General features: G+C 45.2%; 7 protein-coding genes and 2 pseudogenes across 11 annotated transcripts; 7 read left to right on the top strand and 2 right to left on the bottom strand.

Moving 5' to 3' along the window:
- Positions 1-16,032: 16,032 nt before the first annotated feature.
- On the top strand, positions 16,033-75,132 carry Lrrc20 (leucine rich repeat containing 20). Of its 4 annotated transcripts, XM_090346481.1 has the most exons (6): positions 16,033-16,099; positions 21,104-21,247; positions 39,999-40,148; positions 50,934-51,101; positions 71,089-71,165; positions 73,530-75,132. In XM_090346481.1, exons 2-6 carry the CDS (start codon positions 21,166-21,168, stop codon positions 73,533-73,535), a joined length of 483 nt encoding a protein of 160 aa, XP_090202607.1. In that variant the 5' UTR covers positions 16,033-16,099; positions 21,104-21,165; the 3' UTR covers positions 73,536-75,132. The 4 variants fall into 4 exon arrangements, with proteins under 4 accessions (XP_090202607.1, XP_090202604.1, XP_090202605.1 ...); XM_090346478.1 differs by lacking the exon at positions 73,530-75,132 and having other exon boundaries at positions 71,089-72,264; XM_090346479.1 differs by lacking the exons at positions 16,033-16,099; positions 73,530-75,132 and adding an exon at positions 16,111-16,186 and having other exon boundaries at positions 71,089-72,264.
- Positions 75,133-85,968: 10,836 nt separating this feature from the next.
- Npffr1 (neuropeptide FF receptor 1) lies at positions 85,969-108,113 on the top strand. Its single transcript, XM_090345534.1, has 4 exons — positions 85,969-86,032; positions 98,527-98,865; positions 105,066-105,165; positions 107,164-108,113. Exons 1-4 carry the CDS (start codon positions 85,969-85,971, stop codon positions 108,065-108,067), a joined length of 1,407 nt encoding a protein of 468 aa, XP_090201660.1. The 3' UTR covers positions 108,068-108,113.
- Positions 108,114-124,185: 16,072 nt separating this feature from the next.
- On the top strand, positions 124,186-153,571 carry Ppa1 (inorganic pyrophosphatase 1). The gene is made up of 11 exons (XM_090346477.1): positions 124,186-124,348; positions 126,300-126,358; positions 132,783-132,836; positions 133,768-133,887; positions 140,503-140,589; positions 142,047-142,173; positions 144,285-144,412; positions 145,457-145,542; positions 149,974-150,043; positions 151,821-151,863; positions 153,228-153,571. Exons 1-11 carry the CDS (start codon positions 124,285-124,287, stop codon positions 153,257-153,259), a joined length of 870 nt encoding a protein of 289 aa, XP_090202603.1. The 5' UTR covers positions 124,186-124,284; the 3' UTR covers positions 153,260-153,571.
- On the top strand, positions 140,111-140,233 carry LOC150054239 (small nucleolar RNA SNORA40; annotated as a pseudogene).
- A 6,019-nt stretch (positions 153,572-159,590) lies between the features above and the next one.
- On the top strand, positions 159,591-171,479 carry Sar1a (secretion associated Ras related GTPase 1A). Its single transcript, XM_090346476.1, has 7 exons — positions 159,591-159,702; positions 163,597-163,670; positions 163,797-163,916; positions 164,318-164,383; positions 165,843-165,946; positions 169,281-169,412; positions 171,313-171,479. The coding sequence occupies exons 2-7, from the start codon at positions 163,613-163,615 to the stop codon at positions 171,427-171,429; spliced, it is 597 nt and encodes a 198-aa protein (XP_090202602.1). The 5' UTR covers positions 159,591-159,702; positions 163,597-163,612; the 3' UTR covers positions 171,430-171,479.
- Positions 171,480-176,555: 5,076 nt separating this feature from the next.
- Positions 176,556-185,073, top strand: Tysnd1 (trypsin like peroxisomal matrix peptidase 1). The gene is made up of 4 exons (XM_090346475.1): positions 176,556-177,827; positions 179,835-179,965; positions 180,830-181,015; positions 184,180-185,073. Exons 1-4 carry the CDS (start codon positions 176,662-176,664, stop codon positions 184,395-184,397), a joined length of 1,701 nt encoding a protein of 566 aa, XP_090202601.1. The 5' UTR covers positions 176,556-176,661; the 3' UTR covers positions 184,398-185,073.
- Positions 185,074-192,039: 6,966 nt separating this feature from the next.
- On the top strand, positions 192,040-211,599 carry Aifm2 (AIF family member 2, ferroptosis suppressor). 2 transcript variants are annotated; one of them, XM_090346473.1, is made up of 9 exons: positions 192,040-192,070; positions 200,133-200,326; positions 201,127-201,242; positions 201,626-201,742; positions 202,170-202,262; positions 208,020-208,128; positions 209,456-209,608; positions 210,472-210,672; positions 211,268-211,599. In XM_090346473.1, the coding sequence occupies exons 2-9, from the start codon at positions 200,149-200,151 to the stop codon at positions 211,417-211,419; spliced, it is 1,119 nt and encodes a 372-aa protein (XP_090202599.1). In that variant the 5' UTR covers positions 192,040-192,070; positions 200,133-200,148; the 3' UTR covers positions 211,420-211,599. The 2 variants fall into 2 exon arrangements, with proteins under 2 accessions (XP_090202599.1, XP_090202598.1); XM_090346472.1 differs by having other exon boundaries at positions 200,128-200,326.
- LOC150054235 (large ribosomal subunit protein mL53 pseudogene) lies at positions 206,830-207,150 on the bottom strand (annotated as a pseudogene).
- A 1,664-nt stretch (positions 211,600-213,263) lies between the features above and the next one.
- On the bottom strand, positions 213,264-246,083 carry Macroh2a2 (macroH2A.2 histone). The gene is made up of 9 exons (XM_090346471.1): positions 245,671-246,083; positions 230,588-230,818; positions 226,372-226,478; positions 223,449-223,646; positions 222,211-222,321; positions 220,132-220,231; positions 218,088-218,177; positions 214,804-214,978; positions 213,264-214,061 (listed from the first exon to the last, which is right to left on the bottom strand). Exons 2-9 carry the CDS (start codon positions 230,757-230,759, stop codon positions 213,896-213,898), a joined length of 1,119 nt encoding a protein of 372 aa, XP_090202597.1. The 5' UTR covers positions 230,760-230,818; positions 245,671-246,083; the 3' UTR covers positions 213,264-213,895.
- Positions 246,084-250,421: the final 4,338 nt, after the last annotated feature.

The following is a 250,421-nucleotide window of genomic DNA, read 5'->3' as shown; positions in this document are numbered from 1 at the left end:
CTAGAAATGACCTGAAGTGAAGTAAAATGAAGGAAGGCTGAACCACAGAATTCCCAAGTCTTGGGGTGTAGGGACATCATCTGCCTTTTATTTATCTTGTTAGTAGCTGCATCATGCTTTGTCCTTTATCACTTGAGCCATACCTCCAATCTGGATTTCGCTAGTTAATTGGAGATAGAGTCTCTTGGACTTTTTTTTTTGCCTATGCTGATGTTGTATCACAACTTCTCCAGGTCTCAGCCTCCTGAGTAGCTGAGATTATAGGAGTGAGCCACAGTCCTAGCTCCAATACTTTGCTTTCTGTCACACTATTTCATCTGTTTGAAATTTTTATGTAAATGGAATTACACTTATGAACTGTTTTTACGTCTAATCTTTTAATTCTCATAATATATTGCTTGTAGCAATAGTGTGTTCCTTTTTATGGCTGAATAATAGTTCACTTATGGATATACCACAGTCTGTTTATTAGATGAGAATTCAGAAGAAAAAAAAACACAATTCCCTCCCCTCCTCTAGAGCCTCCTATGAGAGCTCAGAAGGGCCTCTTCTAGCCCTGTTTATTCATGTTAGGTTCTTTTTTCATAGAGTTTGGGGGAGCTGCTCGGCACTTGTGACCCTTTAGATTCCTAGTTTCTATCCTTATCAGGACGTCAATAGAAGAGACAGCGTGTTGTTCATGAAGACTGAGAGGCAGACCGTGTTGTCATGACAAGGCGATCCTAACAGATAGCATTTGCAAGCTTCAAGGCTAGTGCTATGCTCCATGCCTTCCACAGATTTTATCCCTAGTATTACACCCACCATTCAGGGTAGGAATTACCATTCCTACTTTATAGGACATCAAAATATATCACATATGGGCAATTCTGTCTTAGGGTTTAAAACTTTTTTATTAATATGATTGAGTAAGTCAGCTGGATGGCAGTCACTCATGCCTATAATCCTAACTACTTTGGAAGCTGAGCTCTAAGGATTGCAGTTTGAAGCCAGTCCATGCAGAAAAGTCTATGAGAATCTTATCTCCAACATAGAACAAGCTGGGAGTGGCCCTGTGGCTCAAGCGGTAGAGCATAGAACATTCTCACAACTGTTATGCGGGGTAGCCACAGCCTAGTGACAGAAGCAGGCTGCTGGTAAGCCTTATCTACATTTTACAGATGAAGAAATTAATGCTCCAAGAAGGTAACTGACTTCTCCAAGGTCTTGCAGGTGGCACCTTATTGGACTGGGACAAGAGCTCACATTTCTCTCTGGTGGTCCTGTACCCTTTCTGTACTCCTAGAGTGTGATGTATCCCTTGGCCGCCTACTAACTTGTTGGGATTATGAAGCATCCATTGCCTGAGTTCCTGAAACCCAAGAGACAAGCTATGTTGAGCATGTAGTAGAAATAGCAGATAATATTACTATTATTATTATACCTGGCTTGAATTTAGGGCTTCACACTCTCACTTAGTTTTTGTTTTTCTCAAGGCTGGCACTCTGCCATTGAGCCGTATCTCTATTTTTAGCTTTTTTTTTTGGTGGTTAATTAGAATCTTTTAATTAGTTTGCCCAACTGGCTTTGAATCCTGATCCTCGGATCTCAGTCTCTTGAGTAGCCAGGATTACAATTGTGGGCCACTGGCTCCTGGCTACCTGTATTTTTAAGCATCTGAAGAGGGTAGGTGTCATGTCTGATGCCTTGAGATCTGTCTGTCATACTTTACAGATGAGGAAGCAGCCCCAGCTAGGTGGCCCAAGTTGACCTGTGGTATATATAGAAATGTCTCTGGCCTCTCATAGTTGTTGGGAACAATTCATAGTGCAAAAGTTGTCTGAAAAACAGGTGGAGGAAGCCTTTCTTTTTTCCCTTAAAGTTATGCACTATTTATTGCATTTACTGAGTTATACACAACCTACATTTCTTACACTATGGGTACAATAAGTCAGATATAACAACTGTGAGTTGATACATATGAGTTGTATGTGCATAGGAATAATTATGATTGAAAGTTTGTGGGCTCAATTTCAATAAAAATCAGTGACAATATCATAAAGATACATATACCCAAAGCACCATTGTATAACATTGGCTCTTAAATGTTATACTTTTCTCTTAATGGTCCAAATTGGGAAGCATTTCTTTTCTTTCTTTCTTTTTTTTTTTGCCAGTCCTGGGCTTGAGCTCAGGGCCTGAGCACTGTCCTTGGACTTTCTCAAGGATAGAGCTCTACCAGTTGAGCCTCAGCACCACTTCTGGCTTTTTTCTATGTACGTGGTACCAAGGAATCGAACCCGGGTCTTCGTGCATACTAGGCAAGCACTCTACCACTAGGCCAAACTCCCAGCCCAGCATTTCTTTATAAAAGCCATTCTGAGGACCAAATGTCAGGCAAGCCAAAGTTTGGCTGACAGTGGTGGTAACTAGTCACCAAACTGGATCTAGGAAAGGACCACTGGCTATCAGAGCTGGAGAGGACAGGCAGAACAGCCATGTGTCTGTCCAGAGAGGGTCATGTCAGATGATATGTTTTCTCAGTTATTATAGGCATCAGAATGAAGTCTAGCTTGTTCAAAGTTACTTAAAATTCTCTAGCAAAAAGTTTCCTATCTGCCTGTTTACTCCTATAATTCAGCCCCTGCTATTCCATCTTGATAACAGGTACTTTGTGGATCCAACTTTCCTTCTATACTCCTAGTTTGCAGGGTGAAGGCAATATCAAAGAGAACAATATATTTAAGGCCCCACTACATCTGGGGAGATGTGCTGGATTTGGAAGTTTGAGCTCAACCAAGAGAGAGCACTTTTGAAATAAAAATACAGTCATAAGGAACACTGAGCCATATACCACACCCTGGGCTGGCCACAGCCCAAAGGCCAAGTACACTACGTACTGAGCCTGGAGCCAAGGGCAGAACTTGCCAAGTTGAGGCAAGAGGTTCTGTAACTGGGAGCTCCTGCCTTGTGTTGGGTGGAGCCCAGGGTTCTCCAGGGGAATCCTGTTATGGTGACTAAGTGGATGTGGTTGGGCTCAGGCTGGAAGACTGACTTGATTCCAGGGGATCTGTTTCTCTATCCAGGGTCTGAAAAAAGCTCTCTGGATTTCAGGTTTCTTTCCAATTTATTCCAAAGTCTTTACTCAGCCTTTAATGTGGCCCCATTTCTAGGTCAAAGGACAAACCAAGACCATTGAGTCACAAGACTTTGCAATCTTTTTTTTCCTTATGAGTGTGAATGGAGTTATTTACCCAACTACACTGGAGTGGACTCAGGCTATGGGTAGTAATGACAACCTGTGTCTATCAGGTTGTGTCAGTAACCTGTATTCCATGGCTCGCCATGCCTCTTAAAATATGTCACAGAGCTCTATGTGGTTTGGCCTCAACTCCTACCCTTCTCCCTCTTACTTTCTTTGCTTCTGTTCCTCCAATAGGACCTACTCTCCCATGTCACAAGACCTTTATGCATTTGATTCCATTTGCCTGGTTGTTGTGTAGTAAGGCTCTCACGATGCCCATAGCTGGTCTCACAACCTTGAGTGTGAATGAAACCTGAGACTGGGACCTGGGACTTGCTCTAAACCAATAGAATACAGCAAAAGTGACAGGATAAAGTGATTAAATATCGTTGTTGAACTCTTACACTGTCTTTCTGTCTCCCTACCTGTCTCTGACCCTCTCTCTCCCTCTCCCACCACTCCCCTCCCCCCCCCCACACCCTCTGTCTCAGCAAGCTAGGACTAAGGTATAGCTCAACAGTAGAACCCCTATCTACCATGCCTGAGATGCTGGGTTTGATATCAAGCAAGCAGAACAACAATAAGAACAACCAAAAGGATAGAAGGGAGGGAGGAAAGAAGGGAGAGAAGGAAGAGAAGCAGCTGAGAAGGATAAAGAGGACAAGAGGAGGAGGAAGGTGTACAATTAAGAGGAGGGAATTTTCTGGGTTAATAAGATCAATTATACAGGTGTAGGGGCATAAACCTATAATCCTAGCTACTCAGGAAGTTGAGGTAGAAGGATCACTTGAGTCTAGGAGTTTAAAGTCAGACTGGGTAATGCTGAGACTCTATTTAAAAAACAACAGCAACCCTCAAACACTAGAAAGGCCGATGGAATGCTACATAAGTATAGATATATGATGTCTTCTCAAAATTCTTACGTTGAATCCCTAATACATGTCTCTGGAGATGGGGACTAAGTGGAGGTAATTAGGGTTAAGTGTAATCATAAGGTGGAGATCTAGTCTGATAAGACTGCTGTGAGATGCTGGAGTTCTCTCTGTATGAGGATCAGCCAGATGACAGCTACTAGAAGCTGGCTAGAGATCCCACACCAAGAAGTCATCAGACAGCACCTTGGCCTTGGCACTAGCCCCTCCCTCCCCAATCTTAGAATATGACTTTAGAGACAGTGATCCTCATGACAGCAGTGATCAAGTTAAACTGAATGTATCAGAGTGAATTCTAATCTAGTATGACTGGTCATCATAGAAGGAAAATCTGGACATGGAGACAATCCACATTGAAGGAAATCATGTGTAACAAGCACCAAGAGGAGATGATCACCTGCAGATGGCCTGGAAAAGATCTTTCCCTCACAGCTCTCAGAAGGAACCAGCCCTGCTGACACCTCGAGTTCTGACTTCTAGCCTCTAGAGCCTAAAGATCATACATTTCTCTATACCCACTCTGTGGTCCTCTGTTGGAGCAGACATAGAAAACGAATACATTTGTCAGGCCACCATGTGTTTTTCCCTAGTTCCAAGAGTGATAGAGAAAATAACAGTTTATTTGGCATATAACTGCCGCGCTATGAAATGAGGATCTATTGGTAGAAGAAAGAGGGGTCTGGATAATGGATTTTATAACACAACACCTGCTGATATCCTGATGAGACAGGAACAAGAAAGGCTAATTTGACAGAAAGAGTTATGAAGATGGACAAATTAAGGATTGCCTACCTTATTTGTATCTAAATAAATCAGAAACATCTAAGCACGTTGAGTCTCCAATCCTATGCCATATCACTGTCAGTTTCTCTCCCTGTCAATCTCTGCCTGTCAATTTCTCTCCCTGAGGGAAGCCTCAGGAAGCCCATACATAGAATAGAGACACTAAATCTATACTTAGAAATTATAGGGGCCAGACTATTTATCATAGCAAAGAAATGGAACCAACCCAGATGCCCCTCAGTAGATGATTGGATCAACAAGATGTGGTATTTATACACAATGGAATTCTGTGCTGCCATCAGAAAGAACAACATCAACCCATTTGTAAGGAAATGGAAAGACTTAGAAAAAAATCATATTAAGTGAAGTAAACCAGACCCAAAGGAACATAGGCTCAATCATTTTCGTCTTTTGCAATAATTAGTACAAACCTCAGACTCTCCTACCAGAGGATTACAATAGCTCAAAATCTAGATACATAAGGCCATATAGGATGAGGCTAAATGAAAGGACCTCCAGGATATGGAAACAAGAGCTATATAATGTGTGATTAATGTGCTATGTTATTTCCCATCTCTTTGGTTGTCCCTTGGGTATACTCATATTGTTACAGTATCTTACCTTGTTATCTGGTATATTGTATATATGTTTATTTGTTTATTTGAAATAGGAAAGGGAAGGGGGAAAACAAGATGAGGGGAGGGGATGGAGGGAGGGAAATGGAGACAAAAACATGAGGAGTAATCGATGTGTGTGAAATAATGCACCTTCTATCTGGTGAATATAACTATAACCCTTCTATTAATTACAATAAAAATATATGAAAAAAAAGAAATGATAGGGGCCGGGAATTTGGCCTAGTGGTAGAGTGCTTGCTTAGCATACAGGAAGATCCAGATTCGATTCCTCAGTACCACATACATAGTGGCACTGAGGCTCAAGTGGTAGAGCTCTAGCCTTGCGAAAGTGCAAGGACAGTGCTCAGGCCCAGGACTGGCAAAAAAAAAAGAAAGAAAGAAATTATATTGCCTTAGGTCCAGTAGGCCGAACATGAAAAGCAATATTTATTTCTTTTGATTCATTCTCACATGCTGAGAAATCTGGATGTTTTGGCTGCACAGGACTAGGTAGCCATAGATAACGTTTTATAGCTAGGTATGGTCGGTCATCTGACTTAAATGAGGACTTTGGAACGTAAATGAAAAGTAATGTGTGTAGTTTGTTTCTGATGCTTTGTTTTCTTTTGTTTTACATTACTGGGGTTTAAACTCAGAGCTTTTATTTTGTTCTTGTTCTTTTTCTTCCTTTTTCTTTTTCTTTTCTTTTTGTCTTTGTGTATATATGCATTGGTACTGAGGTTTGAACTCAGGATCCCCACATTGTGTCCCTTAGCTTTTTTGCCCGAGGCTGGAGCTCTACCAATTGATTCACACAGTTCCACTTCTGCTTTCTGGTGTTAATTGAAGATTGAGTCTCATGGACTTTTTTACCTGAGCTGGCTTTGAGCCATGATCCTCAGATCTTAGCCTTTTGAATTGCTAGGATTACAGACGTGAGCTATGGTATCTGGCTGCAACCATTTGTTACAGGCAAAGAGACTTTCCCGGATCCTGCTAACTTAGAAGCACTTAGGATCTTATATACCCAGAGATGGGAAAATGGCATTAAAGATGACAAAGGAACTGGCTGTTTTGGTTTTGAAGCAGGATTGTCATCCTCCCTGAATTATTTGTTTTCTGAGAGAGAAACTAATTACTTCATCCAAGACATAGTGTTGTGGGGTCTTGTACAACTTTCTACACAAGTATAAATGTATCCCAATTAACTTCACCCTCTCTGCCACTCCCCTTTACCCACTTCAACAGGTTTCATTGTTTTCTTTTCATGCATAAACACTATTTTGATTGCATTCATCCTCATCCACACCTGTCTCACCCATACCTCCTCTGACTAGCACCCAACAGAGCCTCTTCTGCTTTCCCGTAAATCATTATTTTTGCCAGTCCTGGGCTTCATCTCATGTCCTGAGCACTGTCCTTGGGCTTTCCTCAAGGCTAGCACTCTACCACTTGAGCCACAGCACCACTTCCCAGATCTTTGTGCATGCTAGGCAAGCACTCTACCACTAGGCCAAATTCCCAGCCCTTTAACTCATATTTTTTTTTAGCATGTATTAATCCACAAAAAAATTTCACTATGACATTTTAGACGTGCAGATATTGTGTTTTTCTCAGAATAACCCATTTCCATTGTTTTCTCTTATGGGCTTTGCGCTTCCCAGTTATGCTCTCTGCCACTTGAGTCATATCTCCAGACTGTTGTGTGACCTTTGACAACCTTTTTACTTCTCTGTGCTTTAGTTTCCTTATAGTCAAAATGTGTGTGTGTGTGTGTGTGTGTGTGTGTGTACACATTGCATAGATAAGGTCTCTGAGAAGCCACTGTGCCATCCCATTCTGTTTTTTTTCTTTTTTTGTGCCATCCCATTCTAAATAATTCTTCAACTGACTAGTCACTCAAGCTATAACAAGATGAAGTATCTAAGAAAATGCTTCAAAAAACCCCAGAAGGTTAGATGAAAGTCTTCTTCCATAGGTACACACCTATTTAATAGCAGGTAATTTGAGATAGGGAAGAATGAGTCACTGATCCTGTCAATAACAAGTTTTGGTGTAAATGCTATCTGTTTGGCAGCTTTACAAGCATATATTTCAGTCAGGTTTCATGATTCCTTTTCTTTGCTGTGAATCTGCATTTTATTTCAAACTCAAAGCATATCTTCTGGCAAAAACAGCTCAGAGCTTTCAGTTCATGTTGGCAGTTGGACAACTGGTTGTTTTATACCTAACTTGTAGATAAGCAATAATGAACTGTGTTGTGTCAAATGGACATGAAATACTGGCGCCATTTGTATGGATTTTGTAAATGACTTCATTATCATACCTCAAGACTTTGGAGTTCACTTTGTCTCACTATGTCCCAAGGTAGCAGGTCCCAAGCTCAGAGCTTCCTGAGCTGATCACACATTCAAGTTCTTGAGCCCTATTTCCAAAGCCCCTGTTTGTACGTATCCAAGTTGTAGCCTACAAGTCAGGCTCTTTATTTAGTTACTACTAATATTATTTGGTGGTGCAGTTTGAGCACAGACCCTTGCATAAACATGTTCTCTGCTTGGCAGCTTTACTAGCACATATTTCACAACTGAAGTGTGTCTGAACCACACCCCCAAGCCCAGGAGTCAGGGTTAGAAAACGGTGACTAAAGTCCACCCTCCACCTCAGCGATTTTATTTACATTTCCAATAAATGGTCTCTCAAGTGGACATTGAACTGTTCTAAAGGGAGAAATCCCATCTCTAGGTAGTTACCTTTACTGGGAAAGTTGGATTGCTCAAAACATCTGCTCAAATCATATATATATATATGGATTTGGATTTGCCAGTCCCAAGGCTTGAACTCAGGACCCAGGCACTGTCTTTGAGCTTCTTTTGCTCAAGGCAAGCACTCTACCACTTGAGTCAAAGCACCACTTACATCTTTTTCTGTGTATGTGATACCAAGGAATTGAATCTAGGGCTTTGTGAATGCTAGGCTAGCACTCTACCACTAGGCCACACTCCTGGCCAACTTCTGCATATATTAAACTGAAATGGATCTGGCAAGGAACTCTGAATAGATTCAGCTCTACTTTCTGGTGTAGCAGGGGTGATTGTGCAGGAAAGCCCTTCTGCACGGGCAATAAGGCTTTCAGGTTCGCCACAGATTTTTTTTTTCCCCACAGATAAACAGTTTATGCAATTATTCAAGGTCCTTATCAAGGTATCACTGCTACTGATTACTCCCTGCTACCATCCATACTTCTTTCCCAGAACACCCTCCCCACTCCCTGGCAATACCATTGCCAGTACCAGTGCCTTAACCAGGCTTGGGGCTCCTTGACTTATGCAGCAATGCACATACCCCATGGGGGCGTTTCTCAAGTGATGGCATGCCCCATCATAAAATTGTTACGAGTCCCTGTGAAATGAGAAAAACCTGTTTATGCCATATAAAAATTTCTGCTTTATTCCAATCTTATCTCATGCCTAGAGCCTTAAACAAATCCTCCTTCCCTCTCTCCCTCTTCCTCCCTTCCTTCCTACCTTCCTTTCTTCCCATCTCCTTCCTGCCTTCCCTTCCACGTTGGAGATTCAATTCAGGGCTTCACACATGTCAATCATTTTGAATCAAACAAGTCACTAAGGAGTCTTTCTTATGGTCCCTAACACTTGCCAGATTCCTTAGAGAATAAAGGGTTCAGGTGCGGCTTTTGTCACATAAGAATAATTTGCAGAAATTAATGGCATTTATTCCTGTTATTTGTTTGCCTGTTTACTTATATTGAGACAGGGCTTTTACATGTAGCCCAGGTCCACTTAAACTCCTTATTCTCCTGCTTCTGTCTGTCTCTCTCTCTCCTTTTTTTGTTTTGCCTGTTGTAGAGCTTGAACTTAGGGCCTGGACACTGTCCCTGAGCCATTTTGTGCTCAAGGCTAGCGCTCTAACCCTTGAGCCACAGGACCACTTCTGGTTCTTGAGTGGTTGAAGATAAGAGTTCCAGGGGACTTTTCTGCCTGGGCTGGGCTTCTGATCTTCAGATCTCAGCCTTCGGTGTAGTTTGAATTATAGCTGTCCACTGGCTCCAGGCTCTACCGCTGCCTCTTCAGGGTTGAGATTACAGACATGTCCTACCATAGCAAGCTTCATCACATTTGTTTGTTTGTTTTCTTGGTGTTGGTACTGGGTTTGAATTCAGGGCCTGGGCCTTTGTTCAAGGCTAGTGTTTTCCCACATGATCCACAGGTCCATATCTGGCCTTTTGCTGTTTAATTGGAGATAAGAGTCTCATAGACTTTTCTGTTCAAGCTGGCTTTGAACCATACCTAGTCCTTAGATTTCTGTCTCCTGAGTTGCTAAGATTACAGGTGTGAGCTACTGGCACCTGATTTCATTATCTTTATTACTATTATTATTATTTTGCCAGTCCTGGGCTTGAGCTCAGGGTCTGAGCACTGTCCTTGGACTTTATTTTGCTCAAGGCTAGCACTCTACCACTTGAGCCTCAGCACCACTTCCAGTTTTTTTTCTATGTATGTGGTATTGAGGAGTCGAACCCGGGTCTTCGTGCATGTTAGGCAAGTACTCTACCATTAGGCCAAACTCCCAGCCTATCTTTATTTTAAAGCTCTTATTTGCAATAGTGATTAAAAAAAAAGTTGTTTAAAAATGAAGAACATTGGGCCGGGAGTTTGGCCTAGTGGTTAAAGTGCTTGCCTAGCATGCATGAAGACCCGGGTTCGATTCCTCGGTACCACATACATAGAAAAAAGCCAGAAGTGGTGCTGAGGCTCAAGTGGTAGAGCTCTAGCCTTGAGAAAGTCCAAGGACAGTGCTCAGAGCCTGAGCTCAAGCCTAGGACTGGCAAAAAAAAAATGAAGAACATTGGCCAGGATACTGTAAAGACACTTGCATATCTGTGTTCATTTCTGCACTATTCACAATAGCCAAATTATGGAAACAGCCCAAATGCCCTACAATAGAATTTTACACAGCCATTAGGAAGACTAATATGTCATTTGAAGGGAAATGGATGGACCTAAAACAAAGGATGCAAAGTGAGGTAAGCCAAACTCAGAGAGACAAAAAATGCATTTTTTTCATATGCAAGAGCTAGACCTAAAATACACAGGGACATGATAAATTATACACACAGTGAGACCTAAGGAGAATATTCTTAGGAGAGGAATACAAAGATGTAATACTATGTGCATCTGATCATATGAAATAATATTTATCAAAATGAACCCCAGGAAATGGAAAGAAGAGGGTTCTTTGTCACTTTTTCTTTCATTTTTCTTTTTGTTTGTTCATTTATCTGCCTTTTGGAGCGTGAGGGAAAACATAGAAATGGAGGGACAAAGAGTGAACAAGTGTGGCAGTGGTATTCATAGACACCATCCTGAAAATGAACTGTACAACTTGGGTGGGGATGGGAGGGGAAAACTGGGGAGAGGCCTGGAGTGTGGCCTATTGGCAGAGTGTTCACCTAGCATGCACAAAGCTCTGCGTTTGATTCCTCAGTACCACATACACATATACAAACAAAAAGCTGGAAGTGGTGCTGTGGCTCAAGTGGTAGAATGTTAGCCTTGAGAAAGCTCAGGGACAATGTCCAGGCCCTGTGTCAAGCCCCAGGACTGGCACAAACAGACAAACAGACAAACAAAAAACTGGGAAGAGAATGAGGGAAGGGGTATCATTGTCCAAAAAGAAATGTACTCTGCCTGATTTATATAACTATAACCTTTCTGTACATCACCTTTATAATAACAATAAATATATTAAAAAGAACATTGTACCGTTAAAAAAGTTGTAAGTAGGTAAAATGAGTCAGTAAATGATGCTCGTAAACTTTGGAGGTGTGGAGAACCTGATTTGTAGCACATACTGATGATTTCCATGCTGTTAAAGCCCCCTCCTCCTCCCCTTCACCTCCCCCCTCCTCACTCCCTGTCTGGCTTCACCACAGAAAGCCTCAGGCTCACCACCAGGAGGAGCTCAGACAACAGCAAAATTCACAGAAGTGACATGCAATGGCTGAGGTTTGAGAAACGCTTTTTTACCTCACTACTTCCCATAGCAGAATTGCAAATGCCCTAAGGATTCTGACTGCTTTGGATCACTTTTTCAAGCCTTATTGTGCCTAGTTATAGACTGGTGAACACCTGTCACCAGACTGAATGTTCTGGAAGGTGCACTGGGGGACTTGCTCTCATATCTGAAGAGGGCAGTTTGACCTGATTCACTCGTGTCCATGAGACATCACATTTTGCTTCCATCCAGATATTCTTTCCCCATAAGAAGTATGAATTACAGGCTCATGTGAAAAGAATAGAACAAGGAAAGAAATGTGTAAGGCCTTGTATTCACTAGCTAGGGCTGCTGATGAAAGTACAACAAGCTGGGATGGCTCACGTCTGTATTCCTAGCTACTCAGGCAGAAAAGTCCATGAGACTATTATCTCCAGTTAACCAGAAAAAAATGCAACAGTGGAGGTTTGGTTCAAGTGATAGAGTGCCAACCTTGATTAAAAATGTTAAGAGATAGCACCTACAGGCCTTGGCAGGGAGGGTAGCGAGAAAGAAAGAGAGAGAGACAGAGACAGAGAGAGGCAGAGAAAGAGAGACAGAGAGAGGGCAGAGAAAGACAGAAAGACAGACAGAGCTAGAGAGACAAAGGGAAAGAGGGTGGAGGCAGGGAGGAAGGAAAGAAGGAAAGAAGGAAGGAAGGAAGGAAGGAAGGAAGGAAGGAAGGAAGAACTACAAACCAGTAAGGTTTGTAGTTTGTTGCCTCATTATAGTTGTGGAAGCTAGAAATCTAAATCAAGGTGTTCGAGGCTGTTTCTTGCTGAGGGTTGAGGAAGGATCTGTTTCAAACATTTTTTCTCTGTGTCTCTTCATATTGTCTTCTCTCTGAGCATATTTGTCTACATGCAAATGTCTCCTTTTTATAAAGACATAGCCATATTGCCTAGGCTCATTTCAAGGACCTCACTTTTAATTTGATCACCTTTATGAAGAATCCCTCTCCCAATAGATCACATTCCAAGGTAGCAAGGAGTAGATCTTCAACATCTATTTTTTTTTGAAATGGGGTTTCACTAAATTACTGAGGCTTGCTTGAACTCACAACCTCCCTTCCTCAGTCTCCTGAGTAGCAGGGATTACAGACATGTGCCAGCATGCTGGCTAAAATCTGTTTTGTTTTTGTGATGATAGAGGATACTAATCAATCTCTAATGGGCTTTGAGTTTGCTTCTAGAAATTCTGTGATGGGCTATGGTTCCATAGTTATAGAAATGGAATTGCAACTGTTTAGAGATAAATGTCTTCCGTGGGTATCCAGAGAATTTAGAGTTTACTTGCTCAGTGAGGGATAGCCTGGTCAGGAAACAGCTGTCAATCACTTTGTAATTGCACAGGAGATTTCTAACCTGTAGTTAGCCCACAAGGATTTGGCCAAGTATATATGAGTCTATGTATCTGTGGTTTCAAACTTGAGTTGCCAGACTTGTGCAAGGCCCCTAAGGACCAATGTCCACGGAAGCTATGGATCTCTTCTGGGGAAATTTTCTGGATCTTTTCTGGCTAAGATTTTTCAACAAGAAATTGTGTTCCTGGAGAGAAGCCTTGAAACTGTATCAGAAAAAAAATAACTAAAAGCAAAAAAGGACAGGAGGCATAGCACAGTAGTAGAATACTTACTTAGCAAGCATGAAGCCCTACATTCAACCCCCAATACCATTTCAAAAAATAGCAAAAGCCAGGGACTGGTGGCTCATGTCTGTAATTCTAGCTTATCAGGAGGCTTAGATTTGAGGATCGCTCTTCAAAGTCAACTGGAGCAAGAAAGTCTAAGAGATTCTTATATCTAATTAACTACCTGAAAAAAGCTGGAAATAGAGCTTCAAGTGGTAGAACACTAGCCTAGAGCAAGAGAGCTCAGGGATAGGAAAGGGTTTAATCAACACAGTTCTGTTGAAAAGAAGGAAATGTATGCATTTGCGCTCATGAACTTTAGGTTCCCTCTTCCTTTGTCCTCCCCGTTCATTTGTTGTCAATCATTGGGCTTGAACTTGGAGCCTGGGCACTGTCTCTAAGCTATTTTGCTTAAGACTAGTGCTCTAATACCTTAAGCCACAGCATCACTTCTAGTTTTCTGGTGGCAAATTGGAGGTTAAAGTTTCACAGACTTTTCTGCCTGGCTGACTTTGAACTGTGATCCTCAGATCTCAGCCTCCCAAGTAGCTAGGATTATAGGCATGAGCCAGGGGCATCTGCTAGCTTTCAGCTTAAATAGAGAAAGAATTGGGGTGAGAGGTATGCAGTTAAGTAATTTCCTTCCAAGTGTGGTCTGGCTGATCATTATCTCAGTTCTGGTTCTGCAGGGTGACAGGAAGAGGTCCTTATTGCTTGATGGGGACAGTCTAGCTCTCAGAAGATGACTTCTTGGGTTGAGGGATCATCTCTTCTTAGGGTGATCTGTCAAGGAGTCTCTAATGTTCTCAGAATCCATGGATACTGAAGGTTTGAGACAATGAATGAAGACTTTTGGGGATTTTGGAAGAGAACATTTTAAAGGCTGACAGTAGAGTCCTTGGAGGGGTGAGATTATTTAGGGCATTCTGAGTGAGTAACAGGTCTATATGAGTTAAGCAAGAGTCTGACCCTAAGTCTTAAGACAAAGGAAAAAGATTTAAAATGAAGGCTGAGATGTCTGGCTTTTATCCTGCTTTTAGTTAACTTTAGGCTCACTTGAGGAGTCAATGCTTTACAGTAGAAGTAGGTTTTAGAATTGGTTGTACTACGAGCCAGCTATGCTGCCCAGGCTCAGATGATCTTCCTGTCTCCACTTCCTGAATAGCTGGGTCTACAGCAGGCACTGCTGTGTCCAGTTGGATATTTGAAGACAATAGAAATGTATTTTTCCACAATTCAGAAAGCAAAATGTCTGAAACTCAGTTATGGACAGGGTCAGTTCCTTTCTGAAAGATTTAGGTAAAATCCTGGTCTTTGTCAACATCTTCCAGCATTCCTTGACTTGCAGGCACATCACACTACCTCTGCCCCCATCCAATTTATATGGTGTTCTCTCCATGGGTCTCTTCTCAGCATATCAATCATACTGGATTAATAGACTACCCTGCTCCAGTTTGTCCTTATCTTAACTAATTACATCTACAATGGCCCTATATCCAAATAAGGTCATATTCAGAGGTACTAGGGATTAGGATCTTAACATATCTTTTTTTTTTTTTTGGAGGGGAGCACAGTTTAACTCATAACCTCAAGTGACAAGGGAATGTGTGTCCCTTGGTTCCTAAAACGTAGGGACAAAATTAAATATACTTACTTCAAGATTCCCCATACAATGCTTGCTTCGGTTAAACAGAGCATTTAACATGTTTATGGCTGTCACTGTGTGAAGTGAGAGAGCCCAATCTCTTTTGTCTTCCTAAATTGCCTGTAAAGGCTGTGTGCTGGGTCCTGACTAGGGTCCCTTGTTAGCTCAGGAGGCTGAATCTGAGAATCAGTCAGCCCAGCAGGAGCATCCCTGAGACTTTCATCTCCAACTAGCCACCAAAAAGCCAGAAGTGGAGATGGGGCTCCAGTGGGAGGGCCAGCCTTGAGTGAAAAACTAAAGAACATTGCCCAGGCCCTGAGTTCAAGTCCCAGTACCTACCTACACACACACACACACACACACACACACACAAGTCAGCTATGATTCATGCTCAAGTGGCTCACGCCTATAATTCTAACCCCTCAAGAAGGCTGATCTGGAAGATCAAGGTTCAAAGCTATCTCAGGAAGAGAAGTCTGCGGGGCTCCATCTTCAAAATAACCAGTAAAAAGCACTGTTAGAGGTGTGGCTCATGTGGTGGAGCACCAGCTCAGCAAGCTACAGGCCTTGAGTTCAAGAGAGGAACCATTAGGAGCCCCAGTCATGGGTAGGCCATGACTCTCAATATTCCTTGGGTTAATCCTCATAATGACTCCGTGATGTCGTTACTTCAACACTTTCAACTCCTGATAATAGGTGGGAAAGAACATTGGGCCTTCCAAAATTGAAGTAACAATGCAGCTGGAATTACGGTCTCTAAGAACATGAATGGTCTCCCTAAGGCACCATAGGAGTTCTCCAATTCGCCATCAGCTCTTTTTTTTCTCCTTCTTAAAAGTACCCCTGATCCGGTTAATTCAGCTCGGGGTGTGGGGGAACCAATCCCAGCGGTACCTCAGTCCTCTGGATGTTGGGGTGCACAGCACGCCCAGGGTTGCACGCCCGCCTGGCAAGCGCAGTCACCACCGAACACAAAGCGGTCCCTCCCTGCGTTCGGGAGCGCGCGCAAGGACCCGCGTGCTGATTGGCGCGCGCGGCTCAGGACCTGGGATAGCTCCGCCCCCTAGCCCATCCTGAATCAGCGATTGGTCCAGAGGCCGTGCGCGCCGGTCCTCGGCCCCGACGCTCCTCCCCGCGGGGCTCCGAACTTGAACTGGGCGCCGCGGGTGGCCGCGGGAGCGTGACTGCGCTGCGCGAGTCGCTGGGAGGCATTGCCGCTGTAAGTGGAGCCGAAAGCCTCCCTGGATAGGGCCACACGCTTCGAGCCCCACCAAGTAAACGTAGTCCGAGGCCAAGCGTTGCCGGGGTGTGTGTGTGTGTGTGCGCGTGGGGAGGGGAGAGAGGGCGAAAAGTGTCCGGGTGTTTGCAACGTCCCCTCCCCCCGACACGTCCCCAGCTGTGTCTGTGGCGGGAAGGGGGCCACGACGTCGCCGGTGCGGCTTGCATTCTGCGGCTGTACCACGATGGTTTGGGGAGGGGAACAGTGGGCCCGGAGGAAACGCTCCTGGGTGGGCTTCCGTTTCCCAAGGGAGGCGCCCGTGCCGGGAGAGACTGCTGTGTATTTCGTCCCCCACGCGACACTTTTCCGGGTTTGCTCCCGCTCGGGAAGAGAGGGGGCCTGCATTCCGTGTCCTGGCGAGCGCCTGCCCGCAGAGCAGCCCCAGGCCCTCCGCGTCCACCCACGGCCCCACCTCCCGCTTGCTTTATTCTCCTAGTCCGCTCCCGCCAGGCAGGCTGGGGGGTCCCACATCGAACCCCTGACTGCAGGCATTGGAGTAGCGCGGGCCCCTGTTGTGCAGTGCTCCGAGGATCCTGACCTGGCCACCCTTGTAGTTCCGGGGAGTCCAGGGGTGCAGAGAAACCTATAAGGGTGCTCATGTGGGGCTCCTCCAGCCCCAGGACGTAGAAACCCGGCGCCGACGCGTCGCGATCACCCCCCAGCAGTCTCTTTTCCTGGGGTGGGAAAGTGGGTCAAGCCCTGTCCTGCTTCCAGTGGGCCTTTGGGGGTACTGGAGTTGAGTTGGGAGCAAGACCCCCGCCCCTCACCTCCCCATAGTCGCATCTTCACCCTGGGTAGGCACTCGGCCTGGCTGGAGTCGGCAGCGGGGGGGGGGGGGGGGGGGGGGACAGCTTGCACGCATGGCTCTGGAGGCTCCGGTTGCTGGCCAGAGCGGCTGCCAGGCTCTAAAGTTCCCAATTGACCACACCAGAAACTAAATATAGGAGCAGCTGGTGCGGACGTGGTGTCGCAGAAGCTCCTTTGCAGAGATCTTGGGACTGCAGATAAGGTAGAGAGTTCTTGCCTGTAAAGGCCTAGTCAGGGGGCCACGGTCAGGTTTAAGTGCACCCCTCCCCTTCGTACACATTTCCTCTTTGATTCCAACTGAAACTAAGTTCTGGTCTGGTGAGACAGGAGAACAGTATTGGCACCTCCCACAAGGCAGGGCAACCTTGTGTGTGTGTATGTGTGCGTGTACGCACACATGCACACATACACCCTTATTAGGGAGCTTGATCTCAGGGCATAAACAGTGTCTCTTTTGATCTGTCCCTTGAAGTGTTTTGCTCAAGGCTGATGCCTTACCACTTGACCACAGCTCCATATCTTGTACTTTTTTGGTTAGTTGGAGATATGATGAGTCCTACAGATGTTTTCTGCCTGGGGCTGGCTTGGACTTATGGTCTTTAGATCTCAACCACTTGAATAGTTAATATTAATAGTTGCCAGGATTAGGGGAAACGTTTTTCTTTTTGGCCAGCCCCGTAGCTTGAACTCAGGGCCTGAGCACTGTCCTTGGGCTTTCTCAAGTCTAAAACTCTACCATGTGAGCCACAGCACCGTTTCCAGCTTTTTCTATGTATATGGTATCAAGGAATGGAACCTGGGTCTTTGTGCATCCCAGTCAAGCACTTACTCTACCACTAGGCCAAACTCCCAGCCCCAACTTTTTTTTTTTCCTGGCATTCAGTTTATTATTTCCAAACTTTCTGTGTGCACCTTTAAATTTTCTTTCTTTCTTTCTGTCTTTCTTTTTTCTTTCTTTCTTTCTTTTTGGTTCAGTTGTAGGGCTTCAACTGGGTACTGCCCCTGAGCTCTTCTGCCCAAGGCAAGTGCTGTACTACTTGAGCCACAGCACCATGTACCTCTTTTTTGATAGGAAACACTAATGCTTTGCATGGTCCTTTCTTGAAGTGACATTTTGAACCAGCCCAGTTGAAGGTGGCATTTCTATTCTACAAATGAGACTCTTCAACTTTCCAGATCTCTGCTTGGGTTAGTTGCTCCCATCAGAGGACAGCCCTATGGGAAGGCCTCTAATAGTGCAGGAGCAGACTGGATGTGGGGTTTCCCATCTCCCTTGGTCATTGCATACATGGGCTTGGACCCTGTTCCTTCCTTTTAGGGTCATGTCTGCCCCTTGACCTGTTGTCCTAGAATCTGACACATTCTGCCACCCAGTAGGAAGGTTGTTCTGGACCGTATTTGCCATTTTTCTTTTTTTTTTGCCCAGGGTGAGCCTGCTACAAGGTACCAAGGAAATGATTACTAGAATTCAATATTTTCCAGGACTATGGGACATGGACACTCTGGGAAAAGGAGAGAAGGGGAGGCACAGAGAGGTCCATGTGGGGGAGCAGTGGTGTAAGGGCTTCAACTTTATATTGAGGGTTTCTGAGATTTGGAGTGCTTCCCTGAAAAATTTCTAAGGCCTCCCTTCTAGTACCTGACAGGGACTAATGCCATCTAGCTAGCTGGAGGGTCCTAAGACCAAATTAGACCAAGACTGGATAATGGCTCCTGTTTCTCCCCTTTAGGATATTTTCCAACATCTCTGTGTCTCTTGGCCTGTGAGGCTGCCATGGGGGCCTGTGTTTGGATTGTGGTTCCAGCAAGGCCACCCTTGTATCCTGATTGTCTAAACAGTGCTGACATATGATGATTTCTGATGGACTCAAATAGTAGACACTGGGGCCCCTCACAACCCAGGGCAGCCTTGCCCAGGGGCTTTTGCAGAAAGTTCCAGGTAGGTCTACAGCTTAAAGGGAAAAAAAGGTTTCTTTATCCTACTTCCTGGTTGATACTAAATAGTAATTCTTCTCCTCCTCCTCTTCCTCCTCCTCCTCCTCCTCTTCCTCTTCTTCCTCTTCCTCTTCTTCCTCCTCTTCCTCCTCATTCATTTTCTTTTGGTGTTGGTACTGGGATTTGAAGTCCTGGTCCCAAGCTACCACTTGGATTTTTTTTTTCCACTTAGGCCTTGTACTGCACTTGAGCCACACCTCCAGTTCTAGATTTGACTGGTCAATTAGAGATAAGAAACTCCTCAGTATTTGTCTGTCTAGGCTGGCTTTGAACCATGATCTTCAGATCTCAGCCTCTTCTGAGTGTCTTGGATTACAGACATGAGCTGCTGGTGCCCAGCAGTTCTTGCTGTTTTTGTCAAACAGGCTTCACCTTGAGCGTAAAAGAAACAGTGACTGAAGTAGGAATTTTGTTGGTGGTCTTTGGAACTCACTCCAGCCCCGAGTCATCCCAAGATTGTTCTCCATTAGATCTGGAGTCTTTGCTCTGTCTTGAGTCTTATTTAACCTGTGCCTGGTGGCAGTGTGTGTGTGTGTGTGTGTGTGTGTGTGTGTGTGTGTGTGTGTGTGTGGTTTAAAAGCTCGTAAACAACCTAAATGACTTGTCCTAAGTCATTAAGTGCTACTGAAACTCAGAGGAAGGAGAGAATCATGAAGGGCTTGGGCAGTCTGAGGAGACTTCCTGGAGGTGGAGAAGTAGGAATTCTACTCATTCCTCAAGGATGAGTTTCACCGAGTTGTTTGCTGAGACTCATATGAGTAAGAAACTGAGTTTAGCTGCTGATATCATGCCTGCATGTGTACTGCTTTGTTTTCCCAAGTAGCCTTTGTTGCGTATTTATGTGCATTTTGTCTTTATCTGCTGTCAGCTCGGAGCATTGCTCCCAGCCCCAGCTCTGTGCCCTCACAGACCTGCCTGTGGCCCTAGGGGTAGCTCCTCCGGCTACCTGTGGAGCTGGGGTTGGAGCTAAGGGAGCTACAGGTGAGATGGATGGAATTGACCTGGGCTAGCCTGGCAATTACTACTCAGTCACTGTAACCTTGGACTGGCCCCTTAGCTAGTCCTTCTTAGTTTCCCACTCTAATAAACAGAAAGTTGGGAACATTTTTGTCTAAATGTCCCCATACCTTATAATTTTATGAAGCCTTACACCTTTAACATTATATAACACTATCTATCTATAACTATAGCTATAGCTATACACACACAGTGTGTGTGTGTGTGTGTGTGTGTGTGTGTGTGTGTGTGTGTGTACTGAGGCTTGAACTCAGTGCCTGGGCACTGTTCCTTAGCTTTTTCACACTAGGCTGGTACTCTGCCACTTGAGCCACAGCTCTACTTCTGAGTTTCAATGCATTGGAGATAAGTCTTATGGACTTCCCTGTCCAGGTTGGCTTTGAACCTTGATCCTCAGATCTCAGCCTCCTGAGGAGGATTACAGGTGAGAGTTACTGACTTGCAGCTGTTTGTTTTTTTTTTTTTTACCTTTTTAAGCCTTTTCTCCCCTAGTAATCCGATTTCCCTTCTCTCATTTCCATCATCTCTCCCCTGCTTGCAGATAAACTCAGCATCAGGCTGATAATCAGGTATACAAGCTAGTGCTGTAACTTTCCCTGCAGACTGGCAAAGGGAAGGGAGTTCATGCTGAGGGCCCAGCCACCTGCAGACTGTGGGCTCCATTTGCCTTGGCACACTTACTTCCTGTGGTGCACGAGGAACCTGGCAGATAGGTGAGCTGGAAGAAGTTCAAGTATAGGATGAGGGGCAGGTAGAGGGCAGGTATCTTTCCTCTGTAGTTGGCCGGGCCTGCCTTCAACATCCTAGCTGTTGAGTCACAGATCAGCACACACCTGAGTCCTCACCTGTCTGGCCACGGGTTCAGGCTGGGTCCTGTGTCTGGTGAGGTCATATGTATTTCCTAGGAGCAAAGCAGGAGGGGCCAGTTGTCTTCTCCTTCTGACAGGCAGATCAGCCTTTGCAAAGCCCATTCTGACTGTGGCCTGGGCTCTGGGTCCCAAGAAAGGTGAGTGGCCTGGACCTGTTCCTGGGTTCCTAGCCAGCTGGATCTTGGAGAGGAGGGTGCTGAGGAGAGTGGGGTTCCAGCTGGCAGGAGGATACTTCATGGCCCTGCATTTTCCCCAGGTACAGGCCCCTTGTGAGAAGCAGACCGGCCTGGGGGCTGGGAGCAGATTACCTACGGCTGCATGTTGAAGAAGATGGGTGAGGCCGTGGCCAGAGTTGCAAGGAAGGTCAATGAGACGGTGGAGAGCGGCTCTGACACACTGGGTGAGTGAGGGAAGCCTGGTTTTTTCACTGCCCTGTGAAGTCAGCTTAGAAATGACCCAGGAAGGAAATGGCGCTGTGGCTCAAGTGGTAGAGCACTAGCCTTGAGCTGTAGAGCTCAGGGACAGTTCTGGACGCAGGCCTGGAGTTTAAGCCCCACCACTGACAAAAAAAGAAAAAGAAAAAGAAGTGATTGACCCAGGAAGAAATGAAGATGGCTGGGTGAAGTATGCCCGATCATGAGGGCAAAGGCTTGATGGAACTTTGGCTGTATTTGTGGCAGTTGTGTGTGCTTTGTGTCCCCATGGAAGACAATTCTTGCTATGTGGGCTAGTTGATGGCCTTTGGACCAAATGAAATATTAGGCTGGCACCAGATGGTTCCCTCATGCACATACTATGCCATTGTGTTGCGTCACCTTCCTGGATTGTCACAGCCCTCCTATGGTGACTGATGGCTACTTTGTCTTCAGATGAGGACAAGAAGGAGGGGCAACAGATGAGTGGGTGTTTGGGGGTTTAGCCTATTTGGGAGGCTTCCTCGCATTCCATATTGTACTTGGGTTGTGAATTGTGTCTTTTGCTTTGCATTGATTGTGGCATTTTAGATTGTGAGTTACTCCCAGACTCCAAGCATTTAAGTGGATAGACTATCCTGTTGAGTTGAATTAGGCATACTTTATTTTATTTTACTTTTATTTCATTGTACTGTGTGCCTGTACTAGGGCTTGAACTTAAGCTCACCAGGATACTCTCCTTTAGCTTTTGTGCTCAAGGCTGAAGTTCTACAACTTGAGCCACAGCTCTACTTCCAAAGTAGAGCCAGAGCTCCACTTTTTGGTGGTTAATTGGTGATAAGAGGTTCATGGACTTTGGGCACACAAGGCTGGCTTCAAACTGCAGTTGTCAGATCTTAGCCTCTGGAGTAGCTCTAGGGTTACAGGTGTGAGCCACTTCCTCCAGTACCAGCAGATGTTCATGAGGAAGGAGAGCTGGGGATTCAGTTCAATTACCTGTGTATGCTTGGGAAGGCATGTGTAGTGTGTGTGTGTGTGCGCGCGCTCATGCGCATGCACATACGTGTGTCCATCCTTCATCTATCCGTCCATCCATCCTGCTGGAGCATAAGCTCCATCACTGTGAAGTCAGAGGTGTGTTGTGGGCACCCAGAGGACTAAAGCAGAGTCCTGTCTTGGATGCCTGCTGTTATAGACAGGCAGACTTTGGCTGTAAAAATTTATAGGTGAGTAAACTTCCTGGGGCTGTGTGGGCACGTATGTCTGCATCTTTGAGGCTGTTAGGGGCATTTCTGTGGCAGTTATTCCTGAGCAAAGATCCAGACTGGAAAGGTAGAATATTTTTCTGAGTGGTCACTCATCAAGTGTGTCTAGAATGCAGACTTGGGGCAAGAGGTGGTGGCTCAGGATCGGAGAGATACATTCAGTTTTCAGGATGAGGTAGGCACTCTTCTTCTGGGAAGTCCTCAGCCTTACTCCAGCCACCCTTCTTCCCATTTTCTGCAGAGCCTCTCTAGAGGATATGGACCCTGTGGTCTTTTGCCTTTCCCTTCCAGCCCAGGTTAGTCAGGTACTGCCTTAGCACATGGCAGAGTGAGTCTTTGAACTGAGCCAAAATATATACAATGTCTCCTCTACCAGAAGTCTAACTTGCTGTCGGCTTTGGAGCAGAGTCTCTGAGCAAGTCTTATCCTCTGGTGAGCTGTTGGTTCTGGACCCTCCATCAGAGTGTCTGGGTATCTGCACTGGTCATATGGCTGTGATAATCCTCATGTTCAAAGCTCTTCACCACTAATATTGACTTTGACGAGCCTGCCGTTGGGTGCTAGGGACCTGGGTTGTCAATTCAGTAACACAGCAGATTGCTGAGGCTCACCTGTTGAGCTTTAATTTCTTCATCTATGTATGAGGATGTAGTTGTGTCTACCTCATATGCGTGATTACAAGATGTCTGTCATGTACTTGGCATGCTGTGAGCTCAGAAAATGGCAGCTGTGTGCTCTTGTCCTGAGGCTTGAACTCAAGGCCTGAGCACTGTCCCTGAGTTTCTTCTGCTCAAAACGAGCACTCTACGACTTGAGCCATAGCTCTACTTCTGGCTTTTTTAGGTAATGAAATGGAGATGAGAGTCTCACACTTTCCTGTCCAGGCTGCCTTCAAACTGTAATCCTCAGATCTCAGTCTCCTAAGTAGCTAGGTGTGAGCCACAGGCTCCTGGTTTGGAAGCTAATTAAATCTTTCATTTTCCCTCATTCCCTAAAGCTGAAGGTGAGGCTTCAGTCCTTACAGCATGGACTCAGGTGTCACAGGCAGGTCTCCATTGGCTGTTTCCCTTAGCCTCCAAGTGCAGAACAAATGGGCAAGTCTCTGCGTGACATCTCTGACTTAAAGTGTCACCGGGGGAGGGTTGGGGGGGGCAGGCGTGCAGCTCCATCTTATGCAGCTGTGGTGGGGGCTGAGGGATTCTGGGAAAGGGAGAACTGAATTCTGACCTGGGGAGCTGAAGTCCAGACACAGTTGGAAGGTTGTGCTGGGGCGTCCTGACTTCAACCTGTGTGAGCCTGGGAGTTTGACATCATATGAACAGGCCCATATAATCTGGTCTGGGCTATATTTCCTAGGCACTTATTAAGTACCAGCTGTGTATAAGGTGTTAGGGAGCACCCAGGGAGGTGAGCCCCTGGCCGAGACCAGCTGACCTGCTGTGAGACAGCAGGTGAAGCAGTCCTATGAGGTTTCCTGGAGAAGTCGGGAATTGAACTGGGTCTTGAAAGATGAGTGAAGGAAGGTACTCAATGATTCTCTTATAAAAATAGCAAGCAACATTAAACTACTCAACATCCAACATCAAAAACTGGCTTAAAGAAGTTCTAGCACAGTTTTACAGTGTCGTTTCTGTAGCCCCTAACAGTGGTAAGTAACATCTTTGACTAAAGATGGATAGCATGCTCATGTCACACGCATTGGGAACTACAAGGTCCTCAAGTGTTTCATTAGCAAGGTGCTGATTATGCACAACATGTGTACTTGTAGAAGAGAAAATGGAAGGAAATAAAACAAGATGCAAATAGGAATCAGAAAATTAGCACTCGCATTTCTGAAGTGAGCTCTGATGAATGCATTACTGTCAAAACTTGAGAAGAAGAGAATGGCTGCTCTAATGGGCAGCTCTTATGTCTTGTGCCAGGTGAGCTGCAGGTGTGTGGGAGTCCCGGAAACAGGCTGGAAATAACTCATTATGGCTGTTCTCTTCTCAACACCCTCTCTCCTCCAAGCCAGCCTCTAAGCCAGTGCTGCAGCTGGGTCCAGCTTGCTTCTCTTGAACCTGTAACCCGAACTGTGGATCCCAACCCTGAAAACCTCCCTGCCCCCCACTCCAGCTTCTTTCTCCCTCAGCAAGTGAGCTCCTTTCCTTTCTGGCCCTCTGAAGGCCTCTATCTTGAACTGAAGCCACTCGGGTCCCAGCCTCTCCCCCTTCCATTACCAGTGTGGTTTTTAGACTCAGCTTCTTTTCTGACCCCTCCTGGGGACAGACCCCTTGCAAGTTAATACTTCCTCTGTGTGCCACCTCAGGCTGTTCTGGACTCTTTGGGTTCTGAATCCCCAAGGGCCTCAGTTTGACCTTGCCCTTCTCTTTAGTGGTCTGTGGAGCTAGGCTGCTGTGTTCCTGTTCCATTCCAAGGCAGAGAGACACAGACAGCTGTTTGCTGGGACTTTGCTTTTTTTTTTTTTTTTTTTTTTGCTGCCAGTTCTGGGCTTGAGCTCAGGGCCTGAGCACTGTCCTTGGACTTTCTCAAGGCTAGAGCTCTACCACTTGAGCCTCAGCACCACTTCCGGCTTTTTTCTATGTATGTGGTACCAAGGAATCGAACCCGGGTCTTCGTGCATGCTAGGCAAGCACTTTAACCACTAGGCCAAACTCCCAGCCCGGGACTTTGCTTTTGATGTGGTGGTGGGGTTGAGGGCGCGGGCTGGAACCAGTTCCTCATGGGTAACTGTATAGAAATACAACAATCTTCATAGGTAGCTAGGATTATGAGCTGCCCCTCTAGGCCTCCTTCATTTGTCTTTGATAAAATGTCTATTTACACATTTTTTCTCATTAACTTTTGAAGGCTCTTATATATTCCAAGGTTTTTTTTAATTTGGCATGTGTTTTGTAGTAGGGTTTCTAGCTTTAGACTTGTCTTTTATTCTCTTCACAGCATTCCTTGAAGACAAGATATTGTTATTGTTAATTTGCAGTTTAATTTAATACTGTGAATTCTGAGGCCTTGAGCTTGCCTGCTCATGGCTGATGCGATAGCATTTGAGCCCTGTCTCCAAAATGGCCTTTTGTTGCTTAATTGGAGATGAAATCTCAAGGGCATTCCTGCCTGATTGGCTTTGAACTGTAATCCTTTGGATCTTAGCCTCTTAAGGTGCTAGAATTACCAGTGTGAGTCATCAACAGTTGGTTTCATTTTTTGCTTTATAGATGTTACTTTGGGTATTGTCTAGGCACCTAACTCAAAGGTACAGAGATTTCTTCTTAGAATCATATAAGTATTGGGTAAATGACATGAGTTTACAAAAAGACTCAGAAGGGGGCTAGTGATTTGCATTTTAAGGTGAGCCTTCCCTTTCTCAACTTTTGAGAACAATTTAGAAATAAATTCTTTCCCCTGGTGCTTTCAGAGGGCTGGGCAGGACCCTGTCTAGACAGGCCTCTGTATGGGTATAGCGACAACAAATAGAAATGGGATGCAATACTGTGATGTGGTACACCACTGGGACCGGGAGGGGTCTGGGGGGGGGCTGTGATTAGGACTGAGCACCTAGCTGGAAGCTGTGAAGTAACCCAACAGGGAGACCAGAGCCCTTCTCATCACACAGGCCAAGTGGTTTTGTTTTGTTTTTTCTCCCGTATTCACCAGCAGATGGCGCACTATCACTGGTCCAGCTGGTGACAGAAACCTGAGACCTACTGTGCTCCTAGACTTCTTCCCAGCCCTCCTCCTCATTTCCCAGTCTGGCTCCTGCAGGGCTCTGATCTTACAATACCTTTTTTGAGTAAGAGCACTCAGGAAGAATTACTATAGAATAAGGATGCACAAGAGCAAGGCCTTGGTGGCCTTGAATGCCCATGAATCTCAGTGTAGCTCAACGCACTGGGGTATGTGCATGCGATGAGAAACTATAAAACCATGTAAAGGACAAACTGTGTTATAAGCAACCACTGGAGGAGTCTTACGATCATAAAGCTGAACGGCTGAATGTGATGTGCACAGCTGTAATCTCTGTCAATCAGGAGGTGGAAGCAGGATATCAAGGTTCAAGGCCTGCCTGGGCAAAAACTAGTGGGGACTAGGGTATAGCTCAAGTGGTGGAACATTTGCCTAGCAAGTAAGCATAAGGCCTCATTAACAACAAAAGAGAAAGAGAGAAAAAGAAAAAAGAAGAGAGAGTGAGGTGCATCCTGGAAGCTCCTATACACCCACGTCAGGAGAGGCCTGTGTGGTGATAGGAGGTACCCTGTCACAAGTGTTTATGGGTGTGGATATGAGTCTCAGTTCAGCCACAGCCTTGCTGAGTAACTTTGGGAATCTTGCTGCATCTCTGTGGCTCAGTCTCCTTACTGCTCATACAAGACTGTTCCTAGGCCTCTGGATATGTGCACATTGTTTTTGGCCCTTGGAGCCTGAAAGCGTGGGCAGTGGGCTGGCCATAGCTGCACAGTTGGTCAATAAACACTTGTGCGGGGTCTGGGTCTGGGTCTGGCAAGACGCATGCCAGCACAAAGAAAGGAAGCATAGCTGAGACTCTAGTGGGCGTGTGAAGTTATTATTCAGAGGCAAATAACTAACTTGGAAAAAAAAATCAATAGAGCTCAAGGAGTAAGACAGCTTTGCTGAAGGCAAATTGGTCCTGTGCAACAGACAGCAGAAATATAGGACCTAGGTCTGAGTGCTCCCTCATCTTAGAGGTATATGGTTAATGTCAGCTGCCCTGAGTATCTTCAGGGCTCTGGCTGCGTCTGAGCTACTTTTGAAAGCAGCAAATGCCCAGAAAGGTAGTTACAGTGTGTCCTGTCCAGATAGTGGCAGGCAGAGCCTGCTGGGAAGCTAAGAGAGAGCCAGGCAGAGCTCTGGCAAATGCTGCCAGCTGTGACTGAGCTGGCATTGCCTCTTTGTGCCCAGGTGGTGGGGGCTCTGTAGGGACCTCTCTGGACACCACTGCATACGTTACAGGAAGGCTGTGGAGTGAACAGAAGCAGCTCAGCAATGGCGGTTGGAGGCAGCTTCTGGGATGGAGGGAGAGCAGATTTCCCCATTTAAAACATGTACATGTCTCAATGAAAGGCAGCAGTAATCTGTGGGCCCAGGCCATAGACCAGGAGGCACACAAGGGTAGATTGGGAGAAGCCAGGCTTCTCCTGCCCTGTCCTCTAGTCTCCCAGTCCCTTTCTCCCACAGCAGAGTCTTGTGGGACCAGAGGAACGGTTGTGATGCCTTGTTGGGGTCCACTTGGCTAGCTCTGAAGTTACTAGGGCTGAGACTGGTTGGCTGGGATTCTGGGACTTGCTCCATTCCTAGCCGTGGTGGGAGAGGCCACACCCAAAACCATACAGATGTGGCCCAGGTGTCGGAGTTGGGCTTCACTAGACCCTTCTAGAGCTTTAAAACATCAATGGCTAAAAGCCCCACCACTCCATTCTAGCTCCTTTGTGGATTTCAGGCTTTTAGAGGTAAAAAGGATAAAAGTGGAGGTCATGGGAGGATAGGGGCTGACCCCAAACCTGGCCAGTTTATTCCGTATGTGCTCCGTACCCCACCACACGCCCCCTAGAGGAGGACTTGTAATACCTGTGTCACAGTGATGATGGAGTAAATTTCATCCCATGGATACAAACCACCCAATTTCCTCTCAGCCCCCCACCACCTCTGGACCTTCTGTTATGGAGATGGTTCTGAGTTATCACCAGGGAAGTCCTACAAAGGAGAGTAGTGGTGTGGTAGTGTGCTTTCCACAGCAAGTGGTTGTCTTCAGATTTCCAAGGGCTCATGGTGGCACTGTAAGTGATTTGTGCAATGATGTTGTACTTTACACAGGAGTCAGAGTTGAAAGAGAATATGAGTAAAGATCTTACACAGAAGTTGGGTGCTTTCTCACACCTGTAACCTTAGCTATTCAAGAAGCTGAGATCTGAGGATTGTGATTCAAAACCAGCCTGGGCAGGAAAGTCTGTGAAACTCTTTATCTTCAGTTAACCACTAGAAAACTGGAAGTAGTGCCATGGCTCAAAGTGGTAGAGTGCTGGCCTTGGGTGAGAAATCACAGGGATGGTGGCCAGGCCCTGAATTCGTACTGCGTGACTGACCAAAAAATTAAAAGATTGCAAATGGAATCAAAATGACCTGGGAAGGAGAAGAGCTCACATTTCCTTAAGTGCTTCACTGCTTCACAATACATTTCCTGACTTAATCATCACCAGCTCTTATAAGTGACTGTGGTTATCCCATATTACAGTGTGGAAACTGAGGCACAGAGGGTGAAGCAACTTCCCAACACAGTCACACAGCCAAGAAAAGATTGGGAAGGAATTTGTATGGAAACACACCCGGGCAGAGCCCACATACTCAGCCCTGCAGAGACTGTTGTTTGCGTAGTTAGGAAGCACTGGTTTGTGATTTGTGCAAACCCATGCTATAAAGAAATACCTTCCTATTAGAGTCACACAGGTGGCCCCTGAATTTAGTTAAGTTAAATGAGTGTGTGAGCTGCCACTGCTGTCCCTAATCTGGCTTGGTGACAGAAGTCCCAGATGACTTTTGATCAGGAGAATGCCGTGACTCAGCTGCATTTAGAATGATCATTTGATGGCTGTAAGATGGCCTTAGGAAATGCAGAGAAGAGGCCAAGTGGCATCTTCAGGAGGTAAAGCTGGTGGGCAGAGACTCATGAAGTGAGGGAAGGGCCAAACGGGTACCTGGTTATCTGGGGAAGCCTGGGCCCTTAGGATGAGTTGGGGTTCTAAACAGTATGCTTCAAGACAGCTGGAATTTGAGATTTCTTATTTTTTTTTTTTTGCCAGTCCTGGGCTTGAGCTCAGGGCTTGAGCACTGTCCTTGGACTTTTTCAAGGCTAGCACTCTACCACTTGAGCCTCAGCACGACTTCCGGCTTTTTTTGCTATGTATGTGGGGTACTGAGGAATTGAACCCGGGTCTTTGTGCATGCTAGGCAAGCACTCTACCACTAGGCCAAACTCCCGGCCCCGAAATTTGAGATTTCTGCAGAAGAGTCCTGCCCCATGCTGCCTGCCTGCTTCTGCTAAAATGGGGCAGTATTTATTTATTTGTGCTGGTACTAAAATCAAGGTGCTGTCCCTTAGCTTTTTCGCTCAAGCTTAGTGCTATACCACTTAACCACAGCTCCATATCTGGCTTTTTGTTGGTTAATTGCAGGTAAGAGTCTTATAGGTTTTCCTGCTTGGGCTGGCTTTGAATTCTGATCCTCAGATTTCAGCTTCCTGAATAGCTAGGATTATAGACATGAACCATCAACATCCATTTTGGAGCAATATTTTTTCGAAGAGGAAAGTATCTTTGCAACCACATGGATAACTCTGAAGCTTCTAAAAGTGTGTTTGCAGGGGCTGGGAGTTTGGCCTAGTGGTAGAGTGCTTGCCTAGCATGCACAAAGACCCTGGTTCGATTCCTTGGTACCACATATGCATAGAAAAAGCCTGAAATGGTGCTATGGCTCAAGTGGTAGAGCTCTAGCCTTGAGAAAAGCCCAAGGACAGTGCTCAGGCTCTGAATTCAAGGCCCAGTTCTGGCCAAAAAAAAAAAAAAAAGCATGTTTTTTTTTCATTCTTTTTTTCATATATTTTTTATTGTAATTAATAGAAGGATTACATGATATTTGCCAGATAGAAGGTGCATTAATTCACATACATTGATACCCTTTCACATGTCTTCGTCCCCATTTCCCTCCCCCCACCCCCAACCCTCATCTTGTTTTCCCCCCTTCCCTATCCAATTTCAAATAACCAAATACAAATATATCCAATATATCAGGTAACAAAGTGAGATACTATAACAATATGAGATAACCAAGGGACAGCAAAAGAGATGAGAGATAACATAGTACCTTAAGGACAACAATCATTCATTATATGGCTTATGTTTCTATATCCTAGAGATCCTTTCATTTAGCGTCATACTATATGGCCTTATGTATCAAGGTTTTGCTCTATTGCAAATCTCTGCTAGGAGAGCCCAAAGTTTCTACTGATTATGACAAATGAGGGAAACAATTGAGCCTAAGTTCCTTTGAGTCTGGCTTACTTCACTTAATATGATTTTTTTCTAAGTCTTTCCATTTCCTAACAAATGGGGAGATGTCGTTCTTTCTGACAGCAGCATAGAATTCCATTGTGTACAAATACCACATCTTGTTGATCCACTCATCAACTGAGGGACATCTAGGTTGGTTCCATATCTTTGCTATGGTAAATAGTGCTGCAGTGAACATTGTTGTGCTAGTGGATTTGTATGTCCTTGTTTCTGGATGATTGGGTAAATGCCAAGTAGTGGAATTGCTGGGTCATAGGGGAGCTCTATGTTTAGTCTTTTGAGGAACTGCCATACTGCTTTCCAGAGTGGTTGAACGAATTTGCATTCCCACCAACAGTGTAGTAGTGATCCCTCCTGGCCACATCCCCTCCAGCATCTGTTGTTATTAGTTTTCTTGATCCTGGCCATTCTAACTGGAGTGAGATGGAATCTTAGTGTTGTTTTGATTTGCATTTCTTTTATGACCAGAGATGTTGAGCATTTCTGTTTCTTCTTCAGAGAAGTCTCTGTTTAAGTCTTTGGCCCATCTTTTAATGGGATGGTTGTTACAAAAAAAAAAGCATGTTTGCAGAAGAATAGAAATGTCCTACCTCAGAGAAATAACCGAATAGACAATTTGGAGACTTTACAAAATGGCTTTGCTCAAGTGTGAAACTGTTTGCTTGGGGGTAAGAAAATTAATCAGGCTGAGGAGTTTATTAAAACCAAATCTTTTCTGAAATATCAAAGTGGCTGAAGCTTATGAGATTGCTAGTGACAGAGGTACATGTTGGAGGGACTCAGAAAAACCAAACATTCTCTAGTAGAGTCCCCGGCAGAATCTGAGGTGCAATGTGGAGACTGTGCACAAGAGCTCACTGGGAGTAAAGTAAGCTCTTGCTCACTAAGTTAGGAAATTACAGTCAGTTCCTGGAGTTAGGTGCAGCAGAAGGTCATTATCTTTAAAGATGAGAGTGAATTTTTAGACCCTTCTAATTGGTGTCAGCCTTTCCTTGCCTGAATGGGTTTTTGCTAAAATGCATATTCTTATCATGCTCCAATTTATCCCCAAGATTACTTATTTTGTCAAATGTTTAGTCAAATGTTGTGTGCTGTGTCTGTGTGTACTGCCCTGTAGAGGACACACTGGGAAGGTGAGAGGAAGGAGGTAATTACTGAGTCCTAGCAGGTGTCCTTTTAGGCTTTTGTACTGGCTGTTATTCCTACTTGAATCCTCCTCTGCCCAGATCTTTCTGCATCCTATTCCCTTTTCTTCTTGTCTGAGCTTAATGCATTCTGTGGAAAGTGCTTCCGCACCACCTCCATTATCACCTGCTGCCCGAGGATGTTGTTTTGTTTTGTTACATTCTCTTTCTGTGTTCTCATCTCTGTTCACTGCCTTGTTCTACATAATTCTAGAGTGTAAACTCTTCCCAGGCTGGGCTTCTATCCAGTTTTCCATCCATTGTTGGACAAGGATAGAGGCTAGCCTGTTATGGGTACCCTGGAAATAATTATGGAATGAATGAATGCATCTGATTTGTTCAACAGCTCTGCAAAGGTATGATTTTTTTTTTTTGATCAAGGAAGGAGAAAATGGGCTCTGAGTTGCAGAGATTTACCTTGATTCTCCCAGCCAGCAATACTTGTACAGGAATTTGAACTTGAGTCTATTGTCCCTTTGTGTAGTCAGCGTCTTGTGTTGTCTTCAATATGCCACCTGCCACAGGGGGACCCAACTCCTTCCCCGGAAGATGCTTCTACCCTGCCAGGATGAGAGGCAAATGAATTCATAACTGCTATGTTCACTTAGGGATATGTAAGACATCACAGGGTGGAGGGGCCCTGACAGAGCTGGTAAAAATCCAAGCTTTTAAAATTATTATTTCATATTTTGTCCATCATGGGCCTTGAATTCAGGGCTTAGGCACTGTCCCTGAGCTTTTTTGGCTCTAGGTTAGCACTCTAGTCACTTTGAGACCCAGAGCCACTTCTAGATTTCTGATGGTTAATTGAAGATAAGAGTCTCACAGACTTCCTTTTTTTAAAAAAATAATTTTTTTTGTCAAGGTGATGTACAGAGGAGTTACAGTTACATCGTTACGTAATGAGTACATTTCTTACCATTGTTATTCCCTCCCTTGTTTTTCTCTTGCTTTCTCTCCCTCCCCAGTCTCTATTCCGCCTGCCCCATCCCCCAGGTTGTAAAGTTCATTCCCAGTCTCACACACTTTCAGATACTTTCTTACCTGGGCTGGCTTCAAACTATGATTCTCAGATCTCAGCCTCCTGAGTAGCTAGGATTATATACATAAGCCACCAAAGACCCAGATTGGTGTTCCTCTGGGATCAGCTGAGGTCCCTTAGAGTTCTCAGTGACAGTGCTGTCAGCCTCACTGTGGCTGTTTTGACTCATCTTCACAACAATGTATTTGCAGTGAGTCACTGATTACATTAAATTAACAATCTCAAATCAGTCACTGGCATTTGCTTTAAATTACCTATTGGTGTGTTTCTTCTTATAGTGGCTGACTGGCTTGACAGGAAGAAACAGGGATTGTTTCCCCTGAAAGTCCTACATCCAGTGCCAGTACACATGGCTGACTTCTTGTGAAAGAGTTAAGAGTAAATACAGGGGTCCTCTCTTTTCTTAGGGAGTAATGGAGCTGAGTGTGCAATCGATTCACAGCTGAAATCAGTATCCTCGCAGTTGAGCATGGTGGTGCATGCAGTCCTGTAATCCTGGCCCTTGGGAGCTGGAGACCTGAGATGGAAGGTTTGTAGCCAGCCTGGATGACATGGTGAGAACGTGTCTCCAAACTAATACTTTTGAGTCCGCATAGCAGCAGCTCCTGTTTACCTGCAAAAACTGCCAGGCACAGTGCAGACATTCATTTGATGCCTTTGTTATAGCCCCAAGGCTATGCAGCCAACACCGCTATGTAATTCTACAGCATTTCCATCACTCATGAAATAAAGTCTGTATTTTCTCATAGTCACAGTCAGTCCCATGCCTCTATTTTCCCCCATGCCCACCTCCATCCCTGGCCACCATAGGTCTGCTTTCTGTCTCTCTAGACTGCCTCTTCCCAACGTTGCATACAAATAGAATCATGAAACATCTGTCCTTTCCTGACTTGCTTTCTTTTACTTAGCACCGTGAAGAGTCACCAACATCATAGCCTTTGTCAGAATTTCATTTTCTTTCTGTTCTCTCTCCCTCTCTCTCCTTTTTTTCCTTCCTCCCTCCCTTCTCTCCCTCCCTTCTCTCCCTCCTTCCCTCCCTCCTTCCCTTCTCTCCCTCCTTCCCTTCCCTTTCCTTCCCTTCCCTTCTCCTTCCTTCCTTCCTTCCTTCCTTCCTTCCTTCCTTCCTTCCTTCCTTCCTTGCTTCCTTCTGCAGTTCTGAAGTTGAACTCAGGGCCTTGTACTTGCTAGGCAGATACCCCACCGCTTGAGCCCTGCCCCCCAATTCTTTGCTTTAGTTGCTTTTCAAATGGTAGCTCATGTTTTTTACATAGGTGGGGTAATAGGTATGCATCACCATACCTAGCTTTATGATTACAATAAGGGGGCAATAACATTTTTTCCAGGCTGGCCTCAAAGCTCCTGAGTACCACCTCCCAAGAAAATGGAATTACAAACGTGAATCTTGGTACCTGGCTTAATTTCATCCATTCTTATGGATAAACAATATTTCATTGTATGGATAGGCCACATTCGCCCATTAGTGGGCATTTGGGTTATTTCCATTTTCAGGCAATTGTCAAGGATGAGGCTGTGAAGATTCACATACTGGTTTTGGGTGAAATCCCCTCCTCACTGTACTGAAGAAGACCCTGAGCTGAAATAACTTACTCATGGTCCCACAGCAAGAAAACTGGGCCCAGAAAAGCCTGGATTTGGACCCAAGATCTTTTTTCTTGTGTGTGTCTTGATCAATAGCCTGTGTCCTGACCGGGTGTGATGCCTGAGTGGGGGCCCACGTCCTCATCTCTCCCTTGTAGCAGACACGCTGCAGCCATCTCATTAGCTTGGCAGACTGAGGTCTCACATAGGTTGGTGAGAAAGTACCTGTGAGATTCAGGATTCATGTGTACAGCAAATCCTAGGGTACAGCTACCATGTTCCATAGCTAGTGGAGCTTTGCCCTAGGTCTCTGCAGATCCAGCTTTGTTGACACAAGAGCAGCTCAGTGTTACAATGTCATTTACTTTCAACCAAGTGTGTTTATAAAAAGCCACAGTGCCTGATCTTAAAAGTCCATGTAACAGAAAGTGAAATAAATCCACCTAAACTTACAGCCAATTGTCTTCTTGCACCTCAGAAATGACTCTTCTAGATGTAGCCTCTGCCTGTCTCTCTCCACTTGCCCTTTTTTCACTGCTGTTGTAGTGGAAGTTTCTAGATTTCTGCAGTGCTCAGTGCAGTGCTCCTGTGCTTGTCCCTTTATGGGTGACACTACACAGGGAATAAGAGGGGAGCAATGATGTAGAAACAAAAGGAGCTAAACACAACAATACTCAAAGGCCTGAAAGCAGAAGTCTTAAGAAAGGGGAGGGCAAGGGATGGGAGGAGAAGACTAATAGAGAGGCCCAGTCAAGGGCATGGGGCTCCTGCCGCTCTGTGGGCCTCTGACAGCTGTAGGCTCTGTGAACGCTGGGCCAGGTGCCTGTTAAGAGTTGTGGGGCAGAGTATTGGGTGACACCTGCACAGTGAGGCAGTTTACTGTCAGCCTATATTCTGTCTGTGTATTCCTGCTCTGCAGAGTAGGTAGCATTTCAGAGACTAGAAGTCTGACTCTTCCATTGGCACTATTTAGTGCCAGGATATATGCCCGGAGTCTCTAGTATTTGTTTCTCCCTTCAGGTGCTTTCACTTCATCTGCCAAAGGCTAATCCCAGTGGCCTAAGTCTGGGTTTTCATTTTCATGTTCCTAGAAAAATCTCTTTTTTGGGATCAGGCCCTTGGGTGAGAGTGCCTTGTGGCCCTCAGCCAATATCCTGGCCCAGTACAAGTCTGGCTCAGTGCCTGGACTCCAACTCTCCCATTTGCCTGTCCTGCCTCAGTTTCCACAGTGATAAAATAGTATGGAGGAGCAGAGTGCTGGTGGGGTGGTTGTGAGAGTATAAAAAAATGTTTGGGCACTTTGTATTACATGCATACAGAGACACACACATTTTGGCAGTATTGGGGTTTGCACTCAGAGCCTTGAGCTTGCTAGGAAAGACCTCTACCACATTAAAGTAGCTCTACTCCATTTGCATATTAGAATAATCAAAGCAGCTTTTCAAAATCCTGACTTCTAAAAAACAGCTTCAGCTAAGTGAATTTGCATCTCTGGGATGAGAGGTCTGCACAGCTCCTCAGGAACTTCCAGTACAAGGCCAAGTCTGAATAGCACTGTCTGGAGTCCAGATGACAAATACCAGGGCTCTGGAGATGATTGGCTACAACCTGCTTTTGTACTGGGATGTAGCCAAGGGCCCAAGAGGCTCTTGAGCTCTACAGTAAGTAACAAATACAAACTCTGGATATTTCTTATATTTGCCCTTTCAACTCAAGTCCTTCTCAAGCACCATGGAAACTGCAGTTTGTAATGTTCCATTGTGAACCATGGGAGATTTGTCTACACACCAGAAATGTGATAACCCATACCTCCCCCAGCAGCTGAGAAGTAGGAGATATAAATTCTAGTAGAATCATTTAGCAGTGTAGACCAGTGTGTGTGTGTGTGTGTGTGTGTGTGTGTGTGTGTGTGTGTGTGTGTGTGTTACTGTTAAGATTTGTCATTATTATTGGAAGAATTTTGTTTAAGGATTTTGTATGATTGGGGTTAGGGTCAAGAAATGAGTGAGGTTTAGAGAACAAAATGGCAGTTTATTTTAAGGATGAGTGGAGTTAAAGCTAGCATGCTTGAAAATGAGATTATTTTCAGTTACTATTAGGATTGGGGTATAGTAAGCATTAGGGTTAGAAGCAGGATTCCAACCAAGGTTAGAGTTAGGGTAATATGTAGAGTAAAAATGAAACTTAATTTTAGAATCATAAGTGGAAGACAAGTTAGAATGTCAAATTGGGCACTAAGGTAAATTTTCAGGGTTGGGTATAGTTAGTCTCAGGGTTAGCATTGGTGATCGTGTTGGGTTAGAGTTATAGTTAGGAAAGGGGTAAGATTTATTTATTTTTGTTGTTTATGGGGTACTGAGGAATTGAACACAGGGCTTCATGCATGCTAGGTAACCACTGTACCTCTAAGCCACATTCCTAGCCTAAGGGTAACATTTATAACTCCTACTTATTTTAAGAAGTGTGATATGTTATGGCTGACTAATTCGATATAAAGTGAGGATGCATGACATATAATGTGTTTAGGTTACTTTTCAGTTTCAGGAATCCCTCTGTTAGGATAACACTTAATGTTTTGTTGATGCTTGTTAGGGTTAGTAAAAGGCAATGTTTTGGGTAAATCTGCATTATCTATTATGAATTACCAGTCACACTGACCACATTTCCTCTTGCAACCTTGAGGCTTCCCCCCCTTTTTTTTTTTTGCTAAGCCACAAGCCCATTGGCTTGTCAATTCCAGTGAGTTGTTTGCAGGATCTCCGAAGCCCTCTGAGCCTTCAGTTTTTGGACCCTGTCACCAATACTGCTTCTTTTTTTGGTCAGTCATGGGGCTTAAACTAGGCCTGAGGACAGTTAAACTGTCCCTGAGTTCTTCAGCTCAAGGTTAGCACTCTACCACTTTGAGCCACAGCACCATTTCTGGTTTTCTGGGGCTTAATTGGAGGTGAGAGTCTCATGGACTTTCTTGCCCAAACTGGCTCGGAACTGTGATCTTCTGATCTCAGCCTTTTTAGTAGCTAGGATTACAGGCATGAACCACTAGTGCCCGACTCAATCCTCCTCCTCCTCCTCCTCCTCCTCCTCCTCCTCCTCCTCCTCCTCCTCCTCCTCCTCCTCCTCCTCCTCCTCCTTCTTCTTCTTCTTCTTCTTCTTCTCTCTCTCTCTCTCTCTCTCTCTCTCTCTCTCTCTCTCTCTCTCTCTCTCTCTCTCTCTCTCTCTCTCTCTCTCTCTCTCTCTTTCTTTTTACCAGTCCTGGGGTTTGAAATCAGGGCCTGGGCACTATCCTTGAACTTAATCAGGGCTAGTACTCTACTCATGAGCCACAGCACCACTTCTGGCCTTTTCTGTGTATGTGATACCAAGGAATTGAACCCAGGGCTTTGTGCATGCTAGGCAAGCACTCCCAGCCTTCAATCTTACTTCTTAACAAGGACTGGGAGAGTCAGTGTTTTTGCCTCTATAAGCCCTAGGGCAAGCTCACTTCAGCCTTCTTATCTTCATGTAAAAGATTTGCTTACTTTCTAAAGTTTGCTTATTTTTACTTGGTCTGCCCATAGGATACTCTTCTTTACTTATTAACTAGAACTAATTATGTGATGGTTTTCATGAAGGACCTGTGCATTCTGATAACAGCTTTCTTTATGAACATGAAATACTATTCTGATTAGAGACTTGAGGCCATTCTGGTTTGCTTATGGCAATAATTATAATTATGAATAAATTATGCCTTGTGTTTATCCAGTACTTACCTCTGTGGATCTTTCTGTTCTTAAGTACAGGCAGCCTAAATACAGGCAGCTTGGGTTGCATGGGAAGGCCATGATGCTATCTAGGGCTGAGAAAGAAGCCAGTGTGACCTGGTATCAATTACCAGGCTTGAAGCCTAGTCCTGTTGGTGTCTGTGGACATGGTCTACTGTGTTAGTCACACTTTGTGTGGCATGAACAGTGTAAGGGAGGAAGGACTTATTTTGGCTTCTGGCTTCAGAGATTTCAGTTCATGGTCCTGGGCTGGGTTGGTGAGACAGAACATCATGGAGGCAGGAGCATTTGGCAGAGGCTGTTCCTGTCATGGTAGACTGGAAGTAGTGATCCAAAAAGGATCAGGGACAGGGATTACCTTCCAGGGCAAGCCTCCAGGATGGTAAATAGTAATAAATGGATCAAATCCTCTGAAACAACAGCTATTAACATTCTGGTATTTTCTTTATTTTTCCCCAGAGATGGAACTTTACTTCATACATACATATAGTATATATACATATATAGTGCACACATATATTTTATATTATACACACACACTTATATGCACACATTTTTACAAAGCCTTGCTGTGTTTCTGGAGCTAGCCTCAAATTCCTGGGCACAATTAATCTTCCTTCCTTAGTCTTGTGAGTAGCTGGCTGGGGTTACTGGCATATACTGCTATGCCTAGCTCAGTGATTTTCATATTTTCCTTTAAGGAAATCTGTAACTATAATGTCCATCTATAAACAACAACAAAAAGAAACAAACAAAAAAATCTGTGAGGGATTGAGGTGGCTCAGTTGGTAGAGTGCTAGTCAAGGAGCAAGTAGGGGGTTTAAATCCCAGTCTCCAAAAGTACCAAAAAGAAAAAAAAAACCTGAGTTGATAATACTAATTAAGGAACTTTACCAGCATTTCAGTGATAAGCAAAAAATTAGAAAAATAGCAAGAGATGTGAACTAAATTTTCTTCAAGGGCCCAAAAAAGAATTAAATCAATATGGACTATAATATGATCAGTCTCATCAGTGAAAGCAGTACAAATTTCAAAAATGTTAAATAGATGTTACTATCTGTTGAATTTTCCATTTCTTGCAATGCCCGTACAAAATGAAAGAAGATTTTATTTTCTATTTTTTCTTTTTTTCTGAGTTTTATCAAGAATTGCAGATTGGGAAATGGGGAATGGAATGAGGGAGAGTGATGGAGGGGTGAGTCTAATCAAGTTACACTGCATATATGGACATCTCTTCCTCCTCCTCTTCCTCCTCCTCCTCTTCCTCCTCCTTTTCCTCTTCTTTTTCTTCTTGTGCAATTCCTGGGGCTTGAACTAAGGGCCTGGGCACTGTCCCTGAGCTTTTTTGCTCCAGGTTAGTACTCTACCACTTAAACTTCAGCTCTACTTTGGCTTTTGGGTGGTTAATTAGAGATAAGTGTCACACACTTTCCTGCCTGAGCTGGGTTCAATCCATGATCCTTAGATCTTAAGCCACCTGACCAGCTAGGATTATAGGTGTGAGCTACTGGCACCCAGTCATTGTACACTTTCACTTCAGGCTGTGTGAAGTACACTCCTGGTAGATCTTTGTTGATTCCAAAAGAACATCTCTGTGAATGCTGGTCATTGGTGTGCTTGAAAGGTTCTGTCTTATAGCAGGTGGTAGTAACACAGAAGGTATTAGATGTTGCTGACAGAGGCCTCTCGGGAGAAAGAGGGCAGAGTCTGAAGTCAGGAATGAGATAGGCAGGAGGGGAGATGTGTTGGGTCTGGACAGGTTCTTTGGCAGCGGTGGCTGATAACTGATCTGTGTTTGTCCTTTGGCTACAGACCTGGCGGAGTGCAAACTGGTTTCCTTTCCCATTGGCATCTACAAGGTCCTGCGCAACGTCTCTGACCAGATCCACCTCATCACACTGGCAAACAATGAGCTCAAGTCACTCACCAGCAAGTTCATGACCACGTTCAATCAGCTCAGAGGTAGGCCCTGGTCAGCAGCTCAGGTCCACAGGGAGTGGCAAGCCCTTGTTCTTCAGGCACTCACTCTGTATGGCCAGTTTCAGGTCAGGCCAACCTATGAAGATACATACCTCTCCCCTCTGTAGCTTGGAAAATTAGATCAACGACAGCTTCCAGCTGATTGTGAATCAGGTTGAGTGAGGGCTAAGGGTGTGGGTCTTCCATTGATTCTTTTGTTTTTAACAGACCAGCAGGGAGAGCATTTGGGCCCTGAGGCCCGGTAATAATTAATTCTCCATAGACTTGACTGAGGTTCTTTACATACCCAGTGCAGCATTGTTCATTGTGTTGTATTCTCAGCTTAGGAGTGAATGGTGTCAGTGATGTTGGCATTTTCTTTTTGGATGCACAGAGCACACACACATGTGGTGCCAGGAGGCAGATGGGCAGGAGGCCAGTAATGGGCATTGTAGAGCTTAGGAAAATAGCTCTTCTAGATGGATGAGCCCAAGGCTAACACTGCCGCACCCACTCTTTTCATTAAAGGCGATGTTCCCTTCCTCAATCCAGGCACTTGAGCGTTTGCAAAATGATAGGGTAGTGGCATGAGAGAGGGTAGGGGGAGCTAAAAAAAGATGGTATCTGCCTTGTGGGGTTCCTTTGCTGCTAGAGCATGAGAAATGTTTGTCATTTCATTTAGAGAAACCAACACTCAGAATGCTTGAGGTACAGGAGCAGCTAGAGCAAGCCTATCTTACACAGCAGCTTTTAACCTTGGCAGGCTTCCTTGAGGAGATGTGCCCAGAAGGCAATGGGCAAATCTAGCCCAGCTACTTCTAATAGGAAGGACGTTGTGCAAAATGTCTCAGAAGAGAGTTCGGGGGTCCTGGGGAGTTCGGGGGTCCTGGGAAGGCCACCGTCAAGGGGGATAATCATCCCCAGGAAGGGGAGGGTTGTTTCTGGGAAAGCTCACAATGCTCATGCCTAAAAGGCTGAAAGTTCGGATGACTGTGGGTCCGTCTCCCAGGAGCCATCCTTGCTACCCAGGCCTGCTTTTCTCTGCTTTCTTTTCTCACTGATGCTTTGCACAGATGAGGTGAGTCCTGATAGCCAGCAAGTTCCTTGGACCAAGAGTTCCCCTAGCTAGCTGAAATCAGAATCAACTGGGGAGCTTTTCTAAAAACAGTTATTTTGATTGTACCCCCAGAGTGAGCCATTCTAAAGTGCTGCCTACCAAGTTTGAGCATCACAGTTCAGGGGTAATAAACATTAATGCCTAGGAGATAACTATGCAACTAATGAGGGATTATGATTAGAGGTACCCCAAAATAAAAAGTAGTGGGCACTGTGATGATCTAGACTTGTACGGGTTTAGCCAGTGTGCCAGGAGAGACAATGGGCCTATGTCCTCCACTGTTGAACTATTTAGTAGGTGTGAGAAATTAGCATCTTTATGTGAATTTCCCTAAGTATTACAAAATCCAAAAGCCAGTCAATGGAACATATTTTTAAGGTAGGTTTATCCCACCAGTCATTCACTGTGAAAATCTCCTGAAATATTAGCCTTGCCATCCCACTTCTTGGATGGAGAAGGAAGACATGGAAAGAGGGTGTGTATTGGGTGTCAGAACAGAATAGTTAGGCCTGGGATCCAGGTTACCCACTGCCCAGGTCAGGGATGCTTTGCCCAGGCTCCCTGTATTAGTTCAAGAATCCTCTAGTACAGAATCCAGCAAGCTAGAGTAGGTATTTCCATCCTAGAAAAGTTAAGATAGCGTGGGAGCCAAACAGGCCATGAAGGGCAGTCAAATGGGGACTTCTTTTGAAGTTGATGAGCTCAAGTGTATTCTTCAAGTCATCCTCTGAGCACTTGGTATCTTCCTGGATCTGGAGGTAGAAGAATCTAGGAGGTAAATAAGTCAGGGTGTCTCCTTGCAGAAGCCTGGATTTGTGGGGCAGATGCATCCTTATCTCCGGGAGCCTGGGTGAGACACTGATGGGGACCAAGTGTCAAAAGGCCCTGCTGGGCAGAGGAATGAAAGCTTCCTCACTGTGGTAGTGGTGGTGGCAGAGTTAAAGGGCATGGGAGGAAGGCAAGAAGGGAGAGAGGAAGGGAGAGAAAGGGAAGGAGGAATGGTGGGAGAGAGGGAAAAGAAAAGCGTTCAGAGGACTTGACAGTGGAGCCCTAAATGTCTCGTGCACTGTGTGGGGGGCCCTCACCAGAAGCATGGCAAAGGATGGTGGGGACATATTACTTGGGGCTCAGCTGCACAGTAGTAGTGCTTGGGATGATGCCTTTGGGTCAGAAACCTATTGGATGTGGTTTGAACTCCTTGATGCCGGCAAAGAGGGGCTGGCACACTGCTAATTGGATTTCATGCAATGTATGGAGAGCTGTGTGGCCAGGGGTGGGGAGAGCTGGAGCTGAGTCCCCATCTGGCTCTTGGCTCAAGTCTTTGTTGTCACTTCTCTTTCAGCATAAAAATCCTCTTTTATGTGTGTGGAGGAGGCAGGGTGAGGACTACTATTTTCCTCTTCTGAGTTTTTGGCAGAGGTAGATTGCGTGGGTACCAGGGAGGGAATAATCTGTCTGTGCCTAGCCTGGCCCATTGTCTCCCAGGGTTCTTGGTCTGCGCAGGCTTGGGGCAGCATTTCTTTATTTCAACCCCTTTGTCCCTCAGCAAGTTTATGGGGAGAAAAAAAAAAAAAAGCAAGAGCTGAGAAGGTGAGAGTCTAAATGGAATCTATGTAACAGCAGGTGGCCCTGTGGAGAATGGACCAGTGTCCAGCTGTGGCTCTTCTTTCCCTCTCTCCTATATTCCTGTCTCCTTGCTTCCTGTCAGGTAGGACAAGTGGAGGCACTTACTTTGGGTTTGCTGAAGAGTAGGCAGCCAGACCTACTCCTTGCTTTTAGCGGAGACACAGGCAGGCAGAGCAGTGAGTTAGCTTTATAGTGGAACAGCGGGAGGATCTGCAGGAGGTTCCATTTTGTTCTCTGGCTGCTGGTATGGCACAGCTGCAGGTGTCTGTCTAGAAACTGGTAACACAAGTGACTGGGTAAGTTGTGTGTGTGTGTGTGTGTGTGTGTGTGTGTGTGTGTGTGTGTGTGTGTTTCTCTGTCTTCATTAGCCTTCATTAGAAGAGGAGACACAAATCAGGGAAGCTCTAAATTATTGAGTCATAGCCATTCAAGACCAGTTGCTACAAGGTAATTGATTGACCTCCTGCATTGTTGCTGCAAATAATGTGACTTCCTGCAGGTAATAATTGTAGCTGCCCCTTGTCCTGGACTGGTGCTGTACATAATGGATTAGGATCCTGAGCAGATGGCTAGCTGTAGGTTGTACATAAGTATATATTTTTTTCTATAGAAATATTATTTTATCCAGGCACAGTGGCTCATGCCTGTAATCCTAGCTACTCAAAAGGCTGAGATCTGAGGATCTCACTTCAAAGCCAGCCCTGGCAGTAAAGTCTGTGAGACTCTTTATCTCCAATTAATCATCAGAAAACCAGATGTCACACTGTAGCTCAACGGATAGGGCAGTAGCCTTGAGCAGAAGAGCTCAGGGACAGTGCCCAGGCCCAGAGTTCAAATCCCACAGACCAACAAAAAAAGAAAGAAATATTATTTTAATCACTCTTTTTTCTTATTTACTTTATTATTGTTTTGAAGTTGATATACAATGGAGTTACCTTTTTATACAATGGGGTTACGTTTTTATGCCATCAGGTAGTAAGTACATAGTATCATCTGTTTCCTCATTCTCTCTCATTCCCTCCCTCCCATCTCCACTTTCATCAATGTGCAGCACAGCTAGTACACTCCACAGCTGCACTTTTTCACTCTTTTTCCTCTGGTTTCTCTCTCTCTTGCACACACACATGCACGTGCCAGTCCTGGGACTGATCTCAGTCCCTGGGCTTCTTTTGGTCAAGACTAGCAACTCTACCACTTGAGTCACATCACTACTTCCAGCTTTTTCTGTATATGTGCTACTGAGGTATCGAAGCTGGGGCTTCATGCATGCTAGGCAAGCATTCTATCACTAGGCCACATTCCTATCCTCTCCTACTCTCTTAGAGAGTTTCAGAGTAAGAAAGTTTTAGTTTGGTGGAGCCATTGTCAAGACATTCAAGTTCTCCCATCCCTGCCATTCTCCTCAGTCCTATGGATCCTTGCGCCTCTGTCCTGGTCCAGTAGGGGGTGAGGAGTTGCCCAGGTAAGGAACAGCATGAGTACTCCAATTCACCCAGTACATAGCTCTCTGGCCCCATGGCAACTGTTTATTCCTCATCCCACCCACATTATTTGGGAACAAGAATACTGAGCGGGTTGTGGGGGCCACCTGGCAGGAGAGGCAGGCATCTGAGCAGACAGCTACGTGTGAGGGGCTGGTGGCAGACATCGTTCTCAAGAGTGCATGGGTGACGAGGAGGTTTTAGGTGAGTGGGGAAAATCAAGATGCCTCCAGAGGAAAGAGCTTAGAGTGGGTGGGAATTGATAGATGAGTAGGTGTTTGTTGGATAAAGGGGTAATTTCTGAAACATCTTTTAGAAAATGAAAGATGTGTTTGGGCATATGATGGAAAGATAGAACAAGATTGAACTTCACCAAGCAGAGAGATAAGGTGTGCTGGTGGGGCCTGATCTGAAGAGTCATCTTTGCCAGAGCTGGAACACCATGGAAAGATCCTGGGAGGAATAGGCCCACGGAAAAGCTGAGGCACAGGAAAAGCACTAGGAGTTGAGGCATGAAGACAGGAAGGTAAAGAAGACAGGGGGAATCTTGAAGGCTAAGCCCCAGGCTTTATCTTCATCCAAGTCCCAAGCTCCTGGGGCTGTCCTGTTCAGCAGACCATATGTTCCCTGGACCATCAGAGGGGGTGGTATGGGGTGCATCCTTGTGGGAAAGGATGGGCAGGGGGTAGACCTTGTGCTATTCTGGTCAGTCAGACCTATCTGTCTATGGAGGCTTGCTGACCTAAGGACCCTGAAGCTGGAGAAAACCAGACCCAATGGAACTTGGCCTATCAAAGACAAATCTTGATTAGGCACTAGGTGAGAGGCACTCTCCTATCTATCAAGTGGTGTGGAGCTGAGACATTGTCTTGACTTGTAGTTCATTTTTTCTTGACTTTTTTCATCAGTGACAGGCTTTTTTTTTTCCTAATGTTTTCTCAAGCTTGAGTTCTTGGATTGTTCCCTGACAGGGACTGAGTGCCTCCTTCTCTTCAGAGCCTGGGTCCTCACAGTGGGCACCCCACAGAGCCTGTCTATGAAGCCTCCCCAGCTTCCCAGGAAGCTTTGTGTCCTCACCACAGGACTCTGATTGCTGCCACACAAAAAATAAGGCTGACAGTTTTCCTTATTGCCTTAACCAACATGACAGATAGGAAGAGGACTTTGTCAGTCCTTCTGACAAGCCACTGGATACCAGAGAGGGCATGTCTGGGCCTCTGGAAGAGAAGCCTTCTGCTGTGAGCCCCTGAATGTCCAGTGAGGGTAACATGGACAGAGGGCATTCACATAGATAAGCAAGGGTGAAGGAGAGAGGGCTTCTCTTTCCATTCCTCAGGTTGTTCCATCCAAGCTGGCTTTGTCCTTGGAGGAGATTGGGAGGGATCATAGGTCATGCCAACGGTACCCTGGAAGGGTCTGGAAGGGGTACCTTGGACATGATAAATCTCCAAAGCTGGGGACCAATAGAGCCATCCTTAGAAAGGCCACGGACCCCAATGCCCTCAAGATGAAGTCACAGAGCATTGTTCTGCTCCCACTTCCCATGCGGCTTCAGTTCTCTGGTTTTACTTCTCCTCGTGTCTCTTAATGGACCAGAGAAAAAGAAGATGAGTCTAGAAATGTGCCAGGGAATCTGTGCAGACCTGGAAGCTGGCTGAGCTATCAGGTCCATGGCTGGGACCATGTTTTCTATTCCCTCAGCATCTTCTATCCCTGGAATAGAGGAGTCTTAGAAAGTACAACTCCTTTATGTTGTCCAAAAGGAGCAGCTCCACTACTGCTGACCCTTCCGATAGAGAGGTAGTGTGATAGTGTTGTGGTTCCTTTCATGTGTTACTGTTCTGGTCTCTGAGCAGAAACGTCTGCCAGAGAGATCAACCAACTCAGAGCTGGAAGGCACAAACTCACCTCCCCAGGAGAACTGTTAGAGGCAGCCTGGACAGGTGTTCTTGCCCTACAAGCAGAGGACACCTCCTCCCTCCTGGAAGACAGCAGGCTCCAGAAAGCTCCTGTGCCCATCAGTACAGGAGGGGAGGGGGCACAAGTGGAACCCAAGGGCAATGCAACTGAATCAACTCCATGCTTGTACCCTCCAGGGCCTGAGTTCTATGACAGAGGATTGCAGCCCCCTCCCCTGCTCTTCCATGCTTTCCAGCAAATCTCTTTTGCTGTATTGTACAGTTTAGAATGCCTCTCCACCCATGGAGGCCCTTCTTCCCACTCCATCTATTGCTGTTTCTGTGTGATAATTGTGTCCTGACCACCCCTACAGCGTTCTATGACTTCATTTGAAAATCTGTCCTGTTGGTTTTAGAGTGGGCAATGGATGCACCAAGCATGAGATCTGAGTGGAATGGTGAACCCTGGCAGAAGAGAGAGGAGGAAGAAAGCAGAGGACCTCCATCATCCAGCTGCCATGCCCGACACGTTCTGCATTTTATCTGGCATCTTGATACTGATGACATGGAGGCTAGCCACTGTGTTCAGAACTCCACTGTTTCTGGACAGAGGGCAAGTCTGAGACTAGGCTTATAGAGGATGATGGTTGTACAGCTCTCTCCACCTCCAGACTATACCACTAGTTCATTGCAGGCTCAAGAACAGCAGGGAGAGTGGAGAATGTAGGTCATGTCAACCTGTAACCACTCAATGGACCTTTATCTATTTGTTCATTTATTCAAAGACATACTTCCTGCCCTCCAGGCCCTATGCTAGGTCCTATGCTGAGTGTGTAGGATCCACCAAGTACTTCTAGACCATGTCAGTACCCAGGTTCTCATGACCTCACATGGCTGGCTGTCCCTCAGTCCCTACCCACTGTTCCTTTGGCTCCTTTCTGCTTTTCTTGGGAAACTGCTTTGCTCTCCAGCCTAGGGCTTTCTGACCACAGGTCATGGTCTCTATAGTGGAATCAGGCAATGGCCTGGTTGGAGTGAAAAACAAGGAGCAGCAAGGGACCCTGGGAAAGCCAGTAGACACCAGTAGTGCTCCTCCATGCCCAGACCCCAAGTCTTTTCCTAGCACACTCAGGTGAGTCTTCCTGATATGTGAGCACCAGATGGGGTTTTGTCCTGTGTATGGATAATGTCAGTAGCAGTGGGACCAGTCAGAAGCCCTTTGGTCTGGCCTCTGTCTCTAGGCCTTTGGAACCAGGCAGAGGCTACACACAGTCCTCTCTGATATGGACATATGCAGCAAGTGGAGCCTCCAGGCATTGAGGCAGCTGTCAGAAAGCAGTCTATGCACCTCACAGACATCATTGTTTTTCATCAGCTCCAAATATGACTCCCTACATGCTATCCTCGGTAGGAGGGATGCTGAGGGGCTACTAAGATGGGTAATGAGCCTCATTTTCCACCTCTAGGGCTTCGGGCAGAGCTTACTTGGCTTTAACCTTCCTTGATTAGATAGGTGGAAGTTCTTGCCATGGGCATCAATCAGAACCTTCCTGGGAAGTGAGGCTCCATTTTGCCAGGCATGCTGTCTGCCTCAAAGCCAGTGTGGCCAGGGCAGGCCGCCTGACAAGGCCTCTGAGAGCTGGGTATTGACTGAATGCTCACTGTTCTGGGCAGTGTTGAGAGTATTTTTTTTGTTGTTTTGGCTTGGTTTTTTTGCCAGTCCTGGGCTTAAGCTTAGGGCCTGAGGACTGTCCTTGGATTTTTCTCAAGGCTAGAACTCTACCACTTGAGCCTCAGCACCACTTCTGGCTTTTTCTAAGTATGTGGTACCAAGGAATCGAACCCAGGTCTTCATGCATGCTAGGCAAGCACTCTACCACTAGGCCAAACTCCCAGCCCAAGAGTATTTTTTTATAAGAGCAAAAGCACCATATTCATGCAGCCAGTGCTCTTATGGGAGGAGGTCAACCGTATACGAACTCATTGGGAAATAATTGGAAATGAATACTGTCGGGGAGGGGACAGAAACCAACTGGAAGAATTCCTATTTTAGCAGGGCTAACATTTCAGTATAACCCAGTAATGTCACGTGCTGGTGGCTCACTCCTGTTACCTAGCTAAGTTAAAAGATCTAAGGATTGTGGTCCCAAACAGCCAGAGCCTAGCAGGGATATTTTTCAAATTATCTTTATGTCTGTCTGTCTGTCCATCTATTGTAGGTTATGGAGCTTACTGTCCTTGAGCTTTTTTGCTCAAGGCTAACTACCACTTTAAGCTACAGCTCAACTTTTTGTTTTCTGGTTGTTAACTGAGGATAAGAATCTCACAGATTTTCTCACCCAGACTGGCGTTGAACCATGATCCGCAGATCTCAGCCTCCTGAGTATCTAGGATTACAGGTGTGAGCCACCAGCTCTCAGCCCTTATGCATTTTTATACTTAGAGGGTTTTGTTTTTGTTTGTGTTTGGAGACAGTCTCCCTATGTAGACCCACTCAAGTGGCTTGGGACTCTCTGTGTAGTCCAAGCTGGCCTTAAACTTGTAATTTCCTGTCTTCCCCTCCTGAAGGCTGGGATTATAGGTGTGCACAACCACATCCTGGTAGGTTTTGGGGTCCTGAAGTCCATCAACCCAAGTGTCTCCCTCAATCCAAGGCCATCTTCTGGAGCGATACAAGAATATAGAGCCCAGAGGAAGGGCCAGCACCACAGTGCTTGCCCTCCACCCTTGCAGAGCGAAGTACAAGACTTTAAATAAAATTATAACCTTTATATTACTATCTTTAAGTAGTTGTAAAAGGAATTGCCAATTGAGGAAAGTGCCATAAAGTCAATAGAAAGCTTCCTTTCTTTTGCTATCTCTTCATATCCTGTAGTTTTTCCTTTGTTACTTAATGTCATTGTCAGTAAGAAAAAAATGAAGACTGAGTGCAGATTATACCATTCATCTTTGTGTTATACTGTGCTAGCTTTATGTGCCATTATCAGAGCATTTCTCTCACTTGTGAAATCTGGAAATTATGCAACTCATATTATGTGGCTGGTTTCTGGAGCTGTTTTCAGTGGGGCACAAAGAATTCCAGCCTCGTAACAGAAGCAGCAGGCGCACAAATGTCCTTACCCACCTCCAGTACAGGGTCTCCTCTCCCATCCATGCCCTTTTGGGCCTGACAGTGGCTGGTTTTCTGATCTTACGAACTACTTTGCCCTGGCCTAACCCATAGCAGCCAGGCAACCCCAAGAGTCATTTAACACACTAGGTGCTAAGGTAGGCTTGGTACCTAGGTAAAGGGAGGGTGGGAGCCTCTAGCTGGCTACCCACCAGGCATACTATGGTACTGCTAAGAATTCTAGGCAAGGGATAGGGAAGAACTCCCACCTTGATGCTCCTGACACAACAGAGAGCCTGGCCTGGACTCTTTACTGAGGGTAGAGGTTGCGTCAATCACAGAGCAGGGACTAAAGGACACCAGCCAGTCCCTGGGGCCTGAGAGAGCAGGAGCTATTGACAGCTCATCCCAGGAGGAAGGGAGTTAAGGGGGACAGGGAGGCAGGGCTGTGTTGGAGCTGAGACTCTACCACCCCTGTGTTCCTTACTGAACACTGTTTCAAAGGTAAAATAATGAAAACTTTGGAGAAGGCCTACAGAACATTTCACTGCAACAGTAGGCCCCTTCTGAGAATGAGACCTTGTATGACTACTGGTTATCTACTCACAAAACTAGCTCTGGAAAGATGAGGGAAAGATGCTCTTCAGGTCACATGACATGCTGGGGCCTCTGTTTCATTTGAATCAGACAGGATGTGGAGGCTTTTGTAACAGAGGAGGGGCTCACAGGATGGTCAAATATAAATGGGGGCCCTGTTACCTCTATTTTGGTGCTTTTATCTGTGTTAACAGACTCAATCAATCCTCAATAGCCTTGTGAGGCAGAAGTTATTATCAGCCATCTGCTCAGATGAGGAAACTGAGACCTTATTAGGCTCAGTGACTGAGTAAATAGCTGGAGGTGGCCTGATTGGGTTTGGCACCAAGCAACAAGGTTCCCCATTCTCTCCTTAAGACCCTGCGGTATGTTTCCCACGTATTGATCTTGGTTCTGTCTCTCACTGCTCCTCATACAGGTCTTCCAGGGGCTCCCTAGCCTCTCTGTCAGCATTTCAGCTTCAGCCTGTACTCTGGCCTGTCTCATCACAGTCTAGCCCAGCCTTCTCACACACAGGTCCTTGCATAGGTTGCTAGTTAGCTTTCAGAGTAGCTGCTCTGGGGCAGGGACCCATCCATGTCTGGTCAGTGTGATAACTTAAGCAGAGAACCAGGACACATGACACAGGAAGAACTTGGTGGCTCCCTGAGGCCCCCTAGATCAGGGAAGGACTTGAAAACTGGGTATCTCTTAGGTAGACTGCTCATCTCAGGATCTTTACTCCAACTAGTCTCAGGCTTCTGTCAAGAAAATCTTCATTCTAACACAAAAGAAGGTGATTCTCTACTGGAAAGATGGTGGCAGGTCATGGCAGCCATGGGGACATTGCTCTTCTCCTGTCATGGAATCAGTTATTTGAGAGTACTTCCTGTAGGTGGGGGAGGGGATGGGCTTTCCTTGATGCCCTTCTGAGCAGATCCCCTTCCCATCCATCTCACCTTCCTTTCTTCCATGTGCCAGAACTCCGCCTGGAAGGGAACTTCCTACATCGTCTCCCCAATGAGGTCAGCAGCCTGCAATACCTCAAGTCTATTGATCTGTCCCGGAACCAGTTCCAAGACTTCCCTGAGCAGCTCACCACTCTGCCAGCACTGGAGACTATCAACCTGGAGGAGAATGAAATTGTGGGTGAGTGAGTCCAGTCCAGTCTGGGGCTGCTGTTGCATGAGACTCTGCAGGGCCTGGGATTCAGCTTTCACAAGCAGGAGAGGGATTCCTGAGAAGTAGCCTCTGTGTGATCCTGCCAGTAGATGACCCAGGGCTTCTCCTGAAAGAGCTGAGCCACTGTGGACTACAAGCTATCCCCTTCTGGATCTCTATTTGTCAGTCTCAGCTGTCTCTGAGACCCCTAAGCTGTGAGCCTTTCTACATTGGTTCCCACCCAATGTAGATGAGCATGGGCCACAGAGCAGACATGTCATAATATCCTCTGTGTGGCTCGTAGTGTAAACACACCACCTCCCTGTAGCCCAACCTCCTGGGGTCCCACCACTAGGACACCAACCATCCTACAACCTCTCCAAACAACAGCCCCAGGGAGCTGCAGCCTGCTGAGGTTGGAGGCAGGCCCTCCCTTCTCTTGCAGTACCGCTGTCTCACCAGAACTTTGAAGAACTGAGTGTCCTCTTCAGCTGGCAGTCTGATCTCCCCAGAGGAAACTGGGTATTTGCTGGGTATCTCTGTGTCCTTACCTCTGTAGAGAGGTAAGGAGTTGGCCTGGCTCCATTTCACCTCACTGGGCTTCTAACGTTAAGACTTATTCTAATGCTACTGCTATTATTTCTAATCCCTTTCAATTTTGCTCTTATTTTTTTTTAAGTCCCTTTGCAGCCATTATGTCATTTGATTAAAAGCAAAAGGCTTTTTTTTTAGTGTTTTGGGTTGCCTGACAGAAATGGCTGCCTCATGCTGTGGTGAGCCCATCTCTCAGCCTCACAGCAGGCAGGCTCTGGCTGTGTGGGGTGTGGGGTGTGGGACAGTCCATGATAGTGATCCCAGGTCTGTTTGGATGAGTGAACTACAGTCCTAAGGCATTAGGAGAGGGCATCAGTTTGCACAGAGAGACTATAGAAGTGCCAGGAGGAAAATACACGATTCCAAAGCCTCATCCTCATGTCTGCCACGGTGTTTTCTTGACTGGTCTCTGGGAGGCAATGCAGAACATGCTTCTTTTCCCACAAGAGATAGTATCTCACAGCAGCACCTCTGCAGTGGAAGCTTTCACAGATACACACCTCTGCCTTTCTTAATTGACAGTAATAATAACTTGTTACATGTAGGTCATCTTATATCTTCTCAACATTGTATCTGCAGGGTGATTACCCCTATTTGTCTGACCTAGAAAATGAAGATCTGAGAGAAATTCATGGCCAAGTGCCTGTTACACAGCTGTCCAGGCAAAAATCACATCAGGCTGTTTCCTGGTTACCTCAGCCTGTGGTGTGGCCTTACACTGCCCAGCCTTGGCCATGTTGAGATATGGAGATGCTGAGGTAGGAAATTTACTCCTGTTCAGTAGAGGCCCCTGTTTTTTCCTCAGCAGCAGGTGCCTGACTCTTCACAGGGAGCCACCCCACCTCAGGAGACTTGGATGATTTTTACTCTCCATTGTTAGGGAGAGGGCGTAATGGAAGGACAGCCATTTCTCTGCCTACTTCCTCTCCCTGACCCATTCTTGCTACTTGGGAGCTTTAATACTTCCCAAACCAGTATTAGCTTCCCCTCTCCACTCCCTTCCCTCCCATACTTGTCATGACTCTCTATCAGAGGGAGGTGAGAGCCCCCAGCTGCATGTTCTTCACTGTAGAAATAGCTTTGTGGAGCTGGGAGTTTGGCCTAGTGGTAGAGTGCTTGCCTAGCATGCATGAAGACCCGGGTTCGGTTCCTCAGTACCACATACATAGAAAAAAGCCGACGGGCTGTGAGTTTGGCCAAGTGGTTAAAGTGCTTGCCTAGCATGCACAAAGACCTGGGTTCGATTCCTTGGTACCACATACATACAAAAAACCGGAAGTGGTGCTGAGGCTCAAGTGGTAGAGCTCTAGCCTTGAGAAAGTCCAAGGACAGTGCTCAGGCCCTGAGCTCAAGCCCAGGACTGGCAAAAAAAAAAACAAAAAAGAAAAAAGCTGAAAATGGTGCTGTGGCTCAAGTGATAGAGCTCTGGCCTTGAGAAAAGTCTGAGGACAGTGCTCAGGCCCTGAGTTCAAGGCCCAGGACTGTCAAAAAAAAAAAAAAGAAAAATAGTTTTGTGCTATTCTCAGGTTGTAGCTGATCTCCTGTTGGAATAATAGTAGTAGGAACTCCAGAAACCTTCCAAAGGGTTTATCTTTTCTCTTCAGAACCCTCAGAGGGCGCTGGGAAAACAAAAAAAAAAATTTTAACGGAGAACTATCTCTGAGACACATCTGTCGCCTTAGAGCTTTAGCTCAGTTAGTAAAATATAATTGGCTCTGACACAAAGGCCCCAAATATATTAGAAGGGCATCTGTCCTAAGAAACCTCTCCAAAGATGCTCTGGCCTGGCTTCAGGAAAACCTGGAGGCTCACAGCATCTGAACGCTGAGATCTATTCAGTCGTTGATTGCTTGACCATCCCCCTTCTAGACTATTCCAAGGAGAAAGGAAGTGCAAGGGCTCCATTCTGCAGAGGAGAAAAGGACAGGGATCTCAACAGGGCATTCAGGCCGGGAGCTGTCTGCTTTTCAAGGCTCAGCCCTGAAGGTGTCTGTGCTTTTCCTGGGTGCTCACTGGTGGCTGAATGTCCCTACATGATGGGGCAGCTGCCCTAGGTGTCGCCATCTTGTACAGTCAGACCTCTGGTCTGTATGTCACTCTTTGCCTTCCTCTCTGTGGATCTCCCCACAACCACAGGCACACTGTAGGCATTCTGTTGCTCGAGAGAATGGTAGAGCAGAATTCCATAGACTGGGTGTCCGGAACATACTCAACATCCAGTGAGGCAGATTATTTCTGTCACAAGTCATGAGCCAGAAGAGAATTGTAATGGCAAATGATTAGATTGAGACCAGTAATTTTCAATAGAATAGAAAATGTCAGATATGTCACATGTAACATGGTAATTACAGTTTTGTGACTTTTAATTTCAGTTTTACTATGTGTGTGCACAGGTATACATACGTACATATATATTTTTTACAGGAAGGTCATGACAGAAAATTGTATTTCTTGCTGTTGGACACTGTTGTAAAAAATTCCAGGGGGCTGGGAACTGGGCTGAGTGGTAGAGTGCTTGCCTAGCATGCATGAAGACCTGGATCTGATTCCTTGGTACCACATACATAGAAAAAAGCCGAAAGTGTTGCTGTGGCTCAAGCGGTAGAGGTCTAGCCTTCAGAAAAGCAAAGATAGTGCTCGGGGCCCAAGTACAAGCCCTGGGACTGGCAAAAAAAAGGGGGGGGGGTGGTTGGGAGTTTGGCCTAGTGGCAGAGTGCTTGTCTAGCATGCACAAAGACCTGGGTTTGATTCCTCGGTACCACACACACAGAAAAATCCAGAAATGGCGGTAGAGTTCTAGCCTTCAGAAAGCCCAAGGACAGTGCTCAGGCCCTGAACTCAAGCCCCAGGACTGGCAAAATAACCAGGGCCAGGAGTGTGGCCTACTGGTAGAGTTCTTGCCTAGCATGCATGAAGCTCTGGCTCTGATTCCTCGGTACTGCATACACAGATAAAGCCAGAAGTGGTGCTGTGGCTCAAGTGGTAGAGTGATAGCCTTGAGACAGCCCAAGGACAGTGCCCAGGCCCTGAGTTCAAGACCCAGGGCTGGCAAAAAAAAAAAAAAAAAAAAAGGTTTTGCAGAGATATGAGGCGGGGTCTGCTCTTAGTCAATTTAGATGCCTCTCCTCCCCCAATCTGCCCCAGCGGATGCTTCCAGCCATATTATACAATCTCCTTCTCTCTCATCCTTTCATCTCAAAATAGCCTGTGTTCTTGGTTTGGTAGTCCTTTTTCAGATCTTATTCCCTCTGCCTGTGGCTAAATCTGAGATAAACAGGAGAACAGCAGGTCAGGGGGCCTTATCTTTCTCCCAGCTGCCTCCTAGTGAGCATACTCAGCAGCAGATCTTTCCACCCCGGTAGGACACCTCCTGGGTCCTGAGACACTGGCCTGTGAGGCACATGTTTGCTATGAGCATTCCAAAGAGGGGGGGTTACAGCTTAGACCATCTGTTCAGAAAGCAGTCATTTCCAATTGCCGCGGAGATAGGAGATGTTGTCTATACTTTCCAAGCCAGAAAATGGTAGAGTTGCCTCCTGATATTCATGGAGATTGGTTCCAGGACTCTTGTGGTTACCAAAACCTGTAGAGGCTAAAGCTCTCTTACCTAAGATGAAAGTATTTATATAATCATTTATTTATTCTCATTTACTTTGAATGACCTCTAGATTGTTTATGATACTTCACACAATGTGAATGCATGTAAATAATTGGGATGCTACATCACTTAGGAAAGAACAACTGTTATGTAAATAGTTGGGATGCTACATCACGTAGGAAATAACAACTGTTTATGATCAGTACAGGTGCAATTTTTTTGGTCAGTTGTGGGGCTTGAAGTCTGGGCCTGGGCACTGTCCCTGGAGCTCTTCAACCCAAGGCTACCGCCCTACTCCTAGAGCCACAGCCCCATTTCTGGTTTTCTAGTAGTTAATTGGAGATAAGAATCTCATGGACTTTAGTGCCCAGGCTGGCTTTGAACTGTGATCCTCTGATCTCAGCCTCCTGAGTAGCTAGGATTACAGGCGTGAGCCACTGCGCTCAGGTCAAATGCAAATGCTTGTATGCAGAATACATGGATATAGGGTATGGAAGCTTTCAAGTGTTAATAGACAAGACTGCTAGGGAAGATTTGGTCTCTGGAGTGGCAAGGAGTTTGCAGAGATTGAGTGAATAAACTGCATATCCTGGCTTTGAGTTACTTAAGAAGAAGCATGAAATCGCCAGATAGTACATGGTCAGCAGCAGGGGAGGCACCGTGGTCCTCAGAGGGAGCACACAGCTGTCAGAGTGTCCTTGCAGTATATCCTTGAAGGCTGGAGCTTCCAGGAGGCTCCCAGGGAGGATTTGTGGGGAGATGAAGCACTAAGTGTGACCAAGAGTGGTGTTGTGGCTCTGTGATGGGAAGATGAAGGAGTTAGCTCTCCCATCCCAGCAGCTGACACAGGACTTGTAGGTGAGGATGGCAGCATCGTGAATTTCCCCTGACTTGCTGCTATGTAGCAATTCAGTGCTGGAACATGTGGGGGTGAGGAGAAAATCATGGACTTGGAATATTTTATTTGCCAAGCAGGAGACTGCTTCAATTAAGCTAGAATCTGACTTCCTGTAACTCTCAATTCCCTGGTTTTCCCCCATTCTATCTCATACTTCTTTGGAGAAAGCAAAGAACAAGTGCTTCTATCAAACAAAGCAACAACAGTTAAGAGACGGGTGGCACCAGTGACTAATACCTGTAATCCTAGCTACTCAGGAGACTGAGATTTATGGATCTCAGTTTGAAGCCAGCCCAGGCAGGAAAATCTATGACATGCTTATGGCCAAGTAACTACCAAAAAGCCAGAAGTGGAGTTGTAGTTCATATGGTAGAGCATAAGCCTTAAGTGGAAAAGCTCCAGGACAGTGCCCAGGCTGACATACACAGTACCCAATCTCAGTACCAACACACACACACACACACACACACACACACACACACACACAAACATACACACGCATGCACGCACGCACACATGCACATACACATGAGACCCTGTATTCTATAGGGATGCTTCAGTCTGCATTTGCTCCATTCTATCCTTACGCTATTCATTTCTCACTATCCCAGCCACTAAATGGAATCCCAGGATCAGTAACAGTCCAATCAGATCCTTTTCTCAGGCCCTGCCCCAGGCCTACTCAATCTAGAATCTAGGTGGGGGACAGAGGTCTGCTTTAACTAGCTGCCTTCCTCTCTAGCTAATTGGGATGCCCTCTTGGGCTCTCACTTCTCAGTTTCATCCCCTGGGAGCTTGGTAGAAACTCAGAACTTGAAGTTCTACTTCCTGCCTTCCAAATCAGAATGCAGCTGAACAAGATCCTGGGTGAATAGTGTGCCTGAGAAGAGTCAATGCAGGACCCTCTCTTAAGTAGCAGGTGCCATCTTGGGTAGCACTGCGGTCATGGCCTCACCATCCTCCTAAGCCCAGCTCCTTCCACTTGTAGAATTTCCTAGGCATGCTCTTCAGAGCCCATACCCAAGACCACCTATTCGAAGTGTAGCTTCCTAGGCCTTTTCTCATACATCCTAAGTCAGAATTTCTGTGGCTGCAGAGAAACATAGATGCCACATGCTAATTAAGTCCCCCTGATAACTGTACCCCATCAAGTTCTAGATGGCATGGGGGTAGGCTTGCCTATAGGCTAGGTGTGGGGCGGGGCAGGGGTGGGGGTTGGAGAGGGGGAGATATGCCCCTCACTGTGTGGCCTTGGTACACAAGGCAACGTGAACCATGCAGAGGCAGGGGGACTTCTCAATGTATGCTCAGGGTGTATGATACCAGTTTTTCTGGATTGCACAGGAAGGAAGATCATTTCATCCTTTACCTCTACCTCCCAGGGTAATTAAAAAAAGTAAAAGTGTACTTTTCTCTACCCCCTCCCCCATGGCTTATAGAGGTTCTTTCCATTCAATCCTGACGACTGTCCCTAGTCATCTCCTGCCCAGCCCCCTTGCCTTTGCTTCTCAATGTCTAGTGGCAGTAAAGGCACTAGTGTGAAGCCCCAGGCACATTGTGGGCACAAGCTGGCCACCACATCTCTACAAGCCTCCATTGCCTTGTATGCAGAACAGGGAAGATTACAGCCCCAGACTGAAGGCCAGAGGTACCTGTGATCACCTTCTACTGGCTCTCCTACTACTTGGTAAACCTCAGTCCTGGCCACATGCTACTGTGAGCACCCCAATGCTGGCCCTGAGCAGGCTCATTCCACTCTGTGCCCTTGAGCTTGCTGGGTCACTTCCCAGGGGGCAGCACTCAGGATCCCAGAGGCATAGGATGGCTGCTTCAGAGCTGGATGGAGGTGACCTGATGGGCCACAGTACAGGGCAGGGGTCAGCTGACCATTGTTCTTCTGGAGGACTCTATATGTGCAGTCCTTGAAGAACTGCAGCACTCTGCCTTGCCCCTAGGAGCCCTTTTCACCTCCTCCTGTCCTATGCACACACCTTGAAGCACCTTGCTCTGTCATTCCAGATCACTGGTAGGCGCCAGGCAGCTCACAGATGGGAACCAAGCCATTTCTGCCAAGGTGGTAATTGGCATTGACAGACTTCCTGCTTAGCACTTTAGAGATGATAGGACCGATGATAAATGGAAGCTGACGATCTATATCTAGGTCTCAGCTTCACCACTCACCATCTGTTTAAGGTCATTTAATTGAAGACAGAGACTCAGTTTCCTCATCCCAGAATATAAAGGATGGTTTGTATCTGTACCCTTACAACCCTTTAGAGGACCAATGACATTGATGCATTTCAGCTTTTATTTTATTACTTTGTTTTATTTTAATTATTGTATTATCTTGTTTTATATTTATTTATTATTTTATTTTATTTACAAAGCAGGGCTTTGTAATCATTGGGTTTCACCTGATCTCCCACACAGCGGCTCATAGAGCAGAGGAAGCCATATTCATCCTGGATACCTGGGGAAAGGAGGATCTGTGGGAAATTTGAATGTGCTTCCAAAAGCACTGGAGGCCAGGCTACGAACAATTAATGTCAGAATGCCACAAATGAAACCCTCCAGAGGAATTCATTCCTCCAGTAATCAGGAAGGTGGAGAAGGGCACAGGGCAGCTGTGAGCCTAAGATCTTCAAGGCTGCCTTGTGGGTGTGGGGGGCGGGGGAGGGCATGGTGCAGGTTGGGGCTCTGAAGCTGAGCCTCATAGCCTGACACTACTGCAGGGTTGAGTAGCCGGGCCCCAATGGCAAGGGCTCAGGGAAAATCAGTGGGCTTATCTTTCCAGCCATTTGTTTTGTCTCTTGCTTCTTCTATTTCCTCCTCTAAGAGAGTTTGTGTGTGTGGACCTTAGAGCAGTGCTGATGAGCAAGGAGATCTGCTCAGTCGGTGCTGGCTGTTAAGGACACAAAGGACAGGTCAGATGAGGACTTGTAGAATGTAATCATGGACTCTGAGAGTTGAGCAAGACCTCAGTGAGTCACCCAAAATCACTCTGTGATTTTGAAATAGCTTGGAAAGATTCAGAAGTAATGACTTTGCTGCACAGAATGGCTGACTGCAGAGAACTGACAGTAAGTGCTAGAGTGGCAGGCCCTTCCTCCCCCCCCACCCACTCCCTTTCTTCCTCATCAAGGGATTTGAGATGGCCACTTGGTACATGAGAAGAAGCAGTGACCACAGCAGCCTTCAAGCCTGGCCAGGATTTGATCCCAGATCCTAGGGAAGGTGGTAGCAGTCTGGTGCTCTCTGTACCACACTCTTCTAGTATCTCAGAGCTCATGCAGTATTGTAATCGGTGTAGGCATAGTTCCTGCCAGCCAGCATTGGGGAAATAATCATTAAACAGATGGGCAGGGCTCGCCTGCCTGCCTGCTGTGCAGTCCTGATGGGGGAACATGTTTAGGAGTAAACAAATAAGCTTCAATATTGATTAATGCAAATAAAGTGACTCCTGGATTCCAGTTGAGATCAGCTCCTGTTTTGAGCCTCTACCCTCACATGACTGCTCACAGGGCATCTAAGCAGACTTCCCACATACTTCATCTTTGTCCATATGACGTTCTCTTTGCTGTCTACTGCATGGTAAAACCTTGATAAACCAGGACTCCAGAACACTGTTAGTGCTCCGTGAGTAGTACACAGGTGAACAGTAAGAAATTTGTTGACATTGGATTAAAACATAACCAGATATTTCCATGCTGTGTTCATTGGCCAGTTCCATCCCTGGCTCTGTCCAAAGTGCTGGAGAACAACTCTAGATCCCGATTATCAAGTCCAGCCTTTATCCGGGGCATAAGAAGCATGTGGAGGCATGGACATGGGTTTAGATGAATGTCAACTCTGTGCCAGGTCCCAAGCTGAGATACAAAGAGAAACCAAGTTCCCCACTCCCATGGGAGTAATGCATGGTGGGTTATAGTAATGTCTTCAGAGACTTCACCCCCAGCTCTTCTCAAGGATGATGTGGCTTAATCCTCCTCACTGAAACTGTGTAGCACAGGGAAAGTTAAAGAACTTGGTCGTGCCATCTAGGTATGAGCCAGGATTCCAGGCCTAGCAGAGCTCCAGCTCTTCAGGACAGTGTTTTGGCTTGGTTTGGGGGGAGGGGAAGTGCTGAACTGGGAGAGAAGAGTTGGCACATAATTGCAGAATCATAAAAAGCAACAGGAGAGTTATGACAGACAGATAGAACAATGGTTGGGAGGGAAGACACTCTCCCTCGAAGAAGAGAGACAATGTAAGGTAATGAGACAGCTTTCCCTAGACCCCACAGGCCATCAATCTCTTCCTGATGGCTCACCCCGCCCAGGGAAGCGGCTTCTCACTGCAGATCCTCCTTGACAATACTTCACCAGCTTCCCTCATTAATCCTCACAGAGGAGTGCAAACCCGTTGACATTACTCAGTGAGCTTCTACACACCTCTGAGTCCAGACCACATCCCATGCCCATTAAATCAGGATCTCTACTGGACAGCCTCGGAATTCATGACCTTCAAGAACTCTCCAAATGATATCTGTGTGCAAGTGAGACAGAAGTGCTGTGCTAGATCAGCGCCTTTGACCACTGACCATGTTTCTGCGCTAGGCATGGGGTCTCGTCTCTGCTTGGAAGCACACAGAAACCAAACCTGTTTTGGGGTGGGGGGAGAGGAGGCAATATAAACGTGCACTGCTAAAACCTCATTGCAGCTCCTGAAGGAGCTGTAGCCATCCCCCATCCTGTAATGTCTGTGGTAAGTGTGTGAGGAATTCACGACCAGAACAAGTTGGCGAGAGGGAAGCACAGCTTAACTGTCTGCACTTGCATCTTCCCTCTAGTTGACTGTCTGCTGGTCCCTGGACATGCTGCTCAGCCACCCCATGAAACTCGCATTCCTAGTTTCCCTCAGCTATGGCTGGCTCACTGGCATTCCAGCAGGAACTTTGTCAGTAAGCCAAAAATAGCTGACAGTCCCAGATTTTGGTCAGCTTTGGGGCTTGAACTCAGGGCCTGGACACTATCCTTGAGCTTTTCTCAAGGCTACTTCTTGAGCCACAGCACCACTTCTGGCTTTTTCTGTACATGTGGTACCGAGGAATCGAACCCAGAGCTTTGTGCATGCTAGGTAAGTACTCTACCACTAGGCCACACTCCCAGCCCCTGGGTCAATCTTAAAATGCAAGTTTATGTAAAAGAATTCCAGTGTAGGTCAGGAGAAGATGACCAAGCTTTAGCTTCCTCTTCTGGGAATCTGCAGTCTGGTCTGATACAATATAGTCCAGCAAAGGCACTATTATGGTGGTTGTTTGATACCAGCCTGGTGAGAGGATAAATGCCACGAAAATTAAAAATGTGCAAATGCTACAAATCCAAGAGTAGATTGGTGGACACGAGCTGGTATGCCACAGGCTAGACCCTCCCCACTTTCTTGTCCCTTCCTCAGCTCCCTGGCATTGCTGGCATCCTCCCCCTTAGCCTGTATCCCTATCTCTAGCATGCCTCCTGCTTGGCTTATTGTGTTACCCAGGAGCTGGTCCTCAGGGCAGCTCCTACCTCGTGAGTTATCCTGGAAGTTGTGTCCTTTGTCCAGTTGGAAGGGAGGTCTTACTTATCTTGTGATGAGCAGAAAGATAAGTGAACTTGGTCTTAATTCCGTTAATTGCCTAAGATGGAGAAGGATTTAGGAAGGAGCCATCAGCATACCACTACCACCACCACCCAGGAGAAGGAAAGGCAGTTATGTCTCTGTCTTGCAGCCTGTCACCTTACTGTTCTTTATGCTTGGCAGTTAGACAAGACAGTTCTGACAACCTAGTTAAATAAATACCTATACTACCAGCTGTGAAGGAGAGGATGGCAGGCAGGCAATTGAGCCACAATGAGAAATTGTCATTATCGCTAAGGTTCTTCCCAGAACATCTAAGTAAGAGCTTCCAGTGATGGAGAGCAGTCTACAGTGGGAGGAGGAAGAGCGCTGAGGAAGATAATAACTGCTAGGCGTGGGCCCGGCAATGTGAGGTACTCATCCAGCGGTCTCCAGAGCCACAAGACAGCAACAGTATTATTAAGAAAAATGTTATGAGTAGGCTCTGACTGCACGCCAGACCCAGGATAGAAAGGTGATTGTGCTCCATGTCTATTAGCCTGCCTTTGCTGGCCCAACTGATGTGAGGAGGAAGGAGTGGAGACTAGAGCTTTTCTCCTTTGCATTTCTCTCCCCTTGAAGCTCCTAAATTCAAGGGCATAAAGTACATTTCTACCTGGGTGCTGGTGGCTCACACCTGTCATCCTAGCTATTCAGGAAGCTGAGATCTGAGAATCACGGTTCAAAGCCAGTCTGAGCAGGATAGTCCATGAGACTCATATCTCCAGCTAACCACCACAAGAGCCAAAAGTGGAACTGTGGCTCAAGTAATAGGGTGCTAGCCTTGAGTACAAAAAATCAGGGACAAGCCGGGTGTGGTGGTTCACACCTGTAATCCTACCTACTCAGGAGGCTGAGATCTGAGGATTTCAGTTCAGAGCCATACCAGGCACTAAAGAACCTGAGACTCTTATCTCCAATTAACCACTAGAAAACTGAAAGTGATACATTATCCCAACAATAAAAAAAAAAAAAGAAAAACAATGGAAGTGGTGCTGTGGCTCAAGGGGTAGGGTGGTAGCCTTGAGCTGAAAAGCTTAGGGACAGCACCCAGGCCCACTACCACTCCCCCCCCCCCCGCAAAAAAAAAGAAAAAAAAAGCTCAGGGACAATGCCCAGGCCCCGAGATCAAGTCCCAGTACTAGCATGTATGCATACATGTGCATATATGTGCACACATACACACATGTTTTAGGCTCACTGTGCATTCTTAAAATGTTATTGGTATCTCATCCTCTGCACAGGTTGCGCACCACATTCTGTGCTTTAGTAACCATCCTCCTTGGAGAGAGCCTTTTGGTCTTCTCCGTGTCCACTGTGTTCCCACTGACAGACCAAGAGGCAGATGGCTCTTTTAAAGATGAAGATGAAGAGCCAGATGTGGTGGTTCACAGTTGTAGTCCCAGTACTTGGGAGGTTGACATAGAATTGAGAGTTTGAGACAACCTTGGGCTAGAGCACTAGCTATTGTCTTACAAGACAGATTGATGAGTGCTCAGGCCCTGAGGTTGCACTGCTCTGAATGGTTGAGCCAAGACGGGAGCCTCAATCCATGGCTATGGCCTCTCAATTAGTGCACTTGGCCCCTCTGGATCCACTCAGCCCTCCCTGGAGGCTCATGCCTAGCTAGAATCCTAAGGATTGAAGTTCAAAACCAGCTCATATAGGAGGGTCCATGAGACTGTTAGCTTCAATTAGGGGACAAAAAGCTGCAAGTGGAGCTGTAGCTCAAGTGGTAGGGGGTAAGGGCGGATCTATTTCTGTTGGCTTCCCATCTTGTTCCCACAGGGATATTCAGTCCAGAGCTTTGTATAGGTGGGAGATACCTAGTGCCTACTTGGCTCCATTCAGCTGTGAGAGTGGTGTAAAAAAAAATGTGTGATGTGACCCAAATGCATACCTGCCCCAGGCGCCACTCCTCCCTCACCAGGTTTCCATGGTTGGCATGGTTTTCTCTGTGCCATTTGGAGTAAGGAGTGAAAAGCTCACCTTAGTATGACTTCCGTGTGTGTGTGTGTGTGTGTGTGTGTGTGTGTGTGTGTGTGTGTGTGTGCATTTATGTGTATAGTATTAAGGTTTGAACTCAGGGCCTTGTGCTCACTTTGTAGATGCTCTGCCACTTGAGCCACAACTCCAGCTTTTAGTGTCCTTGGTCCTTGTTGTTGACAGCCCTCCCTCTTCTCTGGTGGCTTGCCTGTGTACACAGAGCCTTCACTACCCTAGACCCACACTTCCTCCTCATGGGGTCCTTTGGGATCGTGGAGTCACAGGGATGTAGACGAGTGCTCCAGAGTGATCTTAGTTACTCTTCTGCCCCTCAGTTGGCCCAACTGGCATAAAGCAAGTTGACTGGTCAGTAGTGTTCATGGTTAATGCAGTGAAGTCAAGCTGACCCCAGGAAGTGATTTTTTGTGAAGACCAAAAATTCTGCCACTGTTAATTACTCTAAGCTTCTCAGGGCATGGTCAGGGAGGAAGTCAAGCTGGCTGTCTGAGCTGGGAGGAAAGCCAGATAGACAGGTTGAGTATGACATTCTTCCCTGCCAATAGCCACTCAGTGACATTTGTTTTAACCTAGGACATAGGTTTTGCAAAAAGAAGCCTTTTCTGTATACTGCAAATTTGGGGAGGTTTAACAGAAGTTACTCTGGCTTCAGAAAGAATTGTAGAACCTAACACTTATGTATCCTACATTCTACAGTTATTGGCCAGAATGAAGGAAATAGCTCATAGCTGGTTGGACTTAGCCTGTCATTATCGGAAACAGTGGGAGGAAAGTGGGAGACAAGCAGTCAGTCCAACAACAGAAGCAGGAGCCTCAAATGGCTCATCCATACTGGAAAAGTGTCACTGATTTATAACCTGAAAGATGGTTAAAAAGCCATCTAGAGGACAAGTGTGTTCTAGCATGATGTCTAGCAGACACTAATTCCAGGTGTTGAGATCTGTTGAGATGATTTTCACTCATCAATTTTTTTTTCCTTCTCTAAAATGGGTTCTGAATGCTTAAGTGCTGTTATCCTATCACAACTTTGGTACACAAAAATTTGGCCCTGTTTGGCAAATGTGCACAGAGTAGATTGGGCAAGAGCTGAATTACAACTCATTTTCATATTGTTTTCTTCTCTTGTTTTTACTTTTTTAAAAATGTACTAGGCACCTGGCGCAGTGGCTCACACCTATAATCCTACCTACTCAGGAGGCTGAGATCTGAGAATCAAGGTTCAAAACCAGCCCCAAAGGACCTGAGATTCATATCTCCAGTTAACCTCTAGAAAACGGGAAGTGGGGCTTGGCTCAAGGGTAGGGTGATAGCCTTGAGCAGAAGATCTCAGGGACAGTGTCCAGGCTGAGTTCAAGCCCCATGCCCCCTCCTCCCACACGCACACAAAATAAAACAAAACAAAAAAACTGTACTAAGGGCTTTGAGTTCAGGGCCTCACACTTTTTAGCAAGTGCTCTACTGCTTGAGCTATACCTCTATCCCTTTTTGCTTTAGTTATTTTGGGGAAGGGATCTCATGATTTTGTTCAAACTGGCTTTGACATGATCCTCCTATTTATGCTTTCCCCTACAGCTTGGATGACAAGCACATACCACCACACATGCCTGGTAAATTTTGTGTTTTTTTGCCCAGAGCCAGCCTTTGAACTTTGGTTTTCCCAATCTCTGCCTCTCCAGTAACTGGGCTTACAAATATGATCCATCATACCAGCTAGGGATTCCAATTCTTAAATGAAGCTGTAGTTATAGATTTGATAAGGCAGTGATGATGAAGGGGGAATGGAGGAGTGATGTCCCCAGTCCAGGATGAGTTGAAGCTGGAAGGGACTTCTGGTCTAGGAAGTAAGAATTGCACTCATTTATTGACCCAACAGGTACTAAGCCCTTTGCCCACTGATCACATGTACCGATATAAGGAACACAAGTTACCAAGAGAACATGAGTTAAGAGAGTTTGGAAGGGAGCCAGGAGCCACTGGCTCTTGCCTGTAATCCTAGCTACTTAGGAGGCTGAGATCTGAGGATCACGATTTGAAGCCATCTTGGACAGGAAAGTCAGAGAGACTCTTTATCTCCAATTAAACAGTGGAAAAGCTGAAAGTGGAGCTGTGGCTTAAGTGCTAGTCTTGAATGGAAAAAGTGCCCAAGCTCTGAGTTCAAGCCTTCAGTACCTACACAAAAATAAGTAAATAAATAGAGACTAGAGGAGACCAAGTATGCAACAGGAAGTGGCTTCGAAATCACTTTGAGGAGAGAGTTGAGGAGCAGCAGGATCCAAATGATTGGGGATGAGGAGTGGTACACAGTACAGAAGGAAAAGGCTCCTTTCCTCTCTAGGTGTGCCAAAGGCCAATAACCTAGCTTCTGTTACCTGTGCTACTGGAGAGGTGTATTTGATACCTCTACACTTTGTTTTCTTTGTCCACAAAATGCAGGTGTTTTATATTCTCTATTCTTCCCCTCCTCCCTCCCTCCTTTTCTCCCTCCCTCCCCTCCCCCCCACTTTCTGTGCTGGGAGCATAAATAAAATTCCTGAAGCGTTTATTTGGAAAGACCCAGACAACCTCTTAGGCTTATCACTTGCTAGTTTGTCTGCTCTGGTTGGTCAGTTCTGCCAGCTTTGACCCAGTCTGGTGACCTACCTTTGAGCTAGCTGCCTGGATGCCTTTAGCAGTTAAATCAAGTGGAAAAAGATCCAGCCGATTCTCGCTTTGCACCTGTGGAGACCGAGGCTGGTCTTTCGCAGATGGTTTCAGAGGTATTATAGACTGTAGAGGCTGAGAACCAGGCAACACTGCTCTCCTAGGCCTGGAGGTTTCCCTAGACCTGGGCTAAAACTCATCTTGGTGTGATTTCCTGAAGCCCCAACACAGTGGCATTCCAGGGAGACCCTCTTCTGCCCTCTAGCTGCTGTGCAGGTTTTACACCTCTCTGGCTGAGGAACAAAGAAGCCATGAAATCTTGCATGGGAAGGATTCTTAACTTCCAATTCAACACTCTCTGGAGAAACTGAGGCAGCACCAATAGTCTTCAATGGCAGAAGGAGAGGTGGGTTAGTAGGTTGTTACTCCATCTCTGACAAGGGGATGTCTTGAGTTAAGATTATAAGATCCTTGGCCTTTAGTGAGTTACTTGGTACAACCTGTCTATCCTAATTACTGTCTGGAGGCTGAAGGTCAGTGCAGGAGGACTGGGTTGAACTTGATTCCCCGAGTAAAGGGGTGAAATACTGTGACCATGGTCTCCTGATGTACAAATAGGTCATCATGTAGAGCAGGGTCCAGAATTATCTTCCTCCTTTTCTGTATCTATTTAGACAAGTCAGTCCCCCACCTCTTTTCTTTCACCAGACTTGTGGCTTGAACTTAGAATTCCTGGGCACTGTCCCTGAGATACTTTTGCTCAAGGCTGTTACTCTACCCCACTTGTGGCTTTTTCTGTTTATATGGTACTAAGAAATTGAACCCAGGGCTTCATGTATGCTATGCAAGCACTCTACCATGAAGCCATGTTCCCAGCCCTAGACAAGACCTTCTTGAGAAACCTTTGTTTACTTCTGTGTCCCATGGAGGTTGACACGCATGTAATGACTACTGCTTAAAATGCAAATACAAAAGGTGATGAAAGATAGAGGGGACCCCCATACTCCATGGTCGGTGAAAGCATAGTCTAAGGATTGTGTGTGTGTGTGTGTGTGTGTGTGTGTGTGTGTGTGTGTGTGTGTACATGTGTGTACCAGTATTGGGACTTGAACTCAGGGCCTAGTACTGTTCCTTAGGTTTTTCTCTCATGGCTGGTTCTCTACCACTTGAGCCACAGCTCCACTTTCAGCTTTTTTTTCCCCCTGGTTAATTAGAGTTAAGAATCTCATGGACTTTACTGTTCAGGGTGGTTTTGAATTGCTATCTTCAACTCTCAGCCTCCTACATAGCTAGGATTACAGCCATGAGCAAGCCATTGACATCCAACTTAGCAATTAGCCCTCTCTTCTCTGTCATGGTAGGGAAGATGGGAGCCAACTTGAAAGAAGAGAGCCTACAACTACCACAGGCAACTCAGTACTGGGTGAGGAGTGGGGAGGAGCCAGAGCAGGCTGCTGGCAAGTGTGTCATAGGACATTTGCCGCCTCAGGAGGTTTTGGTGTTAATGAACATCAATAATGAAGCTGTTTTTTTCTGTTCCCTGGAGCTGGTCTTCCCCCTTGTAGCCCTGTGTAGGAAGCTATCTGAGCTACTTGAGCCTTCCCAGTGTCTCTAGGACTGGCCCTCCTCAGCACCTCCATCAGAGCTCACTCCTGTCCTCCTCCTACCCCACTTGCCAGACACCTGGTGATAAGTATCTGCCTTGTCCTATGACCAGTCTTCTTCCTGTGGACTGGGACCCCATTCTAACATCAGCACTATTCCCCAACTCCCCCCTCCTGCTCTTTCTGTAAAAGTTGAGAGGCTAGTAAGTCCACGGAAGTGCAGGGAGACTAGAGGCTCAAGAAAGCTGGACGGAGTCCTGAAAAGCAGTGGTTTGCCATGTGTTCACACATCCCTTGAATGAGCAATGATTCCACTACATCCAAACACATTTTCACAACAGCCTTAAGGATGGATTAGGCCACCTGGCCATCTATTATTGGCAGAGCAGAGAGCTTGAGTGTGCCAGGGCTGTGGCATGGAGCACAAGGCAACAGTCAAAAGCAGTTGGGTGAGCTGTTCATGGGGCTCCGTGCATGGACTATACAATGTGTCTTAGTAGCATTCTCGTTAGTGGGCACTCGTCCTTTGCCATGGAAAGGACTCAGGACCATTTGCAGATATGGATGACTCCAGGACTGGACAGGGAAGACTCATGAAGAATCTCTAGAAATTAAGGAAGTGTGTCCCAAAATGCTAGGAAGGGCTGGAAACTGGGGGGGGGGGGAGAGGAGGGAGGAACTTGGTGATAGAGTGCTTGCCTAGTGTGCTCAAGGCATTGAGTGCCATCCAAGGAGCCAGTTTTAAAGGGCTCCCACTGGGCAAAAATAGGGAAAATTTGAACACCAAATTAATCCAATCCAATAAGGAATTGCAATCACTAGAAGCCTGGGGGACCATGTCAGTAATAAATTGGTTCATAGGAACAGAAAGCAGGCTGTGAAGCCACATAGACAAATTGAAGGCTAGGTGATATTAGAAGATCAAATAAGTGAGAACCCTCTGCATCTGCTAAACCTAGGATCAAGGGATGTGAAATGTTGGCTAGAGGATATTTACATGCTTCTTGAACTATGTCCTATTTGGAAAAGAGGGAAAAACCAATAATAATTATATAGTGAAGAAACAGAGTGCCACACTGACAGAATGATGGAAATTAACACTCCAGGTGGATTTGTAGCCAGGTGTGGTTATTCATGCTTATCATTCTAGCTACTTGAGAAGGGAAGTTGAGGAAGATCTCAATTTAAGGCCAGCCACAAAATGTGAGGGTCCCGTATCTCATTCAATAAAAAGTGACACGTGGTGATGTGCATCTGTCATTCTAGCTATGTGGGAAGATAAATAGGAAGATTGTCCAAGCTTGTCTGGACCATAAATTTGAGACCCTCTTAAAAAAAAAAAGTGATGCCAGGAACCTGTGACGCATATCTATAATCCTAACTACTCAGGAGGTTGATATCTTCTAGCTCAGGCAGGAAAGTCCATGAGATTCTTATCTCCAGTTAGCCACCAAAAAGTCAAAAAAGTGATATAGCGGCTGGGAGTTTGGCCTAGTGGTAGAGTGCTTGTCTAGCATGCACGAAGACCCAGGTTCAATTCCTTGGTACCACATACATAGAAAAAAGCTGGAAGTGGTGCTGAGGCTCAAGTGGTAGAGCTCTAGCCTTGAGAAAGTCCAAGGACAGTGCTCATGCCCTGAGTTCAAGCCCAGGACTGGCACAAAAAATAAAAGTGATATAGCACCAGCCTTGAGCAAAAAAGTTGAAGGACAGTGCCCTGAGTTCAAGGACTGAGTTCAAGCTCCAGGATTGGTATATGTGCACATGTGTGTGTACACAATAATAATAATAATAATAATAATAATAATAATAATAATAATAATAATAATAGCAGTAGCAAAAAAGAACTAGGGGCATAGCTCAAAAAGGAATGAGAAAATGTGGATTTTTACGTGCCTCCTGAGAAACACACACACACTCCTGACCTTATCATGACCAACATGAAAGGAAGGTTCTCATCAAGTGGAGGGAAGTGATGATGCCAGAAAATAGTAGCACTGGAGCTTCAGCCTGGGTCTGTCTATCACACTCCACATCCATATGATGTGCTCTGGCTCTTCACTTATAATACTGCCTACTAGACCTGGAATTGGGAGATCCATTATTAACTCTGCACTTGCTACAAAGTGGCCTTCTGGATGAGCTTGGAGGCCTGCCCTGCTATCTTCACATCAATCCAGTGAGTGATGATTTGAAACTAGATGTCCAGATTCCACACACTGGAGATTGAAGAGCAGAGCTGAAACTGGAGATAAATGGCTTTGATTTGAGAGAACATTCCATGTGTGGGTGATGATCCACATTGATTGGACCTGGAATATCCCAGACCTAAGACCCTGAGGGAAGAAGGCCCATGATGGGGAGTCTTGATGAGTTCATTTCTGCCCTAGGGGCAGAAGACAGTCGTGTCTCCCTCATTAGACCCAGAGGTCAAACCCCAGGACCAGCAGGCAAGGGTTGTGGGGGGTGTGTGTGTGAAAATTTCATTCCTTTTTTTTTTATTGTCAGTCATGGGGCTTGAACTCTGGGCCTGAGCTCTGTCCTTTAGTGCCCTGGCTGGCTTTGAACCATGATCCTCAGATCTCGGCTTCCTGAGTAGCTAGGATTACAGGTGTGAACCCCCATGCCTGGCTCCATTCCTTTTTATAGCTAAATAATATTCTATTGCACGTGTACACTGCTTTGGGTTTTTTTTTCTCCCATTCATCTGTTGATGGACACTTGGCTGTTGTGGACCCCCTATACCAGCATTTAAGTTCCTATCTTTCATTCTTCCCATCCTTCTAAGGGTCCACATGCTGCTTCACATGGCAATCCTACATTTTAACTTTTTGAGGCAACTGGTTCTTTTCTTATTCATAGGAGTGCTTATCTCATGTAGCTACAAATACCCTGCTGGGCCCCTGACCAGCCCCTACCACTATGCCTGTTGTACAATGGTGTGCGCATGCCCCATGCCCTTTGTGTGCCCACCCCTCTAACCTCTCCCCTCTCTCCCCACAGATGTGCCAGTGGAGAAGCTGGCTGCCATGCCTGCCCTGCGCACCGTCAACCTCCGCTTCAACCCGCTGAATGCTGAGGTGCGCGTGATCGCCCCACCCCTCATCAAATTTGACATGCTCCTGTCTCCAGAGGGTGCCAGGGCCCCTCCACCTTAGACCACTCTCCTTGTGCCCACCCAGCAAGGGACGATGGCCACTGACCTGGCACCCTGAGAGAAGGGCCACCCATGGCCCCATAGGAGGAAAAACTTGGGGGAGCAGGGATGGGTGGGATGAACAGCACAGAGTGAGGGGTACAGCCAGGCCAGGATAGCTAGCTTAGTGCTGTAGGTGGCCTGCTATGCCCAGAGGGAGGAGACAAGGGCAGGCCTGATCCTGGGCTCTAGGCACTCATAGCTGCTGTGCAAACGGGTAGAACTCCTGCCCTCTTCTGAGCCTTGTTACTTAGAGGAACAATGGTGATGGGGAGCCTTCGCCTGTTTTCTGACCCTAGGAGGAGTTTTCTCCATATCCTCAGCCACCCCCTTGGGCCTGCAAATGAGCCCTGGTGAACTTTTTGTGGGGTGTGGTGGTTGGTGGGGAATCTCTTCGTGTTTGAGTTCTTGTGCTGAGAACCAGTCACTACCATAAAAGGTAACAGACACCTCCTATTTATTGCTTCCTGAGAACTGAGCTGAGGGAAGCCCTTTACCATGCCCTGGCCTTAGCCATAATGGCAGGAACCAGAACCAGGAGTCCTCTGGATGCTGTGGAACGTGTAGCATGGCCCTATAGCTGGGCGACAGTATTTCTGAAGAAGCTTGGAAACTGAGGAATGGGACAATGGGGAGCAAATCAAGGCTGTTCTGTGATTTCCTCATGATTAAGAAATCACTGGAGCCAAGTACTAGTGTGGGTAACCTCTGTAATCCTAACTACTTGGAAGGCTGAGATCTGAGGATCATGGTTCAAAGCCAGGCTGGGCAGGAATGTCTGTGAGAATCGTATCTTCACCAAAAAAGCTGAAGTGGTACTGTGGCTCAAAGTGGTAGGGTACCAGCCTTGAGGAGAAAAGAAAACACATAAGGATAATGCCCAGGCCCTGAGTTCAAGCCCTATAACCAATGAGAAAGAAAGAAAGAAAGAAAGAAAGAAAGAAAGAAAGAAAGAAAGAAAGAAAGAAAGAAAGAAAAAGAAAGAAAGAAAAAGAAAAAGAGAGAAAGCAAGCAAGCAGGAGGAGTTCTGGGTACTTATCCCTCCTTATGAGTAACCAGGAGTGCCAGGCTGGATCTGCCCAATCACTACCCACTCAGCCACAGCAGGCTGGTCCAAGACATCAGATGACTACCCTCATTGTAGCCTCCCTCCAACAGTGGCCTGGCTACTCAGTCCTACCCCTGGGAACAAAGCACCACAGACTACCAGATGTGCAGCAAGCCAGCTTGAAAGCCACAACCAAACCTCCAATGGCCTGGCCATTTTGGGGCCCTTTAAGAGTCTAGGGGTGACTATTTACCCTATGACTGAGAGGTTTCCCATGGGACTTTCATTGCTAAATGACAGCAGAGTTCCAGGCTAGTAGAGATGGCTGGCCCCCTGGCAGGAAAAGGCTGAGCTCTTCTTCTGGGTAAAACAAAACAAAAAACCCACCTCTGCTTTGGAGAAGCCCTGATCCCTAGCACTCTCCTTCCCACATCTCCCCTGTGCAAGAAGTGGATTCCACTGCTGCTGCAGACTCCTGCTGGCCTGTACTTTTGTCTAGGTCTGTGGAGGCCCCTGACACCCCAGGATGTGGGCAGAACTGGGCTATTTCACCTCCTGTGGTCGGGCTGCTCAGAGCTCACACCACCACTCAGAGCAGGAATCCCATCTCTGAATGTTCCCCATGTCCCTTCGCTGTCTGTTGGACTATGGTCCCAGCACTGAGTACTCAGGGCCCCTGTGCAGCCTGCACCTACTATCCTGAGGCCTGGTTTGCCAAACTCTGGGAAAAGTTTCCAGGGGACAATGTCAGGACAGCATCTCCAGGGTTACTGAGGGCAACTGTGGATATTTGGGACAAGTTGGGGTGGGCTGAGATGCCCACTCCACCCTGGGAGGGGAGCGTTCTCCATGTTGAAGAAGAGGCTGCTTCTCCAGGTTGCACAAAGGCCTCTTGTGGCCACAGAGCTTTTACAGTTCTAAGCGTGGTCTGTAGCCTAGCGCCACCTGGGAGCTGGTGAGAAATGCAGTCTTGGCCAAACGGGGTGATGTGCATCTGTGATTCCAGCTTTCTGGAGGCTGAGGCTGGAGGTCAAGAGTTTGAGGCCAGCCTGGCAATTTAGTGAGACCTTGTCTCAAAAATACACACACACACACACACACACACACACACACACACGCGCACACACACACAGAGGTTTTCTGAGTCAGAACCTATTTTTTTTACAAGATCCCCACATGACTCTTTTAATTACTTCATAGGCATGACTGGAGCATGTCCTGGGAGGGTAAAATGAAAGCTCTCCCAGCTCCAGCACTGATTCAACTGCGTCTGCTCCGCAACCCAGTCCTGGGAGAGCCGTGGCCTCATAAATCTTTCCAGAATGCTTGACAGTCCCAGTAGTGGGAACAGCCTTGGTCACCAGGAGGTGAGGGTTGGGGTGCCTGGCCCTCTGCCCCTGATTGTGGTTTTTCCTCATATTGCCCGGCTGCCTATGTCTCCAGATCCTCTTCTTAGGCTTTTTGAAGGGATTTTTTTCTAGAAGCTGTTTTCAGCTCAGCTTGCACAGTGTGCCCTGGCCTCTCTGGCAGGCTTGGGCAGCCAGAGAAGCCCCCCAAATCCAAGCTCCCAGTGTGATTGAGCCAATAGCTTCAGTCTGCAATAAAGAATGTGTTGGCTCATCTGTTTGGTTGGTGTTTGATTTGCCTTGCACAGACCTCCAGAGCCTGTCACCTGCCCACATGTAAAGAGAGACTGCCCCTGTGTGACCAGCACAAAGTAAAGGCAGTTAGACCAAGCTAATACACAGAACAGTATCAGGTGTGCCCCAGTGCAGCCCAGAAAAATGATCCACGGGGGTGCCACTGGAGGATAGCCAGTATTGGCCCTGGGGGAAGCCCATGGCCTCAGGGAAGGATGGAGAGACCTGCTAGCCGTAGTTCCCCTGTTAGTGCCACCATTTCCCTATTTGTTATTTGTTTCTCTGTGCCTGTGGTCCTCAAAGAGGGGCTCTCGACTGGCAGAATCAACAGCACCACAGCTATGGAGTCAGACATTCAGCTCAGTGTGAAGGCCTGCTACGGATCCAAACACTTTAACCATTTGATTTTTATTTTTTTAAATCTGAGAAGCCAATTTGAGTTTGTCCTCAATATTAGTTCAGATTCCATAAGACTCAGAGCTTAGTAGGTACCAGGCATTGTCTAAACACAGTACAGATGCTAACTCATTTTATCCCCTGTAGTAGCTAGCTTTGTTATTTGCACAAAGCCCTTTTCCTCCTCAAGCCTTGTTGTCCATCTGTGAAATACAGAGGCTGTACCCAAGGGCCTTTCTGGAACTCATGATCACTAACTGAAGATCAGGGCTCTGCTCTAATACTGTCTCCTTACCCCAAAGATCATGAGATCAAGTCTGTCAAGTCCAGTCCACTTGCACGAAGGCCTGCCCCTCTGTGCCTACCTTTGGAAAGTCAACTGCAGGTTCCTCCTAGGCTATCTGTCAGACAAGGGATGAGAGGGATGACTTTTTGCCCTGGTTTTGGACAGGGATTTCCATGTTGGGGGGGGAGAAGTCTAGGTCAGGGTTGGGTAAAGATCTTGGCCTAGTTTAGGATGTTAGAGAGAGGGAAGGGGCATTTCAAGGTAAAGATTCAGAGTCTTGGGGGAAAATGTGGCTCCTGGTACCAAAGTTGAGTAGAGCTGGGTACCAGTAGCTTATGCCTGTAATCTTAGCTACTCAGGAGGCTGAGACCTGAGGATCACATATCAAAGCCAGTCCAGCAGACAGTTCAGAGACTTACTATCTCAAACTAATCACCAAAAAGCCAGAGTGGAGAGGTGACTTGAGTGGTATAGTGTCAACCTTGAGCAAAATATCTGAGGGATGGGGGTGGGGTAGGGGTTTGCATAGGAATGGAGGGAGAAAAGGTGAGTAAGTGTAGTCATTATATTTAATGTGCGTTATATAAAAGTTGAACTATGTAATAGGGCAGCGGTGGCAGGGAAGTGGGGGAGAATATGCAAGGGGGTAACACTGCTCGGAATGCTTTATATTCCTAACCTGACTTATGGAATTAAAACCTCTCTGTACAGCTACTTAGTAAAACTTAATGAAAGAAGCTAAGGGACAGTGCCCAGGCCCTGAGTTCAAGCCCCAGTACTGGTGCACACACACAGCATGTTTCATGTTCCTTTAAATGATGGGCAATTCCTGGGATGAACAATCGTTTTTTTTTACATCGGACTTCTCTGTAAGAGTTTTCTGGAATTGTTTAGCTAAATTGAAGAAGATATAAACTAATGGAGTTAATGTAGACACAAAGGTGAGATGAATTTCCCCCAGAATACTGTGTTGAACTCTAGTATTACTTTGAAGCTGCTCTTTAGCTGGTAAGTGGTAGTCCTTTCTCAGAAAGTCAGGAGAGCAGGGGGCCCTTGACAGTGTGAGCTGACAGCCATCCCAGAGGCCTCCCTCTGGGATGAGATGCCAAGACCAGAGGGGCAGGCCTGGAAGGAAGAAGAGTGTGGCTGACATGCTGGGCTTAGCTTGTGCCCTGACTAGTATCTGTGCCAGGCAGGTCAGAAATTGGACCGCATATTCCTAAGAAAAGGGATAGAAGTCATAAGTTTACATGGAGTGAGTAGGGTTTACAGCCCTGGGCAGCTTCTTATGTTTTCTTACCTGCTACCCCAGCTTTGGAAGGTGTGAGGTAGGTAGCAAATGCCTGGGAATGAGCAGTTCTAGAGCTTGCCTCGGTTGGATTACTTTGCTGTAGCAAATCCAGGGCTCTTGCTGTGAGCCTGGCGCCAGCTGATAACTTCCCACTCCTATCAGATCTCTGCGCTTTTACTTACCTCATCTATAAAATGGGCACTAAGCTAGGCACTGGTGGCCCTTGCTTGTAATCCTACTACTAAAGAGGCTGGGATCTGAGAATCACAGTTCAAAGCCAGCTTGGGCGGGTAAGTCTGTTAGGCTCTTCTCTCCAATTAACCATCAGAAAACTGAAAGTGGCGATGTGGCTCAGAGTGGTAGAGTGCTAGTGTTGAACAGAAAAGCTCAGGGACAGCATCCAGTCGCAGAATCCAAGCCCCACGACAGACAATAAGTATGCAAATAATTAAAATGGGTCCTACTACCATCATAACCTAACTTATGAAATCGAAACTCCTTTATACAACTACTTAATAAGTCAATAATAAATCGTGCCTAACCATTAGACCATGGTTCTTAGTTAATTGTTTTATGCTGGCTAACAACACATAATGCAGGTAAACACCTCCGAGTTGTGCCCGCTTCACACTTCATGAGAGCTTCCTCTCACCACTGCTTAACGTTGCCGTTGTGGGCAAAACCTACTTTCAGAGACAAGTCTTCCGCCTCTCTGGTGGCACTGCAGAGCTGTATGGCACACATCCCTGGACCGCATCCAAAAGCAGATGGAATATTTAATTCATGAAAAAGAGAGACTGACAGCTCTCTGTTCATCCCATGTGCATGGTTAAACAACACTCTGTTTTAGATCTCTGAGGACAACTAACAAGGCTGGATAATGAAACATTGGGGCCTTGGCCGGGAGCCAGCTGCAGACTGTGTGAGTCTAGGTGTGTGCACTTCTTTGCTGTAGATGGGGAGCACCGAAGTCAGGGCATCTTTCCTAAGGATCTGAGCCAGCAGACCAGACAGGAAATAAGGCCAACAGCTGTGCTCCTGGATGCACTCCTACTAACCCTCTACGCAAGCAGCCGGAGCTTTGTTCTAGGTCCTCAGTCACTCATCAGTTCCAGGTTTGTTTCCTGAGGCCTCAGGGTGATCTTCCAAGCATGGTGTCATCTGCCCTCTGTGACTTCACTGGTTTCTTTCACTACACAGAAGATACCCTGGCTTCCAGCTGTCCCCAACACTCCTTCCAATGCATGGCTCAATGCCCTTGCACATGCTGTACCTTCACCCTATTCTCATGGCCAATTCTCCCATCAGCTCTGCTCAAATCAAGGCCTACCTTAACCAGCCTATCCCTCCTGTATCTTCCTTTTAGCCTGTTCAGTTTTCCCTTTATTCACAGTATTGATAAATACTACTATACTTAATTCTTAATACTACTATATACTACTTAATACTACTATACATAATTCATATTTTATTGATTGTCTGCAGACTCTCACCAGATTCTTTATCTGTCTTGGTTTCTGCTGTGTGCCCAGCTCTAAGCAATGCCTGGAACATCATAGATGCATAATGTCTATCACTGAATAGCTGAACAGGATTGAAAAACAATTGGAAATCCTTTATGCTTTCACATTCCTCAGACCCTCATAAGCTGCTGCTGTTGCTGCACCTCCTCCTCCTCCTCCTCTTCCTCCTCCTCCTCCTCTTCTACCATTGAAGCTACAACACCACTTCCAGCTTTTCTATGTATGTGGTGCCGAGGAATGGAACCCGGGTCTTCGTGCATGCCAGGCAAGCACTCTACCACTAGGCCAAACTCCCAGCTTACTTTTATTATCTTTAAGTAAGTTGTACAAAAGAGTTTTCATTCAACAAATCAGTTTACAAGTACAATGCATCTTGATCAGTGTCACCCCTTAATATTTTGGAAGTTTTTTGCTTGTTTTTTTTTTTGTGGTGATAGTGGCAATGGTGTATTTTGTTGTTGTTATTATTTATTTATTTTTGCCAGTCCCAGGGCTTGAACTCATGGCCTGAGCCCAAGCCTAGGACTGGCAAAAAAAAAAAAAGAAAAAAAGAAAAGAAAAGAAAATGCTACCAGATGCTGACATTCTTACTAGCCAAGAAGTTTGGTAAAGTTCATCTTGAAGAAATAACGTGTAATAGACTTTGAAATGAGGACACAGTAGCCTTAAGAAGAACATCAGAACTGATATCAGGTGAATTGTGAACTTATTAAGCAAGTGGCTTTGATAAATTGTTCATGCTCAAATAAAATGTATTCATTAGGATTTTATGTAGTGATCTCCTTTTACTTTGTAATTTGTAGTCTTCAAAATGCTTATTAAAAATAGTAAACACACTTCAAAGTGGAGTGGGAGTAGAGTGGGGTGGGAGGGGACTGGAAGTGTGGTTCAAGGTATAAAATACCTAAGAAGTGTAAGGCCATGAATTCAAATCTCATGCTACCAAGAATAAATTAATTAGTAATTTTACTAATATTTTTTGCCAGTCCCAGGGCTTGAACTCAGGGCCTGAGCGTTGTCCTTGGACTTTTTCAAGGCTAGAACTCTACCACTTGAACCATAGCACCATTTCTGACTTTTTCTATGTATGTGGTACTGAGAAATTGAACCCGGGTCATTATGTATGCTATGCAAGCACTTTACCACTAGGCCAAACTTCTGGTGAGTTTAATTTTTAAAAAGGAAAAAGTGCCAAATCTTGAGCTAGCTCAGTAGTAGAGCATGTGCCTACTTATGTATGAGGCCCTGGATTCAACCCTTTGCCCCCTCAAAAACAATCTAGGTTACAAAATCTATCCTTTAATAATCAATAAACAGCCAGTAGTGGGCATATCTATTCTCCTGTGCAGAAATCCACTGCTGACATGCAACTTCCCTGCCCACAGCACAAACCTAGGCCAGAGAACTGGACTTCTCAGGGCATCTACTAGACCTTCTTCAGACTCCACACAGCTAGACAGTGGAGAAAAGGTGGACTGTCAGAGTGAGAAAACTTTTCCAGTTCAAAGCTCTTCCACTTTAGAGATAGGAACACCGAATTCCCAGAGGAATGTTCCAGAAGGCAAGCAGAGTAGCTGGCCCAAAGGTAGACAAGAAGTTAGTAGCAGAGCTCAGGTGAATGCCCAGAATCTCGCCCCCAGTGGGTGATGGGTCCCTCCTGCAGCCTGCTGAGACCTGCAGCATCAATGTGGTGCTCTTGGCCTATCCCCCCTCCACAGCCCCTGTGACATTGGAATGAGTCAGCCCTCAGAGCCCATCTCGCCACTTATAAATGCAGATAACAATGGAGAGAGCTCACTAATAAGCTTTTATTTATTTATTTATTTGGTGGGGAGAGGGTCAGTCAGGAGCTTGAACTCAAGGCCTGGGCACTGTCCCTGAGCTCTTTTGTGCAAGGTCAGCGCTCTGTCACTTGAGCCACTCTTCTGGATTTTGGGGTACTTAATTAAGAGTCTCACAGATCTTCCTTCCTAGGTTGGCTTCACACTGTGATCCTCAAACCTTAGCTTCCTCCTGAGTAGCTAGGATTACAGGGGTGAAAAACACTTTGAAGGGCTCCTCAGAGCCTGGCTCAGGAGAAGAGTAGTGGTTCCTGGCTCTTGGGAAGAATAGTCACCAGTAAATATGCCCATCAACTTCCAGCAATGGGCCACATCTCCACCACCGTGAGACCCTCTTCCCTGGGGATTCTAAGCCTTTTCAAAATGGCAGCTTCCCCAGTGGCTTTCCTTTCCCCCAAAGGCCCATGTACATTTCCAGCCTTGGCAATACCTGACATTCCCACCACAGGGGAGCTGCTCCTCAGGGCACTCTTTGGCTTTGTGCCACCCCTTCTCCTGGGTATCTCAGAACCGACTTCCAAATGCACTTAGAGAGAGAGCTTGTGTATGAGGCCAACCCAGGCCTTCAGTGTTCCATCAACCCCAGTGGCAGCCAGCAAGGCTGGAGTGGCTGAGGGGCTCTGCTCCAGATGGTGCTGTTTTCAAAATTGACATGTTTGGCAGGTGCCAGTGGTTCATACCTATAATTCTAGCTACCCAGGAGGCTGAGATCTGAGGGTGGAGATCTGAAGCCAGTTGGGGCAGGAAAATCTGTGGGACTGATCTCCAATTAACTACCACCAAAAAACCAAAAGTGAAGCTGTGACTCAAGTGGTAGAGCATTAGCCTTGAGTGAAAAAGCTAGAGGACAGTGCCCAGGCCTGAGTTCATGCCCCAGTACTGGTACGTGTACACACACACACACACACACACGTTCTGTGTGAGGATATCAAAGGCAGGCAGTAAGTGTGGAGAGTTCTGAGAAGGCAACAATCTTTCATCTTAGATTTTCAGCTTCCAGAAGCGCTTAAAATGCATTTCTACCGGTAAGCTCCTCAGCCTGTAGTATTTTGTAACAGCCACCCAAAGGAGTTATTCTCAAGGGAGAAAATCCTATCCATCTGGAAGGCAGGCACAAGAAGAGAAATGTGGCCCAAACGCAGCTGAGCATGGTTCTCAAGCTGCCGTTCGCCGGAAGCCCCCCGGATCCTCACACACTACTGCTGTGGATCCCACCCCAGCCTTACTGATTGAAATTTCCTTGGTGGTTGAGCTGATGGCTCATGCTCGTAATCCTAGCTACTTAGGAGGCGGAGCTGTGGGGAGCATAGTTCAAAGCCAGCTTGGGCAGGAAAGTCTGTGAGATGCTAATCTCCAATGAACCACACACACAAAAGCTGGGAGGGGAGGTGTGGATCAAACATTAGCCTGAAGGGGGGGGGGACCCTCAGGGACAGCCCCCATGCTGTGGGTTCAACACCCCCTGCAGACCTGCGGTGCTGTGTTTTGTCTGTCCGCCTGGGGCCGGAATGGACGACAGCGCGCGTGTGGACCCCGATCCCGTGAGCGGCCGCTAGCTGAGCCTCTAGTACGCGCCATCCTCATTTTACTTTGCTCAACAATCACTTTCTCGCCTGCAGAAACGCAGCGTCAGGTGCAGCCAGGGTACACCCTCCGCAGAGCGCCTGGCTGGCGAGCCCGCAGCTCGTGGGACGTCTAGTCCCGCTCCTGCCAAGACACGGGGAAGTGGACGGGGCTCCCTCCGGGCTCCCCCAGGGTGGTCCTCCCCGGGGTCCGCAGCTGCCTCCCTTCTCCTCCGCACGGAGCCGAGAGTTGGGGCAGAGGCTGGGACGCGCGTCCGGTCGTGTCAGGGACTTGGCAGGGGTGCTGGGTCGGCTCGGAGGGGAGAGGGGGGGAGGCGATCGGGGGCGCCCTCCCACGGCCGGCACAGGTGTGCCGGGTGCTATGGCGACAGCGCCGCGCCAGCCCCCTCCCTCCTCCCTCCAGCCCCGCAGGCGGGGGGCTGTGGGCGAGCGGGCGGGCGGGGCGGGCGGCGGAGTCCGGAGGACTGCGGAGCTGTGCGCGAGCTCCAGCCTGGACCCCCTGGGAGCCGGCCGGAGCCCGCGGGGCCTGGGACCTGCGAGCGCCCCCTGCCCGCCTCCGCCGGGCGCAGAGGCAGGGGCAGCGGACTGAGCAAGCCAGGCCTGGAGACACCCCTGTGCCCCTGCCCACCAAAGGTGCCCCGCTGCCTCCCTCCACCGGAGACTGGACCAGGGCAAGCAGAAGTGGGCGACATGGAGGGTGAGTGACCCCGGGGGGTGGGGGGTCAGGAGTGGGTGGGGGGACTGGGCAGAGGGGGGAAGAGGAGGAAAGGGGCAGGGAGACAGGACTGGGTGGATCACCGCGGTTGTCTAGAACCAGGCGCTGAATCACACACATGCACACTGCGTGTGGGAATATATGTGTGCATGCATGTATGAATGCGTGTGACAGAGACACTGAGAGAGGGAAAGAGAGAGAGGGAGAGAGAGATCTGGGTGCCTCTGTGTCCTGTGTGAGAGAGACACACGCAACAGGTGTAGGGGCATCTCTGTGTCCACACACATCTTGGCCCGAGTAGAAGCTGGTCTGGAACCAAGTGAGTCAGCTTAACTACTGGCTGTAGAGACATTATGGCCAACTTAGCCTGCATGCAGTGTGGGGAAGAAGGGGAGATGGAGACCTCCCAGAGGAGACAGGAGAAGATACCTCCATGCAGACAGGAATTCTTCCCCTGGAAAAGGGGAGGGGGCTCCTTATCTTGGGACAGGGAGGGACAATAGGGCAATTGCTTGCTCCCATTTTATCAAGAAGCAGGGAGGGGAATCAGACCCTCCTCTCATGCAGACAATGGAAATTATATTTAAGCTAAAAAACTAAAAACTAGAGGACTAAGTGCTAATCTGGTGGCTTCTGGATGTCTCTGAGATGGTGCCTGAATCTTTCTGTCGACCATCTGTTGATTGAAAGAACTTACATTCACTGGGTAATGGTGAGACTATGTGAAGACAGATATTGTACAAATCCATGCCAGTAAGAGAAGGCTGCTAAAAGATTCATGAAGCTGAAACTCCAATCCTTGCAAACACGGCTATAGAGAGTGAATGAAGGGTATGGGGTCTGCACTTGGAGCTTTCCGGAGAGTGAGTGCTTGGAGCTGTAAGGAGTGTATGGCCCCACATGAAGCTGGAAGATGGATGGGATCTGTAAGAATAACATTAGCAAAGCATGGAGTTGAGTAGAAGCTGAGAGAGTTGGCGAAGGCAGAGCAAAGATCTTTCAAAGTCTAAGTAAAGACAAAAAAATTCTGTTCAGGATCTAGGGCTTTGGGGCAGGCAGAACAGGGTACAGACAATTTCATTTCTAGTTGTGAGCTAAGTAGCATCGAGAGGAAATTGAACCCCTATAGGGGTATGATGAGAAAGCACTGAGCACCTGTGAGGAGCTCACCCCGCAAAACCCAGACACAAGTGAGGATTGAGGGAGCCAGAGGCGCTAGTGAATGTAAACATGTCGGAAATTACAGACGATGAGAAAACTGCCCACAAGCCTGTAAATGAGCAAATGGCTTGTTTTTCAAGGAGAAAATAGATGATTGCTAAAAACCTCTAAACTGCAAAGGTTGATATTGACCTCTAGTAAAATTCCAGAGGAAATTAGGAAACACAGAATGAACATTTGGGAGACAATGAGGTGATGACACAATCCAGAATTCTTTCGAAAGGAGTTGTCATGACACTTGCAAGGGTCTGTGACTGAGCAGGCTTGTGTCCGTGCAGAATCAGAGACCAACTAACTGTCTATAAATTGAATACATTAAATGAAAGATGAGGTGTGCCTGCAATGGCATTCATTGAAGATTGTGCTTAGAATTTTACTTGTTGACATGTCAGGGTGATCACTGCCTACTGTGAGTTTGTAGTAGTATGAACATATTGTGAACATAATATATATTAACATATTATACAAATAATGCATCCTGAACAGATTATGCAAATATAATTAAAACAGCTGGATTTTTAGCCAGGTACCAATGGTTTATGCCTATGATTTTAGTTACTCGGGAGGCTGGACTCTGGAGGATCGTGATTTCCATCCAGTCAAAGCAAGAAAAAGGCCTGTAAGATTCTCCAGTTAACTGACAAAATGCTGGACTGGAGGTGTGGCTCAAGCGATGGATTGTCAACCTTGAGTGAAAAAGGGAAGGGACAGTGTCCAGGCCCTAAAGTTCAAGCTCCAGCACACACACCCACACACACACAGAAGAAGAAGAAGGAGGAGGAGGGGGGGGAGAAGGAGGAGGAGGTGGCAGAGGAGGAGGAGAAGGAGAAGAAAAGACAGAAAACAGGTACATGGATGAAGTACTTTTAGTTATGGGCATTTGAAGGTTGCAACCCACTAGAGATCCTCTGAGAAAATTGTACAGTGTACAGGTGTTTTGCCCCACTTGGGATGGGGCATGGCTTGCTATTTGCCCTTCACAGCTGGTTGAAGGTGAGTGTGCTCCTACATTTTGGATTGCAACCATTTGTGGCTTCACAGAAAGCAAAGCAGAACAACCACTAGGAGCAGGCTGGGTGGGTCCCTGGGCACTGCAAGAAGCATCTACCGCCGCTGAAATCTGTGGGTGAAACACCTCAAACACATCATTCATCTAGATTATCCCTGGTGTGAGATTTCAGTGATGTGTTTCTCCCTCTCTCTCTCTCTCCTCTCTCTCTCTCTCTGTGCATGCGTGTGCATGTGTGTGTGTGCATGTGTGTGTGTGCTCAAAATGCTTTATAACAAGCAAACATAACAGCAACAGCAAGGCATGTTCAGAGCTGGAGCTTTGCCAGATACAAGCTCTGGGTTCAATCCCTAGCACTTCAAAACAAGCAAGCAAATCAAAGGAAGGAAGGAAGGAAGGAAGGAAGGAAGGAAGGAAGGAAGGAAGGAAGGAAGGAAGGAAGGAAGAAAGAAAATAATGCAACGCTCATTATGAGCCCTCAAAAGAAGAGCTTACTGAGACCGAATCATGCTGAACTTGCCAAATTTCCTCTTTCAGTCTGATTTTTGAGAGGTAAAATGATGAATTACAGCAGTTCAGCAGGATATTGCCAAAAAAAAAATCATGAAACCTCTGAGAATTGATAGAGACCCATGGGAAGGACATTGGAGGGTAGACAATGGGGGTAGAAGGGGTTATTAAAGCCTTGATAACACTCTCAGAGTTCCTAACAGGAAAAATAGCCCACAAGCTTATCAATTCTGTGTCCAGGAGATGAAACCCCTGACAGGATGTTATCTTCACCACTTGAAAGTTGAATTGGAACTAACACAATGAGATGTAAATGCACATGAAAGGTAGAGCCCTGAAGTTAGTCTCAGAAAATCAATGGCATCCATTTACAATGGGAGATAGATGGCTTGAGTTCTTAGAAAAAAATGACTGGGGAGACTGACAAGTAGCTGGGCCTGCATCTGGAATGACAGCATGGGATAGAGACAAGGCAAAGGGGATGGGGCAGAGGCTTGCTCTGGTTCTATGTGCCTGTGAGGAACAGACCTAGGACTTAGAAATGACATGTTGCAGTAGAACCGTTCAGTTCCACATCGGGAACAACCCTCCATCATTAGAGCTGACCGCTCCAGCTCACAGCCTACTTGAGCCCAGGGGCTGACAGCTTTCACTACTGAGTTGGATCAGAAGGGGAGTTCTTGGATAGTAGGACCAAATACAGAATCTGGAAGGGTCTCTAAAGGCTCAGAACCTTCTCCCAACTCCTAGGAAGAGATAGGCAGCCTGTCAAGTTCTGACAGAATTGCCAGAGCTAGTTGGGCAGTGACCCCCCCACCCCGTCATTCACCTTCTCCACCAGTCATGGTGTAGTATATATTTTGATATTAATCAGCAGAAGGAAAACAGATCTGATCCATTCCCTAGGCTCAGTCCCAGCCAGACCCCAAGGCAGTGACCTTCTGGGAGCCCTTCGTAATACCTACTCAGCCTGGGAACTCCAGCCAGAGAATGGATTCTTGTGAGGAAGGGCCCATGCAAGGGAAGGATTTCACGGAGAGAGGAAGGGGGACAGGAGTCATCTGGGCCCCTCCATCATCTGTTCTTTTATGCCCCTTGGAAATGCTGCTGCTAGATAGAGACCCTAGGTCCTTTCCTTTTCCACAAAGCAGTTTACTTCTCTGGAGCCGCCCAGCCAGGTTACCAGGAAGCAGCAGCATCACCTCTTAGATGATAAAATGGAAGTCCAGTGAGGCACCAGTGGCTCACACCTACAATCCAAGCTACTTGGGAGGCTGAAATATGAAGATCACAGTTCAAAGCCAACTCAGGCAGGAATGTTCACAAGATTCTTATCTCCAATAGCCACCAAAAAGCCAGAAGCAGAACTATGGCTCAAGTGATACAGTACCAGCCTTGAATGAAAAAAACTAATGGACAGGGCCCAGGCCCTGAGTTCAAACAAACCCCCAGGACTGGCACACACACACAAGCATGTACACACACACACACACACACACACACACACACACACACACACACAAAGCCTAGCCCTTCAGGTATAGCTTGCCCTGAACTGACTCTGGTAGTTCCACTGGCACTTTCTGGGGACATTCCAGGGGTACAGCCTTCGTAGGGTACAGCGATGCAGATTTTTCCTGACAACTTCGTCACCGTGTGGTCTGGCTATGAGTGGGAAATGGAGGGATGTCAGCTGCTGCTGGAGAATCTGAGAACAGATAGATACAGTTTTCACTGGAGCCTATCCAGTGTACCACAGTGAGTTGAAGAAAGACGGGATAGGTTCTTAGGCTCAATCATTGACTGCTTAGCAACAGCTCAATGCTGAGTTTATAAACCAAGGCAAAGATAACATGGCTAATTTCTACCAAGTCTTGTAAAGACACAAACATAAAAAGAATTCCATTCAGCCTCCCTTTCTCCAAAGCCTTTCGCTACTCTCTCATTAGGAGCTGAAATTTGGTCAAGAGCTTTGCATTTTCTGATTGAAGGTCTGACTCCTTTTGAAATGGAAATGACCAGAAGAGACAGCACTGCTTGTTGTCGTTAGTCATTTCCTCACCCAAGTGAATACATCTGCCCAAGCCTTTCCTGCAAAACATGAGCAATTGTGGGAGGCTGAGACTCTGACGAGTGATGCCTGGTTGGGCTATTGCATGGAAGAAGGGATGCCTGAGGGGTAAGATGTTTTTGTTCATCACTTCTCAGATGAGCCGAGAAGCCTTGCCTGTTGCCCATTGTATTCTCCGTCCTTTGATCAAGTATTAGATGATACGTGTAGTACTCGGCTATCAACTTTACAAAGCTGCAAGTGCATTAGGAAAGCAAAATCAAATCAACAATCCCACCAGGTGCTGGTGGGGCATTTCTGTTCTCACTGATATTTTCACTGATAGACTCTGCAGACTCTGGTAGGTCCACGATGCTTCATTTTAATCCGGTTATATTAGCCAGGACACTGGGGTTACAAGCAACAGAAATGAGGTGGGGAGAACTGTAGGAATCTACTAGAAAGGGGTGGTAAAAATCCAGCAAAGGGAAGTAGGGAGGGGTTACTAGGATTTAGAATCAAATCCAAAGCAAATAGATCCGATTGGCTGTTCTTTGGCTAGGGGTGGATGCAAACTCTTGATGGATAGTTTCCAATATATATATATATGGGTGGGGGTAGGGGTAGGGAAATGGGGACCAAGACATGAGAAAGGGTATCAATGTATGTGAAGTAATGCACCTTCTATCTGGTGAATATAATGTAACCCTTCTATTAATTACAATAAAAATATATGGAAAAAAATACATGCATGCAGGGAAGAGGACTAGGTGTCCAAGAGAAAAGTTACAGTGTTAGGCATAGGATACAAAGTGAGCCACTTCCTCGGTGCTCACCTGTTCCATCCAAGTATGAGTCACCCATTGGGAAGAAGAGCCAGTGCTCTCAAAGGCCACTTCCTTCCAGATAGGGACTATTTCATACTGTACCAAGAAAATGCCTGTGAAATGCATTAAAAATTCATCCATCTCAAAGACTTTGGTGATCTCAAAATGTTAAGCCCCACTAAACCTTGGACCTTGAGGGCAGAGAATGCACAAGTTAGTGGTTCTCAAATCCAGTTCCACATGGAACTTATCAGGGAAGCTTTTAAAAAGAACACTAGTGCCCCCAAACCACCCTTTGGAGATTCTGATTCATTTTGGGGTGGAGTAGGGGGGAAGCAGGGGTGTGCATTGTTAAAATCCAGGTGATTTGGGTATCAGCCAGGGGTTCACAGTTTCTGACAGAGCCAGTATTTTATCTTATGTATCTAATTTAAAAAGTAAAATGCAGAATTGGTGCTATGGCTCAAGTGGTAGAGCGCTGGCCTTGAACTGAAGAACTCAGAGACAACGGTCAGGCCCAGTGTTCAAACCCCACGAGAACCCACTAAAAAAAAAAAAAGTTAAATGCAAGTTAGGCATGAAGGGATGGCTCAGTAGTAGAGCACTGGCCTAGCAAGAGCAAGTTCAAACCCCACAAGAATTTCCATTAAAGGCCAATCTGGGCTACATACATAAGGAAACCTTTTCTCAAAAACAACAACAAAAACAAATGAACTATGAAACTCGAAGATGGTAAGATAGGAGAAAATCTAGATGACCTTGGCAAAACCTTTTTAAATATGAGACCAACTATAACTCATGGAATTACTGAGTCAGCTATTGGAGACTCATTCCTGTAATCCTAGCTACTCAGGAGTCTGAGATTTAAGGATCAAGTCTTGAATTCTGCTCAGGCAGGAAAGTCCATGAGATGCTTATTTCCAGTTAACACCAAAAGCTGGGAAGTAGAAATGTGGCTCAAGTGATAGAGCACTGTCCTTGAATGAAGAAGCTGAAGGACAGTATTCCTAGTTACTGTGAGGAAAATGAGAAGAAATTCCCAAATGGAAGAAATTATTCTAAAATTCAAATCTGATAAAGCACTACTTAACCAAAATATGCAAATAACTTCTCTAAAATATACTTAAAACATAGCAAAGAGAAAATGGTTAGCACGATTGAAAATAGGCAAAGTATCTGATCAGACAGCTCACAAAGAAGATCAGCAAGTACCAATAAGCTAGGAAAAGTGTCTACCACATGTCATTAGGCAATAACACATTAATATGACCAAGAGGGGATAGCAAGTACCGCACGAATGGCAAAAATCCAAAATACTGGCAACACCAAATGCTAGCAAGAACAAAAACAGCAGATCTCCTTCCTTGCTGGGGAAGGGGGGATACACAGCAACACCGTAACTTTGGAAGATAATTCTACAGTCGTAGCTCATGTCTGTAGTCCTAGCTACTCAAGAAACTGAGATCTGAGGATCGAGGTTCTAAGACCATCAGATAAGACAAATAATCCACGAAACTGAGACTCTTACCTTCAATTAAATATCCGAAAGCCAGGAGTAGAGGTTTGGCTCAATGGACAGAGTGCAGCTTTCAGTGGAAAAAGCCAAGCAAGTGGACAAGGTCCTTTAGGGCTGGAGGCCATGGCTCAGTTGGTAGAGCTCTAGCCAGTGGATGAAAGTAGTAGGTACTGAGTTCAACCCCCATTATCCACACACAAAACACAAAATAAGAGGCTGAAAGCATGGCCTACTGGTAGAGTGCTTGTCTAGCATACACAAAGCCCTGGGTTCAATTCCTCAGTACCACATTTATAGAAAAGCCGGAAGTAGTGCTGTGGCTAAAGTGGTAGAACACTAGCCTTGAGAATGCTCAAGGACAGTGCCTAGGATTGAGTTCAAGCCCCAGGACTGGCAAAAAAAGAAAAAAGAAAGAAGAAAATCACAAAATAATAAGAAAAATCCTCAAGCGCTCTGCCACTTGAGCCACAGAACCACTTCCGGCTTTTTCTGTGTATGTGGTACTGAGGAATCAAACCCAGGGCTTCGTGCATGCTAGGCAAGCACTCTGCCACTAAGCCACGCTCCTGGCCCCCCTCTACATACTCTTGTCACATGATTCATGTTTTTCAAAAAATCTGACATACAAGCATTTAAAGGAATTCTCTGAACATAACTGCCAAATCTTGGAAGACAGTAGGTGTGAGAATGAGAAAGTCACAGAACACCCAGACAATGGAATCTTATTCCATATTTAAAAAGTAATGAGCCATCAAGCAGTGAAAAGACATTCTTATTACTGAATGAAATAAGATCCTCTGCAAAGGCTATATGATCAATTTATGACAGCCTGCAAAAAAGCCCACAGCTATGGAGAGTGTAAAAGGATCCCGGTTGCCAGGGTTGAATAGACAGAGCTTGTGCTCTACCACCTTGAGCTACAGTGCCACTTCTGACTTTCTGGTGGTTTATTGGAGGTAAAAAAAAAAAAAAAAATCTTGCCCCGGCTGGCTGTGAACTGAGATTCTCAGATCTAGCCTTCTGAGTTGCTAAGATTACAGGCATAAGTCACTGGTACCCAGCTGTTTTAAAATTTTTTAATTCTGGGCTGGGAGTTTGGCCTAGTGGTTAAAGTGCTTGCCTAGCATGCATGAAGACCCGGGTTCAATTCCTCGGTACCACATACATAGAAAAAAGCCGGAAGTGGTGCTGAGGCTCAAGTGGTAGAGCTCTAGCCTTGAGAAAGTCCAAGGACAGTGCTCAGGCCCTGAGCTTAAGCCCAGGACTGGCAAAAAAAAAAAAAAAAAAAAAAAAAAAAAAAAAAAAAAATTAATTCTTTTTTTTTTTGCCAGTCCTGGGCTTGAGCTCAGAGCCTGAACACTGTCCTTGGATTTTCTCAAGGCTAGAGCTCTACCACTTGAGCCACAGCACCACTTCTGGCTTTTTGCTACGTATATGGTACCGAGGAATCGAACCCGGGTCTTCGTGCATGCTAGGCAAGCACTCTACCACTAGGCCAAACTCCTGGCAATTCTAACTTTTAAGAAGCCAACAAATATCAGATGCTGATGGTTCATGCCTATAATTCTAGCTACTCAGAAGGCTGATATGTGAGGATCACAGTTCAAAGCCAGCCCGTGAGGGAAAGTTCATGAGACTACTACCTCCAATAACCAGGGAAAAAAAGGCAGAAGTGGCGCTGTGGCTCAAGTGGTAATGCACCAGTGTTGAGCTAAAAAGCAAAGAGACAGCACCATAGATATAGATATTAAATAAAAGGATAAACTGGGCACTGATGACTTCTGTCCTTTAACCCGAGCTATTAAGGAAGCTGGGATGTGAACGACATCCATTTGAAGCCAATACAAGCAGAAAAGTCCATGAGACTCTATCTCCAACATAAGCAAAAAATAAAACTGGAGACATAGCCCAAAAGGTAGAGCGGCAGCTGAGTAAGCAAACTGAGCTTGCTGATATCTCCTCCCCATCCTATCCTCCCCCCGCCCTCCCCCCCCCTCCCGGCGCCAAAAAGCAAACAAAACAAATCCTGTTTCGGGAAGGAAGGAATGAGGGGAGGGAGGAGGGTAAACAGAGCTGGTAAATGAAGGTGATGAGGTCCTTATAGTTTCTTTGCGCATGTGGAAATAGAACAGTGAGACCTGTAGACATTGTTTTAGAAGGGGAGGTGGGTAAGGGAGAAAGAGGGAGTGAGGTGGATCAGGATATATTATACACATATGGAAATGTCATAATGAACCTTTCCTGGTATAACTGATTATGCCAATTGAAAATTCATGAGAAAATCAATTAATAAAATACCACCCATGCTTTATATAGAAGTAGGATTTATAATGCATGTGTATACTGTTTTGTAACCATTGCAACCTGTGGCCTGTTTTCCCTAGGCCACGGTCCCCATTCTATTCGTTATGATAAACCTCTGAAGGGGGATGGTGGATCGGGAGGTCCCTGGCTGAGCCTCTGCTGAGGAGCTCACAGACTGGTACTCCCTCTGCAGTGCCCAGCCACAGTCCAGCCCTCCTCAACACTCTGTCTCTTTGTCAGTCTGACTGATGAAAAGATTCTTTCTGAAATAACATGTCTCACATTACCCAGGAACTTGCACGGTTTTTGTTGTTGTATGTGCTTGTAGCCATTTGTCCTGTTCTGTGTTTTGTGCTGTGGCGTTTTTCAAAGGATCTTGAGGAATGAGAGACCAGTGATTCCCAGTCTGGGACTAAGCCCCTCATGTTACCAGGAAAAACCAGCAGATGGCAGCACCGATGTGGTTATTAGTGGGAGAGGGTGTCTTCAGGGCTTACTCTGGTTCTGTGCCATTTGTTTTCATTTCACACATCTTTCAAGCCAGCAGGAAAGCCCAAAGTAAAAGTTCTATAAATTCTGTGCTCATACCTATTACATCAGCTAATACACTCAGAAGAGACCTTCAATGCAGGTGACCTACTATGAAGCCCTTGTGCACCAGATCTTCTAAACTCTTCTCACACAAATCCTTTGAATCTCTGCTCACTTCTATCTTAGCAACAAAGAATCTGGTTTCTGGAGAGGTAACATGACCTTTCCACGACCAGAGCCAGGAAATATTGATCCACCCGTCTGTCTGTCCCCATTTTTGTTTTTATGTTTTGGTGCCAATCCTACGTCTTGAATTAAGAGCCAGGGAATTCTGAGATCACTAATTGTGCCCGGCCATAGACCAGCCCTCCGCAACACTCTTTCTCTTTGTCAGTCTGACTGATGAAAAGGTTCTTTCTGAAATAGCATTTTTCACAATATCCGTGAACTTGAACTTTTTTGTTTTATGTGCTTATTAACCATTTGTCCTGTTCCGTGCTTTGTGCTGTGGCATTTTTCAATGGATCTTGTGGAATGAGTAACCAATGACCCCCAATCTGGGATTGAGCTCCCACATATTACCAGGACAATTGTAGGCATACGCCCATAAGAGGGCTCTATCTGGGGGCAGCAGTTCTTTCTCTTCTCATAAGATATTACTGGCCAGTCCTGTCCTTCCTGGATTCCAAAATGACTGCAATGTAACTGTAGAGAGAATGGCTCAGAGCAAAGTCAGATACAAAATGGAGATAGAACCAGGAGTCAGTGGCTCACACCTGTAATCATAGGTACTCAGTCACAGCCTAAGCAGCAATGTCAGTGAAAGTGTTATCTCCAATTAACCTTCAAAAAGCTGGAAGTGGAGCCATAGCTTAAGTAGCAGAGTGCTACCCTTGAACAAAAAGCTCAGTGCCCAGGCTCTGAGTTCAAGCCTTAGGACTGGCACCAAAACATAAAACAAAAACAAAAATAGAGACAGAGATGCCAAGCTTTGCTACTGATTTTAGTTTCCTTTTCGACTTTGCAGGCCCAAAGGAAGAGTCAGGACCTTTCAACAAAAGCAATTTCTAGCTGGGCATGGTGGCTCATGCCTGTAATCCTAGCTACTCGGGAGGCTGAGATCTGAGGATCACGGTTCAAAGCCAGCCTGGGCACCAGAGACTGTGAAACTCTTATCCCCAATTAAACGCTAGAAAACCGGCAGTGTTGTGGCTCAAGGGACAGGGTAGTAGCCTTGAGCAGAAGAGCTCAGAGATAAGGCCCAGGCCCAGAGTTCAAGTCCCATGACCATCAAAAAAACAAAAGCATTTTTAAGGATGTATTATATCCCTAGAGGCCAGGAAATAGGAAGGAGGGCTGGGACTTTCTGGTGTGTGCTTTCCCTACCAAGAAATTCCAAGTCCTTCAGCTATGGGGTTATCACACTTGAGGGTGAAATACATTCCTCTGGAGGGTTCTTGTAAAAAGGGGGAAGGTTCTAATTCTGGAGGCCAGACACCACTTGGTCTTTCACACACTAGGCAAGTACTTTACCCCTGAGCTACATTCTCAGCCAATGCTTTAAGATCCAAAAAGACAACCAGGTCTCAACCTCATAGTTTCCAGTTTCTAAGGCCGGAACATTTCTAACAGGTTCCATGTGATGCTGATGCTGCAGATTGGGAAACCACACTTTGAGAATTGCTGTATCCCAACTTGTCTCCAGCACCAGCTCTTAGTGATCCAGAACATGGATCTCTCTGAGCTCATCAGAGAGCCCTGGAGACAGCTATTAGAACATCTTGAGACTTCCAGGGCTCCTCTAGTAAGGAAATGGCTTAGGTGGGTTCAGTGGAGGAACATTTCAGAGGATATAATCACAAGGGTACTGGCAGGTCCCAGAAAGCACAAGTTCAAGTGTTAATGAGGTCTCTGGTTGCTGGCATGGCCCTCAGGTGGGGTTGGAGTGGACCAGAGGGAGGCTTCCAAGAATAGGAAGGAGTTGTTTTTCCTTATGATGCACCTCTGTAATCCCAGCACCTAGGAGGCGTAGGGAGGAGAATTGTGAGTTCAAAGGTAGCTTAGGTCAGCCTAAGCTTTTTGTCTCAAAAATAAATAGTAACAGACTAGTGCGCATTGTGGGAAACTGAGTTAAATCTAGGGATTCAGCTGAGACATTAGAAGCATAGGCAGAGAATAAGGTGCTTGAGGACCAAGGGAAGCCATCAGGGGCAGCAGACAGGCTGGTGTGCCTCCTAAAAGGTTCTGGCCATTTCCTCTATCTCTAGCCACAAGTTCCCCCAGTCATGGGGACTGAGGATCAGCAAAGTAAACTGCTTGAGGAGCCCCCCACCCTGGCTTTGTGATAAGTGATGGTTCTCCCTGGGGCTCTTTCTAGAAGCACCTAGAAAACACAGATGCTTTGAGCAGGACCCTGTCACCAGTGTTAAGATCTTTTCTTCTTTCCTTCCCTGCTTCCTATAAATATTAATTCATTTCATCATCATGAATGGTGTACTGAACCATTTATTGAGGCGGGGCAGTGACAAGATGCCAGGGATGCTGCTACCAACAGGACAAGAAAGGTCCCTGCTTTCCAGGAACTAACTTTTTTTTCCCCAGTCCTGGGGACTGAACTCTGGGCCTGAGCACTGTACTTGGGCATTCCTCAAGGTTAGTGCTCTATCACTTGAGCCACAGCACCAGTTCTGGCTTTTCTACAGATGTGATACCAAGGAATCGAATCCAGGTCTTTGTGCATGCTAGGCAAGCACTCTACCGCTAGGCCAAACTCCCAACCCCAGGATCTTATTCTTAAGCGTGGGAATGGGGGATGGTAATCTGAAAACAAAATATGATGGATTGCAGAAAATCAGCAGGACATTTGGATAGACAATTATGGAACACCTACATTAAATACAGTAATTAGGTTGTCCTTCTCTGAGAAGGCAACATTTAACAAGTTTTGCCAAGTGCCAATGAGTGAGTTATACACCAGTGAGTGCCAAAGACTTACTTCTGAAATCCTGGCTCTTAAGGCTGAGATCTGAGGATCATGGATCAAAGTGAGCTGGCAGGAAAGTCTAACATACTCTTTTTTTTTTGCCAGTCCCAGGGCTTGAGCTCAGGGCCTGAGCATTGTCATAGGGCTTTTTTAAAGCTAATGCTCTACCACTTGTATAACAGGACCATTTTTGTTTTTTTCTTTTTCTTTCTTTCTTTTCTTTTTTTTTTTTTTGCCAGTCCTGGGGCTTGTACTCAGGGCCTGAGTACTGTCATTGGGCTTTCTTAAGACTAGCACTGTGTCATTTGAACCACAGCACCACTTCCGACTTTTTTCTGTGTATGTGGTACCAGGGTTCAATTCCTCTAACAGACTCTTATCTCCAATTAACCACCCAAAGAAGGTGGAAGTGAAGCTGTGGCTCAAGTGCTAGCTAGCTGTGAGTGGAAAAGCCAAGTGAAAATGTAAGAGCCTAACTTCAAGTCCCAGTAACAGCAAAAACGAAGAGGTAGGGAGAGTGATACTGGATGAAGCCAGGACATGTCCACAGAAATCAGACCACACAGAGTGCTGGAGGCCGTGGTAGAGTGTGAATTATATGTAAAATGCAATTAGAGATGTAGGCAATGCTTATCAGTGGCTCCTGAAAATATTAAGTGAAAGTCTGCTGAGGAACTTGATGGTGGAGAATCAGACAGAACCACCTGAGGGCCCGAGAGCCTCAGACACAATCTAATGATGAAATCTTTCCATTGATCAGCTAATTTACAGGAAACACAGCCCCAGAAAACAGAATGATGCCAGGAGGGATCCGTCAGCAAAGTCCAGTCTGCATGACACTCTCCAGACAAATGATGCAGTGTTTATGATAAATAAATAGCAAGGGGGAAAGAGACAAAAGGGAACCTGTAAACTAAAAGAAACTCGAGAACCAAATGCAATATGGGAGAGCTGGTAGATTATATTGATTGTATTATAATTATAATAAAAGTCTCTGTGTGTGGTGTGCTGGTATTGGAGCTTGAAATCAAAGCCTGGGCACCGGCCTTGAGCTTCTTTTGCTCAAGGCTAACACTCTACCACCAGAATCACAGCTCTATTTCCAGCTTTTGGTGGTTAATTGGAGATAAAAATCTCACCGACATTTCCTGCCTAGACTAAACCAAGATCCTCAGATCTCAGCCTCTTTAACAGACATGAGCCACCAGTGCCTGGATTAATGAAGACCTTCAATGAGCCATACATCTATGGCCAGACTGTTTTTGCTGTTCTTCCTTTCATGAAGTGAAAGCCACTTCTCCACTGGTTTGAATCTGGGCTGTCGTAAAAGACTTGTTTTGGTTGATAAAATTGTGGCAGAAGGAAGCCTGTTAGCTTTCTTGGAACCTGGAGAGCACCATGCCTGAACCTATGGGAGGAGAAGCCTGTGGAGAACTCTGGTACCCCAGCTACTAGCCAGCATTAATCACCAGTCACAGCAGGGAGGTGCCCTTGACCTCCCAGCTGCAGCCAAGCCATCAGATGACTGTAGCTGCAAGAGATCCCAAGGGAAATCCGTAGAAGAATCATCCATGTGTCGTGGCATGGTGTCATGCTACTAAGTGTTGTCACATAATAACAGTTGATAGAGACAGAAATCTCAGTTGGATCTTCACTCAAAACAATTTAAAAACTTGTGGAACAACCAAGAAATTTGTTTTCTGGAAATCAGGAGAACTCATAAGGTTAGACATAGCTACTGTATGGTAAAACCTGATATCTTCCTCTTCTTCTTCCTCCTCCTCCTTTTCCTCCTTCATCTTCTTTCCTCTTCTTGTAATTTTTTAAACAATCTGAGCTGTGTAGCTCAAGCTGGCTTTGAACTTGTGAACATCCTAGCTCATCCTTTCCATTGACGGGCATGTACTTCCACACCTGTTTCCTATCAGGGAATTTTAATGTCAGATGCTAGACATTGGATTATATTACAGTAATTAATTTTGGTAAGTTTGAGAATGATTGTAGTTTTTGTAAAAGTCCTTATTTTTATTTTATGTATGTATGCATGCATGTATGTATGTATGTATGTATGTATTGTGGGTCATGGGGCTTGAACTCAGCCTGGGCACTATCCCTGAGCTCTTCAGCTCATGGCTACCACTCTACCCTTGGGCCTAGGCGTTGTTCCTGAGCTCTTCAGCTCAAGGCAACTGCCCTAACCTAGAGCAAAGCCCAACTTCCCATTTTCTAGAGGTTAATTGGAGATAGGCGTCTCAGGTCCTTTTGTACCAGGGCTGGCTTTGAACGTTGATCCTCAGATCTCAGCCTCCTGGCGTGAGCCACCGCACCAGGCCCTTATTTTTAGAGATACAAACTGAAATGTTTATGGATGACAAAATTGATGTGTAGTATTTGCCTCAAATAACTCCAAAAGAAAGAGGTGGGTGTAAATGAAACAAGATTGGACTTGATCTGAGCACTGTGGCAGGTAGAGGATGTATCATGAGTTCCTCTGCAATGGATCATTGACACTTGGTGCTCTGTGTGTGTTCTCTGTAATAGTCTGGTGCATGTTCAGTATTTCCTATATTATAATGAAGATGCTTGAGTGCAGTTGGAAGCCAGTGAAAGATATTAGCAGGGAAATATCTTTCCTCTTAGTGCACACTTCAACTTCCCAGTTGCTCCATCTCCACTATCAGGCCTTTGGTCCCCACCAAAGTCCCCTGCTATGGCTCCTGCTGGTCCTGGAAGCCCTGCTGGTGCCAGCTTGGCCCTACTCTTCCTCCCAGCCCTCTTGAGTGTCTTCTAAGCCTCTAGTGGCTCTCTGCAGTGGCTAAGCCCTGAGTGCAACAGGAAAAAAAACAAAAAAAACCACTCCTCAGAGACTCACTGTCCCCTAGAATGGGTCACATCCAGTCCCAGAGGAAGTCAGGAGGAGAGTTTGTGAGACAACATGATGAGTCACCACAGTTAATGACTTCCCAGAAGAGCGAGGCTGGACACTGAGCTTCTGCCTTCGAAACACTGCTGGGGAAACACATACTTAGCCCTGAGTTAGAACCCACAGTGCCATGTTCTCATTGTGGGACCGGTGACCACATTATGCTGTTCCCACCTGAAATCTTACTGGTGCATGGAGAGTAGAAGAGGGAGAACCCAGAAGAGGAGTACCTTCGTCTAGTTTCTCACATTATAACAATACGCCTGAGACTGAGCACATTTATGAAGAATAGCAATTGTGGAGGCTAGAAGTCCAAATGCAAGACACCAGCTTCTTGTATACCATAATGTGGTATGAACACCACGTGGTGAGACAGAGTAAATGTGCTAGCTGTGGACTCTCTTCCTCCATGCAGAAAGCCACTCATTCAATCCTAGCCATTCCCACAGGCCTCACCTCCAAATACTGTTAACATAGGATCTGGGGGACAAAGCACATGAACTTTTGGAGGATACACTCAAAAACACGATAAGGAGTCACCAATCAGACTGGGCTGTGTCTGTGAACATTCATTGGCAGAACTGGACCAGGCAGGGAGGGAGTCAGGAGTCATAAGTGACTGTGTTCTCTTGCCCTTCCATCTTCATCGGTGCCTCCCATTGGCTGAACCCAGCTAGAGGTTCAACCAGAGAATAAGGAACCTGGGTCATGTGATCCTTAGAAGTTAAGAATCCCTCAGAGGCCCAAGGTAAGGCCCAGAAGGATGGAATTTGGGTGTGTGTGTGTGTGTGTGTGTGTGTGTGTGTGTGTGTGTGTGTGAGAGAGAGAGAGAGAGAGAGAGAGAGAGAGAGAGAGAGAGAGAGAGAGAGAGAGAGAGAGAGAGAGAGAAACACTGGAGGTGCATCTTGGACAAGATGGGTTATGAGATCAGGGAGTAAGTGGGTCTGCAGAGTGAAATTCGTTGAACACATGCTCAGGGTACAGGGACAGGATCAAGGTGTAGGACTGTTCAGTGGTGAAAATGTCAGTCATCTCTCCTTGACCTAAGACTCACATGCTCCTTTGGTCCTAGGAGAATCCTCCCAACTTCTCAACGGTAGCTGGCCCCTAAGTCAGAATGGGAGTGATGCTGAGGCCACTCTGGCTACAAACCTCACCTTCTCCTCCTACTACCAGCACTCCTCCCTGGTGGCAGCCATGTTCATCGTGGCCTATGTGCTCATCTTCCTCCTCTGTATGGTGGGCAATGCCCTGGTCTGCTTCATCGTGCTCAAGAACCGACACATGCGCACTGTCACCAACATGTTCATCCTCAACCTGGCCATCAGTGACCTGCTGGTGGGCATCTTCTGCATGCCCACAACCCTGGTGGACAACCTCATCACTGGTGAGTATGGACGGGGATAGCATCCACGGGGGCAGTTAGAGATGTGGCTGGGCTGGTATCAAAGCCATGGGCCACTGTAAAGTCTGAAGCTGAGGGATTAGACTAGAAATAGCAGATGCAATTATTTAATGGTCTTCTTTGTTACATATGTATCATGTCTGATCTTAATTAATCCCCACAGCAGTTCACTGAAGCATGCTTTATTAGAGAAAAGGGTCAGAGCAGTTAAGGGATTGCTTTGTAGCTACAAAGCTGGTGTCTTACACCCTATCCGGAATCACACACTCCTTCATTTCAGTCTCCCTTGTAGCATCCAGGGACAGAACTAGAAGCAGTGGGCAGAAGGGAGAGAGAGGCAGGTTTGCTCTGAGTAAAGATCAAGGAATCCAGTCCTATGAGTTGTTCTCCTTCAGAACACAGTCTTGTAGCTGTATACCATGGCCCACGCCTATAACCCTAGCTACTCAGGTGGCTGAGATCTGAAGATTGTAGTTCAAAGCCAGCCAGGGCAGGTATGTCCATGATACTCTTATCTCCAATAAGCTACTCATAAAAAGCCAGAAGTGAGGCTGTGGCTCAAGTGGTAGAGCACTAGGCTTGAGCAAAAGAAGCTCAAGAACAGCACCCACTGGAGGGCGGGGGCGGGGGTGGGGGAGGCTCCCAGGCCTTCACCACTACCTTGCTCCACTTTAGGAATGTCTTCTGTGTGGCTGGCTAGGCTTGCAAGGAAAGGGACACCCCACTCTGATGAAAGAGAACAGGGAAAGGCCATCAACAAAGACAGACTTGTTATTTTGTATTTTTTAAAAAATAAATACACGTTACATTAAAGAAAAAAAGAACAGCACCCAAACCCCCTGAGTTCAAGCCTCAGGACTGGCAAAAGAAAAAAAAAGTAGGTTATAAGGTTTATTCAAATAATTTACATGGTTATAGTTCACATTAATAAATAGTTTTTTTCCTTACAACTGCTTAGAATTCTATTGGATACATTTAATGCAATTTATTTTTTATAGATATTTAGGTTGTTTCTAATACCATCTCCTGCAGTTAAGTGAAACCATAACATTTCCTTTTTCTCTTTATCCTCCCTTCTTCTTTTCCTCCTCCTTCTCTCGCTCTAGTGGAGAAGGTTGAGTCCTGGCACACACAGTTGATGGCATACAGGATATGACTTCACTTTATAATGAAGCCCTTAGCTTTTGTTGTTGTTGTCCATTCCTGTTGCACAACCCTCCTCTGCAATCCACAGGAGTTCCATTCGATTATATTTGTCTTTCACTTTGATAGTTTCTTGGAAAATGTGTGTTTTACATTTAAATTACTTTCGTGGAGGTGTAATTTAGCATATGTTAAAACCCATCTTTTTTAGCTTACAGTTCCACAACTTTGACAAACATATAATCACACAGGTACCATCACAATTAACACATGGGGCAATTTCATCTCCCACAAAGCTCTTTGGTCCTCTGTAGCTGGCTCTCTGTTCTTGTACCACAGGGAAGATTTGTACCACAGAGAAGATTTGTACCACAAATCTGTTTTCTTCAAGGACAGAAAGTATAGTGTGGCCTTTGCAAAAAAAGTCATGTAAGTGGTGCTGGGAGAGTGGCATAGTGGTAGAGTACTCACCTAGCATGCATGAAATCCTGGGTTCAATTCCCCAGAACCACATACACAGGGGGAAAAAAAGCCAGAAGTGGTACTGTGGCTCAAGTGGCAGTTTGCTAACCTTGAGCAAGAAGAGTGTCCAAGGACAGTGCCCAGGTCCTGAGTTCAAGCCCCAGAACTGGCAAAAAAAAAAAAAAAGTCACATAAGTAGAGTAGGCAATCTTTGGAATTAATTATGCATCTGTTTTTGCTCCTTTTTATTTCAAAGTGATTGAAGAGGGCCAGGAGCGTGGCCTAGTGGTAAAGTGCTTGCTTAGCACACACAAAAACCATGGATTCAATTCCTTGGTACCACATACATACACAAAAAGCCAGAAGTGGTGCTGTGACTCAAGTAGTAGAGGATTAACCTTGAGAAAACCCAAGGACAGTACCTAGGCCCTGAGTTCAAGCCCCAGCACTGGCAAAAAAAAAAAAAAAAAAGGCAACAAAATGATTGAACACTTAATGAAAATTTGACATATCATATAGAGTTCGCATATACTGTTAACAAAACTAACTTAAGGTATTGTAATAGAAAATGTAAAAGAACACAGAGGATAATTCTGGGAAAAAATTATTTCCAAAAAGATCTAGGCTAATGGCTCATACCTGCAATCCTAATATTTAGGAAGTTGAGAACAGGAAGATTGCAATTTGAGGCCAGCCCAGGCTTTTTACCCCCACCCCAAAAAATTCAGTAGACCCTCTTCTCAAACAACAATTGAGTATTGTGCAATACATTTATCAACTTAGTTTTTTGGAATTATAAAATAGGGAAATCACAATCTAGATATACACCTGGGCAGGAAGAGAGGCATTATCTCAAAAAAATAACCAGTGCTGGCCAGGAATGTGGCCTAGTGATAGAGTACCTGCCTAGCATGCATGAAGCCATGGGTTCAATTCCTCAGTACTTGAAAAAGTTCAAGGACAGTGCCTAGGCCATGAGTTCAAGCCCCAGGACTGGCAAACAAACAAATCAATCAGTGTAAAACAGGGCTAGAAGGTTGGGAATGTGGCTTAGTGGTAGAGTGCTTGCCTAGCATGCATGAAGCCCTGGGTTTGAATCCTCAATATCACATAAACAGAAAAAGCCAGAAATGGCACTGTGGCTCAAGTGGCAAAGAGCTAGCCTTGAACAAATGAAGCACAGGGCCAAGCCCCAGGACTGGCAAAACAAACAAACAAAAACTAAACAGGGCTAGAGGCAGAGTACAGTAGCAGAGTACCTGCCTAGCAATTGAGGGGTGCTGAGTTCAAATTGCAGTACCATGGTTCTAGAGAAACCAGCCAAAGAACAAAAAACAACATCTATTAAAAGGTTTTCAAACTTTTATAAAACATGACTACTTCAAAGACCACTTTTTCCAATTAAATAGGCACTTATATTACTTATTTTAGCAGATAAAAACTCAGGTATATAGTGACAGTCATGGGTATAACCATTTTGAGAAGATGAGCTGTATTCATAAAGAACAGTGGTACATATCTGTTATACCAATATTTGAGAAGCTGAAGCAGGAAGACTATGAGGTCAAGACCAACATGGGAAACAAGATTCCATCTAAAATAAATTAATAAATAAAGCCAGGCATGGTGGCTCAGGCCTGCAATCCTAGCTACTTAGGATGCTGAGATCTGAAGATCAGGGTTCAAAGCAAGCCTGGGCACAAAAGGACTTGAGACTCTTATCTCCAGTTAACCTCTAGAAAATGGGAAGTGAGTCTGAGGCTCAAGAGTAGGGCAACAGCCTGGAGCTGAAGAGCTCAGGGACAATGTCCAGGCCCAGGGGTAGGGCAGTAGCCTTGAGCTGAAGAGCTCAGGGACAGCGCCTAGGCCAAGTTCAAGCCCCATGACCCACAAAACAAAAACAAAAAAGAAAGAAAGAAGGAAGGAAAGAAAAAGGGAAAGAAAAAAGAAAAAAATAGGTCAAATGCAAAATGTATAACATGTATGATTAAGTAGGTAACTGTGTAGTTACCCAGCTTTTTAACTTCAGTCATTTGGTCTACCATACAGATAAACCATCTTCCCATGAGCTCAAAATCTTCAATGGGTCACTAACTAGTATGCAGCTGCCCACAGAGCAGCATGCTCTTGAGTGTTTTGATGTGAAAAAGACCATCTGTTCAATGTTGAAGGATTTTGCTTTGTCAATTGTCATGATGCATTTGTGCAGAGTCAATCTGAGAATGACAAAACATAATATATAAGACAAATCAAGTTGGGTGCTGGTAGTTCACACACCTGTAATCCTAGCTACTCAGAAGGCTGAGATCTGAGAACTGAAGTTCAAAGACAGCCAGGACATGAATGTCCATCTATCCATCAGATAGCTGGAAGTAGAGCTGTAGCTCAAATGGCACAGCGGTAAAGCCTTGAGAGACAAAGCTAAAGGGCAGTGCCCAGGCACTGAGCTCAAGCTTTAGTACTGTGTGTGTGTGTGTGTGTGTGTGTGTGTGTGTGTGTGTGTGTGTGTGTGTGGAGAGGGAGAGAGAGAGAGAAAAAAAATTATAAAATTCATTACACAGTTTCTACCTCCAATATGGGATATGATAGGAAAATAAAATGCATGTGAATTGTAAACAAGCCACACAATCAACAACAAAAACACAGACAACCTAAAATAATGAGAAAGCATTAAAAAAAATAAGGAAAAGCCAAAAGAAAAGAAAACTAAAACCAAACCAAAACAATGTAACTCCAAAGCCTATGAAAAGTGTTTGGCAGGGACCAATTATGAACAATATGCAGACATGGTCCCTATGGGCTGGCTGACTGTCATGGTCATTAACAATATTTTGAAGCCTTATATTTAAAAATAATAGCTGCTTGTTTTCTTCACAGGTCTGGCTGTCCTCTGGGAAATGTGTTCACATTTTTTCTCTTCTACTGGGTGCACCTTCCCCACCTAATCCACTCAGGCTCACAGCTCATCTCTTCTAGAAATACCCAAAGTAATTCTGGTACCCTGTAGCCTGCTGGATACACGTGACTGTGGACAGCTGGCAATGTAATAATCCCCTCCCCAGTAATCAGCTTGCTACCTCCCTCCTCCCTTCTATGTTTCCTCCTGTAAAGAGAGAGGGCTTTTGTTTTTGTTTTTCATTCTGACTTTCAGGATCTGATTCATTCCAAGAATAGGGTTTTGGATAGTGCAAAGATTTTGGTCTCTGTGGTATTCTGGGTTGTTTTCAGGGCTATGTCTAGCACTGTCGTCCAGGTGTCCAATTGGGATCTTGGGTTGCACTGATTATGTTCAGTAGTTTCCTTCTATTTTTTTATTTCTTGGTGCTGGAACTGGGGTTTGAACTCAGGGCCTGAGTGTAATTCCTTAGCATTTCCACTCAAGGGTGGTACTCCTTGGCTCCAGTTGAACTAAAGCTCTTCTTGTAGCCTTTTGGCCACTGATTAGAGTGTCCTGGAATTTTCTGCCTGGATTGTTTTTAACTTGTGATCCTCAGTCTCCTGAGCAGTGAGAACCATCTTACTAGAGTCCACTGCTCACTTCTTCCTAACTTCCTACATTGGATGATAGCACACTGAAGTTGAACTTGGCTAAGCAAGCTTTATGATACACAAATTGCCAAATGCTACAAAGCGGGAGTTTTGTTTGGTGTTGCTTTGTTTTGAAAGCTAATTTACCAGCCTCCTCCTGTTGGCAAGTCTCCATCATGACAAATTGCAGTGAAGATTTTTACAGACTGTAGTAGGATGTCCTTGGGACAAAACCTTGGGAGGAACTGATGGTCAGAGAGTTGGCACATACAGTACATAGCTTTACAAAGTAGAGCCAGCTTGCTGTCTAGGGCAGTGCTAGCTTTTGTGACTTGAACTCCCCTGCATCCAGGCTGGACTTTGACCACAAATCCACAGCGATTTAGGGACAAAGAAGCCCTAAGTGAATCTCCTGCTTAATTCTCTCATCTGTAGAAAGAGAATGATGAGCTGGGTATGGTGGTACACATCTATAATCCTGGCATTCTGAATATGGAGGAAGGCAGGAGGATTAAGATTCTTATTGTCAGTCATGGGGCTTGAACTCTGGGCCTAGGTGCTGTCCCTGAGCTCTTCAGCTCAAGGCTAGTTCTCTACCATATTAAGCCACAGCGCCACTTCCAGTTTTCTGGTGGTTAACTGGTGATAAGAGTCTCGTGGACTTAGGTTCCCCGGGCTGGGTTTGAACTGTGATCCTCAGATCTCAGCTGCCTGAGTAGCTAGGATTACAGGTGTGAGCCACCAGTGCCCAGCTAGGATTAAGATTTGAGGCCACCTGACCTATATAATAAGGCCCCATCTCAAGAAAAGGGAAAGGGGGAAACCAGCATGGCTACTATGAAGATGAAATGGCCTCAAATCTATACAGGACTGTGAAAGCAGAAGGCCAGACAGGGACAGGATAAACACCAATGCTCTCATAGTTAAACTGGCTCAGGCTGGTCGGTTCCTTTATCCTCTGGCAAGCAGAGGCCACATGACCCCAAGCAGGACAAGGAATAAATATTCCCCAAGCTTCTTTCACTTCACGGGGGCCTCTGTCGTTGCAGGGTGGCCCTTCGACAACGCCACGTGCAAGATGAGTGGCTTGGTGCAGGGCATGTCTGTGTGTGCTTCTGTTTTCACACTGGTGGCCATCGCCGTGGAAAGGTGAGAGTTTTCCCTGAGCCCTGGGCTGGCACTGAGAGCCACTGTCTCCCATGCTGGACTGGCTGGGCCACTCCTTTGCAAGTGAGACTGAATCCTGAGCCACAAAAGTGAAGCCTGAGGGACTGGCTACTCCTTAGATTTGAGGAACCTGCTAACACCACCAACCCATTTCTGGAGACCTCCTGAGGGAGCTTGGGGTGGGCTTTCTTGGGGGGCTTGGGAGGAGCTTGGAGGGGTACCTCATCCTGAGTGGCAGGAATCCCACATCCCATAGTCTGAGCCCATCCTCAGGACTCAGAGCTAGGAGCCTGACTCTATGTGGCTGGGAAGGAGGGTCTCACCCTGCACCTTCACTCTAGCCAACAATTCCTTGTTGGTCGCTGAAGAGCCATGCCTTCTAGTCCCCATTTCCAGCACTCCCATGTTACTCAGCTCCAGATTCGTGCAGACCCTTGACTGAGTCTTGTATATATGGCCAGAGACATGGGATGAGGCCAGGAGTGCCTTTGCACCAATATGGAGCTGGTGAATCTTTCTATGGCATTGACTTCATCCTCTTGCTCATATCTTCAGGGTAACTGAAGTTCTTTGTCTGCCTTCTAGGGAATAGGGAGCAGGTTTGTCTTTTGTCCCCACCCACTGCCTCACTGTGTGTTGCTGGTAGGTCACTTAGTGACCAAGCCCCACAGTCCTATCTCTAAAAGGTAAAAACTGTACGGGATGGTGAAGACTTCTGACAATTCTATCTGTGCACCTTAGGCACAGCTTCTGGTTCAGAGTCCAAATGCCAAGTGATGTTTTTTTTACCTACTTCCTTGTTCCCTCCTCATCATGAACCCTTCTCAGCCCTGCCCCTTCTACAATCTAATGTTCTTATCTTCTACTCAGGTTTATAACCCAGTGGGTTAGGAAGCTGGCATGATAAAGCCAGGTTCCTCCAACCACAAATTCACTAAGTGACTGAGTGAATTGAGTCCTTTGTTTTGTTATCAGTCCTAGTTTTGTTGACATTGTTGAGTGATGTAAGAGGATGTACTTTCACTCAGTGATTGTGGCAGGATTCTTTATGCCCTTCCTCTTCCAAGAAGCCTTCCTAGAATACCACAGGATTCTCCTTCACTTCTCAATTGCTGTTGCACTTATTGCAAGTACTACATGCTTTTAAATTAACTAATTAAGTTAGGTCTCTCTACATAGCTTACACTTGGCCTTAAACTCTCCAACCTCCTTGCATCACCACATGTTCCTAGTACAAATCTTAGGTGTTAGATGTTCTCTGGTGCTTTCTTGAATGTGTGGAACTGTGAAGCCAGAAGGTCAAGGCCAAACCCACTGAGGCAGCTCAGCTTCAGTCAGGCTGGGCAAAGGGGTGGAAGGAACACAAACTACAGATGAAGCAGAAAGGCACTTGGTTGGCCTTCAGCAGATTTGTCTTCATAGGGTGCCGGTACCAATGAAAGGTTGCAGGCTGGCTGAGGTGGCACAGGGACAGCCTGTCACTTAGGCTCCACATCTGACCTCCCAGCTCCCAGATGGTGGTGAGGGGGCATTCATAAACAGCTAAACATCTATATTTGCTGATAGGCCAAATCAGCCTTCCCACAGCCTTATTGCTCTGCCTGCTGCCAGCTAACATTTCACCTCCAGAAGTGCAGGTGCACACAGGTTCCACTCTTCCCAAGCTGGCTCTTCCCCCCACCCCTTCCCCCCATCTTAACCCTGCGGTTGCCTTGGTTTCTGGACCACTCAGTGGTGGGGGGAATGGAGTTGGAGGGGTGAGCTGCCTCCAATTTGCTTGCAAACTCCCCCATCAACACTATTGGAGCCATGTCCTAAAGTGTGAGATCACCAACATCAATCGGATATCTCCATCCCCGCCAACTTTTCCCGAGGTCAGCTCTGCTCCCCACTCCCCGCTGCTTTCTCCTCTCCCCACGCCCGCCTTCTGCTTTCTCTCCCTCTCCCCCCCCTCCCTCCACCCGGGGACGGGTGCTGCAGGTTCCGCTGCATCGTGCACCCTTTCCGCGAGAAGCTGACGGTGCGGAAGGCGCTGCTCGCCATCGCGGTCATCTGGGCCCTGGCACTGCTCATTATGTGTCCGTCGGCCGCCACGCTGACCGTCACCCGTGAGGAGCGGCATTTTCTGCTGGACGCACGCAACCGCTCCTACCCGCTGTACTCGTGCTGGGAGGCGTGGCCCGAGCAGCGCATGCGCAAAGTCTACACCACCGTGCTCTTCGCGCACGTCTACCTGGTGCCCATGGCGCTCCTGGTGGTTCTGTACGCACGTATCGCGCGCAAGCTGTGCCGGGCGCCGCCGGGCCCGGCACGCGACGGCGGCGGCGGCGAGGAGGCGGCGGCGGCGGCCGAGGGAGGGCGCGCGGCGCGCCGCAAGGCCCGCGTGGTGCACATGCTGGTCATGGTGGCGCTGTTCTTCTCGCTGTCCTGGCTGCCGCTCTGGACGCTGCTGCTGCTCATCGACTACGCGGAGCTCAGCGAGCCGCAGCTGCACGTCGTGTCCATGTACGCCTTCCCCCTGGCGCACTGGCTGGCCTTCTTCCACAGCAGCGCCAACCCCGTCATCTACGGCTACTTCAACGAGAACTTCCGCCGCGGCTTCCAGGCCGCCTTCCGTTCTCAGCTCTGCCGGCCTCAGTGGGGCAGCCATCATCACCAGCAGGCCTACACCGAGCGGCCCGGCGGGCTCCTACGCCGCCGGGTCCTGGTGGACGTGCAGCCCAGCGACTCTGGCCTGCCATCCGAATCGGGGCCCAGCAGTGGGGGTCCCCGTCCGAGCCGTCTCCCGCTGCGCAATGGGCGCGTGGCCCACCATCAGGATGTTCCCGGGGAAGGACCAGGCTGCCCCCATCTGCCACTCACCATCCCAGCCTGGAACCTCTGAGAGGGTCCAGGGATGGCACAGGCCGGCTTGTGGTTCCCACTGCACAGGAGACCCCTGGACACACAGGGATCAGCCTGGTGTGAGGTGACAAGAGGGTGCTGGGATGCCCCCTGATCAAAAGCAAGACAGTATCCAGTTGACGACAAGGACGTCTTTGTCTCACTCTCAGATAGCGGCAATGAAGGACCGACAGCTCTGACTGTCCTCTAGCCATTTGTGGTATGGACCGGACAACCCTCATCTTTTTTGGTGCCAGTCCTGGGGTTTGAAATCAGGGCCTGGGTACTCTCCTTGAGCTTCTTTTGCTCAAGCCTAGCGCTCTACCACTGAAGCCTCAGCTCCACTTCTGGCATTTTTTTTTTTTTTTTGTAGTCTTTTGGGAAGACCTTTCTGTCCAGGCTGGCTTTGAATTGTGATTCTCAGATCTCGGCCTCCTAAGTAAGCTAGTATCGCAACCATGAGTTGCAGGCACCTGGCTTGAGAGGATTTTCTTATCTTCGTTCTACCGAAGCAGAAATGAAGGCCTGGAGAGGAACAGTGGCTAAGCAAGGTCGCTCAGTTGGAAATTCCCCTTGAATCAGTTTCTTTACTTTCTGCCAGCTCTGGTTATCTCCTAAAGACCCCTCTCCGTCAAGGAAATTAGTAAATCGAAAGCTCAGGAGGCCTGTGTTTTCTGCTCTGAATCACTGAGTTCTCTAGTTCTTTTGACTGTGGCTGCTCCACCTAGACCTAACCCCGGAAAAACTGGGTGCGCCACCCCTGCCAGCTCTAATTGTTGATCAGTCTTGTTCCAAGAAGTATACAAGGCTATTCCCTACTAGGATTTCACCACAGAGCTGGGGGGGGGGGGGCTTCACCTCAGAAGGAAAGGGCCCTCTCCACCACTATCATCCACACCCAGGCAGAACTTAACAGTGTGACAAGCAGCTGTGAAACACATGGGGCGCCTGGAAAGACAGCTAATATCAACTTCCCATCTTTGGAAACACAACTGTCCACTGTGGCTCCAAGACTTCTGTAAGCAGGAGGTTATTGGTAGGGAGTAATCGGCCAAGCAAAGCTGCAGCTAGGTGCCCTTGGGGACTTCTGATGGACCCTAAAAAAGAGAAAGGACTCGGGGATCTCACAGCAGTCACCCCAGCTTCCACTAATGCACCCACATCACCCTGAGGAAGTGAGGCACATCTCTAGAAGTCGGGAGGAAATGGAGCTGCCTGTGGTGGTTCTTGTGCACCTCAAGAACTGGCAGTTTACTTCTTATCTCTGCTACCAAAGTTGCTAGAGCTTTAATGACTTCTGGAAAAGGTGGGGGGCGGGGGGACTCAGCACAAGATGACTTGACTCTTATTCCATGCTAAGCATTCTAAGTGTGAATGTGCTGTGAAAACACCTTAGCAGACTTAAGCCTAAGCATGTCCCCTGACACTGTCGCATAACACATTTAAGTGAGGCTGTAGGGATGTTGTTCTTGCCAGTTCACAAAGTAAATCCAAAGGGCCAGGATCACAGGCAAGATTTAAATGAGAATTTCTCTTCTGGATTGTTCATGCTGCACTGTGTTCTGCTTTTCAGGGAAGGCAGGCATGGCTGGGAGGAACTCTAGAAATCTCTGTATGTTTCCTACCTGTGACGACTCTGAACATATGTGGAGCTGAAATCCTGGTACCCAGGCCCTTGGACTGGGAGATGTGTCTCTTGTATTCATTCTGGTAACCACTGGCCTGGGCTGCTCTGTGCATTGTGTCTGCCCCATGAGCTGAGCAGGCTACCAAGGTCCTGTAAGTCTGGAAATACTAGATTAGGATCCCAGAGAGGTTATGTCATACACCCTTTAGTAACCCTGGCTGGTAGCCTGCATGGTCAGTGTCTTGTGTCACATAGGCCTGGGAGTTGCTGGCTGTTTACTGGGAAGAATTTTTATTCCAGGCTCTAAAAATAGACTAAAGAGCCTTGTTGAACCCCAATACTTGTCTTTGTAGCTGGCAAGGATGTGTCTGAAACACATGTGTTTCTTTTTTAACCTGGCCTCCCCAAGCACAAAAAAAAAAATCACAGCTTTTGTAAGATGGGGAAACCAAGACACTCTCCCAAATCAGCCTTTCCACCATACTTCTTTGCTTCTCCCAAAGATGACATGTCCTGAGAGACTGGGAATGTCAAAGAAATGCATATGTCTCAACTCATATATTTTGCTATTTATTTTTTTATTGTCATAAAGGTGATATACAAAGGGGTTATAGTTACATAAGTTAGTAAAGAGTACATTTCTTTTTGGACAATGTGACTCCTCTACTTTGCTATTGTCTTTTCTTTTTTAATCAGAGCCCCCGTATGGGAGTGAGTATATGCCTGCAATCTTAGCACTTAAGAGGTGGATGCAAAAGGATCATGAGTCTTGTGTCTCAGAGGGCTTTGTGGCTCATGCTTACAATCTTAGATGCCCAGTCAGAATCAGCCTAGAAGAAATGTCCCTGAGACTTCATCTCTAAAATAAACAGCAAAAAACTGGGCTGGCAGTCTGGCATATGTGATAGAGCACTAGCTTAAAGCCTGTCCAGAGACCTTACCTAAATAATGATAGGCACAACTTGATGTTTTTATGAATCAGTGAGGCCTAGGGCATCTGCAGAGACTCTTTCTTTGTGTATGTGGTAAAAATATACACAACGTAAAAATAAACACAATGTTCAGTTTACCATTTGAACCATTTTTAAGTGCACAGTTTAGTGTCATCATTCACAGTAGGATAAATTTCTAGTACTATTAGATCATCTCAAATTGCATCTCTGTTCCCATTGGATAGGAGCTCCCTATTTTCTCCTCCCAGCCCTGACAATCATGATTTTGCTTTCTGTCTAATCTGATTCCTCTACACACTTTGTGTAAGTGAGGCCTTACAGCAGCTGCCCTCCTGTCACTGTTCTTTTGGTTGGCATTGTTTTCAAGTTTCATCCTTGTTGCAGGACATATCAATTTCCTTCCTTTTTAAGGCTAAAAAAATTCCATTGTATGTGTTTTACCTATAGACTCCTGTTGGTTTATACCTTCCCACTATCGCAAATAATATGTGAGTGTTTACATAATAAAGTAGTTCTTGTAAATAGTGCCTGTGTGGAGGACAGAGACCCTAAGATTGCTTCCAGTTTGGGACTTATGGGTGACCCAGCAGAGGCTCAAGGAACAGTTGATGTGTGTGACTCCCCTGAGTCTACCCCAGCTGCTCAAAGTTTCCTTCCCCAAGCAAAGGCCAAAATAGAGCTGGGAGTTTGGCCTAGTGGTAAGAATGCTTGCCTCGCGTGCACAAAGACCTGGATTCGATTCCTTGGTACCACATACACAGAAAAAGCTGAAAGTGGTGCTGTTGCTCAAGTGGTAGAGCACTAGCCTTGAGAAAGCCCAACATCAGTGCTCAGGCCCTGAGTTCAAGCCCTCGACTAGCAAAAAAAATTAATTAAAAATGTTTTTAAAAAGCCAAAATATTCTATGACCTGCCCACGGTATGTTTTTAGGAATGGGTTTTATAACGATAACTTCTTTGTCCTCCCTGAATTCCTGTATCCTGACACCTGGGCCCACCAGGAAGCCTCATACAACCATGGCATTCAATAAATGACAAGCCATAGGCCATGTAGGTCTCTCCTGATCTGCCATCCTCCACTCACATGGGGCAGGGCTGGGTCTCCTGAGGTGACTGCCCTTTCATAGGTGGAAAGTTGGGAGATGAACTGAGCCTGGGATGGGCCACAGCTGTTGACACCGAAGCCTCACCCAGAGGGGCTGTTGGAGGGACGCCGCATCCTGTGGTGGCCTTCTCGCAAGTCTCCATTGATGAATGGGCTCTTGACTTCCTAAGACCACGCACACCCCACTGACCAATGTGAGTTGAAGTTAGGTGCCACCCCAGCCCACAAACCACAGTCTGCCCAACCCTGGGCGCCGACTTTCTCTTGGAGCCTGGAAGACGCATGAGTTGACTTGAGTTGGAATGGAGGGCAGAGTTGGCAAAGGAGAGCAAGAGTCCCCTATCATTAATCTACTGTATATTCATCCCCACACATAGGTGAAAGCCAAGCCAAGTCAAGGGCTGGGAGGACAAAGCATTGCTATTAAGCCCTGTACCTTCCTGCCTTCATTTCCTTAGCTCACCCCTCAGAAGTGCCACCGAGCAAAGACAGATGATGGCGGTGACCACATGGGCCTCATGACAAGCAAACAATGTTGAAGCAAAATAGATTCCTTGTTGAATAATCCAGTTATTGTTACTGGGTTTTTTTCCCTTCCTCTATGAAGTACTACATAATCATTGTGGAAAGTTTACAACATTTAGACAAGCAAAACAGGAAAATCCAAAGTACCTAAGTCCTGACAACAAAACCCATGCAGTCAGCATATATTTGGTGGCTTTAAGCTCATACATGCTCAGTATCTTCAGTGAATTTTTGCAATTGTATGCAGGTCACCATCAGATATTGCCATCCTCCCCAAAAGTTCCCCCATGTCAGCCCATAATCACTCCCATCCGATGTCAGAATTTTTGTCCATGGAATCAGACATGTTGTAGCATTTACAAGTTCATGCATTTTCATTGCTAGGCAGGATTCCATGTGTGCACATATGTCCACACATTTTACCTATTTATTTGGTAATATCCTGTTGGGCTATTAGTTTTCACTGGTATGAATAATAGTGCAATGAATATTTCATATACAAGTTCTAATATGTATACCTATTTTCAGTTTTAGTGTTTTACTACTGTGCATTCTTATTAACAGTTCCTCTGGTTCCACATTCTTGCCAACACTTAATAGGGTTTGTCTTTTTGGTCTCCTTCCTGAAGAGTGGCTCCAGAAAGCATGTCATGAGCTTATTGGACATTATTTTGCATTTCGTTGCAGGGGAAGATCTTTTTCTCTGCCAAGGGCCATTTGAATATTTATAAAATCATTCACAAACCATACAAAATTATCAATATAGGTAGACAGCTGTGGACAGCATACACATCATGATGGGTGATATCTTAAATGGTTTCACAGGCCTTACTTTCTCCACCAGTTAAAGTACCTACACATATACTTATCTTTGAAAAAAAAAACTTTAGAAAATTTGTCCTACATCTATCACTATTTTTTGAGATACCAGGGTTTGAACTCAGGGCCTTCTGCTTGCCAGGTAGACATTCTACCAAGTGACCCAAACCATTAATTCTTTTCACTGTCATTATTTTTCAGATATGATCTGTTAATATGCAGGCTTGTCTGGACAGTGAGCGATCTTCCTATTTATGCTTTGACATTATCTAGATGACAGGATCTTGCCATGCCAGCTAGCCTTTATTGGTTGAGATAGGGTTGCAAAATCTGTTGTTGTTTTTTTTTGATCATGATCCTCCAGATCTTCACCTCCCTCAAGCTAGGAGTACAGGAATGATCCACTGAGCTTGGTCTCACAGATAATTTTTTAAGCAAGGAGAGAGGAGAATATGGAAGGATAATTACATGGATGTTTAAGAATGGCTTCTCTAAGGAGGTGAAATTTGAATACAGGTATGAAGTTAGAGAGGTAGCTATGTGGATAGGTAAGGAAAGACAGAGTTATCAAGACAGTGTATCACATACAAGGGTCCGGAAGAAGGAAAGTAGTGCAAAAGGAATTAATATATTCCTAAATGCCACTGAATTTCAAGAATTAAATTTCTGGTTAACTCAAAATACTTATTCAGTGCTTATTTAAAAGCCAGGCATGGTACCAAGTACATTGTATCCATTTTTGGTTTTGTGTGATTTTTGTTTTTGTGCTGCTCGTGGAGCTTGAACTCAGGGCCTGAGCTTTATGTTCAAGGTGGGCACTCAACCACTTAAGCCAGAGCTCCACATCTGGCTTTTTGGTGGTTAATTAGAGATAAGAGTCTCACAGACTTTTCTACCTGGGCTGGCTTTCAGCCATGATCCTCAGCTCTCTGCCTCCTGAGCACATGAGGATTACAGGTGTGAGCAACCAGCACCTGATATATATCTGTACTTAATTTCTCACGATAGAGAACAAATACCATGTGAACAGGAGCTGTATCTACTTCACACAGTTAGGACATTTCCTGCTGCACAGGAGTATACAACGCATGCCTTTTGGATGAATGAAACAAGGAACTCAGTGGGTAGTTCTCAAGAGAAAACCAAGGCTCTAAGATGTAACATACTGAGGGTCATCTGACTAGGAGATATTAATTTGAGACTCAAATCTTGGACCATCTGACCACAAAAGCCAGGTTTTTGCTACTTCCCCATGCTATTGTGGCTTCTTGATCCTACATTTGAGAAACAGAGGTTCAGAATAAAAGCCAGAAACTTGATAGCGTTTTCTTATAACCCTAAAAGTAAATCTAACCAGCCACAGGCTCCAGGCTATTTTGATCCCACGGCCACGTTTCCATCACATTCAAAAGTTTCCAAAGTTTTGAGATGGAAGGAATACTAGCAACTTTAAGTACAAGATACAAATTTAGTTTGTATCAACATCATCTCAAGCCATCAAGGCAACCCTGGGCCCCCTACCCTGTGGCCACAGAGCTGTGAAGGCTGCTGACCTGGCTGGGGCATTCTTGGCTTGTTTGTGTTCTCTTGCTAGGAGTAATTGCCAGGTCTTCAAATCTGCTCACCCACAAATGCTACTGTTGTTATGTGCAAACAACTAAATAAATATGGGTGGAAAAAACCCTAGCTTGGTGATTTGGAATCTTGAGTTTATCTGTCATGTCGCCAGTGGGGGCATGAAATCATTCTCTGTGTGAGGAGCTATGGCTCTCCTCTACCAGCACCCCTTCCAAGCGGAGGTGAGAACAGCCAAGCCAGGCTGCTCAGTGATGAAGCAGCTGACATTTCTGAGTTCCACCCCACCCTCCGGAAAGGGGTACTTTGTTTGTCTGGTGGTCCTATGAATCCATCTCTAGTGCTCATAATCACTGCTTTTATTTCACTTTTTCCAGGTCTTTGGGACACAATTCTGTTGCCTATGCTGTAAATTGTGGAAAATAAACTTACTGTGAAAGAGTTTGGTGTTCCTTTTTTATTCCTTATTAGTTTCCCATTTCCCCAACCCCCTTTGATGTCTTTGCTATGGAACAAAGTTTTCAGGCAGAATAGCTAGCCTCTTCCAAAAGGGGGGCTGTAGGCTGTTAGCTCGGAGGTATTTGCAGGGCTTATGCTACAGATGGTGAGTTGAGTTGAGGCCTGGGTATTTGTAGGTCCTCCCAGTTCATCAGTGGGTGATGAAAAACAAAATGGACTACAGTCTAGTGTTCTTAGTGTGAATTGGCTAAAATGGCTGTTCAGCTAACTCTGTGTTTGTAAGTGTAAAGGACAGTACAGATGACATTTAATTCTAGCTGGGCTCACTCAAGAGTGTCTGCTAAGTCTGGGAATATGGTTCTACCCCCTTCCTAGAGAAAGAAGAGAGAAAAGGAAAACTATAATGTCACCAGGCACCCACAGTTCATGCCTGTAATCCCAGCTAACTGGAAGTTTGAGATCTGAAGACAGTGGGTCAAAACTAACCTAAATGAGCTGGGAATGAATGTATGAAGTCCTGTGTTTGATTCCTCAATACTAAATGAACAGAAAAGGCTGAAAGTGGCAGTGTGGTTCAAGTGGTAGAGTGCTACCTTTGAGCAAAAGAGGCTCAGGGACAGTGCCCAGGCCCTGAGTTCAAGCCCCTAGGACTGGCAAAACAAACACACAAGCAAACAACAATACCAAAAAACAGCCTGGGCAAGAAAGTCTGTAAGACTCTTATCTCTTATCAGAAAGTTGGAAATGGAGCTGTGGCCCAAGTGGTAGAGCACTAGCCTTCAGTGATAAAGCTACATGAAAGTGTGAAGTCCTGTGTTCAAGCTCTATTACCACACAGAAAATAATAAATAAAGGAAAAATATAATGTAGGTCAGAATTTCCTAAAGGATGGTCCTTATGGTTGGCTAAAGAGGTCATGGACAGCATGAGGGTGTCAGGAAAGCAGTCTGAAATAAGCCAAGGGACAAGCATGTGGAGAGGAGGGTCTGAAGAGATAGGTAACATGCTCAGCTCCTCATCTGCCATTGCTTGCTCACTCTGGCAGCATGCAGATATGAAAGTAGAGGGAATTGGAGCTGGTGCTCAGGTAGGCAGAAGGAATCTACAGGAATTTAGGTAAGAAATCAAGGAACTGGCTGAGGTGGGGGAAGGATGGAGGAGATGAGAGGAGAGATATTGGAGAGATCATTTCCACAGCCACTGATTGGGCTGGCTGGGGCAGCATGGGTATCACTTTGTCATGCTTTTATTGTCAGCAATAGAAACCAGCTACAAATGAACTAAATGGAAAGAACAGAATGGCTCATATAATAGCATAGCCAGCATGCATGCAGGCAGGCACATGTCGGAGCTTTGAGAACTCAGTCTGTATCCACTCTTCTGCTCTGCTCTCTGAAAAAGGTGAATTGTATCCTATCTACCTTCCTGTATGGTATTTATACTCAGAGTATGGGAGAGAGAGGAGGGCAAGGGAGGGTAAGAGAGGACAAGGAAGAGGAGGGGAAGGGAGAGGAGATCAGAGGAGAGGGGAAGGAAGGGGAGAAGAGGGGACAGGAGAGGAGAGGGGAGGGGAGGGGAGGGAGGGGGAGGAGATAAGAGGGGGAGGGGAGGAGAAGGGACAAATATCTTTTGTTACAATTTTCTGGATGAGAGGAGGCAGCTAACCCTTCTTGGCTCAAACTGTTCTTGGTGCTTTGAGCCAAACCCTGTGTCCAGAGCAAACCTCAGGGATTCTGACCAGTTATTTAGGATAAGAATGTATGATTGAGACAAATCAACACCTATCCTGAATCCTAGATTAGAATCAATGTCTCATCTAATTAGACTGGGGAGGGTGTGACACTGGACAAGTTGTATCCGTTAGCATGTTTCCCCAGCTGTTTTTGAATGTGCAAAGCCCATTCATTTATTTATCTTGCAAAGAAACACACACACACACACACACACACACACACACACACCTACAGACTGGGCTAAGGCAGCAGTCCACTAATCTTGTCAAGCATCAAGATTTTTCCTTTTCATCTTCACCAAGGGTGTATCAGCAAAACTTATAGGCTACCTCTCCTACAATTTGTAAAGTTGTAGCTAGAAAATTCCACAAGATCCTACAGAAGAAGGGGCAGCCTTTTTGAGTGTCATGGCTCATAGAAGTAAGAGAACCTAGGATGAGTGTCATGACGCACACCTGTAATCCCTGTTACTTAGGAGGCAGAAGCAGGAGAATTTCAAGGCCAGACTAAGAGAAAGCATTGAAAGAGCTGGGGTTATGGATTAAATGGTAGTCCCACAAACTGTAAGCTTGAGGTCTTATGTTTAAACCCATATTCAGTGGGGAGAGAGAGGGATGAATAAGAGATCCTTTCCCAGAAGCCTCTGCCTCAGTTCTGAGGCCTTCCTGAGATAAAATGCTCAAGGGAGAGATGGTGAACTCACTCTTGGACTGGGACTTGGTGATGATGACATGTTCCTGGGCCAGCCAAGCAGAAAGGCCTAGAGACAGCAGTACCAGGGCTAAACCTCCCTTTCTTCTCAAAACCCTTGCTGTGCCCTGGCTTCTAGGCTGCACACTGTCCCCATTTATGTCCTTCTTCTGCCACTTCTTCATTCCAACTCAGGTGGAATTGCTGGGAGCTCTTCTATGGTCTTCCACGCCTAGGGTACCACCCCAGACCTCTGCTGTTTCCCTCCACCCCTTTCCTCTAGACCTCATCTTCCCTTTTAGCTTCTGCCCACATCAGTGGCTCTAGACAACTTTTCTCTTCCATGTTCCAGGCCTCATATCTACTTAGCTTCCAAGGAATATATATTGTCTAGATATGGCCAAGAAGGTAATGGCAAAGAAAAGACCCTTCCAGAATATAAAGCTAAGAGCCTTGAAAAATAATACTGCTGATTTCCAGACAGCTGGAGTGGGTGAGAATCCGAAAGTGTTCACTTGCCCAGCACGATTTTGGAATTCTAAGAAATCCTGTATAGCCATGTGACTCGCACTCTTTCAGATTTTGAATGCATTAACTCCAGCGTTAACGCTGCCTTTGTTCCATCATTGCATATTAGGTATAGATGGGAAGCAGACAACTGCTTTGTAAGTTCACAGGCCTGTGGATTAAGAAAAGCTGTAGGTGGACACAATGTGGGAGCACTCATGAAATACTAAACTTCGACTCTAATGACATGATCAGTTGAGACTTTGTGGTGTTATTCTTTGAGGAGTGTTTTTTGTTTCTATCAAAAGGGGGTGGGGAAAATTCGTGACTAAGGAATTAGGCTGTGAGGGAGTGTATTTCTGCTTCCAATTATTTGCTTTTCTCTCTGAGGAGAGACGTGCCCTACGTGTTTGGTCATATGCTTGTGAACCCCCTAGAGGATGCAGTGTTTTCATACCCAACTGGTAATCAAAAGGCACAAGACCCAAGATTGGGCATGCTACTTCAGCTTGAGTAAGAAAAAGAATCACCATCATGGCACGTGAAAAAGGAAGAAATGACCATTCTGTTAAGTAGTTGTGGTTTTGTCTGTTATAATGTGGTGAAGTTTGATATACCAGTATAAATTAGTAAAAGCTAAGCCAGGTGCTGGTGACTTATGCCTAAAATGCTACCTACTCAGGAGACTGGGAACTGAGGATCATAGTTTAAACTAGGCTGGGCAAAAAAGTCAATGAGATAGAACCCAGGTCTTTGTGCATGTTAGGCAAGTACTTTACCACTAGGCCACATTCCCAGCTCATAAACTATTAGAATTTTATTCCTCTTTTGGGCTATCAATCTGTACCAATCAAGATGCTTTTGATTACAAGCAATCGAAATTTGATTTAACCCAGTTTTACAGAGAAAATTTGTGGAGGTTTTATTGTGCAGTATATTCAGAGATGAAATCGTCTTAAGGTTGGTTAAGTTTATAGCTTAAAGAGACCTTAGAAATTGGGTCAGTTTTCCTTATTCCTGTGTTGTTGATCTCTGTAGGTAAGCTGGTTCATTTGGAGTATATTCTTTAAGCTAAAGAAAAACTTTTCCAAATTTAACTTTAGTAGACTTCTCTTTATCCCACTAGATCCCATTGTATATACACATGCCTGAAAAAAAAAAAAAAACCCAAAAGCCAAAAAACACAAAACCAACTCTGGTCACCATGATTATCTTAGTTCATTTAAAATTTCTTTCTTTCTTTCTTTCTTTTTGCCTGTCCTGGGCCTTGAACTCAGGGTCTGAGTACTGTCCACGGGGGTTGCTCCTCTCTGGGGCAGCAACACGGGAGTGGGGAGGGACACACAGGGCCAGCCTGTAGTCCCCCGGGAGCCGAGCGAGATGGTAGGTGTCGAAGACCCAGCCCTCCCCCAATCACCGGGGAAGAAAAAACCACGCTGAGTCAGAAGCAGTGTTAACCATGAAAGCGCATCAGATCTCTCTGCTGATCTCTGGTTCTCTCTGATGCTCTCATCACTTTATTGCATCAGACAATTAGTTATATACTGTTAGGGTAGGAGAAGGTGGGCACTGGGAAGCTAGCCAATAGGAAGAGGGCCTCTGTGCTACCACTAAGGGTCTGGGTGGGGCTTTCAGGTACTGGGCAGGACAGGTGCAGGAAAGCTCGCCAGACCTGAGCTGCTGCGAGACCCGAGAAACTGCGGGGGTTCAATCGAGTCACGTAGACGAGATGCCTTAAGAGAAGTATGCAAAAGACCGAATGCCTGGTCAAAGCCCTTTAATTGCTGCTGAGCCAGAATCAGGCCTCAGAGATGGAGGTCAGGCCCCAACACATGGGTTTTCTCAAGGCTAGAGCTCTACCACTTGAGCCATAGCACCATTTCTGGCTTTTTTCTATGCATGTGGTACCGAGGAATCAAACCTGGGTCTTCGTGCATGCTAGGCAAGCACTCTACCACTAGACTAAACTCCCAGCCCTAAAATTTCTTCCTTGAAAGTAGAGGAGAGGCTGGCTGGCTTGGAGCAAAAGTGCATGGAAAATATTCCTTAGTGAATTCCAAATTCTAAAGAATTGAAGAAGCAATGTGACTACATCACAGTCAACTTTCAGTGTTTTCTATAATATCATCCTCCATTTCAATCAAACTAGTTCAGTGCCACTCAGTCTAATCAGTTGTAGCCAGAACCTGGAAACCATATTCAAATCTCCATCTCTCTCAGCTCCTCTCCTTTCAGTTAGTGATCAACTCCACCAATTCCATCTTGAACCTAGCTCTTATTGACTCTTTTGCCCTCCCAAGTCCAGGCCACATCCACCATTTTGCTTTTGGTACTACTAGGGTTTGATATCAGGGCTTGGTGTTTGTTAGGCAAACTTGGGCCTGTAGCCCGGGAACCATCATTTTCATTATTGGTCTGTCCACCTCTGGTCTTGCTAAACCTCAATGCAGGTTCTGAGCTGCTCAGAGTTTTTTTCCAAAGCCATTTGAATCGTGTAATTTTCCTGTTACAAACTCTTTTTAACCAGGCACTGGTGGCTCAGGCCTATAGTCCTAGCTACTCAGAAGGCTTAGATCTGAGGATTGTGTTTCAAAAACCAGCCTAGGGCCAGAAGTTTGGCCTAGTGGTAGGTGCTTGCCTAGCATGCACGAAGACCTGGATTCAATTCCTCGATATCACATACACAGAAAAAGCTGGAAATGGTGCTGTGGCTCAAGTAGTACAGCAATAGCCTTGAGAAAGTCCAAGGACAGTGGTCAGGCCCTGAGTTCAAGCCCCAGGATTGGAAAAAAAAAAAGCCAGCCCAGGCAAGAAAGTCCCCAAGAATCTCATCTCCAATTCATCACTAGGAAACTCAAGTGTGGTATGGCTCAAAGTGGTACTAGCCTTGGGCAAAAGAGCTCAAGGACAGCGCCCAGGCCCCAAGTTCAAACCCTGTGACTGACACAACAAAACAAACAATAACAACAACAAAAAACTCTTCTTAGGTTTCCCTTTGTTATTTAGGAAAAATTCTGATCCCAGGCCATGCCTCCCAAGAGCCCTAGCATTTGATCCGAACTACATTTCTGGTTTCATCTCTTACTAATCTTTTCCAGGCTCTGTCTTGTTGCCTTCACTTTATTAATCCTTGGTCGTCATTCAGTTCACAAGTTAGAAGTCACATCCTTGAAGAGGTGCTGTTCTCACAGTGTCATATTCGGTATTTCCTCTACAGTCTTATCTGAATGTGTTGTGATTATTTGTTGAAGCCTGTCTTGGGCCATTTTTTGCTTTTCTTTGTGAGTGTGTATGTGTGTGTGTGCGTGTGTTGGTACTAGAGCTTGAACTCAGAGCCTCCCACTCATGCTTAGCTTTTTTACTCAAGGCTGGCATTCTATTACTTGAGGTTCACCTCCACTTCTAGTTAGTTAATTGGAGAAGAGATTCTCTCAGATTTCTGAACCTCAGTCCTCCAGTCTCATTCTACTGAGTATCTAGGATTATATATGAAAGGCACCTATGCCTGACAATGTTTCATCCTTACATAGACTGGCCATACAAGTGTTAAATACAGCTTAGGAACAGGTTGGCTAGGTTTTTTTTTTTTTTTTTTGTATTTGACTTGTAGATGGCAGTTGTCAGTAAGAAATATACAAGCTATTCTGGAGAGAAACAGTGAACAAGTCTCACTTAAGATGAAGATGATTTGGGCTATGAATATGGTTTAGTGGTACAGTGCTTGCCTAGCATGGATTTGATTTCTCAGTACCAAATAAACAGAAGAGGCTGAAAGTAGTGCTGTGGCTCAAGTGGTAGAGTGCTAGCCTTGAGCATAGAGAGGCTCAGGGATAGTGCACAGGCCCTGAGTTCAAGCCCCAGGATTGGCAAAAAAAAAAAAAAAGGTGAAGCAATGACAGCAAATGGGAGATAAGAAGGAGATACATCAGAAGAGAATGCAGTCACAAGTCCAAAGTAAGAAGACAAGAGCAAACTGGAGGTGTTCTATAAGAACACATACAGTAAAAGAGAGAATTTAAACTGAAAAGAGCAATTTGATTTTATTACAGAGCAAGAAAAATAATGTTGGAGAATGTTAGATATCCTTCCTCCTATTTCCATTAATTCTTCCATTCTGGTTCATTTAATACCTACTCTTGGTCAAGTACTATGCTAAATCCCAGAGAGACATGGAAAGTATAAGGTACTCCTTGCTGGTAAGGCGCATGACCCTTGCTTGCTAGGGAAGGTTATGATGCCTCAGAGCTGGGTGTTTTATTGGAGCTGGTGCTGATTGGCTCTCTGAACACACTTAATGAAACTAGAGCTAGTGTTTTGAGTCTAGAGGTCAACAAGACTTTATCATCTTGCTCTGAGCTGGCAGGAAAAAGTGAAAGTGCATGTAGCCTATTATTATTGCATCATTTCTGTCTGTTCATAAGTCAGTCAGAGATGATATTCTGGGTTTTTCCAAGAAATTGGTTCCATTTACTCAAGGATAGAAAATGACAGAGCAGTAGTTCAATCAAAGGTACATTCCCTTAAAATATTCCCCAGACTTGATGGTACCACTCACTATTTACTCAGAAGAGACTTCTTTCCCTTTCATATGTATATTGTATATGACTGACTCAACTATTGCTCCACTATATTTTTTTCTGCCCTTGTGTTCTAAAACAGTTTGGTGCTGTGTTCAAATGCTCAGTGAGTCACAGCCCTGTGAAAATTAAAGGATGTTAGTGGAATTGGGACATGGCAAAGGCAGAGACATAAGCTAATTAGAAATTTATCTTACCAGGTTTTGATTTAATACTCACTTTATAAATTGCATTTTATTTAAAACATATTGTTTTGAAAAAGAAAAAGTTCAATGAGGCAGTGGTGATGATGCATTTCTAGTTCCAGTTCAGGGAAATCTGGAGTTCAAGACTAACTGAGACCTCTGTCTCATAAAACAAAAAAGTTAAGAGTAAAAACTTTTTTTGTCGGTTGTGGAGTTTGAACTCTGGGCCTGGGCACTGTCCCTGAGCAGTTCAGCTCAAGGCTAGCACTCTGCCACTTGAGCCACAGCCCCACTTTCTAGAGTAAAAACATTTTAAAGCTACATTATGTTTAATGCCTTAGAAAAACAATATGAACAATTTAAAGAAACTCTGCCTCTCAAATTTCAAAATACAACTAGCCGTTATTGGGTGCATGTGTGTAATAACTATTTTAGATCATTTCCTAGATAATATATGGGACTTTGAATGTGCTTTTGTACCCTGCAGTAGTGAAGAAGTAAATGATGCAAACCATGTGCCTAAACAGCTTCAGTAGGCTTTGGTTCTGGAGGTCTGGCCGGACATAAACAGAAGCAGAAAAACAAACTCCTAGGAGCCTTGCCTGAGAGAACTGTTCTCCAAAGATTCTAAGCTCAAGTGTGGACCTCCCCCAGGGTTTCCAGCTCAAATCCCAGAGGACCTGGGATGGGTTAGGCGAAGGAGCCAGGCAGAGTAAATCGTCTCCCCCAAATTCACCTACCCTAGAGTGTAAATAACAAGTACAGTTCCTGGATACAAGCAAGCGCCTCATCTAAACAGCCCACAGAATGATCACAGTTACTAGCTCCATTTCCCAGATGAGAAACAGAGATGGGGAGCAATTTACCCCACGCCAAACGCTGGAAGGCAGAGGTGCTGGAAGTCATAAGGAATGTCAGTAACTCACCCCAGCTCTCCTGTTCAGAATAAATGCTCACCTTTGAGTACAATCAGGGACGGTTTGGAAAGCTGGCAACTTATCAGTGCCTCCAGAGATAAGGAGCTGCTTTTTGTGAGAGTCAAAGGTGAGTTGACTGTGTGCGAGTTGTACAGACAATCTCCAACTAGCGAGCAGAAGCAGAGAGCAGGAGCACGTGCCCTCGTGGGTTAGAACCCCAAGGCTGTGGCTGGCGACACCCTAAGGACAGATCCAGAACCCAGCAGCAGCCACGTGGCCCAAGTTCAGAGCCACTGGGCAGTCAGAGGGGCGGGGCCAGAGACCGGGGCGGGGTCTGGCGTAGGACCGCGAGCTGGCCGGAGTGCGCCTGCGCGGGTGGGCGGGACAGGGGCTCGGTGGCAGCCAAACCCGATGCGTTAAAGGCGGCCGGCGGAGCGCGGGGTCCAGCTCGCGCTGCGCAGGCGCGGACTCTCTCCTTGTCAGTCGGCGCCTCGTGCGGGCTGGAGCGTAGTGGCGTCGGCGGCAGCGGCGGCTGGTCTTCAGCACCATGAGCAGCTTCAGCAGCGAGGAGCGCGCCGCGCCCTTCACCCTGGAGTACCGCGTCTTCCTCAGTGAGTGCCTGCGGCCTGGGATGCTCAGCCGCCTCCCGGCCCGGCCGCCCATTCATTCCCGGCCTGGCCGCTCGCGGGCCGCCGGTCCTGGAAGCGGGCCGGGCTCCCACAGAAGCGTGTGCGGGACCGGCTGGTTACCCGTTCTCCTTTCACCTCCCCGCCGCGGGCTGGACGGCGGCAGGCGCCCTCTGCCCTCCGTCCGTCCGTCCAGTCCGTCCCTCAGGAGTCGAACCTGAGGCCGACGGAGGCTGGGATCGCTGGGAAGGGAAATCGAGTGAGTCACTCCAGGAAGGTACTGGAGGTAAATCCGTGCCGGGCCACCGTAAACCCACCGCTCCGGTCCTGGCGGCGGGCGCGGGGCGAGCTCAGGCTCCCCCCGGCCCCGGCCCCGCTCGGCCTACAGGTCGAGCATGCCGATCCGTCCTGGCGAGGAGCGCGCGGGCCCCTGGCGCCGGGGGAACGCTCCTTAGGACCGCACGGGCGACGTCAACGGGAGGCATTTATGCCGAGTTGTTACCCCATTGCGGAGACTGGGGTGCAGGGGTGCAGCCCAGGGCCGGCTCCCTCCCTGGGCGAACCGCCTTTTTGCTTTGTAGGTACAGGAAGAGCTTACCTTTCTCCCAACCTCCTCCCTCCGGCTACTAAGAAGAGACTCCAAAAAGTGTGCCTCCCAGGGCCCTCCTGTTTAAACTAATATACAGTTTTGTTGGGAAGGGAATGGGAAGAGTAGGGGAGGGGGAAGTTGATGCAACAGACTGGCAATATTGAAAGCACGCAGCGTGGTAATGGGGGGGAAAAGGAAAGTGAATGTGAAGCTTACACATCTAGGGGCAGAGATTAAACCCGCAGGGAAAATCCAGGAAGGGTGGATTAGTGTGTGCGCGCGTGTGTGTCCACATGTGTATGCGTACACCGGTTCCTGGAGCTTGAACTCAGGGCCTGGGAGCCATCCTTAACTTTTTCACTCAAAGTTAGCTTGCTACCTACCACCTTGGGCCACAGCTCCACTTCCTCCCTTCTCCCAGGTATTTCATTTAAAAAAAGTTCTGGTCCGGGAGCGTGCCCTAGTGGTGGAATGCTTGCTTAGTATGCACGAAGCCCTGGGTTCGTGCATACTGGAAGTGGCGCTGTGGCAGAGTGCTAACCTCCGAGCAAAAAGTGTCCAAGGATAGATAGTGCTTAGGCCCTGAGTTCAAGCCCCAGGTCTGGCGAAAAAGTAAAACATTCTGTAAATAGTTAACTGAAGTAAGTTCAATTAAACCAGTTCGATCACATTTTTGTATAGCAAACACTGCTAGGCTCAGGGGATGCAAGGTGTCATATAGGTTAATACCTGTCAGAAGCTTACAGAGTGTTCCGACTGAAAATAAGTTTTCAAGAAGGGTCAGGAAAGGTGAACTACCACCCAGTTTTTAACTGGGTGTGAGGGCTCATTCCTGTAATCCTAGCACTTGGGAGGCAGACAGAGCCATGAAAATTAGAAGTCCCCAAACAGCCTGGGCAACAGTGAGACCTTGCCTCTGAATAGATAGATAGACAAACAGACTGGCCCACCAGTTTTTTGGGTGGAGGTGCATAAGAATAAAATATTGATATTAGAGAATGTGTGCTTTCTGGTTTCTTGGGATTGTTGTGGCATTTCATTTATGGGGCTTGAACTCGGGTCTTGGGTGCTGTCCCTGAATTCTTTTGCCAAAGGCTAGTGCTCAACCACTTTGAGCCACTGCTCCATTTCTGGTTTTCCAATGACTAATCAGAGCTAAGAGTTTCACAGACTTTCCTGCCCAGGCTGGCTTTGAACCATGATCCTCAGATCTGAGCCTCCTGAGTAGCTAGGATTACAGGCTGAACCACTATAGCCCATCACTTGTTTTTTTTTAAAAAAAATATGCTTTATGTGTTTGGCAGTATCATGATTCACAATAATAATTGTTTTCTATTTGTCTTACAGAAAATGAAAAAGGGCAGTATATATCTCCATTTCATGATATTCCAATTTATGCAGATAAGGTAAGGAGCATCCTCTCTTTACTAAGATTAGCTGCTTATGCATCTGACTCTCCTTACATGCTTCTTATTGAGTACATAAAATGCTCCATTGTGTGGAATTCTATATAGCCACCAGATAAGATAAAATAATGGCATTCGCTGAGAAGTGGATGAAACTAGAGCAAATCAAGTTGAGTGAGATAAGTCAAGACCAAAGGAGCAAAAGGCACATGGTCTGCTTGATATGTGGATATTAGATCCAAACATTACAAGAGTGATGACTCAATACTCGGGTACACAAGGTCATTGATATGAAATTGGAGATATAAATATAATTACATAGACATAAAAATCTATGATGGGATATGTATTCTATAGATATAATGTTATATAGATCAATATGTATCTATGACATATAAATTCTCAGCTTAGTTTTAATTTTATTCTTTAATTTATGTGCCCGTGATTGCATATATAGATCCCATTCTTGAGTACTTGTTTGTTAAACTTGACATTTGAAATATTATATTAAAAAAAATCAATGTAAATAAAATCTTAAAAATGCTGTGAGTTGACAGGAAAGTTTATGAGACCTTTATCTCCATTTAACCACCAAAAAGCAGCTAGAAGTAGAGCTGTGGCTCAAATGGTAGAGCAGTACTAGCCTTGAGCAAAAAAAACTCAGGAATAGCACCCTAGCCTTGAGTTCAAGCCCCAAGATCAGCACCAAACAACAACAAAAACTAAGTAAATAAAATAACATCTCAGACCCCTCTGAGTAATGAAGAGATATGAACTATGATTAGACTATGATCAAACTATGTTGTTGGCACCCTTACATACAGACAGATGTTTTGAGAAGTAAAACATCTTCTTGTCACATCTGCTTTTTGGTACTCATGACTGATTTTGGAGATTTGAAGAACATTTTTAGTTGAGAAACAGAATGAATTGGTGCCTGGTCTTATTGCTGCCTCAAAGTATTCCACAACCAGAAATGTGATGTTTTGGTTTGGTATAAAACCTTTTTATTCACGTTATCCTGCACTGTTGAAGTCTTGTATCAAGCTGGTTATATCTGTGATGTGGTTGTTCAATCTCTGTCCTTGTGCTGTCCTGTGCAGGGCTCAGAAACATGAGCTCTTTAAACTGGTTTTCACCAGTGATCCAAACCCTAAGTACTTCAGCCCTTCTTATTCCTGCCAGAGAAGCCCAAAGGAATGGTTTTGTTTTGTTCTTATGGAAGTTAATTACTTAAAACACAAATAGGGGTGTGGATGACAAGTTGTTTTGGATTGTAGCCTTTAAAAAAGAAAAAAAAAAAACCAGTAGATCAACCCAGTTTATTACAGAAGAATGAATTGTTAAAAATAAAACATCCACTGAGGGTTTGGCCTAGTGATAGAGTGCTTGCCTAGCATGCACAAAGACCTGCGTTCGATTCCTTGGTACTACATACTTAGAAAAAAGCTGGAAGTGGAGCTGCTCCAGTGGTAGAGCTCTAGCTTTGAGAAAGTCCAAGGACAGTGCTCAGGCCCTGAGCTCAACCCCAGGACTGGCAAAAAAAAAAAAGGAAGAAAGAAAGAGCGAGCCAAAAGTAGTGCTGTGATTCAAGTGGTAGAGCTCTAGCCTTGAGAAAGCCCAAGGACAGAGCTCATGCCCTGAGTTCAAGCCCCGGGACTGGCAAAAAATACCTAAATAAAACATTCAAGGCTAGGAATGTGGCTTTTGTCCAATATTGACAGTCATTTGAGGAGTGGTAGTGAGGGAATGATGTTAGCAAGTAATTATGTACCTTTAAGATTCAGTCAGCTCCTCTATGGAAGAATGATTAAAAGCTAATGTTTTCTACTCCAAGTGAGGACCTTTCACTGTGGGCAACAGTTAGTTTGATTATACCATTAGGTAATAAAGCCATCCAGATCTGGAAGTTCTTGTAACTCAGATATCCTGCTTGGATTATGGCCAAATCTAGTGGGCAGAGAAGACAAAGGTGAAACTCACTGGTTTTTGTTTCTGTTTTTGTTTTTTTGCGAGTCCTGGGGCTTGAAATCAGGGCCTGCGCACTGTCCTTGGATACTTTTTGCTAAAGGCTAGTGTTTTGCCACTCGAGTCACAGTGCCACTTCCAGCTTTTTCTGTGTATGTGGTACTGAGGAATTGAAGCCAGAGCTTTGTTGCATGCGAGGCGAGTACTCTACCACTAGGGTACTCTCCCGGCCCTGTTTCTTATTTTTAATTTTGTTTAATTAAATTTGTATGTATGTATGTATGTATGTATGTATGTATTGTTGGTCAATGGGCTTGAACAGAAGGCCTGGGCACTGTCCCTGAGCTCTTTTGTTCAAGACTACTTAGTGCTCTACCACTTTTAGCCACAACTCCACTTCTGATTTTCTGGTGGTTAACTGGAGATAAGAGTCACTGACTTTCCTGTCTGGTCTGGCATGAACTGTGATCCTCAGATCTCAGCCTCCTGAGGGGCTTGGGTGTGAGCCACCAGTGCCTGGACATTAATTTCTTTCTTTTTTTTTGCCAGTCCTGGGCTTGAGCTCAGGGCCTGAGCATTGTCCCTGGGATTTCTCAAGGCTAGAGCTCTACCAATTGAGCCTGAGCACCACTTCCAGTTTTTTTCTATGTATGTGGTACCAAGGAATCCAACCTGGGTCTTCGTGCATGCTAGACAAGCGATCTATCACTAGCCAAACTCTCGGTCCTGGACTTTAATTTCTTTAGTTGTCCTTTGTCTATTTTGGGATCGTATATAAAAGTACTTGTCACTCAACATCTTCTAAGATGGAACTTCAGAGATAGAAAATCTTCAAAAACCAGGACATAGTATAAAAAGTATGAAACATTGGGTGAATAAAGATCTAAAGAGTTGGGTGTTGTTGTTTGTTTTGTTTGATTTTTTTTATTTGTTTTTGAGATAGAGACTCACTAGGTAGCTCAACTGTTTTTGAGAGTCAGTATGTAGTCCAGGTTGGTCTTGAACTTGAAATCCTTCTGATTTAGTCTTAGCCTCTCTAGTATTGGGATTACTGTAAAGTGCTATTACACTCAGCTTGACAATGATACTCTTGGATGTATCAGATTTCGTTATTTCTAAGAGTAACATACCTTAGTTAGGCTTATCAAGTGACAATGGCTCTTAACTCTTACTTTGGTTTTAAGACTAGTTACATGGTTATAGACTACTAATAAACACATTTGATTTTGTGTGTGTGTGTGTGTGTGTGTGTGCGCGCGTGCGTGTGCACATGCTGGTATTGAGGTTTGAACTCAAAGGCTTGCACTCCGGCTTGGCTTTTTTGACTCCTGGATTTCTTTATAGACAAGTAACAAAGTCTGTTTGAAAAGCTAATAGAAAGAAATAAAATGACCAAATTTCATATTGCTGCATCCTTTATTCATTTATAATTGCAGCTTAGCAAAAGAAAATATGACTTACACCAACCAAGAAGCATTTTATTCAATATCATAGGGAGAGAGTTGTTTAGCACTCACTCACATAATCCTAACTACTCAGGAGGCTGAGATATGAGAATCGAGGTTCATAGCTAGCTTAGGCAGACAAATCCATAAGACTTGTCTAGCCAGTAAAAATCTGGAAATGGAGTTATGACTCAAGTGGTAGAGTGCCAGCTATGAGCAAAAAAGCTGAGTAAGAGCACAAGACTTGAAGTTGAAGCTCCAGCATAGCACAAAAAGTAAAAAACAACAACAAAAAGAACTCAGTGCACAATACACTTTTTCAGTTATACAGGTGAGTATCCTTTATCAAAAATCTTAGAACCAAAAATGTGTCAAATTTTAGATTTGCTTAGATTTTAAATATTGGCATAAACTTTCCTGGTTAAGCATATCTAACCTACTTTTCCTTAATCCTCAGAATGACCAAATTTTTTCAAAAGCAAAACTTCTAAATATTTATCCTTTTTACTTTATAAGATAAAATTAAGCAAAAGAGTATGTGTTTATAGGTAGCAAACTTTTCTATGATCTTCATTAAGAATCTTGACCATAGAAACTTTCCACCCAAACTTTCCACATATTTACACCAACCCTCAGATTTTTAAGTTTCCAAAGCATTAGCCTATTTGATTGAAGGTTTAACTTTTGAAAGTTCCACATGTATGTAACTGGAAAACAACAAATCTACATAGTCAGGACTAGTATTTGACATGAGAATTAAGATATGAGAAAGAGAAACACCAAACTTCTAAAATCTGAAGTACCAAGTCTTGATATCTGAGTACTTTAATACTGAGTCCAGGTTTCTTACACTTGTAATCTCAGCTACTAAGAACACTGAGATCTGATGATCACAGTTCAAGCTCTACCAAGCAGAAAAGTCTTAAAGACTCCAGTTAACCAGCATAAAGCCTTAAGTATAACTGTGGCTCAAATGGCAGAGTACCAACCTTGAATGAAAAGCTAAGGGGTGGTGCCCAGGCCCTGATTTGAGCCCCCCAAATTTTGGTTCATGGAAGTCTGAGACAGGAGCTCATTCCCATATGAACTATATATATATATATATATATATATATATATATATATATATATATTTTTTTTTTTTTTTTTTTGCCAGTCCTGGGCTTGAGCTCAGGGCCTGAGCACTGTCCTTGGACTTTCTCAAGGCTAGAGCTCTACCACTTGAGCCTCAGCACCACTTCCGGCTTTTTTCTGTGTATGTGGTACCGAGGAATCGAACCTGGGTCTTCATGCATGCTAGGCAAGCACTTTAACCACTAGGCCAAACTCCTGGCCCCCATATGAACTATATTATGAAATTCTTTTTTTCTTTATTTCTGGCATTTGAGGTTCTCTCTCTTTGAAGAGACGTTTCTTTTACAATGAAGACATATTTAATTTTACTATTTTTATTCAGAAATGGAATATAATTAGTCTGTTTCCTGTGTATGTACTTGGCTATGCAGTAATAATAGCCTACACATCACATCAGTAAGCAGCTGATCAGACTACTGACTTGCACAAGAGCACCAACGCTGCGTGGAGGGGAGGCTTATCCTCAATTGTACTACCTATGACAGCCTCATTTAGTGAAAGTTTAAGCCTAAGGAAGTATGGAGCATTTTACAGTTTAACATTGTTAAATTTCCAAATTCCTTGAAATCTAGACATCTTTTAACATTTTTGATAACTTAAAATAGTTACAAATGTCAAGTGAGGGAAACTTTTATGCTCTGACTCTGAGGTGTCAGAGTTCATTTGTGGTTTGTCTTTACCCCTTGTATCTTCTGGTTTATTAAGCTTTTCTCTCTAAGCCAGGTGCCAGTGGTTTATGCATGTAATCCTAGCTTCTCAGGAGGCTGAAATCTGAGGATCGTGGTTTAAAGCCAGGCCAGGCAGGAAGTCCATAAGACTCCAATAAACTACTCAGACTCAAGTGATTGAGCTTTAGTCTTGAATTAAAATTCAAGGTCAGCTCCCAGTCCCTGAGATCAAGCTCCAGGATTGGCCAATTAAAAAAAGAAAAAGGTGGCAGTAAATCTAGGATAGAAAGCTATGAATGTAGCTTAGTGGTTGAGCAATTGCTTAAAGCACTCGTGAGGTGTAGGACCAGGACAGCAGGAAAAATAAAATTCAAGTCTGAACTTAGTAGCATTTGAAACCGGGTCAATTAAAGGAGGCCTGAAAGAGCCTGGCCTAGTGGCACTTGACTATAATACCAGTACACAGAAAGCCAAGACAGGAGAATGGAGTTTGAGACCAGCCTGGGCTATATGGTTACATACTGAGCTATGTTGTAACCTTGTTCCAAAAGAACCAAACCCAAACAAAAACTTCTTGCTTTCCTGTGGGTTTACTCTACAGTTAAATTTTTAGTTGTAACAGAAGACTGTTTTATGGTGAATAAAAGACTTAAAACACAACAAACAAACAAACAAAAAATAAATTTTTAGTTGTAGCAGCTCCTAATCTTTAATGTTGTAATAGCTCCACCTTGTGAATCTTTAAAGTATTGCTGAAAACTCAACTTACAGATCTTCAATTTTTTTTTTTTGGCCAGTCCTGGGGCTTGAACTTAGCACCTGAGTGATGTCCTTAGGCTTTCTCAAGGCTAGAGCTCTACCACTTGAGCCACAGCACCATTTTCAGCTTTTTCTATGTATGTGGTACTGAGGAATGGAACCTGGGTCTTCATGCATGCTAGGCAAGCACTTGACCCCTAAGGCCAAGCTCCTGGCCCCCAGATCTTTGATTTTTTTATATCTGAAAAGTAGTACTAGATAAATGTAGTTTTTGAAAATTTATAGTGGATAAAATGAACTTTAATAAGATTGGTCCTAAAGTTTCTTACTTATGAAAAATTAGTTTAAGTTTTCTAAACACATTTATTGTTTTACAGAAATGCACAGTTCTTTAGTCTTGGATTTAAGTAATAGTTTTATTCTTATACAACCTTCTCTTTGTTTCTCCAGGACGTGTTCCACATGGTTGTTGAAGTTCCACGTTGGTCCAATGCAAAAATGGAGGTAATGTTTGACCTCAGTTAAGGAGATTTATCACATTAGTTTTGATCTAGCCATATTGACTTGCTCCAAGATGAACCATCCAGATCTCAAGACTGTTTAGCACCATTTCTCGTGCTGCCTGCCAGTCTTCTTGCATGCCTCAGACTTCACTTCCGCATACCATTGTACTTAATGACGTTTTCTAAGCCTTTTCTCCTCCTCCTCTTTTTTTTTGAACTCAGGGTGCTGACCCTGAGCTCTTTTGCTCAAGGCTAGTGCTCTACCACTTAGGCTACAGCGCCACTTCCAGCTTTTTCTCTTTATGTGGTATTGGGGAATTGAATCCAGGGCTTCATGCATGCTGGGCAAGCAGTCTGTCACTAAGCCACATTTCCAGCCCCAGCACCACTTTTTTGAGTGGTTAATTGGAGCTATAAGTCTCACAGCAGCTTCTCTGTCTGGCCTGGCTTCAAACCATGATCCTCAGATCTCAAGTCTTCTGAGTAAATAGGGTTATAGGCATGAGCCACCATCTCCTCTTAAGAGATGAAAGGTATAGTGATCTCATTGGGATTTTGGTTTCATTGTTCAAAGTTTTTCCTGATAGTACCTAACATAGTTGCCTTTTTGTATCAGTATGTCATGTTTTATACACTTGAATTTTTACATTTTCACATTTACATACAGTATACTTGGATGTTTGGATAATTTTAAGTGCTTTAAAGGAAAACTAAAATTGGATGTTTGTTTTGCTTAATAGAAATCTTGATGCCTTTATTTCTTAGATATTAGGGTTTATTCCAGCCAATGGTAGTTGTCACTTTCTGGAGTACGTAAATGTTAATAAATGCTCTTTTGCCCTTCCTTGAGTCGTGGTACATCCTCAAGCAAGCTTCTAGTCACATCAAAATATATTCCAGTTCATATGCAACCATTTGAAATACCATTTCAGATTGCTACCAAGGACCCTTTAAACCCAATTAAGCAAGATGTAAAAAAAGGAAAACTGCGCTATGTTGCGAATCTATTCCCATATAAAGGATATATCTGGAACTATGGTGCCATCCCTCAGGTATGTCTGTATACATTTCTTTTTTTTTTTTTTTTTTTTGCCAGTCCTGGGCTTGAGCTCAGGGCCTGAGCCCTGTCCTTGGACTTTCTCAAGGCTAGAGCTCTACCACTTGAGCCTCAACACCACTTCTGGCTTTTTTCTATGTATGTGGTACCGAGGAATCGAACCCGGGTCTTCGTGCATGCTAGGCAAGCACTTTAACCACTAGGCCAAACTCCCGGCCCTGTATACATTTCTTTAAAATGTACTATCTTAGCCTGCTAAAAAACAACTGATGGTCAAAAGATTTAAATACCTGCAGAAAATGTTTGCTGTAGGTGTGTGTTTACTGTAGGTGTAGGCCACACACACTGGCCTTAGAGCTTGAACTTAGCCCAGGCAATGTCCCTGAGCATGTATGTTCAAGGCTAGTGCTCTGCCACTTGAGCCACAGCTCTACTTGTGGCTTTTTTGGTAGTTCATTGGAAATAAGAGTTTTACAGAGCTGGGTGCTGGTGGCTCATGCCTGTAATCTTAGGTACTCGGGAGGCTGAGATCTGAGGATCTCTGTTCAATGCCAGCCTGGGCATGAAAGTCCATGAGACTTTTATCTCCACTTAACCACCAGAAAATGGGAAGTGGTGCTGTGGCTCAAGAGGTGGAGCGATAGCCATGAGATCAAGCTCAGGGATAGCACTCAGGCCCAGAATTCAAGCTCCACAACCACCACCACCACCACCACCAACAACAACAACAAAAGACTCTTACAGACTTTATGGCCTAGGCTAGCTTTGAACCCCATTCTTCGTATCTCAACTTTTTGAGTAGCTAGGATTACAGGCATGAACCACTGGCTTCCAGTTTTCTATGGAATTTTAAAACACATGAGGGACAATTATCTCTGGTTACTGCATCCTTTAATAACTAACTGAAAGGCTGGATTAAAACTGTCTAAACTCAGATTTGAAAGTTTTTTTCTGAAATGTTGTTTTTTCCTATGGACTGGTTGTAAAACATACACACACACACACACACACACACGCACACACACACATATATATATACTTATGTGCACACACAGAGATGGATAGGTTCTTTCTTTACAGATCCCCAGTGATAAATCTATTAAGAGAGTGCATGATAGTGATTTAAAGAACTGATTTCAAGCTAGATTGTGGTACATGCCTTTAATCCCAGCATTTAGGAGATTGAACCAAGAAGATCAAGGGTTTAAGGCCGGGTTGAGAATGTAGCCTGTGGTAAACTGCTTGCCTAGGGTACATGAAGTCCTGGGTTCCATTTCTTGATACTACATACACAGAAAAAACTGCATGTGGTGCTGTGGCTCAAGTGATAGAGTGCTAGCCTTGAAAAAAATCTCAAGGACAGAGCCTAGGCCCTGAGTTCAAGCCCCAGGACTGGAAGAGAAAGAAAGAGAGAGAGAGAGAGAGAGAGAGAGAGAGAGAGAGAGAGAGAGAGAGAGAGAGACAGACAGAGAGAGAGAGAGACAGACAGAGAGAGAGAGAGACAGACAGAGAGAGAGAGAGAGAGAGAGAGAGTGTTAGTTTGAGGCCATCCTGTACTACATTGTAAGTTCCAGGGGAGCCTAGGCTACAGAATCAGATCCTGCCTTGTAAATAAATAAAACAAAAACACAAAAACCTGCTGTTTGGAGCAAAATGTGGATCTCTTTCTTTTTTCAAAGATTTTTAAAATTAATATATTACTTGTACAGGGTTGAGGGTTCATTGAAGCATTTCCATACACATACACAAACTCACTGCTTCCCTTTCTCTCATCCTCCCTCCTCTTAAATATTACTTTTTTTCTCTTTGAGATATAAATAATACTGAGCTTGTGTAGTTATTGTAGAATAAAGTACCTAGTTTCTTCAGTTCACATAGCAATTGATTTCTTCCTGTTGAAATATAGCTCTTTGTGGTAAAGTGTTGGTGAAGCCTGGAGCCAGAAGGATAGCTGAATTGCTTACCATTTTATCTCAAGCATAATGACCAGTCATTATATAACAGGATCCTATTTCATGTTTGAATGAAGACTCTTCTAGAATCACACCTGTATGAGTAAAGGACATATATTTAATTCTGGTCTGGTTAGGCTAATGTTGTAGCACCTAACTAAATGTTCATTTTAGTTTTTCTGATTCCTAAGTGCTTTGCTTCCATTCTCCACTAAGTGAAATTGTTAAGTAGAATTTTCTTGTGGAACAGCTCTTAGAATATAGGTCAAACTCATCTGAGCTTGTGAGTAATCACAAAGTCATTTGTCTGCCTAATTACAGTACTTAGCCTTGTATTTCAATTGATTTAGTATTTAGCTTTGAAGTATGTCCCCATAGGAAAGCATCACTGAAATGCTTTACCCTTCTGTGGCTTGTTCTAAAATGCTTACCGTTCTGTGGCTTGTTCTATCTTTCTGTTTGCCTTGTGAGTGCTCCTTTATCATTCTTGAATTCTATCTTTTTTTCTTCACTCCTGATGAGGCAGAGAAGCCCAACTCATAAAACATTTTGATTGGGGAGAAAACCTGAACAATAGTTGCATTTTAAGTGAGCTTCCTAGCAAACCCAGCCTCAGTTCTTTTGTAAGATGCTCTGGGAAGATTGCCTTGCAATTTAGTTAGAAGGAAAGCCAGCAATTTAAGCTTCAGAAAAACCTGATTAAACTTTTTAGTCTTGGCTCCTGGCCAGCAATAATGCTTTTAACATCAGAACATATTTCCATTTTAGTATTACAGCTTCTAGTCTGTTTTAGAAATTGGTTATAAAGGAAATCTAATTAGTAGAAGACAATAAGTACCCAGAAGAGTTCAAAAGTTTTTCTTTTTGTTGAGTGATTGGAATCCTAGGCCTTGAGCATGTAAGAATACTTTATATTAGCAATCCTTAGTTGTTGTTGTTTTCTGGTTCTGGAGCTTGAACATGGGGCCTGGGCACTGTCCCTGAGCTCTATTGTTCAAGGATAGCAGCACAACACCACTTTGAGCGACTGTGGCACTTCTAATTTACTGTGGCTAATTGGAGGTAAGAATCTCATGGACTTTCCTTTGGGACTTTGAACTTCCATCCTCAAATCTCAGCCTCCTAAGTAGGTAGGATTACAGGTGTGAGCCACCACTGCCCAGCTTTGGGTTTTGTTTGTTTGTTTATTTGAGACAGATTCTTGTTATGCAACTGCATGCTTCCCTCCAGTGAGCCAATACTGGGATTATAAGCATGAGCCACTGAGCAGTTTTCTTTCTACCAGTATATTATTATTATTATTATTATTATTATTACTACTACTACTACTACTACTACTACTTTGGTTGTATTGTTGCTCTTTGTTTGTTTTGGGGGGGTGTTTTTGTTTTGTTTTGTTTTTGCCAGTCCCAGGGCTTGAACTTAGGGCCTAGGCACTGTCCTTGAGCTTCTCTTGCCCAAGGATAGTGTTCTACCATTGCACCACTTCTGGCTTTTTATTTATATGATACTGAGGAATTGAATCCAGAGCTTCATGCATGCTAGGCAAGCAGTCTGCAGCTAAGCCACATTCCCAGCCCCTATATTGGGTTTTGAACTCAGAGCCTAATGCTGGCTAGGAAAGTGTTCTGCTGCTGAGCCACATCATCAGTCCTTTTTTGCACTGATCTATTTTGGGATTTATTCTCACTTTTTGCCCTGTAGCTGTAGACTGCCTTTTTTTTATGCTTCCCATTTTATCCAGGGTGACAAACATGTACTACCACGCACAACTTACTTTTTTGAAATAGATTCTTGTGATTTTTCTTTTCTTTTCTTTCTGATCTCAGCTTCTTAAGTAGCTAGAACTATAAGTATAAACAACTGACAATCTTTATTTATTTACTTTGTGTTACTGTGTGTGTGTGTGTGTGTGTTTACTGGGGCTTGGACTAGGGCCAGGATGCTATTTCTCTCTTTTTTTTTATTCTTGCAATTTTATTAATAATGCACAAAATGTTAATAGACAGGCATCACCAACTAGACTGACCTATCTGCTATCCTGAAGGAAAGGAATTTTCTATAGTGTCCAACTTACCCAACAATTGTTCATAAGATGGTTGAAAAATATCATCTTGGACCCAAGTTTATACAATAAATAAATGTAACTTATACAATCAGTCATTATATTTTTTTAAAAAATAAAAAATTTAAACAATGTCACTTTTCTTCATCAATTAAAACACTCACCCAAATTTCTAACTGGAATAGAAGAGACTAACTAGAAATATGAGATAAAAGTATCTTTGAAACTGTCCATCATGGTTTATTGATGGGCAGTTCTTTCATACTGATGTATAAAAAATACATTTCTTAAAAGTAAAGGAAAAATACCCTTATTTATTTCTTAAATTTCTTATTACTTACGTGTCCACATTAATAAATCTTATAGTCCATGTGAAACACCATGACAACAATCAAATAGCAAAGGAGCTAACAATCTGGGAAATGTTACTCAATCCTCTCTGCTTTATTGATCTCAGCACAAGTATATATGCTTGGAAACAAAACACAGAATCTTGCAGCATTTCCACAATGATAAAATTAACTTTCCCACCGTGAAGAAAAGTAGCCCATGAAGCCCAGGCTAATTTCACAGCAATAAGCAGCTCCTGTAATAACAATAGCAGTCTTCCGGTCTGTCTCACATGGTCCCAAAGGTGGGTATCTCCACTGCAGTGCTGGCCCAACCTCCTTCACAAGGGCCTGAGAGTAGATATTCTTGTACAGAAGGCAGTCTGGTCATTCTCATTTCTGCAGCACAATTTGTTCCAATATTTACAATGGCATTTCAGTGAGTCCCCTATTCCACTGCGTATTCCGACCAAATGACATCCAAGAGCATCAGTAGATCATTACCCTGACTGAAAAAAGTTTAAGCACACATTTTTTTCCCAAGAGGGAATGTCTGTATGTGAGCAAAAGGCTTGGCCTGGTACAAATTCTGGACAATCAACTGAGAGAAGTATGTTGTGGCACATTTCGTGGAGGAGGACCTGGGATTGGCCACTTTTCTGGCTCTATCTTTTTTCTCATTTTCTCACTGGATGCTATCTCTTAGCTTTTTCACTTAAGGCTGGTGCTCTACCACTTGAGCCAAATAACCCTTCTGACACTTCCATAGTTAGTTTATGATAAGGGTCTCATAGTCTTTTCTTCCTGGACTGGTCGAAACATTGATCCTCAGATGTCACCTTCCTGAGTAACTAGAATTATATAAATACTTTTTTTTTCTTTTTTTTTTTTTTTTTTTGCCAATCCTGGGCTTGAACTCAGGGCATGAGCACTGGCCCTGGGATTTCCCCAAGACTAGCACTCCGGCTCCAATCTTAATATAGTTTTAAAGTAAGTATTTGAGACTACACCTAACTTTTTTTTTAACCAGTCCTGGGCTGGAGCTCAGGGCCTGAACACTATCCTTGGGTTTTCTCAAGGCTAGAATTCTACCACTTGAGCCACAGTACCACTTCAACTTTTTTCTATGTATGTGGTACTGAGGAATGGAACCCAGGTCTTTGTGCATGCTAGGTACTCTATCACTAGGCCAAACTGCTGGCTCCCAAACAGACTTCATAATAGCCAAGAAAACACACAAACAAAAGTTATATGTAGGGCTGGGAGTTTGGCCTAGTCATAGAGTGCTTGCCTAGCATGCACGCAGACCCAGGTTTGATTCCTTGGTACCAAATACATAGAAAAATCCAGAAGTGGTGCTGTGGTTCAAGTGGTAGAGTTCTAGCCTTGAGAAAGCCCAAGGACATGCTCAGGCCCTGAGGTCAAGCCCCAGGACTGGCAAAAAAAAAAAAGTTTGTTTTGGAATGGGAGTATGGCTTAGTGGTAGAGTGCTTGCCTACCATTCCTAAAGCCCTGGGTTCAATTCCTCAGTAGCATATCAAGAGAAAAAGCTGGACTGGAAGTAGTGTTGGCTCAAGTGGTAGAGTGGTAGAGAGCTTTGAGCAAAAAGAAGCTCAGGGACAATACCTAGGCCCTGAGTTCAAGACCCAGAACTGGTACCAAAAAAAAAAAATCTGTTTTTTGTGATGGGATCTTGTTATTTAGTCTAGACTGGCCTGATACTCAGATTCTGCTGCCTTAGCCTACCAAGTGCTGGAATTATAGGCCTTATACACTCACATCCAGATTTGAGCTTTTGTTGTTGTTGTAAGTAGGATGGTTTTCAAGCTTAAAATTAGTTAAGTTATAGCATTTAATTGAAATAATACATGTAGCACTTGTGTAAGTGTCTTTGTTTAGTAGCCTTATAGACGGATGCAAATAGTAAATCTTCTTTTGCAATCCAGAACTCACTGTTGAGTATGGGATTTTGGTAAGAAGGTAAGAGGGAATATGATTCCTACATTAGTTGGTGATGTGAAGGTTAACTCATATAGGTTGGCTCTGAGAATAAAGTTGATGTAAAAACTAAAGAAAGGAGTAAAAGGAATAATTGCATATAGTTAAGATTCTTAACTGTAAAAATTAACATTAAACAAATGAGAGAAAAAATAGGTGAAGTTATACTGTTTTAGAAAGACTAATTAGATTTTGTCTATCAACAAGATCCCCTTTGTCATCAGAATGTATAGAAATGATGTAATCTAACCCTTGTTTTGTTTTAGACATGGGAAGACCCAGGACACAATGACAAACATACTGGGTGCTGTGGTGATAATGATCCAATTGATGTTTGTGAAATTGGAAGCAAGGTAATGAAATCTGACATCTTTTCTGTAAGACTACTGTGGGGCTGGGAATGTGGCTTAGTAGTAGAGTGCTTACGTAGCATGCATGAAGTCTAGTGTCCCATTCCCCAACACCACATAAACAGAAAAAGCCAGAAGTGATGCTGTGGCTCAAGTGGTAGAGCAAAAGAAGCTCAGGGACAATGCCCAGCCCTGTTAAAGCTCTAGAACTGGCAAAAACAAAACAAAACAAACAAAAAAACTGTGAATAAAATGTATGAATATTACTGAAATAATGATGGTTCTGGGTGACTTCATTCTAAGCATTTATAATTGTCATTTTCAAGCCTACTCTAGGAAAATGTGTGCATTTATAGTCTGATTGAACTGGGAGATATGCTCTGTACTATTTTAGAAAACAGATAAGTAGCCCATAGGTAAAGCTTACCTGGAGGCATATTTCAAATAAGCATGAGATAACCCTTGCCAGAAGGGTTTGATATGACCTGTGAACACACTCAAGGCAAATAACCTCTTTGTTTGGAGATTTATGATAGGGATTCTTCTATAAAGTGGGGCCACTCTGAGATTCTGATTAGTTATAGCTTTATGACCACTCTTGGGTTCAGGAAAGAAGGAAACAAAACCAAAATTATCATCTTTTTTTTTTTTTAAACATTTTGTTATGTTTTGTTGGGGATTAGGCTAAGGGACACACCCATGGCCTAATATATGCTAGGCAAGTTCTTTCTCACTGAGCCATATTCCCAGTTGTTAAGACGAAGTTGCTTTTGTTATTTTGGGGTTTTTTGTTTGTTTTGTTTTTTGTTGGTCATGGGGCTTGAACTCAGGGCCTAGGTGCTGTCCCTGAGCTTTTTCATTCAAAGCTAGCACTCTACCACTTTGAATCACAGAGCCATTACCAAGTCAAAGTTTTTAAGACAGACTAAGCTGTATGACTGGTCTAACTCAGGGTTTTCCATAAGATAAGTGGTAAACAATTCACACTAGGAATGTGGAACCAGCTGGTGGCTTTCCCCTGTAATCCTAGATACTCAGGACTCTGAGACCTGGAGGACTGAGATTCAAAGCCAGTCTGGGCAGATTATTTGAGACTCCATCTTCAGTTATCCAACACAAAGCCCAAATAGAGATGTTTGAGGGCTCGCCCTCAAAAAAATAAAAAAGTTATAGAGATCTTATTCTTCATCACAATTTTTAGTGTAAAATAACACTAATTACTCTGAGCCATGTTGCTGCTTTTCTTAAGAACTATAAGATATTAGACCCTGCATATCCAATTTTCAGTCTGAATAGTACTAATGGAGCATATATTTGTCTAGCTTTTGAAAATGTGCTTCAAGAACAAGCTTTAAATATATAGAAATTTGACAGCTTTATTTCTTACTATTACCAAATAAAATTTCCTTCCCCAAATTTTATTCTAAGACATTTTCTTGACTGTGTTTGTTGAATCTCAGGTATGTGCAAGAGGTGAGATAATCAGAGTGAAAGTTTTGGGCATATTGGCTATGATCGATGAAGGAGAAACGGACTGGAAAGTCATTGCCATTAATGTGGATGATCCTGATGCAGCAAATTACAGTGGTAAGAATATCAGAAGACAGTGGAATCTAATTCTTTGTGTTGTTCCGGTGGTACTGGGATTTGAATTTGGGGCCTATCTTTGACTTCTGCCTGAGCCATGCCTACAGACCAGAAGTCCTTTTAGACTTATCCTACAATGATGGAATTGTAAGCCCCTGCCTTAAAGTGGAGGAACAAGGCAGATGACAAAGCATTGTTATTTCCAAGACTGATCTGGAGGTTATTAACTAAATAACTTTCTTTGTTCCAGGAAAGAAAAAAAGCTGGTAGTTTGAGTTTATTGCTTTCCCCCCTTCTCTGTGTAACCTTCAGTTACCTTGTGTTGCTTTTTCTTTTTTGTTTTGATTTGTTTTTTTGTTGGTTGTGGGGCCTAAATTTAGGGCCTGGATACTGTCCTTGAGCCTCTTTGTGCTTAAGACTAGCATTGTACCACTTGAGCCACAGTATCGCTTCCAGTTTTTGAGTTCTGCTTGGCTTTTGAACCCGTGATCCTCAGATCTTCAGAGTAGCTAGAATTGCAGGCGTTAAATGTTTAGTCAAAATATAGTTCACATACCATTTTATAACATTCGTCTAATTTATCTTCATTTCATTTTAATGAATTAACTAATTGATTACTTTGGTGTTATGGATTAAACTCCCATCTCAAGCTTGCTAAGCATACACAATAGCCCATCAGGACTTTCTTTTGTTTTTGTTTTTGTTTTTTGTGGTCTGTCCAGGGACTTGAACTTTGGGGCTGGGCATTGTCCCTGAGCTCTTCAGCTCAAGGCTGTTGCCCTATCCCTTGGGCCACAGTGACACTTCTGGTTTTCTCGTGGTTAATTGGAGATACAATCAGTTGGTGTCTTTGAAATGTATTAATGTTGAAAAATTTGCTATTTCCCTCTGTAAGCTTTTCAATACTTTAGGAATACTATAGTTAATTGCATATTATTTAACTATATAGATCACAAATTGGACCGAAGCCATCTTTGTTGTTTGTTTTGTGACAGGGTCTTACTCTGTAGTCTAGATTGGCTGGAATTTATGATCCTCCTGGTTTATCCTCCCAAGTGCTGGGATTATAAATATATACCACCATGCCAGACTAATCCATGTTGTGCAAATATAAATTAGCTCCTGCTGTGAATGTATTTCCCTTTCACAGTTGACTTTTTAGTGCTTTGTCTTCTATTTGCTTATATGGAACAGTACTTGGCTTTTCTGTTGGCCAAAACTAACTCATTGTGATTGAGAAATAGCTAAAGAATCAAGGTCTAGTAAGTTTAGAATGTTACCCTGAGGCTGTTGCTCAGTGGTAAAGTGCTTGAAGAGCATGGAACATGCTCCATTTCATCCCCAGAACAACAAAAATAAAAACCTGAAGCCAGTGGGTATTTTTTTTTCCTTTGTGCTGATACTATGGCTTGAATTCAGGACTGTACACTCTCACTAGGTTTGCTGGTGTTCCTAAGTTTGAACCATACCTCTAGCTTGACTTTTGCTAATTAATTGGAGATGGAGTCTCATAAACTTTTCTGCCTGTATGATTACAAACTTCAGATCCTCATAACTCAGCCCTCTAAGTAGCTAGTATGAGACACTTACACTCAGCTAGGGTGTTTTCCTCTCCTTTCATATGTAATTGTCATATGCGCCTCTGAAATAATTTCTACTTGGCTTCATTTGATTTTATACTCTTCTCATAGGAATCATCCTCACTTGCCAAACTGATTTCATTATTTCACCCCAGTTTTCCCATTTCTCCTTTTAGTTACCTCAATAGCAGTTACTGTCATACTGATTTGCTCTCTTCATGTTTAATGTCAGAGCTAGTCTGATACATTAGATGATTTTCTTTTATTTTTATTTTTATTTTTTTTAAAGTATAATTTTTTTATTGTAATTAGTAAAAGGGTTACATGATATTTGCCAGATAGAAGGTGCATTAATTCACATACATTGATACCCTTTCACATGTGATTTTCTTTTCTTATATGGGATTCTCTTTTCAATAAGGATGTCAGCTCCAATGTTATTTTGAACTTTTACTTGATTTAATATATAGCTTTCTTTCAATACATAAATAATTACTCATGTATTAGGTAATAAGTTTATTCTTTCCTTAGATATTAGTGATGTAGAACGGCTGAAACCTGGGTACCTAGAAGCTACTGTGGACTGGTTTAGAAGGTACAAGGTTCCTGATGGAAAACCAGAAAATGAGTTTGCTTTCAATGCAGAATTTAAAGATAAGGTAATGTATCATTTACAAATATGTATTGAGACTTAAACTTTAACTATATTGCCAGGTACTGGTGGCTTATGCCTATAATCCTAGCCACTCAAGAGACTGAGAGCTGAGGATAGCGGTTCAAAGCCAGGCTGGGCACTGAAGTATGAGCGACTCTTATCTCCAGTTAACCACCAGAAAACCAGAAGTGGCACTGTGGCTAAAGAGGTAGAGCACTAGCCTTGAGCTGAAGAGTTTGGGGACAGCACCCAAATCCAGAGTTCAAGTCCCATGGCCAACCAAAAAAAGAAAAAAAAAATTAACCATATTCTCATCAAGGCTCACAAAATACTAAGGAAGTTTATTCATTTAAATGTCCTTATTGGGTATTATGATATACTATTGTAATCCTAGTATTTGGGAACCTAAGGCAGGAGAATCAAGTTTGTGGACAGCCTGGGCTACATAGTGAAACTGTCTTAAAAAAAAAAAAAAAAAAAAAAAAAAAAAAAGATGGGCTGGGAGTTTGGCCTAGTGGTTAAAGTGCTTGCCTAGCATGCATGAAGACCCGGGTTCGATTCCTTGGTACCACATACATAGAAAAAAGCCGGAAGTGGTACTGAGGCTCAAGTGGTAGAGCTCTAGCCTTGAGAAAGTCCAAGGACAGTGCTCAGGCCCTGAGCTCAAGCCCAGGACTGGCAAAAAAAAAAAAAAAAAAAAGTGTTCTCAGAGGAATATTCTTATGCCTGGAATTCTAGGAGGCTGAGATCCGAGGATCACGGTTCAAAGCCAGCCCAGCCACTAAAGGTCATGAGACTCTTATCTCCAATTAACCATTAGAAAACCGGAAGTGAAGTTGTGGCTCAAGGGGTAGGGTGGAAGCCTTGAGCTGAAGAGCTCAGGGACAGCACCCAGGCCCAGAGCCCAAGCCCCATGACAGACCCCCCAAAAAAGAATGTTCTCTCCTATTTTTAAGAAAGCAAGACAAAGTGTCAGGCTTTGGGGAAAATATTGATAGTAGAAAAAGATCATTTATCTATCATTGTAATGTCTCTCTCCAAATTATAGGACTTTGCAGTTGATATTATTAAAAGTACTCATGACTATTGGAAAGCGTTAGTGACTAAGAAAACAGATGGAAAAGGAATCAGTTGGTAAGTGTTAATGCTTCTCTGTGTGTTAAACACATAAAACAGATCTGTTTGCACCAAAGATTTTAGCAACCACAAAATGCTATATATACTGTTCTACTAGCTTAGAAAAGAACTTGTCAGCTAGTGCTCAAATGGGAAGGGAAATATATAAACAGCTTAAAAGTGTCCATAAAACATTGAATAAGTACAGAGTAAAGCTATCATGCAAGCAGTGAGTGAGAGCTGTATGAGAATAATTGGGAAAGGCTCTGAGCCTCAGGGTGCTATTCTTTGATGTAAATATGTAAGATGCATTACAGCTGTACTAGTATCCCTTAGGTACATAGAATTTACTGCCATTAAAAATAACAGCTAGGGGCTAGGAATGTGGCTTAATGGTAGAGTGCTTGCCTAGCATGCATGAGGCCCTGGATTTGATTCCTCAGTACCATATCAACAGAAAAAGCTGCAAGTAAAAATAATAATAATAAGTGCCAGGTGTTTGTAGTACTGCCAATTTATAATCCTATTTTCTCAGGAAGCTGAATTTGAGGATTTTAAAACTCTTATCTCCAGTTAACCAGCAAAATGCTGAAAGTAGAGGTTTGTCTCAGGCTGTAGAGTGCTTGCCTACCAAGTACACGGTCCTAAATTCAACTACAAGTACACACCAAGGGGTTAAGGACCTATGATAAACCCAGTGATAGAACATTTGTCTGGCATGTGCAAAGCCCTAGGTTCTCTAACGCCATTTTCTTTTTAAAGGCATTATTAGAGGATATTTTCTGTCATGTGATGACTATTGTTCTGGAAATACTAGTCCATGAAGTGAATACTAGTCAATGAAAAAGAAATGAGACTGAAGCTATGGCTCAAGTTATAGAGCACTTGTAAGCACAGGGCCTGGAGTTCAATCCCCAGCACTACAAAACAAAAGAAATAAGATGAAAGAATATTGGAAAGAGGACAAAAATTCTTGCAGATGGCATTGCCTCTTAAAAAAAAAAATAATGCCAGGAGTATAGCCTAGTGGTAGAGTGCTCACCTAGCATGCACAAAGCCCTGGGTTCGATTCCTTGGTATCACGCACACAGAAAAAGCCAGAAGTGGCGCTGTGGCTCCAGTGGTAGAGTGCTGCCTTGAGCAAAGGAAGTGCCTCCAGACTGGCAAAAAAAAGAAAGAAAAGAATTCAGCAAAATGACTAAAAATTATGGATAAACAAGTAAAAAACTTTGTTTTGCTTTTTTTTTTGCCAGTTCTGGACTTGAGCTCAGGACCTGAGCACTGTCCCTGGGCTTTCTCACTTGAGCCACAGCACCACTGTTAGCTTTTTCTATGTATGTGGTACCGAGCAATAGAACCCCTGTCTTCATACATGCCAGGCAAGCAATTGACCACTAGGCCAAACTAGTTTTAATTATCTTTAATTACACTTTTACCAAATATACACATTAATATTTGGAGCATTTTTCCCCCCAGTTCTTTATGTGAGAGCAAAATACTTGTTTGTTTGTTTCTAAACTGTTTTTTTTTTTTTTTTGTCTTTTCTTTTTTGTTACTGGGGATCGAACCCAGAACATTGCACTTGCTAGGCAAGTGCTTTGCCACTGAGCTATATCCCAGCCCTGTTTGTTTGTTTTTTAAATATAATTTTATTGTTATTATTATCAAGGTTGTACTTGGGTTTTTTGTTTGGGAGCTTTTTTTGTTTTCTGGCTTATATGGAGGGAATTTCACTGTTACTATCTTTACACTTATTTACACTGTATTCCAGTAAGTCTCACCCCTTCTATTACATTTCGTGCCAAAATGCACTTTTTGGGGGCCAGTCATGGGGCTTGAACTCTGGGCCTGGTCACTGTCCCTGAGCTCTTCAGCTCAAGGCTACCAGTCTACCACTTTGAGCTACAGAACCCCTTCGGGGTTTCTTGTGGTTAATTGGAGATAAAGAGTTCATGGACTTTCATGCCCAGGCTGGCTTTGAACTGCAGTCCCCAGATCTCGGCTTCCTAAGTAGCTAGGATTACAGGCTTGAGTCCACCAGTGCCCTGCTTCAAAATGGTTTTTAAAATAATTAAGATTGCCAGGAGTTTGGACTAGTGTTAGAGTGTTTGCCTAGCATGCAAGAAGACACAAGTACCCAAAGACCTTTGGTACCACATACATAGAAAAGCTGGAAGTGGTGCTATGGCTCAAGTGGTAGAGTGCTGGCCTTGGGGAAAGCCCAAGGACACTGCCCAGGCCCCGAGTTCAAGCCCCAGGACTGGCAAAAAAAAAATAGGATTAAGCTATGCACAATTTACTTCATGCTTTTTATTTATTTATTTATTTATTTATTTATCTATCGCCAGTCCTGGGCTTGAGCTCAGACCCTGAGCACTGTCCTTGGATTTTCTCAAGGCTAGAGCTCTACCACTTGAGCCTCAGCACCACTTCCAGCTTTTTTTCTATGTATGTGGTACCAAGGAATTGAACCGGGGTCTTGGTGCATGCTAGGCAAGCACTCTACCACTAGGCCAAACTCCCTGTCCTACTTCATGCTTTTTAAATTTAACACTATATTATAAACTATGTATAGTATAGGACTTGATTTAGTGATTTTTAAAAAAATTGTTCTGTTTTGTTTTTTGGTATTAGAGATTGAATCAATTTATTTTATTTTTTTCTGGTCCTGGGCTTTGAACTCAGGGCCTGGGCTCTGTAACAGAGCCTTTCTGTGCTCAAGGCTAGAACTCTACCATTTGAGCCAAGGTTCCCCTTCTGACTTTTTCTGTTTATGTGGTACTGAGGAATCAAACCCAGGGCTTCATGCATGCTAGGCAAGTACTCCATCACAAAACCATACTTCTGGCCTTAGATAAAATGTTTTTAATCATTCTTTTTTTTTTTTTTTTTAGACATTTTAGTTATGTCTAATTTCTTTTGTCTTCTCTTCCAAGATTCTTTTTTATTGTCTTTTTCCAATTTTAAGTAGTTGTACAAAAGGATTTCAGTATAACAAATCAGATTATGAGAACAATGCATCTTGATTAATGTCACCCTTTCCATCATTCTCCCCCATTTTTCCTAATCCCATCATACCCTCAAATTATTTTAATTATGTATAGTGAATCTAATGAGTTGTGTCCAATTTTTGAATAGACATTGCTTCAACCTTGGGTCTTAGAGACAGAATTCTCCTATGAAAGCCTATGAAGTTTTTTAAAGATTTTTGCATATATTTTACTGAATTATGTTTTAGAAATGTTGAGCATTGTTACATCAGTCAGATCTTTCATCAGCACTGATAGAGATAGGATTTGTATGGTGGTGGTGGTTTCATTTTTTTTTTCCATTAGGGAAGATGTGTTTCTTATTTCAATTTGCATTCCCAGCTGTTTTAGTAAGAACTACACAGTATTCAATCTTAACTGAACTTGTTGAATAGCTGAATCATCCTAAGAATATATGTACTTTGGCCAGGCACCAGTGGCTCACACCTGTAATCCTAATTACTCAGGAGGCTGAAATCTGAGGAATCACAGTTCAAAGCCAGCCGAGGCACAAAAGTTCATATGACTCTTATCTCCAAATAATACTGGAAAACCAGAAGTGGCACTGTGGCTCAAGTGGTAGAGCACTAGCCTTGAGCTGAAGAGCTCAAAGACAGCGCCCAGGCCCAGAGTTCAAGCTCCTCACTTGACCACCCCGGGGCTTGAACTCAGGGCCTGAGCACTGTTCTTGGGCTTTCTCAAGGCTAGTGCTCTACCACTTGAGCCACAGCACCACTTTTGGCTTTTTTCTATGTATATGGTACCGAGGAATTGAACCCTGGTCTTCATGCATGCTAGGTAAGCACTCTACCACTAGGCCAAACTCCCAGCCCTAAAATGTTTAACTCAGGTGAACAAGCTTTCAATTTAAAGATCATCTGTTCTACCATTTTCAATTTTTTTTCCCTCCCCAGTCCTGGGGCTTGAACTCAGGGCCTGAGCATTGTCCTTGGGCTTTCTCAAGGCTAGCACTATACCACTTGAGCCACAGCATTACTTCTGGCTTTTTCTGTGTATGTGGTACCAAGGAATCGAGCCCAGAGCTTCATGTATACTAGGCAGGTACTCTACCACTAGGCCACACTCCTGGCCCCTCAGTTTATTTTGTTTAACTCTTTAGGAGAGGCATTTTTGCCAAGCACTGGTAGCTCATGCTGGTAATACTGAGGATACTGAGGATCACAGGACTCTCCTGCAGCTCAGGCAGCAGAGTCCATGTGACTCTGTCTCCAATTAAATACTAAAAGAAAAAAATTGGTAGAAGTAGTAGAGCATCAGCCTGAAGTGAAAGGCCAAGAGACAGAACCCAGTCCCTGTATTCAAACCCCAATACTAACTCGCACACACACAAAAAAGAGAAAGAGTTGTAGTTGTTGTTGTTTTGTCTTGTGATCACTCACTTTTGGCTTTTTTTCTGTAGCATGAATACAACAGTGACTGAGAGCCCCTTCAAGTGTGATCCTGATGCTGCTAAGGCCATTGTGGATGCTGTATGTAATTGTTTCCTCTAACAAGATGATGGGGTGGCTAAAAGATACAGTGCTAGATGGGAGAGGAAGTACTTTAAGCAAATACTTGAATACCTCCTATGTACATATTTCTGTGCAAGTATTGAAATTAGAGCGTGGAGCACATATAAGTAGACATGGACTGAGGAGAGGAACTGGGGAGTGGCCCTGATCAGTCAATGAATCATAAGTTGGACAGAGAGCAAAGTAGTATGATTTGTAAAAGTCAGATTGATTTTAGAATGTAGTGAATGACTCAAATGTCTATCCCACTGTGAGGCATTTCCAATAAGAGAGCCCATAGAAATGTACTTGAAAAGGCTAAGGAAGTTACCAATTTAGGGTACCATTGCAGTAATGGTATATGACAGTAGAAAAGACTTAGATATGAAATAGTAAGCTGTCTATAAAAAGCAACAATTTTGTCTATGTATAATTTAAATTATCTTATTTGGGCTTAACCAAAAGATGTAACTAGGTCATCTTATAATTATTTTCACTTAAGCATTAAAAATGACAAACAAGCCATAGGCAGTGGCTTATGCTTGTGATCCTAGCCACAATCAAGAGATTGTGATCTGAGCTCAGCCAGATAGATAGATAGATAGATAGATAGATAGATAGATAGATAGATAGAGCGCACAAGCGTGGGAGAGCGTGAGAGAGTGCGCTTAACCAATAGTTAGGTGCCATGCTACATGAATGGCATCCTAACTGTGTAGGAGGTTGAGTCTGGGAAGATTGAGGTGTTCCAAACCAGGCAGAAAAGCCCAAGAGACTCCAGCTCAATAGAAACTGGATGTGTTAGGATGTGTGTATGTCATCCAAGCTGTAGCAGGAAGCTGAAAACAAGATCTTGGTCCAAGAATTGCCCTAGCATGAAGCAAGCCTTTATTATCTCAAAAAAATAACCCATGTAAGGCTTGGTGTGGTGGTTCATGCCTGTAATCCTACTATTCAGGAGGTTGAGATCTGAGGATTACTGTTCGAAGCCAGCCCAGGCACTGAAAAGTCTGAGACTCTTATCTACAATTAATCACAAGAAAACCAGAATTGATGCTGTAACTCGAGGGGTAAGGTGGTAGCCTTGAGCTGAAGAGCTCAGGGACAATGCCCAGGCCAAGGGGTAGGGCAGCAGCCTTGAGCTGAAGAGCTCAGGCACAATGCCCAGGCCCAGAGTTCAAGTCCCATGACCGACCCCCCAAAAAAATCATGTATAAAACTGGCAAAAAAACAAAAACAAAAACAAAAAAACTGCTAGGGGTGTGGCTCTGCCTTTGAGCACTGCAGAATAAATTCTGCCTTTTTCTGGAAAAGACAGCTTTAATAATGAACCCAGTACGTTTAGATTCATAGATTCATGACTGTTTACATTGTATCCTGACATCAGGACACATACATGTGTCCTGATGGTATGAGTAAGAAAATCAGAAAAGGAAAAGCTAGTGTTAATTATCAATAGTTTTGCAATGAGAACACTGTCTACCTTTTGTGCATGTATTGTATGAATAGGATCATTATATATCAATTTTTATAGAGCACACCCTCATTGTTTCTAAAAAGTCACTCTGACAATCTTCTTTATTTGTTTTGAGACAGCATCTTGCTGTGTAGCTGTGACTGGTCTCAAATTATCTATCCTTCTGTTGGAGCCTTTTTCCAACCCTGCAATGCTAAGCTTTTTTTTTTTTTTTGTCAGTATACTTTTGATTTTTTTTTGCCCTAAGACTAATTAATATATTTCAATATTTTATTTTAGTTACCACCACCATGTGAATCTGCCTGCACAATACCAACAGATGGTAAGGCTACAGTCTAATATAACTACATTTATGCAAACTTAAATGTGCATATAAATTTTTATTTTTAATTGAAAAATAATTATATATTTGTGAGGTACAATGTGATGCTTTGTTATATGTTCAATATGAAGAATGATTAAATTTGGCTAATCTATTACTGCACATTTTTTTGTATGTGGTTTAAAATCTACTGTGTTTACCATTTTAAAATATGTGGTGTATCTGAGAATGTAGCTTGTGCTTAGTGTATTTGGGTCCTAAGCTTAATCCCCAGCATCAAAGAAACAGACAAAATAGGTGAGACTCTCAAGCACTGGGCCCTGAGTTCAGTCCATAGTACTAACACAAGAAATGGGCAATGTATTGCTATTTAGTGCAGTCAGCATCCTTTGCAATAAAAATCCATAAGGCTTATTCCTCCTGTTTCATTGCAGCTTTGAACCCTTTAATCAGCATCTCCCCTTTCAGTGTCTACCTGTCTCTACTCTCTAGCCCCTGGAGAGCATCTTTCCAGTCTATTCTTATGTGTTCAAGTGTTCTACATATAATAGGTGTAATTATCTTTCTGTACCTGGATTATTTCACCTGATATAATTTGTTCCACGCTTATGTGTATGTATATTTTAATTTACCATGTGATATATGGAGAGCAAGAAGGAAGGAACAAAGAAACGTTCCAGATTATATGTATGAACCACAGATTATATGTGTGAACCACAGATTATATGTGTATACCACCTCTGTTCAGTGCCAATTCACTCTGGTGTCCAAGCAGTGACATAGAGTTGGAGTACTAGGTGGATGCCTTCAAAAAACAGCTTTTTCCCCCTTTAGATTTTAAGAATCGCTGTTAAGTTTTTTTTTTTCCTGATGAGAAAGAGATTTTGTCATTTAATTTTTTCTTTTTTGAAAATCATATTAAAGTTAATGCAAAAGTAAGGAAGATGAGCTCTGTGTCGATGGCTCACACCTATAATCATAACTACTCACGAGTCTGAAATCTGAACATTGAGGTTTGAAGACGGTTTAACAGACAATCCTCAATTCTCTTGCCTTCAGTTAATCAGCAGAAAAGCTGGAACTGGAGACATGACTCAATTGTAGAGCACCAACCATGAGGGAAAAAGCTGGTCAAGAGCTTGAGTCCATATTACCAAAAAGAAAAGAAAAGAAAAGGGAATCGCAAACAAAAACACTGTGGCCCAAACAAAAACTATGCACCAGGTTTTGCTATGGTGCAGCTTTTCATGTATGTTTGCTCTAAGTTCTCTGTAGTAGGGTCTACTAAAATGAGTGTAATTCAATGTTGACAATTTTGGCTCATAATGGGGATTGTAATTTGTTTTTCTTTTGTTTGATTACAGTGGATAAGTGGTTCCATCACCAGAAAAACTGAAACAGTTTCCCTGGAGTACAGGCTGATTTCTGCATTCCAGTCATCTGCAAGTATTAGAAGAAAATTAGTAGCTTTTCAAAGCTTTAAATTTAGACTCATCCAACTGATTTGACTCTGCTGTGACCCAGCCAATCTATTCAAAAGGTTCTGTCTAGAGACATTCTACATATGTCAACTAAGGTAGCTGTTCATACATCTTAGCTGGTGGGGCAGCAGTGGTTTGGAAGTCATTTGTGAACAGATGTGTAGTGTGAGCACAGGTGGGGTGTACATGTGTACCATGTATTAGGAAATAAAGTTATTTTGCTGAAACTTGGTTTAGGATTTTTTTTTTTCTGATTCTGAAACTAAGGTGTGGGAATTTTGGGTGCTCTATCTTACTCAGTTTTTTCTGATTCTGAAACCAGGAATGGGTAACTTTGGGTGTTCTATCTTACTCAACTTCATACTTAGATAAAAAACTACTTATTTGTAGGAATTTTAGAATGAAACCCCTATGGTTGTCTTGGTACCTTTCCCAGTTCCTGACTTCCCCAGCTAAAGCTTCTTTGTTTTTATTTAAGCTGAAAGAATGATGAAATCTTTACCTCAGATGATTCTGTGATAAGTTCTTGGCCTTTGAAGCCATGGACAGATCTGAATTTGAATCCCAGCCCGCTTTCTTATTAGCTCTGTAATCTTGGATAAGTAACATCAAGCTCAGTTCTCTCCTCTGTAAAAAGAGATGCTATAGTAAATATTAGATTTTTTAAAATCAAATTGTGACTGCAGATTCACATGTAGTTATTAGATACAAAACATTCCTTGAACACTTTGTTCAGTTTCTTCAATTTTAACATTTTGTAAGAGTACAGCATAGTATTACAATCAATGCTAATAGAAACCACTGATGCTTTTCAGTGTTTTATGTGTTCCCACTTGTGTGGTTTATTGCTCTATTCAGTTTAATCACCTTGGTGGGTTCATGGGTCTTACAAGACACTGACTACCTCCAACAGTACACAGGTCCTTTGTATGGACCTTTGTTAATCATACTCCCCCCTCTCTTCCTTATGCCCCATCCTTGGCCTCTGGCAACTAGTAAGTCTTTTCTTTGTTTTTCTAGAACCTTGTCGTTTCAAGAATGTTCTTGAAAAAAAATCAGACTTTCATTTTATATTAGTCATACAGGGAAGGAGTTCATTGTGAAATTCCTCTCATGTTTATAATGTATTCCTTGAACTTTGGCTTTTTTTTTTTCCAGTCATGGGGCTTGAGCTCAGGTCCTGAGCACTGTCCTTGGGCCTTCTCAAGGCTAGAGCTCTACCATTTGAGCCATAGCACCATTTCTGGCTTTCTCTATGTATGTGGTACCAAGGAATTGAACCCCAGTCTTCTTGCTTGGTAGGCAGGCACTCTACCTCTAGACTAGGCTAAACTCCTGGCCCTTACTCATTTTTTTTCCATATATTTTTATTGTAATTAAAAGAAGAGTTACATTATATTCACCAGATAGAAGGTGCATTACTTCACATACATTGATACCCTTTCTTGTGTGTTGGTCCCCATTTCCCTCCCCTCACCCCTGCCCCTCATCTTGTTTTCCTCCCTTCCCTAACCGATTTGAAATGACCAAATACACATATATACAATATATCAGATAACAAGGTGAGATACTGTAACAATATGAGATAGCCAAGGGACAGCAAAAAAGATGAGCGATAACAGTACATTAAGGACAATAATCACTCATATGGCTTTTGTTTCTATATCCTGGAGGTCCTTTCATTTAGCATCATACTATATGGCCTTATGTGTCTAGGTTTTGTTCTATTGTGAATCTCTGCTAGGAGAGCTCAAGGTTTCTACTGATTATGACAAATGAGGGAAACCATTGAGCCTATGTTCCTTTGAGTCTGGCTTACTTTACTTAATATGATTTTTTTCCTAACTCTTTCCATTTCCTTACAAATGGGGCAATGTCATTCTTTCTGACAGCAGCATAGAGTTCCATTGTGTATAAATACCACCTCTTGTTGATCCACTCATCAACTGAGGAGCATCTGGGTTGGTTCCATACCTTTGCTGTGGTAAAGTGCTGCAATGAACATCGTTATGCTAGTGGATTTAGTATGGCCCTGTTTCTGGACGATTTGGTAAATGCCAAGTAGTGGAACTGCTGGGTCATAGGGGAGCTCTATGTGTAGTCTTTTGAGGAACTGCCATACTGCTTTCCGTAGTGGTTGAATGAGTTTGCACTTTCACCAACAGTGTAGTAGTGATCCCTCCTGGCCACATCCCCTCCAGCATCTGTTGTTATTAGATTCCTGGCCATTCTAACTGCAGTGAGGTGGAATCAGCGTTGTTTTGATTTTCATTTCTTTTATGGCCAGAGATGTCAAGCATTTCTTCATGGGTCCATAGACCATTCTTATTTCTTCAGAGAAGACTCTCTTTAAGTCTCTGGCCCATCTTTCAATGGAATGGTTGTTACTTTGGAGATTAGTTTTGGAGTGATTCAATTTTTTGAGCTGTTGATATATTTTAGATATGAGGCCTTTGTCTGTTGTATGGTTAATGAAGATCTCCCACTCTGTAGGCTTTCTAGTTAATTTGCTAGCTATGTCCTTTGCCATACAGAAGCTCTGCAGTTTAATGCAGTCCCACTTATCCAGACTTTCTCTGATTTGTTGTGTTTCTGGGTCCTTATTAAGAAAGTTTTGACCTGTCCTGGCCCTTACTCTTGAACTGTGATTCTTTGACCTTTGACATCTGACCCCTGATCTTTGACCCTAACTCCAGCACCTAACCCTAACACCCTGACCCTAACTCTGACTCTTGACCCTTGACCCCTTGACCTTTGACTCCTGACCTGACCCTAGCTGCAATTCCAACCCCTAACCACCATCCCCAAACCTACCTCTATGCCCTAACCATAACCCCAACCCTAAACCCTAGCAGACACCTGATATCACCCACATATCATTGATTTGCTCTCTATATACTTCTTGAAGCTCTTCCCACTCATTTCTAGAGTATGTTCTTAAGCAAAGCCAGAGACAGTCAATGTTTATGGTGGCTTTAGTCTCTACAGTTCTGATGTTGAATGTTTCTTTACCCACCAATTTAAACATCCATTCTTTTCTTATTTTTCCCTTCCTGTCTTGGGTTACAGTTATATTTGCCAAATAGAAGGTGTATTACTTCTCACAAGATAGCCCTTGTTATGTTTTTGTCCCCATTTCCCTCTCCCATCCCCCTCCCAATCATCTTGTACTACTCATTTTCTTGACATGGTTTTGTGTTGAATTCAATCACATGGATCCCATCACTTAAAGCTACAAGATCTGTCATTTTTTCTATGCTATACAGAGAGAGCTTTCCTGATCAGGCTTACCAGCTACTTAAGAAAATGCTCCAAAACCTCAGACTTTTGAATATTAAAAATCCCTGAGCTTATTAAATGTGGTTTTTCTCTCTGCTTAGTAATATCTAATCAACTCTCAAAAGAACTCTGTAACTGCTTCTCAACCCTCTTTGGTGAGTCAGAATTATCTCAATGGCTCTCTCCCAGTTTTGAATTAGATTCTTTAAGCAGATGAACTTTACAGTATAGAAATGGTAGCTTGATAAGGCTAGTACCAAAAACCCATCATTGTGGGTGAACATTGGAAGAGTTGTGGGGGTAGAAAGGAAAAGAGGGACAGCATGAGGAGAGGACACGGTGAAGTGGAAGGGCCTTCTGGGGAGAGGGAAGCTTATAGGCGGGAAGGGGGATCTCAAGACCAAAAACAAGGTCAGCCAAATGCCAGTGGCTCACGCCGGTAATCCTACTCAGGATGCTGAGATCTGAGGATCGTAGTTCAAAGCCAGCCCATAAAATGATCTGAATGCCCATAAAAACCATTTTTCTCACACGTTCACTCAGTTGTTGAGCCAACTACTTTGGGTACTTACTGTGAGAAAAATCTTAGCCATAGGGAATACTGCAACAAATGAACGCTGTTATTATCCTTTTATGCCCCCCAAAATTTCAATTACAAAATTATGGAGGTAATCAATGGAAGAATTGGGAGGCAAGCCCAAGCTAACCTGTTTTCTAAGACATGTTATCATATTACATATCTCCATAAGTAGTCATGAATGTAACTAGAATGTGCCAGCCCAAGATATGCTAATTTAGTCTACTTGACACAGGAGATAGAGCAGTTGGAGAAAAGACCATCTGAACTTCCCCTGGTTATTCCCTGCTGCAGCATGCCATAGAAATGCCTTTGAGAAAGGTGTCTTCCAGGATCAAGGTCAAAACTGGTACCAAAGAAGCCTGCAAATAAGACTATCAGCATCTTCTCCAATCTACTTGGACCTCTAGGTCTGTTGGTTCCACATTAGCCATTGGAGATCTACCATCTGTGGATCAAAAATATTTCTAGGGCTGGGAGTTTGACCTAGTAGTAGAGTGCTTGCCTAGCATGCAAGAAGCCCTGGGTTCAATTTCTTGGTAATACATAGAAAAAGCCAGAAGTAGTGCTGTGGCTCAAGGTGTAGAGTGCTAGCTTTGAGAAAGCTCAAGGATAGTTCCCAGGCCATGAGTTTGAGCCACAGCATCACTTCTGGCTTTTTCTGTATATATGGTACTAGGAATTGAACCCAGGGCTTAGTGTATGCTGGTCAAGCACTCTACCACAAGGCCACACTCCCAGCATCCTGGCTTTTCTTTAAACCATCAAGTTGCCTTACCTTCTAAATATTAATTACAAACAAATGATAGAAACACTTATTTTGGAAAAACCTGTCTTATATACAGTATAATTGCTATCATTTTAAAGATGAGTATACTGAGACCTGGAGCATTTGTCAGCTTGACCAAAGATTTCCACTTGGTAAGTAGCTTGTGTGCCTTTCCTGAAAAGCTGCCTATGTACTTTCATTTTCTGCCCAAGCAACTCAAGCCATCCAAGTCTCCTTGTGCTCGGAACAGCCTTATTTCTTACAGGTAAGCTTCCCTCAGAGACAGTTACCCAAATTGTTAATTTGCACTGGGCAGATTTGTTCCTTTTAGGGTTGCAAACTTTGGGGATCCAAGCCCCCATAAGTCCCTCCCGATTTGCCCAAAAGTGGCAAAGAACCTAAGAATATGATTTGAACCCTTTCTGTATCAAGGCAAGATTCAAACTCAATATCCAAGAACTAGAGGATGAAGCAGAGAAGCTGGTGAGCTAGCCCATCCAGGCCCTTCTGTGTATTACTAGAATGCTCAGTGCCATTTTAATTTTCTTCATATATTTGAAATGGAAAGTGGCTCATCTCTAGGGTTACATTGACTCTGTGTGTGTGTGGTGTACTGGGGTTAGAACTATCAATCATGGCTTGTTTGGCTGGTTCTAGTATTTTTGCTATTTAATTCGAGATGGAGTCCTAAGGACTTTTCTTTCCAGGCTAGCTTCAGAGATCCTCTAGGTCTCAGCCTCCTGAGTTAGCTATGATTACAGGTGTGTGTCACTGAGCCACAGCAGAACCCAGGTGGTTTGTCTTTTTGTGTACTCTTTTCAGTTATTAGTGCCAGCCCTTTATTAGATTGTAACATCTGATAGCGCTAGTTTCCATTCGTTTGGGAGCCTGTTTGTTGCAGTACTAGTTTAGTGTGTGTGTGTGTGTGTGTATGTGTGTGCCAGCCCTTAAACTTAGGGCCTGGGCACTGTTCCTGAGCTTTCTCAAGGCTAGTGCTCTATCACTTGAACCACAACGCTACTTCTGGCTTTTTCTGTGTATGTGGTAATGAGGAATCAAACCCAGGCCTCCATGCATGTTAGGGAAGCATTATACTGCTAGGCCACACTCCCCGGCCTACAGTACAAGTCCTAGTCTTTTTGTCTTTTCTGCCAGTCCTGGAGCTTGAGCTCAGGGCCTACGAGTGTCCTTGGGCTCCTTGGGCTCCTTGGGCTTTCTCAAGGCTGGAGCTCTACCACTTGAGCCACAGCACCGCTTCTGGCTTCGTGCTAGACAAGCACACTACCACTAGGCCAAAGTCCCGGCCCCTAGTACTAGCCTTAATCTTATTTTCCCGTATGAATTTTAGAGTATCGAACACACACACAGCTAGTCTTAAATCTTGTTTTTCCCCCACATCAATTTCAGACACACACGCGCGCACACCCCCTCCAGCCCGGCAGTGCCACGTATCGCGTGGCCGGGAGAAAGCGGACTAGGTCCAAGCACCGCCCCCCCAAGCGCCTACGTCACTCCTTCAACCCGCCCCCACAGCCTGAGTGGCTGGTAGGGCGGTACCTAGGGCGAGCAGCAGGACGCTACGAAGGGGCGGGGACCAGCACGCGCCCGGAAGTGTCCGGGGAGGTGTGGTGACGTACATCCGGCGAGTTGCTGGCGGTCCCGGGAGCTGCCAGTCCGTGAGCTGTGAGGGAGGGTCGCCGCCGTCCGCCGCCACCAGAGGAGACCCTCAGGCCGTGAGTCTGGGGGCCTTGGCGGAGGAAGCAACCGGGGTCCGAGGGTCTGGGTGGGCAGCGGAGAGGATCGGGGCGGAGGCTAGCCCGGCGGGACGGGTGTGTGTGGGGGGGGAAAGTGACACGCAGGCGGCTTTGTGGGCCCCGGGGCTGGTGCTGGGCGGAGACGGGCCGCCGGGCAGGGGCTGCTCCACCTACCGCCGGCCTCGCGGGGTACGGGCTCCGCTTGCATCTTTCTTGGGGATCCTACGGGAGCTGGGCCGGTAACCGACCTGGCTCGGGTTCACCAAACGGCTTTGCGTTGTCCTCGGTGAGGCCGGTGGTGGGATTCCCTGGCGATTCCCCCTTGTTTCGTAGACCCTGGGAGGTATGGAGGCCCGGCGAGGCCCCGGGCTCGGTCAGCCGGGGAGAGCGCCCCAACCAGGTCTGCAGGCTCCTGGTTCAGGGCTCCTCCCCACGTAAGCCTGCGCTTCCGATAGCCTGTTTCGACCCTGGCTTTTCTTCTCCCCCTCCTTCTCGGATGTGTACGGAAACGTTTACTCTTGGGCGTTTGGCATAGATTAGTGTGTTTATGATTTATTGGTGGTGAGGATCGCATCAGATTGCCTCTTACGCCCTTGATTATCTTTTTTTTTTTTTTTACTGGAAGAGGAATCCATCTGTTTAGGTTGCTACCTGTGGTTTGCAAAGAATTACCCTTACTTTGCCCTTAAGCTGTTGACCTTTGACATTTATTTCCCCCAAGCCAAGCAGGGTTTCTTAGCTAAAGGCCAGCTGCCTTCTGTCCTAGACCTGTCTGGAATGGTGTTCCCAAGTTGCTCTGAGTATGTGTAAGAAGTAACGTGTAAATTTTTTCGTTAATGGTTATTTTGATGCTTACCCTGTATGTTTGTTTAAACCAGTCAATCCTGAAACTCGTAAGCTTTTGTTTTAGGTACAGCAGTGTTTTTGTTGGTCTTCTGAGCCCTCAAATTTTATAGTACTATCATGGCATAGAGTGGATCAAGAAAAGAAATTAAGATGCCAGTTATTAGAACACCATTCAAAAGATGTGTGTTATAAAGATTTGGGAGATTATCTGTGGAGTTGATATGTAATAAGAAGTAAATTTCCTTTTTTAAAACCAATTTTGTAATTTTAGTAACAGGAAGGGCTTTGAGGATGGGGTTAAGAGAGTTTAAATCCTAGAATTGTTACTTTTTTAGCTGTTGGTCAAGCTAGCTAGCCTGGGAGTGTCCTCATCTTCCTCTTGGTAAATGAGGCCAGTGGACCCTGCTTGGTAAAGTTGCTTTAAGAATGGATTGAGATGTATGTGCAGGTACTATACAAATTCTGTGACCACCAATGAGTTGTTTTGATATGTTGAATCTCAAAGATGGAATAGGCATCAAGGCCTGAGGAAACTGAAGAGAAAACATTATTCTTTTATTTATCTATAGAAATGGGAATAGAGATACAGGACCTTTGTAAGTATATTTAAGATTCTAGACTTCTTTTCCTGTTTTTCTATTTTTTTTTCCAGTTGTTCTTAGTCTTGGGTTTGAATTCAGGACCTCATACTTGCTAGGCAGTTGCTGTACTACTTGACCTACACCTGGCCCCAGCTAATTGGATTTTTTTTTTTTTTTTTGCCAGTCCTGGGCTTGAGCTCAGGGCCTGAACGCTGTCCTTGGACTTTCTCAAGGTTAGAGCTCTACCACTTGAGCCCCAGCACCACTTCTGGCTTTTTTTCTATGTATGTGGTTCTGAGGAATTGAACCCGAGTTTTCATGCATGCTAGGCAAGCTCTCTACCACTAGGCCAAACTCCCAGCCCCTAATTGGATTTTTTTTTAACAGTGCTACATTTCCAGACAAAACTGTTACTTAACATGCTAATTGCACAAACTGTGCTTTTTTGGGGTGGGGGGCAAAATATTTGACAAAGTTATTGAAAAGGGCAAAACAAAACTTTATTTAGTATCTTTTCTTGAAAGCTTTTCCTTCAATCTGTATCACCACACTCAAACTCCCACTTTATTTGTTCCCTCTATGATAAGAGCTGAGGAAAGTAAGCAATAAGTACATCCAGAGATTCACAGGCCATGCTACAGACCTGATAGAAACCCAGTAATTGCATAAAAAGTCATAATGTTTACATTTTTCAGTCTCCTATTCAATCTGAATTTGTCTGTGTGTGTGTGTGTGTGTGTGTGTGTGTGTGTGTGTGTGTATGTGTATGTGTATGTGTATGTATGTATGTATTTGTGTGTTTACACCAGTCCTTGAACTCAGAGCCTATGTACTGTCCCAGTGCTTTTTTGTTCAAGGCTAGTACTTTACCAGTTAAGCCACAGTTTCATTCTCCCTTTTTTTTTTTTGGTGGTGGTGGTGGTTAACTGGAGATAAGTCTCACAGATTTTCCTTCCCAGGCTGTCTTTGAACCCAGATCCTTAGATATCAGCTTCCTGAGTAGCTAGGATTATAAATGTTAGCCATTTGTACTGCCTCCAACCTGAATTCTTCTAAGAATATAGGTGGGGTTGGGCAAAGGGGCTTGTCCTGACTTGGAACGATGGCTTGAGTCTAGGAGTTCAGGCTAGCATGGCAACACAAGAGAAAGATAGCAGTTGGTCTACTTCAAGCCTGGTATTCAGATGCCCCTGCTGAGGGAGGGGAGTAAAGGTGATTTCTCCCCCTTCATCCCCACTCCCTACACTAAATCAGATACAGAGACAAAACATTCAATGTGACCAGGAAATGCACCTGAGAAACCTGAGAAGTCACTAATTTCTGTAGATTCTTCTTTCTTAATCTCACTCGACGCTGTTGCTCAATACTAGTTTGTATGGACCTGTTAGTTTTATACATTGCTTGTCTAGGCCTGTGAAATAGTAGGAAGGGTAGTGTTAATATCAATACTAAGTTGTACTTACTTAGGAACCTATTGCTTTATTATGACTGTGTGTGCTCCACTGGTATTGGGGCTTGAACTTAGAGCCTTGTACTCTTGTTTAGCTTTTTTGTCCAAGGCTGATACTTTACCACTTGAGGCATACCTCCACTCCCTGTTTTTTACAGGTTAGTTGAAGGTAAGAGTTTGTTTGATTTATTTGTCTGGTCTGGCTTCATGCTGTGATCCTGGAATCTCAGCCTCTTGGATACCTAGGAATTCAGGCATTGAGCCACCTGCTCCTGGGACTTTTTTTTTTTTTAAAGAACTATACAATGGTAGCTTAATAGAATTTTCATTCAAACTAATATACTTTTTGTTTTCATTTCCTATCTATTGCATCTTTATGGCCTTTTGATCTAGATTATTGATAAGAATGATTTCTTAGAAGTGTTGCTGGTAGACAGACAGCAGCGGTATATCTAGAGAGTATGAATGAGCAGTTTCCTGGAGGAATCAGTCACACAGTAAAAGAAGAAAGTATATGGTCTGGGAAGGTGGCTTTGTGATAGGGTGATTGCTTAGCATGCATGAAACCCTGGGTTTGATTCAAACTCTACTGTGTACACAGAAAAAGCAGGAAGTGTCACTGTGGCTCCAGTGGTAGAGCACTAGCCTTGAGCAAAAGAAGCTTAAGGACACTGTTCAACCTCAGCGTTCAAGCCCCAGGACAGGCAAAAACAAAAACAAAAAAAAGAGGAGGAAAAAGAAGAAAGTATATCTGTTAACTTTTAGTTCTCTTAGTATCGCTTTGAAAGTTAGGAAATAAGGAATTAATGCAAACATCAGATCCTAGAAGCTTCTTCTAGGGCACAGAATCCTTGCCTTAAGGGGGAAAACTAGTTTGTCTTTGCTTTGGCTGGCCAGAAAAGAAGAGTCTATGGACATGCATAACATGCATATAGGAATATAGAAATGTGGTGGCATTCTGAAAGCTAATGTTTGGTACTTTCATATTTTGTACAGGTAATAAACATTAATAATGTCTTTCATCTTTGAGTGGATCTACAATGGCTTCAGCAGTGTGCTCCAGTTCTTAGGTAAAGCTATTTCCTTGACTCCTGTTGTAGTTTCAGTTTTGTACATTTCCTCCAACAATTTAAATGTGAGCAGCTTTTGGTATTGGAAAAAGACAATTTACATTTCAAAACTATTTTCTCTTTTAGGACTCTACAAGAAATCTGGGAAGCTTGTATTCTTAGGCTTGGACAATGCAGGCAAAACTACTCTTCTTCACATGCTTAAAGATGACAGATTGGGCCAACATGTTCCAACACTACATCCAAGTAGGTTTCAGAACACCAGGTGACCTTTTAATTTTTGAAGGTCAATGTGAAACTTGGTGAGTGAGTAGAGTGTTAACTGAGATCCCAGAAGCCAGGTCCTTTTGAAGTTACCTATAAGAAGCACTCAGGTCACTTACTGTAAACCTTTGGAGCTTTGTCACTATCCCTTCACACTGCTTCTGTAATGGGATACATACTTGCTTCTACAAAGTAAAAATAAATCATGGAGGGGAAAGATATTTTGGAACCAGTTTGGAATAGGTTAAGAGTGTGTTTTTATTCCTGTATTTTTATCTTTACCAAGAAAAAGCTTTATTTTTTACATTAGTATTAATGTATAGTAATGTTAGTTGGGCCTTTGGTTGGAAAAGTTTATTTCTTTCCTCTTCACAATTTTTCAGCATCAGAAGAACTGACAATTGCTGGAATGACATTTACAACTTTTGATCTTGGTGGGCATGAGCAAGGTAAGAGCCCAGTGGGTATTTAGTATGGACTTGTACTTCATTTGTGTTCTCTCTCCCCCAAGCAGCATGCCATTTTATCTTATAAATGATTTGCATTTAGAGTTCCCCCATGGATATGGGCATGCTTTCTTTTTCACCTCATTGCAAGGACTAGAAGAAAAAAGTGGCTTAGAAATTAGGGCTAGCGGCATGGCTCAGCAGTACAGTGTCTGCTTAGCAAATTCAAGTTTCTTTTTTTGTTTTCTTTTTTTTTGCCAGTCTTGGGGCCTGAACTAACTCAGGGCCTGAGCATTGTCCTTGGGCTTTCCTCAAGGTTAGTGCTCTACCATTTGAGTCATGGCACCATTTCTTGCTTTTTCTATGTATGTGGTACTGAGGAATTGAACCTGGGTCTTTGTGTGTGTATGTGAGGCAAGCATTCTACCACTAGGCCCAACTTCCAGCCCCTCATATTTCTTAGTTCAAGCTCTAATACTACCCAGATAAAGGAAATTATAGTACTATATATAATAAGGCATTATTTCCATTGACTACCTCTTGTCACAAAACGTTTCATGCCTATAACCCCAAATGAGGCTAAGAGTTCTAAGTGAGTTTGAGCTACATAGGGAGACCCTGTCACAAATAAAAAATCCTAAAACATTTCTAAGAATTTGTGTTAAATGTGAGAGGGTGAGTAACTTGCCTTAGGACATCAGTCATCTGTTAGACACCTCCCGCAAGGTGAGCTGTAGTGTGTTAGCATACCCACACATTAGTTGGTTAGGAGCTAACTTGAGACTAAAGATCTTGGGGGCAAGTAACTTGAATTTTTTTTTTTTTAACTGATACAAACAAAAGTGACTGTTAGGATGACAGGGTGTAATACGCTAGAAAATGGTGGACATTTTGGTAAACTGAAGAGCTCATACTTCATCTAAAGGGGCAGCCACTGTTCACTTTTTGCTGATTGTTGGCATTTGGGTAGGTAGGCATGAGGTTGCCACTACATGTTGCTGTTTGGTTTTTGTTTTTTTGGTTTTTTTTTTGGTGGGTCATAGGCCTTGAACTCAGCCTGGGCGTTGTCCCTGAGCTCTTTAGTTCAAGTCTGCCACCCTAACCCTGGGCCAAGCCTTACTTCCTGTTTTCTAGAGGTTAATTGGAGATAAAAGAGTCTCAGGTCCTTTTGTGCCCGGGCTGGCTTTGAACCTTGATCCTCAGATCTTAGCCTCCTGAGTAGCTAGGATTATAGGCGTGAGCAGCCATGCTGGCTCATGTTGCTATTTTTTATGGAAGGCAGAAACTCTTGTCAAATTTACAGAAGTCAGGATTAGTCTATGGGTCATCAATTCATATCCTGTTGGCCAGGAGTTGAAAATTCATAGATAATCTCTAGTACTGAGACCAGCCAAAATTTTCCCATTTTGTAGGCATTTCAAAATGTGTTTTTGTTGATGCAGCTACAAACTTTGTCTTTTAGCACGTCGGGTTTGGAAAAATTATCTTCCAGCAATTAATGGGATTGTCTTTCTGGTGGACTGTGCAGATCATTCTCGCCTCATGGAATCCAAAATTGAGCTTAATGTACGTTTTTATTTTTTTCTTTTCTTGGCTTTTATTTTTTCTATGATATATAGCTCAATAGTGCCAATAGCATGTGCTCAGAGTTCTAGAAGAAAAGGAAAAAAATGTTTTAAAATTCATAACATTGTTTTTCACTGTTCTCAGGAGCTTCAGCTTGAACTTGAATAAATTCTATGATGGTTTCTTTCATAGGGTAATGATGTGGCTAAGACTACTTAGGACACAACAGTTTATGCTTGTTGCATAGTTAGTAGTGCTCCTGTGTTGGCATTGTGAATCTGCTTTCTTGGATTGTGCCTGTCTCTTTCTTACTTGCCAGACCATAACAGTCTATTTGCATGTATCCTTCAATATTATCAGGGATTCACTTCAGGATTTTCTCTCTCTCTTTCTCTTTTTTTTTTGCTTTTTGTGGGTCATGGGGCTTGAACTTAGCCTGGGTGTCATCCCTGAGCTCTTCAGTTGAACTGCCCTACCCTTGAGCCAAGCTCCACTTCTCTGATTTTTGGAGATTAATTGGAGATAAGTCTCTGGTCCTTTTGTGCCCGGGCTGGCTTTGAACCTTGATCCTCAGATCTCTGCCTCCTGAATAGCTAGGATTGTAGGTGTGAGCCACCAGGCCCAGCTTCAGGATTCTCTATTGTCAACTTATCAATCTTGGCTTGATGGTCCCTCCCCCTTTTTTTTGCTAGTCCTAGGGCTTGAACTCAGGGCCTGGGCACTGTCCTTGGACATTTTTTGCTAGCACTCTGCCACTTGGGCTTTTTCTGTATATGTGGTTCTGGGGAATCAAACCTAGGGCTTTGTGCATGCTAGGAGTGCACACTACCACTAGGCCACGCTCCTGCCCCCTCCTTTTTAAAAAAAAAAAAATGTTAATACCAGTGCTTGAACTCCCTTGTGCTATTGCTGTTGCTTGTCTCTCACTCAATCTTGTTCTGTGCCACTTGAGCTTTTTGTGGGCTAATAGTAGATGTGAGTCACTGCAGTCCGGGAGTTTGGCCTAGTGGTAGAGTGCTTGCCTAGCATGCACAAAGACCTGGGTTCAATTCCTTGGTGCCACATACATAGAAAAAGCCAGAAGTGGTCTGTGGCTCAAGTGGTAGAGCTCTAGCCTTAAGAAAGCCTAAGGACAGTGCTTAGGCCCTGAGTTCAAGCCCTAGGACTGGTGCCAAAAAAAAAAAAGAAGTCACTCCAATTTGTCTGCCTGGAGTGTTTTCAAACTGAGATCCTCATATCTCAGCCTCCTAAGTAGGTAGGATCATGGGGATGAGCCACTGACACCAAATGGTGTGCGTGTGTGCGTGTGTGTGTTTGCGCGTGTGCATGCCAATGCCAGTGCCAGTTTTGGGACTTGAATTTAGGACCTAGGTACCGTTCTTGAGCTTGCTTCCTTGCTCTACCACTTGAGCCACAGCACCACTTGCAGCTTTTTCTGTTGATAGGATACTGAGGAATTGAACCTAGGGCTTCATGCATGCTAGGCAAGCACTCTACCACTAAGCCACAATCTCAGCTCATGGCTTGTTTTCTATTATGATGATTTCTACTACATTCTTTCTACATTACCTCACATCACTTTTTCTTCAGTTTATAATTATTTTTCTACACTGGTTTCTGGTAGTTTGAACCTGACTCAGGTTATTTCCAAAATAATTTTCAAGTCTGTAGTATCGTGCCATTTCCTACAGGACAGCCTCTCTCCTTCTTCTTGACTCCTTTTACATCCTTGGTTTTCTTATTCTTTCTCTAGCTGATATTTCTGACTTTTCTGAGGGCACTTGCACTTGTTCGCCTGCTTAGTCCTTAACTGGGGGTATTCCCCATCATCTGTACATTCCCCCAGCTTAGCCATTCCATCATCTGCCACCCATGTCAGTGACTTTTAGTTGGATTTTCTCAACTAGACCTCTCCTGAACTTCCTTCTTATTAATGTTGTCTACTGGACAGCTGTTCCTGCTAATTCTGTTTTCCCAAACCACAGCTATTCATTTTCCTCTACTTCTTTTTTTAACACATTCAGAAACTTAAGGATCGTAGAGTCTTAACACCATTCTGCCATACACTGTAATGCAAGAAGGAACTCTCTTAGACTTGTCATATTAATAATTCACATTAGTTTTCTATCTCAGGATAAAGTCCACAGATCTTTTGTAAAGCACAAAAGTCTTCTATTTTCTTCCTTTTGATGCTTTTTCTCCTTCATCCTTTCTCTGTATTGGCTATCTTCAAATATGTTCCAAACATAGAGAAGTTATCCTTAGCCTTGCTTGGCTATGTATAAGCCATTCCTTGCCTGGCTTCCTTATTTTTTCTCCTTTAGCTATTAGACATTTTTGTTTGTTTTTAAACTGATGAGGTTGTTTGCTAGGCAGGTACTCTTAACATTTGACTCATGCTTGTCAGCCTTTTTTTTTCACTTTTTACCCTGTTTAGAATAGGGACTGGAAGGCTAGACTTTTTCTCATGTCTGGACTTAGGGTCTCTGTTAGGGTATAGTGCAGCTAACTTTTTCAGAATGTGGGATATGACACCATCTTGTTTACTCTCGCTGCAAGATGATGTACATGTTTTAATCCAGCCATGTTATTCTCTGTGTGCTTCTTCAGTTCTTACCGTGCTGCAGATCCCTTGCTTATGTTCTCCTTTCCACTTAGCCAGTTCCTATACTTCTTTTCTGTATCTTTGCTAAGACTTTCTTCAACCCAAATGTCCCATTCTCTTTCCCTGAATTTGTTTTAGTATTAGTAGTCTGTCCTAGTGCATTGTGACAGTCAAGTACATTTTGTTTTTAGCTTTGTTAGCATGAATATGAACGTAGAATTAGGATTTATCCCAGCCAAGACTAACCAGGCATGATCCTGCTTCGCTGCTTAGGTCAGAAGAGATTGGGTACCTTAAGGTAATATGGCCATAGATTGAATTAGGATTTTTAAAGAGGGCAGTTCTTTTCTGCTTTCTGTGTTTCTGTCAGTGTTTGGGGTTGTGCTTTGCCTATACTGGCACTGAATGACTGCTCAAAAGTTCCTATAGTATCCTCAAGCTCTGTAGCCAGAGCCTTTGTTCTTCCAAGTCTTTGTTCAGTGCTTGTTGTGAGGATGGTTTGTGCTTGAGCAAATCAGTTCTGAATCAAGGTTGGGACAGTCTGCCTTGGGAATAGACAACCTTTTGAGACGGGATTTTACTTAATGACAAAACACACTTCATCGGATTTTTACTTTGCATATTATATGATGCCATGTAAGACCAGGAAAAGTCAAATTTTTCATTAATCTGGTGGGCTTTTATGGCTTTTTCATTTAACCTTTTTTTCTTTTTTAATCCTTCCTTTAGGCTTTAATGACTGATGAAACAATATCCAACGTGCCAATCCTTATCTTGGGAAACAAAATTGACAGGTCAGATGCTATCAGTGAAGAAAAGCTCCGTGAAATATTTGGGCTTTATGGACAGACCACAGGAAAGGTAAGGGGAAAATGTTTGGGAGTCCTAAGAAGGATATCTAAATGTTTTAATCATGGATGTTTTGCTATCTAGATTCTACTTTCCTTTCAAAAGTATAGAATTGGTTTAGGATTTATCTTAGTATGGGTATTTTGTAAGCTCACTGAAGGCAGAGAAATCGTTTTGGACAGTGCTGGTGATTGAATGCAATGTCTCACACGTCAGGCTACTGAACAACTTCCTATCTCTTCAATTATTTTCTTGATTTTTATTTATTTATTTTTTTTGTATGATTGAGTGAACTCAGGGCCTGCCTTGTGCTTGCTAGGCAGGTATTCTACTACCTGAGCCATGCCTCCAACCCCATACTGCACTGGTTATTTATTTATTTTTGGTGTTAATCCTGGGGCTTGAACTTAGGGTCTAGGCACTGTCCTTGGGGGTTTTTTTGTTTGTTTTTTGTTTTTTTCTCAAGGCTAGCGCTCCTACCACTAGAGCCATGGTAACACCTCTGGCTTTTTTCTGTGTCTATGGTACCAAGGAATTGAACCCAGGGCTTCCTGCATGATAGGCAAGCACTCTACTACTAGGCCATGCTCCTGGCCCCTGCCTTGGTTATTTTTTTTTTTTTTTGCCAGTCCTGGGCTTGAGCTCAGGGCCTGAGTACTGTCCTTGGACTTTCTCAAGGCTAGAGCTCTACCACTTGAGCCTCAGCACCACTTCTGGCTTTTTTCTATGTATGTGGTACCGAGGAATCGAACCCGGGTCTTCATGCATGCTAGGCAAGCACTTTAACCAGTAGGCCAAACTCCCAGCCCCCAATGCCTTGGTTATTTTTGAGATAGGGTTTCACTTTACGGTAGGGCAGGCCTTGGCTTTACTTCTCCATAGCACTGAGGATGTTAGGTGCTATCTCAGCCATGGTTGACTTGGAGTCTCACAAACTTCTTTTTGTCCAGGCTAGCCTTTTAAACCACAGCCTCCCATCTTTGTCTCCCAAGTAATAAATCTGATTCTTTTGGTATATGAATAATTTAGTAGAAAAGGCAGTCTTGATTTTTTAAAGAATTTTCTGATTATTTTACAAATTGATTCTGAGAAAAAAGCCCTTTCTTGTTCTTGAAAGTCTTTTGTGTCTTAGAAATCCATTTTTGTGACTAGAGATTTTAGATTATAAGCTAGTATTACATCACTTTCAAGATATTAAAATCAAAGTATTTGATTATTCTTGGTGTATTTTTGTCTGTGTGGGACTTGAACTCAGGCCTGGGTACTGTCTCTCAGCCTCTTTGTGCTCGACTAGAGCACTACTACTAGAGCCATAGCACCACTTCCAGCTTTTTCTGCATAGTTTATTGGAGATAAGAGTCTCACAGACTTTTCTGCCCAGACTGGCCTCAATCCTCAGATCTCAGCCTCCTGAGTAGCTAGGTTTACAGTTGTGAGCCACCAGTGCCTGGCTACTTTTCTTTATTAAAAACCAACTTTCTTTTTTTGTGATCTGTGATAACTTCCTTTTTTACATGGTTCTTTAGTCTTGTTATTGTTACGTTTCTTCCTAGAAATGCATACTTTCAGTTACAAGTTGTTCAGGAGCTGTTAATTACCTCAGTGAAATTTTGTCAATGTTCCTTCTGCATATCATCTAAACAGACCTCTAGCTGTGTTCTAACGGCTTTTTCTTATTTTGCTGCCATAACTTTGCAGTGAATGTCCAAATGTTCAAAGCAAATGTTTTTCAAGAGATAGAGAATAGGAATAGAACTGTGTTGCTTATTCTGTCCTGAAAACAAGAGGCGTGTTTCTGTAGTTATCTACTTTGATTTTCACTTAAGGAACACAGGAAGTGATTATAGTGATCACTCTTTCACTTTTCTCTGTGGAGATGCTAACAAGCCTGCTTTGTTTCTGCTTCCTCTAGGGAAATGTGACTCTCAAGGAGCTGAACGCACGCCCCATGGAAGTGTTCATGTGCAGTGTGCTCAAGAGGCAAGGCTACGGCGAGGGCTTCCGCTGGCTTTCCCAGTACATTGACTGATATTTGGACAGTGAAAATAAAAAGAGTTTTACTTCTCTGGACTGATCCTATTCACAGCTTCCTCATGAACTTTTCTAATAGAGCAAGGAAAGCTCTCCAACCATGTATGGCGTTGAGAAGCCAAGAGTTTCTGTCAACTCTCATCACCCAGTGGTGACATGTGCTCTTCTCCACACTATTGGGAGGTAACGCCGCCCCCTCCCCCCATGCTTGGTCAGGTCAGTATCCCGGGACTCGGAAGCTGGCAGGATTTGCTGGGTAAAACTGTGTGCCATCATAGGACACCTGAAAAGAAAAACACGTCTCACCACTGTGGTTGATTTCAAAAGAAAGTGATTCTATTTTTTAAAAAAAGAAAGTGTTGTTAATGTGATTGGTATCCCTCCTAACTGTTCAAAATTTACTTGGTCCAGAGTTTTCTATTCCTTTCTTTTTTTAAACTAGTGAATGGCATTTAGATACTTGGTAAAATTATGAACACATGCACGTTGGAGGCCAGAGCTAAATAGGCTGGGGCAGAGATAGTAGGTTGGTAGAGAAGCTCCCCTGCCCCTGCCTAGTTAGCGTTGGCATCAGCTTGTGTACAGAGAACTAGGGAAGGGGCAGAACCCTGCACTTGTGGCAGGTTCCACTGTGGTAAGCTGGGACGATCCCTTGTCATGGAGTGAGTAGTAGATTGTTCACTGTGGAGAAATGAATTATAGGGTCATTTATTGGTATTCTTTTCTTATAAAGTTGCAAGCTTCAGCTAGTCTTTGCTTTCACACTGTTGTGACATTTTCATTTCTCTTCATTGCACTTTTTTCATTTCTAGTTATAACAAGTAAAAAGAGTTGAGAACATTTCTCCTGTATAAGTGTATCACTTATCTTGTACAAATTATAGCGGGAATGTTCTGGATAGGGGAGCACAGCTTTTAAGGGCTCATTTCTGAGTTGAGAACTTCAGTCATCTGATATTGTAGCCCTTGTGTGAACCTAGGAAAGACTTTCTCATTGAGTTTTAAAGTTTCCACTTGGTTTCTCTAGAGTTCTTTTCTCTTTACCGATTTACCTATTTTGTTGGTGTTTTAAAGTAGTGGTTGACATCTGTGGCTTAAAAACAATTTTTTTTTTTTGGTATGAAATTGCCTTTCTCCATTGCAGAAATCAGCTGGGACTTGTAGAGCCTCTGGAGGCGCCTCCCTGATGTCAGGAGCACCCAGTGTGAGAGAGCGGCCCCATGTGCGTCACAAGCATTTTTATAGCATTCCATTTTCTCAGTGACACGTGAAATTGGATTTTTGTGATCCTAATTTATATTCTACTTGTAGTAAAAGATGAAAAATTAGGAAATGGTGTTAGCATGGGAGAATATTTTTTCTCATTTTCCCCTACTTAATACAAGATTAGAGGTAGATTTTTTTAAAGTTGGAAATTATGATGCTTCTTTGCTAGGATTAAATTCAACTCAGTGGATTCCTCCCCCCAGTGATAGGGTAGGGAAGAGGAAGCCATACTCCAAGGTGAGAGAGAGTCATGGTTCAGTTGGTGTCCTTGTTCTTACTCTAGTGCACTGATGTGTTAAGAAAGCATCTGCTCCACGGCCAGGGACTCAAGGCGGAGGCTCAATGAGGTAGGTCTGGGAAATGCATGTACTTACTGTGTTTACAGTAGGCATAGCTGGATTAAGACAGAATTGTCAGGTTGGAAAGGGTTTATTAAAGCCTTAAGTGAACAAATCTGTCAGTGAATGAACTAGTTGCAACTTGCACACTTTTTATTTCCTTTGGCTCAAGGTTGTCCTTATGTCTCGATCCAGAGACATGAGAAGTATGATGGCTTCAGTGTTGGTTTTTTTTCTCCCTTTCTCCCTGATCATCCCTTTGTAGTAAACTAGAAAACTGGGCTCTACATAAGGCAGCTCTTTGTGAAAGTGGTTTATTTTAGCCACTGGAGAAAGAGGTTGTTGAGAAGCCGAGTGGCAGCAGTGTGTTTCTTGCCCACAGACCCTCTTCATAAAGAAGCTGCTATGAGGAGCTTGACTCCACAGAGGGTCCGAGTCTTTTACAGGAACTCTCATTGAGATTCTTCATTGTGTTTATCAGAGTGTGCGTATGTCCTGTTTCAGCAAAAGTAAAACAGTCATTTACAAAAGAAAGTCAATCTGTATCCTAAACAGTTTAATAAAAAGCTATTACAAAAACTTGGTATTTTTTTGTTGTTTGAAAAATAATTTGATCTGGGTTTGAGCATATAATGTCATCTGTTTGGGGAAGGTAAAATAGGTTATTTCTACTTAAAGAAACATTTCAAGTGGATCTGAGAGACTTGAATTTACAATTGAATTTTGCTACAAGGAGAGGGAAAAGGTTGGTAGTAAACTTAACACCATTTGAGGATGTCAGCATGCTGTGAGTCCTGGGCGATTGGTCATCTCCAGCAGAATGCTGATGGCAGATGCTTGGAAAGAATCTCTAATTGACATTCTAGCAAGAACAGAGTCCAGTTTAATTACTTCCCTCATCATTTTCCATATTGGAGAGATTCCATTAGAATGCCACAGGTGTGGCAAACAGGGAAAGATTGCTTGGATGCTAGTATTTAGTGGATGCTGGTACTAGAAACTGCTTTTAGAAAAAAAATCAAATGAGCTTCCAAAATTATAGTACTGGGACAAATAGAATGTAAGCAAAATAATAGGTTCTTAATACTAAAAATTCTATTATTGGAGGTGTCCAGTTATCCTTTCTTACTATGAGGATGTTTTCCTTTTGATGCATACTAGAATTGAGAATCAAAGGCTGAGCCAGTGAGCCCAGCCCAACTCACTCATCTTGGCTTCTGTGGCTGTGACTTGGGATTTCTCTGCAGTGTGGCCTGCCATAAACACAGAAAAACTTGACGTATAACAGTTTTTGCTAGAGGCTTGAACGTCATTAAGGGAGAATCACTGAGCCCTAGAGAGAAAGGAAAGTCTTAATTGCCAGGAAGTTGGGGTAAGAGATTTTGCTGTGATCCATCTTTTGAGTCATAAAAGTAAAAGGTGATCATGCCTGCTGTGGGTAGTTAGTTAACTTTAGTCCTGTGGCATGTATAGGCGTTAACAAGTAGATTGTCCTACCAGGGGCTTTGGAGGCACTGGGGATACACCAGGTAGCTTTAATTTTATTTGAATTCATGCAAGTGGGCACTGGTGGCTCATGCCTATAATCCTAGCTTCTTAGGAGGCTGAGATCTGAGGATCTGCCAACCTTGGGCTAAAAATTAGTTCATGGGACTTTTTTTTTTTGCCAGTCCTGGGGCCTGAACTCAGGGCCTGACCACTGTCCTTGGGCTTTCTCAAGCCCAGAGCACTACCACTTGAGTCAAAGCACCACTTCTAGTTTTTTTGTTTGTTTTTCTGTTTGTAGTACTGAGGAATCAAACCTGGATCTTCATGCATGCTAGGCAAGCACTCTTACTACTAGGCCAGACTCCTAACCTTCTGGCTTTTTCTGTGTATGTTATACTGAAAAATTGAACCCCGGGCTTTGTGCAGGTCAGGTAAGCAAGCACTCTATCACTAGGCAACACTCTTGGCCTTCCATGACTTATCTCCATTTAACCAGTAAGAAGCTTGGAAGTAGAAGGGTGGCTTAAGTGGTAGAGGGCAAGCCTTGAGTAAAAGAAAATTAAGCTAGAGCTAGAAGCCCAGAGTTCAAACCAGAGTGGACACATTCACATACAAATTGTGTGATTTAAATAACAACTGAATAGTTTGTCATTGATGCTTCACATAGATACATACTAAGACAATTGATAAATTAGAATTTCATAAAATGTCTAGCTTGTGATGAGTACTTAGGGGCATTATGAAGTCCCTCCAAACAGGACTATTCATTCTCACCTGCCCTCAGATACTTCAGGTAACTAGTTTTTATGTAACCAAAAGCCTCAATTTGACAAATTACATGGGAACTATTTGCCCTAAATCAAACTGCCGTTTAAATTGACAATAATTAACAGTGAAGTCTGTATTAGAGAAGGCCAGCTATGGTTTGTGGGTCCTGTCTTTTCTGCTCATTCATTTATGACCTGTGAGCTACAGTTTTTTTTCTTTTGTACTTTTAAATGATTAAAGAAACTTTAATGCAATTTTGTGACACATAAATACATGAAATTTAAATTGATGAAGTTTCAATGGAATGCAGTTCCTACCATTTTTGGTGGGCTGCAATAAGCTGCTATAAGCTTTTTTTTTTTTTTTCCCCCAGTACTGGTGCTTGAACTCAGGGCCTGAGCTCTGTCCTTGGGCTTTCTCAAGGCTAGAGCTCTACCACTTGAGCCACAGCACCATTTCTGGCTTTTTCTATGTATGTGATACTGAGGAATCAAACCTGGATCTTTGTGCATGCTAGGCAAGCAATCTACCACTAGGCCAAACTCCCAGCCCCCATAATCAGAAGTTCTGTGTTCAGTTGCAGAAGTAAGGTTTTGTTTTGTGTTCTGTTTTGTGCTTAAGACTTGAACCATTTTCATTATGGCCTCGAAAGAAAAGGGCTTGGCTTCTAGCCTAACATAAACCCTGAGTGTTATGTGACATGTTTGTACATAGACATACGTATGGCTGTATGATTATAAGTGTTTTACTTTAGCTACTGTTAGTTATGGTCAATTTAAAGAGCATTTAAGTTTAGGACAAATAGTTCCTGTGAAATTTGTCTTATTGATGCTTTAAGAAAATCCTTAGCAGTTTTGTAATTCTCATGCCTCCTAGTGGACTGTTTTAGGATTTACTTCAAAGAATGAAAATAATTCACATATTATCTCAGGGGTCAGAAGCCAAAGGTCCCTGACACCTATGCAGAGGCTACATCCTGGCCAAGTTTAGCTACATCATTGTTATTTATTACCCTTTCTGGAAACCCCCCAAAACATCAAAGACCCACTCTCCTCTCCTTCCCTCTCACCCCTGGTGAGGCCACACACCTCTCTCTCCCAGGGCTAGCTCTGGTACCATCTGCTTTCGTAAATCCCGCAGGTTGAGTCAACCCAAGTTAGGGCGGGGGAAGGCAGGGTTCACAGCCAATCCGGGCTCGGCGCCGTGCCCAGCCAATCGGGTCGGGTCTGCTGAGGCTCAGCCAATCGGCTTGGATGAGGAAGCCCTGAGTCAGTGCTTGCGCCCGTCTCGTCCAGCTGTGGCCGGCGTTGCTGGGGCCCTGGTTCGCTAGTTGGTCCTGGAGAAGATCCCCAGAGTCAGGTGCCGCTGGCGATGGGGCGGCAGTGGGGGCCCTCCATGAGGGTGGCTGAGCAGGCGGGCTGTGTGGTGAGCGCCTCCCGGGCCGGGCATCCCAAAGCGGGCTGGTGGAGCTGCAGCGGGGTAATCTTGAGTCGGAGCCCGGGCCTGGTGCTGTGCCATGGGGGCATCTTCACCCCGTTCCTACGCGCCGGCAGTGGAGTCCTGACCGCGGCCGGCACCGCGTTCCTCCCAGGCGACAGTTGTGGCGACGATCTACGCCTCCACGTGCAGTGGGGGCCAACGGCCGAGAGCCCGGCTGTCCTCGCGGAGCCGAGCCGCCCGGGGCTGAGCATGCCCCGCTGCGCCGGCCTCGAGCCCAGCGCCCCCGGCCGGCCCCGCGGCCGGCCCCTGCAGCCTCCGCGCCCGGCCAAGTTGCTGCTGCTGCTGAGCTGCCCCGCTTTCCGGGCCCACTTCACGCGTCTCTTTGGAGGCGAGGCGGCCGAGCACTGGCACTTCGTGAGCGCCGCACCCGACGATGAGGTGTCGGAGGAGGAGGAAGAGGATCAGCTGAGAGCGTTGGGCTGGTTCGCGCTGCTGAGTGTGGAGCCCAGCGTGGAGGCCGAGGAGGGCGGCGGCGGGCCAGCCGTGGCACTGGCTCCTCTGGGGAGTGTGGCCAAGGGCGCTCCGCTGCTGGCCTGCGGCTCCCCGTTCGGAGCCTTCTGCCCCGACATCTTTCTCAACACGCTGAGCCGCGGCGTACTCAGCAACGCGGCCGGGCCGCTGCTGCTCACCGACGCCCGCTGCCTGCCGGGCACCGAGGGCGGCGGCGTGTTCGCCGCGAGACCCGCGGGGGCGCTGGTGGCACTGGTGGCCGCGCCGCTCTGCTGGAAGGCCCGCGAGTGGGTGGGCCTCACACTGCTCTGCGCCGCCGCCCCGCTGCTCCACGCCGCCCGCGCCGCCCTCGCCAGCCTGGCCCCGGACTGTGCAGCCCTCGCTGCCCTCCTGCCGCCCGAGGTGGGCGCCCCGCGGGGCCTGCCCCTGCAAGACCCTGGGCCTCCGTGGGCAGCCGCGGCCGTGCTGGTTGAGTGCGGCACCGTCTGGGGATCCGGAGTGGCCTTGGCGCCTCGTCTCGTGGTGACTTGCCGGCATGTGGCCCCGCGGGAGATGGCCAAGGTCCTGGTTCACTCCAATACCCCCAGGTAAGGCCTTCCGTGTTCAGGTGAGGACAGTGGAGGCCTCCGCCCTCCTCCGTGCTTTGGGTCTGCAGTGTGGGTGAGGCATCCAGAGGCTCGTCCGGGGCTCCCAGCCTTCAGGCAGGGCAAGCTGACAAGCTCCAAGACAATTGGAGTCCATGTGTCCGGGACATGTAGAACTGGTCAGCCTCTCCGTCTCATAACCCTGCACCTTGCATCCCACTAAGTCTTTTGACCAGATTCTCTACCCTGCTCACTTCAGCTCTGGAAGTGGTGGTGAGAGGCCCTAGGAGTGATGAGGTGGGCCTGAGAAATCTTCTTCAGGTTTTCCTAGGGCCTAGCCAGAGCTGCCCTGCTTATATGAAAATTACAGATGTGAGGTTCTACCTAACTAGGCTGTGGTGTTTTTCAGTCAGACAGATGTGTTCTGGACTGCCTTGGTGGACAGCCAGGTTGGTTCTTTGTTCCCATTGTAGGGAATGTCACCCTTGCCCTCCTTTACTTGCCTTCCTTTGCTTGGATTTGCTCTGGCAGTGAGGACATTGGCCTCTGGTTTGAATTTCTAGCATGTTCTGTTCTGTACCCTCAGGCCAAAGCTAGCACCTTCCTCATTTCTACTTCAACCCAGTCTTTCAGGCCATCCTTTCCAGTCCCTCCACTGAATCCCTGAGACTAACGCAGTACAGCTGACCCAGAACAGTCCCTGAAATGGGAGACTGACAAAGAAGATAGCCCTGTGGTATGACACCCCCCCCCAACTACCCTTCCCTCAACTCTACTCTCCCCTCTACTCTTCTACCCCTGAAGAGTGTAGCCAGGTACCCCCAGGTGAGCATGGGATAGTACTTAATAGTCTAAGCAGTCTCTGGTATGTTGACATGTACAGTCTTGGACAAGGTAGATCCTGGGACATAATGTGCTGTGAAGTACCAGCATGGTTCTAAATTAGGACCAAAGAGGGTAAAGCACATGCTGTCCACTCACTGACTGGATTGTTTAGAGTCAGTGAGGCAATGAAGAAGTTTGTTTTTGCTTTTGTTTTTTTTCTTTTTGTCTGTCTGTGCTGGGGCTTGAACTCTGGGCCTGGGCACTGTCCCTGAGCATTTCAGCTCAAGGCTAGTGCTCTACCACTTGAGCCACAACTCTACTTCCAGTTTTCTGGTGCTTACTTGAAGATAAGAATCTCACATACTTTCGTGCCCGGGCTGGCTTTGAACCGTTATCCTCAGATCTCAGCTTTCTGAGTAGCTAGGATTATAGATACAAGCAACCCTTGTCTGGCTTAAAAAAAAAACCAAAACTCAGAGCCTGGCCACTATCCTTGAGCTTTCTCAAGGCTAGCGCTATACCACTTGAGCCACAGCACTGCTTCCAGCCTTTTCTGTGAATGTGGTACTAAGAAATTGAACCCAGGGCTTCAACCACTAGGCCACGCTCTCGGATTATGAAGAAGAGTCTTGTGTGCTTTCCCTGGCCCTTGCTTCTTTCCCTAAGACTTTGGGTAGGCTACTTAACCTCTCTGGGCCTCACTTGTACCATCTAAAGTGAGGATAATACTACTGCCTGGCTGATAGGTTTATGAGGATGTAAGCACTTACACCAGGCCTGGCCTATAGTGCTTACCTGGAGTCAATTATTTATTGTGATGAGGTAGAAGAAGCTTTGCAAAATTGATTATATTGGTAGAGCAAGCATGCTCACCCAGAGCTGCTAACTGGTAGGTTACAGGGCTTACATCCAGATTTCCTGACCCCCAGGAAATCTTTTGCCAGTCCTGGGGCTTAAACTCTCGAAGCTAGAGCTCTATCACTTGAGCCACAGCACCACTTCCGGCCTTTTCTGTGTAAGTGGTACCGAGGAATTGAGCCTGGGTATGTGTGCATGCTAGGCAAGCACAGTAGGCCAAACTCCTGGCCCCAAGTCCCTGATTTTATCATTACTGTCATCTCCTTGCTCTCTCTCAGGACCTAGGGGTCAGAAATCAAGCCTGTCATTTGTTTCCTTTGCTTCCAGGAATGTTACAATCTGGGGACATGTGGTTTTTGCCACCCAGGAGACATCTCCCTATGACATAGCGGTCGTGCGGCTGGAGGAAGACCTGGATGGTGTCCCCACACCTGTGCCCGCTGAGCACTTCCATGAAGGTAAAGGACAGGAGGCAGAGTGTGCTGGAGGACCTGTCTGAGCAGAGCTGTACTCAGGGAAGGAGAGTTGACATTGGGCCCTCTAACTAGGCTGGATCAGGCAGCCAGCCCCCTGTCCCACCCTTGCTGAGCTAAAGAGCCAGGGTGGCTTTGCCAAATTCTGGCTGAGGCCTCCTTGTGTATCAGCCTATCCCAGGGCCTGCAGAAGTATGGTGTCAGAGTGCTGGGCCTTTGGTAACACTTGGGACTGGTCAGAAAAGTGTGGTACCTTCAAGACTCCCTTGGCATGATTTGGGAAACAAGCCTTAAATTGCTGCCACATAGGTGCCAGATGTCTTATTTTATGGAGGCAGTGTGGTATGATAGAGGACCAGTCTCTGGATTAGCATCACCTTTCTGCCACTGGTGCCTTTGAACAGAGTGCTTAACTGTTCCCTGCCTCAGTTTCCACATGTGTCAAGCAGGGCTGCACCTTGCTCCTGGCCATAGTGAAGACTGGGTAAGAGATGCCTTCACAGCTTTGTTATAGTAACCATCAGCGCATCCTGTCATTCAGAGATTCATCCCAGGAGGAAATGAGTATTAGTTCCACAAACATGAGCACCTAGATGAGTGACAGGAACTCCACCAGGTGCCTGCCAAGTATAGCAAGGGAACGAGGACTGGAGACCAGCTTAATGCCTCAAAGTAGTGGTTTTGATTGGTCACCTCTTGAAGGGCACATGGGAAGGGGATCCCTACAGGGAGTATCTGAGCAGAAACACACAGGGCAGAGAAGGTTGGACCTTTGTGGTGGTGGGAGGTGAGAGGGGCAAAATCCTGCCAGAACAGAGTCCCTAGCTGTATTCTCCTTTCCTCTGGCAGGCGAGGCTGTCAGTGTGGTGGGCTTCGGCATCTTCGGTCAGGCCTGTGGGCCCTCTGTGACCTCAGGCATCCTGTCAGCTGTGGTGCAGGTGGACGACACACCGGTGATGCTACAGACCACGTGTGCCGTGCATGGAGGCTCCAGTGGGGGACCCCTCTTCTCTACCCACTCAGGGGACCTCCTGGGTAATCAGCTCCTTGGCCTTTTCTCAACCTTCCCCTTGCCAAAGCCTCAGTCCTATCAGCAGATGCTGTGGCTCTGGGAAGGCCCTCTGTCTGGGAAGACGCCCCAGAGTTAGTTAGCCAAGGTTTTCAGGATGCTCTGGCTTTGAGGGCAGAGAGGAAGGGGTGCTGAGCTGAGTGGGAAGATATCTCTTCTCTGCCACCAACCCACTGCATGACCTTAGGTAAGTCTCTTACTCAGTTCTGTGAAATTCAAGAGTTAGATTAAACGCTAAGGGTGTCAGGTGTAGGTGTAGGTGAGTGTAGGTGTAGGGCAGGATTCACTGGGAGTGGGGTCGGGAGTGGAATGCTGGGATGCCTGCTTAGCTATAACAGATTGTTACCATGAGGGAAAATTGCTCTTAGATCACAAAAAGTTAGAAGATTTTGTTTATTGTTTGTTTTTTTCCCCCCTGTGCTGGGATTTAATGTACAGAGCCTCACAATCCAGCTCCGTTTCTTGCTGGTTATTTTTGATCTAGGATCTTCCTGTCCAGATAGGTCCCTGGACTGACATCCACCTATTTTAGGCTTCCTCTAGTTATTGGGATGACAAACATGGGTTACTGTGTACAATTTCCTTCTGTGGTGAGAAAGTCTTAAAGACTTTGGGACATGAGCTCACTTGGAGATGTGAATCTCATGCTTTCATTCTCCCACATAGTTTAGGATACATAGCACTTACCGCATAGCACTGTGCTAGCTATGGATTAAGAAGGGGCCTCTTGAAAATTTTTCTGCCTAGGCTGGACTGAAAAAAGAGAACCTCTTGGGCCAGGAGTGTAGCCTAGTGATAGAGTGCTTGCCTCACATGCACAAAGCCCTGGGTTCAATTCCTCAATATTACATGCATAGAAAAAGCTGAAAGTGGCACTGTGGCTCAAGTGGCAGAGCACTAGCCTTAAGCAAAAAGTGTCTAAGGACAGTGCCCAGGCCTTGAGTTCAAGCCCCACAACTGGCAAAAAACAAACAAAAAATCAGCTCGTTTGTAACTTCCCACGTGGCTGTGATTATAAGGGGAAAAAATGCAACTTGGTAACTAATAAAGATTTTGAAAACAGAGGGCAGGTAGCTAAGTGGTAGAGCTACCATTCACAAGGCCCTGGGTTTAAGCCTAGAACCAAAACAAAAAGCCAAAAACAAAACGAAAACCAGAGTCTTTAGGAAAAAGCCAATTTTTCCTTTGGAAACTTGTACGGCTGTCTATATAGCACCACTTAGGATGTGTTAAGCCTTTATTATTTCTGCCTTTCCTTATTTAAACCTTTTTCTTAGGTAGTTGAAAACCTTGCTGTTAGTTTCTATCATTTGTGTACGTGTTTGTTCAACCCTGGTATGTAGTTGTAGTTTTAGAATTACCATTCCCACACCCCTGAAGAATCAACTCTAGCAAGTAGAGTTGAGTATTTTCTGTGCATTGTTGTTTTTGTTGTCCCCTCTCTCCCAGTACTGGGATTGCACCCAGGGCCTTGTGTATGCTTGTGTTCTACCACTGGGCTTCACCCCTGTCTCTGCCTTCGGTGAGGTTATATCATTCCTAGAGTAACTTGTCACATTTCCTAGTTGACAGAAGTGTGGATACAGAAATAAACCCAGCCATGTGTGAATACATTAGTATACACACACACACACACACACACACACATACACACAGGCACACACACAGGCACACACACAGGCACGCACACACACGCACACATCTTTTAGCTCTGTCTGTCCACCGAGAAGGGTAAGGAGCAATGCAGTGCTGAGCACATTTACAGTCCAGACTGGTTTCTAAATACTGTGCTCTAACAAAGGAATGAAGAACTAGTTGATTCCAGGGCTTGGACAAGGAAAATCTAAGATAATTCTTGAGTGTCTTGTTCAGAAAGAAAGAGCTAACAGCAGTGTCAAGTGGGGCATGTCACATGTTGACCAGGAGCCAACTGGAAGGAGCTCCTGTTGGAACAGGTCTGACAACAAAATAGGTAGCACTAGTATGAGATTATAAACCAAAGAAGAGTGAATATATATGAGTCCACACTGATAGAAATAAGCAAGTGAGTTTAGAAATGGAGACACGCTGTAGTTCTTTATACAATTCTAATTAATACATGTAGAGGAAAAAAAATAAGGGAAGTCAAAATCATGTTAAGATACCATGTTTGCACGTGCTAATGCAAAAGCACAAGTACTATAAAATCGTGTGCAGAAATTAAGTATAAACAGCATTTGTGTTTTCCATGGAATATTTAGTGCTTGCAAAAGAATTCCTCATTTTGGGGAGAAAGGCTTAGTAGATACCAGCTTAGCCAAATGATCAAGGTTAACATCACCAGTCCTAAGCATAAGGGCTGGGGTATAGCTCAGTGGTTGAATATTTGAGTGTAGCTCCATGGTTCAGTGTTTGCCTGGCGTGTATGCGGCTCTAGGCTCAATCCCCAGCACTTTTAAATATGTAGTATTCATATAGACACCTGGTGCCTCCTGATATGATGTACTGAGTAGGAAATATTGCTCCTACAGGGATTTACCTGAGAGCCATTGAACAAAAGAACTGTCTTGCAGTCTTCCAAGTGAACAGGCCTCAAGATAAGGATGGGCTGAGGAAGGATGTGGGGTCCTGGAAGAGAAAAAGGACATTTGCAAAAAAACTGATGTCCGGGCAGTTTTGCAGTTTGATCAGTATTCTCCTACCAAAGTGAGCTTTTGGTTCTGATGAATGTATTCTGATAGCAAGATGTTGCCCAAAGAGAAAGCTGAATGAAAGGCAATAAAAATAACTATTTAGGTGAGGCCTCTTTAAGTATAAAATTATCTTAATGATATCCACTGTACAGGCTGAGAAAAACATATCTTTGAGTCTGGTTCAGTTATCCATTCGTTTAAGCACGTATTTGTTGAGGGCCTGCTTTGTGCCAGATAATTCTCTAGATACCAGGAAGATGTCCCCTTAAACAGAACTGAAGGATAAAAAGTGACCAGAGCGTTAGATCAGGCTGGCATGAAGGAGGCTGGGAAGAGGACAGAGTATGCAGAACAGATATCCATAGCAGGATATTCAGTGTCTGTCTCCTGGGGTCCTAACAGGACCAAGTGGCTCCTTCTTCCCTCCTTACTTATTTTGTTCTCTGACTTTCCAACAGGCGTGGTCACCAGCAACACCCGGGATAATAACACAGGGGCTACCTACCCACACCTAAACTTCAGCATTCCCATCACCGTGCTCCAGCCAGCCCTGAGGCGGTATAGTCAGACCGGTGACCTTGGTGGCCTCCGGGATTTGGACCATGCTGCTGAGCCAGTCAGGGTGGTGTGGCGGCTGCAGCAGCCCCTGCCCCAGGCCCCACGGAGCAAGCTCTGAGGCCGTGTTACCCTCTGGATGAGAGGGACCATTGTTTGCTCTGGGAAATGATGTGGAGGTAGTTGGCAGTCACAGGGTTGGGAGCCCAGCCGGGTGACTGCAGATCTCCACCTCTGACTCTGGTCTGGGACTTGGGACTCTGGGCCAGGCACTGATTTCACTTTAGTGAGATGGGATCTGCTTTAGGGTGCTTTCTTGAGCCTCATTTCTGTCCCTAGCACTAGGCTTGCCTATGTGGTTTTCCCCTCTAGGACTCCAGGACAATTGCTTGAAGGCCCTGGTCCTTGTAGGCAGATGCTGGGGGAAGACAGGACCAGCTCTGGTTGGACAGCTATTCGCTTGAAGGCTGCTGGCTATCTGGAGCAGCTGCTTCCCAGGGGCTGTGCCCATGAGCTGCCTCTTTGCATTTAGGAGTGGCAGGTGGCTTGAGTTTGCTTGGAATACATCAGCACAAAGACCCTGCTCTTAGGCACGGAGATGAGGGAATGGACAGGAGTGTGTCCCTGTAGTGCCGCACATGTGGGCAGCATGGTTCCTGCAAGACAGCATGCCTGGGCCGTTAGTCTGACACAGTGCCTTCATTTTCCAGCCCACAGATCAGTCCAGACATTTGGGGGAGATGGCACATGTGGTTGGGGCTTGGGAATAAACTACTGGACAGTCTTTGTGTGCCTGTATGTCAGTGTCTTTTTCTCCGCATTACAGTTTGGATGGCACTGGGCTAGGAAACCTGTCCGTTTGTGCAGCTTCCCAGCCAGGGGTTCATTGTGGAGGGTGTTCTGTTGGGCTGGCCTCAACTAGCTATGCTGGGGACTTGCCTAGAACTTGAGGATCCCAGAAGGGGGTGGTCTCAGCCTGGCAGCAGGTATGTACAGAATACCTGGGATATGCGTAGGTTGTGCTGGAGTCTAGCTAGGTGGGTATTCAAACAATGAGGTTTAACTCTGGGGGTGGGCAGCACTTGCCTAGCAGGTTTGAGGCCTTAGTTTCCCTCCCTGGCACCACAAAAACTAAAACAAGAGGGTCAATGAGGCCAAAGTAAGAGCAAACACCTCATGGATGTACTTGGTACCCTGGACCGCTAAGAAAGGATGTTCACAGACCACCAAATGCCATCTGGAAAAGGTAGGGGCTAAACCAAGCAGGAAGGGCTTGGCCTAAGAATCAAACTGGAAGTAGGGAAGATGAGAGTAGTGAGAGGTGGGATGAGAAAGATAAAACCACATGATCTGGGAGTGCTAAGAAGAGAGAAAATTAGAAAGGAGTGAAACTGAGGCCCTGAGACTAGTTACACAGGCCAGTAGAGAAGATGATGAAGGCGTGACTGGTGGGTGTGGGAAAGAGCAAGTCCCACAAGAGGTAGAAGATGTGGGGTGAGGTCACAGAGAGGAAAGTCTGTGCCAGGCCTGAGGACATTCTCAACACAGAATAAGGTAGTGCTGGGAAACTGATAAGGGTAGGGCCTGAAGCCTCATATAGACAGGCTGTTGAGTAAGATGAGTTAGGACAATGCAGATAAACATATACTCCTTATTTTAGTGACTGAAGACAACAGAAGTTTACTAAGTAAAGTAGTATGTGACCGGGAAGGGAAAGTTAGTTCTTATGCAAAAGTGATCAAGGGATCCGAGCTCCTTGTGGTACTGGGCCTGGGTTCTGGAGTCTTAACCCAGGCATTGTCCCTGAGCTTCTTTTGCTCAAGGCTAGCACTCTACTGCTTGAGCCATAGCATCACTTCCAGCTTTTTCTATTGATGTAGTAACAGGAACAGAACCCAGGGCTTCATGCATGCTAGGTATGCACTAAGCCACATTCCCAACCCAACATCCATTTCCTTCTTGGACACACACTGAGTTGTGTCCAGGAATTTCAGCTCATGCAGAGGGCAGAAGGAAGGTGAAGCACTTCTAGGCCAGGTCTGAAAGAACCTTCTATCTGACCTTTTCTTGACAATTACTATCACATCCCTGGTAGGGACCAAGGCAACCCCCACAAGAAGCCTTGGAAGCCGTGTGTAATGGAGAACATAGCCTCCATTAGCCTGGTTCCTGATGACAGAACCAGGCACCGCTGGCCTGGAACTGACATCCCAGTGGGACATGCTCTTCAGTTGTTGAACCATTATGAGTTGAGGGTCTGTTTGTCCTAGCAGTAGATCTGGGCTCCTGATGAGGCTCCCCCAGCCTGGAGCAGCAAGATGTTCTCTTGTCTTGTGTCGAGAATGACCTCAGGCCTGTTGGAGGCAGCTGCTCTTCCTCCTTGATTGTCTGACGTTATATAATGTGCTTGTTGTCTCCATGAAGCAAACTTCTGAGAAGTGGAACCACCACACCTTCCCACTACTTTTGGCACCTAGCTGTTAAAAGACAAAAGTCTATTCTTTACTAGTCATCCCTGTTTTTCAATTCCAAAGCTATGGGCACTGCTGGGTGGGCAAAGAGGAGGTGGCACAGAGGGTGGCATGAGAACCTGTTTTCTGCCTGCCACTCTGCCACTTCTGAAGTGGGGACCTGAAAACTTTGTTTTCTCCAGCCCTGACAAGTCATGCTGAGAGCCCGGTGCTTGGCCACCTCACACGTCTCTCTCCTTTCCACCTTTCTCTGTGTGTACCCCTTGTACCCTGCCAGTTGGAGCTGTTTCCATCCAGGTTCAGACCCAGCTTCTTTGGAAAGGCCCAAGAATATCTCCCAAGCCCAAGATCATCTCCCTGTCCCAGGAAGGTCGTCATGTTTCTGTTCACTTCTGTGAGGCATGGAACTAACTGGCAGGTGTCCAGTGAATTTCTCACATGTTTGATACAATTGAGACTGCTTTACCCACTCCATGCCCTCTAGCTCCCTTAGGGATTCCTCCTGCCCTGTTGAAGGACTTTCTGGTATCAGGACTGTGTTTCCAGCCTCTGTTTGAGGCCTAACCCTACGGCTTTACTAGCTGAGTTCCCTAATCCATAGAGGCCTCAGTGCCTTCATCTATAAAACAGAAGAGTAAAACTTACCCTGAAAGACCTATGTGAAAAGGAACTCAAGGAGGTATGCAGACACATAATGTCCAATAGTATTAGCTATACATTTTCAGAGTACTGGTGGGATTATTTCATCAGAAATAAACTGAGCTGTCGTAGTGAACACAGCAGTGGTTCCAGGTACTTGGGAGGTGGAGGTAGTAAGATCCCCTTGATCAGAGCCAGCCTGGTGCAAAAAAAAAAAAAAATAGCATGCTATCTGAAGAACAAACTAAAAGCAAAGGGCTGAATGAAGACTTGAGTTCAAACCCTAGTGCACCCCAGAAAAAGAAAAAAAAGAATCCTTCTGGATGTCAAAGGCTGGGGCTGGATGAGTCAAGAATGGCAGTGACTTAGCCGGGCGGGTGAGGTGGCTCACACCTGTAATCTTAGCTCCTCAGGAGGCTGAAATCTGAGGATCAAGGTTCAAAGCCAGCCCGGGTACAAAAGGACCTCAGACTCTTATCTCTAACCTCTAGAAAACCAAAGTGGGGCTTGGCTCAAGGGTAGGGAGGTAGCCTTGAGCTGAAGATCTCAGGGACAGTGCCCATGCCCAGTTCAAGTCCCATGACCCACAAAAAAAAAAAAAAAAAAAAAAAGAATGGACAGTGACTTGTGATGGATTTGATATGCGATGTTGAAGATGCTATAGAGTTGCATATAGGTGGTAGTGATGATTACACAATCTTGACCTCATTGATTTTTTTACTCTGCTCATACAGATTATACCTTAATTAAAAAATATTCATTTGGCAAACAATATTGAATTTGTAGGAAACCGGATTCTGGAGTCACTGCTAGACACAATCTAGCCAAGTGAGGTCTGTGCCCAAAGAACATGTCTAAGATATCCTTCTTAGTGTCAGAGTGAAATGCCTGTAAGAACAGAAAAGAGGATGAGAGCTAATGAACATTTGCAAAGCCCACGACAAATGTGGAACTTGGTGTACCACCAGTTTATTTAGCTAGCAGTTTCCTGGCAGGTAGGACGAGGGCAGGTTAGGCTCCTGGCTCTCTACACCCGCATTCTGGTACTAGTTTATCTTTATTATTATTGAAAGATTTTATTAACACTGATTTATGCATCATATTTCAAATATCATGTTTGACAAGTATTCAAGAAGGGAATCTCTATATGCAATCACTGGCACATAGATTTTAGAACATGATTAAAATTAAGCTGAGAATTTGTATGCCATACGTATTAATCTATATACTATAACATTATGTCTATAGAGTATATATCCCAACATAGATTTTTATGTCTATGTAGTTATGTTTATATCCCCAAGACCATGTCCATAAGCTTGGGTACCCAAATATTGAGCCATCGCTCTTGTACTGTTTGGATCTAATATCCACATATCAAGGGACCATACACCTTTTGTTCCTTTGGTCTTGACTTATCTCACCCAACATAGGCCTATTTTTAGTTTTTTTAAGAAACTTCCAAGCTGCCTTCCACAGTGGCTGAGCTAGTTTACAGTCCCACCAGCAGTGCAATAGGTCCTCTTTCTCTGATGTATTATTGCTAAATATCTTTTCCCAGTTGGTTGGCTGTCTTTCTACTTTAGTAGCTATGTCTTTGTGCATAAACTTTTTATTTTTAGGTAGTCCCATTTGTCCAGTCTCTCTCCAATCTGTTGTGATCCTGGGACTCTGTTCAAGAAGTTTTTGCCTGGGCTGGGAGTTTGGCCTAGTGGTTAAAGTGCTTGCCTAGCATGCATGAAGACCCGGGTTCGATTCCTTGGTACCACATACTTAGAAAAAAGTCGGAAGTGGTGCTGAGGCTCAAGTGGTAGAGCTCTAGCCTTGAGAAAGTCCAAGGACAGTGCTCAGGCCCTGAGCTCAAGCCCAGGACTGTGCCTGAGTTCCAGAGTCTCTCCTACTCTATCATGTAGCCATTCCAGGTCTGATATTGAGGTCTTTGATGCAAACAGTACAGGAGCGGTGACTCAATATTTGGGTACCCAAGGTTATTGACACAGTTTGGAGATATAAATATAACTACATAGAAATAAAAATCTATGTTGGGATATATATTCTATAGACATGTTATTGTATATAGATTAATATATATGGCATATAAACTCTCAACTTAATTTTAATTATGTTCTATGTTCCAGTAATTGCATATAGAGATTCCCTTCTTGAATACTTGTTAAACATGACATTTGATTTTGATGGGGATTGCATTGAAATTGTATATCAATTTTGGCAGTATGACCATTTTCACTATGTTGGTTCTCCCTATGCATGCGCATGGGATGTCTTTCCATTTCCTGGTATCCTCTTTGATTTTTTTCTTTAGGTTTTTTGCAGTTTTCATTAAATAATTTCTTTACATTTTGAGTTAATGTTTGTGCATGATGACAGGCTGGGATCAATTTTTAGTTTTCTGCATGTGGCTGCCCAGTTTTCCCAGCACCATAACTGAAGAGGCTGTATTTATTCCACTGTATATCTCTGGCTCCTTTGTCAAATATAAGTTGACTATAGATATGTGGTTTTATTTCTGGATCTTCTATCTTGTTTCATTGATCTTCTTGTCTATTTTGTGCCAATGCCATGCTGTTAATTGTGCAAAAGGATGCCATTATGAAATTTCCATGTGTATAACTAATGTACTTTGATGGCATTTGTCCTATTACCCTGTCCTTTTTTTTTTTTTTTTTTTTTTGGCCAATCCTGGGACTTGAACTTTGCCTGAACACTGTCTCTGAGCTTTGTGCTCAAGGCCAGCACTCTACCACTTGAGCCACAGCACCACTTCTGGCTTTTTCTGTTTATGTGGTGCTGAGGAATCAACCCCGAGGCTTCGTGCATGCTGGGTAAGTACTCTACCACTAAGCTATATACCCAGCCCTGTCTCTTTTTTTTTTTCTTCTGGTTCTAGGGCTTGAACTCAGGGCCTGGGCACTATCCCCTGAGCTCTTTGTGCTCAAGATTAGCGCATGACCACTTGAGCCATAGTGCCACTTCCGGCTTTTATTTATTGAAGAGTCTCACAGACTTTTCTGTCTGGACTGGCTTCGAAGAGTGATTCTCAGATTTCAGCCTCCTGAGTAGCTAGGATTACAGATGTGAGCCACTGTTGTATTACCCTGTCTTATTTCTGATCACAGCATGTAAAAAAATGTACAAAATAGGAAGGAGAGAGTGAGCCAGTCTGATTAAAGAAGTTCCCAAATGAATTTAGGATTCGCCTGCCCACTGGCTAATCTGGAATATAAAACATCTGTAATACTGGACTTGGCTATGTAGGTATTGCTGTTGTGTGGCTGGCATCACACCAAACACTTCACGAAAGTGTTCTCACTGGATTCTCCACATAGCTCTTAAGGTAGGTGCTGATATGTACATTAAGAAGATGGAGATGGTTGTCTGGTGCCAGGCGCTCAAGCCTGTCTCAGGAAATGGATACCTACAGGATGAGGTTCCAAGTCAGCCAAAGCAGAAAAACCTGAGACTCCATCTTCTACTAACCAGCAAATAGCTGAACTGTCGGCCATGGCTCAAGTAAGTGATAGAGTACCAGCCATGAGCAAGAAAAGGGAACAAGAGCTGAGGCCCTTTTAAGTCGGGGTACCAGACCCACTCCTTCAAAAAAGAAGACGATGTCCTAACTTGCCTCTCTGACATCTCTTAGTCCGAAGATGTCTAACATCTGACAGGCAGTCATCTTCGGGACTAAGACATGTTAGGTGAGTCCAGCGGGTGTGCTGGATAGGCAGATTAGGATTAGGCAAGGTAGGACTAGAGGATAGGAACTAGAATATAGTGTCAACTCTGCTAAGCTCTGGTAAACCAATAAACTGTGTTGCATCATATTATCTGCCTATTGGTGAATGACTTCGCCTGCTCACGACAATGGTTTTACCCTTTCACTGTTGGCTTGAGCACTTCTAGATTTAACTTCAAACTTAAGTCTGGCCCTGGGATTCTTGTCCTTCCCCTGGGTCTTAGCACACACAAAGGACACTTCCCTGCTGTCTGTCCAGAGGTGAGTCCTCATTCTGGGAGGGAGGTCTTTGTGGTTGTTTCTGATTGGAGCTGCCTTTCACACCTGTTTTTTTTGTTTTGTTTTTTTCTGGACTATCATAATGTCTACCAAAGCAAAAACCGCGTCTGTCTTTGCTCTCCGTTATCCCACCCCTTCAACAGCACTTGGCTATGCTTGGCCTGCTGTGGTGTTCCGCTAGGTCGGGGGAATTAGGTATTTTCACGAGGCAAAGCCGCGGTTCCGTGCCTCGAGCAGCTCTACAGGTGTCTCGGTGGGAGGCCAAATAGAGGAAGAGGGGCTGGGGTGGGCTTGGTGGGTGGAGTCGAGGGGCTCTGGCTGGCTCGATTGGACTAGAAGGAGGCCGGGCTGGGCCGGGGCGGGGCTTGTGGGGCGGAGTGGGCGGGGACTCCAGGCCGGCAGGGGAGACCTTCGTTCCAAAGTTCAGGGCAATTTGCTCACAGTCAAGGTCAGTCCTTGGCGTGGCGGGAGCGGAGCGCAGGCGGGAAAGGCGCCCCGCCTCTGGGGCCGTGGCGGGGCGGAGGTTCGGGAGGTCAGGACCCGCCCAGGCCGGAGGGCCTGGGGCAGGCGGCACCGGAAGGCGCCGGCGGCGGTGGCCGGGCGGAGCGGGAGCCGAGCGTGGGCCCTGGTGCGGCGGGAGGCGGCCGGCAGGTGAGGTCACCCTGCGGACCCTCGTCGCGGAGTGGGGTTCGAGGAGCGAGGGGTCAGCGCCTCGGCGGGACGGTGTCTCCCCCCTCCCCCCCCACAGGGGCGCGAGGAGCGGGGCGGGGAGGTCGTGCGTGGAATCCCGGCTTGGGGAGGAGGGCGCCGTTGCCGTGGAAACGGGCTGGGACCGCAGCCTCTAGTGACCCGGCCAGCGCCTCCGGAGGGAGGGTTGTTTCCGTAGGGGAACTCATTTCCCGGCAGGTCCTCCTGAGAACTGTGGGTTCAGGTCCGAGGGAGCGGGGTGAGCCGTGGCCAGGGGCGGTGGCCCCGATCCTGAGAGGTCTCAGACGGAGCGAGGCCCGTGTGTGACGGCCAGGAATACCCGCAGCCTCTATTCTGGGTGCCAGTAGACTCGGGGTGCATCGGGAGTGCACAGGGGTGCAGCACCCTGTGGTGAAGCTGAACTGACATTAGCTTAGCACTGCTTGGAGTGGGGAGAGAGCGGGGTGGCCTGGGGCACTGCCCAGGGTCAGACATAGCCGTCAAATGTCCCTGCCCTCTGCCAGCCCCCCGAGATGAATTGTTGAAGGGGACGACACAGGACTACGACACAGCCCAGAAGTGAGGGAGCTGGGGGGTCCGACTGTGTACTCTGCAGCCAGCCTGGTCTTTTGCGGTGAAATGAAGTCAGGGTCCAGCTGCACCTGCTGGCAGGCAGGAGAAGGAGGCCACAGAGGGGCTGCCCCAGAGCTGCCTTCTCGTGGGGCCATGAAAAGAGGCAGAGTTCCTTTCCGCAACTGGTCTCTTTGGAGAGTGTGCCTGGGGTATGTTCCTGAGAGGGTTTTCTGTGGGGTATCCACTCTTCAGCTGGCCACTGGTGTCCAGTGAGGGAAGTCATTACCTTTCCCTTTTCCGCAGGTGTTAGATGGATATCCATAGACCCCTGAGTCACAGTAATAACTCTTGCATCTTGGCCACTCTGGATATATGGCTGCCCAAAGGGCCAAAGTTGAAATCTACCTTCTGCGTAACACATGACAAATAAAAAGGCTGCGTGTTCTGTTTGGAATTGAGAACTCACATGGCTCCTCCTGTGGGTCTTCAGAGGCTTGATCTCTCAACAAGTTCTTGCTTTTCTTGCCAATTGCTGAAGGCCTCTTATTCTTAAAGAAGAGCCCCTTGGGATCAGGCTGGGTATTTGGCAGAGGCAACAGGACTGACTGAGCAAATTCAAGTGTAAACCACATTTTGTGTGTTGAGGGTTGGGTAGAGGTACAATGTCTTAGGAACTGCTGGACAATTATGGTTTGTTCTGTTCTCTTGGGCTTTCTGAGGTACCGTGCCTGAATGTAGGCAGATGTGGTTAGGACTGCTTGCATTTCCTCCTTGGGATGCCTCAGAAAGTTCTACCTAGTTAGCATATGGCTCAGCTATACCAAGTCAAGCTGTTACATAGCCACACAAAAACACATCTACACATCCATAGTGCATTACTCACTGTAGATGGACACAGCCTAAATGGTCCTAGCTAAGAATGCAAACAGGGGGCTAGGACCATGGTCTAGTGATAGAGCACCTGCCTAGCATGCCCAAAGCCTTGGTTCTATTCCTTGGTACCACATACATAGAAAAAGCCAAACGTGGTGCTATGGCTCAAGAGATAGAGTGTTAACCTTGAAAAAGCTCAAGGATAGTACCCAAGCCCCTAAGTTCAAGCCCCAGGATGGCAAAAAAAAAAGTTTGGGTTTTCTAAGGTTCCTATTCATTTTCAGCCAGGCACCAGTGGTTTACACCTATAATTTTAGCTACTCAAGAGGCTGAGATCTGAGGATGGCAGTTCAAAACCAGCTTGAGCATAAAAATTCCTGAGACTATTTATTTATTTATTTATTTATCCATCATGGGTCTTAAATTCTGGTTCTGGACGCTGTCTCTGAGCTCTTCACCTCAAAGCTACCACTCTACCTCTACTACTTGACCACAGTGCCACTTCCAACTATATTTGTAACTTTTTTTTTACTAGTCCTGGGAATTGAACTCAGGGTCTGGGCACTGTTCTTGAGCTTTCTCAAAGCTAGAGCTCTACCACTTGAGCCACAGCACTACTTTGGGCTTTTCTATATGTGGTACTGAGGAAATTAACCCAGAGTTTTGTGCATGCTAGGTCAGCTCTCTACCACTAGACCAAACTCCTGGCCCCTCCTGGTGAGATGCTTATCTCCGGTTAACCACCAGAAAATTAGAAATGGCATTGTGGCTCAAACTGGCATAATGCTAGCCTTGAGCTGAAGAACTCAGGGACAGCGCCCAGGCCCAGAATTCAGCCCCATGATGGCTAAAAAAAGAATGCAAACAGGATGCTGTATAATCAAGCCAGGTGATGTATAAAACCTATTCCATGTGAAGATGTAGTAAAAGTTCCAGGAATATTAACTGTGGTATCAGTTGCCTGTATGTATTTCAGTACTAGAATACTATATCTTATTGCCTGTAAAAATGGGACAAGGCAGTTCTGTTGCCTAACCATTTCATCCACAACCTTTTATTTTGTCTGTTGTGGGACTTGAACTCTGGGTCTGGGCCCTGTCCTTGAGCTCTTCAGCTCAAGGCTACTGCCCTACCCCTGGAGCCACAGCCCTATTTTTTTTCTAGTGATTAATTGGAGATAAGAGTCTCATAGACTTTAGTGCCCAGGCTGGCTTTGAAGCACGATCCTCAGATCTCAGCCTCCTGAGTAGCTAGGATTACAGGCGTGAGACACTGCGCCTGGCTCTAGACAAACTTTTTATGTGAAAATGTCTTCATCTTTTAAAACGAATAGCTATTCTGGGCACTCCGACTCATACCTGAGCCTAGCTCCTAGCTAATTAGGAACCCCATATCTAAACAGTGGAAGTTTAAAGCCAGCTGGAGCAGTAAAGTCTGCAAAACTCCATCTCTAAAATAAGCAGTGAAAAATAGGATTGGAGGTTCAGGTAGTAGAGTACCAGCTATGAGCATAGACCTTCAGGTCAAACCCTCAGTACTGGGGGAATAAAAAAAGGCTAGGTGTCAGTTGTTCAGAGCTATAATCCTAGCTATTCAGGAGGGTGGGATATGACCACCAGAGTTTGAAGCCAGTCTAGGTAGAAAAGTCCATGAGATTTACCTCCAATTAACCACCAAAATGCCAGAAATGGATCTATGACTGAAGTGATAGGGCACCAGTCTTGAGAAAAAAAATCTCAGGGGCAGTGCCTAGGACCTGAGTTTAAGCCTCAGGAACACACACACACACACACACACACACACACACACACACACACACACACACACACACACAGAGTTGTAGAATTTTCATTATGTGGGTGTATAATGGATGCTTCCATGGACTAATACAGTTTCCCACTGGTTGAAGCTGCCATGTGAGAATACACAAACATTCATTCATCCACATACACTGAGCATCTACAGGTTGTGTAGCTAGAAATGCAGGGCCATGGCTGACACCTAAGTTTAGGTGTCTGGCGAAGTAGGTCATGGCCCACAGAGGAAAAAGTGCCATTCTTGGATTCCAGGCAAAATTGACAACTTAAGAAAGCCAAGGAAAATCTGCTGTCCAAGTTAGGCAATGCTGCAGTGGGGGAAGGGCAGAATGTGGTAGAGAAGCACTAGTGAGGGTGTCAGAGGTCAGTGGGGGAGAGAGAAGATTCCAGAAGAGGCCTAAGCAGCTCTCACTGAGAAAGGGTGTCTGTACTCCTGAACCTATCCTAGGTCCCCCAAACCTCCCATTGGAACCCCAGAAAATTTGCCTTCATGTGCCCTTGAGGAAGCAGGTGAATGATCTTAGGGGCTGCGGGAAATGGGGCCTCTTTCCTTTGATTTAATCAGGATGCCTGACAGGCCTGCTGGGGCCCCTGATTGTTTTTCCCTTTCAGGGAGGGAGACCCCATGATATGAGAGGTTACCTTTGTTTGCTCTCCTGGCATGACTGGACTTCAGTGGTATCTGTTCTGACTCTTGTCCCTTGCCCTTGTGGCCTTTCCACCTTTCTGCTGTACCTTTCTGGTCCTTGTCCTTGTGGCCACTTCATCCTGAACTTCTCACACTCCCTTCCTTCCTGCCTCTGGGCCTCTAGCCTACATCTGTCTTCTGCTAGGATGGGTCCTGACCTAGCTCCTCTTCAGGGTTCCAGGATGTGCTTCTTGAGCCTCCCTGATGGTCGGTCCACTGTGACCACTTTATCATGGATCCTGGGTCACAGTCCTCAAGCTATATAGCCCCTCTCAGGGACAGTGTCCAGCCAGCTTGTAGGAGGGATTTTTCTGGATGTTTTCCTGATCTTACCATTGGCTGCCAGTCCCAGAGGGGCCCACACAGAAGAAGGCAGAAGAACATTCGGCACCCCTGGCCTCCCATATTCCTAGGCCCTGTGTAGCTCCTGGTATGTGCTCTTGCCTCTGGCTAGTTCCTAAAACCTCCTAGTCCTGACCTCCAGGAGACATTCTCCTGCGACCCACTTGGCAGATCCAGTCTGACAAATACTTGGGATCAGCTTGTGTGAGGACGTGGAGTAGAGAAGGCCGCAGTGCCTCGTGTTGGGGTGGGGTGGGGAGGGACCTGTCCTGCGAAACATCTTGGAGGCTGCCATATCTCAGAAACCTGTCTATAGTAGAACATCTCAGAAAGGGGCTGCAGTGATCGTCACACAGCAGGTAACCTTTTTAGGTAGCCCTTAGAGGGGCTAGGACACACTCCTCCATGAGGCCCTTCGCAGCCCCAGTCTACAAGTGAAGTGATCTCAGAGTCCAGGTCCTCCTTCCTTGATGCTTCCCTCCCCCACCAGCACCCTTGGCTGCTTTCTGTTCTGTGAGCTTTGATTCCTCCCTAGGAATCTATCCTTGTGTATGGCTCCCTGTAAGCAGGAGGATGTTTGATCATCTGTGGCTGGAGCCATCATCCCCAACAAGCCATCCACAGCGGGGGATTTCACTGATGGGCTCCATGGCTCCCCCACCACAGTCTGCAGCCTGTTTGAGGCCACAGTGGGCCACAGTGTAGTAGTGCCTTGTTCAGCTGGGCTGGAGACAAGCCCCCTGGCTGCAGCTCCAGATCAGTCTCTCAACTCCCTGTGGGGTGGTCTCCAGGCTGCTGTAGGTGCTGTACCAGCCTCCCAGGTGTGGTTGAGCAAGCTCAGCAACTTGGTTACTTTTCCCCTTTGCCTCTGGGCTCAGCATTTCAGCCTGTGGTGACCACTTCCCTCTGTCTCAGATGGCCTCTGCTCTGGCTGTGGGTCAAAACTTCTCAAATTTTAGCTCCACTGAGACTCAGCCAAAGTTTTCTCTGGGCTTGTTGGGAACTAGTCAGCCTCCTGTGGTCTGGGAGTGAATATGAAGTCCAGAATCAAGGGACCAGCAATGGTGAGTCCCTTCCTGCTGCAAAAGAGGGTAAGACAGCAAGAGGTCTAACTTGAAGCCCAGAGGCCTTTTACAATCAGCATTAATCCACTCAGTGGGAGTGGATCCTTCAGGACCCAAACGCCTAGCAGTAATGTTCAATCACAGCTGACACCTTTGTCCTACCCTAGCTGCCCTCCTCAGACCTTGTACTCAAACTGGTGAGCCTGGAAAAATCTGGCTGTAGTATTTACTTAGCACAGGCCTTAAAGAATTTCCCCCTTAGAATCTTTTGCACCACTGCAGGCTTTTTCTTTTGGTACCAGGGAAGTGAACTCAGGTCTTGGTGCATGCTAGGCAAGCCGTCTTACCACTAGGCCAAACTTCCAGCCCTCTCCTTAGAATCTTTATACACCTTTGGTGGGGGTATCATGCAGTCAGCCACTGTGGAAATCAGCACAGAGGCTCCTCAGACAGTGAAAAATGGACCTACCATATGGTCCAGTATACTATTGCTGTGAATATGTCCAAGGAATCGGAGTCTGTTTCTGCTTAGTCATGTTTATAGCGGTGCTGGTCACAGTAGCCAAGTCATAGAGTCAGCTTAAGTGCCCAGCAACAGATGACTGGGTAAAGAAAACGTGGTAGGGGCTGAGAATGTGGCTTAGTGGTAGAATGCTTGCCTCAGTACCATGTAACAGAAAAAGCCAGAAGTGGCGGTGTGGCTCAAGTAGTAGCGTGCTAGCCTTGAGCAAAAGAAGCTCAGGGATAGAGCTCAGATCCTGAGTTCAAGCTCCAGGACTGGCCAAAACAAAATGGTAGATATACATACATATATATATATATTTATATATATATATACACATACATACATACATATGTGTGTATGTGTAGCAGGGTCCCTGGGAATGGGATGGAAATCAGGTATTCTTCCTTCTAAATTCAATTTATATTCAATTAATTAAAGATTTAACTTTTTTTTTTTTTTGCCATTCCTGGGCTTGAGCTCAGGGCCTGAGCACTGTCCTTGGACTTTTCTCAAGGCTAGAGCTCTACCACTTGAGCTTCAGCACCACTTCTGGCTTTTTTCTATGTATGTGGTACCGAGGAATCGAACCTGGGTCTTCGTGCATGCTAGGCAAGCACTCTACCACTAGGCCAAACTCCTGGCCCCATTTTTTTCCTTTTTTTAAATCAGGGGGCTTGAACTCAGGGCCAGGGCACGGTCCCTTAGCTTTTTGCTCAAGGCTGGTGCTCTATATACACAATACAGTATTATCTACCCACAAGAAAAAACAAAATTATAACATTTATAGGAAAATGGATAGAATTGGAGATCATCATATTAAGTGAAATAAACCAAGACTCTAAATAAGTACCATGTGAAAAAGGTGTAAAAGTAGAGGGGATTATTTGGGATAAGTAGTGATAGAATGGTTGATGAGGGTAAATATGATTGAAGTATTGGTGTATGTGCATGAAAATGTCAGAATGAAACCCATTATCATATATTTTCTAAATTTTTTATTTTTTGCCATTTCTGAGGCTTGAACTCAGGGCCTGACCACTGTCCTTGGGCTTTTTCAAGGCTAGAGCCACAGTACCACTTCTGGCTTTTTCTGTGTATGTGGCATCGAGGAATCAAACCTGGGTCTCTGTGCATGCTAGGCAAGCACTCTACCACTAGCCCAAACTCCAAGCCCAGCCCATTATTTTGTATAATTAATACACTCTAATGGTAATTTTTCCTTAGAGGAGGCCTGTGCTGACCAGTTCCCCACAGGCAAGCACCATTTCTGTTCACTTGCCTAACTTTCCCTAGCTCTTTGACTTTGGACTCTCTCCTTGGCACCAGTGACTTATGCCTGTAATCCTAGCTACACAGGAGTCTGAGATCTGTGGATTGAGGTTCAAAGCCAACCCATGCATGAAAGTCTATGAGACTCCAATTAATCAGCAGAAAACCAGAAGTGGTGCTGTGGCTCAAGTGGTAGAGAGCTGGCCTTGAGCTATAGAGCTCAAGCCCAGAGTTCAAGCCCCACAACTGACTCCCTTCCCCCCCCCCAGAAAAAGAATAGGGACCTTGTACAAATGTGTTGGCCACAAGATTCACAGCAAGAACATGTCGTATGTTTTGAATAAACATTCTGTCTTCAAAAGAAGTGTATAGAGTAAAAAAAAAAATTAGCCTAACATATACAAAAAAATTAGTAATGGCTGTAGGTACGGAATGTCTCTGGAAGGCTTCACAGAGTCTTGACACCAGTGGGTCCTTGGAGAAGAGAGAAGGGTGACTGGCAACAGGGTGGAAATCAGGTATTTTTCCTTCTGAAGTCAGTTCAAATTCCATTAATCACTTCCACCAAATACTTCTTTCTTTTCAGGATAGGCAGTACTAGGGCGTGAGATCAGGGCCAGGCACTGTCCCTTAGTTTTTTCTCAAGGCTGTCACTCTACCATTTGAACTACAGGGCCACTTGTGGCTTTGGGGGTGACTAATTGGGACAAAAAAAGTCTCATGGACTTTTCTGCCCAGGCTGCTTTGAACCACAATCCTCAGATCTCAGCTTCCTCAGTAGCTGGGACTACAGGGCCACTGGCCCCTGGCAGATTTTCCTTTTAAAGGGAGATTCATGGCATTCCAGTCCAGGCCTCTCTCCCCTGACTCTAATATGCCCTTTTTCCCAGCCCAGCAGTGCCTGGTTCAAGATGGGGTCCCAGGTGTCAGTAGACACAGGAGCTCTGCATGTGGTGATTGTGGGAGGGGGTTTCGGCGGGATTGCAGCAGCCAGCCAACTGCAGGCCTTGAACATCCCCTTCATGCTGGTGGACATGAAGGACTCCTTCCATCACAACGTGGCAGCCCTCCGAGCCTCTGTGGAGAGTGGTGAGTTGCCCTCCCAGTCTTTTTCCTTCCTTCTCTCTCTAAGAATGTCAGTATGGAGCATATTGTTTCAAGGCTGGTAGTGATTTTCTTTCATGTAGAGCAAGTTACCTAAGTGCCACCATTTCACTGCTAGATATATGTCAAAGATCTGAAGGTCATTTGTTTTGCTGGTTCTGGGGCTTGAATTCTGGGCCTGGGCGCCATCCCTGAACTCTTTTGGGTCAAGGCTGGCTAGCACTTTACTACTTTGAACCATAATCCTCAGATCTCAGTCTCCTGAGTAGCAGGGATTACAGGTGTGAGCCACCAGTGCTAGGCTTTTTTTTTTTTTTTTGCCCGTCCTGGAGCTTGAACTTAGGGCCTAAGCATTGTCCTTGGGCTTTCTCAAGGCTAGAGTTCTACCACTTGAGCCACAGCACCACTTCTGGGTTTTTCTATGTATGTGTACCCAGGAATCAAACCTGGGTCTTTGTGTGTGCTAGGAAAGCACTCTACCACTAGGCCAAACTCCCGGCCGCGTGCCTGGCTTTTTAAAAATGAGGACAGTACTGAGATATGAACTTAGCACCTCATGCTGGTGCTTTGCTACTTAAGCCACAGCCCAGTTTCAAAAGATCTTTAAGAAGCCACTATAATAAAACTCCAAACTAAAAGCGTGGGCTTTTTAAAAGACCCAAGGACTGGATGGCATTTTAGGGGCAGAGTGACTGGTGTACAGTGGCTGTTCTAGCTCTGGTATGTAGCTTAGGGAAGATTTTGCCTAGTTCTATAATGCCACCTCTAATGTATCCATTCCCCAGGCTTCGCCAAAAAGACGTTCATTTCCTATTCAGTGACCTTCAAGGACAACTTTCGGCAGGGCCAAGTGGTCGGGATAGACCTGAAGAATCAGACGGTGCTGCTGCAGGGTGGCGAGGTAAGCACAGGCTTTCTTCTGGCATCAGCAAGCTCTCTGCCATGGTTAAAAAAAAATATACCCACATTGGGCTTGGACTCAGGGTTTTGCACTAATGCTTACTGGTTTTTGTTTTGTTTTGTTTTTGCCAAGGCTGTTGCTCTACCATTTGAGTCACATCTTTCACACCTTCACTCTGGCTTCCCACTGGTCAAATGGAGTTTCTAGGATTTGTCTGCCCGAGCTGTCTTTGAAGTTTGATTCTCAGATCTCAGCCGCCTAGCTGGGATTTCAAGTGTGAATCACCAGTTCCTTCTTGGCAAGTGGGAGCCTAGTGTTGGATGTAGATCCAGGCTTCCTTGCACCTCTTCCCTCCTAACCTTTCTTTTCCTTGTCTCTCACAGGCCCTGCCTTTCTCACATCTTATCCTGGCCACTGGCAGCACAGGTCCCTTCCCAGGCAAGTGTAATATGTCTTGCCAGCAGACTGCCATCCAGGCCTATGAGGACATGGTGAAGCAGGTGAGCTGCGGTAACAGGCATGGGGGCAGTCAGGCCAGGCCAGAGAGCCTCTGCTGTGAATGGCAGCTGGGGGCAGAGCAGAGGGGTCATGTGGGAGGGCCGCAGAGCTGCCTACGAAGCTGGAGTGCTGAGAGTTGCTAGGTTAGAAATTTCCAGGGATGTGGCACCTCGCCTGGACCGGCGCTCTCAGACCTACACTTGGCCTTCCTCTCACTTCTTTTCTTCTGTTCCCTGTGACATGGGGCTTCGTGGTTGGTAGAGCAGGCTTAGCTTCTGATCACAGTCAATTTTCATGGCGTTCTTGCAAGAAGGGGAAGAGGAGGCCCATTTGGAACCCAAACTTGCAGAGTTTTCTACATTTCTTAGACCCTCTGCCCCAGACATAGGGTAGAGGTGTGGGTGGGTTCCATGTTTCCTTCTTCTGCAGGTCCAGCAATCACAGTTCATTGTGGTGGTAGGAGGAGGCTCCGCAGGAGTAGAGATGGCAGCAGAAATTAAGACGGAGTACCCCGAGAAAGAGGTGAGGCTCCACCGGGGCTGGGAACTTCATGTGGCCAACTGCTTGTGCTTTCCCTCATGAGTTTACTCAGGGCGAGGAGGCTGGAGCTCCATGCATAGCCAGTCTCTTCCCACCTTGTGGTATAGTGAGATTCTGCAGGATCTTTTCTGAGATCTCCAGGACCCCACAGCTCCGTGGTGCTGCTCTGGGTGTGTCCTCATCCAGGCAGGGGGAGGAGGATCAAGCCCTGGGCTGATGTCTTCCTGTCCCCTTAGAATTTGGATCTTTATCATGAAACCTACACTTTGATGACCTCTCTTCTTGCCAGCCAGTTTGGATATGGCCACTCTCAGCTGATTTCTTGGTGTTTTTCCTAATGGGGTCATCCTTGCTGTGGAGAGCCACGTGGTGGTTCATGCTCTGGTCAACGGGGGAAGCCAAAGGCAGCCCCTCACTGCTCAAACAGCAGTGTCTCTGGCTTGACCCTTCTAATGCTTGAGGGATAGAGAACCTGCCTGGCACTCAGAAAGGGAAGAGTTGGCCTCCCCTGGGCCTGGCGAGGGCCTGGCGAGCTGTGATGTAATGTGACAGCATGCAGACAGCTTCTGAGAGCCATGCAGACACTGGATGATTCTTTTCTTCCCGAGGGAGAGCTTGGTTTTGAAAAGAAAAATCGGCCCACACCTAATTTATTTCTGTGGCTATTTTCTGACAAATTGTTGGAAATTATGAGTGATTGGTATAGTTAAAGGTTATTCATTTTGATTGATGAGAACTGAATCGGGCAAAGCCACAAGAGTAACACTACTGTGAATTTTTTTTTTTTACATACATCAGTGTTCTAGGAAGACCTTTGTGTGTTCTGTAGTTCACTTAACTGAGGGGTTAACACTGACCCTACAGATCCAGGGCTGACATTGGCCTTGACAGATGCCAGCCATGAGTAGTGGTCCACAACTTATCACCCCTGTCTGACTGAATTAAAATAGAAAATTCTTATGACCCGGTGCTTGGGTTTAGTAATGTCTTAGAGTGGCTAATGTGAACCTTGGAAAAATCTGACTTACTAATACGATTTATTTATTTATTTATTTTGTCGGTCATGGGACTTGAACTCTGGGCCTGGGCATTTTCCCTGAGCTCTTTAACTCTATGTCACCACCCTTGAGCCATAGCACCACTTCCAGTTTTCTGGTGGCTAATTGGAGATAAGAGTCTCATGGGCTTTAGTGTTCTGGCTGGCTTTGAACCTCAGCTCTCAGCCTCCTGAGTAGCTAGGATTACAGGCGTGAGCCACTGCACCCGGCTTATCATTATGATATATGACAAAGTTTTGTTTATAGAATACAGATGGAAGGTCAGGTAAAGAGGTTCCTAGTACAGGAGTGGGAAAGGTCCTGAGTCAAGTGGCTTCTGTGCTCTGGAGCTGGAGTACCATCTTCTTGGCACACGGAACTATCTAAACCCGGTAGGGAGTTTTTACAGGCTTCACATAAGCCTGATGTATTATGAACTTAATTTCCAGCTTTTCTCCTCTCCCTGGAGGATGGGGGATAGGGATGGAACTGAAAGTCACAAGCTTCCAGTCCTGGTTTGATCTTTCTGGTGGCCAACCCCCAGCCAGAACCGATGAAGGGCACCCTTATGAGAACAAAAGATGGCCAGGTGCTGGTGACTCAGGCCTGAGGCTGGGATCTGAGAATCACAGTTCAAAGCTAGCCTGGGCGGGAAAGTCTATGAGACTCTTACCTTCATTTAACCACCAGAAACCCAGAAGTAGCCCTGTGGTTCAAAATGGTAGAGCACTAGCCTCGAGTGAAAAAAGATCTCAGGGACAGCAATCAGGCCCTGAATTCAAGCCCCATGACCTCCCTAAAAAGAACAAAAGATATTCTGTGGTGGCTCATGCCTGTAATTTTAGCCACCCAGTAGGCTGAAATCTGGGGGTCCTGGTTTGAAGCCAGCCTGGGTAGAAAAGGCTGAAAGCCTAGAGTCACACCTGAAGTGATAGAGCATCAGCTTTGAGCAAAAATAAAAATCCTAAGGGACAGTGCTCAGGCCTGAGTTAAAGTCTTTGTAGTGGAACAACAACAACAACAAAAAGATGTTTTGTCACCCAGGGAATACAAAGAGATTCGGGGGCTCTGTGTCAGATGCTCCTGTTATTCAGAAAATTACAAAGATCCTCAAAATTCTGGGTCAAACACGAAATATTAGAATAAATGAGTCTCCCAGCAGTTCTTTCTACAAGGGCTGTAAGAGCTCCATGTAAGGAATCAAGGGTAAAGACACTCCCCGCCCCTCTGTTTTGCTCACTCTTTCTCTCTCTTTCTATTTATATCTTTTCTTTTCTGGTACTAGGTTTGAACTCAGGGCCTTATACTTGCTTGGCTGAGACATCTGCCACTTGAGCCATAGCCCCAGCCCTTTATATATTATGTATTTCTTTTTTCTTTTTTTAGTGTTCAGATGCAATTATTTTTCTTAACTTTTTTCTTAACATTTTTCAATTCAAGGTTGACTAAGCCCAAACATACAGACCTCATGGATACAGAAGGCAGTAATATCATCCTTATTCAATGACTGAGGAAACAACACTAGTAATTTCTACAAAGCTATTTAGCAGAACTAAAATTTCAAATCCTGGCACCCTGTTTCTTTATTGAATTCCAGAAAGTTTGTTTTGTTTTGCTTTGTTCGTTTGCTTTAGGGAGGATAAAGTGGGCAGATAGACAGACACCCTTTTAGACAGAGGTCGTAGTAATGCTATGGAGGGTCATATGAAATGAATTTGGCAAAGTAGACACCTGTCACTGTCTAAGAAATCTTTGAGCACCTTAATTCAACATAATGAAAGTCTGTAGCAGCAGCTTCCCCCATAACTCACAGTAAGAAATCCTATATACTGTGAGATAGAAATTACACACACACACACACACACACACACACACACACGATGCTTAAAATTTCCTATCCAAAGGTATAACTCCTCTGGACAACTAAAGTACTGTGAGCAAACTGAGTCATTGTATTCAATGTACACTGTAAAACATGAACTATGTAATGTGGGTAGGGACAAAAAGTGGAGGAAGGGGGAGCTGTCATTGTCCAAGAGGCTTTATATTCATAATCTGACTTATGGAATTGTAACCCTTTTGTATAAGCACTTAATAATAACAGTTAAAAAACTGTTTTGGGGGAGGGAGAGTAGTTTCTAACTAATGCTTAACATATTCCATGTGACTTAACTGATACTTTTTATTCCTTTTCTTTTGTTGGTCATGGGACTTAAATTCTACCCTGAGCTCTTCAGCTCAAGGCTATAGTTCTACCACTTGAGCCACAGCACCACTTCCGGTTTCCTAGTAGTTAACTGGAGATTAAGAATCTCACGGACTTTTGTGCTTGTGCTGGCTTTGAACCTTGATCCTCAGATCTCAGCTTCCTGAGTAGCTAGGATTACAGGTGCCCTGTGTGCCCTGCCCCTTTTTCTTTTTTTTTAAATGGCTGTGATATAATCTTCCAAACTAATATCACGATCACTAGTGGATGGTAACACGGTATGAACACGTATTTCAGCAACCATTTTTCCCAAACAGTGATGGGAGATAAGCAGAGTCATGCACTTTGGGAAGGTAAAACTAACCAGCAGCAAAACATAAAAGAGATCAGACATGACACTTCCCAACAGTGATACTCTAGAATAAATGGGAATGGAAGGATCACTTCGGGAGCATTTTAAAAAAGACTCAACATGATGGGTAAGGGAGAGGGCAGAATGAAAGGTAGTACTGTGTTTATCAGCAAAGGTTGTGGCCAAATGAACTGAATGGAATGGAAACAATCACTGGGTAGAGGTGGGAGCGGGAGCATGTAAGTCTGTTTTTGACAAAGAATGTCGGTTGCTGACAGAAATTGGTAGTGCCACAGAAGCTGGAGTTACAACCAAACAGAAATTTAAGGGTTGAACTCAGATTATGGTTAGGAAAAACAAAAGTATGTGGATTAAGAGTAGAAAAAACTTGGGCCGGGAGTTTGGCCTAGTGGTTAAAGTGTTTGCCTAGCATGCACGAAGACCCGGGTTCGATTCCTTGGTACCACATACATACAAAAAAAAGCTGGAAGTGGTGCTGAGGCTCAAGTGGTAGAGCTCTAGCCTTGAGAAAGTCCAAGAACAGTGCTCAGGCCCTGAGCTCAAGCCCAGGACTGGCAAAAAAAAAAAAAAAAAAGTAGAAAAAACTGAAATAGGAAACAATAATTTTTTTGTTTTGTTTTTGTAAGCAAGGTTACAAGGTATGGTGAGGGGTGGAAGAAACCAAATACAGAAAGTGAGTAATTGTAATAAAGTGGGGGAAAACATCAAGTTTGTCTAGACTCGCTCTCCCCTCCCTGTCCCTTCCCCCCCCCCCCCCCCCCCCCGGTCCTGAAGTGTCCGAAAGGCAGTACAGTTGAGAGGGACTCTCTCCCACCTTCACCTTCCGTGGGGCTTCCAGACAGTGATTGGAAATAGGTATGAACAAGGTCTTCTTAGACCACCAACCTAACATGGTCACAGTCCCAGATTAAAATCTGCGTGTCCTTGGTGCGGTCAGCGCCCGGTACCAGTGTCCGGCTTGTCACCGCTGTCCTCTGCGCTCCTGGCCTAGATGAGGGAGGTGAAGGCCGTGAGCATTTCCTGGGCAGTGAGGTGTGCACCATGCATGATGAGGCGATGCCCGTCTCCGAACAGCACGTCCACGCAGGGCTCAGAGCCATCGTGCTGCACGTCCACTGTCACCGTGCAGTTGAGGTGGTGGCTCGGACCTGCTCGCCGCTCACTGCCTGCAGGAAGACCCTTCTAGAAGGGGCAGAACTGAATCTGAACCTGCTTGATGGACCGGAGCCCGAGCCAAGCCATGGCCGCTGCCATGATGACCTGCGCCCTGGAACTATATATGTATTTCTTGTTATGTTACATGGGTAAAGACCAGCCTGCAGTAGAAATTTAGTTCAACTAACTCAGTATAATGTTCATATGCCTATTAGTGGGCAAATAAGAGTAATGTAACAATGTAACAGCTGTCTTTTTTTTTTTTTTGCCTGTCCTGGGGTTTGAACTCAAGGCCTGTGGGCACTGTCTTTGAACTTTCTCAAGGCTAGCACTCTATCACTTGATCCAGAGCACCATTTCTGGCTTTTTCTTGCATGTGGTACCAAGGAATTGAACCCAGGGCTTCGTGCATGCTGGGCAAGCACTCTACCCCTAGGCCACACTCCTGGCCTGTATTTGTGTCCAGTTACATCCTTTACATGTTTTCTCTTCATCATGACAAAATTCCCAAGTTGGGGTGGTTGTACCCATTTCGGTGAGCCTCTGAATATCAGAGATGGGATTTCAGAGCCAGGCTGTTTCCTGAGTCCTTGTGTCCACCCAGACAAATGGAAGTACTAATTTTAGAACTTGACTAACCATCAATACCATCCTGGTGCCAAGATGGAATGCCACCTGCTTCCATGTGGATTATATTATTATAAGTGCCCAGGGATGCTTGCGAGTAACTCTGCAGCTGGCCTAGGGATGGTAGGGGTCAGCATACTGGTCATAGGTGGTCCTTTGGTCCAGGTGTGCAGGATGCTGCTGAAAGCATCGTAGACTAGGAGGTGTGAGGCTGGAGCCCTGCTCTCTATGATCTGCTTCCAGCACTATGAAAATAGTTTCTGAGGTGAGTGGTGTGGCAGGTGTTTATGTGAGCCAGAAGCTCGGGTTCCCTTTCATCCTCTGGGTCCTTTTGTCCTTAGGTCACTCTTATTCACTCGCAAGTGCCCCTGGCTGACAAGGAGCTCCTGCTCTGTGTGCGACAGGAAGTGAAGGAGATCCTCCTCCGGAAGGGCGTGCAGCTACTGCTCAGTATGTGTGACCTCACCCCTCCGTGTGACCGCACCCTTCTGCCCTTCTTGGCCAGCTGAGTTGTGGCCCAGGGGCTTGGCCAGGGCTTCCAGCAGCAGGGCCCTCTCCTCCCCACTGTGCGCAGGATTCAGCATAGGTAATGAGGAGATGGAAGTCAAGAAGGTAGTAGTGGCAAATAGGTGATACCTGTTTGCTGAGGTTTTTTTGTGTTGTTTTGTTGTTGTTTTTGGTCAGTCGTGGGGCTTGAACTCTGGGCCTAGGTGCTGTCCCTGAGCTCTTCAGCTCAAGGCTACCGCCCCACTCCTTGAGCCACAGCACCACTTCTGGTTTTCTGGTGATTAATTGGAGATAAGAGTCTCATGGTCTTTAGTGCCTGGGCTGGCTTTGAACCGTGATCCTCAGATCTCAGCCTCCTGAGTAGCTAGGATTACAGACCTGAGCCACTGTGCTCAGCTTTTTTGTTTTGTCAAATATTCAATTAAAGGATTTTCCCTGCGTTTTGATGTTCATGTGGAAAGGGACGAGGATTGTTGGTTTGTATTTTGAGTGGCAGGTGTTTTATTCAGAGCAGGTAGGGAGATTAGGATCTAGCATTTTAGAGGGGCTCTAATCTTAGCAATGGGACATCCACCATTTATGCCCTCATGCTTTGTGTAGAAGGAGATGAGGCATTTATTATTCCTTCCTGCCTGTCCTAGTCTTTTCTTTTGTGTGTGTGTGTGCCAGTCTTGGGCTTGAACTCAGGGCCTGGGTGCTTTCCCTGGGGTTTATTTGTTTTTATTCAAGGCTAATATTTTACCACTTGAGCCACAGGTCAGTTAATTGTTGATAGTTACTTGGAGATAAGAGTCTCACAGACTTTCCTGCCCAATCTGGCTTTGAACTGTGATCCTCAGATTTTAGCCTCCGGAGTAGCCAGGATTACTGGTGTGAGCCACCAGCGCCCTGCTCACCGCCTCCTTTTGGTAACTGATTATTTGAGTTGGGAGTACTGAGCTGCTTCTCTGAAGCTGCCTGCCCTACCTGCCCTAAAACTTGGATGGAGGTGTACTGGGAGGGGAAAGCTGACATCCAGGAGAGCAGTCTTGAAGCCTTCTGTAGAACAATTTTTTCAAGCACTTCCAGGAAGGCTTGGCCTCACTTCCCTCCAGTGACTCCCTGGAAAAATCCCCTCCATTTGGATCCTCTGGGGCAGGAGAGTAGACTGTGGAAGGGACTGGGGGTGGGGGGAAGATGGAGCAGAGGGAGGCCTTGTTGAACAGTCCTGGCATTGCTTGCGGTGTGATGCCAGCCTTTGCCAGTCTCCTAATCATGGAACCCCTGACAGGCGAGCGGGTGATCAACCTGGAGGAGCTGCCTGTCAACGAGTATCGGGAGTACATCAAGGTGCAGACGGACAAGGGCACGGAGGTGGCCACCAACCTGGTGATTCTCTGCAGCGGTGTCAAGATCAACAGCTCTGCCTACTGCGGTGCCTTTGGTAAGCAGGCGGCGGACTCCTGCATGACCTGGCACCCGGCTGCTGCCCTAGGGTCCCTGCCTTTCCCCCTCACCTTGTTTAAAGCTCACTTGTTTAAATTTCAAATGGTAATGTTGAACTTCAAATGCAGGCAAGGGTACCCTCTTGTTGAGCTTTCCTCAGCTCTGAGATGGCCTTAGCTCACTCAAGGTGACCAAGGACTCCTGAATCTTCTAAAGTGCGGCTGCCCCCTGGTGGTAAATCCTGGGCCAGGCCTTTTATGCACAAGTGTCCTCTCTCTCCATAGCTGGATATGAACATTTCAGCTTACAGTTTGCTATAACCTTAAAGCTCAGTGTCTAGCTGCCTGGAGGTGGAGGTGGTGGGGGGGAGTGGGTGTGGGGGTTGATGTGTGAGAGCAGGAGCCTCGATGGCCAGGTCCTGTGGTTGTCCTCATCATTTACTCCTGAGCATTGATCCCAGATCAGGAGCTCCTGCCTGCATCCAGCAGGAGTGGGGTCTAGGGCTCACCAGGGTCACAGAGCCCAGAATTAGGACCCCATTGCCTTCGTGCATTTTCCAAGATAAATTATTTATGAAAGCCCTGCATGTGTCTTAAAATTCTGACCTGTGTCCAAAGTAGGATTTAAGACCCAGTTAGGATTTTACTGGAGTTTTACCTGTGCCCATCTGGGACTCTATGCCTGACCTTGCAGGAGGGTCTGTGGTGGGGGCTTCGGCAGGATCATAGCAGGTAGGAAGGTCACCTCTTGGACACGGGTCACCTCTGGGGTGTGTGGACCAGCACCCAGGACTGGTCCCCTTTGAGGCCTGCTACCACGTGTGTTTCCTGGGGTTTAATCTGAGTGTGTCTTTCCCTGCAGAGAGCAAACTGGCTGGCAATGGTTCTTTGAGAGTGAACGAGTTCCTGCAGGTAGAGGGCTACAGCAATATCTATGCCATTGGGGACTGTGCTGACGTGAAGGAGCCCAAGATGGCCTATCACGCTGGTCTCCATGCCAACGTTGTTGTGGCCAACATTGTCAACTCCATTAAACAGAGGCCCCTTAAGGCCTACAAACCAGGTATGGGGAACACAGGAGTGAGCATCACTTTGGGGTTAGACGTGGGAAGACCACCAGCCACTAGACAGCATTCTCAAAGTTGGTGACAGCAATAGTCCCCTGTGAAGGCTCTTTAAGAATCAACCATGAGCTGGGGTGCCAATGGTGCTCCCTGTAATCCTAACTACTCAGGAGGCAGAGATCTGAGGATTGCAGTTCAAAGCCAGCTTGGGCTTTGAACTGCAGCCCCTGAGACTTTTATCTCCAGTTAACCACCCAAAAACTGGAAGTGTAGCTACAGCTCAAGTAGTAGAATACAAAAGCTCAGGGATAGTATGTAGGCCCTGAGTTCAAGCCCCAGGACTAGCAACATACAAAACAAACAAAAAAGTCATGCAATGCTTGTACTTGGGAAACTGAGACAGGAGGATCAAGGCAAACCTAGGCTATAAATAGGCTGGCTCAAAAAGCAAACCAAGTCCGTCTTAGCTCTAGGATACTGCTTCCCTAACAATCACGTAACCCCTGCCCTGGAGGGGAGGAAAAGGGAAGGATGTGTGCTCTGGAAGTTGCAGGCCGTGGCTGTAAGTCTCTGAACTGTGTCTTTGCCCTGCAGGTGCACTCACCTTCCTCCTGACCATGGGCAGAAACGATGGTGTGGGCCAGATCAGTGGCTTCTATGTGGGCCGGCTCATGGTTCGGCTGGCTAAGAGCAGAGATCTGTTCATCTCCACAAGCTGGAAAACCATGCGGCAGTCTCCACCCTGAGGGGGAGGCCAGGAGGGAGCCACAGCGCTGCTGCAGATGGGCCCTGGGCCTCTTGACAAAGAGAAGAAGCTCTTTGTCTGGAGTAAAATGTGATAATGTCCTGTCTGAAAGAATTGCTTGTATGAAACCAAAAAGCAAGAGTAGAGAGAGAGGAGCATTAAAAGAGAGAATTGTTTGGAAGGTCTGTTTGCTGCTGAGCTGGTCAGGTCTTGGGGAGGGCACAGGTAGCTTTCTGCCTCTGGGGCTCCTCTGCAGAGAGTGTGTGTGTGTGTGTGTGTGTGTGTGTGTGTGTGTCTGTGTGTGTCTGTGTGTGTCTGTGTGTGTGTGTAGAGGTAGTATTCAAGGCAGGACTCCTGTCTGTGAGGACAGGAAGGGGGGACAGCTAAGAAAGGGAAGCCGTCCTGCACCCTAAGCCTTTCCTTAGATGGGGCTGAGGAAGCTCAGACCTTCCAAAGAAGCAGGTTGTCAGTAAGCCTTACTGTAAACTCAGGTTTTGGCTAGAGTTTGTGCGTTATATTTTGGACGTCATTATAAACTGTGGCTCAAGCCACCCTCCCATCTCATTCTCCTTAGTCACTGGGACTACATCTTTATGAATCTTCCTATTTCTCCTGTTTTCGATCCTAACTGTATGCCATAGGCATGTTTACGAAGAGCTAAACACAGTCTACTTCTGGCTTGTCATGTGAGGTTTTTATGAAGCTGTGCAGGCTGCTGAGTTATTTAATTAAGGAAGGCAACAGATGACACATGAGGAGGTGCCACCCAAGGCCTTCAGGGAGTAGAGGGCAACCTGCAGGTGACCCTAATGTTACTTGGAAATGCAACTTGTATAAAACAACAATGAGAAAGAGATAAGAGGGAAAGTCAGAAATAGATAAGAGTGAGACTTACTTGCAAATTTGTACAAAGCTCCAACAAGTCTGGGGGAGGGAAAGAGACTCCCAGAGACTTTTGGTTTTGTGCTTCTGTTTTCCTAGTCAACCCCTGCCCCTGGTTTGCAGGCCCAGCTGGTGGCAGTAATGTCTTCTACTGACTTCTGTATTTGAGAGAGCCTTTCTAATATGGAGAAGCTCCTTTTGGGCTGCCTCAGCTAAATGGAGATCATCTGAATAAATTCAGGCCCAGTTCTGCCCATCTCTACGTGTTTTTAATGGTAGCCTCTGGGGCAGAGTCTTCAGGACACCAGCCTTACCTGTTCTTAGCTGTCCTATTTGGGCTGTAGCTTGGCTTTGTTCCCTTTATATAGTTGTTTTTTTGTTTGTTTGTTTTTGTAAATGGTAGTTAGATTTGATGGGATTTGAACTCAGGGTTTTGTGCTTGGTAGGATGGTCCAAACTGCAGTCCTTCAGATTTCAGCCTCTTGAAAGGCTAGGATTATAGATGTAAATCCCTGGTGTCTTATTTCATTTAGCTGCCCAGTTCTCAGTGAAACTTGTACCCTCTCCCAGAGGAGGGAAGCCCGCCTGTGGCTTTGCCCACAGCTTTGCTCTTGGGACCCCATCCAGCAGCCTTTACCCAGAGGCAGGACTCACTGCCTTTTTGTGTGTGTATGTAAGTTCCAGGGTTTTAACTCAGGGCCTGGGGAGTGTCCTTAAGCTCTTTTTGCTCAAGAACAGTGCTTTAGATAAAGAGTCTTGTGGGCTTCCTGCTTGAGCAGATTCCAAATGTTGATCCTCAGCTCTCAATCCCCTGGGTAGCTGGGGTGACAGGGGTAGCTACCTGCATCCTGCCCCACTGCCCTTTGTTATTTACTTACAGTGTTCTAGAAGTATCTATCTGAGGGAACAGTTTTGGGGATGAAGGAAAACATTGCAATAAAAAAGAATATATAATAAGAAAGACACTGAATCTTTTATTTTTTCCCTTTCATTTTCTTTTTCTTTAAAAAACAATGAAATAAACAAGAAAGCCCAAAGCAAAAAGAAACTTTAGGAGTAGTTACAGATATTATAAGGGTCAGAGGTTAGGGGAGGGGGGCTCTAAAACAAGAGAAAAGCACCCATGAAATCTTTTTCCTGTCTTCTCTTCACTGTAGAAGTGAGACACAGCCAACAGACTCATGTCCCTCTCACAGCGTCTTCCCTCAGAAAAAGGAACAAAAGATCTTAGAATCCTGGAAAGATCGTGTGTGTGTGTGTGTGTGTGTGTGTGTGTGTGTGTGTGTGTGTGCATCCACGTGTGCGCGCGAGTGTGTGTGTAAGTCAGTGCTATAAATTTAAAACGAGGTCTTTTATTTAAAAAAAAAATGCATGGAAAAAACTCCCTGGTGAAGATGTGGAAAATTATAGCAGAGGCCCTTTGTAAAGACAACGTAATGCAAAGGGCTCCTTTTTTGGGTAGGGTCTGCCCCCTTGGCTACCCACGACCCCTCATCTGCCCTCAGCTCCCCTGCCAACACCCTTCCCTGTTGCTTTCAAAAAATAAAACCCCACTCTCATGAGTCGATGCTCCATCTCTGCTGGCGCCAGAGGCCCTACTTGGCGTCTAGCTTAGCCATCTCCTGCACGTAGATGCCGATGCTCTCGCTGTCGAAGAGCAGGAAGTAGACGTTCTTCAGCGAGGAAGCGCTCGAGTCATCAAAGTGGGCCGAGATGGCCTTGAGGGTCACCTGGGCAGCTGTCTGTTTGGGAAAGCAGTTTCTGTGCCAAAGCAAAAGGAGAGCCATGTCATTTTGGTCCCAAATCCCACAGTTGTGACAGTTGTTAGGCCGGGGCAGTGCTACCGGGTCTTAAGGATGTGAGGGGCCTTACTGGGAACAGGAGTGGTGCTCTCACAGAGGTGCCACACTGGTGTACGATGCTGGTTAGCAGGTTAGCCAGGGTAACCTGGCTGGCAGGTCTGACCCAAGTAGAAGCTGGCCTAAAGTCCTCTAGCAGATGTGCTGCTCAGGAGGATGAGAGCTGAGGATCACAATTCAGAGTCAACTGGGGCAGGGAAATCTATAAGACTCTTTGGTAGTTAACAACCAAAAACCCAGGAGTGGAGCTGTAGCTCAAGTGATAGTGCCCTAGCCTCAAGCACAGAAGCTCCAAGACAGTGGCTTAGGCCCCGAGTTCAAGCCCTAAGGCTGGCACAAAAAAAAAAACCCAAAAAAACCAACTAGTCACTAATATGCCATCTTGCCTCTGCTCTTGGTACCTCTCTGCAGCTGAAGAGATGGCCCCAGCCATGGACCAGCTGGACAGACTGGGGGCTTGCCTCTGTATATGTGGAAGGTGGAAAGTGGGTTTCTTACCCCACTACCAGGCTGTCGTGCTTGTCTGTGTTGCTAGGCCTTGGCCATTTGCTCTGGGATGGGCAGAGCGAGTGTAAATGCGTTGGGGAGTAGTTGGTGCCCAAGAAAAATGCTGGAAGCCATCAATGCGGGGCACCATATCCTACCTGCCACTGGGGAAGGGTGGGAAGGCAACGGACTTTAGCTTTTTGTCCTCAGCTGCTGACAGGCAGTTTTTGATGGTCTCCTCCAGCTGTTCTTCACATTTGTCGGAGCCCCACTGGGGGATGTGGCAGTGGATGACAAACTTGGCTGCAAGTCCACTGGATTGGCTGATGGCGGCTGGGACAAGTAAGAAAATAACCAGCAGGTGATTTCCCTGTCACCTGAAGCCAGGGAGTCAAGCTGAGCCCCAAAGGGCACCTGATAGATTGTGAGGGAACCAAAGTGCAGGGAGTGGACACTACCCCTGAGTTTGTGACAGCATCTCATGCTCATGTGGCCACCAATAGGCCCTGGCTACAACTGATTTGTACATCTAGTCATGCAGACACATGCAAGTCGTGTTGTGGTAGGTTGATTAGTGACAGCCCCCTCTCCCCCCGCAGCAACCATGTTCTGATCCCTGGGACCTGTGGCTGTCACCTGGCATGGCCAAAGGGACTTTGTAGATGGCTCATGTGCAGACCCTCCTTGAACAAGAAGCCACTTAACCTACAATGTACCTACTCAGACATGGATTGTGTTGGGTTATCTCCACACACCCCACAGAAAGCTGGGTTCCACATGAAATGGAACCCCAGGCGTGTCTCACAATCAGGCACCCTTCCTTTTTATTTTCCCCCAAATAGTTCCTAGGACAGGACCTGCTGGGCACTGTGGCAGCTGAGAAGCTGGAGGGGATTCCTGTGCCATCAGTCTGCAGAAGCCACTTGGTCTGGTCCACTGGCCCACATGTGGGCCCCTTGAGTCAAGGATTTCTAAAGTACTGAGGCTCTGGGAGCCCCGGCAGTCTGTGCAGGTCCAGTAGCAGTCATGGCCTCTGGGGCAGCATTTGCAACATATGTCTGTTGTGTGCTTGAGCTGTGTGTGGGTGGCGTTGGCCTGAAAGATTTATTTGAGCCAGGCATGGTGGTGCATGCCTATAATCCTGGCATTTGGGAGGCTTGAGGAAGGAGGATTGAGAGTTTGAGGCTAGCCCAGATTACGTAGCGAGACCTTCTCCCACACCAAACAAAACAGCTGAGCACCAATGGCTTACTCTTGTAATCTTAGCACTTTAGGAGACTGAGGGTCGAAAGACTTGACATTTGAGACCACTTGGGGCAGAAAAGATCCTATCCTGAAAATAAGTCATAAGAGAATAGGGCTGGAGTGGTGGTGGGGTTCAAGTGGTAGAGTGGTACAGTGAAAAAGTCAAGTGAGATCTCAGGGCCCTATGTGCAAGCTCCAATACTGGCACCAGAAAAAAAGAAAGGACAAAAAGAAAGAAAGAAAGAAAGAAAGAAAGAAAGAAAGAAAGAAAGAAAGAAAGAAAGAAAGAAAGAAAAAACAACAACAAAAAAAGACAGGGTTGGAGGTACAGCTTAAGTACAGCCAATCACCAATAAACAAATTAACTAAACAAAAAATGAAAACCAAGCCAGGCATGGTGGCTCACGCCTGTAATCCTAGCTACTCAGGAGGCTGAGATTTGAGGATTAAGATTCAAAGCCAGCCTGGGCACTGAAGTCCATGAGACTCTTATCTCCAATTAACCACCAGAGAACGGGAAGTGTGGCTGTGGATCTAGGGGTAGGGTGGTAGCCTTGAGCTGAAGAGCTCAGGGACAGCACCCAGGCCCAGAGTTCAAGCCCCCATGATACCCCCCCATACATACACAAAATATGAAAACCAAACCAAACAACAAAACCTGAAAGATTTGCCTTGAAAGATACAATGTCCACATAGTTGCTGGTATGAGTGAAGAGCAAGTCTTGGGGCTGGAGTCAGGTGGTAAGTCTATAGCTGCTGGTTTTGCCTGTGTCCAGTGGGTGCTGAGTGCAACCAAACAGGATGAGCCTGTCTGTCAAGCAGCTGGCATGTCGTGCTGGGAGGCTTGACTCAGAGACTGGAAATTTTTTTAGCAGCAGCACCATGTTCCCATTCAGAATGAACAGTGATGATGCCAAGGTGGGGGGAGGGGGGTTCTAGTTGGGAGAGGGGGAGGGATGGGTTGGGAGAGGGGAAAGGCCTGGATGGCCCCACACCTGCCTGGCTGGCTGTCATCAGTCTCCTTTTGCCAAAGCTAACTTTCTCCCCCTCCCTACTCTCTTTCCTTTCCTCCTTCTTTCTCACCCTTCCTTCTTTCTCTCCATTCTTTCCTTTTCCCTTGTTTTCTGCCTCCCTCTGTTCCTACCTTCCTTCTTTCCTTCTGTAGCTCAGGGAATCGGCTTCAGGGCTTTAGGCATGATAGACAACATTTTCCCATTGATCCATACCTCCAACCCATTTAATATCATCTTATCTCTTCCCCACTCCCCTCTCCTCTCCTTTCTTTCATTCTTTCTTTTTTTTTGGTCAGTCCTGGGGCTAGAACCCAGGACCTGGGCACTGTCCTTGGACTTTCTCTGGTGCTCTACCATTTGAGCCACAGAACCACTTCTAGCTTTTTGGTGGTTATTTGGATTTTTCTGCCCAGGCTGGTTTTGAACTATGCTCCTCAGATCTCAGCCTGTTGAGTAGCTAGGATTACAAGCATGAGCGACTGGCTCTTAGCACTCACATCTTTTAATAAAGATGAAATAAGGATGTATTCTATAATTGCTATGAGCCTGGATTAAAGCTGAGTCCTAGAAATAAATTACATTTCCTCTGTCTCCTGAGGATGACCAAAATAAGCCCACACCCCAGTAACCTCTATAGACACACACAGATACAGACACAGACACACACATACACACACAGACACACACACACACACAGACACACAGACACACACACACACACACACCCCAACTCCATTGGCTCTACATCTTTTGGGGAAGAGGTTGCATATGGACATTGGACACTTTTTTTTTTTTTGGTTGTGGGGCTTGTACTCTGGGCCTGGGTGCTGTCCCTGAGCTCTTCAGCTCAAGGCTACTGCTCTACTACTTGAGCCACAGCTCCACTTCCAGTTTTCTGGGGTTAATTGGAGATAAGAGTCTCACAGACTTTCATGCCTGGGCTGGCTTTGAACCATAATCCTGAGATCTCAGTCTCCCGAGTAGCTAGGATTATAGGCATGAGCCACCAGTGCCCAGTTACATTGGACTGTCTAATCCCCAGAGCATCTGATAAGGTCTGCCTGGGCCGCTCAAATGGTCAGAGAGGGGTCTGATTAGTTCTTGTGGGTTGTGTTGCACACATGGAATGTGTGTGATGTGTGGGGTGCAGCCCCTCTGGGAAACAAGGCCCAGCCCATGCTTACCTTCCGCAACTTCCAAAGGGCCTTGGGATTTGCGAAGCTCCTTTACTGTTTCCAAAAACTCTTTGCCCCCAGCCTTTTCCAAGGCTTTACCTGCAGAGAACAGTAGAGGGTTTTCAGGTGTCCTGTCCTTTCTGCAGGGAGGTCAGGAAACAGCCGGGACTCAGCTCCCAGTTGCTATCTGCCTGCCTTGTCCTCCCTAGTGGCTGGGGTCTGTGTGTGGCAGACTTAGGTGAGCAAGCGTCAATGATGGCTCTTTTTAGGGCCATGCAGTAATCAGAGCTTGAGCTCTGAGAAATTTTTTTTGTAAGGGACAGAATATAGGAGCCTTCTGTCTGTTTAGAATTCATATTGATCTCTATAATGTTCTCAGCAGCACAGCCAACATGTTATAAGGATTTGGGGTCAAGGGCCAGACACAGGCTAGAACATGTTAGGCAAGCACTCTACCACGAGGCTAAACTCCAGGCCCCTTTCTGTGTATCAAACCCAGGGCTTCATGCATGGTAGGCAAGCACTCTACCATTAGGCCATGCTCTGGGTCCAAGAAGGAAGTTTTTATTATTGTATCCCCCTCCTTCCCATATCATATGGGAATCTGCTTTGTTTGCAAGCTAGGACCCAAATCAAAACGGAGCTTGAGATTGGGCCAACAGGGGGCGCCCTTCTACAGTGGGGACTGGCAGGGCCTGGTGGCCTGGTCCTCTGCCAGGTGAGGGAAGGGCTGTACCTGCTTCTTAGTGGGCAAGAGGCCATCTTCATTTTCAGTTCCTGTTGCCAGGAGGGAGTCCGGAACTGAGCAGAGGGTTGGAGGAGATAGGCAGGACTACCCAGGACTGTGCTGCTATAGAGGCCTCTACCATCCAACCCACAGGCCAGCCTGCGCCCGAGGACAGAGCCTTTCCTTCGCCCACTTCACCTTTCAGTGGAGAGCTTAGGGGAGTTAAGATGGTGACCATTTGGCTGTGTGGTGCCCATGCCCTGGACAGTTTAAACCATAGCCCCTGCTCTCCCAGTAACAGCTCCCTCCCTAACTCCTGGGACAGCTGGGAAAAAAGTCAAAGTACATAGATTTAAAGATAGCTTAAATTGTTCTAGTTGTTCTCCATCTTTGTTGTGCTTGGCTTTCTGAGGCAGGGTTTTGCTGCATAGCCCAGGCTACCTCCCTTCTCCCAGTTTTGTGGTTCTAGGTATTCAGCACCCTGCTTGGCTCTGTCCCTTTCCTTTTTGACCAACAGCATTCTCAATACGTAAGCATGTATGTGAAATGATTACGAAACATATTCCACAATATTCATAGCAATGCTGCTTATGATGGCCCAGTCAGTGGCAGAATGGATTAAAACACTGTGGTTTATCCATGCATTGTAACATTATATACCAAAGAAAAGGGATGAACACAAGTGCACATATCTGCCTGAGCAGATCACACAAATTCTAATCTGGGCAAACAGAGCACATTATCTCATCTAAATAAAATCAAAGCGGATGAATTCCAGCTAGAAGACAAGGTGTTGGTTTCCTCTGGAGGAGATAATGGCCATGAGTGGGGATAAGGGGTTTCTGGGGGTGCTGGGGTGTCTGTCTCCCCATCAAGGTGATGGTTGCATGGAGATATTCACTTGGAGAAAAATTCATCCGATGCTCTATTTCTACAGGACTATGGAGATTTAACAAATCATGAGTAAATATTAACGTATTACCTTTAGGGGCCAGAGGTTTGTTTTTTTTTTGCCAGTTCTGGGCTTGGGCTCAGGGTCTAAGCACTGTCCTTGGGCTTTCCCAAGGCTAGAGCTCTACCACTTGAGCCACAGCACCACTTCTGGCTTTTTTGTTTTCTATGTATGTGGTACCAAGGAATCGAACCTGGGTCTTCCTGCATGCTATGCAAACACTCTACCACTAGGCCAAACTCCCGGCCCTAGGGGCAGAGTTTTTATGTAGGACTCCTAGAAAGATGGTGTCCAACCTCCAGCAACAGCCTTCACAAGACCTGCCTGGACACTGGACTGCTCACGTCACTGCAATGGAGGTCTTGGGGCTTTACCTATGTCTTCCTTGAGGTCAATTTCGGCTGTGGTTGGGTGGACAATGCCCTCCACTCTCATGGAGCCAATGTGGCTGATGTCACTCTGGGTCAGGGACAGCTGCATTAAGAAAAAGATAGGAAAATAGGAGAAACATCAAATCGCACTGAAAATCCTAATCACCTCTCTCAGACATTCAGACTGCTGGCCAGCATAAGGGCTGCATGTAGAGCAAGGTCCTACAAGGCTAGGAGCACACAGTAAATCTACTCCTCCCTCCTTGTCTTTCTCTCTCTGTCAACTCTGTCTCTGTCTCTGTCTGACTCTCTCTCTGTGTGTCTCTGTCTCTCTTTCTGTCTCTCTCTCTGTCTGTCTCTGTCTCTTTCTCTTTCTGTGTGTGTGTCTCTCTCTATGTCTCTCTCTCTCTCTCTCTCTCTCTCTCTCTCTCTCTCTCTCTCTCTCTCTCTCTCTCTCTCTTTCTCTCTCTCTGCTAGTACTGGAGCTTAAACTCAGGACCTTACATTCTTCCTTAGCTTTTTCATTCATGGCTGGTGTTCTAGCACTTGGGCCACACTTCCATTTCCAGCTTTTTTGTTCGTTCTTTGGAGTCAGGAATCTCACAGATTTTTCTGCATGGGCTGGCTTTGAACTAAGATCTTCAGATCTCTGCCTTCTGAGCAGCTAGGATTATAGGCATACACTACCAGGGCTTGGCTTGCTTTCTCTTTCTTTCCCTTGTAGTTTATGCCTTGAGTTGCCAGGCTGGTGGCCTTGGTTTGGGGTGAAGAACCCTAGTGGATCTGGCAGGGAGGGGAGCCCAGGACTTGTTCTCTCTTTCCCCATCCCAGTGTTCTGGAGTAGCTGGGAACTCTGGGAACAGGTCCTGAAGCCAATGGCATGTTGAAGCTGAGGACTGGGCTGTTTATGATTTGTTGAGCTATGACTGCCTTACCTTTTGGGGATTACATTCTTGGGGCTGTTTGATGCAGAGCAGAATAAAACATATTCCCTAGTGTTCCCTAGGTAGAGGAGAACTTCCAAGATTTCCTAGGCAAGCTTGAGAGAAAGCTAATCATAAGACACAGATTCTTCTCCATTTCCCAGCCCCTCGATCCCAGAGGAGATGAATTAAGAACCTGCCATGCTTAGATTTTCCTTAGAACATGCTCTTCCCATCAACTGGAATGGAAGTTTACTGTATGTACCTGCCGACATTCAGAGCTCTGACTGTCTGACTTTCTCCATGTGTCTATAAATTGTCTGCTCAGTAAACTTTATGCTGTGAGGATGAATTATTTGCATGTCTGGCCAGGCTGCTTATTGTGTAATGGAAGACTATTTAAATATACAATTATGTTTGCTTGTTTTTTTTTAATTTTTTGTTTTTTCTTCCTGTAGCCCAGAAAGGCAAGCAGAGGGAACTATTGGCAAATAATTCATTTCTAACACCAAAGAGATACAGGAAACATATTTTTATTTTCTTTCTCTGATGAATTGCATCAAGTCACGAAAGCCAGGCTGTCTGAGGCAGTGAACTATGGATTTTTTGAGGGGGCAGTAGGTGTACAGATAATTGGGACTTGGAGATTTCCCAGCATTATCACTGATGTTGTTCATGGGGCTTGAACTTGGGCTTGGGCACTGACCCTGTGCTTTTTTACCTAGGTGCACTACCACTTTATGCCACAGTACCACTTTTGGTTTTCTGGTAGTTCACTGGAGATGAATCTCATGGACTTCCCTGCCCAGGCTGGCTTTGAACTGCAATTCTCAGATCTCAGCTTCCTGAGTAGGTAGGATTACAGGTGTGAGATATCAGGGTCCAGCCCAGCCCACAGTGCCTAGCCAAGCAAAACATTTAGTGCTTATCTTGTCTACTGATAAGACAGATCCTCTATGCTGACCTTTGGCTGACACCATCCTCAGCACCAAAGAAGGGCAGAAATTGCTACAGGTCTTCAGCTTACAAATGTATTATTCAAGACTGGAGGAAAGTCGTACCAGGGGCAGAAAGGCTGAAGGCCACATTGTAGCATGGAAAACTCAGGCTCTAAAAACATAATGGCACTCTGCTGCAATGCTCTGATACTCTTTCTTACCTTCTGCCCTAGAACAAGGCTCTTTGAAGACAGGATGGTGAATCCATCTCCCGGCCCATCTTCAGAGGTGGCATTTGAAGTTCCTTCTTTGTCACTGTCCTTTGGTTTGGACTGTTGTAAAAATTAGAAGGGCAGATGAAAAACAACCCAGAGAAAGCCAGGATGTTTGTGAAACTCCTTTTTTGGCTGTCTGGGACGGGGAGAAGGAAGGTATTATATTATTTTTGTTGTTGTTGTTTTGTTTACAGTGCTATGGCTCAAACCTGGGCATTTGTACCTGATAAGTATGTAGAGGGGGTGTGGTGGGGGTGGAGGGGAATGGGGGGATGGAAAGGGATTTTTTTGTCACAATAATGTAAATGTGCCTAGCACAGGTAGTGAAAGTGCCAGCATGCTTTGGGTTTGAAAATCTCTAGTACAGTTTTTTTTTTTTCCTCGCATCCTGGGGCTTGAATGCAGGGCCTGGGCACTGTCCTTGAGCTTTCTTAAGGCTAGTGCTCTACCACATGGGCTACAGCACCACTTCTAGCTTTTTTCTGTGTATGTGGTACCAAGGAATCAAACCCAGAGCTTTGTGCATGCTAGCAAAGCACTCTGCCATTAGGCCATGCTTCGGGAACCGCAAACAGTTTTGTGACAAGCTCTAGTATCCCTCTCTCCCTCTCTCTCGCTCTCTCTCCCTCTCTCTCTCTCTCTCTCTCTCTTTCTCATCTTTTTTTTTGGGGGGGGTTGCTAGTACTAAGTCTTGAACTCTAGGCCAGGGAGCTGTCTCTGAGCTTCTTTTACTCAAGGCTAGTGCTCTATCACTTGAGCCACACTCCCACTTCTGTCTTTGAGAAGTAGTTTGCTGGAGATAAGAGTCTCACAGACTTTTCTGCCTGAGCTGGCTTTGAACTGTGATTTTTAGATCTCAGCCTCCTGAGTAGCTAGGATTATATGTGTGACCCATTAGCACCTGACTGCTTTTTGTTTGTTTGTTTGTTTTGATGGTCTTGGGGCTTGAACTCAGGGTCTGGGCTCTGACCCTAAGCCTCTCTGTGCTAAGGTTAGCCCTCTATCACTTGAGTCACAGCACCACTTCTAGGAAATGGACTTTCCTGGCCAGGCTCGCTTTGGATTATGGGTATGAGTCACTGGTGCCAAGCTTGCCACTGGGTTTTAGGAAATGAATTCTGGGGCGATGCAAACAGTGAGGCCCGGGAGATGTGTACACCTGCCTGTCATGTGCCCTGACTTACCTTCTTGGATGTCCGTGGTTTGGCAGCCTTGGATTTCTTGCCTCCTTTTTTGCCTGATGTGGCCTTCCTCCCTCTTTTCTCTGGGGGTGGGGAAAGGATTGTTTCTGACTTGCCTTTGGTCCCTCGCTTTTTGGCCAGCAGTTCGGGGTGAATTCTGGGCAGGACACCTCCACTGGCGATAGTCACTCCTTTTAGCAGCTGGAGAGAGAAATACATGTTCTGGCAAAGACGTTGCTAACTCTGGGCTTTGCTTCTCAGTGTCGAGGATCAAGTGCAGTGCCTGGCGCATGCTAGCAGACACTACACTGAGCTTTCTTCCCAAGTTTTTGGCTTTTGGAAACAGGAGCTCCAAAGCTCGTTTCAAATTCATGATCCTCCTGCATCTCCCTCCCCAGTGCTGGAATCACAGAAGTATGCTACCATGCCCAGCTTGATTCTAGATTTGATTCAGTTCTAGCTACTGGCAAAGCAGGCTTGACTCTAGTCATTACTTTCCTAAAGAAACTGCATCTATATAATTGAATTGGTTTTCCTGTCTTTTATTTGTTAGAACATCATCTCTCTGTAGGTATCAAAACATGCTGTGATCTTGTATTGAAAAGCAAAGCAAAACAAAGCAAAACAAAAAGAATTAAAACCAAGGATGCTGCCCAGACACTGGAATTCCAGACAAAACAGAGATAAAGGGCTTCACCCATGGGGAACACAGCTGGACAAAACTAAGTTCCAAGGTCAGTATAAGGATGTGAGCAGATAACCCCGCAGTGCTCTGCGCAGTGTAGAGTATGTGTCCTGTCAGGAAGAGATGTCTGGTTATGCACCTCCCAATTGGGTGTCTCTCTCCCCCCCCCTCTCGTTTTTGCTTAGAGCCTGGGTGCTGTTGCTTAGTTTTTCACTCAAGGCTGGTGCTCTACCACTTGAACCATATCATCAATTGGAGATGAGAGTCTCGCTGGGCTCAGTGGTACGCGCCTGTAATCCCAGCTACTGGGAAGGCTAAGCCCGGAGGATTGCTTGAGTCCAGGAGTTCTGGTCTGCAGTGCGCTATGCTGATCAGGTGTCCGCACTAAGTTCGGCATCGATATGGTGACTTCCCGGGAGAGTCTCACAGACTTTCTTTTTCTTTTGTTGCCTGTCGTGGGACAAGGCCTAAGTACTGTTCTTGGCTTTTCTCAAGGCTAGAGCTCTACCATTTGAGCCACAGCACCACTTCCAGCTTTTTTATGTGTGTAGTACTAAAGAATAGAACCTGGGTCTTTGTGCATGCTAGGCAAGCACTCCCGGCCTCTCTTACAGATTTTCTTGCCTGGCTGGCTTCAAACTTTAGTCCTCAGGTCTCAGTCTCCTGAGTAGCTAGGGTTATAAATGTGAGCCACTGGTGCTCAGCTCCAAATCGATATGTTAAATATTTATTTGCAAATAACCCCCTTGTACTGGATTGTATATATTCTGTATCAGCACCATGCCAAGAATGGGCTCAGACATTATCAGCTGTTAGCTAGGTCATCTGTGATCAGAGATATTCAGACATCTTATAAGATATAAGAGCCATGTAAAAGTAAGACATCTAGAAACTTTCACAGTACATTGACAGCTACTGAATAGCAACCACAACTAGTAACAAGAAATTATAGTTTATAGTCTGTATGTCTTTGCTTTTTACATTTTTCTAAGAATCAATTTTTATTACACTTTTGAAATCATCAGCCTTTGATGGATTGGCAATAAATTCACATTTTTTACCACAGATTGAGAAGAATGTGGCTCAAAAGTAAAGAGAAGGGGGTTTGGCCTAGTGGTAAAGTGCTTACCTAGCATGCACGAAGACCCGGGTTTGATTCCTTGGTACCACATACATAGAAAAAAGCCGGAAGTGGTGCTGAGGCTCAAGTGGTAGAGCTCTAGCCTTGAGAAAGTCCAAGGACAGTGCTCAGGCCCTGAACTCAAACTCAGGACTGGCAAAAAAAAAAAAAAAGTAAAGAAAAGGGAAGTATGCAGTGGTTCATTCCTGTAATTCTAGCTATTCTGGAAGTGAATCTTGGGAAGATTCTGGTTCAAGGCTAGCCTAGGCAAAACCTCCATCTCAACTAATAAAAAGCTGGGCATGGAGGCACTTGTCAGTCATCTTGGCGCATATATGGAAAGCATAAAAAGGAGGACTGTGGTCTAGGTCAGCCTGAGGGAAAAAAGAGAAAAATTCTTTCAAAAATAACAAACGCAAACTGGGGAGAGCAAAGAATGGGGTGACATTGTCCAAAAGAGAAATGCTCACATTACCTAAATTGTGAAATGGTAACCCCTCTCTGCACAGTCCCTTCATAGTAATAATATTAAAAAAAATAACCAAAGCAAAAAGGGCTGGAGGCATGGCTCAAGCAAGTTCAAGGTCCTGAGTTCATGAGTTCTTACTCCAGTACTTCTCCCCTCTCTCAAAAAATAAAAAGAAATATAAACACCCTTATCCTATTTGCCCACTACCTTGTGTATCCCAGGGTGAAGGCTGGGCGCAGGGCAGGGGGGAGGGGGGCATTCATTTGACTTTGGAGAGAGTGCCAAAATGTAAAGGGTTGGTTCTAATGAATAACTAAGGAAGCTTTCATCCAGGAGCTGTGAAGAACGGCAAGAATGAGGGTGCTACTTGTCTTTCAGTAGCACAGACCTGGTCTGTCACAAGGACTGGCAAGATCCAGAAGGCAAAAGGGGTGACCTGATTTTGACTCTGCATGACACAGCTAGCGGGTTTCCTTCTTTCCCTCCTGGTTTGAAGTGTGTGTGTGTGTGTGTGTGTGTGTGTGTGTGTGTGTGTGTGTGTGTGTGTGCAGATGAGACTGGGAACTGCTAGGGGAATAATTTGTGGCCAGCAGAGTCACCACAGCTGTGTGCCTGGCCAGCCTTTCACAGCCATGCAATGCTTCAGCCATACCTGGTTGAGCTCTTCATCATTGGCAACAGCCAACAGGATGTGTCTTGGGGCTATCCGGGCCTTCTTGTTGTCCCTTGCAGCATTCCCAGCCAATTCTAGGATTTCCGCTGAAATTACAAGGGGACATTAACAATCACAGAATGAGAGCTTTTCTTTAGAACTAGACTTTGAGTTTCATTGTGACTTTCTCCGGGCCCAGAAAGAAATTCAGAAAATTGAAAGTAGGAGATTTTTGGCAGGAGCTCACATATGATCCCAGGGCAAAAATCTTCTAATTGTATATATGAATTCTACATTGCTACTGGCTTTCTATTAAGCCCAAATCTGTAGGACAAAGACTACACTTTCCATCCTCCTCTGTGGTGAGATCATGTCACTCAGTTCTGACCAATGGAGACATGTAGTAGTTCTGGGATTTCTGGGACAATGCCATCAATGAAGGGCCATGTCCTTCTTCCCTTCCTACTCCTGCACAGAGGACATGATGGCTGGAATTGAAGTAGGCAACTTTGATAAAAGGACAACAACAATTTAGGAAAGCCAGGTGCTGATGGCTCATGCCCATAATCCTCCTTTCAAAAGGCTGAGATCTGAGGATCAAGGTTCAAAACCTGCTCAGGCAGGAAAATCTGAGAGAATCTTATATCCAGTTAACTAGTGAAGGTATAGCTCAAGTGATATAGCACCACACCAGCCTTTAGTGAAAAAGCTTAAGAAAGGCCCTGAGATCAAGTACAGTTCTAGCACGAAATAAATAAATGAATGAATAAATGTAGAAAAAAGAAAAGAAAAGAAAGGAAGAACTAAGGATGCTGAAACAAACAAACAAAGAAAGAAAGAAAGAAAGAAAGAAAGAAAGAAAGAAAGAAAGAAAGAAACTTTTTTTGTTGTTGTTGTTAGTTGTGGTACTGGAACTCTGGGCCTGGGTGCTGTCTCTGAGCTCTTCAGCACAAGGCTACTTCCCTTGAGCCACAATGTCACTTCTAGTTTTTTAGTGATTAAATGAAGATAAGAGTCTCATAGACTTTGTAGTCCTCGGGCTGGCTTTGAAACAAGATCCTCAGATCTCAGCCTCCTGAGTAACTAGGATTACAGGCCTGAGCCCCCGTGTCCAGCTTTTCTTTTCTCTTCTTTTTGCCAGTCCTGGGTTTAAACTCAGAGTATGGGTGCAGTCCTTGGGCTTTCTCAAGGATAGCACACTACCCCTTGAGCCACAGCACCACTTCTAGCTTTTCTATGTATGTGGTATGGAGGAATCAAACCAGGGTCTTCGTGCATGCTAGGCAAGCACTCTACCACTAGGTCACGCTCCTGGCCCCTAGAGAGTGTTTCCTAGATTTCTTTTGTACGAGAGTGAAATAAACTCTTGCCTAAATTACAGTTAGTGTAAGTGAATCCTGACCAATATAGAATCCTAATGTAGGACCTAAATTTCAGTCTACAGAGTAGAACTAACTCTGGAAAAAAAAATAGTGCTATAGGTAAAGCTATCTTTACCTCCACCAGAATCTCCTTCAGATTCTCCTTTTCCCTTTTGCTTGATGTCCCAGTGCCCTACCCTTGAGCAGAGTGGATAAGGATAACTGAATTCACAAATATGATAGCCATGAGTTCTAGGTAGGAAGGCATATTGGGGCTCCAGGGTCTCCCACATACCTATCAGGATGGCTATGGCTCTGACTTTAACAAATATGGCACTTAGTAGGTGTGAAAATGCTAACAAAGATCTTCCTGAAAGTTATTTTATATGCTATAAAAATCTGAGGACTATATAAGAAAAAGCATTGCTTTATACCTTCTTCCACCTCCTCTTTCTTTTGGTTTTGGGACTTGCACTCCAGGCCTAGGTGTGCTCTGAGCTCTTCAGCTCAAGGCTAGCACTCTATCACTTTGAGCCACAGCTCCACTTCTGGTTTTCTGGTGATTAATTGGAGATAATTGTGTCATTGACTTTCCTGCCTGGGCTAGCTTTGAACCTCGAACCTCAGATCACAGCCTCCTGAGTAGCTAGAATTAGAGGCATGAGTGGGTGGAGATCCTTCTCTTATGTTATTTTTATATTCCTCAATTTTAGAAGAATGTTCTTTTGAATCAAGTAAGTTTTCCTTAAAAACTGTGAATGAAAAACAACACCAAAAAAGTATGAATGAACTGGGAGTTGTGGTACAATCCTGTAATTCTAGCAGTGGTGAGCAGTGGAGAATCTCAAATTTAAGGCCAGCCTGAGCTACAAGGAAAACCTTGCCTCAACAAACAAAAATTTGAACGCACCTTTAGGAAAAACTCTTTCTCATCCTTTAGAAAGCTAGATACAGTATAATGGTTAATGGTGGGGGAAAGTGTATATGTGTGTTTGCATAAATATGTGGTATGTGTGTGCATGTTGACACTCTGTGTGTGTAGGCATTGCGTATACATATGTGTTTGTATAGACACCATTTTTACATGTATATAGTTCTGTGTGTATGTGTGTGTGCAGGCACTGTGTTCAGGTACTGTGTGTGTGTAGACATTGAATATGTGTGTGTGTGTGTGTGTGTGTGTGTGTGTGTGTGTGTGTGTGTGTGTGTGGTGTTGAGGAAATCTGTCAGGACAATGGCATAAATCTTCAACCACAAATTATCAGGCAATTTTGCAGAAGTCTTTACCATCAACCTAATTTCAAATAAAATAGCACACGAAATTGCCATCATCCATAAAATCTATGGTGATAGTAAAAACTTGGCATAAATATGCCATATTAACTAAGCAAATGTGATTAACAAAAAATTAGAATAAAATAAACATTAGAGTTAAATATTTACATGGCATCTCCATAATGAAATGTAGAAAATTAGTGTTAAATCATGCAAACTCATTCTCGTATCTTTCCCAGATTATTAAGCAATGAATATTATGTATACCCCAAACTCCAAAATTTATATATCCAATAAAAGATTGGAGACTTGTGGTCTCCAAACTGTGAGCACATTTATTGGGGCAATGAGACAGAATGCCATGGAAGTTAGTACTGTATTAAATAACCTGGTGTGCTGCACAAGGTTACTGCACAATCCTTTCCTTCCTTTCTCTTACACTGACACTGATCAGGACTGGGAGTGTGGCCAAGTGGTAGAGTGCTTGCCTAACATGCACAAAGCTCTGGGTTTGATTCCTCTGTACCACAAACACAGAAAAAGCTGGAGGTGGTGCTGTGGCTCAAGTGGTAGAGCACTAGCCTTGAGAAAGCTCAAGGTCAGTGCCCAGGCCCCAACAAGTCTTAGGACTGGAAAAATGAGACAAGACAACAACAACAACAAAAGGATACTGATCAAGCCAGGATGGTCCTTCACACCTGTAATCTCAGCCCTTGCGAGGCTGAAGCAGGAGAATCATGATAAGGTCTGTAGCAAGACCTTATCTCTGAACAAAAACAAAAACAATACATCAAAAAGCAAGGCAGTTATCAGCAGAAAAATTAACAGCCAGGTACTTGTGGCTCATAACTATAATCCTTACCACTCAGGCAGTTGAGATCTGAGAATCCTAGTCCAAAGCCAGCCTGGGGGGGGGGACAAATCTGAAACTCTTATCTCTAATCAACCAGCAAAAAGCCTTAAGTGGAAATATGGCACAAGTGGTTAGAATGCCATCCTTAAGCAAAAAATGGAGAGCATGAAGTTCTAAATTCAAGCCCTGGACTAGACACACACACACACACACACACACACACACCCTTTTCCCTAAGTGTTCACCGAAACCAAGAAGCAGCTCAGCAAGGAGAACAAAATTAGGATGGTATACTGGCTTTATGGAACCTCCTGAAGATGCTTTGAATGTTCTAATGAATGTGACTTACTTTGGATTCCAGTTTATATACGGCAAGAAAACGATGCCTAGTCAGCAATTTGAGGTAAAGACAAGACCCTCTCCCCTCTCCCCAAATCTCTCTGCAGTGTCTCTTCTTCAAGAATTTATGCAAACTAATTTACACATTTGCATCCATCAAGCTTTGCGGGCAGGACAAGAAGAGCCACTCGCAAGCGGTGCCTGTCTTCATGCTCCCCATCTGTCCCTTCTCTCCCGCCTCCCACCCATAGCCTATGGACACTGCCCTTGGCCACATAGGCCCATGTCATCAGGCACATGAGCCTTGGCTGATGGGAGCACCCCGCCCCAATCCCAGTGTGGGCAGTGTCTGGGGAGGATGGGGAGTTAGGAGTGGGTGCTCCTTTACCTGCCAGGTACTCGATGACGGCTGCCATGTAGACCGGGGCGCCCACGCTGATCCGGTACTTGAAAGTCCCTTTCTTCAGGTAGCGCATCAGCCTGCCCACCGGAAAGATGACGCCGGCCCTGGCTGACCGGGACAGCTTGGACATTTTCTTCTTCCCACTTCGCCCTGACATTTTGCCTCAGTTTCCCTCTCAGCTTGCTGACCTACTGGCCTCCCGGCACTAACACAATGCTGGAAAGGAAAGAAGGCAGGTTTGAGGACAAGTGGCAGGAAATGTGGGCACTCGTGGGCATAGGGGCATGACCTTAGGACACTGCTGCCACTGACATCTGGCTGCTAGTGCCAGGTACTGTGGGCACAGAGCCAGGCAGGGTGTCTCTGCAGGGCATGGGCAGCCCATATGCAAACATCGCTCCTCCAGCCAGCAGCCTAGCCTTCCCAGGAGAGAAAAGTGCCCCGCAGAGACGGGTCACAGTCCTGCCGTCAGCTGCACAATGACCCGAAATGGGACATTTTCTCATTCCCACGCCAGAGAAAGTGGCTTCTTGTGACGAGGGGACTTTGCAGGTGTGATCAAGGTAAGGAGCTAGAGATGAAGGTTATCCTGGATGATCCAAGTGGCCTAATCCAATTTCCAGGGTCCTCCTAAGACAGAGGCAGAATCAGTGACCAGCGGTGTGTGTGGGGACCAACGCCATAAGATTCTCCCTTCCCAGCCTTCATAAGAAACCTGCCTGCCCGCACTTTCTCTGAAGCTCACAGAAGAGACCATGTCAGCCTTCGTAACTCAGAACTCTAAGAGACCTTTGTATCGTTCAAAACTAGGAAGCGTGGGGCCATTGTACAACAGCAACAAAAACAACAAGAAACCCTCAAGCCAACTGTGATGGCCCACAACTGCAACTGCCAGCACTAGGGAGGCTGAAGCGGGAAGACTGTGATAATGAGGCTACCCCGAGTTACACAGTGACAAAGTGAGACTGTCCAAAAAAAAATCTATCTATCTATCTATCTATCTATCTATCTATCTATCTATCTATCTATCTATCTATCTAATAAAAAGATACAGTCAGTAATGATATGATCACATATTAAAATTAGTTTTGAGCAATATAACAGAGCAATATAACTTGGACATGATGTATATATATATATATATATATATTTTTTTTTTTTGCCAGTCCTGGGCTTGGGCTCAGGGCTTGAGCACTGTCCTTGGACTTTCTCAAGGCTAGCACTCTACCACTTGAGCCTCAGCACCACTTCCGGCTTTTTGCTACATATGTGGTACCAAGGAATCGAACCCGGGTCTTCGTGCATGCGAGGCAAGCACTCTACCACTAGGCCAAACTCCTGGCCCCAAGATGATGTATATTTCTTGTTTATTTGTTATTCTGAACATCTTTTTCTTTTTAAAAATTACTATTATTATTGCCAGTTTTGGAGCTTGAGCCACAGCACCACTTCGAGCATTTTTTTTTTTGCCAGTCCAGGAGCTTGAACTCAGGGCCTGAGCACTGTCCTTGGGCTTTTTCAAGGCTAGAGCTCTACCACTTGAGCCACTGCACCATTTCTGGCTTTTTCTATGGATGTGGTACCGAGGAATAGAACCCGGGCCTTCATGCATGCTAGGCAAGCACTCTACCACTAGGCCAAACTCCCAGCCCACTTCTGTTCTTTTTCTGTGTATGTGGTATGGAGGAATAAAACCCATGCTAGGTGAGCACTCTACCACTAGGCTATGCTCCTGGCCCTTAAAATTTATTTTAATTGTTATTATAAAGGTGATGCACAAAGAGGTTACATTTACATAAGTCAGGTGATGAGTATGTCTCGTTTTAATTTTTTTGTGGGTCATGGGATTTGAACTTAGAACTTGGGCACTGTCCCTGGCCTTTTTTTATTCGCTCAAGACAAGTACTCTATCACTTTGAGCTACAACTCTACTTCTAGTTTTCTGGTGGTTAATTGAGGAGAAGAGTTTCATGGACTCTCCTGCACTGTTCTGCCTCTCGAGTGTTCAGCCTCTTGAGCAGCTAGGATTATAGGTGTGAACCACTGGTGCTCAGCACAAGTACATTTCTCTTTGGACAGTGTCATCCCTTCCCTTGATTTCTTCCTTCCATCCCTGCCCACGTTGTATAGTTCTTTTTTTTTTTTTTCCCCACCAGTCCTGGGGTTTGAACTCAGGGCCTGGGCACTGTCCTTGGACACTTTTTGCTCAAGGCTAGAGCTCTGCCACTTGAGCCACAGTGCCACTTCTGACTTTTTCTATGTATGTGGTACCAGGGAATCGAACCCAGGGCTTCATGCATATTAGGTGAGCACTCTACCACAAGGCCATGCTTCCGGCCCATCACCTTCAATGCAGTGTCTTGTCAGTATCACTGCTACATTTGTTCACCCTTGTCCCTCCATTTCTGTGCCTCCTCTACCCTCCCAGAGACAGATAAAGAAACAAACAAGACAAAAAGAAAAAAGTAACAACAAAGAAAAAGAAAACTTGTTAGCTGGGTGCAGTGGTTCATGCCTGTAATCCTAGCTACTCAAGAGGCTGAGATCTGAGGATCTCGGTTGAAAGCCAGGCTGGCCACTAAATTCTGTGTGACTCTTATCTCTAATTAACCACTAGAAAACCAGAATTGGTGCTGTGGCTCAAGGGGTAGGGTAGTAATCTTGAGCTGTCCCAGGCCCAGAGTTCAAGTCCCACGATCGACAAAAACAAACAAAAAACAACTGTTTCTATTACCTAGAGTTCATTTTGATAAATATTATTCTGTGAGATCAGAGGCACGTAGGCATTGTGCTTTTGCCCTTTTTAACTTCTGCAGCCATATAGCATTCTTAAAAACTGAAGCCACTCAGAAGCTGTAATGGTATGAAAGATGGTACTGCAGAATAATGGTGAGAAATAGCAAATGGTAAGTCAGAATACACCCCAGCCTTCCTTGTCACATTTCCTCTCAGCATCTCTCCAAGCCAGGATGGCAAAGGACCAGGTCTGAGTCTGGGATTCACTCTGTGAGGAAAAAAGTGCTAAATGAATACATGGCCCACAGGACATCCACCCAGGCTGGAATTTGTGTAATCTGGCTGAAAGAGTAAACCTAGAGTTGAATTTTCTGCAGTGTTTGGGTTGCTGTGTCGTGATGAGGTGAATGAGATGAGCTGGGGGTGTTTTACTACATGGCTCACCCAGGTTATTATTCTCTGCTCAGGAGGACTGCCATTCTTATTTTTATGTTCCATTTTGCCAAGGGTGAGCAAAAATAGCCTCCAAAGGTTACCGGACAGAAACAAGGGCCAAACTGTGTTGCACGTTGAGAACTTCCTGCCACTAAAGTGTGGCTGCAGGCAGTTCTGCACACTAGCATACTCAGAGGAGACCTGGGCTAGGCTTTACTGAAAGCATGGAGCACCACCTAGCATGGATGCTGGCTAGCACTGTCCCAGGGGCTGGGGACACTATGGGCAACGTTATGTGATTCCAGTGCTCACACTGCACGTATCAGCTGGCTGAGTGCCGGTTTTCAAAATGCAAATGGGTCTTGGTGGAGAGTGAAGATCCCAGGCCAGGCAACAGGAAGCTGGGTGTGGTGTCACGTCTACATAATTTCTATGTGAGTGCCCTGTGTTACCTGCTTGGGACTCTGGGGTCTCTTCTGTACAACTGGAGAGGGGATTAAATTGATCTTTAGGTCCTTCTGGACTGTTTTTTTGGCCAGTTCTGGGGCTTGAACTCAGGGCCTGGGCACTGTCCTTGGGCTTTCTCAAGGCTAGTGCTCTACCTCTTGAGCCTCAGCACCACTTCTGGCTTTTCTGTATATGTGGTACCAAGGAATCAAACCCGGGTAGGCAAGTATTCTACCACTTGGCTATGCTCTTGGCCCACTGTACTTCCAAATGGTTTTGGTAAAGAAGTGTAGCCTTCTTGAGAAGTTGTTCTGGAGTTCAGAAGTCATGAAGGTTTTCAAAGATGTGCTAGTGATTTCACGAAGCCAATTAAGTGCTTTTCTCAGTTCCTGGCAAGTGTGTGTGTGTGTGTGTGTGTGTGTGTGTGTGTGTGTGTGTAGGATTAGGAAGTCTGATTGCCAGGGAAAACACCTGAGAAACCAATCACAGAGTATACATGCCCCATGGATGACACTCTGTGTGCTAAATGGTCAGAATTGCACCCTATCATTCCAACCCAGCATGAAGTTGCCACAGGGTAGACATCCCTTCATGCGTGCATGTGCGTATGTGCATGTACATGCATACACACACACACAAACACACACACACACACACACACACATGCATGCACGCACGCGCAAGCGCACACTCTTTGTGATTCCAACTTTCCTCTCTATCAGGGCCTGGGCCAGAGCTGGGATGGATGTGCTTTACCTGAAAATGGAAAACACAGTGCTCTTAGTAGCAGAGGGTAGCCCTCTAGACTCTCGAGGTGCCAGGCTCTGAGACCCCTTTACACAGTCAGTCAGAGTAAGGAATCCCGAGGGGCTGTGGGTGTGGGGAGAAAGCGCTGATATAAGCAGGCATGTTCCACTTATCCTAGCCACAGATGAAAGTCAGTGAACCTTTGGGACCATTCAGAAGACTTCAAGTTCGAAGATCACCCCTGCCCTGTGACTGGAGTCAGGAGAAATGTTAACTCAAACTTCTTGCTTTTCCAGGTAAGTTACCCTTTCCTCTCATTCTATTTGGGAAGCCAGGCGCTCAAAACTTGGGCAGTTTATATTTGCATCCTGGGACTTTGAGTATGATGTAGGTTTAACTGTCTAAAGACAAAGCATTCACTGCAATATATATGCATAATATTGAAATGTTTATACTTAGGTACCTTCTGTTTTCAAGCAATTTTGCCCTGATTAGGCAAAGCTTCAGGACTACAATACATCATGTTTATGTGTTTGAAGAAAGAATATGGCTACACAAAGGATTGTGCAGCATCATGTTCATGTGAGAGTTATTCCTCCCCACCCCCGGCAATTATCTTGGGACCCACTTTATCTGCTTCTTCATGGGCCCATGACTTCCTTCTTGGGGTGTCCTTATGTACTTTATCAAACTCTTCAGTAATAGAATAGAGAAGTAAACTTTACTTGTGAACGGATGTGCATTCGTCGAATGATCCTGAATTGGATTATCGTTGAGTGGGTATAGAATGGTTGACATCAATCATTTTGCTCCAATCTTTTGAGGCCATTAGTACCCCCTTCTCCACTCCTCCCATTCAACACTTGGATCCAGTTAAATCTGGATCATCTCGGGATTTTTCCCTATTAAATATGATTACTGTTCCCCTCCCTTTACCACCCAGGTTCCTATTTGATTCTCTTCCTGGGTTCCCTGTAAACCAAATGTTGAATATCCTGATTGCGCCTTCAAGTCTCTTCTATACTCTTTTCACATCTAATTTAATCATTTTATTTTAAGTATAAAGAGCTCTAGTCTTGTTTGTCTTTTCTTTTTCTTTCTTTCTTTTTTTTTTGTGAGTCATGGGCTTGAACTCTGGGCCTGGGCATTGTCCCTGAGCTCTTTAGCTCAAGGCTACTACCCTACCCCTTGAGCCTCAGTCCCACGTTCCATTTTATAGTGGTTAATTGGAAATGAGTCTCATGGACTTTAGTGTCCGGGCTGGCTTTGAATCTTGATCCTCAGGTCTTAGACTCCTGAGTAACTAGGATTACAGGCTTGAGCTACTGTGCCCTGTTCTTTTCTCCTAGCAACCTTCTTTTATGCTTGCTTAGTAATTCAAGATTACTTTCTGATCTTTGGGTTGGCTTGTCTAGATAGTTGTTCTAATTTATTTTTATCTTTACCTTTTACATTGGATTTTCTTAAGTGTCTGGTGATCTTTGGTGATTCTCTGGTACTTACGCATGCAGCTCATGGTTGATTCCCACAGGCAGGTAGAAGAGCTTTCAGTAAGTAGGATTTTTAGTTGGGCTGTTGTGTGTTCCAGGCTTGCCAACAAATGGAAATCACCTTAGGATGTCCCATAAGCAAATGAAAGCTCCGAAGGTCAGAATGGGGAGCTTTATTTTGTGGAGTCATACTCATCTCAGAAACTTTAGATGTGCCGTGTAGTTGTTTGATTTCCTCAGAGTCGAAACTTCAGCTTGGGAGATGAGCACCAGGCTGTTGTTATTATTATTCTTTTTTGGTCCTGGGACTTGAACTTAGGGCTTGGGTGCTCTCCTTGAGCTTGTTTTGCTCAAGCCTAGAGCTCTACCACTTGTGGGTACAGCTCCACTTTCAGGTTTCTTTTAGGAGGTTAATTAAATGAGATGAGAATCTCAAGGACTTTCCTCCCAAGATGGCTTCAAACCTCAGACCTCATATTCCTAGCAATACAGTCATGAACCACCAGCTCAGCTCAGATTTTTAAGTTCAACATGTTGAGAAGGAAGGGAAGTCAACTCAACTAGCTACTCAAGAGACTTTCAACACGCTCCCATTTGTCATTCTGCCCAACTTTACTGCAGCTCATCTTCCTTTCATTCTTTGTCCGGAGTCAGGGTTTCAAATATAGCTCAAGCAGATGTTGAACTTACAATCCTGAGCTTCTTCAGTGCTGCCATAGCAGGTCCTATGCCTGGCTTGCTTTCACTCTTATCGCTGATCTTTATCACCAACTCTAGTCCTACTCCTTTGATGTCGTGCTTTACAATGAATTAAATTAATTCCTAATGTGTAATCCAGCCTAGCTCTGTGGGTTCTATGGAGGAGGAGAGGGGCGTGGTGTGAAAGGACAGTATACACCCTCAGTCCATCATAGTGAACTGGAAACTAGAAATATCATTTTCCCTTAACATCTTAACAAACTTTGCTTGGATATTCACCTAGAAATGGATATACTGGCGAGGAACAATTGTTCACATACCTTATAATTAAGTAATAATGTCATATTAAAAATTAAGATCACTTATATCAACAGGTGAGTCATTGGAAACTAACAGATTTGAAGATAAGTGGAGAATATAAAATTTCACATCAAGAGACTATATAAAACACATTAATACAATAGAATCCAATTCAGTGTGTCTGTATTTGCATGGAGGAAGCATATGGCATTCTTGCAACCAAGATTTCAAATTATACTATAATTCCAGGAGGCAGGAAGAAAAGAAAGGGCAAACCTTTAGCATTTGCCCTTACTGAATAAATTGCTTTTGGTGAGGAATGCCAAACTTTATCATTTAACACTCGGACGGTTTTCCTAAAAGAATAGTCTGGATTCTTGAGACCATTATTTTTCTTATAAATGAGTTCTTTTACAAGTATAAAAAGCTGACAAGAGAGCATCAATTTTGTATGCCTTAAACAACATCTTGGCACTTTTTTTTTAATTGATAGAGACACAGCAAATTAGCAAGAAGCTTTCACTGTCCTGATTTAAATGACTATCTGTCTAGCTATCCTTCTATCTGGTTGGCTTTTTGAAACAGGAGCTCACTATGCAGCCCAGGCTGGCCTGGAACCATGATTCTCCTGCTTCAGAGTCTAGTGTTGAGATTATAGGTATATATCACTATGCCCAGTTTAATGACTGGCTGCTTTTTAATAAGTAAAGCTTCTAGAAAGAGACTTTTTTTGGCCAGTCTTAGGACTTGAACTCAGGGCCTGAGCACTAACTATCCTGGGGCTTTCTCAATGTTAGAGCTCTACCACTTAAGCCACAGCACCACTTCCAGCTTTTTCTAGGTATGTGGTATAGAGGAATCAAATCTGGGTCTTCCTGCATGCCAGGCAAGCACTCTACCACTAAGTCAAACTCCCAGCCATAAAAGACTTTCGTTTTTATTAACTCATAATTTTTTGTAGTGCTGGTGAATCCAGGATCTCAAGCATGAGAACATGATAGGTAAGTGCACTACCACTGATCTAGAGCCTCTAGCCCAAAGCTTTCTTAAAGGTGGGGTGAGACAGACAGACACATATACAGAAAGAGAGAGAGAGAGAGAGAAAGAGAGAGAGAGAGGGAGGGAGAGAGAACAAGCATTGGGTTTGGTCACACTGGGGAATAATTTGTCAAAGGATCTAGAATTATGAGAGCTTATAAAGTATTCTTGAGATCATTCCCTTCAGAAATATATATATATATATATATATCAAGAATGCTTTCACATATACATTATTTAAAAATCAAGAAATAAGAAGTAGATTTTTAATGATGGAAGTGAATTTTTCAGAAATCTGCAAGTACTGTTTTCTGATGTGGTCACGATCATGAAATTTACACGATCACACTCCACTGACTCAGGTATGGTTTGAACATTTTGGAAATGTGTTCACCCTTAGTGTTCCCAGTGTTTTCTCATGGCTACAAACCACTGTTGGTACACTAAGTACAGCTGTGCTTCAGAATATTTTATATTGTAAATATTTATGAAACATGAAGTAGACACTGAAATGAAGCGGCTTTCTGCTGTCAGTTAAAAACTGTCCTTTGGGAAAATAAAATGACATGAAATAAAACTAAGTAGATCATCAGGGAATTCAATATAAATACGTTATCTCTGTGGAGAAACATATTTCAAAGGGTATGAAGAAAATCTGTTAGACAGCTTCACACCTAATAGAATTCCAGTATATTTTGGTGTATTAACCTAAGTACTATATTAAAATAATAATAGTTTGTTAGCATTGCTTGGTAGCTGTAAAAACCATTTTCACTAACACCAGCTAACTCTCTTACTCTATTACACTCCCATTTATGAACTCCAAGGGCAAATCATGATTTCACAAGTAATACTTTCCAAACCATTTTCTTCTAGGGCCACCTTTAAGTGAATGAGAATAGTCAATAATTTTATCGTCATATATGTTAAAACACATTAACAATTTATAATGTAAAGAGCTACATCAAATGCAATTTTGTCAAAATGACACACAGATGAAATTAACCAAATTAACCAACCATAAATTTGAGAACCAAGCATTAATCCAATTTACTTAAATTATATGATGATTGCAAATCATTCCCTTTTAAATAAGCCTTTCATTTATGCTGAGCAGTAGGGAAGCCTGCACGTTCTTTGTAACTCGGAGGCAGAAAATTTGTGCTTACTTTGGCATGCCAGGGACACTAAGATGTGAAGGAGGATGAGGGGTTTTAGGATTTCCCTGAACTTAGGCACATTGGGACAGTGTGTGTGTGTGTGTGTGTGTGTGTGTGTGTGTGTGTGTGTGTGTGTGTGTGTGTGCGTGTGTGTATACTGGGGCTTGAACTCCAGGCGTTGCTTCTGAGTGTTTGTGTTCAAGGCTGGTTGAGCCATAACTCGACTTCTGGCTTTTTGTAATTAATTGGAGATAAGAGTTTCATGGACTTGCCTTCCTGGGCTGGTTTTGAATTTCCATCCTCAGACCTCAGCCTCCTGAGTAACTAGGATTACAGACATGTGCCATCAGTGTCTGGCCAGAACTCTTGTTTGGCTTGGGCCAAAGTGTAGAGGAGCTCTAATATATAATATGCATGAGGTTAGGAGAAGGAAGCCCCTGGGACCTGAATGATTTTCCTGTCCCAGGCTCTACATAGCTCTGCCTGGGAACTTTGCATCTCCTGACCTTCAAGGTCCTCTCAAGCTAGAAGGATGATACTGTTGTAGTAAGATGCTCAGTGGGCCATTCCTCTCCACCCCCACCTGTTACTTATGACACAAAGCACCCAGAAGGGAAGCCATACCCACCAAGCTTGCCAAGATAATGGTTTACATTGTCAACCACAGATTAGCTAAGGTAAAAATTCAGTTTAGTCATGGGGCAGAGTGGGGAAAATTGCAGACTAGGAAGTTTACCATTCTGATGTTGAACCCAGTGAATCTGACCTAATGGCTTATGTTGTCATTGCATAAGTTGTTGGATTTTACTTTTGTGAAACCCTCCACTACTGTACTCCTTAATTTTATTGAGCAGTGAAGACTATCAAAAATATAATTCGTTTTGGCCGGGAGTTTGGCCTAGTGGTAGAGTGCTTGCCTAGCATGCATGAAAATCCAGGTTTGATTCCATGGTACCATATATGCATGGAAAAAGCCAGAAATGGTGCTGTGGCTCAAGTGGTAGAGCTCTAGCCTTGAGACAGCCTCAGGACAGTGCTCAGGCCGAGTTTAAGCCCTAGGACTAGCAAAAAAAAAATACAAGTTGTTTTATTCTTGGATTGGTAGGGCCAGCCCAGCAAAGACAGGGCCTGGATTCCTGATTTTATCTTATATCTTTGTCCCATTGTCAAAGGCACACCTCAAATTTAGGCTTCTAACATCTACCATTAAGACTGCTTCTCACATCTAAAAGTAAGACCCCAGCTCCTCGATCAGACCATGTCATATTGTCATTCTGGGTTAAAAAATATGGTCAGAGCTGGGTGCCAGTGGCTCACATCTGTAATCCTAGCTACTAAGGAAGCTGAAAACTGAGGACCATGGTTCAAAGCCAGCATGGGCAGGAAAGTCCGTGAGACTTTCATCTCCAATAAACTACTCAGAAAAAGCACTGTGGTTCAAGTGGTAGAGTGCTAGCCTTGAGCAAAGGAAGCGCAGGGACAGCACTCAGACTCAGTGTGAGCCCTAGGACTGGCACAAAATCAAATCAAAACAACAACGAAAAGAAAAGGTCAGTGTAGAAAGTCTCTTGAGCCAACAGTCAGCGGAAGTGGGTGTCCCTAGCTGGGGGTTTGTTCATTTGTCTGCCCACATTCCTCTCACAGTATGGGAATTTTGAATTGAATGACTTACTCCATCCTGGTCCAAATTGGCAATGACAGTCTAATAAATTGGGCGAAGTATGATGGATGGTGAGGTGGTTAGATGAACAGTAAGGGCTTCAGAGAAACCAAATTTATCTTATTTAATACTTCATGACAAGACAGTTTAAAGTGCAGTGTCATGTGGCTCAATGGGATACTCTTTATCTTTCATTTGTCATGAAAATAAAAATGTCAGGTAAAACAGCGATACAAATAAGATATTTAAAAATAAAAATTTGCATATAACACTATTCCAGTGAACATAGTCTGTAGCTAGTGATTCACAGTAGGCTCTTAGCTTTTCTTTTCGGTAAGATAGGTGTGATAACAATATCTACCTGTGAGCTGTGCTTGGAATTAAAAGAGTTCAGACATATAAAGTACTCAAAACAACATCTGGCAGGCAGTAAACACCCAATAAACATGAACTATTGCAATGCGTCTCTTCCACCGAACCATTCTAAACTGGGTGCTGGCTCACGCTTGTAACCTTAGATACTCCAGAGGCTGAGATCTGAGGATCTTGATTCAAAGGGAGCATGCACAGAGAAGACTAATTAACCAGTTAACCAGCCTAAAAGCCAGAAGTGGAGGGGGTGGCAGAGCATAGGTCTGAGTTCAAGACCCAGTACTGGCACAGAGAACTATTTTGTAGAATGTCGTCTTCTCATTTTTCCTTGAGCATGTTTCTATTTGTCCCTGTGTCAGAATCAAGACCATAAGTCTACAGGGCTTGAGGCTGGGTGTGATAACAGGAGACACTGAGTAGAATCTTCCTATGTCTCTCCTTTCTATGAGCTACCAGGGCCTGGCAGTGATATTGATTTACTTACTTGTGGTGCTGAGGTTGGAGTCCAGGGTTTGCCTAACCCTGGGCAAGCATTCTACCACTGTGCTAGGTCTACAATCTGGCACTGGAGGTTTAATTCCGGGAAACTCTGACAGCCTTTTTCTTAAAGTTAGGTGAGCATTTCTGGGTCCCTCCTCATCTAATCCTGTGTTCTCCTCAATTCCACCTGCCTGAGATTTACTTGCATTGCAATGTGGAGGCTACAGGATTTTACAAAAGCATGGTGAAAGCCTGGAAGGAACTTGGGTTCCCACTTCCCTGAAGTCAGCTGCAATGGGAAGTGTGATTGCAAAGGGTGCAGAGAGTTCCTCTGACTCCCAATGCCTGGGATTGCAGATGTGAACCACAGTGCCCAGCTGGGTGCCTCGTTCACTAGGATAACAGGAAATGAAAAGCTAGGTCATACAATATGGACATCATTCATCTAATAGTGCCAAACTGTCGATCAAACTGGCTATCAGTATGCACTCCTGGTGGTAAATCCAAGTACCTATTTTCCTGTTAGCTTCCACTACCACTTTTTACCTTGCTTTGTTTGGATTTGCATCTTGTCTTCTAGGCTTGAGTCAGGAGTCTAAGAGGCAAGTAGGGCATGACTTCCCCCCATCCAGTTTCCCCTACCGACCGACAGACCAGAGCTGGTGCTGACGACTGTCTCTGCGTTACACACTTTGCATCAGCAGCTCTGGAGACTGCAAGATTCTGTCTACTACTTTGAGGTTGTTATTATTGTTGTTGTTTTGTGTGTGCCAGGCTTGCATTCAGGGCCTCACACTATTACTTGGCTGTCTTACGTAAAGCTGCAGCTCTACTACTGGAGCCTCATCTCTACCACCAGTTTTTTGATGGTTAATTGGAAAAGAGTCTCACTGATGTTTCTGCCCAGGTTGGCTTCTAACTGGGATTCTCAGAGCTCATCCTCCTGAGTAGCTAAGATTACAGGCATGAGTCACCAGCATACAGTCGTTCTTTTTTTTTGTGTGTGTGCCAGTCTTGGGGCTTCAACTTTGTGTCTGGGCCTGGCCCCTGAACTTTTGTGCTAAGTGCTAGCAGCACTCTACTACATGATCCACGCACTTCTTGCTTTTGGTTTGTTTGCTCTTGTAAATTAGTGGAGATGAGAGTCTCACAGACTTTCTTGCCTAGGTGGGCTTCTAATCACGATCCTCAGATCTCAGCCTCTTGAGAGGCTGGGATTACAGGAGTTAGCCACTGGCGTCCAGCTTAGGTTATTATTCTTAAGAATGAAAAACATTTGTAAGGAAATTGGTTGAATTTTTGCACACCATTCACCCTAAGCAAGTTACAGATATCTTTCAATTAAAGTTGCCAAGGACATAAATACCCTCCTGCTTTGCTAGCAGGAGGTAGAGAAAACAGACTAGCTGTCCCAGACAATACCTAGCAGGGTATCACCCTGCTGGGATAGAGAAGTCTTTGGTTGCTTCACAAACCCTGGAAACTAGACAGAAGATAGAACTGTGAAAGAGGAGTCAGACTGGCGCATTTTGATCCACAGAGGTAAATTCTTTCATGGAGTTTTGAAATAGCACAAACCAGGAACCATGTCAAGAGCCTGACAGCAAATGGATCCTGGTGAGATGGAACAATTAGGGTAGGAAAAAACCAGAGAAGAAAATCGAGCATATTTTAAGAAGGACTTTGGATGCGTGAAAGAAATGTGTTAAAGACGTGAATTGTGTGATTCAAGAGATATGTTCCGACTGGACAATGCCTATATTTATTATATGATCATCTTGGGCTAAAGCAGTTCTATTAAACACAAATCTTTGAGCCCTGAACACTGAATTGGAACCTAAGAAGACTTTTCCAAAGAAGTAAGAGACAACTTTCAGTTTAACATGGAGGGAGTGAGAACTATGTGTAGCTTTGTTTGGAAACCACATAAAGACACTTAATATTACCTTTCATTTTTCTCTTCTCTCCTGAAACACTTCAGTAGCAATTGCATAGAGAAGGCACAATTGTATTCTGAAGCAAACACAAGAGAGAAAAGCCAGGCAATCCTTTGCCATGAGTCGTCAATGGATGGCCTGGTTCTTTGGCCTGTGGGCTCTTGTGTCTGAAATTCACTGAGCTGGACATGGCTGGTCTGAGTTCTCAGGGGCTGCTGTAGCCGAGGCTGCCCTCCCATTAGGGCTGCCAGTGCAGCCCCAACCCCAAAACTCACAAGGACCCATTGGGTTATCTAGATCCTCTCTCGGCTCAGGAAAGCCCCAGCAATGGCCAGGCCAAAATCAGGCCCATGGTGACCCATTTCAAGCCAGGGACAATGTGTTGTGTGAACCCCTTGGCAAAGCCAGATCACTGGACCCTGGCGGGACCAATGCCCCAATGTCCCAAGGCCCTTGTTGGGTGAAACAAAGAGGGCAGGAGCGGAGGGCGCCCCCGGGAGGCGAGGCGTGGAAAGGCGCCCGCGGAGGGTCGGGGAGGCCGGCGGGGCTGGCGCTGAGGCACACCTGGGTGGAGGGCTGCGGGCCGGGGGTGGCAGGGCTGGTCCACGCCCAGGGCGCCCCACGCGCGAGTCCCCCAGTGGCGAACGCCGGGCGGCGCGGGTCTTTCCGGCATCGCAGCCACTTTACTCCGATTTCCTTTTTCTTTACGTTCTGAGGATTATTTTTTTTCCCGCGCAAAGCAGGCATCCGCGACTTCTTCCAGAGGGAAGCGCGGAGGCGCCGCCATTTCCCGGTGAAAGCGCCACGCGCGCGCGAATACGCGCGCGCGCGCGCCGACACCGGGCGCCCCGGAAAGGGAACCGGAGGGGAGTGCCCGGCCCCGCGCCCTCCTCCCGCCCGCCCTGGGGCGCACGCACGCTCGAGGGGCCGCGCCGCAGCCCGGGTCAGCACCCGCGCCACCCGCCCGGCGTCCCCCGGCCTGACCTTCCCCGGCGCCGCCCGCCCGCCCATCCTCGGATCGCGGCCCCTTCCCTCGGCCCCGCGCCCCGGCGCCCCTCCATTGTCAGCCCCCAGCCTCCGGCGCCCGACCTGGGTATCCCGAAGGCCCCGAGCCGCCTCGGTGCAGCCCCCGCCCCCCGCCCAGTCCCTCCTCCTCCTTCCTCCGCTCCCCAAACTCCGCATCCCCAAGAGCCCCGGGGCTCCCTCGGAGGCAGCCTCCGACGGGGGGGCCGCCGCGGAGCCCCGCGACCCTCCTTCCTCGCCCGCCGTGCCCGGGCCCCTCGCCCGCCGCAGGAATTTCACCTTCTCGAGCCATCTGCCTTTCCTTTTCCCGACCGTGCGAGTTGGGCAGACTGATTTGTTAATTTTTTTTCCTTCTCTTGCACAGAGCGGGTTGGTTATGGGGTGCGCCCGTGGGGCTGGGGCGTGTGCGGGGTGGGTTGGGGGGGAGGCGGGGTGGCTCTCCCCGACCCCTCACACTGCCCTGGCAAAGCGCGTTTTGTTTCCAGATCCCCCCCCCAACCCCCAGAGCTCCTAAACAATAATGCCATGGCCATGGCGGGCTCACCTGGTGCTGCGCCCCCGGCTCCGGGCGCCCGGTGCCCTCTGCGCGCCCCTCCCCGGGCGCAGGTTCGGCCCGCGCGGCGCCGGTGCGGGGCAGGACTCTTTGCCTTTCTTTGGGTTTTATCTGTGCGTGTCAATGGCGGCAAGCGGCAGTTCTCTGGGCCGCGGATCGTAGCGGGGGGAGGAGGAGGAGGGAGAAGGGATTGCTCCTTCTCTACATAACCACCTCTAGGAGGAGTCGCTCAGCCTCAGCCCCCGCCAGCCCAGGCTCCGCCACGGGCCCGGGGCTTTCGGAGGGGCTTGATGAGCTATTGTCCTTCAGGGGCATTAATGAGGAGACGGCGCGCGCGGCCTCCGCCGGTCTTCCGGGGACTGCGAGGAGCCTGGCCCCCCGATCCCGGGACACAAAGGCACGGTGGTCACCACCCAGAGTGCTTTCCACCTTGGCGGGGAGAAGGAGGCGTGGGCGTGCCTGCGCCGTGCCGGGGACAGCTTTGGAGGAAGAACGCCCGCCCGCCCGCCCCGGGGGAGAGAAAAGCCACCCTGGGGCTCCTCTCCCGTCCTTGGAGAAGAACGTCGCGCCCACCGCGGGAAGCTCGCCCCGGACGCGCCGGCTGCGGGAGCAGGGCGTGTGGGCTCCAGTGCCTGCCCGCTTTTTAAACACGAACCACATCGATTTAGAACCCGTTGTGGTGTCATTCTTGGAATAGCAGATGTGTTGGTTTTTTTTTTTTTTGGGGGGGGGGGGTCACACCGTGTGTGTGGATGTGATTCTTAATCGTGCGTTAATTTGTCATCTTCTAAAGGGTGTCGAGGTGGGCACGCGGGCATTGTCTGAAGGAGCAATTTTTATTAGTTTCTAGGAAAACTCATATTTTGTATGTAGTGCGGGGGGGGGCATGGACAAATTCAGGTGTGACAATGACAGTAATAGTTCAGGGATCTTTTGATTCTGGAGAACTGGTAAGAGGCCATGGCTACAGGGCTAAAGAGGTGTGTTTATTTTTTTGGGGGGGGGAATCCTAACTTGCTGTGAGATTATCCATATTTCCCATGATGTCTCCTTAATAAATTAAATGAATATATGTATGTAAATATAATCTTCAAAAAAAAAAAGAGGAAGCTACCTAAGTGAAAACCATACCTCGCCACTGGGCAGATGGATGTTTTCCAAAGGCATTAGCTACCATTTTGTCATATCGTATATATGTGCTACTATAAAGTTGCAACTCTGTGGGCAAAGGAGTACTTGCGTGAGTGACATCCACAATTGGCTAGATGGGTAGGCAGACCCCAAATGTGGGCAAACTCCGAGGGTTTGTATGACTTCCTCATGGCAGTGGCTGGCACTTATACATAGCGCTTCATTCAGTATCATCTTCAGAGAGTTCCAATTTAACAGGTCCATTTGTGTGTACAATGCATCCCAACAGTCATTCCTTCCATTACTCTCCCCACCTCACCTATCGGATCCCCACTTGTGTCTTCAGGTTCCTTGGTTCCATTTTTGGGTGTGGTCATTGGCTATTTATGTACATTTGAACTCATGTGTTTTTTTTTTTTCTGGAGGAATCAACTGTCTTCCTCTCCAATGCCACCCACGTCATGCATACATTAGAAAGGTATAAATAAACCTCTTCTGATTAAACCTCACATGGCTTCTCTGACTCCCTTGAACCCCATATTCTCTGTAGAGGACACATCCATTTGTTTCTTCCTAGTCCCTTTTTGTTACGTGTGGCCTCACCATTCTTTGTCTCCTGGCCAACTTGTCAAGTCAGAAATCCAGGCAGGATGAAGACTTCTTTTTCATGAGACATATATTTGAAGGATTTCCAATGAGAGCTTAGAGTATCTTCCCATAGCATCTTTTCCTATGTCTAGAGGAAATGCCCACCTCTCTTCTTATTTCTGAAAATCACCAGGCCAACATTTAAGAGAATTTTGTAGAAAGCCAGCTGGTTTCTGTCGTGAGTGCCTGGCTGACCTGCAGTTGCTGTTGAGCCGCCCAGAGGGTGAGAGGATGACCCCTAATAGGGCTAGCTTGGGAAAAGACCAACAATCCAAAGTTCTAAGAGTGCACTCCACAGAATGACATTTACACTGTTCTAGAATTGCAAAATCATCATAGAGTCGAAAAGAGCCATTGTAAAGGTTTGTCAAAGATGCAGCCACAATCCAGAGGATTAAGGGGACCGTCAGCTTCATAATACTCTTACCCTAGAAGGCATCTTATAGGTCATTCATCTTTTATGGGAAAAAATTGGGTACTGGGGGGGGCAGGTGCAGTGATCCAGCTAAGACCACGAAGATAACTAGTGGCAGAGCTTCTAAAACATTCCTTGATACCCAAATGGCAGTGCCCAGGCCCTGAGTTCAAGCCCCAGTACCTGTATACATGCACACATGTATGTGCGCGCGTGTGCGCGCACACACACACACACACACACACACAAAGAGCAAACTTGGAGTGGATAGCATGCAACTAAGATACAGTTAAAATAGTGAACACGATGATAAATTTGCTGATAATCTTGAATTCTGCTGTGACCTCAAAAAGTTCCTTGGGAAAACTTCTGCAAAGTCTTTTCTTCTCTTTTCTTTTTTTTTTTTTTTTTTGTCCCTGAGCGCTTCAGCTCAAGGCTACCACCCCACTCCTTGAGGCACAGTGCCATTTCTGGTGTTCTGGTGACTAACTGGAGATAAGAGTCTTACAGACTTTAGTGCCCAGGCTGGCTTTGAACGGCAATCCTCAGATCTCAGCCTCCTGAGTAGCTAGGATTACAGGTGTGAGCCATTGCACCTGGCATGTGAAGTCTTAATACATGGCAATAAGAGTTCACATTTACTGAACATTTACTAGTGTCCTTCTCCCTTATTAATAGGGCTAAGCACTATTTGATGGAGAAACTGAGGCAGAGCATAGGTGAGAAATTCACCCACAGAGAGGAGGCAGCAGGTTCGTGGAGTCAGTCATTATTTGAACCTGATGGTGAGGAAATGCATTTGCTTTCAGCAAAGGGATTTTGTATTATTTACGTGATTGAGAGTCCCTTGGGCCCCTCCCAGCACATGTCTGCAGGGAGTGAGCAAACAGCCTAATTATAAGAGGTATGGTTGATTACAACTCCTTGAAAAACATTTTCTTAACCTTTGACCTGTGCGTGTGTATAGCATGATAAATACATGTATTGATTTTGAGTTGGCTCCATTAGCAACATGGATGTCTGGTAAAATTTTATTGAGATGCAGGATGAATTGCTTCATCATTCAGAGGTAGGTATGTAGCATGACTTAGAGATGAAGATTAAAAAATGGATCAAATGAGTCAGCCATGCTATTGAATTCATGTCCTACTGGATCAAGTAGTAATTCGAAATCAATATATCTCCAATGTAGCTTTTTTAAATAAAAAGATAGCATACACTGAAAAGAAAAAAGACAGGAATGTAATAAATAGATAGGTACTAACTAGGACCCTATACGATCTAGTGGGAAAGTGAGTGTAGGGGAGAATAAATACGGTCAAAATCCTTTATGTACATGTAAGTGGAACAATGAAGCTTTTTGAGTTGGTTTGGGAAGGAAAGAGGAAGGAGATGGAAGTGACAGAGGAGGAGAGAAAGGTCCTGGCACACTGTATGCACATGTCAAAATGAAATTCCATTGTATAACTTACTGATGCTAATAAAAATGTAAAGATATTAAAATGTAGCTCCATCAGCTTTGCCCCCCTGTCTTTTTTTTTTTTTCGGTCTTATCATCCATGTATGAGGAGGTAAGAAATGAGTGGACTTTGGTTTTCCATTATTAGTTCTAGTACAGTATATGATATGGACTAGTAAAGATCATATTACTCCTCTAGGAGCTTGATAAGCAGTTCCCTGTTGAATTCCTGACTTTGTCTCTTTCAAGAAAGACTTTGCATGCTGGTGAGTATTTATACTCGGCATATGTAAGTGTGTATGTGTGTGTGTGTGTGTGTGTGTGTGTGTGATTTGCATATCTAGATTAATTTTGTTTGAGACTTTCTGATCTCTTTTGAAGTAGGCTGAGATTGCTAGGAGTGTCACAGGAACAGATGGAAGTCACAGGTTCAGCTCTTCTGCGGATGGTAGGTGGTCAGCCAGCCCTGTATGCAATACCAAGTCCATCAAAGCATCAGTTGACATAACTCGCAACAGCTATGTGCATCTGAGGATTTAACTGCAGACAAGCACTGCACTGAACAGCAGCTCATATTTCTTTTTACAAAATAAGTAGGGGCTCCCAAGATACTCCTCCCCCCCTCCTCCCCCTGTGTAGCTTAGGCTAGACTCAAGTTGAAGATAATTCTGTCCCAGCCTCCCAAGTGCTTCAAAGTACCTATATAGCTAGAAAAATGCCAAGCAAGCAATCTCATTAATTTTTTTAAACTAGAAGCATGCACATTTCATGTTGTTCTGTTTTGAACAGTGGATGCAAGTTATTTATTTATTTATTTTTGACCAGAACGGAAGGCTCTCCAGTTTGAATCATATATGGAGGAAGGTAACAGCTATAAAGGACAGCAGTACTCACCTGGTCTTACCATCTATGGCTGAAATGAATGTTTTGGTATCCTAACAAAAGAGGCATTTTCCTAATCTTGAGTCTGAAAAAAATTGAATAAAATTTATCCTTTTGGATAGTAAGCCTTGAGCTTTGCAAAGGTGAGTGTCCACAGTTGCATATATGTGGATGTACATGACTATGTAAATATTTGATGTAAATATT

This window comes from Megascapheus bottae, chromosome 15, assembly GCF_031878675.1.
Source record: "Megascapheus bottae isolate mThoBot1 chromosome 15, mThoBot2.hap1, whole genome shotgun sequence".
In the NCBI taxonomy this organism is placed as follows: domain Eukaryota; kingdom Metazoa; phylum Chordata; class Mammalia; order Rodentia; family Geomyidae; genus Megascapheus; species Megascapheus bottae.
The sequence above is the reverse complement of the archived record's forward strand: the minus strand, read 5'-3'. Positions and strand labels throughout refer to the sequence as shown.

Coding starts and splice junctions, on each gene's coding strand:
- Lrrc20 (XM_090346478.1), top strand. CDS start 21,166: ATGTTGAAGAAGATGGGTGAGGCCGTGGCCAGAGTTGCAAGGAAGGTC. Junction 40,149..50,933: donor CACGTTCAATCAGCTCAGAG/GTAGGCCCTGGT, acceptor TCCATGTGCCAG/AACTCCGCCTGGAAGGGAAC. Junction 51,102..71,088: donor GGAGGAGAATGAAATTGTGG/GTGAGTGAGTCC, acceptor CTCTCCCCACAG/ATGTGCCAGTGGAGAAGCTG.
- Npffr1 (XM_090345534.1), top strand. CDS start 85,969: ATGCAGATTTTTCCTGACAACTTCGTCACCGTGTGGTCTGGCTATGAG. Junction 86,033..98,526: donor TGAGTGGGAAATGGAGGGAT/GTCAGCTGCTGC, acceptor CCTTGACCTAAG/ACTCACATGCTCCTTTGGTC. Junction 98,866..105,065: donor GGTGGACAACCTCATCACTG/GTGAGTATGGAC, acceptor CTGTCGTTGCAG/GGTGGCCCTTCGACAACGCC.
- Ppa1 (XM_090346477.1), top strand. CDS start 124,285: ATGAGCAGCTTCAGCAGCGAGGAGCGCGCCGCGCCCTTCACCCTGGAG. Junction 133,888..140,502: donor ACTATGGTGCCATCCCTCAG/GTATGTCTGTAT, acceptor GTTTTGTTTTAG/ACATGGGAAGACCCAGGACA. Junction 145,543..149,973: donor GATGGAAAAGGAATCAGTTG/GTAAGTGTTAAT, acceptor TTTTTTCTGTAG/CATGAATACAACAGTGACTG.
- Sar1a (XM_090346476.1), top strand. CDS start 163,613: ATGTCTTTCATCTTTGAGTGGATCTACAATGGCTTCAGCAGTGTGCTC. Junction 164,384..165,842: donor TCTTGGTGGGCATGAGCAAG/GTAAGAGCCCAG, acceptor TTTGTCTTTTAG/CACGTCGGGTTTGGAAAAAT. Junction 169,413..171,312: donor ATGGACAGACCACAGGAAAG/GTAAGGGGAAAA, acceptor TGCTTCCTCTAG/GGAAATGTGACTCTCAAGGA.
- Tysnd1 (XM_090346475.1), top strand. CDS start 176,662: ATGGGGCGGCAGTGGGGGCCCTCCATGAGGGTGGCTGAGCAGGCGGGC. Junction 179,966..180,829: donor CGCTGAGCACTTCCATGAAG/GTAAAGGACAGG, acceptor TTCCTCTGGCAG/GCGAGGCTGTCAGTGTGGTG. Junction 181,016..184,179: donor CCACTCAGGGGACCTCCTGG/GTAATCAGCTCC, acceptor ACTTTCCAACAG/GCGTGGTCACCAGCAACACC.
- Aifm2 (XM_090346473.1), top strand. CDS start 200,149: ATGGGGTCCCAGGTGTCAGTAGACACAGGAGCTCTGCATGTGGTGATT. Junction 201,243..201,625: donor TGCTGCTGCAGGGTGGCGAG/GTAAGCACAGGC, acceptor TGTCTCTCACAG/GCCCTGCCTTTCTCACATCT. Junction 208,129..209,455: donor GGGCGTGCAGCTACTGCTCA/GTATGTGTGACC, acceptor AACCCCTGACAG/GCGAGCGGGTGATCAACCTG.
- Macroh2a2 (XM_090346471.1), bottom strand. CDS start 230,759: ATGTCAGGGCGAAGTGGGAAGAAGAAAATGTCCAAGCTGTCCCGGTCA. Junction 222,322..223,448: donor AACCACGGACATCCAAGAAG/GTAAGTCAGGGC, acceptor TTTTTACAACAG/TCCAAACCAAAGGACAGTGA. Junction 214,062..214,803: donor CCACCCTTCCCCAGTGGCAG/GTAGGATATGGT, acceptor GCTTTGGCACAG/AAACTGCTTTCCCAAACAGA.